Genomic DNA, 288,358 nt, shown 5'->3' with positions numbered 1-288,358 from the left:
AGACATTGTGTGACACAACGTCTCTGATATCCCAACAATATCTGCCTTTTATGTCTTGACTACAACTTCAAGCTCATCAAATTTATTAACTATACTCCTAGCATTGGTGTACATGCAAGTATACAAGCACCTGTTGCTACTCTTAGTTACCCTAACTAAGCCCATGTATTTATTTGTTTCACTATGACTCCAGCAGTCCAGCAAATCTCCATTTCTTTGCTTTCCAGGCTGCTGCTCATTCTAATAGAAGTAGTTTCTAAAGTAATGGAGAAATCAATTAACAACCAACTCTTACATTATCTAGAAATGTTCCATCTGATTACCGATCACCAGTACAGATTCCATCAGTGTCCATCCATTAATGATATTCTGGCTTATCTTATCCATCTATGGACAAATTCAATGAAAAAATTTGGTGAAACTCCAGCAGTTGCTTTTGACATTTCAAAGGCTCGTTGATGGTGTTTGGCCTAAAGATCTTCTAAATAAACTCCATCTTATGATTTGCCAACTGTTTTTTGTAATTGGATATTGAGTTTTCTCTCTAACTGATGGTAGATGGCTCTCTGTCTTCTAACTTCGCCACTAATGCTTGCTGTTCCCCAACATTCAATTCTCTCTATGACACTTTTCCTCTTGTCTATTCTTCCTTGACTGAAAATCCCATCCATAGTTTTGTTGATGACAGCATATTGCTATCCACCTTCGTTTGAGGAACCTTGCCATGCACTAAAAAGCTTCAACTTCTTGAATATCCGCTACCAGTTATTTAAATGCTAATCTCCAGGTAATTCTCTAGTGGGGTAAAGATAACATTAGCTGATTTGAATTCTTCTAAAACTCAATCCTGTCTTGTATTTTACAAAAAAAAGATTCTTCTGCACCTATGCTTATCTTCAATGACTCCAATTTCTAGGCATGATCTCTATTGGGGATTACCAAGGCTTCTAATTTCTCTTGGCATAATCACATTAATCTCAAATCTGCTCTACCATGGAATATTGTTCTCTCATCTGGGGTGGTGTCCCCCAAAATCACTCTCAGGCTTCTAGTTCCACTCAAAAGAGGGCAGTTAGGTTAATTAATGATTCATCTCTAACAGAGTCTCTCTGCTCTCTGTCTCATAGATGTTCTGTTTCTACTGCATGCCTTTTCTATAGATACTTCCGTGGGCACTGTTTTTCTGAATTGTGCTTCTATAATTCCTGCTCTCTCTTTCAAAGCAGTCTGAACACATGCCTCCACTAGTCAACATCCTTTTACTTCTCCTCCTATGCTTATCGTCCATGACCCTCCGATTTCTAGGCAAGATGATATATCTTTACTGGAGAGATTACGAAGATTTTAATCTCATCTGAAATAAGCAAATTACAAATATTGCTTCCTGTGTATTTAAAGAACTGAGTTTTCTTTTTCGCTCTTGGTATTGCTTTTCTTCCTATCAGTTGTCCACTCTGTACAAATCACAAATCCGCCCTACTATGGAATACTGTTCCCACATCTAGGGCGGTGCCCCAGATGTGGGAACATTATTCCATAGTAGGGCGGATTTGTATTCCATAGTAGAATTCCATAGTAGAACTTCTGAGAGTCCTGGAGGCCAGGGCTCTCAGAAGTCTAGATTCCATTAAAAAAAAGGGTAGTTTGGTTAATTATTTGGTTAATTTGGTTACTCTCTGTCGTACAGACGAGGCACCTCCATAGCCAGGTAGGCAAGAGCAGCAGTGCGTAGCACACACTTCTTCATTAGACCGGGGTTCGAGCCAGTGACCACCAAATACGGAGGATGTGGAAAGGTCCGGGAATGACCCACCGAATATCCCTGGAGCAATATGGCTTTAGTTGCTAATACTCCTAAAAACCAAATAACAACAACAACATCTCATAGACGTTCTGTTTTTGTTGCATGCCTTTTCTACAGATACTTCCATGGACACTGTTCTGAATTGGCTTCTATAATTCTTGCGCTCTCTCTCAAAACAGTCAGAATCAATGCCACCACCAACCAACATCCGTTTACCGTCCAACTTCAAACTCACAGAATGAACTTTTCATCTTCCTCGTTAATTCATTCAACTGCTGTTTTCTGGAACAACCTTCCTTCATATGTCTTTCCTGAAAATTATAATTTACAGAATTTCAAGTGTAATGTCAACAAATAACTTTCATATTTTCAACCTCCAAACCTCCAACCAAAATGTTTGGGGTTTTCATAAAAAACAAAAAATCCAATTAAAAAAGTTCAAATTCATAAGTATGCATTTCTTACCGGAGTTTTGTTATTCAGTGAAGATCTTGTTGAATAACCTCTGTACAATGCCTGGATTTTAGTTGCTGCAAAATTCATCGTATCATGATCAGGATTAATACCAATCTACAAAAATTAAAAATTAAATTTAAAAAATATTAATAAATAAAAACAAAACTCTGCAACAAAAGTAAATTGTGATAGTTTGAGATTTTATACCTAGTACATCTATCTATCTTTATATTAAATATTAGAATAATTTTATACAAGAACAAAAAATGAATATCATTAACATTTTAACCCCTTCCCAAAACATTTTTTCTGGAAAATGTGCCGTAACGGATCGACTTTTTTTTATTTTACAGATTAAAACTATGCATCATGCGAATACTCATTGTATAGTTTTTTGTGTTATTTTTTAATAGAAAATACATGGGAGTAATTAACGCATATGGGCTATCCCGAGTTATCTTGCCAAAAAGTGTGCAAATTATACAGATTTTTTTAATAAATTAGCGCTTGAGCTGAAAGAAAGGCACAGAAAAAATCTTCATTACTGATTATATAAATAAATTTAAATAATGAAGTGGAATGCACAAGCAGTAATGCAAACTAACTACATTCTAACATTCTGAAAAGTGGACAGGCGAGGTAAATGTCGCTTACGGGCGCCAGTTCAAGAGGGTGCCGAAATATTTTTTGATATTGTTTTTGTGAATTATTTTCGTGGGTTCAGTATTCTGCATTTAGTACAGCAAATTATATTTTGCTTACCGGCAGCACAGGAACGTGCACTACTGTTCTGACATTGCTGTACAATATAAGTAAAATGAAATCAAGTCATTTGCTACCAAGCGTAAGAAAATCCTGAGAAAGCTCGGGATTTACCTGCCTAATGCAAAATTAGCCAGAAAAATACCACGGAAAATAAGTCCTAAATTTGGAGGTATTATTATTTGCTTTGGGTATATTGTATACCGAGATATTTTCATGTAGTTCCAAATAACATTTGAAACTAAAAACAAGATATCTCGGGATAATCCATGAAGAGGTTAATACACCATGATATTAGCATAGGCATATGATGCAAGAAAGCAAGCTTATGCAGCATCAGCAAAAAAAAATAAATAAATAACCGCTCCCATTTCACCATTCCGTTCGTTCCAAATACCTATCCAGCTGACCCTTAAATTTATATAGGCTATAAACTTCCACAACAAGGGATGGAAGTCTGTTCCACCAACCAACTACCAGCTGGCTAAAGGCAATTTTCTGCACATCTATCCTACATCTCTCTTTCAACAATCTGAATTTATACCTTCTCAGGTGTTATTCTGAGCAAGAGTAAGAATCCCATCAGCATTGACCATGCTCAAACCATTCAAAGCTTTATACACCTCTATCAGATTACCTCGCTGGTGCATAGTCTCCAGACACTGTAATTTGCAAAACTTAAGCCTTTCTTCGTAACAGAAACCCTTTCTTCCATTCATTAATCTTGCTGCCCTTCTCTGTACTTGTTCCAGCAGCTCTACATACTTGAAATGAGGCCTCCAGACCTGTAAACAGTACTCAAGGTGTGGCTTGACCATTGCCTTATACAAGGGAATAATCACCTCCTTATCCTTGCTAGAAAAATTCCTATATATCATTGACAAGACACCATGAGCTACTCTTGCAGCCCGTCTGCACTGCTCAGAAAACTTCATATCTAGATGCACAATTACCCCCAGGTCCTTTTCATTAACTACCACTGTCAGTGTAGTACCACAGGGCTGATATGTTGCTGTGTGGTTGCTGTTTCCCATATGTAGTACTTTACATTTGTTAATGTTAAACTTCATTTGCCACCTCTCAACCCATCTGCTCAACCGTTCCATATCCTGCTGCAGCAGCATAGCATCAGTAGTGTCCTTAACAACCCTGCCAACCTTTTTTTTGCATTGTCTGCAAACTTGGACATTAAGCTAGATATACCATCATCAATATCATTTATAAATACAGAAAACAATAATGGAACCAACAATGAACCCTGAGGGACTCCACTAATAACATTAGTCCATGATGAGCACTGTCCATTGATTACAACTCTCTGTCTTCTCCCCCTCAACCACCTCTTTATCCATAGCAGCAATTTGCCTACAATGCCACACTGCTCCAATTTGTGCAGCAGTCTTCCATGTGCAACAGTATCAAAAAGCCTTTCTAAGATCCAAATATATAATATAAAAGTTATTCCCTGCATCCAGTTCTTTTGTGACTGCATCATAGTATCCAATCAAATTGGTCAGGCAAGTTTTCCCCTTAAGAAAACCATGCTGTGTCCGAGCTATAACTGAAGTCTTGTCTAGATAATCCTGCAGTGCTTCTTTAACCAGTGCCTCCATTAATTTTCCTGGAACAGAAGTTAAACTCACAGGTCTATAATTACTTGTGTCAGCCTTTGATCCTCTTTCGTGAAATGGGGTCACATTTGCACATCTCCAGTCTATGGGTACCACCACTGAGTCCAAAGAAGCTCTTATAATTATGGCTAAGGGATTGCTTACTATCTTTGCTGCCTCCTTTAATATAATTGGATAGATCCCATCCATCCCAGGTGCCTTTTTTATGTGTATCCTCAACAATTTCTCCTCCACTTTCAGCTCAGTTATTACAAAATCATCTAGCTCACTGCCAGAGTTTACTTCACCTCTGGCATTCCCCTTCCTGAATAACTCCTCATGTGTGAATGTAGATGCAAATACTCGTTTAGTTTGTTAGCCACCTGAGTAGGATCCTCAACTGTTGAACCATCAATATCCAGTGGACCAATCTGATTCATCCATTTCCTTCAAGAGTTTACACAGGTAAAGAACTCTTTTCTGTTTTTCTTTGCATCCTTTGCCAAGGAATTCTCATTATCTGCCTTTGCCAGCCTAATCTCCTTTGTGACTTCGTTACAAAGGAGATAACATAGGCTTCCATGTCACCCATTAATTTATATGTATCCCATGCATTTTTCTTCTCTGCCATATGTCTAATTAGTTCATCTGACATCCATTTAAGTCTAAACCATGAACAATATTTCTTAGTTGGTATGTAAAGCCTATTAGCTTCCAAGATAAGCTCTTTGAATGCTTCCCATTTTAAATTTGTTGTTGGTAACATCATCAGTTGGTCCCACTGTATGGAATTTAAATACTGTCTCAGACCATTGTCAGTCGCCTTTATGAAAGCAAAAACCCTTCCCTTTACCCCTGATAAATCCCACTTCAGCGCACTGTGATCACTGCCCCCTAGTGGTTCCTCTATATGCAGATTCTTAATGCATGAAGAATCACTACTGATAATCAAATCAAGGGTATTACTCCCTCTAGTTGCCTCCCGAACATGCTGTTGTAGAAAACAATCATACAATAAATCCACAAAAGCCTTTCTAGTGTGTGAGTGAGTGACCAACCCACAAATTCCAGTCAATATCTGGGAAATTAAAATCCTCCATTATAAGACTCTCTGATTTACTGGCCCACTCTGTTTCCCTGAACAGTTTCGTATTATACTTATCAGAGTCATTAGGCCTATAGCACACTCCTACTCTCAATTTTGATCTCCCAATGCTTATATCACACCAAACTGACTCAACACTGCACTGTACAGCGATGTTGACTGGCTTCACTTCCTTGGATTTTATGTGTTTCTTAACTAATAGCATAACCCCTCCTCCCTTCCTATCTTGTCTATCCTTTTTGTACACATTGTACTCCCCAAATTCGAGTTCTGCATTCCTGTGTGAGACCACATCTCTGATATCCCAACAATATCTGCCATTGATGTTTTGAGCAATATCTCAAATTCATCAAATTTATTTGCCAAACTCCTAGCATTAGTGTACACACAAGTATACATGCACCTGTCCCTATTGTTAGCTACCCTAACACAACCCATCTGTTTACTTGTACTGCAATGACTCCCAGCAGTCTCTGAAATATCCTGCATCTCATTTTCCAGGCTGCTGCTCATTCCAATAGCAGTGCAAGAATCACTTTCACCTTTGCCAGTGGGTACTGTTAATCTATTAGTCCTTGTATCCCCCAAGCTAGCAGTTTTCCGACCGACCTAACACTGCCTCGATAGCATCAGCAAATATTCTTGCACCCTTTATATTTAAGTGTATCCATCACTGTAGAAGCAGTCTCTCCTGTTAACAACTACATCAAGAGTGACTCCTGCTAATGCCAGATGCGACCATTCAATTATAAGTGTGGGCAAAAGATAAGTACTGTTTGAATTCCTGCATGCTCTTTGCTATAACTGCTTTTCCTGCTTGTTCGGCCATTGTTCCAACAGTTTTTCGAATGCATGTCTTAGAACAAGCTGTGTGACCTTGACCAAACTTCAACGGTCTCCTAAAGCGTTCCATTAATACTCACTCCTGCATACGGTAGGCGTAGGGTAACAGCAAGTGGACTTATTAGGGCTATGCCCTGCAAAAATAAACAAATGAACTTGGCAGCTTTCCCTGTCTAGTTCCGTTCCATGCGAGCACTACACCAAACCCACTTTTATTGTGACAAACACCGATGAGCCAAAACTTTATAACCAGCTACCTAATATGATCGTGGTCTTCCACATGCAGCCAAATCAGCTCATACCCGGGCAGGCATGGACGCTACAAGATTTCTAAATGTGCCTTGTGGTATCTGGTACCTACACATAATCAGCACATCCTTTAACACGTGTAAGGTCTGTGGCGTGTCAGAAACTCCGATCTGACATGCCGCAGATCGGAGTTGCTGTTCCAACACAAACCACAGATGCTCGATGGGATTAATGTCTGCAGAATTTGGAGGCCAGTGCAATACCTGGAAGTCGTCCTCATATTCCGCGAACCAGTCTCGAACAATCCGGGCGGTGTGGTATGATGCATTATCCTGCTGAAAGACAGCACTGCCAGAGGGGAAGACCGTTGCCATGAAAGGGTGTACCTAGTCAGCAAGTATGTGTGTGTTTAGGTAGGTTGTAGACGTCACAATGCCTGGCACATGGATGACTCGACCCACAGTATCCCAGCAGAATTTGGGCAATGACACCGCCACCCGGCTTGTTTTCATCTCATAGTTCATCCAAGTGCCATCACTTCTCCAGGTAAATGACGCACCATGTGGATGGCCATCAGCATGGTGCAACAGGAAATGTCATTCATCGGACCAGATGACCTTCTTCCTGTCACTCAAGGTCCAGTTTGGACACTCGCGTGCCCATTGTAGGCGCTGTCGCTGGTGAACTGTGGTTAGCATGGGCATTCAGAGTGGCCTGCGGCTACGCAGTCACATTATCAGCAGGATTTGATGTACTGTGTGTTGTGACGCATTATTCCCATCACCAGCGTTCCAATTACCAGCGAGTTGCGCCACAGTCAACCTTCCGTTGCCACATACCATCCGCGGCTCATCGATACTCACCTGGAGCATTGATCATCCAGCACCTCTCCGGCGGTTCGTGGGTTTCTCCTCCTCAGACCACTTTCAGTAGATACTAACCATGGCTGACCATGGACATCCCACCAGCCGTGCTGTTTTGGATATGCTCTGATCCAGTCGTCTGGCCATTACAATTTGGCCTTTATCAAACTCGCTTAAGTCCACTGCCTTTCCGATCCGAAGAATAAGAATAAAACAGATTAATGGAGCTCAGCATCAGGTGTTCTTTATACCGTGTCCTGACCTGCGCATATGCCGTAGTTCACCTGCAGTTGCTTTGATTTGCATAATAACTCGCTGGTCATAATGTTTTGTCTCATCGATGTAGTTACATAGTTTCTAACTTTTCTCAGCTTGAGGCTGAAATGAGACATACACAATAAAAGGTCCGGAATTCGTATTTATAAAAAGTTCAGGTCAGAACATTTAGGCAAAGAAAGCTACAAAGAGTGCTTCCCTTTCAAGACTCGATTACTATACTACTACCGCTTCACTATAAACTGTGCCCTACTGTAATGGCAACTTTAAAGCCCGTTGACAAACATACCCCTTTGGCAGCAAGGTGCTTCCAGGACGACTCCATGAAGAGGACTTTTCATCTGTCGATAAACCTAAACAAAGCCAAGAAGATACGGGGTTACAGGATGAACTATCTCAAATATGGTGCAAAAATGCAATGACAGATGTAGAAGAATCAAACCCTACAGAAGGCCCACAAAAAACATATATTTTTGCTCTTCGGACAGCCTTCAGAGAGGGCCTCAAAGAGAGCAGCAGGCAAAATGGTGCTTGAAATAGTAATAGTAGTAATAGTGGCATGTGATGCAAGAAGAAATGATATGAGGGAAGGAAACAAGAACAAGTCCGATGGTGCAAGATTGGGTAAGTAGGATGGATGGTGCAGTATTTCATATCTACAAGTGGCCGCTTGTGTTGTTGCAATTTCAAAAGTGTGAATTGGGGCATTATCTTGAAGCATTCTCACACCTTTGGACAGCATGCCAACCTATATGTTTCGATTTTCTCCCGTAATTTTGTGAGTAAGTTGGCATAATAGGCACCTGTAATTGTTCTGCCTTTTGGCAGGTAATCGGTCATTATTATGCCTTTCTCATCCCAAAATACTGTCAGCAAGACCGTTCCTGCTGAAACTTGGACCTTCTTGGGGGGGGGGGACCATGATGTCGCCATTCCATGGACTGCTTTTTACTTTCAGGGTCGAAATGGTGTATCCAACTTTCATCCTGAGTGATTAGAGTTTTTTGGCACAGGGTTAACAACTCTTGTGATTTCTATTGTCGATCAGCCTTCTGGAAACCAGTCAATATTGAGGAATCCATCTTGCACTCAATTTCCGTAAATGGAGTTGGTCGTGAAGGACTGTTTCAACAGAGCCCACACTAATCTTCACCTCCTGAGACAATTCACGCACAGATGTCCGGCGATCTTCCACGATTAACGACTCCACTTTTCTGATCGTGCTGTCATCAATGGCTGAATGGGGGTAACCTGGAATGGGCTCAGATTCTACTGATGCTCAACCACACCTAAACTGTCTATGCCACTGCTTCACAATGCTATAGGATAAAGCTTCATCCTTATATACAGTAGTCATCTCCCCTTGTGGATTTCTTTAGGAGATTTCCCCCTTCAAAAAAAGATACCAGATTACAGCTCTGGCTTCAACTTTGTCCATGATGCTACTTCATCACACATTCAGCTCTGTAAGAGAAAAAGAAATTAAGACACACTGCTGAAATTTTACACCTTCAGTACAGAGATATGTATGATGCTACACACAAAATATCATGACTCTGCGATATGATATGTGAAAGTAGGTGAGGGCAATTCTTTATTGAACCACTCTCGTAAATACTAGTTTTTGTCCTATTTGCTTCCTACAGGGCTTAATAATTCTGATGACCTATTCTAATTTACACAAGAAACTAAATTTATAATATATACTACAATGTATCTGAGAATGTGTATTATTATTATTATAATAGTTCCATTGCACAGCCTAATTTAATTTCTTTAAGTGAATAAACTAGAACAGCAAGGCACATATCCCAAATATGCAATGCTTTTTTATTTGGAGAGGCAGGGACATGATGAAGGCAGATAAATTCCCCATTACTCCAATTTAGGTTCCAAATGGAAAAATGGGATGAAGGTAAAATTACTACTATGGATAAAGGGATGGTTAGGTGTTAATGAATGGCCACTGCCCTACATAGACAAGAGTAATGAGTGGGTTACAATAGCGTAAGTATTGAGGAACTTACCATTTTTAATACTTATCGATATCGAGATATTTCAAGTTTGATGTCTGTATTTTCTGATGATAGAAAGATAAATGCCAGAAATATTTAAAATTGAAACAGGGAACTAAATGGTTTTGTGTTAACTATGAGGAGAGTGAAATTGTTGAAGTTCAAAGTAAGGCAACTGGGACTTATAGGATCTATCCAATTATATTAAGGGAGGCAGCAAAAGAGATAAGCAAACCTTTAGCCATGATTATGAAAACATGCATTCGGGGGATGACCCTATGGACTAGAGATATGCAAATACCTCTCCAATTCATAAAGAGGGATATCAAAGGTGAAGTTGTTGTTGTTATTTTGTTTTTAGAAGCATTAGCAACTAAGGCCATATTGCTCTGGGGATATGCGGTGGTCATTCCCTGACCGTTCCGTACCCTCTGTATTTGGTGGTCATGGGCTTGAACCACGGTCTAATCAAGAAGCGTGTGCTACGCACTGCTGCTCCTGCCCACCTGGCTATGGAGGTGCCTCGAAGGTTAAGTGAATAATTACAGACCTGTAAGCTTAACTTCTATTACAAGAAAAATAATGGAGTCCTCAGTTAAAAAAGTAATGCAAGACAATCTAGATGGGAATAAAGCAGTCAATGCATAGTTTGGTTAAAGGGCATTCTCATTTGACAAATTTATTGGATACTTTGACACAGTAGCCGAGTGGGCAGGAGCGGGAGTGCAGTAGCACACGCTCTTTGAGTAGACCGGGGTTCAAGCCCCTGACTGCTGACTTTGGTCGATCTGCCAACCCGCACTGGACCAGCGTGGCAGATTATGGTCCATTTCCCTCAGCATGAATTGTTGAGGAGGCTTCCATCCTGCAGTGGGTTGATAATGGCTGCACTTTACTTTTTTACTTTTTGACACAGTAACAAAGCAACCAGATACAAAATATAATTTTAACATCACATATTAAGACTTTGAGCAGTGTGGTTAAGTACAAGTTACTGCTATGGATAAATAATTTGGAGGAAGCCAAATCAGCATAGCTCTCAATGGGCACTACTCTTATTGAACTACAGTTATGAATGGAGTTCCCCCAGGGATCAGTGCTGGGCCTATTACTGGGTTTCAATATTTATTAATGATGAAGGCATATCAGACTTAAAAGTTGGTAGATGAACAAAGGTTGGCAGAGTAGTTAAGGACAGAAATCAGGATACGGTATGCAATAACATCTAGGAAAAATTAGGCAGACTGGCTGAGAGATGGCAATAAAGTTTATCAGTGACAAATATAAAGTGCTGCACATGGGTAGCAATAAATCCCAGTTTAACCTGCTGTCTGTTATTACACTCGGGTGGTGGGAAATGAAAAAGTCCTGGGAGTAATTGTGCAGTCAGCTATGAAATTCTCTGAGAATATCAGACAGACTGCCAGGACAGCTCATGGAGTTTTCATATGATATATATATATAGGAAAAAAAAAATATATATATATATATATATCAATGTCAATGATATATAGGAATTTTACCAGCAGGTATAAGGAGGTGATTACATCATTAAATAAAGAATTGGTTAGGCCACATCTTGAACACTGCATACATCGGGAAGCCTCATCTTAGGGGGTCGATCTGTTGGAAAAGCAGCAGAGAAGAACAAAAAGATTAATGAGAGAAACAAAATGGTGCTCCTACTGGGAAAGCCAGTTCTGCAAATTGGGAACTGCAAATTGCAGTGTCTGAAGACTAGCACCTTAAAGGGATCTCACTGATTTAAGCTGAATGCTGATGGAATCCTTTCTCTTCTCACACTACACACAAAAGGGAATAAATTCAAACTGAGGAAAAATGGTTGCAGGATAGATGTGCAGAACTTTGCTTTCAGCCAGTGTGTAGTTCACTGTTGGAACAAACTTCCATCTGGTGTTGTAATAATGGGTAGTATGAACAAATTCTAAGAAGAACCAGAAAAACCAGAAATAGAGGGGATGAACGGAGTGGCACAGGAATTATTATTTTTTCTTTTTTGATTATGCTGTATAAGCTTGTTTTCCTGCATCATTTGCAACTACAAATACGAATATTAATATATTATTTGAGTCGGTAATTTTACAGATTAAGTGAAGTTCTCTGTACAATTCAAACAGGCAGCTAGAATAGCTCAATGGGTTCTGTCAATGATATACAGGAATTTCACCAGCAGGAATAAAGATTTGTTTCTGCTGTTAGCATTAGCATTAATAGTGGCATTATTTGCCACTACTAATAATAAAGCAAGCTTCTTTTTTTTTTAAATGAAAACCCCAACACGAGAGGTATTAAAACCTATAGTTTTTATCTTTTATGATTTCTATTATTCCCCCCCCCCATTAGTTTTTGGCATTCTGTGTAAATTTCACTTCCATCCTTGGACTATTATCATACCCATTAATTCCCACATGCATATATATACTTTTGAAATCCTTTACTGCTGCTTTGCACATTCAGGTGCCTCTGTCATATCATCCTTATTTATATCTATCAACTATCACCTGACACTCCTTGTTTAAATTCAGTTCTATATTAGCATTTCATATATATACAGGGTGTCTCAAAAATATTGGTACAAACGTTTAAGGGAGGTAGGTAACATCTAAAGGATTAAGAATCGCATAACCGGAAACATCACCGTAAGTCGGTACACGGTGCTGTTCATCAGTTCGTGAGAGGGAAAATTTCTGCTTTACTCATTCAAGCAGTAGTCATCACACGAAGAGCATACATCAATATACGAACTGTGAGCTGGCAGACATGCACCTAGTGTATGGATTAGCAGAGGGGCCACACGGTGTGCGCCCCCATGCGGCACAACATCGCTTCGCAATAAATGTGGGGGCGAATCATTACGAAGAATCACTACTGATAATCAAATCAAGAATATTACTCCCTCTAGTTGCTTCCTGAAATGCTGATGTAGAAAACAATCATCCAATAAATCCACAAAAAAGGCTTGCTAGTGTGTGAGTGACCAATCCACAAATTACAGTCAACATCTGGGTTATTAAAATCCCCCATTATAAGACTCTCTGATTTAGTGGCCCACTCTATTTCCCTGTACAGTTTCTTATTATACTCATCAGAGTCATTAGACCTATAGCAGCACACTCCTACTCTCAATTTTGATCTCCAAGTGCTTATGTCACACCAAACTGACTCGACACTGCACTGCCCGGCAATGTCAACTGGCTTTACTTCCTTGGATTTTATGTGTTTCTTAACTAATAGCATAACCCCTCCTCCCTTCCTGTCCTGTCTATCCTTCCTGTGCACATTGTACTCCCCAAATTCCAGTTCTGCATTCCTTACATCTGTGTGACACCACGTCTCTGATATCCCAACAATATCCGCCTTTGATGCTTTAAGCAATACCTCAAATTAATCAAATATATAAGGAATGCAGATATAAAGAATGCAGGACTGGAATTTGGTGAGTACAATGTGTACAGAAAGGATAGACAGGATAGGAAGGGAGGAGCGGTTATGCTATAAGTTAAGAAACACACAAAATCCAAGGAAGTGAAGCCAGTCGACATCGATGGACAGGGCAGTGTCGAGTCAGTTTGGTGTGACATAAGCATAGGGAAATCAAAATTGAGAGTAAGAGTGTGCTATAGGCCTAATGACTCTGATGAGTATAATAAGAGAAACTGTACAGGGAAATAGAGTGGGCCAGTAAATTAGAGAGTCTTATAATGGAGGATTTTAATTTCCCAGATATTGACTGGAATTTGTGGGTTGGTCACTCACACACTAGCAAGGCTTTTGTGGATTTATTGGATGATTGTTTTCTAAATGAGCATGTTCAGGAGACAACTAGGGGAGCAATACTCTTGATTTGATTATCAGTAGTGATTCTTCATGCATTAAGAAGCTGCAGATACAGGAACCACTAGGTGGCAGTGATTACAGTGTGTTGAAGTGGGATTTACTCAAGGAGGTAACTACCATCAGAGGTAAAGGGAAGGGTTTTTGTTTTCGTAAAGGTGACTATGATGGTCTGAGACAGTATTTAAATTCTATACAGTGGGACCAACTGATGTTACAAACAGCAAACTCAAAATGGGAAGCATTCAAGGAACTAATCTTGGAGGCTACCAGGTTTTACATACCAACTAAGAAATATTGTTCAAGGTTTAGGCCTAAATGGTTGTCAGATGAACTAATGAGACATGTGGCAAGGAAGAAAAATGCACGGGATACATACAAATTAATGGGTGACATGGAAGCCTATGATAGATATAAGTTGGTCTGTAACCAAGTCACAAAGGAGATTAGGCAGGCAAAGGCAGACTACGAAAAATCCTTGGCAAAGGATGCAAAGAAAAACAGAAAAGAGTTCTTTACCTATTTAAACTCAAGAAGGAAAGGGATGAATCAGATTGGTCCACTGAATATTGATGGTTCAACAGTTGAGGATCCTGCTCAGGTGGCTAACAATATAAACGATTATTTTGCATCTACATTCATGCATGAGGAGTTATACAGGAAGGAGAATGACGTAGGTAAAGTAAACATTAGCAGTGAGCTGGATGATTTTGTAATAACTGAGAGGAAAGTGGAGGAGAGATTGTTGAGGATAAACATAAAAAAAGCACCTGGGGTGGATGGGATCTATCCAGTTATATTAAAGGAGGCAGCAAAGGAAGTAAGCAAACCCCTAGCCATAATTATGAGAGCTTCTTTGGACTCAGGGGATGTACCCATAGACTGGAGATATGCAAATGTAACCCCAATTCACAAAGGAGGATCAAAGGCTGACACAAGTAATTATAGACCTGTTAGTTTAACTTCTGTTCCAGGTAAATTAATGGAGGCACTGGTTAAAGAAGCACTGCAGGATCATCTAGACAAGAATTCAGTTATAGCTCAGACGCAGCATGGTTTTGTTAAGGGCAGGTCTTGCCTGACCAATTTGATTGGATACTATGTAGTCACAAAAGAACTGGATGCAGGGAATAACTTTGATATTATATATTTGGATCTTAGAAAGGCTTTTGATACTGTTGCACATGGAAGACTGCTGCACAAATTGGAGCAGTGTGGCATTGGAGGCAAATTGCTGCTATGGATAAGGGGATGGTTGAGTGGCAGAAGACAGAGAGTGGTAATCAATGGACACTGCTCAACGTGGACTAATGTTATTAGTGGAGTTCCTCAGGGTTCAGTGTTGGGTCCGTTGTTGTTTTCGGTGTTTATGAATGATATTGATGATGGGATATCAAGTTTAATGTCCAAGTTTGCATATGATACAAAGATTGGCAGGGTTGTTAAGGACACTACTGACGCTATGCTGCTGCAACAGGATCTGGAAAGGTTGAACAGATGGGCTGAGAGGTGGCAAATGAAGTTTAACATTGACAAATATAAAGTACTACATATGGGAAACAGTTACCCCAGAGCAACATATCAACTCTGCGGTACTAGACTGACAGTGGTGGAGAATGAAAAGGACCTGGGGGTAATTGTGCAGGCAGATATGAAGTTCTCTGAGCAGTGCAGACAAGCTGCAAGAGTAGCTCATGGTGTCTTGTCAATGATATACAGGAATTTTTCTAGCAGGGATAAGGAGGTGATTATTCCCTTGTATAAGGCAATGGTTAGGCCACTGCTCAGATGCAGCATGGTTTTGTTAAGGGCAGGTCTTGCCTGACCAATTTGATTGGATACTATGATGTAGTCACAAAAGAACTGGATGCAGGGAATAACTTTGATAACTTTGAATAAGGAGGTGATTATTCCCTTGTATAAGGCATCTTGAGTACTGTATACAGGTCTGGAGGCCTCATTTCAAGAAGGATGTAGAGCTGCTGGAACGGGTACAGAGAAGGGCAACAAGATTAGTGAATGGAACAAAGGGTTGCTCTTACGAAGAAAGGCTTAAGTTTTGCAAATTACAGAATCTGGAGACTAGGCACCGGGGAGGTGATCTGATAGAGGTGTATAAGGCTTTGAGTGGTTTGAGCATGCTCAATGCCAATGGGATTCTTCATCTTGCTCAGAATAATCAGCTCAGAGGGCATAAATTCAAATTGAAGAAGGACGGATGTCGGATAGATGTGTGGAAATTTGCCTTTGGCCAGCGGGTGGTTGGTTGGTGGAACCGACTTCCGTCACTTGTTGTTGAAGTTGATAGCCTAAACAAATTTAAGGCTCAACTGGACAGGTATTTTGAGCGAACAGAGGGGTGAAATGGGAGTGGTGTTTTTTTTTTTTTTTTTTTTGGCTGAAGCTGAATGTTGCGAATACTGAGCTATGGCTCCCCTAGTAATAAAGGGGTTCCGTTCCAAAGTATGAAATATATAAGAAAAACTAGTCTAAAATTTTGTCTATGTATGTATTAGATGTACCTTCATAATATGACTATGTACATAGACAGTACATAGTGAAATGCAAGCATGTGGCATCGAAATTAAAATAAGAAACAATTTAATATTAAATGTAATATTTATTAGAAATTTCAAACCAGCACCTTTGCTAGCAAAAAAAACTTATCCCGCCAGTGCTATCACCAATTTCGCTAAAGGAGTTTTGTGTTGATAAAGGAGTTTTGTCTTTTCAAATGATGAGTAACTTAACAGAGTTTTATTTTGAGTTCGGTCTTTTATCCACAGATTTAAAGCCTTTTCCATTTTTTCTAATTTAACATCGCGAGTTACAGAGCAAATTTTTTAAGCAATTAGCGCGTTTTCACGGACACTACGGCGGATTTTTCTTCCGATTTTTTGATTGATTGTACCGTTGACTCATTGATTTTATAATGTTTTGCCACTGAGGAGACATTTTCACCATTAGAAATTTTATCTAATAACTCAATTTTATTCGCTAATGTTATCACCTTCTTTGATCTTTTCACATTTCCCTTGTTATTCGTAGCCATATTTTTTGTACGGGTTAGAAAGAGCTTGTCCACAATAAGGCCTGACGTAGCCCAGTAGTCAGGAGCGAGAGTGCATAGCACGCGTTCCTTGAGTGGACTGGGGTTGAAACCCGTGACTACTAAATATGATAAATATTTGTATTGACGATTTATTGTAAACTCTACTGACTTGGCTGTCATGCCGGAGTATAAATAGAAAATTTATTTATTTATTAAAGTCACTGTCTTCCGTTAACACTCGAAAAAGTCTGCTTTACACTGCAAAATGGTAGATTTATCACTTTTGTACGCATATCAATTTATAAATTTATTCAGTTTATAAGCATATAAATTAAAAGCAAATGAAGAAACCTTCCATGAAAAGTGCATAACACAAACTGAACAAGGATTAGCGAGAAACATCCACGCTCGCGATTTTGTCACCTCTCTCCCCCACCCACTGAGCGCTGTTTTGACCGGGAAAGATAACTTTAGCCACGCCCATGTTTTTTTATGGTGGGAAATATTCACAGCACTTTAAAATTCACATTTTTTTAGGTTTCATTTTATATTAAATCAGCGATCGCAAATACGTGAATACAGATACCGCGAATAGCAGGGGTTTACTGTATTACAAATTTCGAAGTGCACTGCATCCAAATGTCACTGTTAATAAAGGTGCCGGTATGCTGTACCGTTGCATACCGTCCCAAAAAAAGAGCACTGTGTATATATATATATATATATATATATATAAGAAATCTCTATACATGCATATATATATAGCATAAGCAGGGCATATGATGCAAGAAAGCAAGCTTATATAGCATCAGCCAAAAAAAAAAAAAAAAAACGCACATTTCCCATTTCACCAATCCATTAACTCCAAATGTTCCTCTAGTTCTACCTTGAACTATTTAAGTTGCTGACCTCCACTACAACAGATGGAAGTTTGTTACAACTATCAACCACCCACTGGCTAAAGGTGAATTTCCACACATCTAGTCTACAATTGTCTTTCCTCTATTTGAATTTATGCCCCTTCACGTGAGTAATCTGAATAAGAGAAAGAATCCCATTAGCAATGAGATTGCTCAATCCATTCAAGGCCTTATATATCGCAGTCAGTTTACCTTGCATGTGCCTAGTCTCTAAAAGCTGCAATTTGTAAAACTTAAGCTTTTCTTGGTAACACCAACCCTTTGTTCCCCTCACCAATCTCATTGCTCTTCTCTGTACTCACTTCAGCAGCTCTACATCTTTCCTAAACTGAGGCCTCCAGATCTGTATACAGTACTCAGGGTGTGGCCTGACCATTGCCTTATACAAGGGGACAATCACCTCTTATCCCTGAAGCAAAATTCCTGTATATAATTGGGAATACACTATGAGCTACTCTTGTAGCCTTTTGCACTGCTCAGAAAATTTCATATCTGACCGCACAATTATCCCCAGGTCCTTTTCATTCTCCACCACCCTGAGTGTAGTATCACCCAGTTGACACATTACTCTGGGGTTACTGCTACCCACGTGCAGTTCTTTACATTTGTGAATGTTAAACTTCATTTGCCACCTCTCAGCCCATCTGCTCAACTTATCCAGATCATGTTGTAACGTCCTAATTCATACTATCATTACTGTGATTAATAACCCTGCCAACCTTCATATCGTCTGCACACTTAGACATTAACCCTGATATACCTTCAATATCATTGATAAATATACATAACAACAGTGGGCCCAACACCGAACCCGGTGGTACTCCACTAATAATATTAGACCATGAAGAGCAGTGCCCATTGATAACCACTCTCTATCTTCTCCCACTCAACCATCCTTTAATCCATTGTAGCAACTTGCCCTTAACACCATAATGCTCCAATTTGTACAGTAGTCATCCATGTGTAACAGTATCAAAAGCTTTCCTGAAATCCAAGAATATGATATCAAAATTATTTTTTGCATCCAGTTCCTTTGTGACCATCTCATAGTATCTGATCAAATTTGTCAGACAAGACTTCCCCATAACAAACAAATGCTGTCTCAACTCAAACCGCTGTCTTGTCTAGATGATCCTGCATTGCTTCCTTAACCAGTGACTTCATTATTTTTCCTGAAACAGAAGTTAGACTAACAGGTCTGTAATCACCTTTGTCACCCTTTGATCTCCCTTTGTGAATTGGGGATACATTTGCACTTCTCCAGTCCATGGGGAATTCACCTCAGTCCAATGAAGGATTCATAATTATAGTTAGGGTTTGCTTACTTCCTTTGCTGCCTCCTTTAATATAACTGGATTGATCCCATCCAACCTAGGTGCCTTCCTTGTGTTTAACTTCAACAATTTCTCCTCCACTTTGCTCTCAGTTATTACAAAATCACTTAGCTCTGTTATAGTTTGATAATCATCTGGCCCTCTCCTCCTCTTTGAATAACTCGTCATGTGTGAACGCAGATGCAAAATACTCATTTAGTTTGTTAGCTACCTGAGCAGGATCATCAACAGTTGAACCATCGATATCAAGTGGACCATGGTGATTCATCCCTTTCCTTCTAGAGATTACATAAGTAAAGAACTCTTTGCTGTTTTTCTTTGCATCCTTTGCCAAAGATTTCTCGTAATCTGCCTTCACTTGCCTAACCTCCTTTGTGACTTTATTACAGACTAGCTTATATCTGCCATAGGCTTCAGTGTCATCTGATAATTTATATGCATTCCATGCATTTTTATTCTCTGCCATGAGCCGCATTAATTCATCTGATATCCATTTAGGCCTAAACCCTGAACAGTATTTCTTAGTTGGTATGAAAAGCCTAGTACCCTCCAAGATTAAGTCCCTGAAGGCTTCCCATTTAGAATTCACCAACAGTAACATCAACAGTTGATCCCACTGTATAGAATTTAAAAATTCTGTGAGACCACTGTAGTCACCTTTATGAAAGCAAAAACCCTTCCCCTTACCCCTGATGGTAGTTACAACTTTAAGTAAATCCCACATCAGTACACTGTGATCACTGCCACCTAGTCATTCCTTTATCTGCAGATTCTTAACGCATGAAGAATTGCTGCTGATAATCAGATCATGAGTATTACTCCCTCTGCTTGCCTCTCGAACATGTTGCTGCAGAAAACACAGTCATCCAATAAATCCACAAAAGTGTTGCTAGTGTGCGAGTGACCAAAGCACAAGTTCCAGTCAATATCTGGAAATTTATAATCCTCCCCCATTATAAGACATTCTGATTTACAATATATAGGATAAACAATATACAGTTATTGGACAACTAAAGAAAAATTCCATACTTTTTTTTATAAGGCATCTTATTGAAATCTTAATTAGCAGTTTTTGTGAAATTGAAATGAATATTATATAAAAAATATATATAAAAATATAGTTATTGGCCACTTTGTGCAAGTCTTTAAATTAGGTCCTATACACCCTACTATTCTCATCATTTGCAAATCATGAAATAACTTGCCATACTCCAAGCATTTTTTTACTATTATTACTAACACAAACGTTATCTTTTTTTTTTTTTTTTTTTTTTTTTTGTCTTATACCTGAGTAAAATCCAAACACTCATCGTTTTCCTTACCTTTCTAAAAATACTTCATAATTTGGGAACAGTGTAGAGAAATCTCTCCCCCCCCCCCCCCACACACAGAAAAATTCCTTTATTCTCCTAAATTTTCTACCTTACTCTTTTCCAATCGGATTGATGAACATGGAATAATTCACAGTTGGCCTAGTATCAATGGCATCTTCAGTTTTCCAGCACTGTAAATAGTTGCCAAAGTGTTCCAAACACATTTATTGTATTTAGTTTTGAAGATATTTGTTATTAATCTGGTTTGGCACTAGACTGAACTATTTCTTTCAGGAGAGATGTAATAAATGTGTTGCTTTACTTTATATACCATTCCCTCAGAGATTTAGTTTTCTGCCAGGATATTTTGATGGGAGAAAGGGAGCCAAACTGACTGGCTGTAAGATTTATGTGACATTTGGAGAGAGTGCTATGATTTCTGTTATAGCACTCTTTCCAACAAGAAATAAATAGAAAATATTATCAAATATATTCAAAAATACTTTGGATTCATTGTCGTTTTCAGGATACCCCATTCTTTTGGGATATCTCGTTCAAAAATCTTTACAGAAACCCTATATGTCACTTGTCATTAACTAGAACTCAACCTGCTGATCCAGAAACCTGTTTCATCTCCCTGCAAAAAATTCTAGTAGAATTTCTCATGGTTTCTCCCAGTTTCTTTTCATTTTTATACTTTTGTGCTGCATGAAACTTTCTTATATCAGCATCTGATACACACAAGAACACAGGTCTATGCCAAATAAGTGAAACCTGTTACACATTCTCTTGCTAACAGATACAAACAAAGGGGTTCAAATCTAGTGAGTATGGGCTTGGCACACCCAGGGTCCTGAGTTGGATATCATCATTCTTCTCTTTCCTGGTGATTCCCTTCTACTTCTGACTCTCTCTCTCTCAGGGTAACTCAATTTTTTTTTTTTTTTTTTTTTGGCTGGTGCAGCATAACCCTCAGGCTTCCTTTCACCATATAGATGATAATAATAATAAGAATAATAATAATAATAATAATATAGTTGTAAATATGCAACTTTGCACACATTAATTATCTTTAACCCCCTTTCCCCAAGATGAATGTCTTTTAATGGGACAGATAGCAGACTTTTTTTAACAGATATTTCTGTATACTAGACATGATGCTCTTTTTTTCTTTGGGAAAGATTTCCTTGCAAACACCTTTAAAAACAAGAACCTGAAAAACCTTTAGAACCTTAAAAAGCAAGAGATTTGTACCAATTGCATGCAATAAAAACTGAATAGGTTGGCTGTATAGTAATATGTATCTATTTGTTAATTTCACTCACAGAACTAAAGTAGTTTCTTCTTCATTTAGAAACACAGTATGGACAACAAGTTTGTGATCAATTTAACTTAAAATGTAATTGAGAAACCCTCCACTTTAAACAGAAATTTATTTAGAGCTGTTTAAATAGCTCTAAGAGAATTTCTATCAGCATTTCTTTTGTGCTACTTCCAGGACAATTGGATCACAGTTTAATTAGTATAGTTTTGCATTACAAATACCTAAATAGGAAAACAGTTCTACAGTTATTAGCTATTATGTGTATCAACTCTTGGCCAAATAGCCAATAAGTGCTGTATGAAAAATATAGAAAACACAATTACTGGCCAGGGTGAACAACAACAACTGAACGTTTAATTAATTAATTAATTTCAGTTACGCCAATGTTCCTTTGCAGTACACAAAGTATTATAATACATAAATCGAAAACATTAGGGGTCTACCTACATGTAAGGCAAACCATGATATTATGGTTTCAAAAAATAAGAATAATGTGATTTTAAACATGCTCAAGTCTTAATAATTTACAAGAAACACAATTATTAAAACATATTAACAGTGAAGTCAGCATCATAGTTCTTGTTGGTAAATATAAAACAATGTGCTTATACCCAGTGTAACAGCATCATTTGACATAGGAAAAATACAGCTAAATGCTTTAAGAGATAACTACATTTTAAGCCACTGTTACTACTCCAAAACAATTAACTCTACATTTGTGAAGAGAATTGTGTTCTGGAAACTGTACCAGCCCCTTGATTATATGAACAACTTGTTTTTGTGGTCAAGATGTCCAGGCAAGTTACAGAAGGGAAACAACACATCAGAAGAGAGTGAGTGACTCTTGACTGGTCAAATAGAAAGATGGAGTAACCTGTTGTACTCTCTAAAGATCAGTTCTCATGAATTATATATATTGATTTTGAACACTGAAGTACCCCCCCCCCACACACACTATTCTTAGTCATCTCACTGGCAATGTGCCAGGAAAACTCCGCTTGTGTAGGAGGTGGAGCCACATCGTAATGCGTGATTAAGCTCAAAATCGTAAGCATTACTCTGTGCATGTTGTTATGCACAAGTGATAGACATTATAAAAATATACATATGGATGAACTGGAATCTGTTTCAAAAAGAAAAAGAGGGCAATCTATACCTATCCGAAAAACTACATTCAAAATTATTTTGAGAAAAAAGCATTAAATGATAAATTGAGAACACCAATCAAGCAAGCAAAAAAGTGTGATAGTGCAGCAACAGGATGTTTGGTATGATTCACAAAAAAGGTTTGAAGTCAAGCAAAAGGTAAACATTCTTTTAAGTTTCTTATCACCGAAGAAACATTGCAAAAAAACCTTTTACAAGTTATTCTCTCGATCAATTTGATCACAATGTCAATAAGATCCCAAGATTTTTATGTTGATTATAAAAAAATAGCAACTATACCTAAATCATTACAGGATTAAATCAATATTAAAATTTTAATAGCAAAGATAAACTGAAAGAAAAATTCTTGACAAGGTGTGATTTTATCGGAATAAATCTCAAAACAAAAGTTTTCATGGCAAAAATGATATTAGCATTAGTAGAGGCATTTGATGCAAGAAAGCAAGCTTATGCAGCATCAGCCAAAAAAAAAAAAAAAAAACACTTCCATTTCACCCCTCTGTTCGTTCAAAATACCGGTCCAGCTGAACCTTAAACTTATTTAGGCTATCAACTTCCACGACAAGGGATGAAAGTCTGTTCCACCAACCAACCACCCGAGGGCTAAAGGCAAATTTCCGCACGTCTATCCTACATCTGTCTTTCCTCAATTTGAATTTATGCCCTCTCAGGTGATTATTCTAAGCGAGAGGAAAAATCCCATCAGCATTGAGCATGCTCAAACCATTCAAGGCTTTATACACCTCTATCAGATCACCTTGCTGGTGCCTAGTCTCCAGACACTGTAATTTGCAAAACTTAAGCCTTTCTTCGTAAGAGCACCCCTTTGTTCCATTCACTAATCTTGTTGCCCTTCTCTGTACTCGTTCCAGCAGCTCTACATCTTTCTTGAAATGAGGCCTCCAGACCTGTATCTAGGTGTGGCCTGACCATTGCCTTATACAAGGGAATAATCACCTCCTTATCCCTGCTAGAAAAATTCCTATATATCAATGACAATACATCATGAGCTACTCTTGCAGCCCGTCTGCACTGCTCAGAGAACTTCATATCTGCCTGCACAAACACCCCCAGGTCCCTTTCATTCTCTACCACTGTCAGTGTAGTACCACAGAGTTGATACGTTGCTCTGGGGTTGCTGTTTCCCATGTGTAGTACTTTACATTTGTCAATGTTCAACTTCATTTGCCACCTCTCAGCCTATCTGCTCAACCTTGCCAGATCCTGTTCCAGCAGCATAGTGTCAGTAGTGTCCTTGACAACCCTGCCTACCTTTGTATTGTCTGAAAACTTCGACATTAAGCTTAATATACCCTCATCAATATCATTTATGAATACAGAAAACAATAATGGACCCAACACTGAGCCCTGAGGGACTCCACTAATAACGTTAGTCCACGACGAGCAGTGTCCATTGATTACCACTCTCTGTCTTCTCCCCCTCAGCCACCCCTTTATCCACAGCAGCAATTTGCCTCCAATGCCACACTGCTCTAATTTGTGCAGCAGTCTTCCATGTGCAACAGTATCAAAAGACTTTCTAAGATCCAAGTATATAATATCAAAGTTATTCCCTGCGTCCAGTTCCTTTGTGACTGCATCATAGTATCCAATCAAATTGGTCAGGCAAGACTTCCCCTTAACAAAACCATGCTGTGTCCGAGCTATAGCTGAAGTTTTGTCTAAATGATCCTGCAGTGCTTCTTTAACTAGTGCCTCCATTAATTTTCCTGGAACAGAAGTTAAACTCACAGGTCTATAATTACTTGTGTCAGCCTTTGATCCTCCTTTGTGAATTAGAGTTACATTTCCACATCTCCAGTCTGTGGGTACCTCCCCTGAGTCCAAGGAAGCTCTCATAATTATGGCTAAGGGTTTGCTTACTTCCTTTGCTGCCTCCTTTAATATAACTGGATAGATTCCATCCACCCCGGGTGCCTTTCTTGTGTTTATCTTCAACAATTTCTCCTCCACTTTACTCTCAGTTATTACAACATTCTCTAGCTTACTGCTGGAGTTGAATACACCTCTGGCTTTCCCCTCGCTAAATAACGCCTCATGTGTGAATGTCGATGCAAAATATTCATTTAGTTTGTTAGCTACCTGAGCAGGATCATCAACAGTTGACCCATCGATATCAAGTGGACCAATCTGATTCATTCCCTTCCTTCTAGAGTTTACAAAGTAAAGAACTCTTTGTTGTTTTTCTTTGCATCCCTTGCCAAAGATTTCTCGTAATCTGCCTTCGCCTGCCTAACCTCCTTTTTAACTTGGTTACAGATCAACTTGTATCTATCATAGGCGTCTGTGTCATATGTTAATTTGTATGTATCCCATTCATGTTTCTTCTCTGCCATATGCCTCATCAGTTCATCTGACATCCATTTAGGCCTAAACCTTGAACAATATTTCTTAGTTGGTATGTAAAGCCTAGTATCTTCCAAGATAAGTTCTTTGAATGCTTCCCATTTTGCATTTGCTGTTGGTAACATCATCAGTTGGTCCCACTGTATAGAATTTAAATACTGTCTCAGTCCATCGTAGTCACCTTTACGAAAGCAATAACCCTTCCCTTTACCCCTAATGGTAGTTACTTCTTTGAGTAAATCCCACTTCAGCACACTGTGATCACTGCCACCTAGTGGTTCATTTATCTGCAGATTCTTAATTCATGAAGAATCACTACTGTTAATCAAAATCAAGAGTATTCTTCCCTCTAGTTGCCTCCTGAACATGCTGATGTAGAAAACAATCATCCAATAAATCCACAAAAGCCTTGCTAGTGTGTGAGTGACCAGCCCCCAAATTCCAGTCAATATCTGGGAAATTAAAATCTCCCATTATAAGACTCTCTGATTTACTGGCCCACTCTATTTCCCTGTACAGTATCTTATTATACTCATCAGAGTCATTAGGCCTATAGCACACTCCTACTCTCAATTTTGATCTCCCAATGCTTATGTCACACCAAACTGACTCGACACTGCACTGTCCAGTATTGTCGACTGGCTTCACTTCCTTGGATTTTATGTATTTCTTAACTAATAGCATAACCCCTCCTCCCTTCCTATCCAGTCTATCCTTTCTGTAGACGTTGTACTCCCCAAATTCCAGTTCTGCATTCCTTATATCTTATTCCTTATATCTACGTCTCTGATATCCCAACAATATCTGCCTTTGATGTTTTGAGTAATACCTCAAATTCATCAAATTTATTTACTAATTATCAAATTAATATGATATTTAAGAGAATAAAGGAATGAATAAGTAGAAAATATTTTTAATATGAAATAAGGTTTAAGTTTCTTAAGATTCATAATTAAAGTATATAAATTTTCCAACTGCAAAAAATTATTTCTGAAATTGCACACATGAGGGGCATACATTGAAGTTGAAGCCGGATGGTTGCTGGATAGATGCACAGAAGTTTGCCTTCAGCCAGTGAGTGGTTGATTATTGGAAGGGAGAACCAGAAAAATTCTTGGTGGGTATTGATGGGGTGAAATGTGTAGATTTTTTTTGATGCTATATGAGCTTGCTTTCTTGTATCAAAATTGCCACTACTACTACTAACAAAAGGGTACTCTTAGCAAAACTACAGGTCTGCAAGTTGCTGCATCCAGGGACTAGGCACCTGTGGTACGATTTGATTGAGGTGCTTAATGCCTTGATTGGATTGCATAAGGGAAATGTTTTTGGCATTCTTTCTCTTGCTGTGATTATACACATGAGGGGATATAAATTCAAATTGAGAAACGCTGGTGAAAGAATTTATATGTGGGAGTTTGCCCTCAGTGAGCGGGTGGTTGATTGTTGGAATAAACTTCCATCTGTTGTTGTGGAAGTGGGTGGGTTGAATAATTCAAGTAAGTTCTAGAAAAATTCTTGAAGAGTATTGATGGGATTTAGTGTGAATGTTTTTTTTTAATTTTTTATTTTATTTTTTTGCTTTATAAGCTTGCTTTGATGCATCATTTGCCACTACTAATACTATTACTATATACATACATAGCTTCTTTTAATTTCTTTAGATAAAAATTTCAAATGTACTAACTATGTGGTGTTACACTCAGGATAGTGGAGAATGAAAGAGACCTTGGGGTAATTGTGCAGTCAGATATGAAGTTTTCTGAGCAGTGCAGACAGGCTGCCAGAGTACGTCATGGGGGTCTTGTCAATGACATACAGGAATTTTGTTAGCAGGGAAAAGGAGGTAACTGACCCTCTGTATAAGGCATTGGTCAGGCCACACCTTGAGTACTGCACAGGTCTGGAAGCCTCATTTTAGGAGGATGCACAGTTAATAGAACGAGAACAGAGAAGGGCAACAAAACTCGTGAAGGGAACAAAGGAATGCCCTTATGAAGAAAGGCTCAAGTTCTGCAAATTGCAGCATCTGGAGACTAGGCACCTGAGAGGCGATCTCATTGACGTGTATAAGGCCTTGAATGGATTGAGCAGGCTCAATGCTGATGGGATTCTTCCTCTTGCTCAGATTACAAACCTGAGGGGGCATGGATTCAAATTGAGGAAAGACAATTGTAGAATAGATTCAGCAAGAGGAAGAATGCCCCTTAACATTCAGCTTACTAAAACCATTCAAGGCCTTGAACACCTCAATGAAATCACCCTGCAGGTGCTTAGCCTCCAGTTGCTGCAATCTACAGAATGAAGCAAGTAAGAGCACCCTACTGTTCCCTTCACCAATCTGGTTACTCTTCTCTGCACCCGCTCCATCAATTGGTAGTAGTAGTAATCGTGGCATGTGATGCAAGAAAGCAAGCGTATGAGCTTATGTAGCATCAGCCAAAAAAAAAAAAAAAATTCGCACAATCATTCCCTCTAAATGTTTGTCCAGTTCCTCCTTAAATTTATTTAACCTATCAACTTCCACAATGAAAGATGGAAGTTTGTTCCAGCAATTAACCACCCACTGGCTAAAGGAAAATTCCCGCACATTTTAGCATTAGCAGAGGCATATGATGCAAGAAAGCAAGCTTATGCAGCATCAGCCAAAAAAAAAAAAACTGCTCTCATTTAACCCCTCCATTCGTTCCAAATACCTGTCCAGCTCAGCCTTAAATTTATTTAGGCTATCAACTTCCACAACAAAAGATGGAAGTCTGTTCCACCAACCAACTACCCACTGGCTAAAGGCAAACTGCCACACATCTATCCTACAATTGTCTTTCCTTAATTTGAATTTATGCCCTTTCAGGTGATTATTCTGAGCAAGAAGAAAGATATATATATTCTACAGCTGTCTTTCCTCAAATCTATATCCTTCCTAAAGTGAGGCCTCCAGAGCTGTATACAATACTCAAGATGCAGCCTAGCCATGGCCTTGTACAATGGAATAATCACCTCCTTCCTACTAGCAAAGACTCTATATATCACTAACAAAACCTCAAGCGCTGTCCTGGCAGCTGTCTGCACTGCTCGGAGAACCTCCATATCTGACTGCACAATTCCCCCCAGGATTTTTAATTTTCCACTACCCTCAGTGTAATACCACACAGTTGATAAGTTACTCTGGGAATTACTACTACCACTCATATGCTGAAACTTGCATTTGTCAATGTTAAAGTTCAACTGCCATTTCTCAGCCCATCAATCTGATTTAAAAATATTTAAACATATGGCAATAAACAGAATACTAGGAAGGATACAGATTCATTCTGGATGGAGCTATTCAGAAACAGAATATAATTTATAATATTTTTTCCATTTATTATTTTTTTTTTTTGTGACTCAGAATTTAAATTCAATGTGCAGAATTAAAAGCAAGCTGATTTTAGGAGACAGAATGGTTACTATGTCTCTCTCTCTCTCTGGCACCCGATCAAGGGTCACTTGTCTGCACTTCTCAGAAAACTTCACGTCTAACTGCACAATTACCCACAGGTCTTTTTCATTCTCCACTACATGATGCACTGTTACAATGAAACAGAAAAGGGCAAAGGGCTCCTCCAACACTACTGCCATAGTGTGGAAGATATATCAGAATGGCAATGTGGCATGCATTGTTTGGATTGGATTTTATTGGCATAAAAGTAACTATCATTGTTCAGAGAACAACAATCAATGGTCCATGCCTAAACCACAAGAAACAACCACAGATAGCAACAGCCTCTGGGCCAAACTTTACAGCTGGAATAACACATTCCATTGAACAGCTCTCTCTCTCTCTCTCTCCAGGCATTCCGCCGACCCTAAACATAGCTATCAGATCAGAAACCCATGATTCGCAAGCTGTGTGCTAAGGACTAAGTTTAAAATTGGATAACTGGAACACAGCTTTCCAGTGTTCTTGGAACCAATTACGATGTACTGTGCACCTCTCAAGTCATGTTTTGGTAGTAATGTTTGGTTTGTGTGCTGAGCTTTCCTGAAATTTGATGCTAAGCAGACTGCCATGTCCTTGTATTAAAACCTTCCTTGTAATAAAATTGGTTCCTAAGTGGTCTCTGTGAATTCCTAGTTCATAATATTTGATGAGGACTCATGGGTTCTACATACTACTCTCCTAATGCCCACAGATCTCTTTCCATCAATTCCTGTGGCCTACCCACATATAGAAGCACCTTTCTCAGCCAAGAAGCAGCACCAAGGCAATTCCATTTGGTGATTCCATTAGCAACCATATTACAGTTTTACTATAATGATTAATGATAAACACCAGCCAAGATTAAACTGAAAATTTACTATGCAATGAAATAATATACAATGATGCAAATAAAAATAAAACACTGATTAGATTATAGTTAAAATATAATTTAAAATATAGTTAAAAGCAATAAAATTAATTAAAATAAACTAGGTTAAAAGCGATAAAACAATAAAACCTGGAGCTTTCGGAGAACTGCCGTCTCCTTCTTCAACAGCATACTACTAGTGCTAAGACACATCCTTAAGTAGCCAGTCCATGGCACTCATGCACGTGATCATCAGACACATAATCTACATTCTCCATGCGCGTATCGGAAATGGAAGTGGCTCGGGAGCGTGTCAAACAGAAACGGTCATCCCTTCTGAGGACCACTGCCTCAAACAGGGGGTGTAAACGGATCCCCCTGTCCCTATTAATAGTATTGTGACTGGATGAACCGATTCGCAAGCTCTCGAGCCACTTGCGTTCCCAAAATCCATGGGCGCGGTCAGTAATGACCGCGTCTTCAGGAGAGATCCGATGCTGCTTTTCCCAGAAATGCTCTGCCACAGCAGACCTCGCATAATTAGCAGTCTTGATAGCGGTCGTGTGTTTCCCCAGACGGTCCTTTAAATGTCGCCCCGTTTCCCCCACATAACACTCCTCACAATCCGGGCACTTAATCTCGTAAACCACATTGCTAGTATGGTCCTGGGCTACGGGATCTTTAACTTGGGATATCACTGTGTGCAACCACCGACCCGGAAGTTGCACACAGCGAGTCTGGCACTCCCGCAATGCCCATACAATACGTTCTGAAAGGCCCGGATAGTAAGGAATGTATGCAGTAGCCACAGGGGCAGGCGACTCCCTACGATTGGACTCAACCCTATGAATATATTTGTCCAAGACCCTCTGGGGTATCCACATTTCCTGAGGTCTGCCGTGACTTTGCAAATTTCCATTTCCTTTTCTTCAGGGGTACTAGAGTGGGTCCCCACCCTATTCAACAATGCCCTGGCTACACTGTTCTTATGATGACAAGCCTGTGCTGAGCTATAATGAACAAATTGGCCACGGCACATAGGCTTTCTATAGATCGTTGTTTTTAATCTAGATCTCCATTTCCTTTTCTTCAGGGGTACTAGAGTGGGTCCCCACCCTATTCAACAATGCCCTGGCTACACTGTTCTTATGATGACAAGCCTGTGCTGAGCTATAATGAACAAATTGGCCACGGCACATAGGCTTTCTATAGATCGTTGTTTTTAATCTAGATCCATCTCTGCTCACCAAGACATCCAGAAACGGGAGGGACCCAGCTTCTTCCACCTCCGAGGTAAATTGTATAAATGTGGAAAAGCTGTTGAGCAAATTGAGCACCTCATCTTCCTTTTCCTTTTTTAAAATAGTGAAGGTATCGTCCACATATCTCCTCCACTTGCGCATGGGGAAATTCAACTGATGAAAAACCCTAGTTTCCAGTTCCTCCATTGCAAAATTGGCCACAATGGCACTGATGGGGGAACCCATGGCCGTGCCATGGACCTGCTTATACATAACTTTTTGAAACACCATGGTAGTGCTTGCGAGGCAAAATTCAACACCTTTACAAATATCATCAATGCTTAGTGAAGATCTAGTATTAAAGCAATCATCCCGTTCCAAGGCTAATCTTACACAATGCACCCCATGTTCAATGGGGATACATGTGAACAAGGATACCACATCAAACGAAATCATGAGTTCGTTTTCACCTATAGATTGGCTTCTTATAAAGTTCACAAATTCCTTGCTGTTCCTGATTACTAAACTGGAGCGTCCCACTATAGGAGAGATGACTCCAGCTAAAAATCCAGATAAAGCATAAGTGGGACTACCCACAAATGATACTATAGGTCTCAACGGAATGCCATAAAACCGAGGTAATCGACAACCCGAGGCATGAAGAGACCAATAAACTTCTTTGGTTATTTTACCAGCCTTATGCCATCCCTGTATAATGTTGTTGACTTGTCTCTACAAACCAGCTAACGGATTTCGATGGGTAACTTTATATATGTTGCTATCCTGTAAAAGATCCAGAGCTTTTGCACAATAATCATCCTTATTCAGTACCACTGTGGATCTGCCTTTGTCGGCAGGTAACATTATGATATCCTCATCTTTTCTGAGTTGTCTTAATGCTCTTTCATGTTTATGACTGAGATTAGAATGTGCTGTCCTGGTCTGACCCAAAATAGCCGCAACCCTAACCCGTATCTCATCAGCTTGGGTAACAGGTAACTTGTTGATGGCTTTTTCCACTCCCATAGCTATCTCTGCAATGGGAGGTCTGGCAGGAACCAAAGCAAACTTTGGACCCAGGCTCAATACTTCCTCCTGTTCTCTAGTAAATTGTTTGCCACTAAGATTATGAATAAAGTTGCCAGTATGCCTGTTACGCACCACCACCACGGATTCCTCTAACAATCTATTGAATTTGTCGATTTGCCTGCGCTTGTAAACCTCAGCAACCCTAGTTGCTTTATCTGCCACTACTCTTAAGACCAACGCATCATGCACTGGGGTTAAATTGGTATTGATGTATTCCAACTTCAATCCAATACGACTTCTAATACCTCTCAGATCATTATGTAATTTAGAAATCCAAATACTTAGAACTTTTCTTTGATAGATTTTAGTAACTCTCCCCAGATGGTCATCATTGAAAGGCATTCTCACCCGAAAGCCATGTGGAACCAGCTCATGTGTTTTGCACCTATGGCCTCCCAAAGATGCACAAGGTGGGCATTCCGTTGAGACCTATAGTATCATTTGTGGGTAGTCCCACTTATGCTTTATCTGGATTTTTAGCTGGAGTCATCTCTCCTATAGTGGGACGCTCCAGTTTAGTAATCAGGAACAGCAAGGAATTTGTGAACTTTATAAGAAGCCAATCTATAGGTGAAGACGAACTCATGATTTCGTTTGATGTGGTATCCTTGTTCACATGTATCCCCATTGAACATGGGGTGCATTGTGTAAGATTGGCCTTGGAACGGGATGATTGCTTTAATACTAGATCTTTACTAAGCATTGATGATATTTGTAAAGGTGTTGAATTTTGCCTCGCAAGCACTACCATGGTGTTTCAAAAAGTTATGTATAAGCAGGTCCATGGCACGGCCATGGGTTCCCCCATCAGTGCCATTGTGGCCAATTTGGCAATGGAGGAACTGGAAACTAGGGTTTTTCATCAGTTGAATTTCCCCATGCGCAAGTGGAGGAGATATGTGGACGATACCTTCACTATTTTAAAAAAGGGAAAGGAAGATGAGGTGCTCAATTTGCTCAACAGCTTTTCCACATTTATACAATTTACCTCGGAGGTGGAAGAAGCTGGGTCCCTCCCGTTTCTGGATGTCTTGGTGAGCAGAGATGGATCTAGATTAAAAACAACGATCTATAGAAAGCCTATGTGCCGTGGCCAATTTGTTCATTATAGCTCAGCACAGGCTTGTCATCATAAGAACAGTGTAGCCAGGGCATTGTTGAATAGGGTGGGGACCCACTGTAGTACCCCTGAAGAAAAGGAAATGGAAATTTGCAAAGTCACGGCAGACCTCAGGAAATGTGGATACCCCCAGAGGGTCTTGGACAAATATATTCATAGGGTTGAGTCCAATCGTAGGGATACATTCCTTACTATCCGGGCCTTTCAGAACGTATTGTACGGGCATTGCGGGAGTGCCAGACTCGCTGTGTGCAACTTCCGGGTCGGAGGTTGCACACAGTGATATCCCAAGTTAAAGATCCCGTAGCCCAGGACCATACTAGCAATGTGGTCTACGAGATTAAGTGCCCGGATTGTGAGGAGTGTTATGTGGGAGAAATGGGGCGACGTTTAAAGGACCGTCTGGGGGAACACATGACCGCTATCAAGACTGCTAACTATGCGAGGTCTGCTGTGGCAGAGCATTTCTGGGAAAAGCAGCATCGGATCTCTCCTGAAGACGCGGTCATTACTGACCGCGCCCGTGGATTTTGGGAACGCAAGCGGCTCGAGAGCTTGCGAATCGGTTCATCCAGTCACAATACTATTAATAGGGACGGGGGGATCCGTTTACACCCCCTGTTTGAGGCAGTGGTCCTCAGAAGGGATGACCGTTTCTGTTTGACACGCTCCCGAGCCACTTCCATTTCCGATACGCGCATGGAGAATGTAGATCATGTGTCTGATGATCACGTGCATGAGTGCCATGGACCGGCTACTTAAGGATGTGTCTTAGCACTAGTAGTATGCTGTTGAAGAAGGAGACGGCAGTTCACCGAAAGCTCCAGGTTTTATTGTTTTTTCGCTTTTAACCTAGTTTATTTTAATTAATTTTATTGCTTTTAACTATATTTTAAATTATATTTTAACTATAATCTAATCAGTGTTTTATTTTTATTTGCATCATTGTATATTATTTCATTGCATAGTAAATTTTCAGTTTAATCTTGGCTGGTGTTTATCATTAATCATTATAGTATGGAAATTCCCAGCCCCATAGGCCTGTTTGAAGATACTATTATAGCATCCCGTGATGACTACCATTGAAAGTTGCCTTATTCAATACTTCTTGCATGAATGCAGTTGCCAGTATACCTATTCCTCACAGGTAGATGGTGGTATACTGCAAAAGATATCCATATACCACTAATTTCAGACATATAAATATTTTGTCAATATAGTTTGTATGTATGCATGTATGCACTCACGCAAGCACACACGCACGCACGCACAAAGTGTGGCAATAAAGTTCCCGGACAGACAGATGCACCAAAAAAAAAAAAAAAAATCATGAAATGAAGGAGATCTAAAATGGTTTTCATTTTATTCAAAGTAATCACAATCTGGATTTAAGGCATTTATTGCACCAGTTTAAATTTTTTTATTTGAAAAGAGTAAGCGAAGGCTTCCAAAGAGATGCAGGCCCTTACAGCAGTTACATTTTTTTTTTATGTCCTTAACATCCTGAAATCTCTTTTCTTTGAGGACCATTTTCCCTCTGGAAAGTCTACTGGTGCTATTCCAAAAAGTTTCTAAATAGAGGCATTAAAGACATCCAAAGAGAAGATGTCCTGTTCTGCAATTACATTCTTCTCAACATTCTGAAATTTCTTTCCTTTAAAGGCAGTTTTCACCTCGGGGAAAGAGGAAGAAGTCCATTGGTGCTAGATTGGGAGAATGTGGTGAATGGTTAATGTGTAAAATTCCACGTTTCATCAAAAACATTTTCACAACAAAGACAAAATGTGTGGATGCATTTTCATGCAACAGCCCTGAAGCACATTCAAAGACAATACGTCTTACTCTCAAAATTGTGGCCTCACCCAGGAAATGCATTTCAATAGTCCTTCAAGCACCTGTACATAGAATACAGCATTGACTCTCTCCCCTTCAGGTACAAATTCTGTGTGAATCAAACCCTGTTTGCCAAAAAACATGATCAGCATTACCTTGATCTGGGCTTCTGTGAACAAAACTTTTTCAGCCTTGGTGACGATTCTGTAGTCCACTGCGTGCTCTGATGCTTTGTCTTTGGGTCATACTGAAACACTCAACACTCATCTCCAGTGACAATACAGTTCAGGAAATTAGAATTATCTCAACAAGTCTGGATGAAGTCTTCATATTATACTCTTTGTTTCTTCTTCTGAGGCTGCACAGCACAAATTTTGCACAGACTTTCCTTTTCCCTAAATCTTCATGAAGCATTTGATAAATCATCTCCTTATTCATATCCAACTTATCAACCATCACTCCCAGGGTCCAACAAAGATCTCTTGCCACAATTTCCTACACTTGTACTACACTCTGTCCTCATTTAGAGGCTGGAAAATGCCCACTTCTTGGTTATCAAAAACATTCTCATGTCTGTCTTTGAATTGTTTATATCATTCTAAAGCATTGGTACAACTTAATGTTTCATCATCATAAACAGTTTTTAATATTTCACACATTTTATTTTGTATATTTTCCCAATTTAAAGCAAATTTTGATATTTGTTCATTGCTCCACTGCAAAATCATGACAGGGAACATTAGTGTTACTATTGCTGATGGTTGTGACTTGCAATCTGTCAGCCTCCTGGATAGTCTCTTTACTCATCTGTTGGAGGCACAGAGATTGTATTTCCAATTACCATCACTTTCATTTATTTTAAAACTCATTGAACATGTCCACAACACCCCGTCCAGGAACTTCATTGCCATACCCTGAATACAAACACAGACACAGGGGTACAGTCTGAAAAAAAAAAAGTTCAGAGACTGAATTAGTATTTGGAAAATAAAGAAAACTTACAGGCTATTCAAATGGCTCTGCATTGAAGTAGTCTTGCTGACACTGTATATACCAATTTCAATGCTTCTGCAACTTCTGGAAGCATTCCCGATTAGCTTCTTTTGGTATGCTTACAGTTCCTGTGTTGAATTCTGCATAATTGCCTCAATAGTTGCAAATCTCTGAGAGAGAGACTTTTGAATTTTGAAGAGGGACTTTATACTTTGAAAACAAAAAACAAATGGGAAAAAAAAAAAAAATCACAGGGAATTAAATCCAATGAGTACGGCAGATGAGGAGAGAACCAGAGTGATGGAATGCTTTACAACAAATTCTTGAATGGAGAGTGCTGGGTGTATAGTGGCATGGTCATAATGCAAGCAACAATCAACTTTTCTGGCTGTATTCTATGAACAGCACTGCAAAATTACCACAAAAATATTTTACAGTCGTTGTAGTTCACTGTTTGACCATGCAGGACAAATTCTTACTGAACAATGCTGTGTGAATCAAAAAATACAAGAAGAATGACCGTCACATTTTATCAGGATTGCACTTTTATGGGCCTTGGAGAAACAATCTTCGAATGACAGGCCCTTACTTTTTTTTTTTTTTTTTCATGCCAGTAATCCCAGAAACAAAGGTCAATATTCATAAATCCACAATTCATCACCAGTAATGACGGAAGAAACTAAATGTAGGTCAGAAGCATCACACTGATGAAGACCCTAACATGAGATGACTCGATGCTCACTGTTACCATCATTGAGGGTGAGAGCCACACACCTAAAATGTGTTACAATTCCAAATCTCTTACTACAACTGACTGACTTGTCCCTTAAGAAACACCAATTTCATTTGCAGATAGTTAAAAGCCAATCATCCCTGATGGGATCATCAACAAGCTGTTCTGCAATTACATTCTTCTTTATGTCCTCAACATTCTGAAATTTCTTTCCTTTAAAGGCAGTTTTCACCTTGGGAAAGAGGAAGAATTGCTGACTTCTGAGGTTGAAAGGTGGCTGTGGCCACTTTTCAACCTCAGAAGTCACCAATTCTTCTTAAACAGTATTGATAAACAATACTGTTTAAACTTTGCAAACCATTGAAAAGTATTGTACAGCTTATGACATCTTTTACAAAAGCTGTTTTTTTTAAGATTTACTGAGTTTCTGTTGCACTTTTTCCTAATTTGAAACAAAATTTGATGCAAATTCACTGCTCATTTTAATCCAGCAGGAACCCCCCCCATCCAATTTATAGCAAAAATGTTGACCAACCGGAGTCCTGAAAGATTCTCATGCCCAATTTCTACAAGAAAGTCATAAGAAAATAAATTCAAGAACTTTACAGTAAAAGTTTGAATACATTTAGGAAGGTAGAATAAATTTAAAAATTTTTCTCAATGATTAATGTTAATGCAGGAATGTTACTTTCAAAGGAACCTGAGCCCAGTCACTACTCGGTTAATGCAACAAAACACACCTTCTATTCAAAGCATTCTAATTAAAACTGACTGCAGAAGAACATGTGAATCAAGCTTTACTATTGTAACTGAACATATGACAAATTGCACCTCACTAGGCCAATAAAATTTCATGATAAAAAGTCAATCTCCAAATCTCCATTTCTTGATTACATCTTGTTTATGTATGGGTGTATATATTTAATATTATAGATGTATACATATCTGTCAGTGTCATGCAATCTGTATATCAATAAGGATGTACAAGCTGTTCAATGTTAATCCCACCATTAGCATATTATTCTTTCATTATGGCAACTGAAGCATGACACACCTGTGTTGTCATGCTTCAGTTCAACTTCATTCATGTCTTGATTATAAAGGAAATTTTCTCCTTCAAGTTAATTTTTTTTCTCTAATAAATGGACAACAAAAAATACTAAATTAAGAAGAAATACATATCCAATATAATAAACACCATAAAAAATTTTAACCATTAAGAAACAAAAAAAAAATATACAAAATTACAAAAATAGAACAATTAACAAGAAAAGAACTGTTTCTTTTCTTGTGATTACAGTGAGACCATATTTTTCTGAAATGAAATTCAGGACACAGTGTTAAAAAAAGGGTTTTATTTATTTTTTTTATATGAAAAACAAATAAAATCACATATAACTATAATGATCATATTTTCTGAACACAAATTCAGGACACATGGGTGGTACAATAAAGGTCTCTTTTTTTTTTTTTTTTTTTTTTTTTTTATTGTTACACGAAAAGTCCTACAGAAATTAAATTGTCCCTAACTAGTCACTTTTACTGAAAAGAAGAAAATAATGAGAAAAACAACAGGAAAAAACCAAACAAAGAAAATCATATCATTAGCATTAGTAGTGGCACACAAGAAAGCAAGCTGATTCAGCATCAGCCATAAAAGGGGGGGGGGGGAGACGACACACTTCCCATTAATCTCTCCATCTGCTTCAAAAGTTTGTCCAGCTCTTTCTTGAATTTATTTAACCTCTCACTTTCATAACGACAGATGGAAGTTTGTTCCAGCAATCAGCCACTCACTGGCTAAAGGCAAATTTCTGCAACTGTCTTTCCTCAATTTGAATTTATGCTCCCTGAAGTGCATAATCTGAACAAAAAGAATCCTGTCAACACTGAGCTTGCTCAAACCATTTAAAGCTTTAAACACCTCAATCAGATCACCTCGCACGTGTATAGTCTCCAGACACTGTAATTTGCAGAAATTAAACCTTTCTTGGTAAGAGCACCCATTTGTTCCCCTTACCAAACTCATTGCCCTTTTCTGTACCCATTCCAGCAGCTCTACATCCCTCCTAAAATGAGGTCTCCAGACCTATATGCAGTACTCAAGGTGTGGCCGGACCATTCTCTTATACAAAGGGATAATCACCTCCTTATCCCTGATAGAAAAGTTCCTGTATATCATTGAGAAGACCCGGTGAACTGCTCTTGCCGCCTGTCTGCATTACACAGAAAACTTCATATCTGACTACACAATTACTCCCAGATCTTTTTCATTCTCCACTACTCTGAGTGTAGTACTGCACAGTTGGTAAAATACTCACAGTTACTGCTACCCATATACAGTATGTTGCATTTGTCAATGATAAACTTCAGTTGCCACCTCTGAGTGTATCAGCCTAACTTTTCTAGATCCTCTTACATACCACTGTTACTGTCATTAACAACTCCTGCCAACATTTGTATCATTTGCAAACTTGGACATTAAGCCTGTTATACCTTCATCAATACAGAAAACAACAATGGTCCCAAAACCAAACACTGGGATACCTCACTAATAATATTAGTCCACAATGAAAAGTGTCCACTGATTACCACGTTTCACCTTCTCCCGCTCAATCAACCTTTTATCCATAGTTGCAACTTGCCTTAATGCTACACTGCTTCAATTTGTACAACAGTTTTCTAGCAACAGTATCAAAAGATTTCCTGAAATCCAAGTATATGATATCAAATTAAATTTTTTCATCCAGTTGCTTTGTGACCATATCTTAGTATTTAATCAAATTGGTCGGGCAAGATTTCCCCTTAACAAACCCATCTTGTGTCTGAACTTTAGCTGCAGTTTTGTCTAGATGATTCCACATTGCTTCTTTAAACAGCAACTCCATTACTTTCTCCAAACAGAATTTAAACTAACAGTTTAACTTCTGTTCTATAATTACTCATGTCACCCTTTTATCCCACTTTGTGAACTGGTGATACATTTTCCTGCACTGCTTCTTTAACCAGGACTACGTTACTTTCCCTGAAAAGAAGTTAAATTAACAGTCTATAATTACTTGTGTGTCATCCTTTGATCCCCTTTTGTGAACTGAGCATACATTTGCACTTCTCCACTCCATGGTGACCACCCTGAATCTAAGGATGCTGTCATAAATATGGCTTTGGGTTTCCTTATTTCCTTTGCTGCCTCCCTTAATATAACTGGATAGATCCCAACCAACCTAGGTGCCTTTCTTATGTTTAACTTCAACAATTCCTCCTCCACTTTCCTTTCAGTTATTACAAAGTCATTTAGTTCCCTATTAGAGCTGGATAAACTTCTGACCTCCATTTCTTTACAAAATTTTTCCTGGGCTAATGCAGATGCAAAATACTAATTCAGTTTGTCAGCTCCGAAATTAAACACACATAATAATCCAAAAACTTGTCAAACTCTTAAAATCTCCTGAGCAGGATCATCAACAGTCGAACCATTGATATTATGGACTCTAATTCCAATCTGATTCAACCCCTTTCTTCTACAGTTTACATAAGTCTTTGCTGTTTTTCTCTGCCTTTGTGACTTGATTAAAGACTAGTTTATATCTACCATAAGCTTCTGTGTAGCCTGATAACACTAGCCAACACAATTTTTACCCCCAAGAATCAAATGCTGTTTTTAACCAATTTTTCTGAGTAGATTTCACAAATCACCATGATAGTTTCACATCATCATCACAGTTATTAAATATAGAGGGAGTTACTTTTTACCAAAATATGCCAATTTCGCATAATTTAGCCAGTAATGTATGACATACTGATTTATTTTAACAGATATAAGCTAATTCTCTTAACTTTAGCAATCGATTCTGACTTTGATTTCCTTGTGATAAACATAATCAGACTTCTGCCTGTGGTCCTTAGGTTCAAATTCCAATACAACAATTTACAATTTGAAGAGAGCAACATTAGTATTTTTGTTGAGGAGTTTTTTCAAGCTTTGCCAAGGATTAACGTCATAACAGGGTTTTAAATCTATCCTCCAAACATAAACAGCCCCTCGAGCATAGGAGGGTGCAGCTTGCAACCCTTGCAGTAGCAGTAAAATAATTTCAGGTTCTACACAAATATTTTTCCTTTCACTGTTTTTACACGAGTTGAACTAGTAAGTTGCCACGTCTGTGTACTGTGTAGTGATAAAATTGAATTTGTGTTGATTTTATTTTGTAATGTTCACAACTGAATTTACATTTTCAGAAATTCATTTAGTGCTACAATGAATAAGCAGACACACAGGAAGTTATTGTTATTATTGTTATTTTTGGCGCAAGGGCTTCTCAGGCCATATGGCACCTATCAGTGATATGGAAGATTCATGATGACTGTTATGCAAACAGTCAGAAACGATCATATAAGTTTATCTGTTTGAGAAAGGAGAAAGATTCTATGGGGTTTGCATCATTACCTATGATAGGACAGAGCTTCAAAGATTCTTTAAGATTAGGAAGAAAACTGAATGAGAGTTTCTGGGCATGCGAGTACAAGGTGCATTCAACAAGAATGTGCTCCATTGTGAGTTGTGAATTGCAGTGTGAACACTGTGGAGGATCATTGCCTGTGAGGAGAAATAAGTGGGCAAAGTGACTGTGACCAATTCTTGCTCTGACTAGGATTACTTCTTCCTTTCTGTTTTCCTGGAAGCTAGAGGCCCATAACTGTGGATCTGGTTTTAGTTGAAAGAGCTTATTATCTGTTTTAGTTTGCCATATAAGTACTAATTAGAGTCCATTGTTCCTCGCATATTCTTCATATATTAAATTTATAGTCAACATATGGAACGAGAGAACAAGATGAAGCTGAATTAGATGGCTGTTTGGCAGCATAGTCTACACATTCATGTCCAGATATCCCAGTGTGGCCTGGGATCCAGCAAAAGATGACTACAAGCTGGCATTCCTAAATATGTATCAACATACTTATAGTTTTTATTAAAGGATTCATTAGTAAGGAGGTGTTATGTAAGACTAAAAGTGTACTCTGCGAGTCCGTATATATTATACTCCTTTTGATGGACAGATGGAGAATATTTTCTTGGGCAAGCTTTATGGCGAATAACTCAGCTGTATAACTGCTGCATTCAGTGGAAAGTGATACAGAGATGGCGTTAAAAGGGAAAACTGCTGCAGAACCTACTCCACTATCAGACTTTGATCCATCAGTATACTTTTTTGTAAAACGAGGACAATTCTCTGTGTGAGCAGAATGGAGTGGTATATTGATATTTGCAAAGGAATGTTTTCTTCAGTTTAGGAAATAATTGTTGCAGGATAGTTTAATATAGGACCATGGGGGAACTCAACAGTTTGGATCGTGGAGGACTTTTTCAAAGTGTACATTTCAAGTTTCTGATACCAGTAAGTTTATTTCTATAGAACTTTTAAACTGTGGATCACTAAGTATAGGGGGTTCGAGCCCGTGACCACCAAATATGGAGGATGCGGAAAGGCCAGGGAATGACCACCCCATATCCCCAGAGCAATATGGCCTTAGTTGCTAATGCTCCTAAAAACCAAATAACAAACAAACAAACAAAGTATAGGCCAAATGGGATGGGTAGGCATACTTCAAATTTTAGCTGCATAATTTTGAAGTAACATGGTGAAAGCTGAAACAAACATCAGGAATGCGTTTATCTGAAACGAGCATCTCGTGAGACTTCTGAGACAGAGTGGAACTTCATGGGCTCAATATGAAGGTTTTGTACTGGCGATGTTCTATATGTGCCTGTAGCAATTCTGAGGGCAGAACGTTGAATAGGAACAAGGTACGTTAACATGCTCTCCCTGGCAGAGTCATACACTAGGACACCATAATCAAGGAGAGACCTAATTAGAGTTCTATACAACTGAAGTAGGACATAGCGGTCTGCACCCTATGTTGTTGAAGAAAGAACTCTCAGTATATTCATTTTTTTCTGGCAAGTAGTCTGCAGATATTTGACATGTTCTAAGAAATTAAGCTTACTATCAAAAATCAGGCAGAGGAGGCGAATACTTTTCATAACTGATATAGGATGATTCGTTAAGTGTAACTCTCAGTCAGTATGTATCTTTCATTTATTACAAAAATAAATGACACTAGACTTCTGATGTGATAGTTGGTACCAATTCCGCATCATCCCTAGATCAATATTGTTAAGTGAGATTTGTAGTTGCCTTTCGACGAAGTTCATATTCTATGAACTGAAGGAGACAGTTAGGTCATCAGCATACAGATGTGAGTTTACAGGGTTGGGTATACATTTGGTTATATTATTTATTCTTATTGAAAATAAGGTAGAACTGAGCCTTGTGGGACTCCTTCCTCTTGTATACAGATTTGCGAGAGGATTTGCCGATAATGGACTTGAAAAGTTCTATGCTGAAGCAAGTTTTGTTCAAGTCAAGGGAATGAAGATCTTTCAGGATGCCAAAACGCCAAGTGGTGTTTTGGCATTCTCACCAAAGGCCTTCTATATGTCAAGGCATACCATAATGAGATGCTCGTTTCAGATAAACGCATTCCTGATATTTGTTTCAGCTTTCACCGTGAGATCCAGGGATGATTGATTTTTTCTAAAACCAAATTGATTATCAGAGATTAGATATTTAGAATCAAGATACCAGGTCATTCAGGGGTGTATCATTTTTTCCAGGGTTTTACTCAAGCAGCTGGTAAGAGAAATAGGTCTATAGTTGTGAGGGATAGAGTGATCTTTCTCTGGTTTGGGAAGAGCCAGTACATAGGAATGATGCCAGCATGTGGGGAATGAATGTTCAATGAAAATACAATTCCAGAAAGTCAGCAGCAAGGATAATGATGTGTTATCTAAGTGTTTAAGCATTATATAATACACTCTGTCTGAGCCAGCAGCACTGTTCTTTGAGGTATATATAACTTCTTGAAGTTCAAGCATAGTAAGTGGCCGATCATATGATAAACAAGATGTGGTTTTGTAGTCAATCGAGATTTTTCAGCTGAGGCTTTAATCTTCTCAAATGACTGGTCGTATGCAGTAGACAATTGTGAGAATACAGACCCTAGGTCATCTGCAATTTCTGCAGGAGTACACAGCTCCTGTCCATTCCAGTTGAAAATTGGGAAGGATAAAGGAGGAAACTTGCCATCTAGTTGTTTTATTTTCCTCCATATTATTCTAGAATCTGTATTTTTATTAACTGAATTTGAAAATCGGACCCAGGAGTCTCTTTATGCTTTCTTTCTGATATGGCGAGCCTCGGCTCTGAGTGTCTTATAATTTATAAGATTATTGGTAGTAGGATGTTTGCAGAATATATTCCAAGCTTGGTTTTTTTTCTTTTTTTGGCACTCTTACTATCCTCATTCCACCAATAATTTATAGATCTATGGGAACTTGACTGTGATTTTGGGATGGCAATAGATGCACCTGCTAGGAGTTGTTTAGTAATATGGTTGGTGACTATATCAACTGGACAAGATTCGATGATCTGATTATCAAAGGATACATGATAAGTGTACTTTGCCCAATTTTCCTTCGAAAATTTCCATTTTATGCGGTTTTCTGAAGTTACAGAGTGTGAAGTTTGAATTTTACAGATTAGCGGATAGTGGTCACTGTTGAGTGGACCACTCAATACAAGGAAAGAGGATCGGAGAGCAGATAGATCTATTGAGGAAACTGTTTCTGTTGGGAGATGGATATAAGTTGGTGAACCAGTATTTAGGATGGTTAAAATTTGCCTGTCAATGAGCATTTCAATGAGTTGTCCTAGTCCATCTGCATTGGGAGAGCCCCACAATGGATGGTGTCCATTGAAGTAGCCCAATAAACAAGGGGTTGGCAACTGCAGAATTGAATCTTCAAGTTCATGAATAGTACAAAACTGACTGGGTTGCAGATAGATTGAAACGAGTGTTATAGTGACTCCAATTGATATTCACATAGCAACAGCTTCAATAGAGGTTTGCAAAGGAATACGTTTGCAAGGGACTCATGAATCTATGAGAATAGCAACCCCACCATGAGCTTTATCTGTAACTGGTCTTTTTGGAAAAGAGTATAATTTCTGATCGAGAGAGATACCTGAGGAGTTAAATATGTCTCCTGTAAACAGATGCCAACTGGATTATGACGTTTAATTATTTCCTGGATGTCATCAATATTTCTATTTTATATTGCTACAAAAGCCTCTGCAATTCCATTGGACTACATTGTTCATTGTTTAGATATAGATGAAGGAGCTGAGTCTGTCTGTTTGACGCGGTCACTTTTAATTTCATCTTTTTTTGGGAAAATTGGTTTCATGCCTATTTCATCACATGTATGGATCTCCAGAATGGTTTCTATTTCATCTTGACTGGGAATTTCATTGGTATCCATAAAGATGGAGTCGACTGGCTGTTTGCTAATGGCATCCGGCTTCTCTGCTTGAATGGGTCTTATGATGACTGGTGTAATGTTAGCCCTGCTTGAAATATGTTGCTTTGATGATTGTGGTACAGAATAGAGCAAGGATCGGCCCATTCAGAAATGGAGATGTTTGATGGAATTGAGGTATCAGTTTGGATTGATACTGAATGAAATTTTTTAGAGGCTTCGTCATATGTATGTCTAGGCATCTGTAGTTGTAATTGCATTTGTGCTTCTGGGAACGAGATGTTCTTTTCTATTTTATATTTCCGGAATTTTTTTCTCGTATTTCCACTGTTCAGTTTTTAGACAAGGCTGGGTGGTTGCCTTTACAATTCGGAAAAAGCAAAGACTGGGCAATACAGTCAGCTTGGGTATGCTCTTTTGATCCACAGTTTGGACATACCGAGTCACCTTGACAGACCATTTGTGAGTGTCCAAATTTCTCACACTTATAACATCAGAATATATGGCCAAATGGGACAATGCAAGTACCTTGCTTTCACTGATGAAAGTAGGTTGAGTGACCTGAATGTCCATATGATGCTCCAAATCAGAATTAGCTCGCCATATTTTCTCATCATAATTCTTTTGGCCTGTGTGACTTTCTGATCCTACAGTTCCTGAACAATTTCTTCCTCTGAGATATTCATTAGGTCCCATTCTGAAATTGTGCTTTTAGATGTATTAAGGGTAGCATGTGGGGACACCTTAACTAGACCCCCACCAAATGAGTTAAGTCTGACTAGAAACTCAGACTAGAGTAGAGTAGAATGTTTAGAGCTGGTGGTCTCTACAAGCAGGTCGCTAGATTTTAGCCATCTCACCATTTTGGGGAACCAGCTATGTTCTCAAGACATTTTTGTATGAAAAATGGTGGTAGATTGCCTAAGGGCTGGTTTGTTACTGAATGCAGAATCAGAAAACTTGGGTGTTCAATTTGAGAAGCATCCTTCCTCAATCTCTTTGGACTGGATGAGTCACTATCAGATTGATGCAAATCCATATGATTCGGATTTGCAGTCTTAATCGGTGGAAAATTGTCACATTCCATGTTTTGTTCCTTGTCGCCCTGGGGGTTTGTTTTACCACCAAGGTTTCCGGCCCCGCCAGAGGGAAGCAGGAAGAGGGCCACTAGGTAACCAGGTGGCTGAGTTATTTAGTTAGTACTGTTAGAAAGAGAAACAGAAAGGTGCCCTTCTTTTCTGGGCCTTTGCCTACTTCTTGTAGTGCAAAAGTGCTACACTAATTTAGCATTAGCATTAGTAGAGGCATTTGATGCAAGAAAGCAAGCATCAGCCAAAAAAAAAAAAAAAAAACCCACTTCCACTTCATTCCTCTGTTCGTTCAAAATACCTGTCCAGCTGAGCCTTAAACTTATTTAGGCTATCAACCTCCACCACATGGGATGGAAGTCTGTTCCACCAACCAACCACCCGCTGGCTAAAGGCAAATTTCCGCACGTCTATCCTACATCTGTCTTTTCTCAATTTGAATTTATGCCCTCTCAGGTGATTTTTCTGAGCTAGAGGAAGAATCCCATCAGCATTGAGCATGCTTAAACCATTCAAGGCTTTATACACCTCTATCAGATCACCTCGCTGGTGCCTAGTCTCCAGACACTGTAATTTGCAAAACTTAAGCCTTTCTTCGTAAGAGCACCCCCTTTGTTCCATTCACTAATCTTGTTGCCCTTCTCTGTACTCGTTCCAGCAGCTCTACATCCTTCTTGAAATGAGGCCTCCAGACCTGTATACAGTACTCTAGGTGTGGCCTGTCCATTGCCTTCTACAAGGGAATAATCACCTCCTTATCCCTGCTGGAAAAATTCCTGTATATCATTGACAATACTCCATGAGCTACTCTTGCAGCCCGTCTGCACTGCTCAGAGAACTTCATATCTGCCTGCACAACCACCCCCAAGTCCCTTTCATTCTCTACCACTGTCAGTGTAGTACCACAGAGTTGATACGTTGCTCTGGGGTTGCTGTTTCCCATGTGTAGTACTTTACATTTGTCAATGTTAAACTTCATTTGCCACCTCTCAGCCCATCTGCTCAACCTTTCCAGATCCTGTTGCAACAGGAAGTGTCAGTAGTGTCCTTGACAACCCTGCCAACCTTTGTATCATCTGCAAACTTGGACATTAAGCTTGATATACCATCATCAATATCATTTATAAATACAGAAAACAATAATGGACCCAACACTGAGCCCTGAGGGACTCCACTAATAACATTAGTCCACGATCAGCAGTGTCCATTGATTACCACTCTCTGTCTTCTCCCCCTCAACCACCCCTTTATCCATAGCAGCAATTTGCCTCCAATGTCACACTGCTCCAATTTGTGTAGCAGTCTTCCATGTGCAACAGTATCAAAAGCTTTTCTAAGATCCAAGTATATAATATCAAAGTTATTCCCTGCATCCAGTACTTTTGTGACTGCATCATAGTATCCAATCAAGTTGGTCAGGCAAGACTTCCCCTTAACAAAACCATGCTGTGTCTGAGCTATAACTGAAGTCTTGTCTAAATGATCCTGCAGTGCTTCTTTAACCAGTGCCTCCATTAATTTTCCTGGAACAGAAGTTAAGCTCACAGGTCTATAATTACTTGTGTCAGCCTTTGATCCTCCTTTGTGAATTGGGGTCACATTTGCACATTTCCAGTCTGTGGGTACCTCCCCTGAGTCCAAGGAAGCTCTCATAATTATGGCTAAGGGTTTGCTTACTTCCTTTGCTGCCTCCTTTAATATAACTGGATAGATCCCATCCAGCCCGGGTGCCTTTCTTGTGTTTATCTTCAACAGTTTCTCCTCCACTTTACTCCCAGTTATTTCAAGATTCTGTAGCTTACTGCTAGAGTTGAATACACCTCTGGCATTCCCCTTGCTGAATAACTCCTCATGTGTGAATGTCGATGCAAAATATTCATTTAGTTTGTTAGCTACCTGAGCAGGTTCATCAACAGTTGACCCATCAATATCAAGTGGACCAATCTGATTCATCCCCTTCCTTCTAGAGTTTACATAAGTAAAGACCTCTTTGCTGTTTTTCTTTGCATCCCTTGCCAAGGATTTCTCGTAATCTGCCTTCGCCTGCCTAACCTCCTTTGTAATTTGGTTGCATATCAACTTGTATCTATCATAGGCTTCTGTGTCATGTGTTAATTTGTAAGTATCCCATGCATTTTTCTTCTCTGCCATATGCCTCATTAGTTCATCTGACATCCATTTTGGCCTAAACCTTGAACAATATTTCTTAGTTGGTATGTAAAGCCTAGGAGCTTCCAAGATAAGTTCTTTGAATGCTTCCCATTTTGAATTTGCTGTTGATAACATCATCAGTTGGTCCCACTGTATAGAATTTAAATACTGTCTCAGTCCATCGTAGTCGCCTTTACGGAAGCAATAACCCTTCCCTTTACCCCTAATGGTAGTTACCTCTTTGAGTAAATCCCACTTCAGCACACTGTGATCACTGCCACCTAGTGGTTCATTTATCTGCAGATTCTTAATGCATGAAGAATCACTGCTGATAATCAAATCAAGCATATTACTCCCTCTAGTTGCCTCCCGAACATGCTGATGTAGAAAACAATCATCCAATAAATCCACAAAAGCCCTGCTAGCGTGTGAGTAACCAGCCCCCAAATTCCAGTCAATATCTGGGAAATTAAAATCTCCCATTATAAGACTCTCTGATTTACTGGCCCACTCTATTTCCCTGTACAGTTCCTTATTATACTCATCAGAGTCATTAGGCCTATAGCACACTCCTACTCTCAATTTTGATCTCCCAATGCTTATGTCACACCAAACTGACTCAACACTGCACTGTCCGGCGATGTCGACTGGCTTCACTTCCTTGGTTTTTATGTGTTTCTTAACTAATAGCATAACCCCTCCCCCCTTCCTATCCTGTCTATCCTTTCTGTAGACGTTGTACTCCCCAAATTGCAGTTCTGCATCCCTTATATCTGTGTGACACCACATCTCTGATATCCCAACAATATGTCTTTGATGTTTTGAGCAATACCTCAAATTCATCAGAAACAGAAAGGTGCCCTTCCTTTCTGGGCCTTTGCCTACTTCTTGTAGTGCAAAAGTGCTACACTAATTTATAAATAAAGAAAACAGCAGTTAGAACGAAATATAATCTATTCAAAGGTTCTTCAGATATAATGCTTTTTGGAATGCACAGAAATCGCTCACGGAACACTTGGCACCCGGGTAAACACAGGAAGTGTATTAATCATCCAGACAATTTTTGTTATGTTTGTGGACAATTTACCCCAAAGACTCAAAGGAAAAAAATCTAAGATATTACAAAACTTCGCATTCTTTTTATTTTGGACGTAAAATTGATGATAAAGACAAAACTTGGGTGCCTCGCAAGTGTTGTTTTACATGTACAAAAAAACCTTAGGAAGTAGCAAACTCCCTCCTTCTGAGAGAGAGTAAGCAGGAATAAAAGAGAAAATCCATTAGTAGCAAGGACAATTAATGAGATTTCAAATCCGGTTACCCAAAGTGTTACCCTTTATAGTCCCTACAGTTTGGCGAGAACCATCTTTGGTGATCATTTAAGGCAGTAGCAAACGGTTTTTGGGTAACAGGATAGAAGAAAATTATCAAATATTGGCATCCAATTTACTCAAGTGCTACAAAAACATGGGTTATTGAATGTCGTTGAAAAATTCATTTTATTTGTTCTCATCTTGAATTTTTCCCCAAATATCTGGGAGATATGAGAGATGAACAAGGGAAGCGATTTCATTATGATATTTCCACGATGGAAAAGCTGTGGCAAGGTCACTGGGATCTTGTAACGATGGGAAATTACTGCCGGTTCCCTCTCAGGGAGAGTAAGCAGGAATATAAGAGCAAATCCATTAGTAGCAAACATTTTTAAGGACAATTAACGGGATTTCAAATTATCGGGAATAATTTGAAAGGTATACTGATTATATATGATTGAAATATAACTACTTCGCTATGTTTCATGATATTTTTTCTGAAGTTAAATGAGTTATAGAAATTTTATTTTTTTGAAATTTTATGCATAATATTTTTTTTACACTTGTAGTACAAACTTGAATTAAACGTATATATCCTCTTATTTTAACATTAAATGTTGGTACATCTTTTGCTGTAGACTCGACAGAGACTTTTTATGGTGATTTTCGTAAACATCGCATTTATTTCCTCCAGAATCACATATTTGCAGGTTTTCATTGCAGAGGGATGAAAAAAATATTTTTTGATGTCTAGTGACATCTGGTGAGTATGGGCTTGACACACCCAGGATCCTGAGCTGAATATCACCATTCTTCTCTTTCTTGGTGATTCCCCTGCTACATCTGACACACACACACACACACACACACACACACACACACACACACACACACACACACACACACACACACACACACACACTCTCTCTCTCTCTCAGGGTAATTCAGAATTTTTTTTTTTTTTTTTTTTTTTTTTTCTTTTTTTGGCTGGTGCAGCTGGCTTCCTTGCACCCTATAGCTATTATTAATAATAATAATAAAAAGGAAAGGGCGTTATGGCCCAGTGGTTAAGACGCTGGACTACCAGCCTGATGGACCAGGTTTGAATCCCGCATTGGTGGAAGCGAACACAGCTCTATTATGCTGGGAGACAGATATAATAATATTAAAATTATAAAAAAAAAACAAAAAAATATTCTGAAAGTTACCCCATTGGACTTACCTTCCCCAAGATCGGAGTGTTGGCTGAGGCAAAAAGTGGCGCATCTGGCATCACTTGTGAGAACTAACTAAATAAATAAACCACTGGAAATAAGCCAAAGCTAAACACAGTCCACCTCCACAAATGGATAATGTCGCAGATAAATATTATTCATACTGCATTGAGTGTGGTGCAGGATAAAGTCACTCATGTTCAGCCTTCCGCAGAGGGGTCATTTTGAAAAGTTGGAGACAGTCTCCCGAGCAAGAGACGCTGTCCCCTGTATGGCTACCACAAGAGAAGGGCACGACCATCCAGTTCCACCAACTGGAAGTGTTTCCTGACCAACTGCATTAGTGACCACCCAGGAAGGAAGGAAACGCCAACGCATGAAGTGGAGCATTGACATCATGAATAAATACATCATGCGAGCATACTATGAAATAACCAGGCTAGAAACCGATATGACAATGTACAGATCGTGACTACATACCAAGTGGTTGGAATGAATGATACGCGGATATTCAGGTCACCGAACAGCAATTAGCAGACCAAAGAAGGACCATCGTCACAAAGAACCTAATAGCTCCTGCCATCTTGGAAAAAATCAAGCAGGATTTCAGCGATCTGCTACAAAGCACTAAGAGTATGGTCAATATGGAATCAGAGGAGGAACAGCAAGAAGAAATACAACCCAGAGTAGCTGAAGTGGAAAGAGATGACATCATGCTATCCAGAATAGAAGACAAGTGGAAGAAGGCCCTAACAGAATTTGAAGGAATGGACCCCACAAAAACCCACGTGATACCTCTGCTATCAGAGGTCAAATTTTATTTGACCTCTGATATCAGAGGTCAAATAAAATCCTGTGGAGAGTAACAGACCACCTCAATCATACTTGTTAAGGTAATGTGGCAAATAATGCCACATTATCTTAACAAATATGGTGCAACGATGGAGGCTATCCACACAGCCGTATACCGTGCTGCCATAGCAGCCACTAGGATTAATGGAAAAGAAACAAGAGTTTCTTTAAGATTTAAGATAGGTCAGTTGACCCAGTACCAACAGGGTAACAGAAGTAAAAAATTGACTGGAAAGGTGAAGAGCATCCTCAAGAGAGACAGCGTCCACAGCAAACATGAGACCAGGAATCAGAGAATAGGAGAATACTTGGACACACGGAAGCAGAACCTCCTCACACTCAGAAAGACTACACCGATACAAAGAGAGCTCCCAGAGGAAAATAAACAACCAAATCTTCGATAAAGACCAAAGAACCTTCTACAGGAAACTGGGTGAACATGAGAAAGCAGGAAATAGACCACCGAGAAGAAGACGATCGAAGAGTTCTGGGGAAATATCTGGAGCAGTGAAGAAAGACATAACAGCAGAGCACCCTGGATAGAAGTAGAATGGAAGAAAATGAAGGACATATAAGAGATAAGAGAGTGGAAGATTCAAGGGGAAGAAGAAGTAAAACAGTCGATCAGGAACACCCACAACTGGCAAACCCCGGGAATTGATAATATCCACAACTATTGGTACAAGAAGCTAACCTGCACACACACACAAGCACCAAGCAGAGCAGTTCACTCGAATGATAAGCAACCTGGAGACAATCCCGAAGTTTCTCACTGAACGATTCAGTGAGAAACTTCGTATATTCACATATCTGAAGCCTAAAGATGAAGATACAAGAAACCCGGTGAAACACAGACCAATAACATGCCTCTCAACGATGTAAAAATCCTGACCAGCTGCATAACTAAGAAGATATCAGACCACTTAGAGAGTCAGAACATAATGGCCAAACAGCAGAAAGGATGCAAGGAGCAATTAACCATAGATGCCACAGTTATGGGGCAAGCCTTCAAGAAGCACCGCAACCTATACACGGCCTACATCGATTACCGCAAGGCCTTCAACTCCGTACCTCATAGCTGGCTAATAGAGACCCTGAAGATCTACAAGGAAACTGTCCGATTGTGACAAACTTCCTAGGAGCAACAATGGCAAAATGGGGTACCACCATTAAGGTTGAGAACATCACAACCAGGCCAATCTCCATTAGAAGAGGAATCTTTCAGGGAGATGCTCTGAGCCTACTATGGTTCTGTCTAGCACTCAAACCACTATCCACCAATCTCAACGGCAGTAAGTATGGATATAACCTCAAAGAAGGAAGAAAGAACCTGTACACCCTCGCCGACCTGATGTACATGGATGACATCAAGCTCTATGTGGCAACCGAGAAGCAACTCCAGCAACTACTCTGAATCACCAAAGAATTCAGCAAGGACATCAGGACGGAATTTGGTCTAGAAAAATGCAAGACCCACACACTGCACCAGAGAAAATTAGTTGGTCGAAACTACCAGCTGCTGACTGGTAAAGAGATCAAAGCTATTACAGAAGGAGAGACCTACAAATACCTACGGATGATGCAGGCTCAGCAGTTAGAGCACAAGGAAATCAAGAAGTACCACACCGAAAAATATTATCAGAGACTCAGAAGCCTGCCAAAAGCAAAATTGAACAGAGGGAACACAGTTAAAGCCATAAACTTGCAGCTCCAGTACTAACATACACATTCGGGGTCATAAATTGGACTAACACTGAGCCATAGAATATCATGCGAAAGACAAGGTCAATGATGACCGAGAGTTGCCAACACCACCCGAAGTCATTAGTGAAGAGAATAACAATACCTCGGAAAGAGGGAGGGAGGAAGGGGCCTGATAGACCAGATAGAACAACAGAAAACAGCGGTAGTTAACCTGAAGGATTACTTTGAGAACAAGACAGCACCACTCGACCAGGCCATAAGTAAGATAGATAAGTGGTATACCCCACTCAAACTAAGCAATGAAACCCCTCCTGCCCAGACAATACAAGAAACGAAGTTAGAAAGATGGGCAAAGAAGACACTACAATGACCTCCATCAAGATCACATCGACACCATTGCTTACAATGCATGGCTCACAAGTGGGACGCTCTTCCCCCGAGATTGAAGGATTCATGCTGGCCATCCAAGACCAGGTAATCAACACCAGAAGCTATAGAAAATACATCACAAAGGAGCCCGGAATGTCAGATGACACATGTCGACGATGCCACCTGGCCTCAGAAACAATCCAACACATCGCCGCAGGGTGTAAGGTGATCACTCAGACTGAGTACACTCATAGACATGACCAGGTAGCCAGGATAATACATCAGAAGCTAGTGAGGAAATACCAGTTGACCAAAGAAAGCATACCATACAAGTACGAATCCTAGGCAGTACTAGAGACCCGAACCCAAAAGCTGTACTGGGATCGCGCCATAATAACGGATAAGAGCATCCCGCACAACAGACCAGACATAACAGGCTATCTACCTGATTGACATAGTGGTGCCGAACACTAACAATGTCTAGAAAACCCATGAGGAAAAAATTAGGAAGTACATGAACCTGAGATATGAGATCAAGGCGATGCGGCATATACAAGAAGTATCAACCATCCCAATCATCATGTCAATCACCGGTATGGTACCAAAGACTCTATATAGCAGCCCAGCAGCAATAGGTCTCCCATAGAACACCTACAAGGAACTCCAGAAAGGCGCAATCCTGAACACCTGTAGGATAGTCAGAGATTTCCTCGACCGACAGTAACACCAGACATTACAACCACCCTGTGTACTTGGTAGCAGTACCAGTCACGGAGTGGAACCCCCCAATCAGGGAGAAATAATATAAGAGCAACAATAATAATAATAATGTGCATCCCATGCATTTTTCTTCTCTACCAAGAGTCATCGAATAAATCCACGAAAGCCTTGCTAGTGTGTGAGAGATCAACCCATAAGTTCTAATCAATATCTGGAAAGTTATATGACTTTCTGACATCCAAATTAGACGACATTCTGATTTATTGGCCCACTCTATTTCTCTGTACAGTTGTTCACTGTACTCGTCAGAGTCATTAGGCCTATAACACACTCCTACTCTAATTTTTGCTTTCCCAGTGTTTATGTCACACCAAAGTGACTCAACAATGTACTTACACCCACATCAATTGGATGAACTGCCTTAGATTTCATGTTTCCTAACCTACAGCATAACCCCTCCTATCCTGTCTGTCCTTTCTGTACACATCTTATCCCCAAATTCAAATTGTGCATTCCTTATATTCATGTAGAACCACATCTCCGATATCCCAACAATATCTGCCTTTGAGCAGGATTTCAAATTCTGCAAATTTATTTACTATACTAATAGCATTGGTGTTCAGGCAAGTACACATGCATCTGTTCTTACTCTTACTCTTAGTTACCTAAACACAGCCCATGTATTTACTTGTTCCATAACACCTCCCAGCAGTTCTATAAATCCGTAGCACCTTGCTTCCAAGGCTGCTCCTCATTCCAATAGAAGCAGTGCAAGAACCACTTTCACCTCTGCTTGCAGCCATTGTTAATCTATTATAAATATTTCAGTTATAATGGTTACTTATTAGATTCTATTTAGTTACTATTTGTCAAAATGATTAATTTCACAATATTTAAATACTTAGTTTATCAAACGAGGACAGTGGGTGTTATATAGTATTTATCAAAAGAGAACAATGTTGTATAATATTCTTTAGAAGCACCTCAAATAACATGGGATGACTGCTCACTATATATTTACTTAACACATACAGGTCAATGTTGAAAAAAATCTGTGAGTTAGGGTTAAATTTGTAAGTGTCTGTAATTCTGGTCACACACAATAGGAAGGAGTGTATGATGAGAGCCTTGTCAATCAATTTGGCCCTGGAGAGAGAGAGATTATGAAAGGCTCATGGGGTAGAATGTGTGTTAACAGGTGAGAATGTTTCTACAGAGATGGGATACACTTAAATAGATGTTATGTTATTTGGTTTTTAGGAGCATTAGCAACTAAGGCCACATTGCTCCAGGATATGCGGTGGTCATTCCCTGACCTTTCCGCATCCTCCGTATTTGGTGGTGACGGGCTCGAACACTTAAATAGAAAGGGGACAAGAATATTGGATGACGCTATTGAGGCAGAGTTAGGTGGGGTCAGAAAACTGCTAGCTTGGAAGGATATATAATAATAGATCAACACTAGCTACAGGCAATTGTGAAAGTCTTTCTTGCACTGCTTCTAATGAAATGAGCAGCAGCCTGGGATGCAATTGTAGGGATTTCTAGAACTGCTGGGAGCCATCATGGAACAAGTAAATACACGAGATGCATTTGGGTAACTAATGGTAAGAACAGGTGCACGTATACTTGCACAAACACCAGTGCTAGAACTACCAATTTAGTTGCTTGCAGTGGAACAGCTGTTTCCACGCTGATAAAATTAATTCTTTATTTTTTATAATTGTTATTTGTATAATTGTATATACAAATATATATCTGTATATACAATTATATATTTGTTTATATATTTGTATAATTGTATGACCTGCCAGTCCAAAATTATTGCATACATCCATTTGTCATTGAACGGAATCGACTGGCTTCAAAACGCACAATTTAATTTTCAAATTCAGTCTTTTTCTTACCTTAGTAGTCTTCGTACCACATCCAGATGTTGTTGCTCTTTAATTCTTATCCACCATTATTAATCTTCCGAAATGTAACTGTATTGCATTAATTATGATACAATGTTCGAGTAAACTGTCCATTACAGATGATGTCTAACACTGTATTGCACACATCCATTTGTCATAAATGGATAAATGCATATAATGCAAATATTTCAAGAAATATACTTGATTGATCTTTTTTAAAATGTTGATCTTGGAACTACATAACAAGTCACTGTACTAAAATTAAATTATTGTGAGAGAATATTTCACTGAGCATGGAAAATTTCTCAAGTCAGCGTGGGAAATGTTTTAATACTGTTTTGCTATTCACTTTCAAGCTATTGATTACATCAGATGAAACATTTTCATTAAACATGCCAAAAATTCAATCTGTACGCAGATAAAAGAGCATTATAGTGAGTTTTGACAGCATTAGAGTGAGATATGGGTTATAATATAAGAATAGCTTTATAGCAAATCAGTGTAGAGCAAACCGCGTTATAACAAGGGACTCCTGTATGTACATGTCAACCTGGTAGCAATTAAATGTGATATATCTATTGATGAATGTACATTAATGTGGGTGCCTCCATAGCCAGGCGGGCAGGAGCAGCAGTGCGTAGCACACGCTTCTTTATTAGACTGGGGTTCGAGTCTGTGACCACAAAAAACGAGGGATGCCGAAAGATCAGGGAATGACAACCGCATATCCCGGGAGCAATATGGCTTTAGTTGCTAATGCTCCTAAAAACCAAATAACAACATTAATGTGACATATTAAGTGGATACTGCCTGTATATATTTTCACATGCTCTGCTTTATATGTTACTTGCTATGTGTCATAAAAAAAACATAAATACATATAGAACATTTGAAAACATATATATCATCTGAAAACATTGGGACCTGGTGATTAATGATTTTTGAGCTTTCCTGGTTTTTGGACAATAAATTTAAAAATTATGAATTAAATATAATAAAATCAGTAATTACAGATAAGCTAAAAACACATCAGTAGCATACTCATTGAGAGCAGCATTTGGTGCTACTTTTTCCAATTATCTACTGATTAGTTTTTTCATTAACTATTTAAAGTTTTATCCCTTTTGTCAGTTATTATTTGGAAATGAGAAGATAGCGATCAGCAAACCTAGGCACAATAAAATCGTTGAGCAATGAACAACAAAACCACTTAAATAATGTTAGTGAGAAAAAAAACAAGTACTGTTGATTATAAGTTGTCATACAATAACTACATTTTGTCAGTATTTATTGACTATGAATTATCCATACCAATATTTTCACCAATGACATATCCTGCATACAGGAATAAAAGTTAATCATGTAAAAAAAACAGCTTATGCTGTCAGCTGATTGCTAATACCATCTGCTGATGTTTCTCAATTTGTTTCTATAATTTAATTGAAAATATTGAGGTGCCAACATAGGTTCCATGTTCTGCAACCTATGTTGGTCCCTCAATGAGTGGTCAAATTGTCCAGTCAAGTAAGAGACATCTCTCTTCTCTTACTTGTGTGTATATCTTGACCACCAAAAGGAGTTTGTCATATTATTATGGAACGAACACAGGTTCTGTGACATAACACACATTATAAAGACAATAACAGATAAAGGTTGTTTTAAATGACGATTTCCACATAGCATATCAGAGCATTATTAAACAGATTATGAAAATATAGAGTAATGAAATTTTACATAATCTAAAAACTGTACTTTTATTTTCTTTTTCAAGTAGCAATACAAAAATTTAATGAAGGCTATCTAATTACTGTGCTGTAAGACATCAGGATCATTAGGCATGGATGGAGTGTTTGGGACTGGGGAAGTCAAAGCAATCGAGAGAGGACAGCATTTATTCATTTCTTTAGATATAAAAATTTATTATTCTGGTGTGAAATTATTCTGACTTTGGAAATAAATTTAGTAATTGTGGATTACTTCTTCTCCACTATGCATTCAGTATACAAATGAGAAAATTTTATGTTTTATAGTCAGGTAGCAAATTTTCTATTGTGAGCTCTTTACTTCTGGCAATCAAAAGCACTGCCAAAAACATAGAATGTGCTCATTCAAATGTTGAACCTAGTGGAGAATCAAACCACTGAAAGAATTTTTGAAAGCATTAAGAGAACCATTAAAACAGTGCTAATCAAAGAAAAAGTTCTGAACTAACTGGGGGGGGGGGGGTGAGAATTTCAAAATGTACAGTTTTTGAAAAGCTTAATTTTGGATATTTTATCTGATTACTGGGAAGAACCTTATTAATAAATAGAAAGATATTTATAATATATATATTGAGGTTGTCATACCCATTTGTTTTCATTTCTTGCTATATAATCTATTGGAAGTCCAATAGCGGCACAACCAGTAAGTGGCCGTGGCAGAGCTGCTCCATCCCTCAAGCTATCGTGTTCACGGTCATAGACATCATTTTCTGTAAGGGCTTCTTTACTAGTGCTTGTAATTCCACCCAGAATATAAACCCTCCTACCTAAGAAATATATCTATTGTATTGATTGTAAATATACAACTAAGAGACCCAAATATTTCAAATAACCATAGAAAAGTTTTTAAATAATTAAATAAAAATAAATAAAATAAAATAAAATAGAGAAAATAAAAATTAAAGAAATTTAAATAAAAGATTATGGGCCAGTTAAGAAGAAGTTGACATTATTGGAAAAGCCATGAACCATAAAAAAAATAATAAATCAATAAAGAAACAAGTTTACTGATATACAGAGGAACACTAAAGCTGAATATATTTGGATTGACCTTGGCAGGGCACTTCAAAAGTATTGGGGACAATACTCTTAATACTTTTTAAAAGTGTTAAAAGTGGCATGCTGCCATGCCACGTTATAACCCTTTCATGAGTGAGTGTGTTTTGAATGCATATGAAATTGTGGTGGCAAGGTTTACAAAAATGCACTAGTCACAAGGAGTCAGTTTCTAATTGGCAGGGTCTCTAGTTTATGTAATTTTGAAGTTTTCTATATAACTAACTTTTTACATAAAGGATTTTAAATATTAATCTGTACTTATTCTGACACACCCACTCGTGCGTCAGAAACGAAGGGGGCACTTCTCCAACGCATCACAGTCTCAAAAAATGTGCGAAATGGGAAATGTTTCCGAACTTTCTAAAACAGGACATGATCTACCCAAGGAGGATGCCTTTGTGCAAGTGTCAAGAAATTAGGCACCAACTCAGTGTTCTGATGGACGTCTATGAGAGATTGAGGTGTAGAGTAAATGCCCTTGAAGAAATTAATGTGAGGGACCCATCAAGCTCTCAGCTGCCCAGCTCAACGACAGAGCTCACTCCTGTGCATCAGGCAAAACAGAGGCAATCTCCAATACAAAATGGGCAGCTCCCAAAGGAACTAGTTATTGTTGGTGAATCTATTGTCAGCGAGACGGGGAACATACTATACAAGAAGGATAGGTGGAACAGGACCAGTGTATGTCTGCCATGGGCAAAAGTTGATGACGTAGAGCAGATATCATCATTTAAGGGCACAAAAGGTGATGTTGCTGTTGTACATGTTGGAACTAATGACATTAAGAGTAAGAGATCTGCAGATTTACTCAACAAGTACAGGTCAATGTTGAAAAAAATTCACACGTTAGGGTTGATTGTGAAAGTGTCTGCAATTCTGCCCCCAGACACGAGAGAAGGGAGTATATGATGAGAGCCACGTCGATCAATTCAGTCCTGGAGAGATTGTGCAAGGCTCAATGGGTAAAATTTTTTTCAGCCAGGTCTGTGCTTGTTGACAGAAGAGACTGCTTCTACAGGGATGGGGTACACTTAAATAGAAAGGGTGCAAGAATATTTGCTAATGCTATAGAGGCAGTGTTAGGTGGGTCAGAAAACTGCTAGCTTGGGGGATTAGAGAATGAAAGGGACTTGGGCGTGGTTGTGCAGGCAGATATGAAGTTCTCTGAGCAGTGCAGACGGGCTGCAAGAGTAGCTCATGGAGTATTGTCAATGATATACAGGAATTTTTCCAGCAGGGATAAGGAGGTGATTATTCCATTGTATAAGGCAATGGTCAGGCCACACCTAGAGTACTGTATACAGGTCTGGAGGCCTCATTTCAAGAAGGATGTAGAGCTGCTGGAACGAGTACAGAGAAGGGCAACAAGATTAGTGAATGGAACAAAGGGGTGCTCTTACGAAGAAAGGCTTAAATTTTGCAAATTACAGTGTCTGGAGACTAGGCACCAGCGAGGTGATCTGATAGAGGTGTATAAAGCCTTGAATGGTTTAAGCATGCTCAATGCTGATGGGATTCTTCCTCTAGCTCAGAAAAATCACCTGAGAGGGCATAAATTCAAATTGAGGAAAGACAGGATAGACGTGCGGAAATTTGCCTTTAGCCAGCGGGTGGTTGGTTGGTGGAACAGACTTCCATCCCATGTGGTGGAGGTTGATAGCCTAAATAAGTTTATGGCTCAGCTGGACAGATTTTTTGAACGAACAGAGGGGTGAAGTGGAAGTGGGTTTTTTTTTTTTTTTGGCTGATGCTGCATAAGCTTGCTTTCTTGCATCAAATGCCTCTGCTAATGCTAATGATACACAGAATAAAGGTTAAGAGTGGCCGCAGGCAGAGGCAAAAGTGATTCTTGCACTGCTTCTATTAGAATGAGCAGCAGCCTGGAAAGCAAGGTAATGGAGATTTTCAGGACTGCTGGGAGTCATAGTGGAACAAGTAAATACATGGGCAGTGTTAGGGTAACTGACATTAGGAACAGGTGCATGTATACTTGCATGTACACCAATGCTAGGAGTATAGTTAATAAATTCGATGAGCTTGAAGTGCTAGTCAAGACATCAAAGGCATATATTGTTGAGATATCAAAGAGGTGGTGTCACACAGATATAAGCAGTGCAGAATTGGAATTTGGGGAGTACAATGTGTACAGAAAGAATAAACAGGACAGGAAGGCAGAAGGGGTTATGCTGTTAGTTAAGAAACACATAAAATCTAAGGAAGTGCAGCCAACTGATTTTAGTGTGTGTGTGTGTGGTGTGTGTGTTATAGGCCTAATGAATCTGATGAGTATAATGAGCAATTGTGCAGAGAAATAGAGTGGGCCAGTAAATCAGAGTGTCTTATAATGGGAGATTTTAATTTCCCAGAGATTGACTGGAATTTATGAGTTGGTCACTCTCACACTAGAAAGACTTTTGTGGATTTATTGGATGATTTTTCTACAGCAACATGTTCGAGAGGCAATCAGAGGGAGCAATATTTTTGATCTGATTATCAGCAGTGATTATTCAAGCTTTAAGAATTTGCAGATAAAGGAACCACAGGGTGACAGTGATCACAATGTATTGATGGGGAATTACTTAAAGATGTAACTACCATCAAGGCTAAAGAAAAGGGGTTTTGCTTTCGTAAAGGTGACTACAGAGGTCTCAGACAGTTTTTAAATTCTGTACAGTGAAATCAACTGATAATGTTACCAACGTTGAATTCTAAATGGGAAGCCTTCAGGGACTTAATTTTGGAGGCAACCAGGCTTTTCATTACAACTAAGAATTACTGTTCAAGGTTTAGGGCTAAGTGGATGTCAGATGAATTAATGAAGCTCGAGACAGAGAAGAAAAATGTATAGGATGCATATAGAGTATCAGGTAACACAGAAACCTATTGCAGGTATAAACTAGTCTGTAATCAAGTCACAAAGGAGGTTAGGCAGGCGAAGGCAGATTATGAGAAATCTTTGGAAAACGATGCAAAGAAAAACAGCAAAGAGTTCTTTACTTATGTAAACTCTAGAAGGAAAGTGATGAATCAGATTGGACCACTTAACATGGGTTGTCTATTGATGATCATGTGCAGGTAACTGATAAACTGAATGAGTATTTTTCATCTACATTTACACATAAAGGAGTTATTCAATGAGGGGAGTGCCAGAAGTTTATCAAATGCTAACAGGGAGCTAAGTGATTTTGTAATAACTGAGAGCAAAGTGGAGGAGAAAAATTGTTGAAGTTAAGCATAAGGAAGGCACCTGGGCTGGACCGGATCTATCCAGTTATATTAAAGGAGGCAGCAAAGGAAGTAAGCAAACCCTTAGCCATAATTATGAGAGCTTCCTTGAACTCAGGGGAAGAGTTCCTCATGGACTGGAGGTGTGCAAATGTATTGCCAATTCACAAAGGGGGGGTTCAAAAGGTGACACAAGCAACTAACAGACCTGTTACTTTAACTTGTGTTCTGGAGAAAATAATGGAATCACTGGTTAAAGAAACATTGCAGGATTATCTAGTAAAACGGCAGTAATAGTTATGACATGGGTTTGTTAAAGGGAGGTCTTATCTGACCAATTTGATTGGATACTATGATGTGGTCACAAAGGAACTGAATGCCAAAATTAATTTTGATATCATATACTTGGTTTCAGGAAAGCTTTTGATACTGTTGCACATGGAAGACTGCTGTATAAATTGGAGAGGTATGGCATTAAGGGTAAGTTGCTACAATGGGACAATAAAGTTGTTACAATAAAGGGATGGTTGGGTGGGAGATGACAGAGAGTGGTAATCAATGGACACTGCTCTTCATGGACAAATGTTATTAGTGGAGTTCCCCAGGGTTCGGTGTTGGGCCCATTGTTGTTTTGTATATTTATCAATGATATTCATGAAGGTATATCAGGTTTAATGCCTAAGTCTGCAGATGATACAAAGGTTGGTAGGGTTGTTATATGACAGTAAAGACAGTATGCTACTCCAACAGTTGGGAAAATGGGCTGAGAAGTGGCAACTGAAGCTTAATATTGACAAATGCAAAGTACTGCATACGCATAGCAATAACTGAGGAGAAACGTACAAACTGTGTGGTACTACACTCAGGGAAGTGGAAAGTGAAAAAGACCTGGCTGTAACTGTGCAGTCAAATATGAAGTTCGCTGTGCAGTGCAGACAGATAGCCAGGGCAGGTCATGGAGTCTTGTCAATGATATATAGGAATTTTGCTAGCAGGGACAGGGAGGTGATTATCCCATTATACAAGGTAATGGTCAGGCCACACCTATAATACTGTGTACAGGTCTGGATTTTAGGAAGGATGTAGATTTGCAAGAACGAGTACAAAGAAGGGCAACAAGATTGGTGTGGAGAACAAAGGGGTGCTCTTATGAAGAAAGGCTTAAGTTCTGAAAATTGCAGTGCCTGGAGAGTAGGCACCTGCAAGGTTATCTGATTGAGGTGTATAAGGCCTTGAATGGGTTGAGCGAGCTGAATGCTGATGGGATTCTTCCTCTCGCTCAGACTAAGAACCTGAGGGGGCACAGTTTCAAACTGAGGAAAGACAGTTGTTGAATTGATTTGCAGAAATTTGCCTTTAGCCAGCAGGTGGTTGATTGGTGGAACAGGCTTCCATCTTTTGTTGTGGAAGCTAATAGCCTAAATAAATTTAACCCTCCTATTGTGTTTGCATTTTAGTTACACTTATTGTGTTCGGATCAATATGTCCCGAGCATCTATGAGTGCCGTTTTATTGGTGTTAAATTAATATGGCAGTAATGTGTTTACTAAATAATTAAAGAAATAAGAATATATGTAGCATTTATTGACCAAAAGTTTGTTTATGAATGGTTGTTGTTGTTGTTGTTGTTTGGTTTTTAGGAGCATTAGCAACTAAGGCCATATTGCTCCGGGAATATGCGGTGGTCATTCCCTGACCTTTCCGCATCCTCCGTATTTGGTGGTGACGGGCTCGAACCCCGGTCTAATCAAGAAGCGTGTGCTACGCACTGCTGCTCCTTCCCACCTGGCTACGGAGGCGCCATTTTATGAATGGTAGTAATGGATAAACAATTGTTATGTACATCTGAAAAACATAGTGGTTATATCATATACATGATGATATATGATAACACAATATACATGAGCTTTACATACGTGTTTTGAGTAGCCGAGTGCTCAGGAGCGGGAGTGCAGTAGCACACCTGAGTAGACCAGGGTTCAAGCCCCTGACTGCTGAATACGGTCGATCTGCCAACCCGCACTGGACCAGCATGGCAGATTATGGTCCGTTTCCCTCAGCATGAATTGTTGAGGAGGCTTCCATCCTGCAGTGGGTTGATAATGGCTGCACTTTACTTATATTGGTTTTGTTGTCCAATAATTTTTGTTGCACAAAAATTACATCTTTTACATTCATTTGTAGTCAGCTGTTTCCTTGCTTTGGCAGTGCTGGTTGATGGTCGTGCCCTTCTAACCATTTCAGCAGCAGGAATACTTCGAGGAAGGTATTTTCTTTCTTGCAGTAAGGGAGCGATCAAGGAATTACCTAGTTCTTCAAGAAATAGTTGACGTTTAGTAAGTTTGCCAACATTCCAGGTTGGATTTACTTTGCACCACACAACGTAGGCATTGTAAGCAGAAACGTCCATGATATTATAAAAGATAGACATTGGCCATCTTTTAGTTTGTCATCTGCATGTGTATGTTATAACTAACTTGTCTAAGGTATCTATACAGCACCTTTGGTTTTATTGTAATCTAAAATCATAAATGGCTTTTTATGATCTTTATCACATACACTGGAATCGTGGTGGAAGGTACTCATGAGTGTCACATTTTTATTCCGTTTTGGAATATAAGAAATTACCGTTGTGTTATTGCTGAAGTAGAACTTTGAAGAAAGGACTTCCTTCCTGTTTCAGACGAATTCGGTTGGCAGTTCAGACTTGATTTTTCGAATAGTGCCAAGTATGGTAATATTTCTTTTCAATAGCATCTGCCCCGGTTCGTAAGATGTAAAAAAATTATCACACATTACATTTTGCCCTTTTAGACCATAAGACCTAAGGTCTAGCACAACTCTTTTACCTTGGCCTTTTTCTGGAGGTTCACCTTTTTTCCCGAGGTATATTTGCATATTATATTAGCATTAGCATTAGTAGAGGCATTCGATGCAAGAAAGCAAGCTTATGCAGCATCAGCCAAAAAAAAAAAACCCACTTCCACTTCACCCCTCTGTTCGTTCAAAATACCTGTCCAGCTGAGCCTTAAACTTATTTAGGCTATCAACCTCCACCACAAGGGATGGCAGTCTGTTCCACCAACCAACCACCCGCTGGCTAAAGGCAAATTTCCGCACGTCTATCCTACATCTGTCTTTCCTCAATTTGAATTTATGCTCTCTCAGGTTATTTTTCTGAGCTAGAGGAAGAATCCCATCAGCATTGAGCATGCTTACACCATTCAAGGCTTTATACACCTCTATCAGATCACCTCGCTGGTGCCTAGTCTCCAGACACTGTAATTTGCAAAACTTAAGCCTTTCTTCGTAAGAGCACCCCTTTGTTCCATTCACTAATCTTGTTGCCCTTCTCTGTACTCGTTCCAGCAGCTCTACATCCTTCTTGAAATGAGGCCTCCAGACCTGTATACAGTACTCTAGGTGTGGCCTGACCATTGCCTTATACAATGGAATAATCACCTCCTTATCCCTGCTGGAAAAATTCCTGTATATCATTGACAATACTCCATGAGCTACTCTTGCAGCCCGTCTGCACTGCTCAGAGAACTTCATATCTGCCTGCACAATCACCCCCAAGTCCCTTTCATTCTCCACCACTGTCAGTGCAGCACCACAGAGTTGATACGTTGCTCTGGGGTTGCTGTTTCCCATGTGTAGTACTTTACATTTGTCAATGTTAAACTTCATTTGCCACCTCTCAGCCCATCTGCTCAACCTTTCCAGATCCTGTTGCAGCAGCATAGTGTCAGTAGTGTCCTTGACAACCCTGCCAACCTTTGTATCATCTGCAAACTTGGACATTAAGCTTGATATACCATCATCAATATCATTTATAAATACAGAAAACAATAATGGACCCAACACTGAGCCCTGAGGGACTCCACTAATAACATTAGTCCACGATGAGCAGTGCCCATTGATTACCACTCTCTGTCTTCTCCCCCTCAACCACCCCTTTATCCATAGCAGCAATTTGCCTCCAATGTCACACTGCTCCAATTTGTGTAGCAGTCTTCCATGTGCAACAGTATCAAAAGCCTTTCTAAGATCCAAGTATATAATATCAAAGTTATTCCCTGCATCCAGTTCTTTTGTGACTGCATCATAGTATCCAATCAAGTTGGTCAGGCAAGACTTCCCCTTAACAAAACCATGCTGTGTCTGAGCTATAACTGAAGTCTTGTCTAAATGATCCTGCAGTGCTTCTTTAACCAGTGCCTCCATTAATTTTCCTGGAACAGAAGTTAAGCTCACAGGTCTATAATTACTTGTGTCAGCCTTTGATCCTCCTTTGTGAATTGGGGTCACATTTGCACATTTCCAGTCTATGGGTACCTCCCCTGAGTCCAAGGAAGCTCTCATAATTATGGCTAAGGGTTTGCTTACTTCCTTTGCTGCCTCCTTTAATATAACTGGATAGATCCCATCCACCCCGGGTGCCTTTCTTGTGTTTATCTTCAACAGTTTCTCCTCCACTTTACTCCCAGTTATTTCAAGATTCTGTAGCTGACTGCTAGAGTTGAATACACCTCTGGCATTCCCCTTGCTGAATAACTCCTCATGTGTGAATGTCGATGCAAAATATTCATTTAGTTTGTTAGCTACCTGAGCAGGATCATCAACAGTTGACCCATCAATATCAAATGGACCAATCTGATTCATCCCCTTCCTTCTAGAGTTTACATAAATAAAGAATTCTTTGCTGTTTTTCTTTGCATCCCTTGCCAAGGATTTCTCGTAATCTGCCTTCGCCTGCCTAACCTCCTTTGTAACTTGGTTGCATATCAACTTGTATCTATCATAGGCTTCTGTGTCATGTGTTAATTTGTAAGTATCCCATGCATTTTTCTTCTCTGCCATATGCCTCATTAGTTCATCTGATATCCATTTTGGCCTAAACCTTGAACAATATTTCTTAGTCGGTATGTAAAGCCTAGTAGCTTCCAAGATAAGTTCTTTGAATGCTTCCCATTTTGAGTTTGCTGTTGGTAACATCATCAGTTGGTCCCACTGTATAGAATTTAAATACTGTCTCAGTCCATCGTAGTCGCCTTTACGGAAGCAATAACCCTTCCCTTTACCCCTAATGGTAGTTACCTCTTTCAGTAACTCCCACTTCAGCACACTGTGATCACTGCCACCTAGTGGTTCATTTATCTGCAGATTCTTAATGCATGAAGAATCACTGCTGATAATCAAATCAAGAGTATTACTCCCTCTAGTTGCCTCCCGAACATGCTGATGTAGAAAACAATCATCCAATAAATCCACAAAAGCCCTGCTAGTGTGTGAGTAACCAGCCCCCAAATTCCAGTCAATATCTGGGAAATTAAAATCTCCCATTATAAGACTCTCTGATTTACTGGCCCACTCTATTTCCCTGTACAGTTCCTTATTATACTCATCAGAGTCATTAGGCCTATAGCACACTCCTACTCTCAATTTTGATCTCCCAATGCTTATGTCACACCAAACTGACTCAACACTGCACTGTCCAGCGATGTCGACTGGCTTCACTTCCTTGGTTTTTATGTGTTTCTTAACTAATAGCATAACCCCTCCCCCCTTCCTATCCTGTCTATCCTTCTGTAGACGTTGTACTCCCCAAATTGCATTTCTGCATCCCTTATATCTGTGTGACACCACGTCTCTGATATCCCAACAATATCTGCCTTTGATGTTTTGAGCAATACCTCAAATTCATCAAATTTATTTACTAAACTCCTAGCATTGGTGTACACGCAAGTATACCTGCACCTGTTTCTATTCTTAGCTACCCTAACACAACCCATGTGTTTATTTGTACCGCAATGACTCCCAGCAGTCTCTGAAATATCCTGAATCTTGTTTTTCAGGCTTCTGCTCATTCCAATAGAAGCAGTGCAAGAATCTCTTTCACCTCTGCCAGTGGCTACTGTTAATCTATTCGTCTTTGTATCCCCCCAAACTAGCAGTTTTCCGACCCACCTAACACTGCCTCGATAGCATCAGCAAATATTCTTGCACCCTTTCTATTTAAGTGTATCCCATCCCTGTAGAAGCAATCTCTCCTGTTAACAAGTACAGTCCAGGCTGAAAAAAATTCTACCCCTTGAGCCTTGCACAATCTTTCCAGGGCCGAATTGATCGACAAGGAACGAGAAGCGAATTATTATCATTTATGATAATAATTCGCTTCTCATTCCTTAAATTTTAACAAAACTGATTGTCGTGTAATATTGACCCGAGCACAATAAATGTAACAATTACATTTATAAAAAAAACTAACTGTAAAATTTTTTTGTTAATCTAGGTACACTGTTATTAGGGTAAATTAGTAGGTCACAGAGTGGCAACAAATTATTTAAATAAATATAGGATTTATGGGCATTAAAAGAAGGCAACTGGGTCATATTGACCAGAAAACAATAGGAGGGTTAAGGCTGAGCTGGACAGAAATTTCGAACAAATGGAAGGGTAAAATGGTTTTCTTTTTTTTTTTTTTTTTTTGGCTGATGCTGCATAAGCTTGCTTTCTTGCATCGTATGCCTGTACTACTGCTAACGGTATTTTTGCATGCCATCTGTTACAAATTATGTCTACAAGCATAAGTTGCTTAATATATATATATTTTTTTAATTTATATATTTATTGCATTATTTAGATAGTATGAATCAGAGCTGTACTACTCAATATGTTCTACGTTGATAATAATATTAGTAAAATAATAAGAGGAGTTTACCTCAATATAGTACGTAGAACACTTCCGTATGATATCCTCCAGAAATTAAAACGGAAAAAACGAAAATATCGACAACTTACCGGTACATTAGAGTAAAATATAAATAATTAAATAAACAATTTAACACAATTCAAATCAATATAAAACAATTAAAAATCAAATTAACGCAATTAAAAGAATCAAACGAAAATATTCGAAACATTTTCCTTAATGAAGCTGACAATGCTTTTTGACTGTATGTCGTGATCACAGGAATGAAAATTACCAAATCGGGTTAAACCTGTTTAACCCGATTCGGTAATTTTCATTCCTGTGATCACGACACTAAATAGAGATTATTTGTCTTCACGCATGCGCGTAAAGGTCCACGCATCAGAGATCAAATATGGCCGCCAAACATTAACCGAATTCTCGTGTAATTTAATTTCTATGGTTTCTGCAATTAATAGTCGCGTATAATTACGTTGAACGTTAAGTATTTTGGCCTCGTTAAATAAAAAAGTATGTTTTTCGTTAATGGCATGAAAGGCTAATTCTGACACTGCTGAACGAGAAGCATGAACTGAGGCTTTATGTTGATTTACACGAATATTAAGAGAAAATCGGGTCAAACCCTGATAAGACGAGTCGCAATCACCACAAGAAATGTTGCATGCCAGATCATTACAGTGGCACAAACAGCTTAACAGATTCTTTAAAGATACCGAATTTAAAATTGTAGTTAGGCCAATACGGAAGTTACACACTATACTGAACAATTGCTCGGTTCTTTCAGCGTTTGCAACACAAATTAATGATCTGGTATACAACATTTCTTGTGGTGATTGCGACTCGTCTTATCAGGGTTCGACCCGATTTTCTCTTAATATTCGTGTAAATCAACATGAAGCCTCAGTTCGTGCTTCTCGTTCAGCAGCGTCAGAATTAGCCTTTCATGCCATTAACAAAAAACATACTTTTTTATTTAACGAGGCCAAAATACTTAACGTTCAACGTAATTATACGCGACTATTAATTGCAGAAACCGTTGAAATTAAATTACACGAGAATTCGGTTAATGTTCGGTGGCCATATTTGATCTCCGATGCGTGGACCTTTACGCGCATGCGCGAAGACAAATAATCTCTATTTAAGTATCAGGTTTAACCCGATTCGGTAATTTTCATTCCTGTGATCACGATATTCGGTCGAAACACATTGTCAGCTTCAGGAAGGAAAATCGTTTTGAATATTTTCGTTTGATTCTTTTAATTGCGTTAATTTGATTTTTAATTGCATTAATTTGATTTTTTAATTGTTTTATATTGATTTGAATTGTGTTAAATTGTTTATTTAATTATTTATATTTTACTCTAATGTACCGGTAAGTTGTCGATTTTTTTGTTTTTTTCCGTTTTAATTTCTGTAGGGTATCATACGGAAGTGTTCTACGCACTATATTGAAGTAAACTCCTCTTATTATTTTACTAATATTATTGCATTATAAAAAGGTCTTCTGCTTCTTCCAGTCACATAGTTCCCCGAGGAGCTGTTGTGGCCACCAACAAATAAAAAGGTATTTGTTGGTGCTATTTATTGGTTGTTGGTATTTATTGGTTGGTGGTAATAAAAAGGTATTTATTGTGTTCCAAAAACCATAACGACAGTATTTACATATATATAATTAATCATTCTATTTACAATTCCAAAACAAAAAAACCCTCACATTATAAATGATAACAGTTTTATTTACATACAATATTACATTACAGTTAAACTTTTGTGCTCCCACGTCGAGTGGTACTCGACATGACACAAACATGTGCCCCTAGGACTTATGTATCAAATTAAGCTTGATGATAAGTTGCTTATATATATTGTAACATATTTGGCTACTTGTATAAGGCAATGGTCAGGCCACGCCTTGAGTACTGCATATAGGTCTGGAGGCCTCATTTTAGGAAGGATGTAGAGTTGTTCGAGTGAGTACAGAGAAGGGCAACAAGATTGGTGAGGAAAACGAAGGGGTCCTCATACCAAGAAATTTAAGTTATGCAAATTGCAACGTCTGGAAATTAGGCACCTGAGAGGTGATCTGATTGAGGTGCATAAGGCTTTGAATGGGTTGGGCAGGCTAAATACAGATGGGATTCTTCATTTTGCTTCGATTATGAACCTGAGTGGGCATAAATTCAAATTGAGGAAAGACAATTGTAGAATAGATATGCAGAAATTTGTCTTTAGCCAGCTGGTGGTTGTTTGCTGGAACAAACTTCCATCTGTTGTTGTGGAAGTTGACAGCTTAAATAAATTCAAGAAGGAACTGGACAAACTTTTAGAGGGAATAGATGTGTGAAATGTTTTTTTTTTTTTTTGTTGATGCTATGTAAGTTTGCTTTCTTGCATCACATGCCTCTGCTACTGCTACTACTTGAATAAATCTTTTTTTAAATATATCATATTTTCCTGGAAACAAAATTTTTTTAAATTTACTTTGTGGCAACAAGACATAGCACTGCATCGCATACAGAAGTTAATTTAGAGTAGTACAGTAAGCATATGCCGGAAATAGTGTTGTGCAAAAGTTAACGAAGAAAAACTAATCTTAGAAAAAATGGTATTAATTTTCATTACAATAATATGACTAAAGAGATTATTGAATAATCAGCTGATAGGTTTACCTATGTACTGTAATGACCCGTTACCAACACAAATTTCAGTTAGTAAAATACTCTTCATCATAAGATGAACAAGTTTGTTATGAAGAAAAGAAGACATGACGGTTGTAGTAAAAGCAAAAAAGAAGACAAACATCAAGATGATTATGGTAAAGACAAAAAGGATAGCAAACATGGAGGTTCAAGTAAAGAAGGTTTAATTATAACTGTTCCTTCTTCTAGCAAGTCGTCCTTTAGGTACCTTGTAGCACTTGAAGGTGAGAAAGAAAAATCGTCAGGACAGTTTTTTGGAACATGGATTTACTTGGTGTGGGTCTAAAGATAGTCATAGTCGAAAATGTGTTGTTTGTGGTGACATATTGTCTAAAGAACAATGGCGCCTAGCAAATTAAAGAGACATTTAACTCCAAAACATAGTCAGCCAGCTAACAAGCCTAGAATGTACTTTGAGAGACTTTAAAATAACCAAAGAAAGCAGAGTCTGAATTTTGCCAAAATTTCTAATAAAGCTTAAGAGGCCAGCTACTTAGTAGCTCAGTTAATTACTACAAATATGAAGCCTCACACAGAAGCAAAGACACTTATTCTCTCTGCTTGCAATTCTATAGTAAGGATACTTTTTGGAAGTGAAGCAGAAAATTAAGTTAAAAAAAATTCCTCTTTCCGATACATTAAAAGATGAATTAATGATATGTTGGCATATATATTTTCAAGTTATTTTCAATACATTAAGTATTGAAAAGGAAACTCATGGTTTCTGGTAATCTCATTTGGGAATTAATACAGATGGTGTTCCATGAATGATTGACTCAATGAAAGGGTGTGTATCTTTATTGAAGAAAGTTAACAGTGATGTCATAACAACACATTGCTTTCTTCATTGTGAAATGCTGGTTGAGAAACATTCAGTAATGATCTCGAAAATGTGCTAGACACAGTTGTAAAAATGGTTAACTATATAAAAAGTAGGCCTCTTAAATCAAGTTTTTTTGTTAGGGCTAAACATGTTAATCTTCTCCTTCATATAGAAGAAAGATGGCTTTCTGGAGGCAAAGTATTGTCACGAGTACTTGAACTGAAGAATGAGATTCATTCTTTCTTTGCTGTTGAAAAGCAAGAAGTTTGTAGGTTGCAGATGATAACTGGTATGCCAAATTGTTGTATTTAGTTGATATATTTCAAACTTTAAACAAGGTTAATTCCAGTATGCAAGGCAAAACTGAAAATATCTCATCTTCAACTGACAGAATCAAAGCTCTGAGAGATAAGTTAAGTTTATGGGTGACCATGGTGAAGGGAAGCAATGTGGATATGTTTCCATATGTTGCTGCAACTAAGAATAAAGAAATAATTCAATTGATTTTTGAGTATCTTGTAGCACTTGAAAAAAAAATTCAGTACTATTTTCCAAATTTATACTGAAAACTGGTTGAGGAACCCATTCATTGCATCAGTTTCAAGTCATTCTAAGCTCAGTGTCTAGATCAGGTTAATTGAAATAAGTAATGATGGCAGTTTGAAATTAAATCATAAAGAAGTATCTATGAACAAATTCTGGATAGAGATGAAGAATAAATATCCTCATATTGCAAAAAAAAAAGCTGTGGTAATTCTGTTGCAATTTTCTACATCTTACATATGTGAGTTAGGATTTTCTGTGCTTACCACTATAAAAACTAACAAAAGGGAAAGACTACAAATGACTGCGAAAGAAATGAGAGTAATATAAATATAAAAATATTTATATTTTTATATAAAAATAAAAATATAAATATTTTTATAAAAAAATACAAAATAATAATATAAAAATATTATTATTTTATATAAAATAATATAAAAAAAATCTAATATACAAAATATAAAATAATATAAAAAAAATCTAATATACAAAATATAAAATAATATAAAAAACCACCTAATATAAAAAAAATCTGCGAATAACACCAGGCACAGGTATCTCATTGAAGTTATTTAAACCACTGAAGTTGTTTAAATATCTTCCATTGAACAGTATCTTCTTAATTTTGTAGTGATCTATAATTGGTGTTTATTTAGTACCTCTATATAAAGAATAAAATTATTATATAAGTATACGTAATTTTGATTTATAACTGTAATTTTGTTTACAATTACATTATTATATGAGGGCTGTTCCAAAAATACGTGGATTGGCAAAGTTGCTTCATTGCTATGGAAATCAAAGGCGGATATTGTTGGGATAGCAGACATCAAAGGCGGATATTGTTGGGATAGCAGAGACGTGGTGTCACAAAGATATAAGGAATGCAGAACTGGAATTTGGGGAGTACCATGTGTACAGAAAGGATACACAGGACAGAAAGGGAGGGGGTGTTATGCTGTTAATTAAGAAAAACATAAAATCAAAGGAAGTGCACCCAGTTATTATAGATGAACAGTGCTCTGTTGAGTCAGTTTGGTGTGAGATAAGCACTGCGAAAGGAAAAATTAGAGTAGGAGTGTGTTATAGGCCTAATGACTTGAATGAGTACAATGAACAATTGTACAGAGAAATAGAGTGGGCCAGTAAATCAGAATGTCTTATAATGGGGGATTTTAACTTCCCAGATATTGACTGGAACTTGTGGGTTGGTCACTCACACACTAGTCAGACTTTTGTGGATTTATTGGATGATTGTTTTCTGCAGCAGCATGTTCGAGAGGCAACCAGAGAAAGTAACACTCTTGATCTGGTTATCAGCAGTGATCATTCGTGTATTAAGAATTTGCAGATAAAGGAACCACTATGTGGCAGTGATCACAGTGTGCTGAAGTGGGATTTACTCAAAGAGGTAACTACCGTCAGGGGTAAAGGAAAGGGTTTTTGCTTCCGTAAAGGGGAGTACAGTGGTCTCAGACAGTTTTTAAATTCTGTACAGTGGGATCAACTGACGATGTTACAAACAGTAAATTCTAAGTGGGAAGCATTCAAGGAATTAATCGTGGAAGCTACTAGACTTTATATACCGATTAAGAAATATCGTTCAAGGTTTAGGCCTAAATGGTTATCAAATGAACTAATGAGACTCGTGACAGAGAAGAAAAATGCATGGGATGCATATAAATTATCAGGTGACGCAGAAGCCTGTGGCAGATATAAGCTAGTCTGTAATCAGGTCACAAAGGAGGTTCGGCAGGCGAAGGCGGATTACGAGAAATCTTTGGCAAAAGATGCTAAGAAAAACAGCAAGGATTTCTTTACTTATATAAACTCTAAAAGGAAGGGGATGAATGTGATTGGTCCACTTGACATCGATGGTTCGACTGTTGATGATCCTGCTCAGATAGCAAACAAACTGAATGAGTATTTTGCATCTACATTCACACGTGAGGAATTATTACAGTTTGAAAATGGAAGAAGGTTATCAAATTGTAGCAGGATACTTAATGATCTTGGAATAACTGAGAGCAAAGTGGAGGAGAAATTGTTGAAGTTAAACATAAGAAAGGCACCTGGGGTGGATGGGATCTATCCAGTTATTTTAAAGGAGGCGGCAAAGCAACTAAGCAAACCCTTAGCCATAATTATGAGAGCATCCTTGGACTCAGGGGAGGTTCCCACAGACTGGAGATGTGCAAATGTGTCCCCAATTCACAAAGGTGGATCGAAGGGTGACACGAGTAATTACAGACCAGTTAGTTTAACTTCTGTTCCGGGTAAAATAATGGAGTCACTGGTTAAAGATGCATTGCAGGATCATCTAGACAAGACTGCAGCAATAATTCAAACACAGCATGGGTTTGTTAAGGGAAAGTCTTGTCTGACAAATTTGATTGGTTATTATGATGTGGTCACAAAGGAACTGGATGCAAAAAATAATTTTGATATCATATACTTGGATTTCAGGAAAGCTTTTGACACTGTTGCGCATGGAAGACTACTGTACAAATTGGAGCAGAATGGTATTAAGGGTAAGTTGCTACAATGGATAAAAGGATGGTTAAGTGGGAGAAGACAGAGGGTGGTAATCAATGGGTGCTGCTCTTCGTGGATTAATGTTATTAGTGGAGTCCCACAGTGTTCGGTGTTGGGTCCACTGTTGTTTTGTGTATTTATCAATGATATTGATGAAGGTATATCAGGCTTAATGTCGAAGTTTGCAGATGACACAAAGGTTGGCAGGGTTGTTAATGACAGTAATGGCAGTGTGCTACTGCAACAGGATCTAGATAATTTGGGCAGATGGGCTAAGAAGTGGCAACTGAAGTTCAACCTTGACAAATGCAAAGTACTGCATATGGGTAGAAGTAACCCCAGAGAAACGTACCAACTGTGTGGTACTACACTTAAGGTGGTAGAAAATGAAAAAGACCTGGGAGTAATTGTGCAGTCAGATATGAAGTTTTCTGAGCAATGCAGACAGGCTGCTAGGGCAGGTCATGGGGTTTTGTCAATGATATATAGGAATTTTGCTAGCAGGGAAAAGGAGGTGATTGTCCCTCTGTATAAGGCAATGGTCAGGCCACGCCTTGAGTACTGCGTACAGGTCTGGAGGCCTCATTTTAGGAAGGATGTAGATTTGCTTGAGCGTGTACAGAGAAGAGCAACAAGATTGGTGAGGGGAATGAAGGGATTCTCTTACCAAGAGAGGCTTAAGTTCTGCAAATTGCAGTGGCTGGAGACTAGGCACCTGCACGGTGATCTGATTGAGGTCTATAAGGCCTTGATGGGTTGAGCACGCTGAATTCTGATGGGATCCTTCCACTTGTTCAGATTACGAACCTACGGGGACATAAGTTGAAATTAAGAAAGGACAGATGTAGAATAGATGTGCGGAAATTTGCCTTTAGCCAGGGGGTGGTTAATTGCTGGAACAAACTTCCATCTGTCGTTGTGGAAGTTGATAGGTTAAATAAATTTAAGGAGGAACTGGACAGGCATTTGGAGGGAATGGTGTGATTTTTTTTTTTTTTTTTTTTTGGCTGATGCTGCATAAGCTCCTACACTTGCTTTCTTGCATCATGTGCCACTACTACTACTACTACTACTACGTTGAGAAAAAAGACCCATAAAATGATGACAAGGTTGCAGTCTAGGAATGTTCCCCCAACTTTTCTTAGTTAGTAGGGGCAAGCGTATTGCGTAGTATTCATTTTTGTGTTCGTTATAACAGTTTATGTGAAGTGTGTTTTATGATGGGGGATGAGAAAGATATTTTGTTAATTACACTATCCAACAAAATTATTTTTTTGTCATACCTCTGACGGTTATTCTGAACAAAATTAATGTCCTAATTATGAAAATATCAATCTTTTACTTCTGTCACGTCTACATTAAAAGATATACGCATTTTTTAAATTCCTTGTTTTTATACAATATCAGCATACATGGTTGTAATTATTACACACAATATATGTTACTTAGACATGTTTCCCACTCAGTGATTTCCTTTTATACTACAATTGCTTTCCCCTTTAATCCCCCATCATGGCAGAGTTCCAGCGACTTTGGTATCATTTTTTCAATTGCAGATATGTCCTGGTGGAAGCGCTCTCCTTGTTCATCACTGACACTGCTAAGTTTTCAGGAAATAAATCCAGATGGGAATGAAGGAAATGCATTTTCAATGACATTTGACACTCCATGTTCTTGTAATATTTCAGCAAGTTCGTCACCAGTTGCTCATGGTTCTCTTCTTTTCTCTTTCCAACAAATCCGTGTATCACAACCTTGAAAGATCTCCATGCAGCCAGTTCAACATCATTCAGGTTTCTTTGAAATTCTTCATCTTTTAAGAGCTTTCTTATTTGAGGACCTATGAAAATGTCTTCCTTCAGCTTTGCATGAGATATATTTGGAAATATTTTCAGTAAATATGCGAATCCTCTGCTTTCTTTATCCAGTGCCTTAGTGAAATTCTAATCGGCCCAAGCTTGATATGTAAAGGGGGAAGAAAAACTTTTTGTGGATCAACCAATGAAAATATTTTACATTGCTTTTGCTGGGAATATGTTCATCTCTCTTGTCCCAGTGTTGTACGACACAGTGTTTGGCTGTTGCACGACTATCCCACAAACACAGGAAACAACAGTATTTAGTGAAACCACCTTGCAACCCAACAAGCAGTCCAATCACTTTGAGATCACCACATATGTTCCACTGTTGTAGTCTGGATCTGAGTAATTCAGCCTTCTCTTTGGGTAAGCCAAAGTCTCTGATCAAGTCGCTTAATTCTTCTTGTTCAATGTAGTGTGGGGCCTTTTCTGGCTTGTAGTCCAAATCATGTGAAGTACATGGTTCCACAACATCTGGTAAAACAATTTCTTCTGTACCTTCAACATTACTTCCAATACCCCAAGATTTTGGTGGAACAGGTACTGGCAGGTCTGGCACTGGCCTAATTGCTGATGGGATATTTGGATATCTGATGCAGTGCTTGCTCTTTTTGGAAATACCTTTTATTTTTGTCATGCAAAAATAGCAGTCGTCGACATGATTCTGGGGCTCATGCCACACCATAGGGATGGCAAAAAAGTAATGCTCTGAGCTTGCCATATAACCACAGCCTCAAGTTCGTTGTACAAGTAATACAACAGATATGTGGAGCCCAATTTTTTTCTTGGTCACCAATCTTGCAGCCGAAGTATAATGAATATAATATGCAACTTTTGTGACATTGTATATTTACTTCCTCTGTTTTTTTTTTTTTTTTTATGAAATCCCCAAACACAAAAGGTATCAAAACCTATAGTACTTAGTACCGTGCATGGGTTGAAGGAGAAGTATGGGGGAGGGGGATGCCGGAAACTTTGCTCTAGAGACTAAACATGGGTTTCACCACTTCAAGCCTCCAATAAGAAGAGTGGTGGTATTGCATTGGTTGATGAGCGTCATCTACCACCTAAAATTGGTTTAAAAAAGTGCAATTTAATTGACAATCAAGTTTAACAAGTTTAATAATTTTACTGATTAACTGATAATATTACATACTATACTATACTATACTAAGCTAATGCTATCTAGTATGGGACATAACGTTGTATCGTATAACAATAAGTTACGAACGTAAATCTAGAGACATTAAGTATTAATTAACTTCCAAAATCTAGAGATTTTGGAAGTTAATTAATATCTCTAGAGACTAAACATGGGTTTCACCACTTCAAGCCTCCAATAAGCAAAGTGGTGCTTTCACCACTTCAAGCCTCCAATAAGCAAAGTGGTGGTATTGCACCCTTTGGAGTTAAGTGTCCACAAACATAGCAGAAGTTGTCTGGGTGATTGATGCAAGTTCTGTGCTTTGTCTTCTCCATTTTAACAATGCATTAACCTAAAAACAGTAAAAGCAATTGGTAAATTTGAACAGAAGGTGAATTCTTGTAATGTCATATCACACACTGTATATTGAACAGTTGAATGGTGTACTAAAATTAATAAAAATACTGACTTTTCTGTAAAAGTGCATCAAAATAAAAATATACTATATTGCAAGAACAGTAATGATGTACATGCTTAACTTTTAGCCCAATAAACAAAACCAACCAAAAGTTAATGTTTAAAAATTATATTTCAAACAGTAATGATATCTTTGTACAGAATCCAGTTATCTATCTATATCTTAAAACTGAGACGTGATAGGAAAGTCTTTGTCAGGTCTTCGTATGCCATTCCTGGGACATGTTGTCCCGTCCGTGTGAGTGGTCAAGTCCAGATAATGACTCCAGTTTAAGCCAGTGGTCAGATCCAGGTTAAGTTAATGATTAGTTTTTCAGATTGTAGCTGTTGGTTTTTGTTTGGTTGACACATCTGAGGATCTTTATTATGGATGACGAGTGGTTAGTTTGTGGGAAAATTCCTGCTAAGGTTGTGGGTATGTTCTTCTTCTAGTAAAAAGATCCTGCGCAAACTGCGTTAAGGCTTTATAGTTGTCCTCGCTCTCCAGGAGATATTGTTCTTGGTTTATTGGCGAGAAACGTATTCTAGTTATTAAGAGGCAGCGGGGGTCTTCGTATAGTTGGCAGTGGTGCATGAGGTGCTCCCATGTCTCTGGCTGTCCACAGTGGCAGAGAGGGGTGTCACTCAATCCGAAACTGGAGAGTTTTGCTCTTATTGCGCCATGTCCCGTGAGCAGGTAAGATGTCAGCAGTCCCGGTGAAAACCAGTTTGGGCTTTTGGGAAACACTAGTTGATTATCCGGTATGAATCTTCGGGTGACTTCCCCTTTTGTCGAAGTCGTCCAGCGGGTTTGCCAGGCCTGCTGTAGGTGGGTGAGAAGGCGTTTTTTCTCGAGTTTATGATCGTTCGCAGGATCAGTTGTGTAGTCTAGGCAGGTGATTGATTTGCCTTTGGATAGTTGATAACGCAGCCCACAGCGGACGATCTCCAGGTCCAGGGGGAGAGTACCCAAGAGGACCTGGAGGGCGTGGGTGCTTACAGTACAGCAGGCTCTCGAGATTGTTAGTAGGACTGAATGTTGAATGGTCTCTAGCTTCCTTTTGTTTACTGCTGTTACCGCCTTGTGGAACCAGACTCCTGATGCGTATCTTATTGCTGGTAAGAAGACTGCCTTATAGAAGAGGGCTAGGGTCCTCTTCTTAAGTCCCCAGTCGCGACGAGTGACTCTAGCTATTAGTGCGGAGTATTTTTTGATTTTGCTTCGGAGGTAAGTAAGATGGGGTGTGAATGACAGGTTTTTATCCAGCAGAATACCAAGATATTTAAGTTCGGTGGAAAGGTTAATTGTTGTTTCCTGAATCTTTATCTGGGGAGGCCTTCTGATATTGAAAGAACCTTTAAGTAGGATAGAGCAGGTTTTTGTTGGGGATATCTTTAAGTGGTTTTTGGTGGCCCAGTCTTGTAGGATATTTATAGCACGGTTTGCAGAGATCTCTAATTGAGTTCTTGAGTCTGCCACCAGCATCAGGATCAGGTCATCCGCATAGGCCTGCGATCTCACATTACCAAGGTCGAGGTTTAGAAAGCTGTCGAGCACCACGTTCCAGAGAAGTGGGCCAAGTACTGAGCCTTGTGGGCATCCTCTATAGACTGGTCGTGTGACTGAACAGTACAGAGCACTGACGGTTACTGTTCTGTTTGCAAGATAGGTTTTTATACAATTGTACAAATTAGCTGGTAGTTTTGCTTTCCGGAGTCTGCCAAGGATGCTTGGCCACCAGAGGGAGTCAAACGCCCCGGCAAAATCCACTGAAATGACAAGGAAGTATTTATGGCTGGTAGTGGTAGCTGCTTTGACGATATTCTCTAAGGCGTCCACCGTGGAGCATCCCCTTCAAAAGCCGTATTGGTTGTCAGAGTGAAGGCCAGCCTTGGAGTAATGAATTTCTATTCAATTGCTTAGAAGATGTTCTAGGAGTTTGCTTAGTATGGACAGAAGAGCGATGGGCCGGTATGACTCCGGAAGGTCTTGTGGTTTTGTTGGATTCTTGAGAATAAGCCTTAATTTTGCAGATCTCCATACTACTGGGAAATGGCCTGCTTCAAGGCAATGGTTGAAGAGGTTTAGGATCTCATTTGGGATGGTTTCAACAGCCTTCTTTACGATCTCGGGCTCCAGCATATCTTCTCCTGGAGATTTCTTGTTTTTTATTTTTGCTGCAGCAGAGTTCAGTTCTTCCTTGGTGAAGCTGTCTTCCACTTGGGCCGTGGTGTATGTGCTGTTTTCCTCACATAGTAGTATTTGCTCTGGGGTACTTGGTGGCATGTGTTGATGGAACATGGCGTCAAGGATGTTATTTATAGATTCGGATCATGTCTTTGTATATGATCAGTGAATGGCCATGATCAGTGAATCCTTAAATTCCTGCCAGTTTGCCTTGTCAATTGCAAATCTATGTAGAGTTTGCCTCATAATTGGTTGTCGGCTTACTGCTACACGAGTACAGTAAACCCCCGCTATTCGCGGTATCTGTATTCGCGGTCGCTGATTTAATATAAAATGAAACCTAAAAAAATTTGAATTTTAAAGCGCCGTGAACATTTTCCGACATAAAAAACATGGGCGTGGCTAAAATTGTCTTTCCCGATCAAACCAGCGCTCAGTGAGTGGGGGGGAGAGGGGTGACAAAATCGCGAACGTGGATGTTTCTTGCTAATCCTTGTTCAGTATGTGTTATGTGTCATGGAAGGTTTCGTCATCTGCTTTTAATTTATATGCTTATAAATTTAATAAATTTATCAATTTATAAATTGATATGCTTACAAAAGTGATAAATCTACCATTTTGCAGTGTAAAACAGACTTTTTCTAGTGTGTTAATGGATGAAAGTGACTTTATTGTGGACAAGTTCTTTCTAACCCGTACAAAAATATGGCTACGAATAACAAGGGAAATGTGAAAAGATCAAGGAAGGTGATGACATTAGCGAATAAAATTGAGTTATTAGATAAAATTTCTAATGGTGAAAGTGTCTCCTCAGTGCCAAAACATTATAAAATCGATGATTCAATGGTACGATCAATCAAGAAATCGGAAGAAAAATCCACCGTAGTGTCCGTGAAAACGCGCTAATTGCTTCAAAAATTTGCTCTGTAACTCGTGATGTTAAATTAGAAAAAATGGAAAAGGCTTTAAATCTGTGGATAGAAGACCAAACTCAAAATAAAATTCCATTAAGTTCACTCATCATTCGTGAAAAGGCAAAACTCCTTTATCAACACTTTAGCAAAACTGGTGATAGAACTGGCGGGATAAGTTTTTTAGCTAGCAAAGGCGCTGGTTTGAAAGATTTGTTTGAAATTTCTAATAAATATTACATTTAATATTAAATTGTTTCTTATTTTCATTTCGATGCCATATGCTTGCATTTCACTATGTACTGTCTATGTACATAGTCATATTATGAAGGTAAATATAATACATACATAAACAAAATTTTAGACTAGTTTTTCTTATATATTTCATACTTTGGAACGGAACCCCTTTATTACTATGGGAGCTATAACTCAGTATTCACGTTTTCAGTATTCGGGGCATTTCTCGGGAACGTAACCCCCGCGAATAGTGGGGGTTTACTGTATTTCTGTCTGTTTTTTTATGTCGTATATCTGGTTAAATGTTGGAGTAGGACTAATGGATTTTCTCGGAAACCGTAAGTGATATGAGTTTAGTCATTTGTTTCTGTGAATGAAATTTTCCATTTCATATTTTGTTCTCTTCATTTCATGTTATGTTTAGTTTAGCTCCAGATTCAATAAGAATAATATCGGCCTGAAACTGCGCATTTAATTATTTTTCTCTGTGTTTTATGGTAAAATGGTACTGATGAAAAGAAATGGGCAGAAAACCAGGGAAAAATGCGATATAATCAAACTGATATTCGATTATATCACATTTTTCCCTGGTTTCCTTGAGAGATTTTGTAGCAAAAAAAAAGATCACAGCAAAATTAAAAACGATCGAACATTATTTTAAAATTATTTTTTCCACATAAAATTTGCAGTAAAATACCTATCCAAATATACATACAAATGTAAATGTGCAAATTGTTATGTATAAGTTATTATTATTATTATTTTTTTAAAATTAAATAAATTCGTTTTTTTTCACACTATTTAGTCTTTTTCTTTTTTACCTTTAATACATTATAACAGAATTTATTTAATTTTACCTTACGTTCAATTATCTGGAAAAGGTCTGACATTAATTATTCAGGATAACTGATGCTCTAATGTATATTGATAAATACTGAAATGTTTTCAATATTTCTCAATGATAAATTTCAATATAAATGTTTTCAATATTTATCAATGATAAATATCAATGATGAGGGTATATCAAAGCTTAATGACTAAGTTTTCAGATGTACAGAGGTTGACAGGGTTAATGACAGTCATCAGGGCAAGTTACTGCAAGGAAAAGGAAAACTGGGTCAATGGGCTGAGAAATGGCAGTTTAAGTTTTAATGTTGAGAAATGAAACGTACTCACTGGGTAGCAGTAACCCCAGAGTAACTTATTAACTATGTGGTACTACACTTAGGGTAGCATAGAATGAAAAAGACCTGGGGGATAATTGTGCAGTCAGACATGAAATTCTCTGAGCAGTGCACACATTCTGCCAGGACAGCTGATGGGTTTTGTCAATAATATACAGAAACTTTGCTAATAGGGATAAGGAGGTGTATAAGGCCATGGAAGGCCTATTGTGATTACACATTTCATTTGCCATTACTGGTCTGGAGGCTTCACTTTAGCTGTCACAGGTGCAGAGAATGGCAACCAGATTGATGAAGGGTGCACTTACCTAGAAAGGCTTCAGTTCTGCAAATTGCAGCATTTCAAGACTAGGCACCTGCAGGGAAATCTGAATGAGGTGTTTAAAGCCTTGAATGGATTGAGTAAGCTGAATGTTAATGGTATCCTTCCACTTGCGTAGACTAACACACATGAGGGGGCATAAATTTAAGTTGAGGCAAAATGGTTGCAGTATAGATGAGCAGAAGTTGCCTTTAGCCAGCAAGTGGTTGACTGTTGGAACAAGCTTCTATCTGTTGTTGTGGAAGTGGATGGGTTGAATAAATTCAAAGGAGAACTAGACAAATTCTTGGAGGGTACAGATGGGTGAACTGTTTTTTTTTTTTTTTGGAGGGGGGGGTGAGGCTATATAAGCTTTCTTTCTTGCATCATTTGCCAATACTACTAGTAATATTAATACGGTGAGTGCAACAGTATACAGACTTTTTTTCTCAGCCAAAAACTCCTGAACAATGAGAACCTTGTGGCTTGGTGCACTGTTGCGCAAGAGGAATGCTATCTTCTCCATACTGAGACTGCACACAACAGATTCTCTACAACAAACATTTGAAAACATCCAGATAGTAGGCAGTAGTAATGCTTTGGGCACACATCTCTGTGCACAATTCTCTTACTATCATGAAAAATAACAAGCATGGTTTTGATTTTTGACCTTTCTTGATAAACATTGGGAGAATTTGGAGAGAATTCGTCTTTGGGAGAATTTTCCAACTTCCATTCTATACTTTGTCACTTAGTTGCAGGATCATACTGACAATGCCATCCATAATGATCAAATTCAGGAAGTTTGGTTTGCTTTCAGTGGTCTCAATGAGTTCTCTGCAGTGTTCAACTCATGCCTGTCATTGAATGTCTGTTAATATATATGGAACAAACCGTACACAGACCTTTGTTTTCTTCAAATCCTGTGTTAATAAGGAAACCATTCGTCAAATGGTTTCCTTATTAACACGGTGGTTTCCTTTTGATCCCTTTAAACAGATAATCTTTTTGAAAAATTTTGCTGTTTTTTACTTAACTAACATAATTAAACTGTGTTCAATAAATAGGTTTAATAGTCCTAGTCACATTCATTAGCTTATTTTTAAATTTAGCTATAGATTTTGTGTAAGTTATGAATTAATATTTGTAGAGTTTTTGTAATGGTGATTTGGCATGATTATCATATTAAGTAACTAGTAGTGTAGTGTAGTGCATGTTAGTGGAATTGTAGGGTTTAAATTGTGGTAAATAAGTAGCTTGAAAGGTTGAAAGTTCTAGTCATGTAGTTTGGCATATTTTTTTTTGTATTTGGCTTACATAATTTTATTATCTATTATAACTAATTTATAACTCTACAAGCACAATGGTATAGCATAATACATATAACATAAACTTGATAGCATAATATATATATATATAAAAATGATAAAAAGGTAAATTGCAGCTATTATCAATCTACTGCAGGATGGAAGCCTACTCAACAATTGAGGGAAATGGACCATAATCTGCCACGTGACCAGTGCTGTTGGCAGATTGATGGTATTTAGCGCAGGCTTGAAAACCGGTCTACTCATAGAGCACAATGCTACAACACTCCTGATCCTGACCACTTAGCTATGGAGGCATGGCAGATTACGGTCCATTTCTCTCAAAATGAATCATTGAGGAGGCTTCCGTCCTGCAGTAGATCGATAATATATATATATAATAATTTAAACTTGCTAACATATTATGTATTATTGCTGCATAACCTGTGAATTGAGTAGTGTTATTATTGCATTTAAGTATCTATTAGTTTAGTGTAGTATTCTCAAATTAAATTAAATTTAACTGTAAAATCATATCTCAGACTAGAGCAGCAACGCAAAGGCAAAGACAAGGCATAGATACCCCACATATTATCATTTTGAAGAAAATATATGAGAATGCTACCTTATTTATTAGACTAGACAAAGACAGTAGAAAATTTAAAATCAAGAAAGGAGTTCGACACAATATCTCCGAAGCTGTTTACTGCTGGCCTTGAGGAAGCTTTCAGAATATTAGACTGGTCGCAGAAAGGAGTCAATATGAATGGAGAGTACCTAAACCATTTACGATTTGCAGATGACATTGTGGTCATAAGCCACGATCCCAAAGAATTAGAGGAAAATCTTAATCAGTTATGCACAGTTAGTAAGGATTTTGGGCTACACATGAATATGGCTAGAACAAAAATAATGATGAACAAGTATGCCACAGTAAGGGATATAATTATTGAAGGAGCAGTAATTGAAAAGGTGGAGTCATATACTTATCTGGGACAAGTTATTAGCTGTAATCATGATAAATGGCTGGAAGTCAAGAGAAGAATAAATTTTTGGATGGATAGCATTCAGGAAATATAGTCACATGCTGAAGAGCAATATCCCAGTTTGTCTGAAACGTAAAATAATAAACCAATGTATACTACCCACCATGACTTATGGAAATGAAACTTGGCACTCACCAAAAGAATGGAAGAGAAGCTGAGAACTACACAGCGAAGAATGGAACAAATTATATTGGGAATCAGACTGTTAGATAAGAGAAGAAACACGTGGATTAGGCAGCAACTCAAATAAAGGACATTCTTATCAAAACTAAACAACTAAAATGGTCTTGAGCAGGACACATAGCTCGAAGACATGATGACAGATGGACTAAGAAAATAACAGAATGGTACCCAAGAGGAGCTAGAAGAAAACCTGGAAGACAAAGGTGGAGATGGATAGATGATGATGTTGTTGTTGTTGTTGTTTGGTTTTTAGGAGCATTAGCAACTAAGGCCATGTTGCTCCGGGAATATGAGGGGGTCATTCCCTGACCTTTCCGCATCCTCTGTATTTGGTGGTGACAGGTTCAAACCCCGGTCTAATCAAGAAGCGTGTGCTACGCACTGCTGCTCCTTCCCACCTGGCTATGGAGGCACCATGGATAGATGAAATTCATGAGTTTGTGGGTAGTAAATGGATGGCCAGTGCTCAAAACAGAAGGAACTGGAAAGTTGCTGGAGAGGCCTTCATCCTGCAGTGGATTGAAAATGGCTGATGATGATGATGCTCACCCCTATTCGGTAATTTTCGTTCCTGTGATCACAACATACGGTCGAAAAGCGTTGTCAGCTTCAGGAAGAAAAATCATTTTGCAATTTTTTCGTTAAATTTCTTTTAATTAATTTATTTAATTTTTAATTGCGTTAGATTGATTTTTAATTGTGTTCAACTGATTTTTAATTATTTTTTACTGTAAGATTTTAAATTTTTTCGTTTTAATTGCCGAAGAGTATCATACAGAAGTGTTCTACGTGTTATATTGAGGTAAACTTCTCTTATTATTTTACAAATAGTATAAGTATATGTGAAAATAAACTACTTGAATTCTACAAGGCTCTCCTATCTGAAGATTTTCTGCAAATAAAAGAAAATGCCATGAAAATGGCTATTATGTTCAGATCAACATATGTTTGTGAGCAAATTCACAAATTAAATCAAATAAATATTTGAAAACAAATGGAATAGCATATGAGCATCTTCATTCCATATTGAGAATTGGCATCACAAAAATTTTCAACCAAATTTTGAGCAATTATCTAAAAATATCCACCCTCAACCATCTCATTAAATGTTAAGTTTTGTCCAGTAAATGTTATTGTGTATTGTATATACACATAATATTGTACACATTTATTAAAATTTTCAAATATTTTCAATTTTAGGTGTATCATTATATTTATTTATTCACCTCAATATTGAAAAGCAGTGATCTTTTTCAGGTTGTATATTTTCTAAAGTGAGCATTTAAAAGCTAAAGTAAGGTATTAAAAGAAAAAAAAAAAAAAAAGTAAAGTATTTATTTAAGAAACAAAAGTCATATTTCTATAAATTGAATAAAATCTAAAAATTAAATGATTGTCATAAATTCATTGCACATAAGGGTTATGAATTTGCATTTTTTAAATGCCTGAAAATAAAAAATGGCAGTATTAAAATAAGAATTTCCTTTTACATGTTACAAGATATAGAAAATGTAACAAACAAATTAATGTAATACTGTCTCAGACTATCGTAGTCGCCTTTACAAAAGCAATAATCCTTCCCTTTACACCTGATGATAGTTACCTCTTTGAGTAAATCCCACTTCAGCACACTGTGATCACTGCCACCTAGTGGTTCCTTTATATGCAGATTCTTAATGCATGAAGAATCACTACTGATAATCAAATCATGTATACTCCCTCTAGTTGCCTCCCGAACATGCTAATGTAGAAAACAATCATCCAATAAATCCACAAAAGCCTTGCTAGTGTGTGAGTGACCAACCCATAAATTCCAGTCAATATCTGGGAAATTAAAATCCCCCATTATAAGACTCTCTGATTTACTGGCCTACTCTATTTCCCTGAACATTTTCTTATTATACTCATCAAAGTCATTAGGCTTATAGCACACTCCTACTCTCAATTTTGATCTCCCAATGCTTATGTCACACCAAACTGACTCGACACTGCACTGTCCAGAGATGTCGACTGGCTTCACTTCCTTGGATTTTATGTGTTTCTTAATTAATAGCATAACCCCTCCTCCCTTCCTATTCTGTCTATCCTTTCTGTAGATGTTGTATTCCCCAAATTCCAGTTCTGCATACCTTATATCTGTGTGACACCATGTCTCTGATATCCCAACAACATTCGCCTTTGATGCTTTGAGCATCAAATTTTGAGCCTCATTTTAAGAAAGATGTACAGCTGCTAGAATGAGTACAGAGAAAAACAATGAGACTGGTGAGTGGAACAATTGGTTGCTGTAACTAAGAAAGGCTTAAGTTCTGAAAACTGCAGCTTCTGGAGACTAGGTACCGGCAAGGTAACCTACTAAGGTGTATAAAGCCTTGAATGGTTTGAGCAAGCTCAATTCTGATGAGATTCTTGCTGTTGTTCCGATTCTGCCCCTGATGGATCATAAATTTAAAACGAGGAAAGATGATTGTAGAATAGATGTGCAGAAATTTGCCATTAGTCAGCAGGTGGTTGATTGCTGGAACAAACTTAAATATGTGATCATGGAAGTTGACAGCTTAAATAAAGTCAAGGCTGAACTATACAAACTTTTGAAGTGAATGGATGGGTGAAATGGGAAGGTTTTTTTTTGGCTGATGCTCTATAAACTTGTTTTCTTGCATCATATGCCTCTACTAATGCCAATGCCAAAAACTTATATCGCATCGGCATAAAAAAAAAAGAAACACAGCTCACCCATTCACGAATTTGTTTAGATCTACCTTGAATGTATTGAACCCAGCCATTTTCACAACAATTGGAAGTCTGCTTCAACAATCAACCACCTGCTTTCTGAAGGCAAACTTCCACAAATCTGCATAGTGATTTTTTTTTTTTTTTTTGCACCGACCACGTGAAGAGAACTTAATTAGTAAGTGAGAGAGTAAACACAGTAAAATATAAAAAACTGACACAAGGCACATATATTTAGAGGATAACATATATTAAATTTAGCAAATACAAAACATATATAGAAGCTTTCGACTTGAGCACTGGCAAGTAGTTAATTTTATGTGCTGACCAGCTGACCTTCGAGTACGTAAGCATGCGAGGTCACAGAGGAGGGGAGAGTAGTTTACGGTTAGTTGCGAATGGTGATGCGGGTGGGGAACAGAGAGGTCAGGAGAGGGGAGGGTGCGGAGAAGGAGAAGCAGGAAGGAAGACAGTTGAAATGAGTGACTGCCATCATAGGCAGCTGCCGAGCTCATGGACTGTGAGTGGTTCAAAGATTGAATTTATGCGGGTGCCACAGTCCCTGTTGATTTGATCGTATTTCCGGTGACAATGATGTGTGCTGATTCCAGCCAAGGCAGATCCTGAAATTGCATGAGAAGCCTAAGATGTTTGCATCCTTGGGTATGATATCATGGCTCTCCTGCCAAGAGTGAGCAGCTAGTACTGAATGGGTAAAGTCAGCTTTAGCGATGGAGGCCTGGTGGTCCTTCAGCTGGTCTTCCAAATGACGGATGGCTCCCCGACGTAGCTTGCATCAGAGTCCCAGCACGGTATGCAGAAATTATCCCGCTCAGCTTCAGAGAAGGAATCAGTGTTTTCAGAGGGGTCGGGTGGCGGGGTTGTGGATCGGAGTTTTGTTCCGGGTGTTTGAATGGTGTGGATGTTGTAGCTACAAAGGATTCTGCCTATGCCTTGCACTACAGCAGGGTAAAATGGGATGTGGGTGACGCCTGCAAAACCGGAAGCGTCAGGTTGTCGGGTGTCTGATGAGTGGCTTGTGTTGTGATGGCGAGATGTCTGTAGTTCCCAATAGTTGAGGTTCTGCTCAGGGTAGTCGCATTTTCTGAGGTCTGATTTGATCCTATGTATTTCTTTGTGTGTGCCGGTAGCATTGGAGCAATGTGTCCAAGCCCTGTTTATTCGTGACCAGGTAATGCCATGACATTGTGCATTGGAGTGACAGGAATGGTAGTTGATATATTGTCCGGCACATGTGGATTTCCGATATACCAACGTTGTGACCTGTGAACTCTCTCTTTTTAACCAGACATCTAAAAACAGAAGGGCCTGGTCCTTCTTGGTTTCAACTGTGAATTTTAAAAAAGGTGATTTGCTGTTGAGATAGCCTAGAAATGTCATCTCGGAGCCTCGGGGGGAGTATGATGAGGATATCATCCATATATCAATGCCAGAGGATGATGGGGGGGGATTAGAAAGGGAATTTGTTTCGAACTCTTTCATAACCAGGTTTGCCAGGTGAGGACTGATGGGAGAGCCCTTGGCAAGGCCTCGGGTTTGTTTATATTCAGTGCTCTCGAACATGAAGATGGAATGGTTGAGGCATACCTGTGTTGCTTCACAGATATCTGATATGGAAAATTTATTCCTATCGCATAAGGTACGGCTGCCTTTCAATCAATAGTCTATTGCACAAGAGATGGGGATGTGTATAGGAGGTGACATCATAGGATATGAGGTCTTGGTCACTGATGCTGTGTTTCTTTAAGCATTGTATGGGTTCCTGGTTGAAGTGGATTGTGAAGTCTGTCTGGCCCACCAGCGGCTTGGTGAGGTTTGAAACGAAGCATGCCAGGTCATGGGTGGGGGTGCCTGGGCCCAAAACGATGGGGTGCAAGGGGATCTCTGGTTTATGGATTTCTGGTGGCCTATAGAAGTGGCCCCAATTGCAGCCACTGGCATGGATGTTCCAATATTGCTCTTTGCTTGTTTGTTTGTTTGTTATTTGGTTTTTAGGAGCATTAGCAACTAAGGCCATATTGCTCCGGGATATGCGGTGGTCATTCCCTGACCTTTCCGCATCCGCCGTATTTGGTGGTGACGGGGTCGAACCCCGGTCTAATCAAGAAGCGTGTGCTACACACTGCTGCTCCTTCCCACCTGGCTACGGAGGCGCCTGCTCTTTGCTAATTTTGGCTTGGTTGAGCTACTTCCTCAGAAGAAAGTTCACCGTTTTCGAGAATGTTCAGGGAACGTAAGCGGCCTGTTTCGTATGTTGTGTGATCATCAAGGTGTTCCAGAGCTTTCTGTCGGTACTCCTCTCGATCCATGATGAGCATCACATGTCCTTTATCTGCAGGAACAATAATAATGTCAAGGTTGTTCCAGATTTGTTTTAGGTGATGGATCTGCTCCTTAGTGAGGTTAGGTTTGGTCTTTTTTGTCGATCTAATTAATCCAATGATTCTGTAGCAGGCCTCCGTTTCGGTTTCTTCGGAGAGTCCTGAGAGGCTGGCTTCGACTCCAAGCATGGTCTGCGTGATGGGAATTTATTGAGGAGTGAGGGCAAATTTTGGGCCGAGCTTCAAAATATCCAGTTGTTCCTGTGGCAAGGACTGGTGGCTTAAATTTAAAACAAATGACTCATTATTGGTGTGGGTGCTATACCTCTGGTGATTCATGGTTTTCTATTCTGTGGTGAGTTGCTGTACAGCAACTCCCTGATTTACATAAGAGTTGCATTCTGCAGAACGCTATGCAATTCAGAATTTCCCTAAATGCCTATGCAGCACTTGCAACTATGTGTGCTAAATTTGATTGAAACAAAAAAGAAACGTTCCACAAACACATAAATAGAATTATTTATTTAATTTTTTTATCTCCTGCACAGGAAATATTACAAAAGTACAAAATTACAAAAATTTCAAAATTATAAAATTACAAAAAAAGAGAGGAGACCGGCACAACATCACAAGTTTTACCTTTCAAGCATCGTTGCCAGAATTAACTCTCCAGCTGATAAGCATGCCGCTGCAGAAGTTGAGGGCTGTGGAGATTTAGAAGGGGTTTTTCTGAACACCATAATTTCTCTGCAGCTGCAGAATCGGTACTGGCAACTACACCACATACTTTAATGTTTTAGAAACCAGCACGATGCTTGAACCTATTAAGCCACCCGTTGCTTGCCACGAATGTGAATTGGAGTTAGCCGTACTTATCTTTAATACCTTCATAAATACTTCTTGCTTTTGCTTGAAGGGCCATTGGACTAAAAGGCACTTCCTTATAAATCTGATTTTCCAATAATATTATTAATAGGTTTTCCAACTTCGATATAGCACCTGAACACTGTTTTGTGAATTTTTTTTTCATATCCTAGCACTGACAGCACTTGCATTTTCCGTTGGTCCCTTTCCCTTCACAATTGTAATAAGTAAATAGGAATGAAGAGAAGATTCTCGAAATTTGAATATGTTTTTTATATGATTGAAGATTTCATTTCACCAAAATACCATAACCTAAAAACCCACAGAATTCCAGTTATCTGTATTATTGCAAATGTAATAAGATTGAGTTTACTACCTGTGTATAATAGACTGCACTAACAAAAAACCCCAATAAACTAGAAAGTGTGTTTTAATCCAGAAACGTGTTTTAGAAAAATATCACAAAAGCGTTCCAAATTGATTCTTATAACGGAACATATTAACGATGAAAGTGTAGTGCAATTTCCATTATAAAAATGACCTTGTAGAGAGATAAAAAAAAAAAAAACAATTATATAGTGAAAGTTTCAACTTCCAAGGTAGTAGTAGTAGTGGCATGTTTTGTTTTATTTGGTTTTTAGGAGCATTAGCAACTAAGGCCATATTGCTCCCGAGAAATGCGGTGGTCATTCCTTGACCTTTCCGCATCCTCCGTATTTGGTGGTGACGGGCTCGAACCCCGGTCTAATAAAGAAGCGTGTCCTACGCACTGCTGATCCTTCCCACCTGGCTACCGAGGCGCCTGTATGTTGTGTGATCATCAAGGCGTGGCATATGATGCAAGAAAGCAAGTGTATGAGCTTATGCAGCATCAGCCAAAAAAAAAAAAAAAAAAATCACACCATCCCTCCAAATGCCTGTCCAGCTCCTCCTTAAATTTATTTAACCTATCAACTTCCACAACGACAGACAGAAGTTTGTTCCAGCAATTAACCACATCATAATATCCTATCAAATTTGTCCGACAAGACTTTCCCTTAACAAACCCATGCTGTATCTCAATTATTGTTGCAGTCTTGTATAGATGATCCTGCAATGCATCTTTAACCAGTGAGTCAATTATTTTACCCGGAACGGAAGTTAAACTAACTGGTCTGTTATTACTCATGTCACCCTTCAATACCCCTTTGTGAATTGACGATAGATTTGCACATCTCCAGTCGGTGGCGACCTCCCTGAGTCCAAGGATGCTCTCATAATTATGGCTAAGGGTTTGCTTAGTTGCTCTGCCGCCTCCTTTAATATAACTGGATAGATACCATCCACCCCAGGTGCGTTTCTTATGTTTAACTTCAACAATTTCTCCTCCACTTTGCTCTCAGTTATTGCAAAATCATTAAGCACCCTGCTACAATTTGATAACCTTCTGCTATTTTCAAACCTTAATAACTCCTCATATGTGAATGTAGATGCAAAATATTCATTCATTTTTTTTGCTATCTGAGCAGGATCATCAACAGTCGAACCATCGATATCAAGTGGACCAATCAGATTCATCCCCTTCCTTTAAGAGTTTATATAAGTAGAGAAATCCTTGCTGTTTTTCTTAGCATCTTTTGCCAAAGATGCTAAGAAAAACATCTTCGCCTGCCTAACCTCCTTTGTGACCTGATTACAGACTAGCTTATATCTGCCATAGGCTTCTGAGTCGCTTGATAATTTATATGCACCCCAAGCATTTTTCTTCTCTGTCACGAGTCTCATTAGTTCATTTGATAACCATTTAGGCCTGAACGTTGAACAATATTTCTTAATAGGTATGAAACTTTTAGTAGCATCCACGATTAATTCCTTGAATACTTCCCACTTAGAATTTACTGTTGGTAACATCGTCAGTTGATCCCACTGTACAGAATTTAAAAACTGTCTGAGACCACTGTACTCACCTTTACGGAAACAAAAACCCTTTCCTTTACCCCTGATGGTAATTATATCTTTAAGTAAATCCCACATCAGTACACTGTGATCACTGCCACCTAGTGGTTCCTTTATCTGCAAATTCTTAATACACGAATGATCACTGCTGATAACCAGATCAAGGGTATTAACCTCTCTGGTTTCCTCTCTATCATGCTGCTGCAGTAAACAATCATCTAATAAATCCACAAAAGTCTTACTAGTGTGTGAGTGACCAACCCACCCACAAGTTCCAGTCAATATCTGCGATGTTAAAATCCCCCATTATAAGACATTCTGATTTACTAGCCCAATCTATTTCTCTGTACAATTGTTCATTGTACTCATTCGAGTCATTAGGCCTATAAAAAAAGGTAAAGTGCAGCCATTATCAACCCACTGCGGGGTGGAAGCCTCCTCAACAATTCATGCTGAGGGAAATGGACCATAATCTGCCACGCTGGTCCAGTGCGGGTTGGCAGATCAACCGTATTTAGCAGTCAGGGGCTTGAACCCCGGTCTACTCAAAGAGCGCGTGCTACTGCACTCCCGCTCCTAACCACTCGGCTACGGAGGCCTTTAACACACTCCTACTCTTATTTTTGCTTTCGCAGTGCTTATGTCACGCCAAACTGACTCAACAGTGCACTGTTCATCTATATCGACTGGATGCACTTCTTTTGATTTTATGTTTTTCTTAATTAATTAACAGCATAACACCTCCTCCATTCCTATCCTGTCTATCCTTTCTGTATACATTGTACTCCCTAAATTTCAGTTCTGCATTCCTTATATCTGTGTGACACAACGTCTCTGCTATCCCAACAATATCTGCCTTTGATGTCTTGACCAACACCCCAAATTCATCAAATTTATTTACTATACTTCTAGCATTGGTACACATGCAAGCATACATGCACCTATTCCTATTCCTAGTTACCCTAACACATCCATCCCATATACCCACCTGTTTCACGATGACTGCCCTCAGTCCCTAAAAACCCCAGCACCGCTCGCTACTTATTCTAATAGAATTACCAAAAAAAAAAAAAAAAACAATGTGTTATTGGGTTCACATTATGATATTTTCACAATACCTCCATTTATATCTACAGGATGCAAAATACGTTTCCAAGGTTTTTTTAAGTTTGCACCGATCGGCAAAAACATACGTAAAATCAAAGTCGAGTATTACGCAAGCCACGTAGTGCTGTAGTTTGTTGATTTGGTGAGTTCTTATGTTTTCCGCAGTGGTGTCAGCTTCGTTGACGATAATGGTTATAAGTGAACAAAATAGGGAAATGTACACTCGTCCATTGAGGAAGTCACTTATCACAGTTTTCACAGTTTCGGTATTCCTTATATCAGTGTGGAGCTTGCATATCCAACATTTCATAATGTGTCTCTGAAAAAAAATAGCCAATACATAGGGTCAAGTCGGACCTCAGAAATTGCAGCTACCCTGCGCAAACCCTCAACTACTGGGAACTACAGACATCATGCCGTCACAGCACCAAACACTCCTCATCAGATGCCCGACAACCTGACACTTCTGATTTCACAGGTGCCACACGCATAACCAGAATCCTTCAGAGCTATAACATCCACACCATTTAAAGACCCGAAATGAAATTCCAATTCCACATACCCGTCTCTGAAAACACCGATTCCCCCTCTGAAGCAGAGTGGGATTATTTACCGCATACCGTGCCGGGACTGCGACAATATGTGGGGAGGTCATTCATCATTTGGAAGACAGGCTGAAGGACCACCAGTTCACCATCACCTAAACCTGACTTTACCCATTGAGCGTTAGCTGCTCACTATTGACAGGAAAGCCGTGATATCAAACCCAAGGACGCAAAAATCATAGGCTTCTCATGTAATTTCAGGATCTGCTGTTGGCTGGAATCAGCACACATCAGTGTCACCAGGAATACGATAAACAGGGACCATGGCACCCACATACATCTAACCTTTGAGCCTCTCACAGTCCACAAGTTCGGCAGCCGCCTAGGACGGCAGTCACTCACCTCAACCATCTCCCTGACCTCTCTCTTCCTCACCCGCATCACTGTTCGCAACTAGCTGTAAACCACTCTCTCCTCCTCTGTGATCTGATCCCACGTGCTTACGTACTCAAAGGTCAGCTACAGCACTTAAAAACACTCCTCAATTAGTTGAAAAAGGCTACATACTGTAGCCGAAAGCTTCTATGTGTGTTCTGTATTTGCTAAATTTAATATATGTTATCTTCTAAATATCTGCCTTGGGTCAGTTTTTTATGTGTTACTGTGTTTACTCTGTCACTTACTAATTAAGTTCTTTTCACATGGTCGGTGCAAGCAAGAAATCACTATGCTTTCAAATCGCAACCTCACAGGGTTCTTCAATCAATTCTACACATCTATCTATTAACATTCAGCTTACTCAATCCCTTTAAGACTTTAAGAACCTCAGTCAGAATTCCTTGCAGGTTCTTAGTCTCAAGGCCCTGCAATTAGCAGAACTGAAGCCTTTCTAGCTAAGAGCACACTTTTGTTCCCTTCACCAATCTGGTTCTTTATATATCTAGTGAACCAATGTAATTCATCCTTTTCCTTCTACTGTTAATATAAATAAGAAGTCTTTGCTACCTTTCTTTGCAGAGACTTCTAGTAATCTAACTTAGCTTGCCAAATGCCCTGCCCTTTGTGGCATGATTTCAGACTAATTAATACCTACTGTAGTTTTCTGTATTTCCTGATTTATAATACACTCATTATTAACTTTTGTTCTCTGATACTGGCAGCATCAGTTCATCTGACATCTTTTAAGGTCTAAACCACAAACAGCATCTCTTTGTAGATATAAAAAGCCTAGTATCATCTACAATTACTTCCACGAATGTTTCCCCATTTAGAAATTGCAGTTAGTACACATTAAATAAATACAAGTTAGCATTAGCATTAGTAGAGGCATATGATGCAAGAAAGCAAGCTTATGCAGCATCAGCCAGTAAAAAAAAAAAAAAAAAAAAACACGCTCCCATTTCACCCCTCCATTCGTTCCAAGTACCTGTACCAGTACATGTACAAGTTAAGGAAGGACAGATGTGCAGAAGTTTGTGCAGGACAGATGTGCAGAAGTTTGCCTTCAGCCAGCGGGTGGTTGATTATAGGAACAGCTTCCGTCTGTTTTGTGGAAATGGATGACTTGAATAATTCTAAGGAGAATTAGACAAATTCTTGGAGCATACAAATGGGTGAACTGTTTTTTTTTTGGCTGATGCTATATAAGCTTGCTTTCTTGCATCACTTCCAATTATCACTACTACATTACCAGATGATCCCACTAAACAGAATTTAAAAACTGAGAATACTGTAGTTACCTGTTTGAAAATAAAAACCCTTTGCTTCACCTTAGAAAGTAATAATATCATTAAGTATAACCCACATCAATACAGTGTAATAAACTGAGATCACTGCCACCTAATGGTTCCCCTATCTGTAGATTCCTAATGAATGAAGAGATCACTGCTAATCAGGCCAATAGTATACTGCTTTCTCACACTGCTTCATTATATGCTGGTTTACAAAACAGTCATCCAATAAATCTACGTCTTGTTACTGGGTGAGTTGCCAACCTAAAATCAGTATCTGTATATCAGTCAATATTCAATATATGGAAAGTTAAAATTTCCCATCGTAAGACTTTTTTGTCTATATACAAATGGTGATCATTTAATTCGTAGAGTTGTGCACGATTTTATGTTTACCACACAAACTTTCCATAACTGCTGCTAGAGGTGCTCTCCCTGATCACTACTGAGCAGACTGTGTGCGCATGCCAATACTTCCCGAGCTAGTGTTGCATGAAGAGTTTTTTTAAGCAGCTGTGTCACTGATGATTGTTTTGAAGCAAGTATCATGTCTGACATACAGATCGAACAGCAATGTGTGATTCATTATTGTGTCAAATGGTGCTTAAATGCATCGGAAATAGTTAAAGAGATGAATGAAGTGTACTGTGATGAGTCTCTTGTAGGACGACCATATTCAGTGTGACCAAACTTTTAGGTGTGAAGTGGTTTCTCCATCAAGACAATGCCAGGCTCCATACGGCTAATATTGTGTAAGGAGTGTTCACTGCCATAGGTGCAGAGGTTCTGCCACATTATTCCTATTCACCGGACTTAGCACCGTGTGATTTCTTCCTGTTTCCACATCTGAAGGAAGCTCTGAAAGGCAAACTTTTATGTCCAACACAATGATGCTCGCAGACCCACAATTGAAGCACTTCGCAGTCTTTCTAAAACTGGCTTGCCAGAACCATTTGATATGTGCGTATCTTGGTGGTGATAGTGTGTTAAGTTCAAGGAAGATGGAAAATATACACTTTAGTCAAAGCTTAAATAAAACTAGCACTTACCTCATGATCCATTTAGTTGCATGAATTATATAAAAAAGAGGTATGAGAAGGTCTCGGATTAAAAACTAAAATCATAAGTTAAAAATCTTGGGTTAAAAATTAAAATTAAGCTCAGAGGAGGAAGAGGTGCACCACATCATCCTCTAGTTGTCAGTTTAAAATGTAAAACTGTAAAGTTATGTTTAAATGAGAATAAGGCCAATAGTCGTGAATGATGGACTTTCGTTAAAAACATCTTCAGTTGGCACTAAGGAAATGAAGGATAGAGAATCGGCGTGAACTTTAAGTACCCAAAATGTTTTGCTGAACACGTGGTATTTTTATGCATGCAAGAAGTTTGGTGTTTACGCAACTAAACGGATCATGAGGTGAGTGCCGGTTTTATTTAAGCTTTGACTAAAGAGCATATTTTCCATCTTAACTTTTGGCATTTTAAGTTCTTGCTATTTTTAATTATAGTTCAAGAAGAGTATTTCGAGAAGGAGAAATTTACAGAAGATTCAGATGATGACAATTAAGATAAGATCTTGTACCAGTCTGAAAATTAAATGATCACCCCTCGTAGTTGTTCACTATACTCATCACAGTCATTAATATTAAAACACACCACTACTCTCATTTTTGTTTCCATGGTACTTATGTCACTGGCTCAACGTTTCAATGGCCACCTTTGTCAACTGGGTGCACAGCACTCTTACTCCCCATTCTGTCTTCATTTATATATACAATGCTTTCCACATATTCAAATTATGCATCCAAATTATGTCTGGGTTGTACCATGTCTCCAAACATACCAAAAATGTCTGCATAAATCAATTAAATTGTAATTCAATGGAAATCATATCCCCAGACTAGAACAGCAAAGCAATGGGCACAAATTAGTGGAAGGCAATAAGTGTATAAGGTGTATAAGGCAATGGTCAGGCCACACCTAGAGTACTGTATACAGGCCTGGAGGCCTCATTTCAGGAAGGATGTAGAGCTGCTGGAACGAGTACAGAGAAGGGCAACTAGATTGGTGAATGGGACAAAGGGGTTCTCTTACGAAGAAAGGCTTAAGTTTTGCAAATTACAGTGTCTGGAAACTAGGCACCAGCGGGGTGATCTGATAGAGGTGTACAAAGCCTTGAATGGTTTGAGCATGCTCAATGCTGATGGGATTCTTCCTCTAGCTCAGAAAAATCACCTGAGAGGGCATAAATTCAAATTGAGGAAAGACAGATGTAGGATAGATGTGCGTAAATTTGCCTTTAGCCAGCGAGTGGTTGGTGGGTGGAACAGACTTCCATCCCTTGTCGTGGAAGTTGATAGCCTAAATAAGTTTAAGGCTCAGCTGGACAGGTATTTCGAACGAACAGAGGGGTGAAGTGGAAGTGGTTATTTTTATTTATTTATGTTACTTTTTTTTTTTTTTTTTTTTTTTTTTTTGGCTGATGCTGCATAAGCTTGCTTTCTTGCATCAAATGCCTCTACTAATGCTAATGCTAATGCTAATGCTAATAAAGTACTATGGCTTGGGGAATAACCAAAGAGGGGCAATCCCTCCTACTAATCATGACCTAACAATGTGTACCTTGTGCATGTTTGCAGACTTTCTGGAACAGGACATGAAGACAAGGTCTTTGGTGCAGAGAGAGAGAGAGAGAGTGTGAAGAAATTAGGCACAAGCTCAGCATTATGATGGGCATCTATGAGAATTCGAAGAGAAACGTAGATGCCCTCAAAGAAATTAAATGGGGGCATCAAGCTCTCAGCTGCCCAACTCAATGCCAGAGCTCACACTTGTGAATCAGACAAAACAGCAGTAATCCCCAAGGCGGAATTAGTTGGTTCCACAGGAGGCGGTTATTATGGGTGACTATATGTCAGAAAAATGGGAAATATCTTGTACAAGAAGGATAGATGGAATAAGTGCAGAGTACATCTAACATAGGGCAAAAGTAAGTGTACAGTAAATATCACCATTTAACAGCACAAAAAGTTATATCATTGTACACAATGGCACTAGATCTAAGGGCTTACATAACAAATGACAGTATGAACATTGGGAAAAAGTCACAAGTTAGGATTGAATTTGAAAGTGTCTGAAATTCTGCCCGCACACGATAAGAGGGAGTATATGCTCAGCGCCTTGTCAATCAATTTGCCACTGAAGAGAATGTACAAGGCTCATGAAGAAAAATTTTTTCAACGTGGTCGGTGCTAGCTAACAGGAGAGACTGTTTTTACAGGGGTGGGATACACTTGAATAGGGGGGGATGCAAGAATATTTGCTGATGCTATCAAGGCAGTGACAGATCAGTCAGAAAGCTGCTAGATTGCTGGGATACACAGACTAATAGATAAACTAGATCCACAAGTAGAGGTGACAGTGATTCTTGCACTGCTTCTATTGGAACATGCAGGAGCATAGAAAGCAAAGTGTAGAATATCGAGCCCTGCTGTGTTCCATGATGACCCACAGCAGGGCTCGATATTCTACACTGCTATGATGACCCACAGCAGTGTAGAACATCGAGCCCTGCTGTGGGTCATCATGGAACAAGTAAATACATGGGGTGTATTAGGGTAACTAAGAGTAAAAGGTTGTGCATGTATACTTGCATGTACATTAATGCTAGAAGCACTGTAAATAAATTTGATGAATATGAAGTAGTGATTAAGTCAGCGAATGCAGACATTGTAGGAATAATGGAGACGGTGTCACTCACACATAGGCAATGCCGAATTTGAATATGGCGAGTACAATGTATACAGGAAGCACATTTGTCATCTGAATGAGCATCCATCCATTCTTCATAGTCACCACCTGGGCTTTTGTCCATATGCAACTATTTCTCATCTGTGTCATAGATGACCTTTCTTTTTTTTTCTTTTTTTTATGTGAACCCCAAACACGAGAGGTATTAGAACCTATAGTACTTAGTACCGTGCTTGAGTTGGAGGTTGAGAAGACGAAAGAAGATCTTTGTTAACATTGGACTTGAACTTCTGTAGATTGCAATTTTCAGGAAATACGTATGAAGGAAGGTTGTTCCAGAAAACAGCAGCTGAATGAATAAATGAGGAAGATGAAAAGTTGGTTCTGTGGGTTGGAAGTTGGACAGTAAATGGATGTTGGCTGGTGCCGGCACATGTTTGGACTGTTTTGAAAGAGAGAGCGGGAATTATAGAAGCCAATTCAGAAGAACAGTGCCCATGGAAGTATCTGTAGAAGAGGCATGCAGCAGAAACAGTACGTCTATGAGAAAGCGAGTGGAGAGACTCTGTTAGACATGAATCATTAATTAACCTAACTGCCCTCTTCAGAATGGAATCAAGAAGCCTGAGAGAGGTTTTGGAGCACCACCCCAGATGTGGGAACAATATTCCATGGCAGGGCGGATTTGCGATTTACACAGAGTGAGCAGCTGTTTGGAAGAAAAGTAATGCCGAGAGCGAAAGAGTAAACCAAGTTTTTTAGATGCAGAGGAAGCAATATTTCTTATGTGCTTGTGCCAAGAGAGATTAGAAGTCAGGGTAATCCCCAAAAGAGATACATCATTTTGCCTAGAAATCGGAGTGTCAATAAAGATAAGCATAGGAGCAGAAGAATCCTTTTTAAGAGATATAAGACAAGACTGAGTTTTAGAAGGGTTGAAATCAATTAAGTTGTCTTTGCCCCACTGGAGAATTAACTGAAGATTGGTATTTAAGGGATTGGTAGCAGATTTTCGAGAAGTTGAAGCTGATTGAGCAGGACAAGGTTTCTCAAAATGGAAAGTGGAATGCAATTTGTTATCATCGGCAAAACTATGGATAGGATTTCCAGTCAAGGGAAGAAGGTCATTAATATACAAGAGGAAAAGAGTGGGGGAAAGAACTGAACCTTGGTGGACACCGGCATTAGTGGACAAGTTAGAAGACAGGGAGCCATCTACCATCACCCTCAGTGAGTGATCAGACAGAAAACTGGATAACTGGTTACTAAAAACAGTTGGCAAACCATAGGATGGAAGCTTGTTTAGAAGACCTTTATGCCAAACACGATCAAAAGCCTTTCAGATGTCAAGAGCAACTACTTGTGTTTCACCGAACCTTTCCATTGAATTAGTCCATAAATGGGTAACGTAAGCCAGAATATCACCAGTGGATCGACACTGACGGAATCCATACTGGTGATCGTTGATCAGACGGAAGGTTTCTAGGTAGTTTAAGAGTTGGCGGTTAATTGACTTCTCCATTACTTTAGAAAGAGTAGAAGTAATTGCAATGGGACGATAATTGGATGGGAGGGATTTATCACCCTTTTTAGGAACTGGCTGGATATGAGCAAATTTCCAAGCAGAAGGAGAAACACCTTTGGAATAAGAAAGTGAAAAAAGGCGGCAAAGAATAGGAGTAAGTTCAGGAGCACAGGTTTTGAGAACAAGTGGAGAAATACCATCTGGACCTGGAGCTTTCTTAGCATCAAGATTCATCAAAATCCTTCTGATATCCTTTTGACCGAAGACCACAGGAGACAATGAATGGAGCGTGCTGGGAATCGTGGGAGGTGTTTTACCAAGATCATTAATACATGAGCTGGAAGAAAAATAGGATGCCAGCAGGTCAGCTTTATCCTTGGCTGAAGTGACAACAGAACCATCTGGTTTGAAGAGAAGTGGGAGCAGAGACGGGCAAAAGTTGCGGCCCATAGCTTTCACAAGAGACCAGAATACTCGGCTACCATCAGGGCAAGAAGCAAGTTTTCTACTCTTAGCCTGTTCAAACTCAAGTTTGGACTGATTAATAACTGCTTTACAATTGTTGCGAGCTTTGGTGTAGGCAGAAAATGAAATTGAAGAATTACAAAGAAGGTTTAGATAAAGGACGAGATTTTAAAGTGGAGTGTGGGATAAAGGATTCCATTCCTGCAAGAATAATTTCACTGACACGATCTGAGCAAACGTTGACATCAGAAGTTTTGAAACAGTAATCCGACCAAGGAAAAGAAGAAAAAATCTCGCATGTCATCCCATTTTGCATTCTTGTAATGCCAAACAACACGAGGTTGGGAATAGCCATGAGATAAAGGTTCCATTGGAGAAGAGGCAATCACCAAGTTGTGATCTGAAGTGCCTAAAGGACCTCTCACTTCGACCGTGTACTTAGAAGGGTTGTTTGTGAGAAAAAGATCAAAAAAATATTAGCAGTATGATTATGATTGTCCGGTATTCTTGTAGGTAAATGAACAATCTGTGCAAGATCATTGGTAATTGCAAAATCCTCAGCATCTCGACCGGCTGGGTCGGAGTGACTAGAAAAAGGAGGCCAGCTGGACTTGTGAACATTAATATCACCAAGGAAAATTACCTAACTGTTAGGAAAGTTGGACTGGAAAAAGTCAAGTTGCAAAGAGAGGAAGTCACAGAGCTCCAAGTGATTAGTGGAGTTGGGAGAACGGTAGAGACAACAGATGAATTTGACACAATGAGGTAGAAAGATTTTAAACCAGAGAAGATCAAAGAGAGGAGATTCCTAATTGCCAAGTCTCTGACAGGGAATATCAGTACAGACATATGCACAAGTACCACCTTTGAGGCGAAAGGAATCATACAGCAAATAATTTCGGCATCTGAGATGAGCAGTAGTTGAATCAACCGATAACTGAGATTCTGTCAGAAAAATTACATGGGGTTTGGAAGACTGCAAGTGGAAATGGACATCGTTGAGATTAGAATTGAGACCATGTATATTTGTGAAATGAATTAGGAAGTGCTTGGGAGGTTTAGATCTTTTCGCAGATAAGCTTGTTCTATAAGTTTGACAATTCATGGTATATTCAATAGTAAGAAAAAGTGGGAGGGTGACATGCTGTATGAAGTAATGAAATTTTTGGATACGACGTACACGTGGTAAGAATATACCCAGATCCTTGACATAACGTGGCCTCGACAATGCTCCCCGCATACACACTACTCGGACTCACTCCATTCACTATCTGGCAGAGTAGAGGTAGCAAGATTATACGCTAGCTGATCTAGAAGCCTCCTAGAGAGTTACCAATAGGTTCGGTCCTGTGTACTAACTAACGGCTGGCCTGCGAACATCGTTTTAGAGCTGTACCCTCGAAATGTAGGGAATATTGGATCTCGCCATGATGTTCATCATAACCTCAAAAGTCATCAATCATACTGCATGATGGAAGAGATTGGGAAGGGTTGACCGGAACTTAGCTCTAGAGACTAAACATGGGTTCCACCACTTCAAGCCTCCAATAAGCAAAGTGGTGGTATTTCACTAGTTGATGAGAGTCATCTACCACCTAGTACTGCCTGGCAACATAGAGGGGCGGCGTTCCTCCATGCGGTGTGGACGCCACACCTCGACCCCTGCTTACGTTGGTTCACACCTGGGTGGTCACCCACCATGTACTTGGTCATGGAGGTTATACCCAGGATTACTAACAGTCCCACCATCGTGAAGGTGCAAGCAGAGGATTTGGCTGTCACAGACCATCCGGACTTCACCGAAATTGGGTCCACTTGACTTGAGTGTCACCCAAATATCAGTTCCATCAGTGCTTTAGACTCCCAGGTAGCAAGTATAGCTTGTCTGGCATATCTGAGAGAATGTCTGTGACAACCTCAAAGATCAACCAAATATTCAAATGGTTAAAACAAACAAATAATACAGTTGTTCCAGTGATCAAATCAAATACATAATGACTAGTAATTAAAAAGCTCATATGACCGTTTGGCCTTGCAGCGGGTACGCGCCATCATGTCCCCACCAGGAGTTACTGTCTCCACTCCAATGTGGTATATCACTACCACCTAGCAAGAAGAGCTTGTTTATAAAAAAAAAAAAAACTGATGGACACATTCAGCAAATCTGCTGAAGATGTCCCTAGCTGTCAATAATTCCACCAACATGGATTGATGAAGAATGAGCATCTCTCACTCCAACCTAGCTCTCAAGCGCTCATAACAAGGGCATGTAAGCATGATATGAAGGCCAGTTTCCAGCTCCCCCACAGGAGCACAAATCTGCGAGCACTAACACCAGTTGAAACTGCCTTGATGTCTAGCCACGTCCAGTCAGGATGGCAGTGGATGCCAACGCAAACTGCAACCACAGACTTTGCTGTTGATTGACAGTATGAATGGAGAGTATGAAGATGCCTACTTTTCTCAGAGTTGATCCACTGCACCTGCCATATGGTACCCAGCTCATCATCAATTCTCTGCTCAGATAAAACAATCTGTCAGGGAACTCATTTCCTCAAGGCATACCACAAAGAAGGCATTAGCCACCAGTAAATCTGACAGACTCTTCCCACCAGGATACATAATGCCTAAGTAGCTACAGTTTTACAAGCCCTGGTGATGCCCAGAAGAGCAAATCGTTAAGCTGAGAGAAGAGCTCTACGGACATGAGAATGTTCAACATACACTCCCCAAGCCCCAGCAACATATGTCAGGATCATGACACAAACACTGTCATAAAGGAGGTGGAGGGCTCCCTTTATGCCCCAATCCACACAGGTGACATGTTGGAGCTTGGTATATATCCACTTTACCCTATCCCTCAAATATTTGGCATGAGCCACAAAACTCAAGTGATCCTCCAGGCAAACACCAAGTATACAGATTTCTTGACCATCCAAAATGAGAAGTCCCCAGATCTACAAACTGATGGCCGAACCCAGGTGAGGCATGCCCTCGACAGCACAGCCTTAGACTTATACGCAGATACGTGAAGCTTATGGATGTAGGCCCATTATAGAATTAGCATTAGTAGAGGCATATGATGCAAGAAAGCAAGCTTATGCAGCATCAGCCGGGGGGGGGGAGAAAAAACACTTCCATTTCACCCCTCCCTTTGTTCGAAATACTTGTCCAGCTGAGCCTTAAATTTATTTAGACTATCAACTTCCACAACAAGGAATGGAAGTCTGCGCTGGCTAAAGACAAATTTCCGCACATCTATCCTACATCCGTCTTTCCTCAATTTGAATTTATGGCCTCTCTCAGGTGATCATTCTGAACAAGTGGATGGATCCCATCGATATTGAGCATGCTCAAACCATTTAAGGCTATATACACCTCTATCAGATCACCTCACCGGTGCTTAGTCTCCAGACACTGTAATTTGCAAAACTTAAGCCTTTCTTCGTAAGAGCAACCCTCTGTTCCATTCACTAATCTCGTTGCCTTTCTCAGTACTCGTTCCAGCATTTCTACATCCTTCTTGAAATAAGGCCTCCAAACCTGTATACAGTACTCAAGGTGTGACCTGACCATTGCATTAAACAAGGGAATAATCACTTCCTTATCCCTGTTAGAAAAATTCCTGTATATCATTGACAAGACACCATGAGATACTCTTGCACCCGTCTGCACTGCTCAGAGAACTTCATATCTGCCTGCACAATTACCCCCAGGTCCTTTTAATTCTCTACCACTGTCAGTGTAGTACCACAGAGTTGATACTTTGCCTTGGGGTTGCTGTTTCCCATATGCAGTACTTTACATTTGTCAATGTCAAACTTCATTTGCCAGCTCTCAGCCCATTGGCTTAATCTTTCCAGATTGAGCCTGTTGCAGCAGCATAACATCAGTAGTGTCCTTAACAACCCTGCCAACTTTTGTATCGTCTGTAAACTTGAACATTAAGCTCGATATACCATCATCAATATCATTTATAAATACAGAAAATAATAATAGACCCAACACTGAACCCTGAGGGACTTCACTAATAACATTAGTCCAAAATGAGCAGTGTCCATTGATTACCACACTCTGTCTTCTCCCCCTCAACCATCCCTTTATCCATAGCAGCAATTTGCCTCCAATGCTACACTGCTCCGATTTCTGCAGCAGTCTTCCTTGTGCAACAGTATCAAAAGCCTTTCTAAGATCCAAATATATAATATCAAAGTTATTCCCTGCATCCAGTTCTTTTGTGACTGCATCATAGTATCCAATCAAACTGGTCAGGCAAGACTTTCCCTTAACAAAACCATGCTGTGTCCGAGCTATAATTGAAGTCTTTTATAGCACACTCCTACTCTCAGTTTTGAGCTCCCAATGCTTATGTCACACCAAACTGACTCAACACTGCACTGTCCAGCGATGTCGACTAGCTTCACTTCCTTGGATTTTATGTTTTTCTTAACTAATAGCATAACCCCTCCTACCTTTCTATCCTGTGTATCCTTTCTGTACACATTGTACTCCCCAAACTCCAGTTCTGCATTCCTTATATCTGTGTGACACCATGTCTCTGATATCCCAACAATATCTGCCTTTGATTTTTTGAGCAATACCTCAAATTCATCAAATTTATTTACCAAACTCCTAGCATTGGTGTACACGCAACTATACATGCACCTGTTCCTATTCTTAGCTACCCTAACACAATCCATGTGTTTACTTGTTCAGAAATGACTCCCAGCAGTCTATGAAATATCCTGCATCTTGTTTACCAGGCTGCTGCTCATTCCAATAGAAGCAGTGCAAGAATCACTTTCACCTCTGCCAGTGGCTACTGTTAATCTATTAGTCCTTGTATCCCCCCCCAAGCTAGCAGTTTTCTGACCCACCTAACACTGCCTCGATAGCATCAGCAAATATTCTTGCACCCCTTCTATTTAAGTGTATCCATTCCCTGTAAAAGCAGTCTCTCCTGTTAACAAGTGCAGACCATGTTGAAAAAAATTCTACCCCTCGAGCCTTGCACAAACTTTCCAGGGCCGAATTGATCGACAAGGCTCTTATCATATACCTCCTATCCTGTCTGGGCAGAATTGCAGACACTTTCAAATTCAACCCTAATTCACTGCTTTTTTTCATCAGTGACCTGTACTTGTTAAGTAATTCTGCCAGTCTCCTATTCTTAATATCATTAGTGCCAACGTGTACAACTATATCATCTTTTGTGCCCTTAAAAGATGATATCTGCTCTACGTCATCAAGCTTTGCCCTGGCAGACATACCCTGGTCCTGTCCTATCCTATTTACAAAGCATGCTCACCGTTTCACCAACAACTACTAGTTCCTGTGGGTCCAGCGCATTCTGCCTTGGGGGTTGCCGCTGTGTTGCGTGATGATGATGAAATGTAAGCTCTGGCTTTGATGTGGGCAGCTGAGAGCTTGGTGGACCCCTCAATTTAACTCCTTCGAGGGCATCCACCCTGTCCTTCGAGTTGTCATATAGGCCCATAACAACGCTGAGTTGTCGCCTGATTTTCTTAAACTGCTTACATCGCGCACAAAGACATCCCCCAAGGCAATATCATGTCCCGTACCCGATTGCTCCAAAACATCAAGCAAGCAGTGCATTTTAAAAGGCTGTGATTCAGGGGCCAACTGCCCCCCCTCCCCTCAGTTCTCCCATTAGCTTGAGCCTTTTGGTTTGCTGCTCTGGTCTGAGTCATGATTTCGATTTAATTTCAATAAAATTTCAATTTCAGTACAAAATTATAACCCTTAACTTGTATCCCAACACAGTTATAATGCTATATATATTTTTCAATATCGAGTATTATCTACGAGTTCTGTTTATATAACTTCAGTATCAAGTTATGTATTAATTAATTATGTTACGTTTGTAATCTAAGTCGTTATATGTATTTAGTTAAAAAGTACAATTTAATTGACAATGAAGTTTAACAAGATTAATAGATTTTACTGATTAATTGACAATATTATATTATATACTATACTATATAGTATACTAAGCTTACGATATCTACTTCGGGATATAACATATCGTATAACAATGGTGGCAAGTTACAAACGGTAAATCTATGGACACTTAAGTATTAATTAACTTCCAAATCTCGCTGTCTCAATTCAGAATAAACTAAGGATCCTGACTAGATCTATAAGCTACTTATAGAAAATAATTTGATATAACAATTGGTCAATAAAGCGTCTAAATATGGCTAAAAAACCTCGTTCAGCGGAGCTGCGCGAGGTTTTTTAGCCATTTGATACCCTTACTTGTAACATGTGGATTTGATACCCTTACCGATACAAAAAAGTAATACCTACAAAAGTCTCTATCTAAGTTAAACTTTAAACTAAATATCATAACTAGGAATATAAAGCTACTCTAGAAAATAAGTTAATATGCCAATTTAAGCTAATAAAACAGAAAAAACTTCTCTATTCCAGGAGTTCTAAAAAACTTCGCCTGCACAAGGCTACTCTCGTTCTCTTGACTGATAGTAAGTGGAAAGCCTTGCCTCGAGCTTTCTGCATAAGCCACGATATCAGTACTGATAACATGCTAATTCAAGATTTTATCAAGCATCAAATTTCAGAGTGTGGGCCCCAGTATACAAGCCTGAGGGTGGCCATTCTCTTAAGACCTAATTTAGTCAATATAAGGAGTTCTCACAACTGCCTGTTGATGGAACAAATAATCTTTCAGAAGGCAGTACAACTTCAGGGACAGGTGGGTGCCTGAGCCCTGTGGAGGACACTGTCCCACCACAGAGCATCGAATGCCTCCTGAAAGACCACGAACAAACCCAGGACATATTGCTTGGGATGATCATTAGTTAGGATAAAAAGTTTATGTATGGCATTCTCAGCCAAGGAGCCAAGCTTATCATAGTATGACACCAATCTACCCAGGACCATCCTTTCTAACACTTTACCCAAGATAGGTAAAACGACAACTGGGTGATATGAATGTAGTTCATCCATGGACTTCTCTGGACTTTTTAAGATGACCTTTAACATTGCCTTCTTCCAGATCATCAGGTAAACTCCTTCAGCAAAACAGGTGTTGTATATGTCCAGTAATATCCCGAGACAGGCCAGATGTAGCCTCTTAATTATTGCTGAATCCAGGAAATCATACCCCAGAGCCCTACCATCCCTGGTAGATTGTAATGCTAACTCAAGCTCAGCTGAAGCAAAGAGAGGCTTACTCTCTTCACAATTATAATCTAAATTCAGCCTAACTATGTCAGATTTTTGCTCATTATAAGGACCATTCTTCACAAAGAGATTATCTAAAATGACCCTTTAAAATGTTAGAAGCAGAATCTTCCCACTCAAGTGACTCGCTCTGGGTATTTACAATCGTAGACATCAGTTCAATAATAGGGATCTTTACGGTCACAAGTCTATGGTCAACCGACTGTCTAGTTGGCAGAAAATTTTTTATGAAGCCATTTTGACTTCAGCAATCAGTCTAACATATGTCTGCTGATACTGTTGATAGAGCTTAAGTTTCAACGCACTTTCAGAAGAGTAATTTCTCCTCCTCTGCTTATATTTCTTTTCGCACGTTGTACTTGTTTGCGAAGATCAGTAAACTCAGACACCCACCAGGGTACAGATCTATTAGAGCATTTTCTCCATCGTAAACACTGATTACACACAATTATGCCTTTTAAGCAATAGTAAAGTCAGACCACTGTATACACTGTTCTAATGAAGAACACACCAGGCAAAGCAAATGCTTCCAGTTTACATTTTTCAAAAGAAACCTCCCTGTCTTCTGCCAAATTCTAGAGGGCACAGCACCAGACAAATCAAAAGTGATGACCTGGTGATCAGTGGTGGACAGGCCAACATGCACAGACCAGTTTCTCACCAACCTTAACAGAATTAGAATACACTGTCACATCTATATAGGATTTCCGCACTAATGAGGAGAACATGGGCATTTGCTCAGAATCATTTATCACCCTCAAATCCAAAGAGTCCTCAAGATCCTAACCATTATCTATCATTGAGCATAAGACTTCCGCAGAGAGGGAATCCTGCATTAGCACCTATGACCACAATGATAGCAACATGACCCGGTGTCAGCAGGAGCCTTTCTAAATACTCTATGTATCCAGTTATTGGTTCAGATGGTCTACACAGAGACACAACACAAATGGAACCAAGGCCACCTATCATATCTGCACATATTCTGTTTGATTCACATAAGAAAGCAAACAGAGTTACTGTTAAATCTGGGTCAATATTCAATATTGCAGTGGAAGAGAACCCTGGATCCTCCACCACTCGATAACGACACGTTCTCCTCAACAGCCAGTGTCACCTGTGAGGCTATGTGCATCACCCTCTAATCATTAATCTGCATTAGGATGTACTTAGTTTTACTTCCTATTATCTGTTCTTCCTTTAAGTATGTCGAGAGCCCACCTGTACAATCTCCTGGCACACCTTATCAACAGCAAAATGGTCAGAGGGTACCTTCCTCTTCCAGCAGTTGACAACTTTTGGGGGGGGGGGGAAGCTGCTCCTGGTTCAATCTATATATGAATGGCCACATCCAGCACAGTGACCACAAAAATCATCACTTTGACCAATAACTTTAACCACATGTCCTTATAACACTGAGTAGGAATCAGGAGGTCCATCATCCAGTGCAAGCTCCAAACTACAAATACTCTCCTCCTGAAGGTCAAGTATCTCTCTCTCTTGATCTTGCCAGAAGTTTCTATAATAAAGTTAAAGCCAGACTTGTCCCTGGTCTTATTCTTTGTCACAACAGTCACTTTGGAGCACAACTGTTCCTCCAGAATTCCATAGTCTGCTAAATTCTTATCCTATAGTTCTTCCATGAGATGTTGGTTTGTAGTGCCTTTATCTAAGTCAAAAATAACCAGTTTAGGCCTAACATGGACACCTGAGAACAATGCATGATCTTCTGAATGTCCTGGTCACTGGAAGCTTCAAGAGCAACCCTTCCACCTCTAATCAGATGCACAGTGATAACTTTGTATCTTTTAGAACAGGATGAATACTCTTGAGCAGATAGTTTAACATCTTCACCATTTACATACTTATCTATCTTTCCTTTGATTATCACAGTCCTGGTCTTAGGTTGTTCTGGAGAGACAGGTCTCACCACGTCAGCATATGTCCTAGGTTGAGGTATTCTACCTTCACCAATAGATGTCCAACTTAGCTTTTAATGTCTGATTATCCAGTGCCATCTTGCAGATGGCTGATTCCAACCTGTTCCACAAGGTCAATATGCCAGTAATAGCCTTGCCAGGTAAGTCATATTCTTCAATAGTTATAATATTCTGATCTGGTGATAGAGGAAGAACAAGTCAAATGTATCATATATTCTTGTTTGTGGTCTCCAGGGTTTTCCCATTTGCTACTGTAGCTTCTGTACTTGGCATAAAGCCAATGCTGGCTGTGGGTGAAGTGTAGGTTTCTGCCAATGTGATATATGGTTGTGTTGTCTGTTGTTGGCCAGCTTCTGGGGTTTTGCAGCCAGGGTGCCACAAGCACCTGGCTAGTAGCTCAGACTCCCATATTTAGCTGTGTTGAGGCATGTCAAGTTTTGTACAGGTTCCTGTACTAGTTTTTGGGCACAGCTGTGCCAAAAAATGAGAAAAGTGAGGAGGGGAGATTTGTGGGTGAAGAATTGGGCTTAGGTTACAGATCAACCAATTGATCTGCAACCAAGTTACAAAGGAGGTTAGGCAGGCGAAGACAGATTATGAGAAATCTTTGGCAAGGGAAGCAAAGAAAAACAGCAAAGAGTTCTTTACTTATGTAAGCTCTAGAAGGAAGGGGATGAATCAGATTGGTCCACTTGATATCGATGGGTCAACTGTTGATGATCCTGCTCAGGCAGTTAACAAACTAAATGAATATTTTGCATCGACATTCACACATGAGGAGTTATTCAGGGAGGGGAATGCCAGAGGTGTATTCAACTCTGGCAGTAAGCTAGAGAATCTTGTAATAACTGGAGGAGAAATTGTTGAAGATAAACACAAGAAAGGAACCTGGGGTGGACGGGATCTATCCAGTTATATTAAAGGAGGCAGCAAAGGAAGTAAGCAAACCCTTAGCCATAATTATGAGAGCTTCCTTGGACTCAAGGGAGGTACCCATGGACTGGAGATGTGCAAATGTGACCCCAATTCACAAAGGACGATCAAAGGCTGACACAAGTAATTATAGACCTGTGAGTTTAACTTCTGTTCCCGGAAAATTAATGGAGGCACTGGTTAAAGAAGCACTGCAGGATAATTTAGACAAGACTTCAGTTGTAGCTCAGACATAGCATGGTTTTGTTAAGGGGGAAAGTCTTTCCTGACCAATTTGATTGGATACTATGATGTGGCCACAAAGGAACTGGATGCAGGGAATAACTTTGATATTATATATTTGGATCTTAGAAAGGCTTTTGATACTGTTGCACATGGAAGACTGCTGCACAAATTGGAGCAGTGTGGCATTGGAGGCAAATTGCTGCTATGGATAAAGGGGTGGTTGAGGGGGAGAAGACAGAGAGTGGTAATCAATGGACACTGCTCATCGTGGACTAATGTTATTTGTGGAGTCCCTCAGGGTTCAGTATTGGGTCCATTATTGTTTTCTGTATTTATAAATGATATTGATGATGTTACATCAAGCTTAATGTCCAAGTTTGCAGCCATACGAAGATTGGCAGGGTTGTCAAGGACACTACTGACACTATGCTGCTGCAACAGGATCTGGAAAGGTTGAACAGATGGGCTGAGAGGTGACAAATGAAGTTTAACATTGACAAATGTAAAGTACTACATATGGGAAACAGCAACCCCCAGAGCAACGTAGCAAATCTGTGGAACTACACTGACAGTGGTAGAGATGAAAAGGACCTGGGGGTGGTTGTGCAAGCAGATATGAAGTTTTCTGAGCAGTGCAGACGGGCTGCAAGAGTAGCTCATGGTGTATTGTCAATGATATATAGGAATTTTTCTAGCAGAGATAAGGAGGTAATTATTCCCTTGTATAAGGCAATGGTCAGGCCAAACCTAGAGTACTCTTTACAGGCCTGGAGGCCTCATTTCAAGAAGGATGTAGAGCTGCTGGAACAAGTACAGGGAAGGGCAACAAGATTAGTGAATGGAACAAAGGGGTGCTCTTATGAAGAAAGGCTTAAGTTTTGCAAATTACAGTGTCTGGAGACTAGGCACCAGCGAGGTGATCTGATAGAGGTGTATAAAGCATTGAATGGTTTGAGCATGCTCAATGCTGATGGGATTCTTCCTCTTGCTCAGAATAATCACCTGAGAGGGCATTAATTCAAATTGAGGAAAGACAGATGTAGGATAGACGTGTGGAAATTTGCCTTTAGCCAGCAGGTGGTTGGTTGGTGGAATAGACTTCCATCCCTTGTTTTGGAAGTTGATAGCCTAAATAAGTTTAAGGCTCAGCTGGACAGGTATTTCGAACGAACAGAGGGATGAAGTGGAAGTGGTTATTTTTTATTTATTTATTTTATTTTATTTTTTTATTTTATTTTATTTTTTTTTTTTTTTGGCTGATGCTGCATAAGCTTGCTTTCTTGCATCAAATGCCTCTACTAATGCTAATGCTAATATGGAAGCACACTTGCTCTAAGAAATGGAGAACCACTTAAGTTTCTTTCTTTTCTTGAAAAACAAATTAGGAAATGAATGAGAATTTAGCATAACCTACAAAAGTTTTCTTTTAGCCAGTGAGTTGCTGATTCATAACAGGTTGCCTTTGCAGGTGGCGAGGCTGCCAGTTTGAATAAATTCAAAAATCAACTGGATAGTTACATGGGGAAGGGATAATTTTTTTTTTTTTTGCCAGTGCAGTAAAAGCCTGCGGCTTCCTTGCACTATACAACTATTATATTACTATATATGGTTACCCTCTACTCAGAACATTTTCATTCTGAATTCCAGTCAGCTGTCATCATTCTACACTACAGTACTTTCACAGTGGAAAGCAAGTGAAAAGTTAAGTGTTGAAGACAAAATAAAAGTTATTAGAGAACTAGATGGACAGAAGAAACGTTTTATTGAAATTTTTTAAGCAGCAGTTGCATCAAAATATTTTGCAGTACACTATGCCCCTGTGCTTCCCTGTGTTAATACAGTCTCTTTGCTACTCTAGTCAGGAATTTCTTATTTGGTGTTTCATTATGCAGTTTGAATTTGATGTTTTTAAATTTTTTTACCTTCTATGCAGGCAGTATTTCACAACTCTGTGATGTCTGCCATAACTTCTTGTTGGTAACAAGTAAAATTGAGACATCACAGAGATGTGAAATACTAACAAAATTAAACACCGTTCTACCACATTCCTTTAGCGTAGCACAACAGTATTTAATTATGTAAATCATCATAAAAATATAATAAAATTTAAATTTCTCTGAGGTCTCAGTTTTTCTTAACTAGAATTATAAATTTAAAAAATTTTATAAAAATTTATAATTACTTGAAATTAAGACAACCAAAACAACGAAATGTCAGACAACAAAAATTATGTCTGATGCAGAAGTTCTGTATCAGACTAATACTATCAAAATAAAAAAGTATTAGTTGGATGGCTTGTGCAGCAATTTCTCCCAAAGGAAGGAGATTCACTTTCTAAGCCTTTTCCAAGAAAGGTTCAAATAAGAGATAATCCTAGCCAGCTCAGCATCCCAACAATTGAATGTAACTCAACCATTTATATTCCTATGCATATCTCAGTGCCCATATCAAAAGAGTCAAATCCAACTGAATTTGTAAACAGTTGCACCACACAGAGGAATGAACCCTATATTTAAAATACACAAAAATTTGAGATAAAATAAAAGTAGTGCTAAGAGCAGGGCTCATACCTAAAATCATTCAAACCTCAAAATGCTGCAATATTCTTATCTTAATCAACTGAGACAAGATTAAAGGCATTTCATTTTCTTAATGAAATTTTTTTTAAATTTTTAAAATTCTTAAAATTTTCAGCCATGTAACAAAAATATTTAACAAAGTTTAGTGAAAATTTGTAAAAATATTCAAAATTTCTCAAATTCTACATGAATATATCTGTTGATAAATTAAACACTTAAAAATGCATATTTTACACTAACCTGCTTTGGCTAGTGCCATTGCATGCTTGGGTGTTGACAAGGAAATATGTTGCTCCCACTTTCCTATGTCTGTGCTAAGTACATAAACAACTCCTGTACTGGTCACATGGCCATCATCAGATAAAGTGTCTCTAACACCACCCCAAACCCATATTTCCCGCCTCAATGTAGTAGCACAACAGAATGCCCGACTCTCAGGTAAATGAGGTTTTCGAAACCAGCTGAGGGGAGGAAAAAATTTAATTTACAATGGAAATTTTAAAATATGAACTATACTGGACAGTTTTTAAGAAAGAAATCATCCCTGCCAAATTATGAGGTTTCCCAACATTAGATTTTTAATCTCTGAATTTCTCAATGGAAAGTCATATTACACTGAACAACAAATTTTAGGTCATATCTTCTTACGGATATGAAAGTAAGTTTATTTACTTTATTGGTTTTGGAGTGCTAAACATGGAAATAGTGCTTAAAATGGCAGATTGGTTCTGGTTTTTGAAAAAAAAATTTTATTTTATATTTATACAATGTAGTTTTTATTCATGTGGAAGTAAGACGTAGCTACGAACATACCTGTATCAAACACGGGTACTTTTCGCTTTTCACTTGCATTCAGCTTCAGGAGAATCCAATTTCACCATCCAACAATAATCAGCTAACAGGGTGGCACTCCATTTCCTTTTGTATCTTTGTTCCATCATTGTGATGCCTTGATGGAAGCATTCAAGCATGTTCATCGATGAAGGCACTACAGTTTGACAGGAAGAAATCCAGGTGCGAGTACAAGAAATGCACCTTCAATGACATGTTATACCCCAGTTTTTCATAATAAGTAATGCGAGCTTCCACAAGCTGCCTGTAGTTGCTCATTTTAAGAATTCCTAGAAAACCAGTCAAACCATTTTGAAAGGCCTTCCACACTGATTTCTTGCTATCACTAAGGGCACATTCGAACTGTTCATCTTTGAAAAGTTGCCTTATTTGTCGACCAATGAAATGCCTGCCTTAATCTTCTCTGTACTAAGCCTTGGGATTCACACACTAAATATGTGAATGCAAGACCGTTCACTTCCAAAGCCTACACAAAATTTTTCATGAGCCCCAGTTTGATGTGGAGTGGTGGAAGCAAAACATTATTTGGCTCTACCAGAGGTTCAAATACTACGTTCTTCATTCCAGCTGTTAATGATTTTTGTTGAGGCCAACTCCTCTTCTCATAGTGATATCCTTGGCACAACAATCCCACTCACAGAGAAAGCAACAATACTTAGTGTAATCCTTATGCAGTCCTAATAAAAATTGAGATTACCTTTAAATCACCACATATCTGCCCACTCATACTCCTGATGGTGTACACACCTAAGAGGATTTTCTCCATGTTTGCATGTTTCTTTTTTGTGTCGACAGAATACACAAGGGGTATTGAAGGCAGCATATTTCCAATGTGTAATAACACAGCCCTAAGGCTACTCTTAAAAGCATCCATAAATAGTTGCCATTCTTTGGGAATGTGCCCCATGTTCATTTCTACCATTCTACCATCAACATCCTTACAAACAGAGAGTTCACATTCTGTTTTATCATAATCTTCATTTCGAGTATGAAATGTTTTCACCTTCACAGAATGATCTAGAAGATTCCAGTGTTGTAGCCTAGAGACCAAAAGCTCTGCCTTATTCTTTGGCATTTTGAGATCCCTGATGAGGTAATTAAGTTCACTTTTTGCGACCTTATGTGGTTCAGAAAGATAAAGGTTCGGACAAAATGGTGGATCTCTTGATGTAGACAGTTGCTGTACTTCTTCACGAATATCAAGTTCATGTTCATCAGTGTCTTCATCTTCATCAGAGTGTACAGAAAAATGGTCGGGTGGTTTAGGAATAGGTAGAACTTGACTGAGACATTGGCCAAATTGTAGATGGTATATTTGGGTACATCACTGTCCACTTTTCCTTCATTGTCATCCCTTTTCTAATAGGAGGCACTATACAGAAGTAAGTCTGTGACATGATTTGTTAGTTCCTTCCATGTCAGGGGCATAAAACATCCCTTTTGATTTGTTCATGCTTTGAGTTTTGAGAACAGGTAGTGCAGCATATGTGTAGAGCCGCTCTTGTCCTGGTCGCCTACATTACACCCAAAGTGCACGAAGTATGTCTTTTTTATGGCTTGAGTTAAGGGATGCTTTCTTCAAGCTAACGTGATTTCTCTGCATACATAACAGAAGTCATCAGGACTATTCACACAATTATGAGGCATATTTAATCTTATACAACAAAAATACTGAGCAAAAAGTAGGAATCTCACAGAGAACGACTGTTAACATAAAACAAATCACCCAGTAACTAGCCATATTACAGGATTACTGCAACAAAATTGAAGATGCATGAGACAAAAACAACTTATCACATGATGCAGAGCGAGGCAACAGTTGCCGATCACATGATAAGAGCATGGTGGTACCGAAACCACAGTTTTGCCATGCAATTTACAAAGAGCCACAGTTGATAATGTAGAGTAACTAGCTAATACAAGACCCCGTCTGCAATTCAAAAACAAGAGCCAATTGACAAATTTTAATATGATTTTCATGTTTAGCAGCACAAAATTAGTCATGATTGGGTATTTTCGTTTTCGTAACGTTCCAAGTGTTGACCAGCGTTATCAAAAAATATAATGTAATATAAAGCATGCTTTAATTGAGCAGGAAAAGGAGGGGTGAAAAAATCAAAGAATTATATAGCTAGAAAAATAAGCAGCCTTTTTCAAAGTCAATATACTATTATTGTTATGACCACTATCAGCTAGGTACTTTCTGAAATTTCAATGATAAAAAATATACTTGAAACAAAAGAACTGAACTGGTGCAGGATTTCAAATACATTTATTACTAATATTCTAAAAATCATACATTTTGTGTATATTTTCTCCTCTTTTCTTCTTCTTCTGCAGTTTAATATTAAAAAAAACACAAAAGAGAGACTTACAATTTGTGTCAATTCGAATCCTTGGGTATGGTTAGTGTCATAATATTATTCAAATATGAAAAAGAAAGTTTTATTTTTAAAAGTCAGTGAAATACTATTTGACCATGAAAATTATAAGAAAACTATATTTTTAATATTTTAAAAAATATATATGAAAAACATTTTTATTTTATGCTACTCTTATTTTAGTTTAGTTTCCATGCCAATTCCTTCCAAAGTTTCTACTCATATATGCCAGGCAAGCTTCAACTTGAGACAACAATTAGCATTAGCAGTGGCACATGAAGCAAGAAATCAAGCTAATACAGCATCATCCAAAAAAAAAAAAAAAAAAAAATACCACTTCCCATTCACCTCTCCATCCACTCCAAAACTTTGTCTACTTCTTCCTTGAATTTATTTAATCTATCAACTTCTACAAAATCAGAGCAAATGTTGATGCAAACATTGACATCAGAAGAGTTTTGAAACAGTAGTCCAGCCAAGGAAAAGAAGAAAAGAAATCTAGCAGGTCATCCCATTTTGCATTCTTGTAATGCTAAACAATACGAGGTTCGAAACAGCCATGACATAAAGGTTCCATTGGAGAAGAGACAATCACCAAGTTGTGATCTGAGGTACCTAAAGGAACACTCACTTCGACAGTGTACTTAGAAGGGTTGTTTGTGAGAAAAAGATCAAGCGTGTTGGCTGTATGGTTAGGGTTATCCAGTATTCTTGTAGATAAATGTACAATCTGTGCAAGGTCATTAGAAATTGCAAAAGCCTTAGCATCTCGACCAGCTGGGTCGGTGTGACTTGAAAACGGAAGCCAGCAGGAGTTGTAAACATTAAAATCACCAAGAAAAATTACCTGACTGTTAGGAAAGTTGGACTGGAGAAAGTCAAGTTGCAAAGAGAGGAAGTCAAACAGCTCCAAGTGATTAGTGGAGCTGCAACAACAGTAGAGACAGCAGATGAATTTGACAAAATGAGGTAGAGAGATTTTAAGCCAGAGAAGATCGAAGAGAGGAGATTTCAAATTACTAAGTCTCTGACAGGGAATATCGGAACAGACATATGCACAAGTACCACCTTTGAGGCAAAAGGAATCAAACAGCAAATAATTTGGGCAACTGAGATGAGCAGTGTTTGAACCAACCGACAACTAACATTCTGTCAGAAAAAGTACATGAGGTTTGGCAGACTGCAAGTGGAAATAAACATCATTGAGAATAGAATTGAGACAACGACATTTGTGAAATGAACTAGGAAGTGTTTGGGAGGTTTAGATCTTTTCGCAGATAAGCTTACTCTATTAGTTTGACAATTCATGGTGTATTCATGGTGTATTCATTTATGTATTCATTCATAAAATAGTAAGAAAAAGTGGGGGGGTGGGACATGCTGTATGAAGTAATGAAATTTTTGGATATGGCGTACACATGGTAAGAAATACCCAGATCCTTGACATAATGTGGCCTCAACAATGCCCCCCCCCCTGCATACACACTACTCAGACTCTCTCCAGTCACTATATGGCAGAGTAGAGGTAGCAAGATTATACACTGGCTGATCTGGAAACCTCCTAAAGAGTTACCAATAGGTTTGGTCCGGTGTACTAACTAGCGGCGGGCCTGCAAACATAATTTTAGAGCTGTACCCTTGAAATGTAAGGAAGATTGGATCTCGCCATGATGTCCATCATAACCTCAAAAGTCATCAGTCATACTGCATGATGTTGACTGCAGGAGTTGACCAGAACTTAGCTCTGGAGACTAACCATGGATTCTGACTACAGTGGCCTCAGAGTTTTTTTAGGTTCTATACAGTGGGACAACCTGATGATGTTGCCAACAGAAAATTCTAAATGGGAAGCAATCTTGGAAACCACTAGGCTTTTTGTTCCAACTAAGAAAAGTGCTCTACGTTCAGGGCCAAATGGATGTCAGATGAGCTATTGAGACTCGTGACAGAGAAGAAAAATGTATGGGATGCACATAAATTGTCAGGTGACACAGAATCCTATGGTAGATACAAGTTAGTCTGTAATCAAGTAACAAAGAGGTTTATGCAAGCGAAGGCAGATCATGAAAAATCTTTGGCAAAGGATGCAAAGACGTCTTTACTTATATAAACTCTAAAAGGAAGGGAATGAATCAGATTGGTCCACTTTATATCAATGGTTTGATGGTAGATGATATTTCTCAGATAACTGCCGAACTAAATGAGTATTTTGCATGTACATTCACACATGAAGAGTTATTCAAGGAAGGGACAGTCAGATGTTTATCAAACTCTAACAGGGTGTTAAATGATTTTGTAATAACTGAGAGCAAAGTGGAGGAGAAATTAAACTAACAGGTCTATAATTACTTGTGGCACCTGGGGTGGATGGGATCTATCCAGTTATATTAAAGGAAAGAAGCAAAGGAAAGGCAGCAGCAAAGGAAAGAAGCAATTATGAGAGCTTCCTTGGACTCATCTCCCCTGGCCTTTTGATTGTAATGATGTGCAAATGTGACCCAAATTCCCAAAGGAAATCAAACAGTGACACAAGTAATTACAGACCTCTTAGTTTAATTTCTGTTCTGGAGAAATTAATGGAGGCACTGGTTAAAGAAGCATTGCAGGATAATTTCGACCAGACTGCAGCAATAATTCAGACACAGCATAGGTTTGTCAAGGGGAAGTCTTGTCTGACCAATTTGATTGGATACTATGATGTGGTCACAAAGAAACTGGATGCAAAAAATAATTTTTGATATCATATACTTGGATTTCAGGAAAGCTTTTGACATTGTTGTGCAAGGAAGATTACTGCAAAAATTGGAGCAGTATGGTATTAAGGGTAAGTTGCTACAATGGATAAAAAAAATGGTTGAGTGGGAGAAGACAGAGAGTGGTGGTCAATGGGTAGTACTGCTCTACAGGGACTAATGTTATTAGTCGTGTCCCTCAGTATTCAGTTGGGCCCATTGTTTTGTTTATTTATCAAGGATATTGATGAAGATATACCAAGCTTAATGTCAAAGTTTGCAGATAATACAAGAGTTGGCAGGGTTGTTAATAACAATAATGGCAGTATACTGATGCAACAGGATCTGGAAAAGTTGGGTAGATGATGGGCTGAGAAGTGGCAACTGAAGTTTAGCATTGATAAATGCAAAGTACTGCATATGGGTAGCAGTAACCCCCAGAGAAATGTACCAACTGTGTGGTGTACCAACATTACACTCGGGGTAATGGAGAATGAAAGAGATCTTGGGGTAATTGTGCAGTCAGATACAAAGTTTTCTGAGCAGTACAGAGAGGCTGCCTGAGTAGGTCATAGGGCCTTGTCAATAATTTTCAGGAATTTTGCAAGAAGGGATAAGGAGATGATTATCCCCTTGTATAAGGCAACGGTCAGGCTACACCTTGAGTACTGAGTACAGGTCTGGAAGCCTCATTTTAGGAAGGATGTAGAGTTGCTAGAATGAGTACAGAGTAGGGCAAGAAGATTTATGAAGGGAACAAAGGGGTGCTCTTATGAAGAAAGGCTTAAGTTCTGCAAATTGCAGCTTCTGGAGACTCATCACCTGTGAGGCAATCTGATTGAGGTGTATAAGGCCTTGAACGGATTGAGCAGGCTTAATGCTGATGGGATTCTTCCTCTTGCCCAGATTACAAAGCTGAGGTGGGTATAAACTGAAATTGAGAAGAAACAGTTGTCGAATAGATGTGTGGAAGTTTGCCTTTAGCCAGTGGGTAGTTGACTGTTGGAACAAACTTCCATCTGTTGTTGTGGAAGTTGATAACTTAAATAAATTCAAGGCAGAACTAAACAAACATTTGGAATGAATGGATCAGTGAAATGGGAAGGGTTTTTTATTTTTATAACTGATGCTGTATAAGCTTGCTTTCTTGCATCATGTGCCTCTACTAATGCTAATGCTCAGTTTTTTTTTTTTTTTTTTTTTGGATTGGTATCCTAAAAGGGGGCCCTGGAAGAGCTTAGCGCTTCGGGTCCCGAGAAATGCAAGTATGGCTCTGAGCTCATAATGTATTATGCCTTGTGCATTTATTGTATTTAGTAATTATATCTATGTACACCTTTTGGCATCTCTCATATTGTGGAGTTATACTTCACAACTGGGAAGTATGGGGGCCCTGCAAGAGCTTAGCGCTTCGGGCCCCGAGAAATGCAAGTATGGCTCTGAGCTCATAATGTATTATGCCTTGTGCTTTTATTGTAATTAGTAATTATTATTATGTACACCTCTTGGCATCTCTCATATTGTGGAGTTATACTTCATAGCTGGGTTGGCATGACTGCAACACCGCACACCCACTGACGATAGGCCAATAAGCCTTGAAATGCTGCCATCTAGATGGTGGTATCTGCTGAGAATAAGTAACAATAGTCTTCTCCATTAGTGAAGCATTAATTATTCAAGGTACTGCAATAAATGATAACTCACTGTGAAGGTAGTCACAATATGAAATACAATTAAATCGATGTTGTTTATACTACGATGTATTTCACTATTATGAACAAAGAATGGTATATTTTCACTGAAGTCCTATAATGAATTCCATATTAATAGAATACCAAATCTATATAACTTTATTTCCTTCATTCGTGTTCAGTAGAAAGAACATTTCTCTTTGTGACTAGAAATATGATAATTTCAACTTTTTGTTTCCACATATCGATCTGAGTTGCCTGTGGTGCCACACTCTAAGAAGTCCACAAGCAAGACCCCATCTTAGTTCCAAAACATTGTCGCCAAAACTTTACCAACAGAAGGCTGTCGTTTGAATCTCTACATCTTGTGTGGTGAATTTTGATTGTGCCACTCCATCGACTATATCTTCATTTCAGGGTCATAAGGGTGGACCTAGGTTTCGTTACCTTTGAGTATGCATGAAAGAAAAACCTCTCCTTCACTCTCAAAGCGCTGGAGAAGTTACAATGACTTTCCAGGCTTCTTTGTGCTCGTGTGTTAGCATATTCGGGACCCACCAGGCACAAACCTTGTTGTAGTCTAGTTACTTTATGATGGCTATCACAGCAGGTTTCCCTACACCTACTGCATCACACAATTCGCATGTTGTGATGTGGCAGTCCTCTTTGATCAAGCAAGTCAATCTGGCTCTTGTTGTCTATTGTCACTGGCCGGCCGCTTTGGGACTTGTCAACAATGTCACTTTCCCCACTCTTTAAACTGTCATACCCAACATCTAACTGTACTCACATCTACAGTATTGTCATGAAGATTTCTGAGATACACATGGATACTGATTTTCAAAAATCAAATTGCACATTTGATTTTTGAAATAATTTCACATGAATATTCGGCAACTAAATAAAAATAAGTACAAATTAATATTTAAAACAATTTTATATACCAAGTTTTCAATTCTGAGAATTTTCAAAATTTCAGGAAGAAACTCAGTCTACAGAGCTGGCTGCTTGTGGAAAACTCTGGATAGAGTCCAAAAATGTCCAGGAGATGTATCTGAACCTTGACATGTGGCTCAGTTTCGAAAAGTTTGTGTTACTCTCATTGTGGACGTTGGTCTTACAATTCCACTGTGCTTTAGTGAGTGGATATGTTTTCCACCTCTTTCAAAAGGGGGTTCTTTTAAGTGAACACATTAGGAGAGGATCCTTTTAAGTGAACAACACAATAGGAATGTTTGGTGTTTTTGTCTCTTGGGTAATTCTGATGGCTGTGAGATCAGCTGCAACATCAGCAAATCTAGTGTTGGAAGCCGAGCACTTTTAAATCGAGTCTTACAATGCCAATGTGCTTTAGTGAGTGGATATGTTTTCCACCTCTTTCAAAAGGGGGTTCTTTTAAGTGAACACAATAGGAATGTTTGGTGTTTTGTCTCTTGGGTAATTCTGATGGCTGTGAGATCAGCTGCAACATCAGCAAATCTAGTGTTGGAAGCCGAGCACTTTTAAATCGAGATACCTCAGATGTGGTATCAAGACGGTTCTCAAAATTACTAATGAAATGGAAGTTGATCTTTCTTTCCTGCTGTATAACAATTTAATATATTTTTTTGAGTTTCCACTTGTTACAGTTTTCATTTCATTCTGTGATTTTGCTTTTCTATTTGTACAATAACTCACCCCTAAGGGTATTAATACTGTTATCAATGGTCCTTATTCCCATTTGTGGTGGCCTGCAATAAACCTAATTCTTATGAAAAGTTTGCTACACCCAACAGGTGTAAAATTTCCTTTTAATTTCTGGGAAAACTTTATGGTTCTTTTTTTAATTATGCTTGGAGTTTACCAATACTTCATCTTTTCTAGTATGTTTTTTTTTTAGTTTCTAATAAAAAAAAAAAAAAATCAGTATTTTTTTTTAAAAATCTAGTTGTTTTTTTTTTTTTTTTTTCAGCCTTTTATTTTCATAAACACAAAAAAAATCCAATCTGATGAAAATTAAAAGAAAAAAAAAACCATTGTGGACATAAAATATTAATATAAAACTGTTAGTTTTATATTTATATTTTATGGTTACTAAGTTATATTACATTATAGTTGCTAAGAGGTTACTAAGGGTGAAAACTGGATATACACTAATGTTATGAGTATAGAAAATGAGTGGGAAAAAGAACTGAACCTTGGGGAACACCAGCATTAGTGGAGAAGTTAGAAGGCAGAGAGCTGTCTACCATCACCTATAGGGGGGGGGGGGGTGTCAGAGAGAAAATTTAATACCCAATTACAAAAAACAGCTCATGGGGTTTGGTCAATAATATACAGAAATTTTGCAAGCAGTTGTAAGGAAGTGATTATCCTGCTGTATACAGCACCAGTTAGGCCACATCTTCAGTAGAGAGAATCTTTACTGCAACAACAACAATAATAATATGAAGAAAATACAGTTTATGTTGCAACCTACTCATTATGGCCACAGGCCAGGGTTTATATGTTAAAATAGCTGGAAGAGTCATTTTTAGGAAGGAAAAAAGTCAGATAGAATGAGAATAGAGAAGCAAAATGAGGGGAACAAAAGGGCACGCTTACTAAGAAAAACTTCTTTTCTGCAGTGTAGCATCTTGAAACTAGACACTTGTAATAAGATCTGATCAAGCTGTTTTTGACTTTAATTGAATTAAATCAGCTAAATGCTGGTGGCATGCTTATTCTTCTTTGGACAACAAATATCAGGAGCCAGAAATTTAAAATTGAAGAAAAGATGATTGCATGACAGATGTGTGTAAATTTTCTTTCCGAAAGAAGAAATTGTTTGAAACAACTCCCGTCTGGCGTCATGGAAGTGGTTAGTTTCTTAAAAAAAGTTTAGGAAGCACTAGACAAATTATTAGACAGGATGGACAATTGATGTGGGAAGGGTGTTTCTTTTTTTTTCTTCTTCTTTTTTTTTTTTTTTTATTGCTTATGCATTACAACAAGCTTGCTTCTCTGCATGATTTTGCCACTACTAATACAAAGATGAAATAATGGTTAAATAATAGATAACTATTTGATGATGAACGACATTGAACGACATTGCCTATCGGATGATTTGAACGACATTTGAACGACATTGCCTATCGGATGATTCCGTGTCAAGTGGCCTGATTTTGAAGATGGTCCCTGCTCGACCATCTTCAATTTTGTCGGAACTTGGTGTAGATGTTTAAACAGGTTTCCAAAGAAGATGTGCAAAATTCAGTTCAAAACATAGTATGTTGGAGGCACCAGCACCTTTTTTGTAGAGGTCACTTGTGTTATGCAGAGCAAATCACAAAACATTTTCAAAGTTTTAAGTGTTACTGTTGCACAACACTAAGAGGTAGTGCTCTGAAACTTGGTACACCTGGTTAACTTTTGGCACAGAATGCAAAGCTTTTGGTGTCCAGGCTCAAAAACCTTCACATTTTTTACAATGCGGTCTACAACTGGAACAAAAAATCTGTCGTGGAAAATTTAAGCAAGACTTTTGAAAGACATAACTTTGGCACTCCAATTAACATCTGCATGAATTCAGCCTAATCAAATATCAGCTCTTATATTTATTTGCTGGCTGAGATATTTTCCTTCAAAGAAAGACTCAAAATTTGACCTATCTTTAGATGCAAATATCTTAATGTGGGACACCTTCAATTCTCTCGTTTTTGCCACCATTGGAAAGAGCAGGTTTTAAGCAAAAAGAATTATGGTTTTTTTCAGTTTTGTGTCTTCCTACTTAAGGCCTAAAAAATGGCCTTAAACATTTTATATTTTCCACATAACATTTGCATACTTATTTGATGGTGAAGTTTCACATCTCAATAAGGACAGAACTGTGGCATTTACAAGAGTGAAATTTTCTGCAATTGCTTTACCCTTTTTTTTTTTTTAAGGAGAAAGGATTTATTGCCAATGCACAAAAATATCTGTATTTTTTACAATGGGGGGGGGGGGGGTAAAATAGCAAGAAAAGAAACTGCATGGGTTTCTTTAGTGCAAGTTCCCAAGCCTGAAAACTGGTCTTTATTCAGGATTCCAAGCATAAAGATGATGTTCTATTGGTTTCTAAGCATGAAAGAAGTTATAACAGCAATAAACTTTATTTAAAACATAATACAATTTGAAATAAGCAAAAACTGAAGATATTGAATCACTGCTTCGTTATGGACTGGAAATTTTCATTGATAGTTGATATTACTACTTCAGGCAAGCTATACCGTTGTGCCATTTTTGTTGTTTTTGGAGCTGGAAGATTGGCTAGCAGGCCAGTGAAATGAGCAAGCTACTCCCTGAGGATGCATGAAACTTACCAATACATCATGTTCTTCGAATGAAATTTCATAAATATTTCCAATCCACCAATTACTGTCATAAATACAGACAATGTATTAGCGAGATTGTAAATTAACAGTTGGCACATATTTAATATTGGTTTCACTAGTCGGATCTACATGAGCTACACATGTTGATGGTGTGTCATTTGATACTCTGCAAACACGAATCTGTCTTGCATCAATAGGAATGAAGTGATGATTTTCTCTTGTTATGGCAATGGTATGACCATCTATGAATCTTTTCTCTTGAAAAGGCCTTACCTGCTCAATTTCCTCATTAGAAACAAAACAGAATTTTATTCCAGTAACATGCTTGTCACAAAATCAAAATATGTTTCTTAGTGTCAGGATTTTGTTTTCAATTGGGTGTTGGAGACTTTCACATGCTGCCAATCATTTTATTGTTCCACCAATTCTATCACATGGTGACTTACCATGGCTAGTGCCAAAGAAATTCCATTCAGCACTGATATCAAAATCCTTCTGATAATGACACAAGTTAATAAAATTCTTTAAATTCTTGTATTGAGCTGCAGAACTATCACTGAAGTAGTAAATGTGCCTGATTTCTGTCATGAAACTTTTCAAATATTCAATTAAGTTGGTTAGAAAAATGTGCAACTAACTGTGTCACGTCGAAGGCAGTCACTGATTATGCAAAAACTTATATTCTGAAGTTCAACATCCTTGTAAAAAATGAAAAGGGGATGCAATGTAGCTTGGATATTCTCAGTTGAATCCTTGAACAGCATCTTGCACAACGAATGAATATTTTCTGCAAAATCCATCAAGATGACCAATTCTCCTGACAATAGGCTTTCCTTTATTGACTTCAAATAGTAGCTTTGATGTTTAGCAATGTAGTGAGGACAGGAAAGGTTAAATATCTTTGTACTGAACTCTTCGATAAAATCTGTTGTTAATTGCATTGTGTCCAGTGAATCTCTCAGTGTGTATCTATTCAATAATATCTTCTGCTTCATTGTTTATAGGCGGCTTAGAGGGGAACTGATATCCTGTGTGTTATCAGACACTCAGTCTAAAACACTGATGGATCCAATATCTTTCTATTACAGAAGATTTAGGAGAAGTCCGGTTGGCCTGCCTCCCTAAAATCCACTCATACACACCTTCTCGATGGTAAACCCTGTTATGTCACTTAGGTGGCAACGAACGTGTAGAGTGGTTCTCTTCAAGATGCCCGGTCAGTGTGAAGAGGAGACCAAACCCTCCAGCATATGACAGCACGACAAAACAAATGGCCCTCAGTCCCCAGCGGCTTTCATTTCCCCTCTTACGGCAGCGAGAGGATCAGAGTGGAAGCAGAGGGTGCTAAGAATCTCTGGGTACAACCAGGCTGCCATGCACGGAAACTGAACTTGGCCTCTTACAACGTAAGATCACTCATCAGTGAAGACAGGATATTAGAGCTGGAAAAGGAATTAGAAAATGTAAATTGGAATATCATCGGTTTGGCTGAAACAAGAAGAAGAAATGATTCACTTATAAGTTTATCAAGTGGAAATCTGCTGAACACAAATGGAAACAGTGAAAGGAGTGAAGGTTGAGTTGGGTTTCTGGTCCATAAAGATTTAAAAAACAACATTTTGGAATTCAAAAGTACATCACCAAGTGTGTCAAGACTAATACTCAAGATTTCTAAGAGGTACAAGATAAAGGTTATAATGATTTATGCACCAACATTGAGCCATGATGATGAAGAGGTTGAAGAAATATACACCGAAATTGAGAGTCTTCTAGATGAGCAGAAAACCAACTACACTATTATTATGGGGGACTTCAATGCTAAGGTTGGAAAAAGACAAAACAGCGCAGAAAGGGGAACTATAGGAAATTTTGGAATTGGTGAAAGAAATAAAAGAGGTGAAAGACTTGTGGAATTTGCAGAATCTCAAGGATTATCAGTAATGAACACTTTTTTCAAGAAAAGGGTGAACAGAAAGTGGACATGGAAGAGTCCAAATTGATTAACAACTAATGATATCGACTTCATCCTCACTAACAGAAGATATATTGTGAATGATGTTACCATCCTGAATAAGGTAAATGTTGGAAGTGATCACAGAATGGTAAGATGTACACTTGATATAGATGTAGGAAAGGAAAAAAACTGACTCAAAGGCCTTTGAGATAACAGAAGAGGAGAAAAAGCAGTATGTACTGGAACTTAAGAACAAGTTTGAGCTTCTGCAGACTGCTCAGGACCAAGATATCAACGAGGAATATTACAACATTCTGAAAGTGATAAAGCCCAAGAAACTTATATGGAAAAAGAAATCCAAAGAAGAAGAAATTAGTCAAGAAACACTTGTCATGATGAATCGAAGACGACAAATGAAGAGCAAGAAAAACACTGACAGGGAGAAAATTGAGTATACTGAGTTATGCAAAGCCATCAGAAAGAGACTCAGAGAGGACATAAGAAGATTTAACACAAGAAAAGTAGAACAAGCATTAAGGGAAAACAAAGGATTTAAATCAGCAGCCATGAGCAGTAATACAGAAAGACAAATGATACCGAAACTGAAGAATAGCGATGGTGTACTTATAAACAGCAGAGAAGGCATAATTCAAATAGCAGAAGACTACTATAGAGAATTATACAAGGAGAGCGGGAACGATGCCAGCAGTGGAGAAGATGGATTGCAAAGTAGCAACACATACGATATATCCGATATTCTTCCTGATGAGGTAGAACATACATTGAAGAAAATGAAGAATCAGAAAGTCCCGGGGGGAAGATGAAGTTACTGTAGAGTTGTTAAAATTGGGAGGAAGAGATATAAAACAAAAACTAGCAAGGCTCTACACAAAGTGCATTAGAAAAGGTGTGACGCCTAAGCAGTGGAATAATGCAATCATAGTTTTGCTGCATAAGAAAGGAGATAAATCAGAAATTGGAAATTATAGACTAATTAGCTTGTTATTCCATATATACAAGTTGTTCACAAGGGTCATTACTAACAGATTAGAAAGAATACTTGATGAGAATCAACTGAAAGAGCAAGCTGGCTTTAGGACAGGATTCTCAACTATGGATCACCTTCACGTAATATCACAGCTAATGGAGAAAGCAAATGAATATAAAACACCATTATGCCTGATATTTGTGGATTATGAAAAGGCATTTGACTCCATACAGCATAAGGCAATGTTTCGGGCACTGGAAAGACAAGGCATAGATACCCCACATATTATGATTTTGAAGAAAATATATGAGAATGCTACCTTCTTTATTAGACTAGACAAAGATAGTAGGAAATTTAAAATCGAGAAAAGAGTTCAACAAGGAGACGCACTATCTCCGAAGCTGTTTACTGCTGCCCTTGAGGAAGCTTTCAAAAGATTAGACTGGTCGCAGAAAGGAGTCAATGTGAACAGAGAGTACCTAAATCATTTACGATTTACAGATGACATTGTGGGCATAAGCCACGATCCCAAAGAATTAGAGGAAAATCTTAATCAGTTATGCAGAGTTAGATGAATATGGCTAAAACAAAAGTAATGATGAACAAGTATACGACAGAAAGGAAAATTATGATTGAAGGAGCAGTAATTGAAAAGGTGGAGTCATATACTTGTCTGGGACAAGTTATTAGTTGTAATAATGATAAATGGCTGGAAGTCAAGAGAAAAATAAATTTTGGATGGATAGCATTCAGGAAATATAGTCACATACTGAAGAGCAATATCCCAGTTTGTCTGAAATGTAAAATAATGAACCAATGTATACTATCCACCATGACTTATGGAAGTGAAACTTGGGCACTCACCAAAAGAATGGAAGAGAAGCTGAGAACTACACAGCGAAGAATGAAAGAGAAGCTGAGAACTAAACAGCGAAGAATGGAACGAATTATATTGGGAATCAGACTGTTAGATAAGAAGAGAAACACGTGGATTAGGCAGCAAACTCAAATAAAGGACATTCTTATCAAAACTAAACAACTAAAATGGTCTTGGGCAGGACACATAGCTCGAAGACATGATGACAGATGGACTAAGAAAATAACAGAATGGTACCCAAGAGGAGCTAGAAGAAAACCTGGAATACAAAGGCGGAGATGGATAGATGAAATTCATGAGTTTATGGGTAGTAAATGGATGGCCAGTGCTCAAAACAGAAGGAACTGGAAAGTTGCTGGTGAGGCCTTCATCCTGCAGTGGATTGAAAATGGCTGATGATGATGGTAGCTTTGATGTTTAGCAATGCAGTGATGACAGGAAAGGTTAAATCTCTTTGTACTCAGCTCTTCAATAAAATCTGTTGTTAATTGCTTTGTGTCCAGTGAATCTCTGTCAGTGTGTATCCATTCAATAATATCTTCTGCTTCATTGTTTTCAAAAATATTCTCTAGAAACATTTTTTCAATTCATCTATTCCTGGACATTTTTCACACCGATGAAGCATACAATCTTTTGACTCCAAATCACAGGCTGTTTTACCAATCAGAACCTTGTAATCACATTCAACAGGACTTGCTGCTAGCATTAACTTGACATTCTGGTGGATTTTGCATACACATACAGAATGTGTTCCTGGTGCACCAACTGTGACACACACCACTTGGGTCAAAGTTCACAAAATTTAGAAAATCCAATGTCAGATCCATTTCTATCTCGATAAGTTATAAACATTTCCTTCAAGTTGCTAAGTAGCAGTCACTTTTGCACTTGCATTTTTATTCCATCTGCATTTCTAATGGAAATTTAATCTTTCTTTCCAGGGCATATCCGACTAAACTCATCATCTTCAAAAAATTTCATCACCTTTTGCCACTTGCTTAGAAAGGTTTTTTCCTTGTTTTTATCCAGGTATGGCCATGATTCCTTCTTCTGCTTTAAATTTTCTAGCTTTCTTGACCATTCTTTCTGAGACACTAAACTCTTCCATTGTTTTCTTTATGGACCAACTAACTGGAGCTAGTGTTAATATTTGAAGTTTTTCTGAATGACTTGATACTATCAACTTTTCTTTCAATTCTTTCAGCAGCTCATTGTAATCTAAGCAATTTCCACACTGATGACTTGCACTTGGCTCCATGATGTCATTTGGATCCAAGCCATCAAATACATGCAATTTTGCTGCCATTATATCTTATACTTGACTTGCCTTCCTTTTGGCATAGCCTTGTGAGTCTCTCTTAGCCATTCGCTGAAATTTCAGAGAATAAATACCAACAGCCATCAAACTTGTGTTCAAGCTTTCAGTCACATGCATTTTGTCATCATGGTCTGAACCAATGACGTTGGTGTTCCTGTTGCTGCTTTTTGGCTGTTAGACTCTTTTCGGCATGATGGGCACAGCTTCTGGCCTGGTTTTATATCTACCTTTGTGAGGTCTTTCAGGTAGTCTGGCACTGACGAATCAATTGGTTGTAAACTTTTTTTCACATATGATTTTTCTTCTTTAAGGATTGCAACATGAATGCTCCAAAAATTCAAATTTTGTGAAAAGCAAAGCTTCATGATGTAGGCAAATTGTGTCTTCTTCACCCAGGTTTAACCCACAATATCGATCTATCAGCTGTTGTTCTTCAAATTCTTTAAATAATTTAACCCAGTTTTACGTGTTTAGGATAGTACATGACATTTAAAATTATCCATATGACTGATGGTGCATGATTCCAGCTTATGTCCAGCAAAATCTTCTGATTTCATGGATTTCGTGCTGACCAATGAAAACTTAATTAACTTTATTGCAGTCAAACAATAAAAAATAGAGGAACAAAAACAGAAAAGAGTTCTTTACCTATTTAAACTCAAGAAGGAAAGGGATGAATCAGATTGGTCCACTGGATGTTGATGGTTCAACAGTTGAGGATCCTGCTCAGGTGGCTAACAATCTAAACAAGTATTTTGCATCTACATTCACATATGAGGAGTTATTCAGGAAGGGGAATGTCATAGGTGAAGTAAACATTGGCAGTGAGCTAGATGATTTTCTAATAAATGAGAGGAAAGTGGAGGAGAAATTGTTGAGGATAAACATAAAAAAGGCACCCGGTGTGGATGGGATCAATCCGGTTATATTAAAGGAGGCAGCAAAGGAAGTAAGCAAACCCCTAGCCATAATTATGAGAGCTTCTTTGGACTCAGGGGAGGTACCCATAGACCGGAGATGTGCAAATGTAACCCCAATTCACAAAGGAGGATCAAAGGCTGACACAAGTAATTATAGACCTGTTAGATTAACTTCGGTTCCAGGAAAATTAATGGAGGCGCTGGTTAACAAAGCACTGCAGGATCATCTAGACAAGAATTCGGTAATAGCTCAGACACAGCATGGTTTTGTTAAGGGCAGGTCTTGTCTGACCAATTTGACTGGATACTATGATGTAGTCACAAAAGAACTGGATGCAGGGAATAACTTTGATATTATATATTTGGATCTTAAAAAGACTTTTGATACTGTTGCGCATGGAAGACTGCTGCACAAATTGGAGCAGTGTGGCATTGGAGGCAGATTGCTGCTATGCATAAAGGGATGGTTCAGTGGCAGAAGACAGAGAGTGGTAATCAATGGACACTGCTCAACGTGGACTAATGTTATTAGTGGAGTTCCTCAGGGTTCGGTTTTGGGTCCATTGTTGTTTTCTGTATTTATAAATGATATTCATGATGGTATATCAAGCTTAATGTCCAAGTTTGCAGACGATACAAAGGTTGGCAGGGTTGTTAAGGACACTACTGATGCTATGCTGCTGCAACAGGATCTGGAAAGGTTGACCAGATGGGCTGAGAGGTGGCAAATGAAGTATGCAGTACTTTACATTAATATGCAGTACTGCATATGGGAAACAGTAACCCAGATCAACATATCAACTCTGTGGTACTACGCTGACAGTGGTAGAGAATGAAAAGGACCTGGGGGTAATTGTGCAGGCAGATATGAAGTTCTCTGAGCAGTGCAGACGAGCTGCAAGAGTAGCTCATAGTGTCTTGTCAATGATATACAGGAATTTTTCTAGCAGGGATAGGGATGTGATTTTTCCCTTGTATAAGGCATTGGTTCAGGCCACACCTTGAGTACTGTATACAGGTCTGGAGGCCTCATTTCAAGAAGGATGTAGAGCTGCTGGAACGAGTACAGAGAAAGGCAACAAGATTAGTGAATGGAACAAAGGGTTGCTCTTACAAAGAAAGGCTTAAGTTTTGCAAATTGCAGAGTCTGGAGACTAGGCATCGGCGAGGTGATCTGATAGAGGTGTATAAGGCTTTGAATAAGGCTTGAGCTTGCTCAATGCCGACGGGATTCTTCCTCTTGCTCAGAATAATCACCTGAGAGGGCATAAATTAAAATTGAGGAAGGACGGATGTCGGATAGATGTGCGGAAATTTGCCTTTAGATAGCGGGCAGTTGGTTTGTGGAACAGACTTCCATCACTTGTTGTTGAAGTTGATAGCCTAAACAAATTTAAGGCTCAGCTGGACAGGCATTTCGAACGAACGGAGGGGTGAAATGGGAGTAGTGGTTGTGTGTTTTTTTTTTTTTTTTTTTGGCTGATGCTGAATAAGCTTGCTTTCTTGCATCATATGCCTCTACTAATGCTAATGCTAAAATAAACAAACTGTTCCTCATGAAGATAAAACACATTAATAGCAGCATGGTTCAAATATCAGCTATTTATACTTTTTTTTGTATGACTGTAGACTATTCCAGAGTTCTAGAATGTTGATCAGGTTTTTTTTTGGAATTCAAGAATATTCAAGAATGTTCTAGAATTCTGGAATTCTATAATATTCTATAATTATTGGGTATTCTTCTAGAATATTCCAGAATTCTAGAATATACTCTATTTCTAAATTATTCTAAAAATTATACAGGATTAAGGAAGTGTTCTACAACAAAAAAGAACTCACAAATAACAATACAGCACATAAAACTAGTGATGCACGGCAAAAGAGAAATTATGCCGTTCATAGTGACAGGTCCAACCAAAGCTGGCGCAACTTGGTGTTATTCAGTTTCTTATATTACTTGATGTTTAGGCTTAATTTTAAGGCTTTATGTGCAACGAACCAAAACAGATAAACCATGATCCTTGTAGCTGAAAATCTGCTCTTTACAGTGGTAGCAAAAAAAGAGAATTTAAGGTGTCCCACATTAAGATATTTGCCCCTTAAGATAGATCAAATTTGACTTTCAAATTTTGAGTCAATCTTTGAAGTAAAATATCTCAGCCAGAAAACAAGTATAAGAGCGGATATTTTGTTAGGCTGAATTCATGCAGTTGGTAAGTGGAGTGTCCAAAGAAGAAGGTACCAAAGGTTTCTATTTGCACTGCAGGATCATTTAGACAAGACTTCAGTTATAGCTCGGACACAGCATGGCTTTGTTAAGGGGAAGTCTTGCCTGACCAATTTGATTGGATACTATGATGCAGTCACAAAAGAACTGGATGCAGGGAATAGCTTTGATATTATATACTTGGATCTTAGAAAGGCTTTTGATACTGTTGCACATGGAAGACTGCTACACAAATTGGAGCAGTGTGACATTGGAGGCAAATTGCTGCTATGGATAAAGGGGTGGTTGAGGGGGAGAAGACAGAGAGTGGTAATCAATGGACACTGCTCATCATGGACTAATGTGGAGTCCCTCAGGGCTCAGTGTTGGGTCCATTATTGTTTTCTGTATTTATAAATGATATTGATGATGGTATATCAAGCTTAATGTCCAAGTTTGCAGACGATACAAAGGTTGGCAGGGTTGTCAAGGACACTACTGACACTATGCTGCTGCAACAGGATCTGGAAAGGTTGAGCAGATGGGCTGAGAGGTGGCAAATGAAATTTAACATTGACAAATGTAAAGTACTACACATGGGAAACAGCAACCCCAGAGCAACGTATCAACTCTGTGGTACTACACTGACAGTGGTAGAGAATGAAAGGGACTTGGGGGTGGTTGTGCAGGCAGATATGAAGTTCTCTGACCAGTGCAGACGGGCTGCAAGAGTAGCTCATGGAGTATTGTCAATGATATACAGGAATTTTTCCAGCAGGGATAAGGAGGTGATTATTCCATTGTATAAGGCAATGGTCAGGCCACACCTAGAGCACTGTATACAGGTCTGGAGGCCTCATTTCAAGAAGGATGTAGAGCTGCTGGAACGAGTACAGAGAAGGTCAACAAGATTAGTGAATGGAACAAAGGGGTGCTCTTACGAAGAAAGGCTTAAGTTTTGCAAATTACAGTGTCTGGAGACTAGGCACCAGCGAGGTGATCTGATAGAGGTGTATAAAGCCTTGAATGGTTTGAGCATGCTCAATGCTGATGGGATTTTTCCTCTCGCTTAGAATAATCACCTCAGAGGGCATAAATTCAAATTGAGGAAAGACAGATGTAGGATAGACGTGCGGAAATTTGCCTTTAGCCAGCGGGTGGTTGGTTGGTGGAACAGACTTCCATCCCTTGTAGTGGAGGTTGATAGCCTAAATAAGTTTAAGGCTCAGCTGGACAGGTATTTTGAACGAACAGATGGGTAAAGTGGGTTGTTTTTTTTTTTTTTTTTTTTTTTTTTGGCTGATGCTGCATAAGCTTGCTTTCTTGCATCAAATGCCTCTACTAATGCTAATGCTAATTTCAAAATTATGAATTTCAAATATCTTGATGAAATTTGTCGCGACAGATTTTTGGGCCAGTTTTAGACCACATTATAAAAAATGTGAAGGGTTTTGAGCCTGGACACCAAAAGTTTTGCATTCTCTGCCAAAAGTTAACTAGGTATACCAAGTTTCAGAGCATTACGTCTCACGTTGTGCAAAAGTAACAGTTAAAACTTTGAAATTTTTTTGTGATTTATTCCGCATAACACAAGTGACCTCCACAAAAAAAGGTGCTGGTTCCTCAAGCATAATATATTTTGAACTGAAATTTTGCACAGCTTCATTTGAAACCTGTTTAAACATCCACACCAAGTTTCAACCAAATTGAACATAAATAAATAGATATGTCCAGTAAAACATTTTTAATACACATTTAATTACAAATGGTTTGTAGCTTTCGGGGCTAAATAGGCCTCTTCGTCAGCAAACAAACAAACAGAATAGAGACGTTAGAGACAAAATTTTAAAGGATACAGCTGTTGTTTGTTTGTTATTTGGTTTTTAGGAGCATTAGCAACTAAGGCCATATTGCTCTGGGATATGCGTGGTCATTTCCTGACATTTCCGCATCCTCCGTATTTCGTGGTGACGGGCTCAAACCCCGGTCTAATCAAGAAACGTGTGCTGCTCCTTCCCACCTGGCTACGGAGGCGCAAAAGGATACAGTTGTGTGTGCAATGAGGCATGCATGGGCACGAGATTGGCCATTCAACCACTAGATTTGTGTTCGTTGTTGCTGCATGGACGTGTGTGGTAACGTTTCCAGCACTTATCTAATCTCAAAATAGTTGCCTCCAAGATAGGGTGCAGTCTTATTCCCTTCCTGCGGTTCATAGTTCTTGAATTACATGATATAATAAGTCCCGTGACTCTAGCCATAGTTGGTGGCAAAAGTGCCGGGACTTGTCAATCACTTCATAGTCGGGCTTGTATTAAGGTCATGGTGGGTTGACTAGAAGTGTTCTGCAATTGCAGATTGGTCAGTTTCAGCAAGGCAAATCGATCTGTCATGCTCTGCAAGGCAGTCTTGAAGGTGTCTCGAGGTCTCCTCTATGTAGCAGCTGTTACAATCTTTGCAGGTTATGCAGTATACTACATCGCTGCGCAAGAGAGGGGGCAACAGGAGTCTTCACATTTGAAAACAGAGAACACAAGTTTCTACCAGGTAGCTGCATTTTATGTTGTATTCTTGAAGAATTTTTGAAATCTGGCCCAACATGCCCATATAGTAGGGAATGTAAGGAGTAGGTACATTGTCATGAGTTCCTATGCTTGCAATAAGCACTTGTCCAATATGAGAGTTGGATAGTCACAATTGACAAAGTCTGTCCTCACTCTGGAAATCACGTTGCACCTAGCTTCATCTGTGCTGGAGTAGCTCCAAGCCTGGGAGAACAGGGTGCGGGTGTTCCTGTTGAGATGGCTTGGGGAGTGGCCAGATCTGTAGTTGGTGAACTGATTGCACCACACTGGCTTGCAGTATACTAAGGTTCTGGGTGTGGGCCTATACGTTCTTTTTATGACCAAAACGTATACAGTGCTTGCGTACAGTTACAGAAGTCCTTCATTTCAGTAGCCCGCAACAGACAACATTTTCGCTTTGCATCATTCCTAAAGGCTTATGCTATAAAGTGCCATTTAATACCACTCGCATGGACCGTGCTTGTTTCAACTTCAGTCTGCAAACATTGAAGTTGTGGGTTATCAATATCCACTACGAAATCAATAGAGCCGACTACAATAACTCTAGACTCCTACAGGAACTAAGAGGTAGGATCTCACCTACACAATATTTTCTAACCTTATTTATACTATCTGTCACCAAGCTAACCGTATCTCTGATGCTTACCGTTCGCAACAGCAACAGAAATTTGTGAATTTAAGCAGAGAAGCCCACTCCTCGAGGACGAACGCCCGTTCAACTAATACCGCTTCCTTTGTTTTGAATTTGAGCAGCTCAACGTTTTGATTGCCACAATGAAATTTGCCATCGTGCTGTCGAAACCGCCAATTCACACAACTTGCTATGGGAGTGAAAGCAAGTATTACCAACCTCCCTGAAGAGGCTGCTAATGAAATTTGATTCAAAACAGCCTCCGTCCTCTGCTCCGATGCACATGGCCCACCCGCTCCAACCTTAATAACCAACAGCATGCCGCTTTTTTTTTTCTTTTTTTTTTTGGTAGTTATTGGCACATCGGCTTCTGTGGCCATAGTGCACCTCCCAAGGTTTTTTGCAGTACTTTGATCCAAGCCCGAGGCGGGATTCGAACCCGCGACCTTTGGGTTGCCAGGCAGGCGTTTACCCACTCGGCTAGCCTGGTCGGCTGCAGCAGCATGCCGCTCTTTTCTCCCTAAGAAAAGACAACACCATCATCATGCTTCCCTGCTAACAAGGGACATTGCACTGTAATACTGGACTGGTCAGCCTATCTAGAGAAAACCCTCATCTTCCTACAAGACCTCAACACCTATGAACCCATGACATATCTGCCTATCAAAGTCTTGGGACACCTGGAGTCAGGCCGACCGGGCTAGCCAGGTGGGTAAAGTGCCTGCCTGGCAACCCAAAGGTCACGGGTTCAAATCCCACCTCGGGCTTGGATCAAAGTACCGCAAAAACCTTGGGAGGTGCATTATTAGCATTAGCATTAGTAGAGGCATTTGATGCAAGAAAGCAAGCTTATGCAGCATCAGCCAAAAAAAAATAAATAAATAAATAAAAAATAACCACTTCCACTTCACCCCTCTGTTCGTTCGAAATACCTGTCCAGCTGAGCCTTAAACTTATTTAGGCTATCAACTTCCACAACAAGGGATGGAAGTCTATTCCACCAACCAACCACCTGCTGGCTAAAGACAAATTTCCTCATGTCTATCCGACATCTGTCTTTTCTCAATTTGAATTTATGCCCTCTCAGGTGATTATTCTGAGCAAGAGGAAGAATCCCATCAGCATTGAGGATGCTCAAACCATTCAAGGCTTTATACACCTCTATCAGATCACCTCGCTGGTGCCTAGTGACCAGACACTGTAATTTGCAAAACTTAAGCCTTTCTTCGTAAGAGCACCCCCTTTTTCCATTCACTAATCTTGTTGCCCTTCTCTGTACTCGTTCCAGCATCTCTAGATCCTTCTTGAAATGAGGCCACCAGACCTCTATACATACTCTAGGTGTGGCCTAACCATTGCCTTATACAAGGGAATAATCACCTCCTTATCCCTGCTAGAAAAATTCCTATATATCATCGACAACACACCATGAGCTACTCTTGCAGCCTGTCTGCAAGAGTAGCTCATGGTGTGTTGTCTGCACTGCTCAGAAAACTTCATATCTGCCTGCACAACCATCCCCAGGTCCCTTCCATTCTCTACCACTGTCAGTGTAGTACCACAGAGTTGATACGTTGCTCTGGGGTTGCTGTTTCCCATATGTAGTACTTTACATTTGTCGTTAAACTTCATTTGCCACCTCTCAGCCCATCTGCTCAACCTTTCCAGATCCTGTTGCAGTAGCATAGTGACAACCCTACCAACCTTCGTATCATCTGCAAACTTGGACATTAAGCTTGATATACCATCATCAATATCATTTATAAATACAGAAAATAATAATGGACCCAATACTGAACCCCAAGGGACTCCACTAATAACATTAGTCCACGATGAGCAGTGTCCATTGATTACCACTCTCTGTCTTCTCCCCCTCAACCACCCCTTTATCCATAGCAGCAATTTGCCTCCAATGCCACACTGCTCCAATTTGTGCAGCAGTCTTCCATGTGCAACAGTATTAAAAGCCTTTCTAAGATCCAAGTATATAATATCAAAGTTATTCCCTGCATCCAGTTCTTTTGTGACTGCATCATAGTATTCAATCAAACTGGTCAGGCCAGACTTCCCCTTAACAAAACCATGCTGTGTCTGTGCTATAACTGAAGTCTTGTCTAGATGATCCTGCAGTGCTTCTTTAACCAGTGCCTCCATAAATTTTCCAGGAACAGAAGTTAAACTAACAGGTCTATAATTACTTGTGTCGCCCTTTGATCCTCCTTTGTGAATTGGGGTCACATTTGCACATCTCCAGTCCATGGGTACTTCCCCTGAGTCCAAAGAAGCTCTCATAATTATGGCTAAGGGTTTGCTTACTTCCTTTGCTGCCTCCTTTAATATAACTGGATAGATCCCATCCACCCCAGGTGCCTTTCTTGTATTTATCTTCAACAATTTCTCCTCCACTTTACTCTCAGTTATTACAAGATTGTCTAGCTTACTGCCAGAGTTGAATACACCTCTGGCATTCCCCTCGCTGAATAACTCCTCATGTGTGAATGTCAATGCAAAATATTTTTTCAGTTTGTTAGCTACCTGAGCAGGATCATCAACAGTTGACCCATCGATATCAAGTGGACCAATCTGATTCATCCCCTTCCTTCTAGAGTTTACATAAGTAAAGAACTCTTTGCTCTTTTTCCTTGCATCCCTTGCCAAAGATTTCTCGTAATCTGCCTTCGCCTGCCTAACCTCCTTTCTAACTTGGTTACAGATCAATTTGTATCTATCATAGGCTTCTGTGTCACGTGTTAATTTGTATGTATCCCATGCATTTTTCTTCTCTGCCATATGTCTCATTAGTTCATCTGACATCCACTTAAGGCCTAAACCTTGAACAATATTTCTTAGTTGGTATGTAAAGCCTAGTAGCTTCCAAGATAAGTTCTTTGAATGCTTCCCATTTTGAATTTGCTGTTGGTAACATCATCAGTTGGTCCCACTGTATAGAATTTAAATACTGTCTCAGTCCATTGTAGTCACTTTTACGAAAGCAATAACCCTTCCCTTTACCCCTAATGGTAGTTACCTCTTTGAGTAAATTCCACTTCAGCACACTGTGATCACTGCCACCTAGTGGTTCATTTACCTGCAGATTCTTAATGCATGAAGAATCACTACTGATAATCAAATCAAGAGTATTACTCCCTCTGGTTGCCTCCCGAACATGCTGATGTAGAAAACAATCATCCAATAAATCCACAAAAGCCTTGCTAGTGTGTGAGTGACCAGCCCCCAAATTCCAGTCAATATCTGGGAAATTAAAATCCCCCATTATAGGACCCTCTGATTTACTGGCCCACTCTATTTCCCTGTACAGTTTCTTATTATACTCATCAGAGTCATTAGGCCTATAGCACACTCCTACTCTCAATTTTGATCTCCCAATGCTCACGTCACATCAAACTGAGACGACACTGCACTGTCCAGCAATGTCGACTGGCTTCGCTTCCTTTGATTTTATGTATTTCTTAACTAATAGCATAACCCCTCCTCCCTTCCTATCCTGTCTATCCTTTCTGTAGACATTGTACTCCCCAAATTCCAGTTCTGCATTCCTTATATCTGTGTGACAACACGTCTCTGAAATCCCCACGATATCTGCCTTTGATGTTTTGAGCAATACCTCAAATTCATCAAATTTATTTACTAAACTCCTAGCATTGGTGTACACGCAAGTATACATGCACCTGTTGTTTTTCTTAGCTACCCTAACACAACCTACGTGTTTATTTGTACCCCAATGATTCCCAGCAGTCTCTGAAATATCCTGCATCTTATTTTCCAGGCTCCAGCTCATTCCAATAGAAGCAGTGCAAGAATCACTTTCACCTCTGCCAGTGGATACTGTTAATCTATTAGCCCTTGTATCCCCCCCCCAATCTAGCAGTTTTCCGACCCACCTAACACTGCCTCGATAGCATCAGCAAACATTCTTGCATCCTTTCTATTTAAGTGTATCCCATCCCTGTAGAAGCAGTCTCTTCTGTTAACAAGTACAGACCAGGCTGAAAAAAATTCTATACCTCTTGAGCCTTGCACAATCTTTCCAAGGCCGTATTGATCGACAGGGCTCTCATCATATACTCCCTCCTATCATGTCTGGGCAGAATTGCAGCCACTTTCAAATTGAACCCTAATTAATTTCAAATTCAACCGTAACTAATTAATTAACTATAAATTATGGCCACAGAAGCCGCACCAACACCTACCAAAAGAAAAAAAAAAAAAAAACCTGGTGTCAGAAGTAAACGAACTTGTCTATGCATGTTTTAAAGCAAAAAAATTTCTACTTCAACTCGGAAGCTTCTTCATGCCACAGGCTGTCAACTACCTCAGTTTTATAGCCTGCCTAAGATTCATAAACCAGGCATTCCTCTCCGACCCATTGTGTCCTGCTGCAATGTGCCTACATATAAACTATCTAAATATGCTGCACGACTCCTCACACCTCTTGCAGGAAATACCATCCACACTGTCACTAACAGCAGCTAGTTCATTCACCTTCTTAAAGAGCTCTCAATCTCTGACAATAAGATTATTACGTCATTCGTTGTAGTGTCCCCATCGATTCCTGTCCAACAGGCCATAAGCTGCACGAAGAGGCTTCTGGAGAATGATCCAAACCTACCAAGCAGGACATCAATCACTGTCCACTGACGACATCTGTACTGCCCTCAACCTGTGTTTCTCAGGCAGTGTCATTTAAAGATTATTCCGTATAATCTTCAAAGGTTTGAAGATTCCATTACAAGCAAGTGCATGGCACTGCCATGGGCACTCCTGTTAGTTCCGTCGTGGCCAACATTGCCATGGAAGAATTGGAAGAACAGATATTCCTGAACCCCCCCCCCCTCCCTGTACCTATTACAACATGATGCAGATACATTGATGACATCTTCACCATCATCTCATGTGGTTCTGAAACAACATTACTGGAGTATCTCAATTCCTTGTCTGTGTTCATCCAGTTCACTTTAGAGTTAGAATTGGATGGATCCCTTCCATTGTTGGATGTCTTGGTTAAATGCATGGGCCCACACCTGGAAACCTCAGTATACCGCAAGCCAATTTGGTGCGGTCAGTTCACCAATTACAGATCTGGCCACGCCCCTAGCCATCTCAACAGCACCACCCGCACCCTATTCTCCCAGGCTTGGAGCCACTCCAGCACTGATGAAGCTAGGCACAACGAGATTTCCAGAGTGAGGACAGACTTTGTCAGTTGTCACTATCCAACCCACATATTGAACAAGTGCTTATTGCAAGTGCAGGAGTTCGTGATCCACCCAAGACTGCCATCAACTCATGACAATGTATCTACTGCCTATATTCCCTACAATCCGGACATGTCAGGCCAGATTTCAAAAATCCTTTGAGAATACAACATAAAATGCGTGCAGCTACGTGGTAGAAACTTGCATTCTCTGGCTTCCAACATGAGGACTCCGGTTGTCCCTCTCTTGCGCCTGCAAAGATTGTAACCGTTGCTACATAGAGAAGACCTCGACATGCCTTCAAGACCGTCTTGCAGAGCACGACAGATCAATTCGCCTTGCTGAGACTAACCAATCCGCAATCGCAGAACACTTCTGGTCAACCGACCATGACCTTAATCCCAAGCACGACTATGAAGTAATTGATCAGTCCTGATACTTTCGCCACCGACTCTGGCTAGAGTCACTTAATATATCATGTAATTCAAGAACTATGAAATTCAGCAAGGGAATGAGATTACACCCTATCTTGGAGGCAACTGTTTCGGGAATAGATAAGTACTGGAAGAATAACCATACACGTCCATGCAGCAACAATGAACACCAATCTAGTGGTTGAAAGGCCAACCGCATTGTACACACAACTGTATCCTTTAAAATTTTGTCTCTAACGTTTCCATTCTGTTAGTATTTGCTGACAAAGAGGCCCGTTTAGCCTCAAAAGCTACAAACCATTTGAAATTAAATATGTATTAAATTTTTTTTACTGGATATACGTATTTATTTATTTAAACAATGGATCCCAGTACTACAGGCCCATTTGCTCTGAAAATTAAAGATGGTCCAGCAGGGACCCCTAGGCCACTTGACATGGAATGACTGTATACATTAATCTCTCTCTATAGTTTTCATATAAAAACCATAGATCTTTATAAAAATTGAACTGGATAATAAAAACTGTAAAATAAAAAGCATAGTTTATAAAGAACTGAAGCTCAAGTGATGATTTTCAGTTCTTCTGTCACCTCTCCAGGGATATATTCAAAAAATCTAAGACACTCCAGAGACCAATAATTTCTGTGCACAGGCATTCTATTCTTGGGAAATTGACTACCTGCCCATATAAAAACTATGGGCATTTGGTAACTCCATGCTATGTTGCAATGATTACTGCAATAGCCATATTTCAAACATTGCCCAAGGCAACTAAAAGATGACACCCACTCTGGTTATGCTACTCAATACTGATAAACTGTGACCTTGAATCAAGCAGACACCAAGATGAACACGAATAAAAATCTATACAAGAAAAATATTTAGATCATTCAGATATTTCATGATTCATGTGATATCTGTATAAGAGCTATTAATTAATATGAATATCTCAGAAAGGTTTATTACACTGAAATTGAAGTAAAACAGTAGAACAGATGTTAGTCAGCCCTAGTAACTCTCAAGTTTTCTTCCTGCATTTCAATGACTTCGGATGTTAAATTCCTTTGATCTTCAGGATTAAGTACGAGAACTATGTTTTGCTTCAGCAGACAAAATTTCTTGAGTGGGGAACCATTAGATCTCTTGAACTTTTAAATTTTTTTTTTTAATTTCTAAATTTTTTTTTTTTTTTGTTGGAAGTACAGAGGAGGAGGAGCATCTTTGGTGCACTGCATTATTTTTTGTGCACCCTGATTGTCTTCATCAATTCACACAACTTTGGAATTCCAACAACCTATCCTCACTGATAAATGTATAAGAACTTTTTCCTATTATTTGCATTAGCAATGGTATATGATGCAAGAAGGCAAGCTAATACAAGATCCACTAAGAAAAAAAAAAAAAAAAAAAAACACAATTTCACTTTTTTTCCATTCCATCCAATAGTTTTTCCAGTTCTTCCTTGAATTTACTTAAGCCATCAACCTCAAAAACAACATAGTGAAGTTTTTTTGCAGCAATCAACCAATCGCTGACTAAACGTAAACATCTGCACATCTATTCTGCAACCATCATTCATGAACTTGAATTTATACCTCCTCAGGTGTGAAATATGAGCAAGAGGAAGAATCCCATCAGAATTCAGTTTGCTCAAATCATTCAAAGCCTTAAACACCTCGCAGGTTCCTAGTCTCCAAAAACCTGGAAAACTTGAAGAACTGAAACCTATCTTGGTAACAGCACCCCCTTGTTCCCCTCACCAATCCCACTGATCTCACCAATCCCTCATCAAAATTCTTCCTAAAATGAGGAATCTAGACCTGCATGCATTACTCAAGATGTGGCCTAACCATTTGATGATTGTATTAACTTATACAATCGTCAAATCACTCCCTTAACCCAGCTAGCAAAATTCCTGTATAACATTGACAAAAACCCATGAATTCTCCTGGCAGACTCTGCACAATTACCCCAGAGGTCTTTTTAATTTTCACTACCCTGAGTGTAGTACCACAGTTGTTATAATATTCAAGGGTCATTACTGCCACCCATATCCAGTACTTTGCATTTGTCAATGTTAAATTTCAGTTGCCATTTCAAAGCCCATCTGCCTAACTTTTCTAGATCCTGTTAGAGTAGCATACTGTCATTACTGCAACTAAGCACTCTACCAATTCCTAACATCTGCAAACTTTGGAGGGGAGGAAGAGAGAACAAGTCAGAAGTAGATCACCAAGAAAGAGAAGAATGATGATATCCAGCTCAGGACCCTGGGCGTGCCATGCCCATACTCATCAGATGTGAGCACAGAAAACAACAATGGGCACAAAGAAATCTGCGTAACTCCACTAATAACATTACTCCATGAACAGTAGGGTCCATTGATTACCATTATCTTCTCTCACTCAACCACCCCTTTATCCAAAGTAGCAACTTACCATTCTTGCACATCTCCAGTCAGTTGGCACAGTTCCTGATTCCGAGGATGCTCTCATAATTATGGCTAAAGGTTTGCTTACTTTCTTCATTGCCTCCGGTAACATAATTGGATAGATCCTATCCAGCCCAGAGGCCAGCCTTTCTTTCTGTTGTTTAATTTAAAAAAATGTTTCTTCCCATTTCCTCACTTATTATAAAATAATTTAGCTCCCTGTTAGAGTTTTACAACTTCTGATCTCAACTTCCCAAAAGGAATTCCCGATGTGTGAATGTAGATGCAAAATATTCATTTAGTTTATCGGCAACTTGACTAGAATCATCAATATCAAGTCGACCAGTAACTCCATTATTTTCTCCGGAAAGGAAGAAAAAATAACAGGTCATAATTACTTGTGTCACCATTTGATCCCCCATTGTGAATTGGGGATACGTTAACACATCTCCAGTCCGTGGGACCTCCCCTGAATCCAAGTCTGATCTCATAATCATGACTGAGGGTTTGCATACTTCCTTTGCTGATGCCTTTAATATAACTGGATAGATCCCATCCATCCAAGGTGTGTTTCTTCATGTTTAACTTCAACAATTTCTCCTCCACTTCGCTCTCAGTTATTACAAAATCCCCCCCCCCCCGTTAGAGTTTGATAAACTTCTGGCATTCACCTCTCTAAATAACTCCTCATGTGTGAATGTAGATGCAAAATAGTCATTCAGTTTGTCAGCTGCCTAAGCAGAATCAACAAAAGTGGAACCATTGATATCAAGTGGATCAATCTGATTCATCTTCCTTCCAGAGTTACATAAGAAGAGAAGTCTTTGCTGTTCCTCTTTGCATCCTTTGTCAAAGATTTATCGTAATTTGCCTTCACTTGCCTAACCTCCTTTGTAACTTGATTACAGACTAACTTATATCTACCATAGGCATCTATGTCGCCTGATAGCTTATAAGCATCTCAAGCATTTTTCTCCTCTGCCACAAGTCTGATTAGTTCATCTCACATGCATTTAGGCCTAAACCTATAACAATATTTCTTAGCTGGTATGAAAAGACTAGTAGCTTCCATGATTAATTCCGTGAATGCTTCTCATTTATAATTGGATTATGGTATCATCATCAGCTGGTCTCACTGTATAGAATTTAATACTGTCGAGACTACTTTAGTCACTTTTACAAAAGTAAAAAACATTCCTGCTCCTTTATCTGCAGATTCTTAATGCATGAATAAAGACTTCTGATAAAGACTCTCTCTCTTTCTCTCTCTCTCTCTCTCTCTCTCTCTCTCTCTCTCTCTCTTCCCATTTTCCTGACAACAACTAGCTCCTGTTGGACCAGCACATCCTGCCTAGGGGTTGCCACTGTGTTTCCTGATGATCAAGTGCAAGTTCTGGCATTCAAGACGCATAACAACGGCAAGTTGGTGCCTAATACCTCACACTCTTTACACTGAGCACATACAAAGCCATTCCCCCTTGGCAATATCATGTCCCAAATAGCTCTGCAAACATCAAAAGAGCAGCACATTTCATAAGGCTGAGATTCGGAGGACAACAGCCCTCCTCAGTTCTACTCTGGGCCACAGTACTCCAACTATCTTGAACCTTTTTCTTTGCTGCTCTAGTTTCAGGCATAATTTACATTCAAATTCAATATAATTAATATGACGTTCCAAAAGTAATAGGGAAATATCAAAAAATATAAGTGACCACATTGACATCAGCATTGATGATTTTTGGAATGCTGTTCGTTGCATCAATATTTAAACATTAATTGATATTTTATTAAAATTTTTAAGGAACTGATCAGCAATTTCAGGAGATATATTTGAAATGGTTACTTTTAGCATGCAACTACAGCAAATAGCTTCTAAGTGACTGGGGGAGGGGTGGTAGTCCTTTTGGCAAGATTATCTATGCCTATGATATGGAGTTAAAATATACTTTCACACTTCCTGCTACACAAGACACTTGGGTAATTTTTGTTGTGACACATTCTCTACAACAGCAATCAAATAATTCCCCACAGAAGTATTTTGTTACAAAAATTTGTAACAAAAGTTACAAAAATTACTGAGAATTTTTGTAACTAAGCAAAATCATCAGAAATATCCTGAACCTTACCTTCCTACTTGCTGCTACTACCATGAAGTGCATTATCACTATATAAGGGTAAAGGTCCTCCATGATAGTAAGGTGGTTTCGCCACTTGTCACTCACTTGAAAAAGTCTAGGTTCCACTGATGGTGATAGGAGGTATTTCCAAAGTTCCAAAATAATGTTAAATTTCAACTTAGGTTGTAGTCAAAGATCTCAAGAGGAGGAAGTAAGTGAATTTTGATAGGGTTTTCAACAGGTCAGCCTGTGATTCATTTCCATAGATACAATACACATACGGATATGAGATATAGCTGGTAATCATTAAAATTATAATAATAATTATTATTATAGATAAGGGCAAAGCCTGGCATTATAACATTCAGGAATGGACTGGGGATATTGTAACTGAATTCCAACATGGGATGATTTCTGAGGCAAGATTAGCACCACAGCAAGTATCTCACACATGGCTACTTTCATCTGGTGTTCCCAAACAGCTGTCTTGTGCATTAAGGATGGACAACTATGGAATAACCACCAGCCAGAGGTTCTAGAAAAGCTAGCCATGCGCTGTGAATGAAAAAGGCATGAGAAGTATCCAAAATGCTGTTCAGTGGAATAGATATCCTCCGGAGGAACAAATAACCACATGAAATAAACTGTGGTGGCATGCTCCATTTCAACACCACCGACACGGCATCAAACACCAGCATGTGAGGGGGGGAACTGTGTTATCTTGTGGGACCATGTAATGGTCTGTGGAATGTTTGGATGGGAGATGCTGGGGTGGCATTTGGCCAACACTGCCTCACTGAAGACTTGTATAGGTCTATCATACACAACCACAAGCACTCATCTTCCTGGATCATGGAGACTTCTTTCACATGTTGTCACATGGCTACAACAGTGTTATAATGGCTTGAAAAACATTTTAGTTCTCTGTCCTCTCATAGCTGCCAAACCTGCCTAATCCTAACTGAACATGTGGGATGTCATTATGCAACAGGCTGTATGGCTTCATGCAAAACAAAGTGCTGTGAGATGCACGATAACTGACATGAATTACCACATCTGTCAACAAACTCCATCACAGAGTGATGGAGTTGTTGACAGATGTGGTAATTCATGTCAGTTATCGTGCAGTTATCTTAGTAATACCTAATGTAATACCTAAAGAGCAGTTATCTTAGTAATACCTAATGTAATTACTGCTATGCAACATATATAGAAATAAAGAGAAACTTATCTCAATGCTTTTTTGTAGAATATTTCACCACAACACATTCCTGAATTCAATCAGATGTAAAATTATTACTCAATGGCTTCCTTCCCTCAAATTGACTATATGACTGGTTCAACGTATCTGCGATCGACAATCAAAATCTCCCAATCAACACACAATTCTGAGAGCCAGAAAAAATTACATCTAATAATAAAATCATTAAAATGATTCGGTGTATAAAAGTTAAAATCATTAAATTAGTTAAAATAATTTAAACCAATTTTGAATAACAACCTTCTGAGAACCAGAAGACATTATGTCTAATAAAAAAATAAAAAAAAAATCATTAAAATGATCACAGTGTACCAGAGTTGTGTGTTGGTGATTGGGTTGGGACATCCTGACTATCAATCGCTGATACATCAGACAAGTCATATGTCTTTGAGAGAAGGAAGCCACTGAGTAATAATTTTATGTTCGATTGAATTCAGGAAAGTGTCGAAGCGAAGTATTCTAAAAAAAAGCATTGAGGTAAATTCCTCTTTATTTCTATATAATATAAATGTAGAATTCATTGAGCATTACTGCTCTGTTTTATTTATGGTATGCAACATGTATCATAATAAAGTGAAGTTTTAACAGATGAATATAAATTTATTGCTGGATGCTATATTGAGATGGAAGAAAATTACTAAACTTTTCTCAAGTTCTAGTTTGCTGCTCACAGTGACTACAAGTTCTGTAAATATAACCATGGTAATATTCATAAAAATGTTATTAGCAGATAGTTCTTAAAGAGAGGAACCAAACAGTATATTGACGAGAGAGAGAGAGAGAAATAACATTACATTTTTAAGATTTATCTTTGGCTATCAAGGTGTATTACTATGGAAAATGCTATGAAGCTCAGGATTTGAAAAAATGTGACACCAGTATTCCAGGATAAAACAGACCCAGATTTTAGTAAACAAATATGTATTTAAAGTAAAAGAACAACAACAGTTAATGTGTTCCCTGGTCATTGCATGGTAGGGGTTCCAAGTGACCTGCTAAATTTTATTAGTCATCAAAAATCATGAATAACAGTGTAACTAATGTTGTGCGTGTATCTAAAAATTTAATAAAATAAAAAACTGAGAAAGAGAAAAACACAGAGGGAGATTTTCTGACTGCCTCTTCAGAAAAATGTATCAGCCTACATGTGTTTCCATGAAATAAATGTAAAAATTATTTTGTGTAAACACATGATAAAAAATATAAAGAATTGAAATTTTAATGAAAAGAAGTGAATTGAAATTTTAATGTTACTATTATGACTAAAATACAGGAACTCCCCGACTTACGTAATACTCAACTTATGCAAATTCGACTTTACATGTTTTTGGCGGCCAGTGCAAACTGAAAAAAAAAATATATATATATATATATGGAAATGTATTTTGCAACTGTAGGGATAAATGGAGGTATTGTGAAAATATCATAATATGAACCCGATAACACAGTTTTTTTTTTTTTTTTTTTGGTAATTCGTTCCAAGACCTTGGAAGTTGAAATTTTCGCTATAAGCCGTTTATCACTCTAAGCAGGGGTGGGCAACTTTTTTCGTCAGCGGGTCGAATGAAATTTTCGTATCATGACATGGGCCGGAATAGATTGAACGATTTAACAAAAAAAATCAGAACCTAAAAAATGTTATATTACTTGAATTACAAATTATTAATGCATTTAAAAAAAAAATAAATACAAAATTTAAATAGGAGTCGATTATAGATAGGTACAGATAAGAACTACAATTCGGAATAAACATTTTTATTGTTATGATTACAAAGTAAATTCAGAAAACAAAAACTTTAATGTCAGGGATTACATTTGGAATGTTCCTGATTTATGATTTCATCAAAATTGGGATTCAATTCACTGGTGGCTATTCGTAGAACTGCTCCTAAATTTTCATCCGTTATTCTTGATCTAATTTTGCTCTTTGTATTTTTCATTAAAGAAAATGTAGTTCCGATCCAAAGAATGGCAAATAATTCTGCGCATTATCCAGAATATTTTTAAACATTTCTGGATTTAACGAGGCATAAAAGTCCGTTATTGTTTTTTCAGCAAATTGATTCTTTAATATTAAATTTGATTGTAAATTTATCAGTTCCAACTGGATACGAGGTGGCGCATCATTGACATTAAAATTAAATGGTAGGCTTACTAAAGATAGATCTTTAGAAATTTTCTGAAAATCATCAAATCTTCTTGTAAATTCATTAAATAAGTCACTTATCATAGCCTCATATTTCTTAAAATCAGCACATTTCAAGTTTTTTTCTCTTTTTTGTAAGATTGGAAAGTGAGTTAACTGTTTATTTTGGAATTGTTGTGAAAATAACTTGAGTTTTCTCGTAAAAGATGTGACATTTGTATACATATCAAAAATAAATAGTCCTTTCCCTTGTAATAATAAATTTAATTCATTTTGATGGGAAAACATATCAACGGAGAAGAAAAAGTCGTTCAGCCATTGTTCATCTTTTAATTCACAAAATTCGTTCAGCTAGTCCTTAGCATTTAAGAAGTTTACAATTTCATCCAACAAATCATGAAATCGTTTTAACACTTTTGCAAGACTAAGCCATCTTATGTCCGTATGGTAAGGAAGATCAGTAAAATCACATTCAATTTCTTTCAAAAATGTTATGAATTGCCGGTGGTTTAAAGCTGTTCCATGAATAAAATTAACTACTTTCATTACAACCGATATAACATGCTTCAGTTTTAGAACTCTTTTGCAAAGGGTTTCTTGATGAATTATACAATTTAAGAAAAAGGCTAAGGCGCATTTAGGGCTAGAGCCTCAAGCTGCGAACAAATTTAGACGATGTATATAAAGTGCTTAGCATCATAATACACAGCCATTTCTGAATAAACAGAAAATTTTAAGGTGGCATCGTTTTAGGTTATATCTCATATTGTGAATCAATTTAAGAAAATTATTTCTTTTCCTGGAATACGCTTTATTTCGTCGCTTATTCTTTTTAATAATCCAATGTTTTTTCCTGTCAAACTAGGACACCCATCGGTTGTGATGTTGACAATTTTGTCCCACTTTATATTATGTTTTTGCAAAGCTTCTTGAAGAGCTATAAAATAATCTTCGCCAGTCGTTGTCTTTCATAGGATATGCAGAAAGTAATTCCTCCGTAATTTCAAATCTATGATTTATACCTCGAATAAAGATTAAAAGTTGACTCGTATCAGTAATGTCACATGACACATCTAAAGCCAGTGCATGGTAAGTACAATCTTCCAATTTTAATTTTAATTGATCGCATAAATTACTCGAAATATTATCAATTCGTCTCACAAGAGTTCTTCGTGACAGAGAAATTTTTTCAAACGTTAGTTTTTTATCTGGGCATAATAATTCAGCAATATCTATCAAACATTCCTTCACAAATTCCCCGTCAGAAAATGATTTACATTTTTTTGCAACCTTATGTGCAACAATGTAACTAGCTTTTGTCAGAGCTGTATCTGTATTTGACAAAATTTTCAAAGTATTTTGTTACTTACGCAAACCACATTTTAAATTTTCTGCTTCAATTTTCATTTGTTCTGGTGAAAATAGCTTATATTTTACGAAATGTTTCGTTGAAAAATGCCTTTTTAGATTATATTCTTTAAAAACGGAAATCGTTTCGTTACAGACCAAACAAACAGCTTTATCGTCTATATTTGCAATTAAATATTTGAATGTCCAATTATCATTGAAAATGCGGCATTCGGCATCAATTTTTCTTTTTTTTAATTTGCTCATTTTATGGGCTATAAATTATAATAAATTAAAAATTGTAATAATTAGAAAAGGCATAAACTGACTTATAAAATATCTTGCACCAATATTATTTTTTCAATAAGAAGTCAAACCCAAAGGAACTTCGTTCGATCGATGCTACAATAATAATTAGGAAATAATACTCTTTGACGCTGCGTAGAATCACCTGGTTAACTGCGCACTGCTTACTGCTGTACGCTGCACTGGCGCCATTCCCGATTGAACCGAATTAAGCCGAACGTTTACGGCGAGTGTAGTCGGGTATGGATTTTCTATATTTATGCATTTACGGAGGGGGCCGAATTCAACATCGTCGCGGGCTGTTGCCCACCCCTGCTCTAAAGGGTCATTTTTATATTGGAAATTGTGCTACACTTTCATAGTTACCATATGTTCCATTATAAGAATCAATTTTGAACACCTCTGTGATATTTTTCTAAAGCACATTTCTGGAGGTCATGACCATAAAACAAAAAAACAATTTGTACTTTCCAGTTTATTTGGCTTTTCCGTTAGGATAACCTATTATAAATGGGTAGTACACTCAATCTTATTGCATTTGCGATAATTCCAATAACTGGAATTGTGTGGGTTTTTACATTACGGTATTATGCCGAAATGAGTTTTCCTCTTCAATCATATAAAAAACAAATAAATTTTCAGAATCTTCTCTTCATTCATATTTACTTATTACAATGGTGAAGGGAAAGGGACCATTGGAAAATGCAAGTGCTGGCAGTGCTAGGAAATGAAAAAAAAATTGATTTAGAAATGAAGATGATTAATTAAGAAGTACGAAGCAGGCCAAATTATGTCACCTTCACGACAAGTTGCCATGATATTGCACTACCTCAAATAAGTAACGCTTCACTAATAGAGAAGACTATTGTTACTTATTCTCAGTGAGTACCACCACCCAGACATGTTTCAAGGCTATTGTGAATTTAATGTGAAAAAAAACCCATTGGACCAGATCAAACAAATGAATTATAAAATTCAAACCATTTGTCCCTATTAGACTTAGAAAAGCAAAAAGGTAGAGGGAAAGTAAAAGCAGAGGAAAAGAAATATGTCGAAGAATGAAAGGGACAGTAACTCTTCAACTCACACCACTCAAAAACTCAAATTCCTCCAATAGGTAACGCTTTCCCAGTAGAGAAGACTGTTGTTATCCATTCTCGGAAACTCCTTGAATATCAGGCTCCCCAGACATGTTTCAAGGCTATTGGCCTATCATCAGTGGGCGGGCAGGTACCCTAGTATTGCAGACATGACGACCCAGTTGTGAAGATAATCACACAATATGAGAGATGCCAAAAGGTGTATAAGACAACATTTAAAATAATTAAATGCACAAGGCATAATATCAGTGTGTAGATACACCATAGACAACTCTTAAAAAACTACAAAGTAGTTGTTGTGGGCATCATTTGCTCTTTCTCATATTGTGCTCTGCCTTCACGACGAGTTGCCATGATATTGCACTACCTCAAATAAGTAACGCTTCACTAATAGAGAAGATTATTGTTACTTATTCTCAGTGAGTACCACCACCCAGACTTGTTTCAAGGCTATTGGCCTATTGGTCTTAATGTATTATGCCTTGTGCATTTAATTATTTTAAATATTGTCTTATACACCTTTTGGCATCTCTCATATTGTGTGATTATCTTCACAACTGGGTCGTCATGTCTGCAATACTAGGGTACCTGCCCACCCACTGATGATAGGCCAATAGCCTTGAAACATGTCTAGAGGCTAGTTTGTGAATTGTTTCGTTCATTGGTGTTCTACTCGTTCTGAAGTTTGAGGAGAGTGTCCGATCGTATCAAGAGGTTAGTGGCAGTTCTTTCAGCTGAGGTTATCCCGTTGTGGGGAACCTCCTTTAGGAGGGTAGTAAGTGATTGATTTTCTTTTTTGTATTACATTTCTTTGAAATTTATTTCTGCCAAGTTAGCTATTTTCTTTTTTCGTTTTGCTGGTGTCAGGCAGGACACGGGATTTTTTAACTATTCATTTTCCTTAAGGAACCGAGATTAATTATGGCACGGTTCTTTTTTAGAGAAAGAACAGTGGAGTTTCAGACTACAGAGGTTTGTCCAATTAGAGAGGTAATGCGTGGAGTGAATCAGGTTGTTTCAGTTCACGAGATAAAAGGATTAACTCCATTACCGAGGCAGAAATATCAGATGGTCTTGAAAACAATAGAGGCAAGATAAAAGGTTTTGAAAGGGTTTTCTATTAGAAACGTAATGATCAAACCTGTGCAAATTGGTAACATACGCAAAGTGGTTACTATTAACAGGTTTCCGGTAGAAACGTCTAATAATCCTGTCGAGAGTTTTTTTTAACAAGTTTGGTAAGGTCGTAAAGATTCACAGGAAAGAATATGAGGAATGGACAGGCGTAGAAACAGGTACAGTGCAAATTCATATTGACATGAAAACGACCGTGCCAAACATCATCAATTTGATGGGTCATAGATTATTAATAAATTACCCAGGAGTTCAGAAAATTTGCTTGAGGTGTGGAGTTAAAGACCATTTCGGAGCAGAATGCCAAAAATCACGTTGTTTTAATTGTAACGGCACCGGTCATATTATGGCCAACTGCCTTAATAATTGTAAAAAATGAGGAGCTTCCACGCATAAATTCATTCAATGCCCGGAATGCACGTTTGCCAAAAGAGTTGCTGATGGGGGAGGACAGCAGAAAGCGAGCGAGCCGCCAAAAGATATGCCTAACGCTGAGAGCATGGAAACTATAGTAGAGCAGAGGGGTGAGATGCAGATTAGAGAAATCACACCAACGTTTACAATAGCGTACGATATGTCGGTAACACAATCGGAACACGCAGAACTAACCGAGGATATGGAAGCGGAAAATACAGTACAAAATGTACATAAGCGGGGGGGGGGGGGGGAGAAGGAAGAAATAAGCGGTAAAACTAAAAGAGCAAAAGGGGGAACAGAGGAAATTCAAGAAGAGACCGAAACAAAACAAATAGAGGGGGAAGAGGTATCAATTTTGTCAGGCGGTAAGAAAGACTGCAAAACACTTTCGGGGTCTGATTCGGATTCAGATGGCATACCAACGAGGGAATACAAAGGAATAGAATGATTAAATGTCGTAGGAAACACAAAAGAATATAGGGAATATAGGCGAAGCTTGGCGGAAATTGTTAAAACTTGAGGAGAACCGAATTTTCTTTGGAATGAAAACGAGGAGGGTCAAGTAGTTAATATTCATTTCAATTGGGGCGATTTCGTTATTTCCAATATTAAAAACAAGAATGTTGGAGATCTCACCGTGTTGCTCACCAGTAACAAGTTAAAGTTAAATGCCGAACATAGGAATATCTTAGCAGAAGTTCTAGTAAAGTTCTGCTCATAATGTCCGGAATAACATTTATGTCGTTAAATGTACAGGGTCTAAGAGCGATTAACAAACAAAGGATGATATGGCAAATTATGATGAACATGGGGGTGAAGATTTGGTTTCTACAAGAAACCCACTTCGCAAGTTTAGCAGACATCCAGCAGATATCTGTTATTTCAAACGGTATCTGTTATTTCAAAACAGATACCGGTTGTTAGGATTTTGGAGTTTTGGGACAAATCAATCCACAGGGGTGGGAATAGTAGTGGTTCCTCCAATTTTAGGAACTGTAAGACTGGCGGGTAGGGATACAGAAGGTCGGGTTGTGGCAGTGGATTGGAGTTATGGGGGGCGCACAATTAGACTGATCTGTGTCTATAGTCCAAATTCCACTTTAGGAAGGAAAACTCTGTTTCAGGGGCTGGGCAACTGTATGAGGGGGGTACAGTGGGTTATAATGGCAGGGGACTGGAACTGCGTTCCTGACCCCATTATGGACAAAATTCTGGCGGGTGCCCCGCATCATGGTACGGGAGAGTTCGTGAATTAATCGAGGTTTGTACTAAATTGGACTTGGTAGACGTCTGGAGGGAAAAAAATCCGGGGAAACAAGCGGCCACGAGAATAACCAATAATATAGGAACTAGGATAGATCGCATTTATGCAAAAAGTCAGTTGAAGGATAAGATAACAATGATACGGCATGTGAAATTTGCGGGATGTCGACAAGTTTCAGATCACATCGCAGTAATGTGGAAGGGAGATTTATTTACGAACGTTAGTCTGGGTAAAGGCTATTGGAAGCTCAACCCAGCAGTTCTGGAGAGAGAGAGGACTGGGACTTTACAACAGTTACTAAAGAGATCGTAGAGCAAGGTGGGAAATGTTGGCGAAAATTAAAGAAAGTGCTAAATCATTTTATTACTCCAAAATTAAGGAAAGAAACGAACAACGCAGAAATAGACTGAAAGATCTCTTGCAAGAAAAAAGAATTTACCAACGGTGCGGGGATGGAAGGGCAACAGCGGAAGTACAAGCGATTATTGACGGTATGATATTGGAAAAAGAGAAAGAAAAGGCACGAAAAATACAGCTGAAATTTTGGGAGGCTGATAGTTCTTCAGCTGCATTTTACCAAAGAAGACTAAGGCTAAATAATTTAGCCAAAACGGTTCAGGAAATTAAAGACGATGACAACACACATTCAACAACGCTAACTATTATGAATAGTTTCGTAAATTACTATGAAAAAGAGCTTGCTTTGCAGAAAAAAGAGAGAGACGACTCCGTTTGGGCGATTAGACAATTCACACCCGAGCAAAAAACATTACAGGACAGGGAAATAATTATGGGGGATCTAACTGTGGCTCTAAAATCATGTAAATTACGACGCGTGCCGGGACCGGATGGTTTGGAGGTTGAATTTTATAAGAAATTTTGGAACTTGTTAGCGCCTATTCTTCTGGCCGTCTTTAACAAATTTTTTCAGGAAGGGGTTGTACCCGAAGGCTTTTTAAATGCCTATACTACTTTCATTCCGAAGCATGGACGGGATTTAACGAAAACCTCCCCAGTATACCGTAGAACACAGTGCTACGGTATACCGGGGAGGCGGATAGAATATAACCTTTGGCTATTAAAAGATATATTAGAATATCGGAAAAGAAAGAGTTACAATTTAGCGTTAGTGGCAATCGACCTAGAAAAGGCTTTCGATAGAATTGACCACAACTACCTTTTCTCTATTATTAAAGATACGAACATAGGATCTAAGTTGTTTACAGTCCTGAGAAATCTATATACATTTAGTAGCAAAAACCTTTGATAAATGGAGAAATTTCGAAAAACATTAAAATTGATAGGGGAGTAAAACAAGGATGTCCGCTTAGTCCTTTGTTATTTACGTTAGCACTGGAACCACTACTGGGTAGAATAGACAGAACTGAGGCCATTCAGGGGATACCGTTGCCAAAGCTGGCAGAGCAGTGTAAATGTATAGTGTATGCGGATAATGTTACTGCCACTCTCACTACGAGTTATGCTGTGGAAGAATTTATGTCACTGGTTACTTCTTTTGGTAAGAAGTCGGGGTTAAACATAAACGAAGACAAGACTAGGATCAAATTGCTAGGGGAATGGGTACATCGGCCATTACCACAATGAGAAGTGGAGTCGGATAAATCGATCCAAATATTGGGAGTTCCGTTTAGAGAGAGTCCCATGCTACCCGTAGGAGGGCTCATCACTAAAATACAGGAAAGTTTAAAAGAGTGGGAAATGGGACAATTTTCTTTTGAGAACAAATCCATTATTGTCAGAACCATAATTCTTCCTATGATCTTATACACGGTGTTTACAACAGGAATCACAGCTAGGACAATGAGACAATTTTACGTTCCAACATTTCAGTTTCTCTGGGGAGGAAAACGGCAAGAGATAGCACAAAAATTTTTATTTTTATCGTGGGAAGATGGGGGAATAAGTATTCCAAAAATTAATTTGAGGCATAGCTGTAAGAGACTGCTGGATGTGGCTAATATGGTGCAATCTAACCATTTAGTAGCGGTGCTGATAAAATATTTTATGGGATTTAATACAGCCTTAATTAAAGGCGGCAATTATCTAGGGCCAAAAGCAGAGACAATTCCTATATATTACAAAAAAATTCGGGTTGTGTGCACGCAGTTAAGGGAAAAAGATATAGATCATTTTAAGGGTGGTTTAAAACAACTCTACTGGACACTGTTTAACTCAGAAAATCCAGAAAAGCCAAATTTAGGAAACCATAATGCACAATTGTTTTTTAAAAATCTAAAAATTGGCGGAAACTACCCATCGCGTATTGATTTTTCATGGAGGGTTGGTTACAGAAATATACCAGTGAACGATATTACGTATAGATTTGGTCAGACAGGCAACAGATTATGCGAATTTTGTACCGAAATTGAAACAGTGTACCATTTATTTTATTACTGTCGATTTGCGCAGGAAGTTTGGAAAAGAATTTGTAGATTTTGAGGATAAGACAGTTCACACTAGAGGAGGTAATTTACTTGCAATTCGATCATCCCTTGGGCAAGAAAAAAATGTTCACGATATTTTTAATTACAGAGGCAAAATATCATGTGTGGAAGCTTCGAAAACGGAAAAGGTTTGGGACCTTTAGGGGATATCTTTGGGACTTGAAACAAACAATGTCTGCTTCCATGCAAAGGTTTTTACAGTTGGAAAAATGGCGTTTAGGGTCTGATAAGTTTCTGAAAAGGTGGGGAGAGCCACCTCTTCTGGGCAGTTTGGTTGGAGATGAGGTTCATCTTAAGATGAGTTTTTAGTTATTTGGAAAAAAAAAAAAAAAAAAAAGTTTTTTTCATTTATTACAAAATTCAGTTTTCTTGATAAAAATGTAGATCTCTTAGGCTCTCATCAAAACAGTTCCATGATATAGGTTTAAATTTTATAACTCATTTCTTTGGTTTAATAGACCTGGTCCAATGGATTATTTTTCACATTAAATTCACAAATAGCTTTGAAATGATCGTCTGAATTAAGATTTTTCATGATTTAGGTTTGAATTTTATAATTCATTTGTTTGATTTAATAGATCTGGTCCAATGGGTTTTTTTTCACATTAAATTCACAATAGCCTTGAAACATGTCTGGGTGGTGGTACTCACTGAGAATAAGTAACAATAGTCTTCTCTATTAGTGAAGCGTTACTTATTTGAGGTAGTGCAATATAATGGCAACTCGTCGTGAAGGCAGAGCACAATATGAGAAGGAGCAAATGATGCTCACAACAACTACTTTGTAGTTTTTTAAGAGTTGTCTATGGTGTATCTACACACCGATATTATATTTACAATTTAAGAAATCAACAGTATGAATATCAGCAAGTGTCTCTTTCTTACCTGTGTTGTGCAGTATCAAAACAATAAACTCTGTTCGAAACAGAGCATTTATTTTTCCCTTCATATGTAATGCCTCCAATTACCCATACAAATCCATCTAGGTAGGCAACACCCATTCCCATTAGAGGTTCTGGCATGGATTTGACTAATGTCCATAAGTCTTTAACAGGATCATAAACTTCTGCAGTAGACAATAACCTTAAAAAAATGTTTATGAAATATAAAAATTATTTTATCAACACAAAATTCAATTAAAAAATTGTAATTGTGTAAAGTTAATGACTTCTCTGCTTCTGAAGAATCTTTTGATTAAACATAATAAGAAAAGAGCATTAAGCTTCACAAAGCGTTTTATTTTCAGCAAAGTATTACACTACACAAAGGTTACCAGAATTTAAAAAAAAGCAAAAAAAAAAACTGTGGCCTAATTTCAGGTCCTATTTTGCCTTACTTTTAAGTCTATTGGGTGGCCAGGGCATTGTCAGCAGTACCATTAGTAGATGCATACGATGCAAGAAAGCAAGCTTACAAAGCATCAGCAAAAAAAAAAAAAAAGAACGCTTCCTATTTCATTTGACCGAAAAGTTTTTCCAGTTCTTCCTTGAATTTATTTAAGTTATCAACTTTCACAATGACATATGGCAGTTTGTTCCAGAAATCAACTAACCGCCAGCTAAGCACCTCTATTTTACAACAACCTTTGCTCAATTTGAATTTATGCCTTGTTGCGTGCGTACTCTGAGCAACAGGAAGAATCCCACCAGCACTGAGCTTTCCCAAACCATTCAAGGCCTTATACACCTCAATTAGATCATCTTGCAGGTGCCTAGTCTCCAGATGCTGCAATTTGCAGAACTTAAGCCTTTCTTGGTAATAGCAACCCTTTGTTCCATTCATCTATGTTGTTGCCCTTCTCTGTACTCGTTCCAGCAGCTCTACATCTTTCCTAAATTGAAGTTTCCACACCTGTATGCAGTACTCAAGATGTGGCCTGACCATTGCCTTATAGAAGGAGATAATTACCTCCTTATCCCTGCTAGCAAGATTCCTGTATATCATTAACAAGACCCCATTAGCTACCCATGACGCCTGTTTGCACTGCTCAGAAAACTTCTTATCGCATGGCACAATTAACCCAAGGGCTTTTTCTTTCAACACTATCCTGAATGTAGTACTGCACAGTTAGTATGTTATTCTAGGGTTACTGCTACCCATATACAAAACTTTGCATTTGTCGATGTTAAACTTCAGTTGCCAACTCCCAGCCCATCTGCTCAACATTACCAGACCCCGTTGCAGTAGCTTACTGTCATTAACATCCCTACCAACCTTTGAATCGTCTGCAAACTTGAACATTATGCGTGATATACCTTCATCAATACCATTGATAAATACAGAAAACAACAATAGGCCCAATATGGACCCCTGGGGGACACCGCTAGTAACATTAGTCCAAGAAGAGCAGCGTCCATTAATTACCACTCTCTGTCTTCTTCCACTCAACCATCCCTTTATCCATAGCAGCAACTTGCCCTCAATGCTATACTGCTCTAACTTGTACAACACTTGTCCATGTGCAACAGTATCAACAGCTTTCCTAAAATCCAAATAGCATTAGTAGAGGCATATAATGCAAGAAAGCAAGCTTATGTAGCATCAGCCAAAAAAAAAAAAAAAAAACCACACTTCCATTTCACCCCTCCGTTTGTCAAAATACCTGTCCACCTGAGCCTTAAATTTATTCTGGCTATCAACTTCCACAAAAGGGATGGAAGTCAATTCCACCAACCAACTACCTGCTGGCTAAAGGCAAATTTCCACACATCTATCCTACATCTATCTTTCCTCAATCTGAATTTATGCCCTCTCAGGTGATTATTTTGAGCAAGAGGAAGAATCCCATTGGCATTGAGCATGCTCAAACCATTCAAGGCTTTATACATCTCTATCAGATCACCTCGCCGGTGCCTAGTCTCCAGACACTGTAATTTGCAAAACTTAAGCCTTTCTTCATAAGAGCAACCCTTTGTTCCAATCACTAATCTCGTTGCCCTTCTCTGTACTCATTCCAGCAGCTCTACGTCCTTCTTGAAATGAGACCTCCAGACCTGTATACAGTCCTGAAGGTGTGGCCTGACCACCGCCTTATACAAGGGAATAATCACTTCTTATCCCTGCTAGAAAAATTCCTGTATATCATTGACGAGACACCATGAGCTACTCTTGCAGCCCATCTGCACTGCTCAGAGAACTTCATATCTGCCTGCACAATTACCCCCAGGTCCTTTTCATTCTCTACCACTGTCAGTACCACAGAGTTGATACGTTGCTCTGGGGTTGCTGTTTCCCATATATAGTACGTTACATTTGTCAATGTTAAACTTCATTTGCCACCTCTCAGCCCATCGGCTCAACCTTTCCAAATCCTGTTGCAGCAGCATAGCGTCAGTAGTGTCCTTAACAACCCTGCCAACCTTTGTATTGTCTGCGAACTTGGACACTAAGCTTGATATACCATCATCAATATCATTTATAAATACAGAAAACAATAATGGACCCAACACTGAACCCTGAGGGATTCCACTAATAACATTAGTCCACGATGAGCAGTGTCCATTGATTATCACTCTCTGTCTCCTCCCCCCCCAACCATCCCTTTATCCACAGCAGCAATTTGCCTCCAATGCCACACTGCTCCAATCTGTGCAGCAGTCTTCCATGTGCAACAGTATCAAAAGCCTTTCTAAGATCCAAATATACATAACATCAAAGTGATTCCCTGCATCCAGCTCTTTTGTGACTGCATCATAGTATCCAATCAAATTGGTCAGGCCAGACTTTCCCTTAACAAAACCATGCTGTGTCCGAGCTATAACTGAAGTCTTGTTGATGATCCTGCAGTGCTTCTTTAAGCAGTGCCTCCATTAATTTTTCTGGAATATAAACTCACAGGTCTATAACTACTTGTGTCAGCCTTTGATCCTCCTTTGTGAATTGGGGTCACATTTGCACATCTCCAGTCTATGGGTACTTCCCCTGAGTCCAAGAAAGCTCTCATAATTATGGCTAAGGGTTTGCTTACTTTCTTTTCTGCCTCCTTTAATATAACTGGATAGATCCCATCCATCCCAGGTGCCTTTCTTGTGTTTATCTTCAACAATTTCTCCTCCACTTTACTCTTAGTTATTACAAGATTCTCTAGCTTACTGCCAGAGTTGAATACACCCCTGGCATTCCCATCCACCCCAGATGCCTTTCTTGTGTTTATCTTCAACAATTTCTCCTCCACTTTACTCTCAGTTATTACAAGATTCTCTAGCTTTCTGCCAGAGTTGAATACACCTCTGGCATTCCCCTCGCTGAATAACTCCTCATGTGTGAATGTTAATGCAAAATATTCATTTCGTTTGTTAGCTACCTGAGCAGGATCATCAATAGTTGAACCATCGATATCAAGTGAACCAATATGATTCATCCCCTTCCTTCTAGAGTTTACATAAGTAAAGAACTCTTTGCTGTTTTTCTTTGCATCCTTTGCCAAAGATTTCTCGTAATCTGCCTTCGCCTGCCTAACCTCCTTTGTAACTTGGTTACAGATCAGCTTATATCTACCACAGGCTTCTGTGTCACATGTTAATTTATATGTATCCCATGCAATTTTCTTCTCTGCCATATGTCTCATTAGTTCATCTGATATCCATTTAGGCCTAAACCTTGAACAATATTTCTTAGTTGGTATGTAAAGCCTAGTAGCTTCCAAGATTAGTTCTTCGAATTATATAAAAATTATTTTTTGCATCCATTTCCTTTGTGACCACATCGTAGTAGCCAATCAAAGTGGTCAGTCAAGGTTCCCCCTTAAAAAAATCCATGTTTTGTCTGAACCATAACTGCACTCTTGGCTAGATGATCCTGTAGTGCTTCTTTAATCAGTCACTCCATTATTTTGTCCAGAACAGAAGTTAAACTAACAGGTACTAATTACTCGTGTCACCCTACAGTCCCACTTTGTGAACTAGGGATACATTTGCACATCTCCAGTCAGTGGGGACATTTCTGAGTCCAAGGATGCTGTCATAATTATGCTTAAGGGTTTCCTTACTTCCTTTGCTGCCTACATTCATATAACTGGATAGATCACACCTAGATGCCTTCCTTGTGTTTAATTTCAACAATGTCTCCTCCATTTGGCTCTGATTTATTACAAAATCCTTTCACTCCTTATTAGATTTTGATAAATTTGTAGCATTCCCCTCCCTAAATAACTCCTCATGTGCAAATGTTGATGCAAAATACTCATTCAGTTTGTCAGCTATCTGAACAGGATCATTGACATTCAATCCATCGATATCAAGTGAAACAGTCTGATTCATCCCATTCCTTTAAGGGTTTACATAAGTAAAGAAGTCTTTGCTGTTTTTCTTTGCACCCTTTGCCAAATATTTCTTATAATCTACCTTTGCCTAACTAACCTTCTTTGTGACTTGATTACAGACTAGTTTATAGCTACCATAAGCTTCTGTTTTGCTTGATAATTTATATTAGAGGAATAAACAAGGAGTTATGTTTTATTCAGTCAGTAGGATTTCTTCTTAACCAACTCTCCTTATGCAAATAAATTACAAATGATATATTAAAATAAGATTAAAATAATTTAAAACTCATAATGTGTTCCTCACTATCAACACACGTGTAGTCTAATATTCCAGGATCGTAGTGGTGAACCCCAACCCGACCCCAGAAATATCAAACACCCAACAATCTTTAGTGATGTAAGACATTTTGTCATGAACGTGAATTTAAAATACAAGTTTTGAAATACTATTAAAATGCTATAAAAATAATGAATTAAAATCAACAAAAATTTCCTCACTTAAGTGGAGCAAAACATTTCGAAAAGTGTGATGTTCACAGGGTAAGAATGAAACTAATGAAATTTGTGCGTTTTCAGAATCTTATAAATTAGGAGATTAGTCTTTGGTATGCATGCGTTCGAATGACCACGAATCAGAAATAAGAAAGGGACGACAAATGTTAATCGGGTTTCTTTGTAATTTCATTTCTAAAGTTTTGGCAATCGATAACTTAGTATAATTATGTTGAATATTTAAAATTTTGGCTTCATTAAACAGGAATGTGTGGTTTTCATTTATCACATGCAATGCTAGTTCCAAAGCATTTGCATGTGATGCATGGACTGATGCTTCATGTTGCTTAACCCTCAAGTTTAAAATACATCTGGTAGATTCAATGTAAGTAGAATCACAATGCTTACACAAAATGTGGTAGATGAGGTCGTGTTTGTTTGGAGGATATTAGTGCCGAATGATTATTTTAGTGTTGCATATAATTTATGGCCCAGTTTTGCTACTATTTTCATTTTTGTACCTCTAAAATGGTTGTTAATTTGTCTATACCAGTGTTCAACATACAGCATTGTAATAAAATATTTTTTATTAATCCTGTCATATGTTTTTTGTTGATTATTTTGTCTTTCGCTTCTAATTTAATACTATTGATAGAGGTAAGAAAGAGAAAATAAGGATATTTTAATTCACAAAGCTGAATTAAGGGAAAATAAGAATATTACAATTCACAAAACTGAGAAGCGGGACACAGTAGTGATTTTAAATAAAATGGATTATATTAACAAATTACAAGTAATTATATCAGATAATTCCCCATACCAAGAAGTAGACTTTTCCATGTTTAATAATGTGGTCAATCAATACAACAAAATACTTACATCATATCACAAAATGGATTACATTTCAATGGCACACTAAAGCAACTAAAAGCTAGAACAAACAATGCACCCATTCTCTTTAGACAAGTAAAACTACAACAACCCGAACACCCAATTCGGCCTATAGTATCATAAAAAATTCTGCTTTTTCAACCTTAGGGACACATTTATATTGGATTATTAAACCTTTTCAGTAGGTATTAAAATACAGTATAAAGAATTATGATACCTTATATACTAATTTAAAAGACTAAAATTGGGGGAGAAGTTAAATTATTTTCTCGATGTAATTCCATTATACACCAATGTTAATGTAGCATATACACTGGATGTAATCTCTGATTTATTAAACAATAACACTATTAGCATTAATAGTAAACAGGTGAACTACGAAGTTGCCCAAAAAAGAGATATGTGAACTTATTAAGTTACTGGTTGATGCTAATTATATTTCATTTGAAAGTAAGATTTATAGACAGATTTTCAGTTTGCCCATGGGTTGAAACTTGAGCAGCCTAATATCAGAATTGTATTTAGATAGATTAGAAATATACATTTAACACAGTTTTTACCAAAAATCACATTTTATGGAAGATACCTCAATGGCATTCTCATTATAGCAGATTATGACACTACAAACAAAGTTTTACAAACTTTTAATAATATTCACGTTAGGTTAAAATTTACACTCGAGAAAGAACAAGAAGAAACTAAGTCCATAAATTTTTTAAACTTCACGCTTAAAAGGGAGGGCGAAAATATTAATTTCAATATCTATTATAAACCCACGAATACAGGGATATTCCTACACTGTAGCAGTTATCACCCATACTCATATAAAAGGTCAATCATGCTAAACCAGTTCTTAAATGCATTCAAATACTCCATCACACAACTTGCCCTACAGATAGAATTAGAAGAACTGACGAATAGGTTTCTAAATATAAGATACCCTATCACATCTATCAATACTATTCAATTAGAAGCGAAAGAGAAAATAATCAACAACAAACATAATGACAGGATTAATAAAAAATATTTTATTACAATGCCATATGTTGAACACTGGTATAAACAAATTAACAACCATTTTAGAGGTACAGAAACGAAAATAATAGCAAAACCGGACCATAAATTATATGTGACACTAAAAAAAAATCACTCAGTACTATCGGCCTCCGAACAAAAACACGACCTCGTCTATCACATTTTGTGTAAGGATTGTGATTCTACTTACATGGGATCTACCAGATGTATTTTAAACTCTAGGAGTAAGCAACATGAAGCATCAGTCCATGCATCATGTGCAAATGCTTCGGAACTAGCATTCCATGTGATAAATGAAAACCACACATTCCTGTATAATGAAGCCAAAATTTTAAATATTCAACATAATTATACTAAGTTATTGATTGCCGAAACTTTAGAAATTAAATTACAAAGAAATTTGATTAACATTCGTCGTCTATTTCTTATTTCTGATTTGTGGTCATTCAAACATGCAAACCGAAGATTAATCTCCTATTTATAAGATTCCAAACATGCACAAATTTCGTTAGTTTCATTCCTACCCTGTGAACATGATACTTGTTGAAAAGTTTTGGTCCACTTAACACGTTGACTGTCGTGTCGGCCATATACGTCTGACACCATTACATTTTTCAGGCGCCGCGTCGGACACATATTGTTGACACCGTTTCAGTGGGAGCTGCATCGGCTGTATAGCAGTGACGATTGTTGTAAATTTATGTTATTTTTTAAAAGTGTGGCCTCCGGTGTTAAATGTGATGAAATTTGCATGGCACTATGAGAAAAAATAAGCGAGTATCTGGTCCTTATTTAAAAATTCTTTACTATTACAAATTTTATAATTACAAAATTATAAAATTGTAATTATATTTATTTTGATTTATGGTGTTGTCCAAAACACTCCAAACACATGAAAGGCTGATGAATACAGTATGGGCAATACGTTGAAATGTTTTTCCCCTTTCTGCTAGTAACTGATCTTCCTTCCTACTCTTTCCATTTTGTGTAACAAAAAACGCACATCCTTCTAACTTTGTTGTTTGCGTCGATTTTTGTCATTAGTATATGAGTGTTATCACATTTTGGCTTTTCACGTTTCACTTTCAGTTCTATATTTAGCAAATCCGTAACTACCTCTTCCCAAAAGTTTCTTATTTTTATTTGTTTTCACGTGGCACTCTTGTATACCACGTATGAATTGATTCGATAGATCAATGCCTGCCTTTCCCTTATTATAAGCTAGAATAGGAAGTGGGTTTTTTTTTGCTTCTTTCCATCTTCCTTTACTGGTGGAGGGTCCAGCAACCATTTCTGGGGAATGCTTTGTTGTTAGTAGTCCCACATCTCAAGCATCTTGCCACTTTAGAACAATAATTCCATTTTTTTCTTCCTTGGCGATTATCTCCCTTTCGTTTAGCTTTGAGTATATGACTGACTTGGGCATAAATTTTTTATTCGCTCGTAATGTACCAACAACATGAGTTTTTTAATGAAGAAAAGATAATGCCAGATGGTAGCTGGTATAAAAGTTGTCTATGTACAAGGTGCGACTTTCATTTAGAAGTCCTTGCAATAACTCTTCGCAGACCTTTGCAGCTAACCCTATGGATTTTATATAATTTTCAGATTTACCTGAATAGATCTTGCTCAACCAGGTATATCCTTCTGTGGAACATAACTTGAACAGCTTGATTCCATACCTGTGTGCTTTACTTGGAATATACTGTCAGAATATCAGCCTGCCCCCTCCAAGGAATAAGGGTTTCGTCAATGACGAAATCTTCACTAGGGAAAAATAGTTTCTGATATTTCAGCTGCAAAACATCTATTAGATGTTGTAGCTTATTGAGCCTGTCCCCTGGAATAGCAGTTTCATTGTCGGATTTTTTTTTTTTTTTAGTAGTTGTTGGCGCATAGGCTTCTGTGGCCATAATGCACCTCTCAAGGTTTTTGCAGTACTTTGATCCAAGCCTGAGGCGGGAATCGAACCTGTGACCTTTGGGTTGCCAGGCAGGCACTTTACACACCCGGCTAGCCTGGTCGGCATTCATTGTCTGAAAAGTGAATGAGGTGCAACAACAATTCAAATCTGTTATCAGACATAATTTTTGATACTAAATTATTTTTACAGATAGGTTTGGTTGACCAGTAAGATGCAATACTGCCCAATCTTATTAGTCCCATCCCCATAAAAAGCCTGAAAAACTTTCACATCTCATCAGTAGTTGTTGAAGCCCACTTTTTAGATGACTCTGCCGCAAAGCTCGGGTACTCTGAATTTTCTGTTCGGCATATCTGTTTGTTTCCGTTACAATAAGATTTATTACTTCATCATCAGAAAATAATGAAAATGCCTCAAGGTGAATAATGTTTCTTGACACGTCTATTTGCAGTCCCGATTTGCCTGTAAAATCAAATCTTTTTTGGCATCCTTTGTATTCAATCCATTCAATAGCGTCATTTGTTTCAGTCACTTCAATCTCAGGATCTTCGGTATTTTCAAATTGCTCATCCATGTTTTCTTCTTCCATCCAGTCTTGAAGCACTTCATCAATATTTTCTGCTATTTCAGTATCTCCTTCATTTGAAGAAATATCCCAGTTAGGATCTTTTACCAAATCATCAGAGTGGAAATATTTTTCAGATTTTCACTAAGATTTTCAGCAATTTCTCTTAGTTCCTCTTCTTTTAGTAATATTCTTTTAGCCATTGCTGTTTATCATTTTTTTTTTTGGTTTTTTTTTTTTTTCTTTTTACAACAGACGTGTACAAACCTACGGAAAAACACACCACAATAATAATGAGGTTAATACAGTGTGCTAATAAACTTGTTTTCACAAAATCTCTAACAATACTGACAAATTTATTGCGACATTTGAGAGTTTATTTTATCACAATTAGTTTTATTGCAGCGTGCAATAAACTAATCACAAACAACCTTCGTATGTATGTCGCAATAGCGTCACACATATGTGGCCGACACGGCATCTCAAGAAATAAAGTACCTGTAACCTACGGCCACGTCTGCCACATATAAGCGACACAAAAAAATACTCTTTTTTGATATCTTAAGCGAAAAACTGCATAACACACATTTCAATATTTATTTTAGAATTACTAATCAAATTATTTGCTAAATATTTTTTGGCCCTGGGGAATTTTTTCTTAAACTAGCTTGGCAGTCAATGTGTTAGGGGAGGAAATTTTTGTGGATTTTAATTCATTATTTTTATAGTATTTTTATTGTATTTCAAAACGTGTATTTTAAATTCGTGTTCATGACAAAATGTCTTCCATCACTAAAGTTTGCTTGGGAGTTTGATATTTCTGGGGTTGGGTTCACCACTATGACCCTGGGATGTTAGACTACTCATGTGTTGACAGTGAAGAACACATCACGAGTTTTAAATTATTTATCATATCATTTATAATTTATTCGCATAAGGAGAGTTGGTGAAGAAGAAATTCTAATGACTGAATAAAAGGTAGCTCCTTGCTTAATCCTCAAATATTAATAGAATGTAGGAAGAATTGAGCATTTGTAAGCCCTCATTTATTTAGGATAATTTATATGCAACCAATACATATTTCTTCTCTGCAGAGTCTCATTAGTTCATGTGACATCCATTTAAGCCTAAATCTTGAATAGTATTTCTTAGTGAAAAGCCTAGTACCTTCCAAGATTACTTCCTTGAATGCTTCCCATTTAGAATTTGATGTGGGTAACATCACAGTTAGTCCTATTGTATAGAATTTAGCAGTCACCTTTACAAAAGCAGAAACCCTTCCCATTACCCTTAACGGTAGTTACATCTTTCAGTAAATACCACATCAGTACACGGTGATCACTGCCACCTAGTGGTTCCTTTATCTACAAATTCTTAATGCATGAATAATCACTGCTGATAATCAGATCAAGAGTATTACTCCCGCTGGTTGCCTCTTTCACGTTGCTGTAGAAAACAGTCATCAAGTAAATCCACATAAGTCTTGCTGGTGTGTGAGTGACCAATCCGCAAGGTCCAGTCAATATCTGGAAAGTAAAGATCCCCATTATAAGACATTCTGATTTACTGGCCCACTATTTTCTGTACAGTTGTTCATTGTACTCATCAGAGTAATTACGCCTATAACACACTCCTACTCACATTTTTGCTTTCCCAATGTTTATGTCACACCAAAGCAATTCAACATTGCACTCGCCACCTATGTCAACTAGATGCACTGCCTTAGATTTTATGTTTCCTAACTAATAGTATAACGCTTCCTTTCTATGATCTCTTTCCTTTCTGGACTTCAATGTACATTGAGGTAAACCTTTGGAAATTTTTAGCATATGATGGCTGAAGTAGAGGCATTAATTTTTATCATTGTTGGGCTGTCTACGATCAAGAAAACAGCCATTACTACACATTAATTAGTTATCGTAACACCCATATCAGCATTATCTTGAAATAATTACCATTCTGTACTACATCAGAATTAATTGGAAATGGACCCAAAACAATCCCTACAAAAAAAAAAATGAATTTTGGTATTTTATTCTGCTAATATAAAGATTTCTATGAAAAATTACTGCTTTGAACATGTGCAAGTTTAACATGGCTGCAAATGCAAACTTTAAGATTATCGTCATGAACGACGGATGCTTCTTTGTTTAACATCCCAATCACTGCTCACTCAACATAGTAAATTACTCTGGTTCACAATTTTTATCTGAAAAGAGACCTGGATTAGTACAAGCCACTAACATATTTTGCTTTACTATGTATATTTTAAGGAGATATCAATGCGTTTTGTGCCTACTTCCACCATACTACCTCTCCCCCCCCCACCCACAGTGTGTTGAGAATGTTCAACATTATACAATACATTATATTTATACTCCTTACCCAGAAAAATCTGAGAGAAATAGCACAGTGGAAAGGAATAGATTACTGTAATATGTGATTACTTACACACATATTAAATAAATTACAATGAGTGAGCCAAGTGACACACCAAAGCCAATGACCAGCTCAAAAGCCACTCTGCAAAAGTCAAGAAATGAACAGTTCTCCCCACTTAGGGAACCGGAAGATGATGAAACAGACGAGGAGGACAATATCAATGATGGGAAGCCTTCTAAGAGCCCTCATGATCCAGAGCAGGAACATCAAATTTAGCATATGGACCAAATGTAAGCCATACATAGGGCCTTAAATGAGATATTGAATCAGGCAGGCTGACAAAAAAAGAAATTGTCTTGCAAATCGACAGTCACTAGACTGCGATCGAACACTTGATCACAAAAGTAATCCTAAAGAATGAAAAACAGAAAGGAAGGATTCAAGATCTTGAAAATATGCAGCCCCAGATTAGACACTTAACCCAAGGCAACACATATGCCAAAATAACAGCAAGCAACACTCAAATACTACAACCAAAGCAATATAACATATCAAAATTAAAAGCAATCATGTAATACTAATAAAAGCAACAGAAGAAAGCAAAATGAAAACTAGTGAAGAGGTAAAAGTTGCAGCATTAACTAAATTCAAATCACAACTGAAGGAAATAAAAATCAAAAATTTGAAGTAAATAACAGAAAAAGGACTTTTAATTGAGACAGCCCCTTTCCCCATAATATATACAGAAGTTACAGGACTACAAGGAATTTGAAGAGCAAGTCTAAAGACTGAGAAGCCCAAGAAAATAAGGCCAACTATGATATTGTATGACCTAACCAATGAAGTGACAAAGGAGAAACTATTTTAGAATCCTATCTGAAGAACCTCAGAGACTCAGGCCACACACACACACACACAGGAGGAAGTAAACGACCTGATCAAGGTCAAGTTTTCCTCTTAAGTCTAAAGCTAAAAATAGCACAAACTGGATCCTAGAGTCTCTGAAGGCATCAGGAGGGCCTTCCAGGGCCAAAATAACAGGGCCTATATTGGCTGGACAGCCCAGAGCATTAAGGATTTTGTGGTTGTGTCAAGGTGCTACAAGTGCCTTGGCTACAACTGCACTGCCTGTAGGTAAGAGTAAGCACCTGTGGCCACTCTGCCGGCATGGGCCACATACTTGTAGACTGCCCCAACAAGCAGGAACAACCCAAATGCCCCAATCATAAAATGAGAAAAAGAGAGCACCATCATACTTACAGAAGCCCAAATGTCAAGAATACCTCAGAATAGTTGGTCAAGTGAAGAATAAAATCAGCTATGAATAATATACTGGACGAACTGATCCCAGCAGATAATTTAACAGATAATTTAAGCTTGATATACCTTCATCGATATCATTTAAATACACAAAACAACAATGGGCCCAGCACTCACCTTTGGGGGACTCCGCTAATAACATTAGTCCACATAGAGCAGTGTCCATTTATTACGACTCTCTGCCATCTCCAACTCAACCATTCCTTTATCCATTACAGTGACTTGCCCTTAATGACATACCACTCCAATTTGTATAGCAGTCTTCTATGTGCAACAGTATCAAAAGCTATATGCATCCCATGCATTGTTTCTTCTCTGCCACAAGCCTCAATAATTCATCCGCCATCCATTTAGGCCTGAACCTTGAACAGTATTTCTTAGTTGCTATGAAAAGCCTAGTAGTCTCCAAGATTAAGTCCCTGAAAGCTTCCCATTTAGAATTCACCATGGGTAACATCATCAGTTGATCACAAAATTTCTGTAATCAAGAATAGACAGTATGATTCTTGAAGAACTGGGTTAAAACCTTATCAGGGTTAAATGTGCAAGCAAATCTTTTAATGATACCAAGAGCTTGTATCACATGAAGAACAATATAATCAATGTGGTTGATAAATTGAGATGAGTCAAAAAATGTATACTATATTACTCGCAATTATTCATTCATTAGCATAAGTAGAGGCATATATGATGCAAGAAAGCAAGCTTATGAAGCATCAGCCAAAAAAAAAAGAAAAAAACCTCCCATTTCACCCCTCTATTCATTCCAAGTGCCTGTCCAGCTCAGCCTTAAATTTATTTAGGCTATCAACTTCCACAACAAAAGATGAAAGTCTGTTCCACCAATCAACCATCCACTGGCAAAGGCAAATTTCCGCACAGCTATTCTACAACCGTCTTTCCTCAATTTGAATCTATAACTCCCCCCTCAGGTTCTTAATCTGAGCATGAAGAAGAATCCCATCAGCAATCAGCTTCCTCAATCCATTCAAGGCCTTATTCACCTCAATCAGATCACCTCGCAGGTGCCTACTCTCCATGTGCTGCAATTTGCAGAATTTAAGCCTTTTTTTTTTGGTAAGAGCACCCCTTTGTTCAATCACCAATCTTGTTGCCCTTCTTTGTACTCGTTCTAGCAACTCTACATCCTTCTTAAAATGAGGCCCCCAGACCTGTACACAGTACCCTAGGTGTGGCCTGACCATTGCCTTCTACAACGGGATAATCACCTCCCTGTCCCTGCTAGCAAAATTCCTATATATCATTCACAAGACTCCATGACCTGCCCTGGCAGCCAATTGCAAGGTATTGTTTCAGCCATTTCTATAAATACAGCATTGGAAGGGTATACACACTCGTTAGTATCCTGTTTTGCAGAGGTGTAAGCATGGCTCCATATGATCGGTTGACAAAAATAAAAAAAGTGTAACTGTTGCTCTGTCCCAGGAAGGGCTTACTATGCGTGCTATCGCTGACAAAATAGGCTGCCACCAGTTAACAGTATCCCAGGTGCTGAAATTAAAGAGTGAAACTGGTGAAGTGAAGAGAAGACCTGGATCAGGCTGTAAGAGAGTGACTAAGCCTTCCACAGATCGATATTTGAAATGGCTATGCCTTCGTAATCACCAAGTTAGTGTTCCTGAGAACGGACTTTGAGATGGCCTCTGATGTTGATACAAGGACTTTGAGATGGCCTCTGATGTTGAAAGAAGTGCATGAACTAGCCAGACGGCTTTCGGAATGTGGTCTGCATGCCTATCGGCCCAAGAAGAAGAAGACTTTGTTGACCAAATAAATGAGGAAGTTGACCAAATAAATGAGGAAGAAGCGACTTACTTGAGCTAAAATGCATGTTTCTTGGACAAAAGAGGAATGAGACACCATCATCTTTTCTGACAAATCGAAATTCAACCTGCTTGGTTTGGACAGGAAGTGATAGGTCAGAAGACGAAAATTAGAGGCATACCATCCTGATTGATTAACACCAACTGTAAAGTTCCCTGCCGGTCAGATGGTCTGGGGATGCATAACAAACAAAAGGGCGGGGCAAATTAAATTTAGTAACGAAGTGGTGAATACACTGCTAGCTTGGAGGAGTGCCTGAAACTGGTTAATTAGGGATCGCCACTCAGACATCCAAAACTGCATTTTTCAACAGGACTCAGCACCCTGCCACACAGCAAAACTGGTAAGTTTTATGCCAATTAGATTTAATGATAAGTCTGCCTTGTCTAACAAGGCTTAAAACATACTTACACCAATGTTTTCCCTTGTTTTTCTCTCTTAAGGTTCAATCATACCTCAAAAATGCTGGCATTACAGTGTTGGACTGGTCCAGCAACAGTTCAGATTTGAACCCTATTGAAAATTGCTCGTACATAATGTCGTATACAAAAGGCAGGAAGTTTTAAATTAAAAAAAATTTTAATTTTTTACATCTTTTTGCATACTTGAGAACTTCCAGAAATTTATCGCAATTTAACTCTAACGTTAAATCACGCTCAATATTTAAAAGAGCTAAGACAACCTCTCTTCTCCCAATTGTGCTTCGAAGATAACTTGTAATCAGTTTCAATCTGCCAAAATTTCTTTCAGCTGAAGCACTCGTAACAGGGATTGTTAGAAATATTTTATAAAATATTATTAAAAAATTATATACTACATCCAAATTATTTGTCAACTTAAATGCAATTATACCTTCTAATTGTTTTTCTTCCATTTCAGAATGTTCTAAAATAAATCACTTCAAAGACTGCAAGCACTGATAGACAATTTATTTCATTATCTGAAACATGTCTTTCAGCAGAAAAATTTTGGAGATTTAAAACTTCAAACATTCTTGTCGACAACCTGAAATCTTCAAATCTATCAGTAAAATTTTGTATTACTGCGTCCAGAATTGTTCTAACTCTAAATTGCCAAAACTCAGGAGTCATATTGCATAATGCTGCAAGTTGTTTTAATTCCTCCAAATTATTTGTGAATTTTTTATCTGATCTAAGATCACTCATTGATTTTCAGCAGGATGATATAAGAGCATCAGCAACTTTTAAATTTATTGACAGACTATAAAAATTTTGATAAAGCATTGGTTGTGTTTAAAACTGATATCCACATTAATAATAATATGTAAAATTCAAATGTATCCATGTGTGATAGTATTCCGCACCCCAAAGCCATTGCTTTTACTGGTAAGTCAGTTTCCCATTTACACAATGTGTAACTGTGTTGTAAATTGCCTGTAAATTTTCTTTTACTCCAATCAAGCTAGATATCCTGCTAGACTGCATCATTTCTGAAAGTCTTTTCAGTGTTGAATAGCAAGATATGCTACTGCAAAGCTCTTGTTCCTCCTTCAGTATTTTCAAGCGAGGAAGTTGTTGTTTAGAAAAGTATAAATGGCCTCTTCAATAAATATAAATGCAATCTTGGTGAATAAATTAGCCAAACCTGCATAACACATTTTTCCATATCATCATTGTAAAAATAATTGTCTTCTTGAAAAATTAATATAAAATTTAAAATATTGATCTTCTTTGATTACGGCTGGCTGAGTCCATATATTATCACATATCAATGTTCTTAATTAAATTTGGGATCAAATTACTATCTTGAATGGAGGATCAGTAGGACATGCCAAACCTTCTCTAAATGTATTATCAGCAAAATCTAATATGTATTCTTCAGTATCAATATGAATTCTTGCTGTTTCAATACCATCACTGTCTTTTTTCTGGCTTGAATTCATTTTTTTTATTGTTTTCTACTCATATTTCTATTTCACTCATGGTATGGAATTTTTTTGATCTTTGGTCGTCTTTATTGTCATTGTCTTCTTTTTCCTCTATTTTGCATTCATTCTGTTTCCCTTGATTGTTTTCTTCCTGTCTTATTATATTTTTGGCATGCCTTTTTACTGTACTTCAGTCATCTCGATGTTCTTTGAATTGTTTAAATTCTTCTTCCTCCTCCTCCTCATTTATGATATTAGATTTTGATGTAGGTAAATTGAACATGTCCTTTATATCATGGCAGTTTTGAATAGCTTTATCAAGGGCATTTTTCTTTTTTCTCTAATTTCCAGACAGTATTTTTATTTTTAATTGAGTTCATTTTCACTATACTGTTACCAAAACAAAAAAAAAATAGAGAAAAAAAATTGCATTGTATATATTTTTTGTTATTGTTTTCATAATAAATTAATTTTTCCTAATTAGCATTAGTAGAGACATACGATGCAAGAAAGCAAGCTTATGCAGCATCAGCAAAAAAAAAAAAAAAAAGTCCCTCCCATTTCACCCCTCCATTTGTTCCAAATGCCTGTCCAGCTCAGCCTTAAATTTATTTAGGCTATCAACTTCCACAACAAAAGATGGAAGGCTGGTCCAACAATCAACTATCCGCTGGCTAAAGGCAAATTTCCGCACATCTATTCTATAACTGTCTTTTCTGAATTTGAATCTGTGCCCCCTCAGTTCTTAATCTGAACAACAAGAAGAATCTCATCAGCCTTCAGCTTGCTCAACCCATTCAAGGCCTTATACATCTCAATCAGATCACCTCGTAGGTGTCTACTCTCCAAGTGCTGCAATTTGCAGAACTGAAGCCTTTCTTCATAAGAGCACCCCCTTTGTTCCCCTCACCAATCTTGTTGCCCTTCTTTGTACTTGTTCTAGCAGCTCTATATCCCTCCTAAAATGAGGCCTCCAGACCTCTACACAGTACTCTAGGTGTGGCCTGACCATTGCCTTGTATAATGGGATAATCACATCCCTGTCCCTGCAACGAAATTCCTATATATCATTAACAAGACTCCATGACCTGCCCTGGCAGCCCATCTGCACTGCTCACCAAACTTCATATTTGACTGCAAAATTACCCCCACATATTTTTCACTTTCTACTTCCGAGGGTAGTACCACACAATTGGTACGTTTCTTTTCAGTTATTGCTACCCATATGCAGTTCTTTGCATTTGTCAATGTTAAACTCTAGTTGCCACTTCTCAGCCCATTTGCCCAACTTATCTAGATCCAGTTGGAGTAGCACACTGTCTTTACTGTCGTTAACAACCTCGCCAACCTTTGTATCATCTGCAAACTTGGACATTAAACCTGATATACCTTCATCAATATCATTGATAAATATACAAAACAACAATGGGCCCAACGCCGAACCCTGGGGAACTCCACTAATAACATTTGTCCACGAAGAGCAGTGTCCGTTGATTACCACTCTCTGTCATGATGGTTGAGTCGTCTCCCACTCAACCATCCCTTTATCAACTTACCCTTAGCAATGGCCTTAAGGGTAAGTTGCTACAATGGTAGCAACTTACCCTTAAGGCCATACCTCTCCAATTTGTACAGCAGTCGTCCATGTGCAACAGTATCAAAAGTTTTCCTGAAATCCAAGTATATCAAAATTATTTTTGGCAATTAGGTCCTTTGTGACCACATCATAGTATCCAATCAAATTGGTCAGACAAGACCTCCCTTTAACAAACTCATGCTGTGCCTTAACTATTACTGCAATCTTGTCTAGATGATCCTGCAATGCTGCTTTAACCAGTGATTCCATTATTTTCCCCAGAACACAAGTTAAACTAATAGGTCTACAGTTACCTGTGTCATCTTTTGAACCCCCCTTTGTGAATTGGTGATACATTTGCATACTTGCAGTCCATGGGGACCTCCCCTGAGTCCAAGGAAGCTCTCATAATTATAGCTAAGGGTTTGCTTACTTCCTTTGCTGCCTATGTTCTTTAATTAAAAGAACATAGACACAAAAAAATTTTCACTTGTTTTCCTAATTGATTTTTCATTATGATCTTTTTTGTCAAAAATTTTGGCCCAGGAGCCCCTTATAATCTTGGGAAGCCATTGGTTCAAAAACCTTAATCTGCCTCTGAATCTAATACTTAAAGTAATTATTAAATTATATACATACCTTGGTAGCATATCCTTTTCATTATTATGATACTATACAAGACATTAAAAAATAAAACAAAACAAGCAATTGAGAACATTCGATTCAGTCGGCTACTTGCACTGGCCGCAGTTGTCAGACGCCTTATAATTCTTACAATCATTGTACATATACATTGTGTCAAACAACAAGTGCATAACTAAAATTGGCTACGATTGGCTGAATTTTTTATTTATTTTTTTTTATTTGCTTCCCACTCATGTATATAGGTTTATTATATACAGTGCTAGTTGTACCCGGCATAACATATGCCATCTTTCAGATTAAAGTGTAAATAGTTTAATCTAGATCCTTCAGTCTTCACCATTCTTGTTTAGCAGTGATATAATTCTACAGCAGTCGCCTGTGGGATATATGCATAAGCCTCTATTTGCAGGTGGTTCCCTGTCTAGTTATACCTGGTGAAACATACGCCATATTTCTGATTAGGCGTAAATAGTTTAATCTAGATTCTTCAGTCTTCACTATTCTTGTTTAGTGGTGATATAATTCTTCTTCAACAAATATTGCAGCAACCTCCATTTTGGATGTAGGTGCATTATATTGTCTCTTATCTAAGTCCAGGTCTTCTATAAATGCCATGCACACATTCATTGTTGGATTGGCCTGGGTTATTTGATGTATTTGTTTATATGACTCAGCAATGAGTTAACTTGTTGCAGCATCTCATCCAATGGTTGCATTACTTTGGCCTGATTGTTTATCAAGCCATTTTGTTGTTGCTTCATCAGAATCATGACAGTTTAATAAAAAAAAAAAAAAATTATTTTAAGTTTGTTGGTGAAAGCTTAAGGTGCAAAAATTGTACTTTTGATGGCAAATATAATTTCTTTTTTTATATATCTATCTGAGAATGTGGTTGTGATAGAAAGGGAAAATGATCGATGTATTTCATTTAAGTAGGATAACCAGCTGGCATAGCCAGGTTATAATATAAAGTTGTCCATATCCTGGCTTATTTGCCTCATTTGGATATAGCGGTGAGACCAAATGGTAAATCTAGCGGTATAGACCATTTCCAGGCGTCCATTATCTCTGCACCCATTATTGCAAACAGCACTGCTGAGTTGTACTCTCTATATGTTCTCTGTAGTTATTTGCTTCATGTGTATCCCCTGTAAGTGGCTCTCGTAATAGAGTAGGTGTCTCAGACAGTGGGTTGAGTGAAACCTTTCCATCATGACAGCATTTAGTGTATTTATTCAATAGGTTTAACTCATGCTCCAATATCTTGCATTGCAATACTCACAGTAGTAACACATATTTCCTATGTCATGCTCATCCACGTTAATTACAACTTGTTGATTATTTGCATCCAGTACTTCTATCTGATTAGTCCTACGGCATTTTGCCCATCTTCTCATTTCCAATCTTGCTTTTCTTTCTTTAATGTTTTCTATCCATCTTCATTTTGGTCTCTTAGATCTCTCCTCTAATTATTATTATTAGCCATATGGTGCAAGGAAGCCTGAGGCTTATGCTGCACCAGTTGGAAAAAAAATTTTTGAATTACCCTGAAGAGAGAGAGAAAGAGGGAGGGAGAGAGAGAAGTAGAAGGGAATCACCAAGAAAAAGAAGAATGAAGAAATCCAGCTCAGGACGCTGGGTGTGCCAACCAAGCCGATACTCACCAGATGTGAGCCTCTGGGGTTATGTTTCATTAGCATTTCTTCTACATTTTCTCAAAGTTCTTACTCCCTGTTCAGCCACTTTTATGCTTCTTAAAACTGAAGGCAGATAAAATAAACATACGTTGATAGCTTTCAGGCATAGGTTGCCTTTCTTCAGTCAAAAAACGTTTGCACAAAAATTAATAAAGAATGCCCAGTATGGTGGTCATGAGAGGTGAACCGTGTGAACGGGTGCTGGCAACAATTAGCAGTTGGAAAATTTGGGCAGCATACCTAAGCGTTTTATATATATAGAGTTGGCATTTCAAGGGAATTCTTCAAGGAACTTTGCAACAAACTGCCCCACAACAAACGAAAACAGAACAGATACATATAAAATGATTATAAAATGTGTTATTCATGACAGGCAACAAAGTCAGGGTCCTGTTGGCTCTATAAAAATAAAGCAATAGACAATGGTAGAGTGTTTTTGGGAAAATGACAAAAATTTAACGAAATTTCATGCTTTGAAGTGATTGAAATAGACACGTTACTCTGCCTGGTCATTTAATGCTTCTTTGAACACCACGGGATAAACGGTAATTACAGGGGGAGGTGCATCTCAATGGAATTGTCAGTTTCAGAACTTCATCGGCATACTCGAGGATCAAAGGGACTGAAATTTAAATATGCCTCTGGTTAGCATAGTAATATCACATTCAGATTCCTTTTTCATTTCCAATAAAATAAGAAACACACAGACCTATACCACCTGTGAAAATTATAATCCTTTCCAAAAGAACACAGAAAACTTCAGAAATCCTCAAGAAATATGATATCCAGGATAAATCACATATGGGAAGGGAGCCTGTTGCTATAGGCTAGTTGGGATGGTCATCACCATTGTCATGTTGTGGTGCAAGTGTGCTAATTATCGTTAAATATCGTTAATTAGCATTAGTAGAGGCATATGATGCAAGAAAGCAAGCTTATCCTTCAGCATCAGCCAAAAAAAGGAAAAAAAAAAACCCACTCCCATTTCACAGCTCCATTCATTCGAAATACCTATCCAGCTGAGCCTTAAATTCATTTAGGCTATCAACTTCCACAACAAGGGATGGAAGTTTGTTCAACCAACTACCCGCTGGCTAAAGGCAAATTTCCGCACATCTATCCTACATTTGTCTTTCTTCAATTTGAATTTATGCCCTCTCAGGTGATTATTCTGAGGAAGGGGAAGGATCCCATCAGCATTGAGCATGCTCAAACCATTCAAGGCTTTATACACCTCTAGCAGATCACCTCGCCTGTGCCTAGTCTCCAGACACTGTAATTTGCAAAACTTAAGCCTTTCTTCGTAAGAGCAACCCTTTGTTCCATTCAATAATCTTGTTGCCTATCTCTGTGTACTCGTTCCAGCAGCTCTACATCCTTCTTGAAATGAGGCCTCCAGACCTATATACAGTACTCAAGGTGTGGCCCAACCATTGCCTTATACAAGGGAATAATCACCTCCTTACCCCTGCTAGAAAAATTCCTGTATAGCATTGACAAGACACCATGAGCTACTCTTGCAGCACGTCTGCAGTGTCCAGAGAACTTCATATCTGCCTGCACAACTACACCAGATCCTTTTCATTCTCTACCACTGTCAGTTTAGAACCACAGAGTTAATACATTGCTCTGGGGTTGCCGTTTCCCATATGTAGAGTACTTTACATTTGTCAATGTTAAACTTCATTTGCCACCTCTCAGCCCATCTGCTCAACCTTTCCAGATCCTGTTGCAGCAGCATAGTGTCAGTAGTGTCCTTAACAACCCTGCCAACCTTTGTATCGTCTGCAAACTTGGACATTAAACTTGATATACCATCAGAAATATCATTTATAAATACAGAAAACAACAATGGACCCTACACTGAACTCTGAGGGACTCCACTAATAACAAAAGTCCACAATGAGCAGTGTCCAATGATTACCACTCTCTGTCTTCTCCCCCTCACCCATCCCTTTATCCATAGCAGCAATTTGTCTCCAACGCTACACTACTCCGATTTGTGCAGCAGTCTTCCATGTGCAACAGTATCAAAAGCCTTTCTAAGATCCAAATATATAATATCAACGCTTTTCCCTGCATCCAGTTCTTTTGTGATTGCATCGTAGTATCCAATCAAGTTGGTCAAGAAAGACTTTCCCTTAACAAAACCATGCTGTGTCCGAGCTATAACTGAAGTCTTGTCTAGATGATCCTGCAGTGCTTCTTTAACCAGTGCCTCCATTAATTTTCCTCGAACAGAAGTTAAACTAACAGTTCTGTAATTACCTGTCTCCCTTTGATCCTCCTTTGTGAATTTGGGTCACATTTGCACATCTCCAGTCTATGGGTACCTCCCCTGAGCCCAAAGAAGCTCTCATAATTATGGCTAAGAGTTTGCTTACTTCCTTTGTTGCCTCCTTTAATATAACTAGATAGATCCCATCCATCCCGGGTGCCTTTTTTATGTTTATCCTCAACGATTTCTCCTCTACTTTCCTCTCAGTTATTACAAAATCATCTAGCTCACTGCCAGAGTTTAACTCACCTCTGGCATTCCCCTCCCTGAATAACTCCTCATGTGTGAATGTACATGCAAAATCCTGGTTTAGTTTGTTAGCCACGTAAGCAGGATCATCAACAGTTGAACCATAAATATCCAGTGGACCAATCTGATTCATCCCTTTCCTTCTAGAGTTTACATAGGTAAAGAACTCTTTTCTGCTTTTCTTTGCACCCTTTGCAAAGGATTTCTCATAATCTGCCTTTGCCTGCCTAATCTCCATTGTGACTTGGTTACAAACCAGGTTATATCTATCATAGGCTTCCATGTCACCCATTAATTTATATGTATATCATGCATTTTTCTTCTCTGCTATGTGTCATTAGTTCATCTGATATCCATTGAGGCCTAAACCTTGAACAAATTTCTTAGCTGATATGAAAAGCCTAGTAGCTTCTGAGATTCATTCTTTGAATACTTCCCATTTTGAATTTGCTGTTGGTAACATCATCAGTTGGTCCCAAAGTATAGAATTTAAATACTGTCTCAGACCATCGTAGTCACCTTTACAAAAGCAAAAATCCTTCTCTTTACCCCTGATGGTAGTTACCTCTTTGAGTAAATCCCACTTCAGCACACTGAGGAAGTGGGATTTACTCAAAGAAGATTATCAGATCAAGAGTATTATTCCCTCTAGTTGCCTCCCGAACATTCTGATGTAGAAAACAATCAATCCAATAAATCCACAAAAGCCTTGCTAGTATATGAGTGACCAAGCCAGAAATAACAGTCAATATCTGAGAAATTAAAATCCCCATTACAAGACTCTGATTTACTGGCCCACTCTATTTCCCTGTACGGTTTCTTATTATATTCATCAGAGTCATTTGGCCTATAGCATACTCCTACTCTTAATTTTGATCTCCCAAAGCTTATGTCACACCAAACTGACTCGATACTGCACTGTCCAGCGATGTCGACTGGCTTCACTTCCTTGGATTTTATGTGTTTCTTAAATAATAGCATAACCCCTCCTTCCTTCCTGTCCTGTCTATCCTTTCTGTACACATTGTACTCGCCAAATTCCAGTTCTGACCACGTCTCTGATATCCCAACAATATCTGCCTTTGATGGTTTGAGCAATACCTCAAATTCATCAAATTTATTTACCAAACTCCTAGCTTTGGTGTACATGCAAGTATACATGCACCTGTTCCTGTTCTTCGCTACTCTAATGCAACCCATGTGTTTACTTGTATCGCAATGACTCCCAGCAGTCTCTGAAATACCCTGCATCTTGTTTTCCAGGATGCTGCTCATTCCAATAGAAGCAGTGCAAGAATCACTTTCACCTCTGCCAGTGGCTACTGTTAATCTATTAGTCCTTGATATTCCCACCCACCAAGCTAGCAGTTTTCTGACCCACCTAACACTAATTCGATAGCATCAACAAATATTCTTGCACCCTTCCTATTTAAGTGTATCCCATTCCTGTACTTGTTAACAGGAGAGAAGCAGTCTCCCCTGTTAACAAGTACAGACCAGGCTGAAAAAAATTCTACCTCTTGAGCCTTGCACAATCTTTCCAGGGCCGAACTGATCGACAAGGCTCTCATCATATACTCCCTCCTATCGTGAATAGGCAGAATTGCAGACACTTTCAAATTCAACCCAATTCATGGCTTTTTTTCAACAGTGACCTCTACTTTGGTCCTTGAGGTTGTCACAGACATGCTCTCAGATATGCCAGACAAGCTGTACTTGCTACCTGGGAGTCTAAAACGCTGATGGAACTGATATTCGGGTGACATTCAAGTCAAGTGGACCCAATTTCGGCGAAGTCCGAACGGTCTGTGACAGCCAAATCCTCTGCTTGCACCTTCACGATGGCGGGAATGTTAGTAATCCTGGGTATAACTTCCTTGCACAAGTACATGGTGGGTGACCACCCAGGTGTGAACCAACGTAAGCACGGGTCGAGGTGTGGCACCCACATCACATGGAGGAACGCCGCCCCTCTATGTTGCCAGGCAGTACTAGGTGGTAGATGACTCTCATCAACCGGTGAAATACCACCACTTTGCTTATTGGAGGCTTGAAGTGGTGGAACCCATGTTTAGTCTCTAGAGCTAAGTTCCAGTCAAACCTTCCCTATCTCTTCCATCATGCAGTATGATTGATGACTTTTGAGGTTATGATGAACGTCGTGGCGAGACCCAATATTCCTTACATTTCGAGGGTACAGCTCTAAAACGGTGTTCGCAAGCTGGCCACTAGTTAGTACACCGGACCGAACCTATTGGTAACTCTCTAGGAGGCCTCCGGATCAGCTAGTGTATAATCTTGCTACCTCTACTCTGCCAGATAGTGACTGGAGGGAGTCCGAGTAGTGTGTATGCGGGGAGCATTGTCGAGGCCACGTTATGTCAAGGATCTGGGTATATTCTTACCACGTGTATGCCATATCCAAAAATTTCACTACTTTATACAGCATGTCTCACCCACCTTTTCTTACTATTGAATACACCATGAATTGTAAAAATAATAGAACAAGCTTATCTGCAAAAAGATCTAAACCTCCCAAGCACTTCCTAATTCATTTCACAAATATACGTGGTCTCAATTCTAATCTCAACGATGTCCATTTCCACTTGCAGTCTTCCAAACCCCATGTACTTTTTCTTACAGAATCTCAGTTATCGGTTGATTCAACTACTGCTCATCTCAGATGCCCAAATTATTCGCTGTATGATTCCTTTCGCCTCAAAGGTAGTACTTGTGCATATGTTCATTCTGATATTCCCTATCAGAGACTTGCCAATTTGGAATCTCCTCTCTTTGATCTTCTCTGGCTTAAAATCTCTCTACCTCATTGTGTCAAATTCATCTGTTGTATCTACCGTTCTCCCAACTCCACTAATCACTTGGAGCTCTTTGACTTTCTCTCTTTGCAACTTGGCTTTCTCCAGTCCAACTTTCCTAACAGTGAGGTAATTTTCCTTGGTGATTTTAATCTCCACAACTCCAGCTGGCTTGCATTTTCTAGTCACAACGACCCGGCAGGTCGAGATGCTGAGGCTTTTGCAATTACTAATGACCTAGCACAGATTGTTCATTTACCTACAAGAATACCAGACAATCCTAATCATACAGCCAATACGCTTGATCTTTTTCTCACAAACAACCCTTCTAAGTACACAGTTCAAGTGAGAGGTCCTTTGGGCACTTCAGATCACAACTTGGTGATTGTCTCTTCTCCAATGGAACCTTTATCTCATGGCTACTCCCAACCTTGTGTTGTTTGGCATTACAAGAATGCAAAATGGGATGACCTGCGAGACTTCTTTTCTTCTTTTCCTTGGTCGGATTACTGTTTTAAAACTTCTGATATCAATGTTTGCTCAGATCGTGTCAGTGAAATTATTCTTGCAGGACTGGAATCCTTTATCCCACACTCCACTTTAAAATCTTGTCCTTTATCTAAACCTTGGTTTTCCAATAAATGTGCTCAGGCTGTTCAAGAGAAGAATGTTGCCTATTGTAATTGGCTTGTTTCTAATTCTTCAGTTTCATTTTCTGCCTACACCAAAGCTCGCAACAATTGTAAAGCAGTTATTAATCAGTCCAAACTAGAGTTTGAACAGGCTAAGAGTAGAAAACTTTCTTCTTGCCCTAATAGTAGCCGAGCATTCTGGTCTCTTGTCAAAGCTATTGGCCGCAACTTTTGCCCATCTCTGCTCCCACCTCTGTCCAAACCAGATGGTTCTGTTGTCACTCTAGCCAAGGATAAAGCTGACCTGCTAGCATCCCATTTTTCTTCCAGCTCATGTATTAATGATCTTGGCAAAACACCTCCCACCATTCCCAACACGCTCCATTCAATGCCTCATGTGGTCTTCCATCAAAAGGATATCAGAAGGATTTTGATGAATCTTGATGCTAAGAAAGCTCCAGGTCCTGATGGTATTTCTCCACTTGTTCTCAAAACCTGTGCTCCTGAACTTACTCCCATTCTTTTCTGCCTTTTTTCACTTTCTTATTCCAAAGGTGTTTTTCCTTCTGCTTGGAAATTTGCTCATATTCAGCCAGTTCCTAAAAAGGGTGACAAATCCCTCCCATCAAATTATCGTCCCATTGCAATTACATCTACTCTTTCTAAAGTAATGGAGAAATCAATTAACCGCCAACTCTTAAACTACCTAGAAACCTTCCGTCTGATCAACAATCGCCAGTATGGATTCCGTCAATGTCGATCCACTGGTGATATTCTGGCTTACGTTACCCATTTATTGACTAATTCAATGGAAAGGTTCGGTGAAACACAAGTAGTTACTCTTAACATCTCAAAGGCTTTGGATCGTGTTTGGCATAAAGGTCTTCTAAACAAGCTTCCATCTTATGGTTTGCCAACTGTTTTTAGTAATTGGTTATCCAGTTTTCTCTCTGATCGCTCACTGAGGGTGATGGTAGATGGCTCTCTGTCTTCTGACTTCTCCACTAATGCCGGTGTCCACCAAGGTTCAGTTCTTTCCCCCACTCTTTTCCTCTTGTATATTAATGACCTGCTTCCACTGACCGGAAATCCTATCCATAGTTTTGCCGGTGATAGCACATTGCATTCCACTTTCCATTTTGAGAAACCTTGTCCTGCTCAATCAGCTTCAACTTCTCGAAAATCTGCTACCAATGCCTTAAATGCCCATTTTCAGGTAATTCTCCAGTGGGGCAAAGACAACTTAGTTGATTTCAACCCTTCTAAAACTCAGTCTTGTCTTATATCTCGCAAAAAGGATTCTTCTGCTCCTATGCTTATCTTTAGTGACACTCCAATTTCTAGGCAAAATGATATATCTCTTTTGGGGATTACCCTGACTTCTAATCTCTCTTGGCACAAGCACATTACAAATATTGCTTCCTCTGCATCTAAAAAACTTGGTTTTCTCTTTCACTCTTGGCGTTACTTTTCTTCCAAACAGCTGCTCACTCTGTATAAATCGCAAATCCACCCTGCCATGGAATATTGTTCCCACATCTGAGGTGGTGCCCCCAAAACCTCTCTCAGGCTTCTTGATTCCATTCAGAAGAGGGCAGTTAGGTTAATTAATGATTCATCTCTAACAGAGTCTCTCCACTCGCTTTCTCATAGACGTACTTTTTGCCTCTTCTACAGATACTTCCATGGGCACTGTTCTTCTGAACTGGCTTCTATAATTCCCGCTCTCTCTTTCAAAACAATCCGAACACACGCCGCCACCAGCCAACATCCATTTAAGTTTTCATCTACCTCGTTTATTCATTCAACTGCCGTTTTCTGGACCAACCTTCCTTCAAACGTATTTCCTGAAAATTACAATCTACAGAAATTCAAGTCCAATGTCAACAAATATCTTCTTTCATCTTTTCAACCTCCAACCCAAGCACGGTACTAAGTACTATAGGGTCTAATACCTCTCGTGTTTGGGGTTCACATAAAAGAAAACTTGTTAAGTAATTCCGCTGGTCTCCTATTCTTAATACCATTAGTGCCAAACGTGTACAACAATATCACCTTTTGCGCCCTTAAAAGATGATATCCTCTTTACAACGTCATCAACCTTTGCCCCTGGCAGACATACCCTGATCCTGTTCCACCTATCCTTTTTACATTTATTATTAATTATTATTATGATATAATAATAATTATTATATTATTAATTCAATTGTAAAGAATGATGAATTATAAATAGAGTTAATATTTTTAAAAACATTGAATAAATAGTTAAGTAAGTTCTAAAATGTAAATTGTGGTATTATTTTCTAAAATAAGGCACCACTGTACAAGATTTCGCCACCATGGGGTAGAGTGTACCCCGGCTGACCCTATCCTGGCTATGCCACTGGTTACCCTACTTGAATGAAATACATCATTTTACCTTTCTATCACAACCTCATTCTCAGAGAGATATATAAAAAAATAAATATTTTTTATGTCATGATCTACAAATTCTCATTAACATTTTCATATATCAAGAACCTGTAAATGAAAGAATTAGTAGATGGCAGTGATCAGAGTGTATTGGGTGGGTTATGTAAATATGTAACTACTGTCAATGGTAAAAGGAAAGGATTTTGCTTTCAATGAAGATTAATTACTATATTTAGTAAACCACTCATACCATGTGTGATATGAGTGGTTTACTGCAGTTTAATACAGTTTATTAAGCTAATCACCCAAACCACTGTACTTTAAAGTGATGTTTCAGGCATCTTATTGATATCCGTCATCTGACTATGCTGCTGACAGACTCCTTGCTGATCAGATTTCTGCCAGACACCAGAAATCTGATGTCTGGCAGTATCAGCAAGAAGGAGTCTGTCAGCAGCATGGTCTGATGATGGTAAGATGTCTGAAACATCACCTTAAATGTATAGGGTTTTGGACAATTAGCTTAATAAAGTACGTTATTAATTTCACATGGTATATGAGTGGTTCATTAAATCTAGTATCTTCATGGAAAACAGCTATGTAATGTCCTTCCCTAACGATATTAATTTTGATTTCGTAAAGTTGACTACAATCTCTTTGAGAGTTTTAAATTTTTTTCAGTGGGACCTGAAAAAAATTTAAAAGTGATAATGTTACCAACTTTCAATTCTAAATGGGAACCATTCAGGGAAATAATTATACAAGATAATATAAAGCTTTTCATATCAGCTAAGAGATACTATTTATGGTTTCGATGAGATAATTTATAATCATACCATGCATTTTTTTTTCTGTCACTAAACAGAGAACAAAAATGCATGTGATGATTATAAATCATCAGGGGTGCATAGAAGGTTACATTAGGTACAAATTAGCCTGTGAAGTTACATATGGAGCTAGGCAGGCCAAGCCACATTATAAGAAGTGTTTGGTTATGAACACAAAAAAAAGTAGTTCTTTGTTTATATGAACTAGATCAAGGGTCGGCAACCTTTTTGAGCGAAGAGCCATTTTTGATCTAATTAAAAAATAAAAAGACTCCCCCTCCTAGCAGCTCAAGCTGCTAGGAGGGGGGGAAGGGTAGTTTTTTAAGAAATAAAATAAAGTGGAAAGGTGTTTTATTAAAAAATAGATATTTTTTGAAATATTATTTATCAATACTGAAAAAAAGTAACAAACATCCAGTGTTAGGTACAAATTAATGTGGCTTCTGCTGCTGAACTTCTTGAGCGAGTCTCTCAACATCAGTTGAGTATGCCATAATTTACATTTTAAACATGCTCAATGACTCACATTGTTCAGACAGTTTCTTGATTTATTTTTAATATAGTTCATGTTTGAAAATATTTGCTCACAGAAATACGTCAAACCAAAAACAGAGAAGTCCAAAAGCAAATATATTCAAATTTATATATGTGTCTGGTAAGTACTCCGTGCATCGAACACAATTTGGCTTTGTTTTTTCCAACTAATCTTCACTGTCCATTTGTGTAAAATTGCAAGGGCAGCCTTTTTTGACTCTCCAAATCCTCAATTTCCGTTTTAAGGCATTTTAGTCTTGCACTCCACATGAACTTGATTTTTAAGTCCTCTAACTCCATTTCATCAGGGGTGCATAGTTCATGTTTGAAAATTGCTCACAGAAATACGTCAAACCAAAAACTCAGTTCATTCCTTCTAAATTTCCAGTTTTCTTGATCAGTATTTCTCTTTTGAGTTGACATTTTAAAAATGAAAGCAGTTTTGGTGTCCTCTTATTTCATTTGTTTAATAATACCACGTCACTTATTTAAAAAGTCAAGTGATTTATAATATAAATTCATTTACCTATCACAAGCACTATGTACACGTGGATATTATTTTATTCCTGTTTTAACTATTTTATATTCACTACCGCCATAACGATTAACCTTCGACACCTTACTGCAGAGTACCTGTACTCTGCAGGTACTCTGTACTGCAGGTACTCTGTACTCCTGTACTCTTGCACTGAAACTAATGCTATATTCATATCACCAGCCGCGGCCTCTGTGTGCCGTGCTTGTCATGCACGTGGGCTAAAAGTTAAAGAGCTTCAAGCGGCTCACAAGCTGCGGGTTGCCAACCCCTGAACTAGATGGAAAGTAATGAACCACACTGGTCAAGTAGATATGAATAGCAAAACTACTGATGCTCCACTTCTGGTTACTGAATAACAATAAATAATTTGCATCTACATTCATGCATGAAGAAATGTTTAAGGATGGGCATAACAGAAGTATGCCAACTTATAAGTGGAAGCTGAAGATTTTGTGACAACAATGAGGAAAGTGGAAAAGAAATTAATGAGGCTAAAAGTAGTTATGACACCTGGAGCTGATGGATTCTATCCGATTGTATTAAAAGAAGTATGTAAATCTTTAGCCCTAATTATAAGAGCATGACGATTCGGGGGGGGGGGTCTCCATGGATTGGAGATCTGCACATGTCACCCCAATCACAAAGGGAGAGGAGAGTACTTATAGACCTGTAAACTTGATTTGTCCAGGGAAAAGTAATTGAGTCAGTCCTCAAAGAAGTAATACTGGGAACCTTGACAGGAATACAGTTAAACAGCAATTTCAGCATGGATCTCTTAAGTTAAGTTAGGTCGGTATCTTGTCTAACCAATCTGACTGCCTACTACGACATAGTAACAAAGCAACTGGATGAAAAAAATAATTTTGACTATGTAGATGCAGATTTCAGCAAACCTTTTGACAATGTTCCACATAACACACTGTTATACAAATTGGAGCAGTGTAGCATTAGAGGCAAGTTACTGCTAAATAAAGGAATGGTTGAGTGACAGAAGGCAGCAAATGGTTACTGATGGGCATTGCTCTTTTTTGACTAATATTATTAAATGAGTCCCTCACGTTTCATTGCTGGACCCTCTACTGCTTTCAATATTTATTAATAAACTGGTGATGAAGACATATCAAGTTTAATGTCCAAGTTTACATATGATACCTGAGTAATAATAACAGCAGTCAGGATATGATCCGCAACAAGACCAAGATACATTAACCAGATGGGTTGAGAAGTGGCAACTGAGGTTTAACGGCCGACCGGGCTAGCCGAGTGGGTAAAGTACCTGCCCGGCAACCCAAAGGTCGCGGGTTCGATTCCCGCCTCGGGCTTGGATCAAAGTACTGCAAAAACCTTGGGAGGTGCAATATGGCCACAGAAGCCGATGCGCCAACAACTACCAAATCAAATCAAATCAATCAAATCACTGAGGTTTAACAGTGACAAATTTAAGGTACTGTATTTGTCAATGTTAAATTGTAAACTGAAATTAATATGCCAATTAGATAGAACCACACTAAAGTATAAAGGTAGTGGAGAAAAAAACTGGTCATAATTGTATTGTCTGATTATGAAATTTTCTGAACAGCGCAGAGAGAATGCTAAGACAGTTCATCGGCTTCTGTCGATGATATGCAGAAATTTTTTCAAGAGGGACAAGGAAGTGATTGTCAGATTGTATTAAGGCAATAGTTAGGCCACAATACCATATACTGGTTTGGAAGCCTCATTTTAGGGATGTGAATCTGTTGGAAGTATAGAGAAGGGCAGCAAGATTGGGCAGTAACACAAAAGGGTACCCTTACAGATCCGCAATTTGCAGAATTGAAAAGACTTCAGTTCTGCAAATTGCAGCATATGAAAACCAAGTTCTGCAAATTGCAGCATATGAAAACCAAGTTCTGCAAATTGCAGCATATGGAAACCAAGCAGTTGTAGGGAGGGAAGACCTGAATGAGGCATGTGAGGATTTGAATGGATCAAGTAAATTAAATGTAGATAGCATCCTAACTCTTGTTCAGACTACACATATAGAAGGAAATACATTTAAATTGAAAAAGGATAGTTGTAAGATAGACGTGAGAAAATCTGCTTTCAGCTGGAGCATGTGACTGTTGGAACAAACTTCCATCTGATGTTGTGGATAGTTTGAATAATTTTATGGAGGTGGGTAATGATGCTATATAACATTGCTTTCTTGCATCATTTGCCATTACTAATACTATTAATAAAACACTTTAAAATACAATAAAAAACAATCTTTCTAAGAGTGATTCTCAGCATTTGAATGAGAAAGAGAAAAGGGATCTGCCAGAAATGGGAACAGTCAAAAATGGCTGTTCAGATATCCATCCTGATGGTCCCCAAGAATACACCAACAAATAAGAAATTGACTAAGAGAAATTGTCATTAAGAAGAATGGGACTCAAATATGTTCTCAGTTAGTACAGAATTGTGGTCTGCAACCCCAATTTTGATAATGATGGAGATAAAATAATAACTACAGAAATTAAATAAATGAATTTATAATTTTAAAAAATTGTGCTTACATGCCAGTGTTATCTCTACCACCTACAACCATGATATTATCATCTAAAACTACCACACCGTGACAAGCTCTAGCTTGATGCATATCTGCTCGCCGTCGCCATCTTCGTGACCGAACTGTTAATTGAAATGTTGTTGGTGTAGCTATCATTTCTCCATTTGAGACAAGAAATGGGCTATAGCCACCTAAATAATCATAAAATAAAGTGCTATAATTATTACTACTACTTCTTGAAAAAGAAAATTTTAAAAAAAATTAAAGAATAAAAAAGTTCAGAAAGCTTCTTTTTCTTTTAATACAACTCCACCAGAATGGTGTTAAACTTATTATTAATTGAGTACCATGGATGGAACTAAAACAAGAAGTGGATTGACAGCAATGAAACTGAACATCCCAAGAGTGTAATATTTAGTATATGAAGGAGATGACCAAAGAGACTGGTCTAAAAAATGGAAACAATTATACATATTCTACAATGTTACATAATTTAGAGTGGTATCGTAGATTTCAAACTCTTCTAAAACTACTCTTCACAAGAACAGCTTCAGAAGGACAATATAAATAAATAAGGTCAAAGATTTTAATCAGTTTGAAATAATTACACATTTCACTAATTTAGAATATTATTAAATTTATATGCATCAATTATATTTAACTGCGTTAACATACTGAGCTTCACACACAGTTTCCCTCAATAATGGCAAAATGGATATTGAGATATTACTAAAGTATAAATTTTTTACCATGCCCCCTTAAAATTATTGCAAATATATATATATATTTATTTTTTTTGATATTTATTAAATTGTTCAATCAACAAAATTTATTTTGTTTTGAGGCCAAGAAGTGATCAAGTTTAATTATCTAGGAATAAAAATAAATATTTGGTCACTATGAATTATCAAGAAATTCTTTCAGGAAAGACAAGCAAGAACTTTCTACCTGAGGGAGTCTAAAATGCGATGGAACCCATAGTCAAGTGGATCAAATTTCAGTGACATACAGTCATTCTGTGACAATGAAATTCTCTGCTTGCATGTTCATGAAGGTGGGACTTATTAACTCTGCGCATAACCCCACTCCACTTCAATGTGCAAGAAAGACTGCACATAGTATACTGGAAGTAATCACCCAGGTGTGAACTGATGTAAGTAGGGGCTGACTTGTAGCATTCATAACAAACAAAGGAATGCTACCCCCTCTGTTTTATGATGCAATAATAGATGGTAGATGATTTATCAACCAAGGCAATACCTCAAATTTGCTTATTGAGGCATGAAGTTTAGAGACCAAAGTTTAGAGTTCAGAACAAAACTCCAACAAAAAACTCTACCTCTTACAGGATGCAGTGTGGTTGAGGTCTTTTGAGGTTATGATGAGATGGTGAAATCCACTATTCCTTACATTTCAAGAGTACAGCTCTAAAATAATGAACACAGACCAGATGCTAGAGAGTCCACTGGACCGAACCCATTGGTAACACTCTAGACATCCAAATCAGCTAGTGTATACTGCCTCTGTTCTGCCAGTTGGTAATTAGAGGAAGTTCAACTAGTGTGTGTGTGTGTGTGCGTGCGTGCGCATGTGTGCAGAGTGAATTCTCGAGGCCACATCATGTCAAAGAGCTGGGTATATTCTTGCTATGTGTATGCTATATCCAAAAATTTTGTTACTACATGTCCCCCCTTTTACTTTATTGTATACAACTTTTTTTTCTTTTTTTTTTTTTTTTTTTTTGATTTGGTAGTTGTTGGCGCATTCGCTTCTGTGGCCATATTGCACCTCCCAAGGTTTTTGCAGTACTTTGATCCAAGCCCGAGGCGGGAATCGAACCCGCGACCTTTGGGTTGCCGGGCAGGTACTTTTACCCACTCGGCTAGCCCGGTCGGCGTATACAACTTGAACAAACTAACAGACCAAACACGAGTTCAAAATGATCTAAACCTTACTAAAACTTTCTCATTCATTTCACAAATATGGTCTCAGTTGCATTCTCAATGATGTCCATTTACACCCACAGTGTGCCAAACCCCACTTACTCCTTCTAACAGGATTCCAATTATCAGTTGCCTCAAACACTCCTCATCTCTTCTCCTAATTTCTCATATTAGCATTAGTAGAGACATATGATGCAAGAAAGCAAGCGTATACAGCATCAGCCCCAAAAAAAAAAACTTTCCCATTTTTTCCATCCCTTTGTTTCAAATGTTGGTCTAGTTCTGCCTTCAATTAATTCAAGCTATCAACTGCCAAGACGACAGATGGAAGTTTGTCCCAGCAATCAACTACCACTGGCTAAAGACAGCTTTCCGCACATCCACTCAACAACTATCTCTGTTCGATTTCAGTTTATGCCAGCTCAGGTTTATAATCTAATCAAAAGGAAGAATCCCATCAAAAATGAGCCTGACCATAGCCTTATACAAGGAAATAATCACTTCCTTATCCCTACTTCCTGTATATCATTGACAAGACTGCATGACCATCTCCAACAGCACTACTCAGAAAACTTCACATCTGCCTACACAATTGCCCCCAAGGTCTCTTTCATTCTCCACTATCCTGAGTGCACCACCACCCAGTTGGTATGTTACTATGGGGTTACTGCTAGCCATATGCAGTACTTTGCATTTTTCAATGTTAAACTTCAGTTGCTTCTCCTCAACCCATCTGCCCAACTTTTCCAGATCTTGTTGCAGCAGCATACTGTCATTTACAACACTACCAACCTTTGTATCTACCAACTTTGACATTAAGCTTGATATACCTTCATAATATCATTAATAAATATACATAACAACAATGGGCGCATAACCAACCCTAGGGAACACCACTAATAACATTAGTCCACAACGAGCAGTGTCCACTGATTACCACTCTCTGTCTTCTCCCACTGAACCATCCTTTTATCCATTGTAGAAACTTGTGCTTAATGGCATACTGCTCCAATTTGTACAGTAGTTTTCCATGCACAACAGTATCAAAAGCTTTCCTGAAACCCAAGTATATGATATCAAAATTATTTTTTGAATCCAGTTCCTTTGTGACCACGTCATAGTATCCAATCAAATTGGTCAGACAAGCCTTACAATTATTACTACAGTCTTGTCTAGATGACCCTGCAATGCATATTTAACCAGTGACTCCATTATTTTCCCCGGAGCAGAAGTCAAACTAACAGGTCCGTAATTACTCGTGTCATCCTTTGATCCCATTTGTGAACTGGCAATACATTTGCACATCTCCAGGGGAATTCCCCTGAGTCCAAGGATGCTCTCATAATTATGGCTAAGGGGTTTGCCTACTTCCTTTGCCACCTCCTTTAATATAATTGGATAGATTTCAACCACCCTTGGTGTCTTTCTTATGTTTAACTTCAACAATTTCTCCTCACACTTTGCTCTCAGTTATTATAAAATCATTTATCTCCCTCTTAGACTTTGATAAACATCTGGCCCTCTCCTTCTCCTTTAATAACTCCTTGTGTGAATATAAATGCAAAATACTCATATAGTTTGGCAGCTATCTGAGAATGATCGTCAACAGTCAAACTATTGATATCAAGTGGACCAATCTGATTCATCCACTTCCTTTTAAATTTTATATAAGTAAAGAAGTTTGGTTTGGTTTGGTTTTTAATGGCGCATTGGCAGCTGTGGGAGTAAAGAAGTCTTTGCTGTTTTTGTGTGCATCATTTGCAAAATATTTCTCATAATGTGTCTTTACTTGCTTAACCTCCTTTGCGACCTGATTACAGACTAGCTTATACAGGGTGATTCACTACCCGTGTGACAAATTTGCAGGAGGTGTAGGGGGCACAAAGACGAATTGGAATCACATAGCATTGCAGGGTCCGAAATGCCTTCGTCATGCAGTAGAGGACGTTGAATGGGAGGTCGCGTGAACAGCGATCCCGCTGGAAGTCAACATTTGCGAACTGTTTCTGTTGAAGAAACCAAGTAGCAAAAGTCCTCCGGAGTGGATAATCCGCAGGCTCCAATGACTGGACACGTTGCAGATGTTATGAACTCATTTGGTTTGTTGACAGTATCCTACATACAGTGGATTGAAAAATACCCAATCGTTGGCCTATCGCTCGAGTACTTATACTCAGATTGCCTTCTGCAAGACTTAGGACACGCTCCTCATTGTCTGGCATCCTCGTCGTTCACTCTCGATTCATGGTACCTCTTGTGAAACAACCAGTCTCACGTAACCTTCTGTGCACACGTGCAAAAATCGTATGATGAGGAGCACGCCTGTGCGGGAAACATTCCTGGTACAAGCGCAGAGCGGCGTGTCTGTTACAGTCTGCAGCTCCATATGCGAGGTGCATGTCGGCCAGTTCAATGTTTGAATACTCGTCCATCCTACTGCCTCGGGAACCGGTTCGCAAATGCTGACCCAGCGGGATCGCTGTTCACGTGACCTCCCGTTCAACGTCCTCTACCACATGATGAAGGAATTTCGGACCCTGCAATGCTATGTGATTCCGATTCGTCTTTGTGCCCCCTACACCTCTTGCAAGTTTGTCGGACTCATAGTCAATCACCCTGTATATACAATAAACTTCTGTGTCACCTGATACTTTATATACATCCCATGCATTTTTCTTCTCTCTGCCATGGGTCTCATTAGTTTATGTGACGTCCATTTGGCCTGAAACCTAGAACAGTATTTCTTAGCTGGAACAAAAAGCCAAGTAACTTCAAAGATTACTTCCTTGAATGCTTCCCATTTAGAATTTGCTGTTGGAAGTATCATCAGTTGGTTCCACTGTACAGAGCCGTGCTGAGGGTGAGGCGAACGAAGCTCTTACCACACGTTAAAAGGTGAAAGGGGTACAAAAGAAAGATTACATAATTGCCCACATTGCCATCATTAACAGTAGGCTGCAATTTTTCCTTCTTGCCTCAAGTACTAAAATGGCTCAGCAGTCCCTGCCACTGTACAGAATTTAAAAAAATCTCTGACACCACTGTAATCACTTTTACGAAAGCAAAAACCCTTCCCTTTATCCCTGACGATAGTTACATCTTTAAGTAAATTTCACACCAGTACATTGTGATTACTGCCACCTAGTGGATCCTTTATCTGTAAATTCTTAATACATGAATAATCACTGTTGATAATCAGATCAAGAGTGTTACTCCCTCTGGTTGCCACTCGAACATGCTGCTGCTGTAGAAAACAATCATTCAATAAATCCACAAAAGCCTTGCTAGTGTGCGAGTGACCAACCCATAATTTCCAGTTAATATCTGGGAAGTTCAAATCCCCCGTTACAAAACACTTGGATTTACTGGCCCACTCTATTTCTCTGTATAATTGTTCATTATACTCATTAGGCTGGTAACAAACTCCTACCCTCATTTTTGCTTTCCAGTGCTTATGTCACACCAAACTAACTCAACATTGCACTGTCCATCTATGTCAACTGGATGCATTTCCTTCCTTAGATTTTATGTGTTTCTTAATGAATAGCATAACTGTTGAAATTCCAATTCTGCATCCCTTATATCTGATTGGCACCTTACATCTGATATCCCAACAATATCTGCCTTAGATGTCTTGCCCAGCACTTCAAATTCATCAAATTTATTTACTATATTCCTAGCCTTGGTGTACACGCAAGTATACATGCGCCTGTTCTTACTCTTTCACAGGCTGTGTTAGAGTAACTGACACTGCCCGTGAATTTACTTGTTTCATGACTCCCAGCAGCTCCTGAAAATCCCAGCAACTTGCTTTCCGGGTTGCTGCTCATTGCAAGAGAAGCAATGCAAGAATCATTTGCACCTCTGACTGTCACTACTGTTAATCTATTAGTCTGTGAATCCCCCCCCCCAAGTTAGCAGTTTACCAACCAACCTAACATTGCCTCGAGAGCATCAGCAAATATTCTTGCACCCTTTATATTTAAGTGTATCCCATCCCTATAGAAACAATCTTTCCTGTTAACAAGCACAGACCAAGCTGAAAAAAATTCTGCCTCATGAGCCTTGCACAATCTCTCGAGGGCCAAATTGATTGACAGTTTCTGGATTTTCTCCTGAATCTTTTATTTGTTTAATTGGTTCTTCCATCTCGTTTATTGCCTGAAACCTTTTTCCTCTTCTGTTTTGTTATCAATCTGTTCTTTATTTTCTTTCACGCTGCCTTCTCTATTTTCAATTAGGTTCCTCCCTTTTTTGGCCCTTTTCATATTAATGAGGGCTGGAGGACATGTATTTAAGTCTTCATTATTTATTTATTTCATTATTTATTTCATCAATGTTACTGGGAGTCCTTTCCCTTAATACTCATACTGCTGAGTCTGGGATAATCTCTGTGTTTAAGTCATGATTTCCATATTTTTGCCTTTTATCATCCAAATTTTATTCTTTCCAGTAATTTTGTATTGTCCCTTATGTTGAGGGGAGTAAGTTTACGTGCTTATTTTCAGTCTACACCTATTTAACTCAAGATTTTTGGTTTTCTAGTTTTGGCGAGAAACCACTAAGAACAAATAAAACTATCTCAAATTCTAATGATACATTAAAACTACTGTTAGAATCAACTTCTCCATTCAAAATAAATGTAGTGTAAGTGGTTTCAACTAATATACTCAAAATCTCTGAGTTTTTGAGGTGCAAGCAATTCAACGGCTGTAGCAGTGAGATTGCTACCACTGACGCTGTTGCGATTCAGATGCACAAAAACACACTCAAATACACAAAAAGAAGCAAAAATTATAACTAACACAACTCTTACTTGGATTAAATTACTAATCTCCATGTAGATATATATGTAGACATGTATAGTATCTTATGTAGGATGGCACCTGAATGAAAGTTCAACTCCATCTTTGTACACTGTGATGGTTACAGAGCACTGTAACAGGCCAGAAATGTGTGTAATATTATGTTCGTGCAGTGTTTGTTGTTGTGTTGTTTAGTTGTTTCTGCCCGTTTTGTCACCAGGCGATCACCTGGAAAGCCTGCCCAGTGTTCATCTACACCACGGGGAGGTGGGCCACAACTACGCATGCACCATGACTAACCTTAACAGTCACGTACTGAATGTTCAAAGCGAGGTTGGAGCCGTTCAAAAGAACCCCATGCCAGCAAGCCGGCAACAGCACGCACGCACATGCACACACACACAGTCATTCCCAGGAGACAGGACATCAGAAGATGAAGAAATAAGGAAGAGAATAGCATAAAGGAAAAAATAATAATAATAAATAAATAAATAAAAGATAAAATAAAATAAAACAAAATAAAAATAAAAATCTTTATGCAGTGTTGCCCAAAGTAGTTCACAAAGAGAAAAGGTGTACTGTCAAACAGAAGTAGCAATGTCATTCAAACAAGATCAGCTGGAACAAGTTCTAGATATAATTCTGAATTCTGTTAATCTGGAGTGGTGTCAGAAGTCTGGTCGATGATGGTATCACTGAGAAGAGGAAGAATTTAGCCGCAGAGAGTCTTGATAAAGGACGAGTCAGAAAAGTGCAGCATCTGTTAAAATCTTTGCGTATTCTTGAAAACTACAACAATTTTGTATATGACATCATCAGGACAATAGACAAGGCAACAGACTGTATTATTATTTATGATGTGTTTTCAGTTTGATTTCTTGAATTAACATTGAGGTTGAAAGCCTTCTGCAATTAAAAGCAGCTTTGCAGAAGGTTTGAAGGGCCTGGAAATTGTTGACAGAAATGAGTATCTTCTTACCTCCGAGACACAAGTTTGGTACTGTTGCCTTAAGAGCCGACCTTAGAACCTCGTAAATGGAGCATTCAAAAAGTACATGAGGAAAGTCTTCCAGTAGCCCACATTGACGGGAGATGGTATTGGAAAGTCTGAATTGGTAGAGTTTTGCATTAAGTGAACCGTGTCCAGTTAGCATGCAGGAGGTAAACAGTGAGGGTGAAAACCAATTTCTGGTGGACGATGAAAGTAGTGCAGTTACATCGGGAACAAATTTTTTGGTAATAGCTCCTTTTTTGATAGAATTCCATCTATTCTGCCAGGTGTTCACTAACAAATTCCAGAATTGGGTTTGTTCAGTTTTGGGATCAGCCTGAGGGTTAACAATGATTCCCTGAAATTCCGTAGAAATGCCTCTGCAGATATAAAAGCAAAGCCCTCTAAAAAAAACATGCAAGTCAAGTGGTATGGTACCTGCAAGAGTCTGTAGAGCTGGAGTTGATACTGTTCGGCAAATATGAAGTAGGCTAAGGAGAAAACAACGTTGAATAGTGGATAACTTAGTTTGTACAGTTTTAAGTACGTCTTTTAAGTACAAAGGCTGGCAGCATAGGTTGTAATTGGGATTATGGCAGCATTATAAAATAGACATAGGGTTGTTGTTGTTGTTGTTATTTGGTTTTTAGGAGCATTAGTAACTAAGGCCATATTGCTCGGGGAATATGCGGTGGTCATTCCCTGACCTTTCTGCATCCTCCGTATTTGGTGGTGACGGGCTTGAACCCCGGTCTAATCACGAAGCGTGTGCTACGCACTGCTGCTCCTTCCCAACTGGCTACAGAGGCGACAGACATAGGGTTTTAGTGTCCAATCCCCAATCTTGTCTGATAATTTGGAGCAGCATTGCGGTAAAACTCTTAACTTTGACGGATAGATGTTGAATATGTGCAGTAAAGGAAAAGTGGTCATTGATGATAACTCCTAAAAATTTGGTGCTTCGGACAAGTGGAAGTGATTTCTTGTCAAGTTTTACAAATGGAAGTCTGCCATAATCTAATTTGTGTTTAAAAATCATGATCTTCGATTTGATTGGGGATAATTTCATTTTTGTTCTAAGAGCACCAAGACGATAGTTCAAAGAGTACTTTATTCGCATAGAGTTCTAAATCAGATCTTGAGTTTCCATTCGCAAAAATGATAAGGTCATCTCCAAATGCAAGTTGTTACACATTTTGAAATTCAGTCGTTCTAAGCAGCCAATCATCAAGAACTGGGTTCCAAACCAAGGGACCCAAAATTGATCCTTGGGGGCAACCATGGGAGACAGATCTGTGAATCTTCATGCTTTTAGTATGACAGTGACAGTGTGATCGGCAAAGTAGTTTCTAACAAGTTTATAAAACTGACGAGAGCAATGATAGGAAAAGAGTCTACTGAGTGTGCTCTCCCACCATAAAGTATCAAAAGCGCCCTCAAAATCAATAAAGATCGCCATAACATACTTGGAAGTGGAGCTTTCAATAAGGTGGTGAAGTTCTAATAAGTCATCTTCACATCTAAGCCCTTGCCTAAAACCGTATTGAAGAGAGGATGTGGAGCTTGTAGCTCCCTGCAGTGTGGTAATTTTATTAGCAATTATTCTCTCTAACACTTCCCAGGTGAGAGAGCAAGGTTATGGGGAAGTAGGAGCTGGCATTATCTAGGGGCTTACCAGGTTTATGTAAAATCTTTAGAATGGCGTGTTTCCATGGTTTGGGAAAAGTTCCAGTATTTAAGCAGTTGTTGAATAATTTAAATAGAACTTTGAGCCTTAGGTCATAAAAATGTTTGATAAATATATTGTCAATCAGGTCATCGCCACAACATTTGTTAGACTGAATTTTATTCAAGATTGAAGTAAGTTCCTGTGCAGTGAATGGACTTGTTTCTTCTAAAGGAAGGTATTTTTGGTTCAAATCTCGAATAGACAGATGGTATGAAGTGTCAATAGTGAGATCATCATTAGGCAGCATCTCCATAGCAATTGTCCTCAGAACGAAAAAATCCATGGTGGAATCATAGAAGCAATACAAATCAGCAAGTTCGCCGTCCGTAACTGTCTGCTGTTTACATCAAGTGGAGCTTCGTGAAGATGTGACTGTTCACCTCCGCGACCACAGCGCTACCTCCCAACTTCCTGGCAGCAAAATACTAATATCAATGGATTCACACAGTAGTTCTCCCCTGTGATATAGCCACAATTCAGACAGACCAAGAACTTTCAACGGCCAGGAACTGGAAGACGTCATAGCTACAACATCACTTCAATTTTTTCTTGAAGCAATTTGTATAGGTTTTCTACCCTAAACCAGATAGACAATCTGCCGACGTACAGCAGTACATTGCATGAAAATGTAATTGATGTTACTATGGTAAGACAAGCCATAGCACACAAATTTAAAATCCAGCATGTGCAGAATGACTGAACCACATCTGACCACCATGCTATAACCTTCAAAATGGTGTGCTACCAGATCAGACTCCCCCCTCCTCCAATATACAGTGGCACAAAAAAAACTGCATCACTTGTGAATTTTGCAAATAATGTGTTTTGCACTGCATTATGGGTTGCAGAAATGTTCAAAATGCATTTGTTAGATGGGATATATATCTCTGTAAATGAAATCCAATAAAAAGACTCCACCTGATAAACTTATTTGCCATAAATATCTTCCCAAAAGGCAAAATGAATAATTAATGGGAATATGAGATATCATGCAAATAGCAATCAAGACAACCAAACATACATTTTATTGCATTTACGTGTACAAATTGAAATGACAAGATAACATAATACTATTATGAACTTTAAATCACCAAAATAAATACTCTATATTTTGTTGCTCCTCTTCGAGCTGCAATTACAGCCTTGCAACGATCTGGCATAGAGTTAATCAACTTCTGGATATACGGTTAGCATTAGCAAGGGTACATGATGCAAGAAAGCAAGCTTATATAGCCTCAGCCAAAAAAAAAAACAAACACCCTTATTTCACCCATTCCATCGCTCCAAATGTTTGTCATGTTCTGCCTTGAATCTATTTAAGCTCACAACTTCTACGACAGATGGAAGTTTGTTCCAGCAATCAACCACCCGCTGGCTAAAGGCAAACTTCCGAATATCTATCCTACAACCGTCTTTCCTCAATTTGAATTTATACCCTCTCAGGTGATTGTTCTGAGCAAGAGGAAGGATCCCATCAGCATTCAGCATGTTCAAACCATTCAAGGCTTTATACACCTCAATCAGATCACCTTGCAGGTGCCTAGTCTCCAGAAACTGTAATTTGCAAAATTTAAGCCTTTCTTCGTAAGAGCAACCCTTTGTTCCATTCACTAATCTTGTTGCCCTTCCTTCTTTACTCGTTCCACAGCTCTGCATCTTTCTTAAAATGAGGCCTCCAGACCTGTATACAGTACTCAAGGATTGGCCTGACCATTGCCCTATATAAGAGGATAATTACCTCCTTATCCCTGCTAGAAAAATTCCTGTATATCATTGACAAGCCACCATGAGCTACTCTTGCAGACCATCTGTACTGCTCAAAAAACTTCATATCTGCCTGCACAATTACCCCCAGGTCATTTTCATTCTCTACCACTGTCAGTGTGTTACCACAGAGTTGATACGTTACTCTGGGATTACTGTTCCCATATGTAGTACTTTACATTTGTCAAGGTTAAACTTCATTTGCCACCTCTCAGCCTATTGGCTCAACTTTTCTAGATCCTGTTGCAGCAGTGTACTGTCTTAGTGTCATTAACAATCCTGCCAACTTTCGCATCGTCTACAAACTTGGACATTAAGCATGATATACCATCATCAATATCAATTATAAATACAGAAAACAACAATGGAAACAACACTGAACCCTGAGGGACTCCACTAATAATATTAGTCCACGAAGAGTAGTGTCAATTGATTACCACTCTCTGTCTTCTGCCCACTAAACTATCCCTTTATCCATAGCAGCAATTTGCCGCCAATGCCACAGTGCTCCAATTTCTGCAGCAGTCTTCCATGTGCAACAGCCACGAATTAGGGTAGAATTTGAAAGTGTCTGCAATTCTGCCCAGACACGATAGGAGGGAGTATATGATGAGAGCCTTGTCGATCAATTTGGCCCTGGAAATACTGTGCAAGGCTCAAGGGGTAGAATTTTTTTCAGCCTGGTCTGTACTTGTTAACAGGAGAGACTGATTCTACAGGGATGGGATACAGTTAAATAGAAAGGGTGCAAGAATATCTGCTGATGCTATCGAGGCAAGGTGAGGTGGTTCGGAAAACTGCTACCTTAGGAGGATACAAGGACTAATAAATTAACAGTGGCCACTGGCAGAAGTGAAAGTGATTCATTGCAGTACAAGTAAAAAAGGTGAAAGTCATTGCAGTACAAGTAAACACATGGGTTGTGTTAGGGTAGCTAAAAATAGGAACAGGTGCATGTATACTTAAATATACACCAATGCTAGGAGTTTGGCAAATAAATTTGATGAATTAGAGATATTGCTCAAAACATCAAAGGCAGATATTGTTGGAATATCAGAGACGTGGTGTCACACAGGTATAACGAAAGCACAATTGGAATTTGGGGAGTACAATGTGTACAGGAAGGATAGACAGGAGAGAAAGGGAGGAGGGGTTATGCTATTAGTTAAGAAACACATAAAATCCAAGTGAAGCCAGTTGATATTGCTGGACAGTGCAGTGTTGAGTTAGTTTGGTGTGACATAAGCACTGGAAGATCAAAATTGAGAGTAGGAGTGTGTTATAGGCCTAATGACTCTGATGAGTGTAATAAGAAACTGTACAGGGAAATAGAGTGGGCCAGTAAATCAAAGAGAGTCTTATAATGGGGGATTTTAATTTCTCAGATATTGACTGGAATTTATGGGTTGGTCACTCCTCACACACTAGCAAGGCTTTTGTGGATTTATTGAATGATTGTTTTCTACATCAGCATGTTCAGCAGGGAAGTAGAGGGTCCGATTATCAGTAGTCTGATAATCAGATACTCTGGATCTGATTATCAGTAGTGATTCTTCATGCATTAAGAATATGCAAGATAAAGGAACCACTAGGTGGCAGTGATCACTGTGTGCTGAAGTGGGATTTACTCAAAGAGGTAACTACCATCAGGGGTAAAGGTTTTTGCTTTCGTAAAAGCAACTACGTTGGTCTGAGTTTACTGACAGTATTTAAATTCTATACGGTGGGATCAACTGATGATTTCACCAACAGCAAATTCAAAATGGGAAGAATTCAAAGAATTTATCTTGGAAGCTACTAGGCTTTACATACCAACTAAGAAATATTGTTCAAGGTTTTGGCCTAAATGGATGTCAGATGAACTAATGAGACATATGGCAGAGAAGAAAAATGCATGGGATACATATAAATGAATGGGTGACATGGAAGCCTATGATGGATATAAGCTGGTCGGTAACCAAGTCACGAAAGGAGATTAGGCAGGCAAAGGCAGATTATGAGAAATCTTTGGCAAAGCATGCAAAGAAAAACAGAAAAGAGTTCTTTATCTATGTAAACTCTAGAATGAAAGGGATGAATCAGATTGGTCCACTGGATATTGATGGTTCAACTGTTCATGATACTGCTGAGGTGGCTAACAAACTAAATGAGTATTTTGTATCTAGATTCACACATGAGGAGTTATTCAGGGAGGAGAATGTCAGAGGTGAATTAAACTCTGGCAGTGAGCTAGATGATTTTGTAATAACTGAGAAGAAAGTGGAGGAGAAATTGTTAAAGATACACATAAAAAAGGCACCCGGGGTGGATGGGATCTATCCAGTTATATTAAAGGAGGCAGTAAAGGAAATAAGCAAACTTAGCCATAATTATGAGAGATTCTTTGGACTCTGGGGAGTACCCATAGACTGGAGATGTGCAAATGTGACCCCAATTCACAAAGGAGGATCAAAGGCTGACACCAGTAATTATGGACCTGTGAGTTTAACTTCTGTTTCAGGTTTGATTTGATTTGATTTGATTTAAGAATTCTTGGCGCAAGAGCTACTGCGGCTAAAATGCGCTTGTAAAATTTTTTATTTTACATAATGGTTTTGTTTTAATTCGTATATTGCTGCTAATGATTTCCAAGAGTAACAGAGAATGACTATAGCTTGCTTTAGAGATAATATTTAGTTTTATATTTGGTTGTAGTAATTTATTTTCTTGGGGAACTGAAAAAGATCTGCTATATTTTTTCTATCTTCCAGTATGGTTTTGAGAGTCAGGGAGTGATGTTTGTTTAGCTCTTTGAAGGAGTTTCGGCACTCATCTGCAAAAGCTGGACAAGTAATCAGTACATGTTCTACTGTTTGTTGTGTGTGACAGATAGGGCATAGAGGGGGATCCTCTCCTCGCAAAAGATAAGAGTGACTGAAATACGTGTGTCCTATCCTTAACCTAGAAGTATCACTTCATCGCGTCTATTTTTCTGAATGCTGGATTTCCATGGTTGGAGTAATCTTTTAATCTGATGCAATTTGTTAGTGGTAAGTACTTGCCATTGCTGCTGCCAGTGAAGTATCCCACTGTGATCAATAATGTGTTTATAGTCTGAGAAAGGAATATATTCTGATGCAGAAATATTGTTGTTAGCTTCTTTGGCAGCTCTGTCTGCTTGCTGTAAAATTTTTTATTTTACATAATGGTTTTGTTTTAATTCGTATATTGCTGCTAATGATTTCCAAGAGTAACAGAGAATGACTATAGCTTGCTTTAGAGATAATATTTAGTTTTATATTTGATTGTAGTAACCATGTATTCCGACATGGCTTGGGACCCAGCAAAATTTAATGTTACGATGTTGTTCAAGGAGTTTTGATATTTTGTATTGAATCTGCTGTTGTAGAGGATGTTTGTTAGAACTGATATTTTGTATTGCCATCATGGAACTATGGGAGTCGGTAAAAATTATGCTGTTTTGAAAACTTGAATGGTCAATTTCGTCTAGTGCTAACATAATAGCTTGCAGTTCTGCGGTATAAATGCTACAGTCTTTTGGGAGTTTTTGGGCCAATGTGATGTCAGAAAAGTAAACTGCCGCTCCCACATGAGAATCAGTTTTGGATCCATCTGTATATAGAAAGCAATGATCTGAAAATTGTGCCTTATAAGCAGCATGCAGCTGTTGATGGTTTATATGAGAAAGGATTTGTTTGCTCGAAATGTGGAAGGAGGAGTCACATAAAGGTTGTCTGATTATCCATGGTGGAGTAGACTGCTTCATCAGTGGATTTATGTTATCTAGGTTAAGCGCTCTACTGAGAAGGTTTTTTAATCTCATATTCGCAGGTTTATTGATTCTTTGTTGTTGCTGATAATGTTGTTCCCATTCAGAAGCAAAAAGAGTTTTCTGTAGAGGGTGGTCTGGTAAGGATTTTATTTTAGCTGCATAAGAGAGTAATTGATTTTGTCTTCTGATTTGCAGAGGAGGTTCTTGAGCTTCGGCGTACAGGCTCTGCACAGGTGAGGTGCAGAAAGCTCCAAGGGCTAAACGTAGTGTGCAGTGATGTACTGGGTCGAGCCATCTCAGGGCACTAGGTCTTGCCGAGTCATAGACTGGGGCACCATAGCCTAGCTTAGACCGAATGAGAAGGCGATATAAACGTAGTAGGATTGTCCTGTCTGCTCCCCAGGATATAGCGGATAGGACCTTCAAGATGTTCATTTTCTTCAAACAGTGGACTCTTATGTGACTGATATGCTCTAGGAAAGTCAGTTTTTTGTCAAAAACTAATCCTAAGAAACGGACACTATTTTTAACTGGGATGATCTGTTCTTTCAGCCTGAGTTCTGGGTCAGGATGGAGATTCCTTTTTTCTGCAGAAATGTATACATACAGTCTTTTGTACCGATATTCTATATCCATTTCTTTCTGTCCATTTTATGACTCTGTTAATGGCTACTTGCAATTGCCGTTCTATTGTCCTCATATGCTGCGCTTGATAAGAAATGCTGAAATCATCAGCATAAACTGTTGTAAAGATATTGTTTGGGATTTGTTCTATTATTGTGCTGAAGTGGACTGCAAAAAGTGTGGCACTAAGTACAGATCCTTGAGGGACCCCTTCTTCTTGATAAAATATATTGGAAAGTGTATTGTTCATTCGAACTTGGAAGGTCCGATTCTTAAGGAAATTGTATATGTAGAGGGGGTAGATGACCTCTAAGGCCAAGTTGATGTAACCTTTTAAGTATACCATATCGCCATGTGGTATCATATGCCTTTTGGATATCAAAATTAACCATGACTTGGTATTGTTTCCTGAGAAAAGCATTTCTTACTTGATTTTCCAGTTGTATAAGTACATCCAAGGTACAGCGATTTTTTCTAAAGCCAAATTGTTCTGGCTTGAGAAGATCATTATTTTCTAGATACCATGTTAGTCTATTGTTGACCATTTTCTCTAAGATCTTGCCTAAGCAGCTAGTCAAAGCTATGGGACGGTAGTTCTGTGGGTCTGAGAGATCTTTTCCCTGTTTTGGGAAAGCTAGTATTATTGCGTGGTGCCATTTGTTTGGGAAAGAATTTTCAAGGTATATTTTGTTGTATAGATCTAACAGGGCTAATTGGGACTGTTCATCTAATTGTTGTATCATTGCATAATGTATTTCATCAGGACCGACTGCGCTGTGTTTCACCTGTAGCAGAGTTTGTTTTAGTTCTGCTGCCGTGAGTGGCAAGTTGTATTGTTCACACTGATTGGTAGAAAAGTTTAATTTTATTTTTTCAGCCTCTTTCTTGTACGTTTTGAAAGCTGTGAGATATGCACTATTGGCAGATGTATTCGAAAAATTTTCAGCAAGCACGTTGACTATATCTAAGGTGTTTGTAACCAACTGTCCCTTCCAATTTAGCAATGGAGAGTGGTTTAATTAAGAATTGTTTGTCATCTTTCTGATCTTTTTCCAGATAAGTGTAGCTGGTGTGGAAATAGTTATAGTGGATGCAAATTTCATCCAAGCAGCTTTTTTGCTTATTTTTTGCACTTTCCTGACCTTGGTTCTGGCTCTCTTGAATTGTATCAGATTGTCTGTTGTTGGATTTTTGCGAAAAAGGTTCCAGGCTCTATTTCTCTCTTTTTTAGCTTCCCAGCACTCTTTGTTCCACCATGGTTTTGGATATATTCTGATGTTAGAAGATGTTTTAGGTATTGTCTTTTCCGCAGCTTGAAGCATACTATCAGTAACATAGGCTACTGATGTGTGTACTGATTCTCTTTTAATAATATTGCAGTCTAGCTTGGCTAGTGTCCTGAATGTTTCCCAATCTGCATCATATATTTTCCATCTGGGGTGCCTATTGGCTTGGAATGGCGTTTTTTCCATGATTTTCAAAATAATGGGGTAGTGGTTGCTGCTCAATGGAGTCTCGTGCACTCTCCATTTAGTCATAGGGAACAGTGTTGGAGAACAGATTGATAAGTCTATTGCAGAACTGCTTTTTGATGGAAGGTGGAAATATGTGTGTGTGCCGTCATTTAAAATCATTAGGTTGTTCTCGACAATTAATTTTTCTATTTGCTTACCCTTCTGGTCTATTTTGTGATCGCCCCATAGTGGGTGATGTCCATTTAGGTCACCTAAGATGCAGAATGAGGTGGTAGTTGAGTGATCAGCTCTTCGAAATCCTTAAATCAGAATTCTTGATTAGGGGGTAGATATATTGAGGCTATGGTAATATTGAAGCCTATTGCTAGACGGGCTGCAACTGCTTCTAATGGTGTGTTCAATGGTATTGTTTGGGAAGGGACATGTCTGTTAACTAGTATTGCAACTCCTCCTCTCGCTGTTCCATTCGTTATGCGATCCTTTCTATAATTTTTGATTATACTATTGTCCTGTGGTTTTAAATAGGTTTCTTGTAGGCAGATACTTAGTGGGTGGTACTGGGTGATGAGGTCTATAACATCATTAGTGTTTGAGCGAAAACCTCGACAGTTCCATTGGATAATCGTATCTGTCATTTGGGGTTAGATGTTCCCTCGGATTGCTTCCTGGGGCTGATTTAACTTTGTCTACCCGTATCCATTTCTTCTTCAGTGAAGATTTCGAGAACTGGTTCCTCTCCTTGGTTTCTTGCATCCGTGTCCATTTGTTCTGCAATCTTTTTTCCCGTACTACCTATCTTTTCTTTGTTTGCTTTTCCTCTTACATTTTCTGAATTATCTGGTGGGAAAGATAAAGGAGTATTGATAATCTTTTCTTGTTTTTGTGATGGAGATGGTTTGTAAAACTCACGAACCCATTCTGAGATGGATTCTCCCGGGGGGATTGTAACATCCGTTTGTGTGCCACAACATTTTGAATTGGGTAATTTAATTTCCGGAGCCTTTTTGATTGTCGTAATCTGCGCATAAGAAGGTTTGTTTGCTATATTTATTGTAATTACCTTTTTAGCTTCCTGATATGAAACTCCATTTTCTGCTTTGTATTTTTGTATCATTTTTTCCTTCTTCCAAATTTCACACTCCCTTGAATATGCAGTATGATCTCTTTTACAATTTACACATTTATGGTTTCCAGCTGTGCAAGTAGAAGTGGCATGTTCTTGGGAACCACAGTTTGCACATGTTAATTTTTCTCTACATACTGTCTGTGAGTGACCAAACTTCTGACAGTTGAAACAACGGAGAGGATTCGGGATGTATGGTCTTATATTGCAGTGTAGATAACCAGCTTTCACTGATCTGGGTGATTTAGGCGTGTTGAAAGTGAGTATGAGATTCCTGGTGGGGGTGATTATCCCTTCTTTTTTAATTGTAATTCTTTTAACACTGATGACTCCTTGTTCCTGAAGTTCCATTTGAATTTCCTCTTCGGGCACATTTAGAAGGTCCCATTCCGTAATGACACCTTTTGAAGTATTTAATGTATTGTGCGGGGATACTATTACTGGTATTCCTGCAAAGGTTGTCATTTGTAATAATTTTTCTGAATGTTTAGCATTGGCCGTTTCTACCAAAATGTCGCCTGATTTTAGTCTTTTAACTTGTTTTGGTGGGCCGACATAACTCTCAAGAGTCTTTTGTATGAGAAAGGGTGACAATTGTCCTACCGCTTTCTCAGTATTTGAGTGTACAATAATATATGTTGGAGAAATTAAAACTTGAGAGTCAGTTTTTAATCTCTTTGTGGAGACAGAGTCATTTCTATCGCCTTTTCTGATTGCCTTAGAGGTGTCTCCGAAAGAACTAGATTTCTCATATCTTGGATCAGTTCTATTCGGGTCCGTTGACCCAGTGGATTCCTGGGTATTGGAGTCAGTTCGCTCCATTTCGCCCTGAAAGGGAGAGCTTTTCCCTTCCATGTTACCGGCCCCGCCACACGGAGGCAGGAGCAGTGCCGCCCTGTGACCAAGCACTAGGAGGTTAGTAATTAAGATATAACAGAAAATAGAAGGGAAAGAGAAGGTTGCTTTCCTTCTTAATCTAGTAAAGTTGCTTTCTTTACTATGGATTATTTAATTGTGTGTTAATAAATGCTTTAAATAATGAAACGATTTCTACTTCAAGAAAGAGTGCTAATTCAGAGCAAAAAGTCACTTGATCACAGAATCGCTTGGCACTTGGGGCCTTCCGTTTCAGGAAAATTAATGGAGGCACTGCTTAAAGAAGCACTGCAGGTTGATCTAGACAAGACTTCAGTTATAGCTCGGACACAGCATGGTTTTGTGAAGGGAAAGTCTTATCTGACCAATTTGATTGGATACTATGATGTGGTCACAAAGGAACTGGATGCAGGGAATAACTCAGATATCATATACAGTGGATTCCGGTTATTTGAGCCACCGGTTAATCGGGGCAGCTATTTATTTGCAAATCTTAAAAAACAGAACCCAATCGAGAAAATAGCCAGGGTTTACTTTGCTTAATTGGGCCAATATGCTGTTTAATCGTGGCAAGAGACCACGGAACTCGAGATTAACCTATGATTGTCTCCGACCATACCACGTGATTCGGTCGGATTTCTGGAGATCACAACCATAAAACAATAAAAACAATTAGCAGTTCCCTGTTTATTGGACTTTTCTGTCAGCGCTTCAATCATACAAAAAATGATTTTCAGAATCTTCTCTTCATTCCTATTTTTTAAGCTTTGTAACTTGTTACTCCGTCTATTCTACAATTGTTTTTCCTCAGTTTGAATCTATGATCCCTCAGGTTTGTAATCTGAGCAAGAGGAAGAATCCCATCAGCATTAAGCCTGCTCAATCCATTCAAGGCCTCATGCACCACAATCAGATTGCCTCACAGGTACCTAGTCTACAGAAGTTGCAATTTGCAGGACTTAAGCCTTTCTCATAAGAGCTCCCCTCTGTTCACAAAGGAACTGCATGCAAAAAAACCAATGGACACTGCTCTTCGTGGACATTAGTCCACAAAGAGCAGTTTCACCAGTCTTGTTACCCTTCTCTGTACTCGTTCTAACAAATCTAAATTCCTTCCTAAAATGAGGTGTCCAGACATCTATGGCGATTGCCTTATACAAGGGGATAATCATCTCCTTATCCCTGCTCGCAAAATTCCTGTATATTACTGACAAGACCCCATGACTTACCCTGGCAGCCTGTCTGCACTAATCAGAAAACTTCATATCTGACTGTACAATTACCCCAAGGTCCCTTTCATTCTCCACTACCCCGAGTGTAACACCACATTGTTGGTACATTTCTCTGGAGTTACTTCTATTCATGTGCAGTATTTTTCATTTGTCAAAGTTAAACTCCAGTTGCCACTTCTCAGCCCATTTACTCAACTTTTCCAGATCTTATTGCAGCAGCATACAGTCATTACTGTTATTAACAACCCTGCCATGATTATCATGAACATTGAGGGATACCGCTAATAACATTAGTTCATGTAGAGAAGCATCTATTGAACACCATTCTGTGTTCTCCCACTCAACCATCCTTTCAACCATTGTTGCAACTTGCCCTTAATTCCATACTACTCCAATTTGTACAGTAGTCTTCCATGTGCAACAGTATTTAAAGCTTTCATGAAATCCAAGTATATGATGTCAAAATTATTTTTTGTGACCACATCATAGCATCCAATAAAATCGGTCAGGAAAAACTTTCCCTTGACAAACCGATGCTGTGTCTGAATTATTGTTGCAGTCTTGTCTAAATGATCCTGCAATGCTTCTTTAACCAACGACTTCATTATTTTCCTTTGAACAGAAGTCAAACTAACAGGTCTGTAATTACTTGTGTCATCCTTTGATCGCCCTTTGTGAATTTCTGAGCATTGTGGACAGTCTGCAAGAGTAGCTCATGGCATCTTGTCAATGATATACAGTAATTTTTCTAGCAGGGATAAGGAGGTGATTATCCTCTTGTATAAGGTAATGGTCAGGCCATTACTGTATACTTGAGTACTGTATACAGGTCTGGAGACCTCATTTTTGGAAGAATGTAGAACTGCTAGAACAAGTACAGAGAAGGGCAATGAGATTAGTGAATGGAACACGGGGTTGCTCCAACAAAGAAAGGCTTAAGCTCTGCAAATTGCAGGGGCTGGAGACTAGGCAATTGCAAGAGGATCTGATTGAGGTGTAATAAGGCCTTGAATGGTTTGAGCAAGCTCAATGCCAATAGGATTCTTCCTCTTGCTCAAATTCATCAACGGCAAGGGCATAAGTTCAAATTAATGAAAGACAGTTGTAGATGTGCAGAATTTTGCTTTAGCCAGGTGGTTCATTTGTCATTATGGAAGTTCTCACAGCTGAAAGAAATTCAAGGCACAACTAGACAAACATTTGGAAAGAACTGATGGGTGAAATGGGAAGGTTTGTTTTTTTTTTTTTTTTTGGCCGAAGCTGTATCAGCTTGCCTTCTTGCATTATATGCCTCTACTAATGCTAATGCAAAATAATATTTGACAATGAGCTAACTTTTTTACCAACATCTTTTGAATTTTGCCAAGAAAATCAGGAACTATGCTGGTATGATTTCCACAGTCAGCCACGCCGACGGGAGATTAAAAGGAAAGACACTTGTCGTTATACACAAGGCAATTTTCCTCCCAGTTATCACCTATGGCTCAGGCACAGAGGTACTCTTGACTGAAATTAAAATAAACTACAGTCCATACAGCGAATTATACTACTTACCATCACGAGTGCATGCTATACTGTCAGTACATCTGTAAGATAGGGGCTCACATCTGGTAAGTATGGGCTTGGCACACCAAGGGTCCTGAGCTGGATATCATCATTCTTATCTTCCTTGGTGATTACCTTCTACTTCTCTCTCTCTATCTCTCTCTCTCTCTCTCTCTCAGAGTAACTCGGAAATTTATTTTAGCTGGTGCAGCATAAACCTCAGACTTCCTTGCACTATATGGCTACTAATAATACGAATAAGATCTGCTTTGCAGGTCTTACAGGGTCACTGCCACTCAACCTAACAGTTATCAAAGGAGGCCTCACCTATAAACTCAAGAAACAAATCCCAACCAACATCCGAGAGATTACAATAGACCTCAAGGCTGATAGTAAACAGAAAAGAAAAAGACTACTTACTCCCAGCAATGGCAGAGTCAATAGGACCAGACACCCAAAGGAAAAGTCACTAAGAAGTTTCCGCCCCAGATTTTTTTTTTTTTTATGTAAACCCCAAACACAAGAGGTATTAGAACCTATAGTACTTAGTACCATGCTTGGGTTGGAGATTGAGAAGACAAAGGAAGATATTTGTTGACATTGGACTTGAACTTCTGTAGACTGTAATTTTCAGGAAATACGTATGAAGGAAGATTGTTCCAGAAAACGGCAGTTGAATGAATAAATGAGGAAGATGAAAAGCTGGTTCTGTGAGGTTGAAGTTGGACAGTAAATGGATGTTGGCTGGTGGCGGCACGGGTTCGGACTGTTTTGAAAGAGAGAGCGGGAATTATAGAAGCCAATTCAGAAGAACGGTGCCCATGGAAGTACCTGTAGAAGAGGCATGCAGCAGAAACAGTAAGTCTATGAGACAGCGAGTAGAGAGACTCTGTTAGAGATGAATCATTAATTACCCTAACTGCCCTCTTCTGAATATAATCAAGAAGCCTGAGAGAGGTTTTGGGAGCACCACCCCAGATGTGGGAACAATATTCCATGGTAGGGTGGATTTGCGAGTTGTACATAGTGAACAGCTGTTTGGAAGAAAAGTAACGCTGAGAGTGAAACAGAAAACCAAGTTTTTTAGAAACAGAGGAAGCAATATTTGTAATGTGCTTGTGCCAAGAGAGATTAGAAGTCAGGGTAATCCCCAAAAGAGATATATAATTTTGCCTAGAAATTGGAGTGTCACTAAAGATAAGCATAGGAGCAGAAGATTCCTTTTTGCGAGAAATAAGACAAGACTCAGTTTTAGAAGGGTTGAAATCAACTGAGTTGTCTTTGCCCCACTGGAGAATTACCTGAAGATCGGCATTTAAGGAATTGGTAGCAGATTTTCAAGAAGTTGATGCTGATTGAGCAGGACAAGGTTTCTCAAAATGGAAAGTGGAATGCAATGTGCTATCATCGGCAAAACTATGAATAGGATTTCCAGTCAATGGAAGAAGATCATTAATATACAAGAGGAAAAGAGTGGGAGAAAGAACTGAACCTTGGGGGACACTGGCATTAGTCGAGAAGTTAGAAGACAGAGAGCCATCTACCATCACCCTCAGTGAGCATTCAGAGAGAAAACTGGATAAACAATTACTAAAATATAAGATGGAAGCTTGTTTAGAAGACCATTATGCCAAACACGATCGAAAGCCTTTGAGATGTCAAGAGCAACTACTTGTGTTTCACCGAACCTTTCCATTGAATTAGTCCATAAATGGATAACATAAGACAGAATATCACCAGTGGATCGACACTAATGGAATCCATACTGGCGATCATTGATCAGACAGAAGGTTTCTAGGTAGTTTAAGAGTTGGCAGTTAATTGATTTCTCCATTACTTTAGAAAGAGTAGAAGTAATTGCAATGGGACGATAATTGGATGGGAGGGATTTGTCACCCTTTTTAGGAACTGGCTGGCTCCGAGAATTTCCAAGCAGAAGGAAAAACACCTTTGGAATAAGAAAGTGAAAAAAGGCGGCAAAGAATAGGAGTAAGTTCAGGAACATAAGTTTTGAGAACAAGTGGAGAAATACCATCGGGACTTAGAGCTTTCTTAGCATCAAGATTCGTCAAAATCCTTCTGATACCCTTTTGACGGAAGACCACAGGAGGCATTGAATGGAGCGTGTTGGGAATGGTGGGAGGTGTTTTACCAAGATCATTAATACATGAGCTGGAAGAAAAATGGAATGCTAGCAGGTCAGCTTTATCCTTGGCTGAAGTGACAACAGAACCATCTGGTTTGGTCAGAGGTGGGAGCAGAGATGGGCAAATGTTGCGGCCAATAGCTTTGGCAAGAGACCAGAATGGTCGGCTGCCATTAGAGCAAGAAGCAAGTTTTCTACTCTTAGTCTGTTCAAAATCTAGTTTGGACTGGTTAATAACAACTTTATAAATGTTGCGAGCTTTGGTGTAGGCAGAAAATGAAACTGAAGAATTGGAAACAAGTCAATAACAATATGGAACGTTCTTCTCTTGAACAGCCTTAGCACATTTATTGGAAACCCAAGGTGGTGGTGGTAGTAGTTGTAGTAGTAGTGGAATGTGATGCAAGAAAGCAAATGTATGAGCTTATGCAGCATCAGCCAACAAAAAAAAAAAAAAAAAAAAAAATCACACCATTCTCTCCAAATGCTTGTCCAGTTCCTCCTTAAATTTATTCATTTCTTAATTTGAATTTATGCCCCCTTAGGTTCGTAATCTGAACAAGTAGAAGGATCCCATCAGAATTCAGCTTGCTCAACCCATTCAAGGCCTTATATACCCCAATCAGATCACCGCACAGGTTCCTAGTCTCCAGCCACTGCAATTTCCAGAACTTAAGCCTCTCTTGGTAAGAGGATCCCTTCATTCCCCTCACCAATCTTGTTGCCCTTCTCTGTACACGCTCAAGCAAATCTACATCCTTCCTAAAATGAGGCCTCCAGACCTGTACGCAGTACTTAAAGCGTGGCATGACCATTGCCTTATACAGAGGGATAATCACCTCCTTTTCCGTGCTAGCAAAATTCCTATATATCATTGACAAAACCCCATGACCTGCCCTGGCAGCTTGTCTGCATTGCTCAGAAAACTTCATATCTGCCTGCACAATTACTCCCAGGTCTTTTTCATTTTCTACCACATTAAGTGTAGTACCACACAGTTGGTACGTTTCTCTGGGGTTACTTCTACCCATATGCAGTACTTTGCATTTGTCAAGGTTAAATTTCAGTTGCCACTTCTTAGCCCATCTGCCCAAATTATCTAGACCCTGTTACAGTAGCACACTGCCATTACTGTCATTAACAACCCTGCCAACCTTTGCATCATCTGCAAACTTCGACATTAAGCCTGATATACCTTCATCAATATCATTGATAAATATACAAAACAACAGTGGACCTAACACCGAACCCTGTGGGACACCACTAATAACATTAGTACAAGAAGAGCAGCACCCATTGATTACCACCAACTTACCCTTAATACCATTCTGCTCCAATTTGTACAATAGTCTTCCATGCGCAACAGTGTCAAAAGCTTTCCTGACATCCAAATATATGATATCAAAATTATTTTTTGCATCCAGTTCCTTTGTAACCACATCATAATATCCTATCAAATTTGTCAGAGAAGACTTTCCCTTAACAAACCCATGCTGTGTCTGAATTATTGCTGCAGTCTTGTCTAGATGATCCTGCAATGCATCTTTAACCAGCGACTCCATTATTTTACCCGGAACAGAAGTTAAACTAATTGGTCTGTAATTACTCGTGTCACCCTTCGATCCCCCTTTGTGAATTGGGGCTACATTTGCACATCTCCAGTCCGTGGGAACCGCCCCTGAGTCCAAGGATGCTCTCATAATTATGGCTAAGGGTTTGCTTACTTTCTTTGCTGCCTCCTTTAATATAACTGGATAGATCCCATCCATCCCAGGTGCTTTTCTTACGTTTAACTTCAACAATTTCTCTTCCACTTTGCTCTCAGTTATTACAAAATCATTAAGTATCTTGCTACAATTTGATAACCTTCTGCCATTTTCAAACTTAATAATTCCTAATTGTGAATGTAGACGCAAAATACTCATTCAGTTTGTTTGCTATCTGAGCAGGATCATCAACAGTCGAACCATCGATGTCAAGTGGACCAATCAGATTCATCCCCTTCCTTTTAGAGTTTATATAAGTAAAGAAATCCTTGCTGTTTTTTTAGCATCTTTTGCCAAGGATTTCTCGTAATCTGCCTTCGCTTGCCGAACCTCCTTTGTGACCTGCTTACAGATTAACTTATATCTGCCATTGGCTTCTGAGTCGCTTGATAATTTATATGCATCCCATGCATTTTTCTTCTCTGTTACGAGCCTCATTAGTTCATTTGACAACCATTTAGGCCTAAACCTTGAACAATATTTCTTAATAGGTATGAAACTTTTAGTAGCTTGCACGATTAATTCCTTGAATGCTTCCCACTTAGAATTTACTGTTGGTAACATCGTCAGTTGATCCCACAGTACAGAATATAAAAACTATCGGAGACCACTGTACCCGCTTTTACGGAAGCAAAAACCCTTTCCTTTACCCCTGATGGTAATTAAATCTTTAAGTAAATCCTACGTCAGTACACTGTGATCACTGCCACCTAGTGGTTCTTTTATCTGCAAATTCCAGATCAAGAGTATTACTTTCTCTGGTTGCCTCTCGAACATGCTGCTGCAGAAAACAATCATCCAATAAAACCACAAAAGTCTGACTAGTGTGTGAGTGTCCAACCCTCAAGTTCCATTCAATATCTGGGAAGTTAAAATCCCCCATTATAAGACATTCCGATTTACTAGCCCACTCTATTTCTCTGTACAATTGTTCATTGTACTCATTCAAGGTTTAGATAAAGGACGAGATTTTAAAGTAGAGTGTGGGATAAAGGATTCCATTCCTGCAATAATAATTGCACTGACATGATCTGAAGAAACTATGACATCAGAAGTTTTGAAACAGTAATCCGACCAAGGAAAAGAAGAAAAGAAATCTCGCAGGTCATCCCATTTTGCATTCTTGTAATGCCAAACAATACGAGGTTGGGAATAGCCATGAGATAAAGGCTCCATTGGAGAAGAGACAATCACCAAGTTGTGATCTGAGGTGCCTAAAGGACCACTTACTTTGACCATGTACTTAGAAGGGTTGTTTGTGAGAAAAAGATCAAGTGTGTTGGCTGTATGGTTAGGATTGTCCAGTATCCTTGTAGGTAAACGAACAATCTTTGCAAGGTCATTAGTAATTGAAAAAGTCTCAGCATCTCGACCAGCTGGGTCGGTGTGACTTGAAAACAGAAGCCAGCTGGAGTTGTGAACATTAAAATCACTAAGGAAGATTACCTTATAGAACTCTTAGGAAAGTTGGACTGGAGAAAGTCAAGTTGCAAAGAGTGGAAGTCAAAGAGCTCTAAGTGATTAGTGGAGTTGGGAGAACTGTAAAGACAACAGATGTATTTGACACAATGAGGTTGAAAGATTTTAAGCCAGAGAAGATCAAAGAGAGGAGATTCCAAATTGCCAAGTCTCTGATAGGGAATATCAGAATGAACATATGCACAAGTAGTACCTTTGAGGCGAAAGGAATCATACAGCGAATAATTTGGGCATCTGAGATGAGCAGTAGTTGAATCAACCGATAACTGAGATTCTGTCAGAAAAAGTATATGCGGTTTGGCAGACTGCAAGTGAAAATGGACATCATTGAGATTAGAATTGAGACCACGTATATTTGTGAAATGAATTAGTAAGTGCTTGGGAGGTTTAGTTTTTTTTTGCAGATAAGCTTGCTCTATTAGTTTGACAATTCATGGTGTATTCAATAGTAAGAAAAAGTGGGTGGGACATGTGTATGAAGTAATGAAATTTTTGGATATGACATATACGTGGTAAGAATATACCCAGATCCTTAACAAAACGTGGCCTCGACAATGCTCCCCGCATACACACTACTCGAACTCCCTCCAGTCACTATCTGGCAGAGTAGAGGTAGCAAGATTATACACTAGCTGATCCGGAAGCCTCCTAACGAGTTACCAATAGGTTTATTCCGGTGTACTAACTAGCGGCCAGCTTGCGAACACCGTTTCAGAGCTGTACCCTCGAAATGTAAGAACTATTAGATCTCACCACGATGTTCATCATAACCTCAAAAGTCATCAATCATACTGCATGATGGAAGAGATAGGGAAGGGTTGACCGGAACTTAGCTCTAGAGACTAAACATGGGTTCCACCGCTTCATGCCTCCAATAAGCAAAGTGGTGGTATTGCACCGGTAGCTGAGAGCCATCTACCACCTACTGCCTGGTAACATAGAGGGGCGGCATTCCTCCATGTGGTGTGGGCACCGCAACTCGACCCCTGGTTACGTTGGTTCACACCTGGGTGGTCACCCACCATGTACTTGTGCATGGAGGTTATACCCAGGATTACTAACAGTTCCACCATCATGAACGTGCAAGCAGAGGATTTGGCTGTCACAGACCGTCCAGACTTTGACGAAATTGGGTCCACTTGACTTGAGTGTCAGCCGAATGTCAGTTCCATCAGCGTTTTAGACTCCCAGGTAGCAAGTACAGCTTGTCTGGCATATCTGAGAGAATGTCTGTGACAAGTTCAAGGACCAAAGGTAACCCCAGTCCCCCCCCCTGGTTTGCTCCAGGGCTTTTTGCCACTTTTTTGTTAACATGGTATGGCTCCTTAAATGCAAAAACCTATTGAGTATACTCAAAGAGTTTGTTTGAACTCGGTCTTACCCCAATCCTGAATGCACCTGTGGAGCTGATAAAGATTGGGCACATGTCATTTATGACTGCCTCAACTACTATCGTCACAGATATAGACTTATGTCCAAGATTGGACCAATGTGCCACGGATATGAGCAACTACTCATCCGTGATGAACTACATTACATGGCCTCTGAATTTGTTTATAAAGTGTTTTACACCATGAGAAACAACGATGCAATGGCAACACAGACAGCGACACCCTTCCTTACTTAGACAAACACACCTACTGGACTGTAACATCTACTGACTACAACAAACCCAAACAAGCTGACATATTGAATGTGTTTCCCACCCAGAGAGAGAGAGAGAGAGAGAGAGAGATATGTTACAAACTGCTTGTTTTCTTTTTTTTTTTATGTCTATTATTTTTGTAAGTGTAACAATCATTATACATGTTATTATGCTATATATATATATATATCTTGTTTTTGTCAATATTGCCGGTTATAGGAATTTATATCAGTGGATGTATGAGTGGTAGTGTGTGAGAGCAGATGAGTCTGAATGTGATAGTGTGTATGCAGGTATGTGAGTGTCTGCACTGCCATATGCATATGTCTGTATGCATGTTGATGGGTAAGCAAATGTGTGAGTGTATGCCATTATATGTCCTGTGCTGGGTAGGAAATGAGTCCACTTAACCTGCGTGAACAAAAAATAATAAATTAATTAATTAAACTGTGTGCTGTCCTATTCAAGGTACCGTGATGAATGGATAAGTGTGCAAAAATGGAGAATGCATGAGAATATCCTGTAAGTGTTAAAAGTTGTACCTTGAATATGTTTATATATTTAAAAATAAATAAATAAATTGACTGTCTGATAATTGTTCATATTTAGATGCCCCTATGTCCCATCTGTGTGAATGACAATGAATGCAGGAAAAAACAAATGTGTAAGAGAATGTAGTCCTGTGTGTTTAAAATTTATCTGTCCCTAGATATATGTCTAAAAAAATAAAAAAAATGTGTACTTATGTGTCATAATATGTCAGGTGTGTATATGGATCGAGTACACATAGTGCAAGTTGTTCTGGCAAGCCCTCCCCCTTGAATTAGACTGCTGTGGGCACATATCAGGAAATCCTCTCTACCTTCCTGTCATCATACTCTGTTGCACTACTTACATTTTATAGTTTGTATTATAACAGATAGTATACTACGTGGAGTTGGGGAGGAACACCCTAGTGCCGCTTGATAGGAAAAACTAGACACTATGTGCATGGTGCCCACTATTCAGGCAAGTGACAGCAGTTGCTTAATATGGGGCATGTTTTGCTGGTAAGAACTAGGACCCTTGATGCATATGGACCAATTTTTTATTGGTAAGGTCTACCAACAGCTCTCAGGAGACCATGTGCACCCTGCTATGTTGCATTTTTTCCAGACAGAAATGGATCATCTATTTCTGTCTGTATCAAAATATATAACCATAAACATATGTAAACAGATATAAAACGATAAATTTTTAATAAGACAAACAGTTTAAGAATTTTAAATAACTAAATAAAAGCTGAAATATGGTCACTGTCCCTCAGACTGAGTATATAATAAGGCTCAGTCAGATGGCTAACAGCAGTAAAATATAAAATGCATTGGTGTCAATGATGTGGACACTTCGATAAAACATGTATGGTTAAAAAGATTTCCAAGTGCTCGGACATAGGGCATCCATCCACTTGAGCAAGAATGAATGTGCAAGATGACCATCCCTATGAAGAGATGAGCAAGAACAACTTCCTCTCTGTGGTTCCTGCACAGACCAGGCTGCCAATGTTTCATTAGAGACTTTATATGATACAGCTTGTTTGTAACCTGCCCATGCCAAGACTTTTGCCACTGGGAGAGTAATCTATTGTGTATAACTTGTCTATAGTGGTGTTTCCCAACGTGGGCCCCATGCCCCACATGGGGAAAATTCGATTGTTCGGGGGGGGGGATTCAAAAATTGCTCGTCTAGAGTTTAAAACAACCGCCTACTATGATTTAACTTGTACAAAAGAAGAATTGTTGGTATCTCAATTTGAAATAAGCATTCGTTAAATGTTGTACTTTCTATAGAGCCACACTTGAAAGTTTGGAGTAATATCAACTACAGTTTGCTCAGAGAGTATTGCTTACTATGCCTAGTGAAGGAATAGTACGTACTTGTATTGGACGATTGCTTATGGCATGTGCAATGCGCAAGCAAAGTGGTTGTCTACTGTAACCTACCGCAAACTCTGCATGTTATATAAAATAGGTAATTCCTTTCATACAAACGCTCGTTTGGGCGTCGTGACTGTACATTTGGATAGGTTTGGCAATCTCAGATAAAAATAAAAAATTACTTTGTCTGCGCACAGAATTATTATTAATGAAGAACCGTGATACACAATGGTATGTATTTGTCATATATGTATATTTCTGTGGTCTCAGTAAATAAGCAAATAAGTCCAAAAACTCGAATTTGCAGGAGAGGAAAAATAAACTTCAGACTCTCATATAAACATGCATATATTCGAATATACAAATATTTATTACTCACGCTAAAACTACAATAACGAAGATATCTACATGTCACTTAATAGTAAATAATAAATACTTTATCATAGTGCACTTATGTCATGTTTGACGAATTAGACTTATCTTCTTGTTCACAGAGACCACAGATTTAATAGCCCGAATTCAGTAATTTGTGTGATTTATTCATTCAAAAAGCATACTAATAACTAATTTTGATATATTAAAATAAAATTAAATTAATTTTAATGCATAGTTTATTTTTAGTTTTTGATTTATCTTATATTTATTTCTTTCAGTTGCACAGTAAAATGAGTAGTGCAAGTAAAAAAAAAAGTTCGTCCGTATTCAGAGGAATACTTAAAATTTGATTTCATACTCACTGTCCATGATCAAAGGTCACCTTTTTGTCTTTTATGCCAACAATGCTTGACCAACGAATCAATGAAGCGAGGTCGTCTTGAGGCGCATTTGAAGGCAAAACATAATGCTCATGTAAATTCAGATTTAAATTACTTTCAAACTTTAAAGAAGAATTTTGAAAAAAAGAGCAACATTAAAGTCTCTGTTTATTGCTCATACTGCAACTGTCAATCGTACTCTTGAGGCTAGTTATGAAATTTCTTTACTCGTTGCTAAATCTGAGAAAAATCATACTATAGGAGAGAATTTAATCAAACCATCAATATCAGCATTTCTTAAAACAGTTCTGGAAAAAGATGACAAAGATGTGAAAGCTATGCCACTCAATAATGTTAGCAGAAGAATAGATGGAATGAGTGAAGATACTGAAATCCAACTTGTTGGAAAGCTGAAAACAAGAAAATTCTCAGTGCAAATGGATGAATCAACTTTGAGAGACAGTGAAGCCATACTGATAACTTATGTAAGATATATTGATAAAGGTAATTTTGCTGAAGAAATGTTATTCTGTAAATCATTAGGGAGCACCACTACCTCCAAAGATATATATAATAAGCTAAAAAATGACTTAGATGACAATAATATACCAATGAAAAATATAACATCTTGTGCTGCAGATGGTGCTCCTAATATGATGGGCAAGTAAAATGGCTGCTTAAAATTGATGAAAGATGAGAATCCAGAAATGCTTCTTGTGCATTGTGTTATTCATAGGGAAAACTTGGTAGCTAAAAATATTTCGCCTGTTCTTAATGAAGTACTGAAATCAATTATAAAGTGTGTCAATGCTATTAAAGCTAATGCCAAATGTGAGCGTCTCTTCAAGCTTTTTTGTGAAGACCAAAATGCAGACCATGTGAGACTTTTACTTCACACCGAAGTAAGGTGGCTCTCGAAAGGAAACTGTTTGAAAAAATTTATGGAACTATTTGATACTATTAGTGACTTTTTAAGTGATAAACCTGAAATGAAGCATCTGTTAACGGTTGATGGTAAAGCATTTGTGAGTTATTTAGCCGATATCTTTGAAAAACTAAATATATTAAATAAACAACTTCAAGGAACAAATAAAACTCTCGTCGATGCAAAAGCGAAGATATTTGGTTTCATTACATTTATTGAATTATATCAAAAATATATTTGTAACAAAAATTTCGAACAGTTTTGTTGGCTGCAAAAATGTGAAGTGACTGATACCGCTGTACTTGTTATTGTCGATCATCTGAAAATTCTGTCCGCTGATTTAAAAGAAAGGTTTTGTGATTTAAAACAAAGTGATTTTCCAACCTGGAAAATCACTTTGTTGGTGAATTTGTCTGATGTATCAATGCAGTACCAAGAAGAACTCTCAGAAATGCAAAATGATGAGTCAGTTAAAACTTTATTCAATATAAAAGGAGCGATGGCATGGCTTTGTGATGAAACAGAAATTAAATACCCAAATTCAACCAACACTGCAAGAGAGCTATTGTTACCGTTTCCATCTTCATATTTAGCTGAATGTGGATTTAGTGCCATAAATGATTGGTTACTAAAGAAAAGAAATCGACTGGATATCACAAAACGGGGAGACTTGAGACTGAAGCTGACTAAATTGGAGCCCAATATAAAATCCCTTTGTGGCAAGCATCAAGCACAAGGGTCTCACTAAGTTTAGTGCACTCATCTAGAAGTGACTTCACATGGAACGTTGAAATTATTAAACAATTAAAATATTATAGAAAAATCTTTCATATAAATTATTTTGTACTTGAATTTTAGTTGTCTATTATATGTTTTGAAAATTTACTTACTGTTTTTTTCTTAATAATTTCCTAATGATTTCTTATTAAAACCTACGTCTTGTGTCCTGAACAAGTTGTAATTAGGCTTCATTTAGGGAATAATTCAACTTTTGAAAATAAAAAATATGTATATGTTACATAGGGGGCATCAGAATTTTAGAAAGTCTTAGGTGGGGCATGGTAAAAAAAAGGTTGGGAAACACCGGTCTATAGTCTGTACAGGAGACTAACAGGTTATGGTTGTTCTAGTGTTGTGGTGACCTGGCTAGGCTGCAATGGCAGCCAGTTCATTACCTCTGCTCCCAATGTGGCTTGGAATCCAGCAGAACCAGATGTTGAATAAACATTCAAAAAGAGAGTGTAACATTTGCTGGACCCAGATCAGGAATTGATATGAATTATATCTCATCCACTAGCGTAGCTACTCTTTTTCAGGCCCGGAGGCAAAGAACATGTTCGGGGCCCCTACGTAATTAATGAAAATTGTAAAAACAGGAGACAGCCAAAGACGCCGGGACCCTAAAAGGCCCGGGCACGGAGGCAACTGCCTTGCCTGCCTACATGGTAGCTATGCCACTGGTCTCATCCCTGATAAAGCCCATAGTATACTCAATGAGTCTGACAGTATGAATCAGAGCTGTAATACTCAATACGTTCTACGTTGATAATAATATTTGTAAAATAATAAGAGGAGTTTACCTCAATATAGTACATAGAACACTTCCGTATGATACCCTCCAGAAATTAAAACGGAAAAAAAAAAAAAAATCGACAACTTACCAGTACATTAGAGTAAAATATAAATAATTAAATAATTAAAAAAACCAATTTAACACAATTTAAAACAATTAAAAATCAAATTAACGCAATTAAAAGAATCTAACGAAAATATTCAAAAAGATTTTCCTTCCTGAAGCTGACAACGCTTTTCGACCGTATGTCGTGATCATAGGAATGAAAATTACCGAATCGGGTAAACCTGAAACTTAAATAGTGATTATTTGCCTTCGCGCATGCGCGTAAAGGTCCACGCATCGGAGATCAAATATGGCCACCAAACATTAACAGAATTCTTGCGTAATTTAATTTCTACGGATTCTGCAATTACTAGTCGCGTAGAATTACGTTGAACATTAAGTATTTTGGCCTCGTTAAATAAAAAAGTGTGTTTTTCGTTAATGGCATGAAAGGCTAATTCTGATGCTGCTGAATGAGAAACACGAACAGAGGCTTCATGTTCATTCACACGAATATTAAGAGAAAATCGCGTCGAACCTTGGTAAGATGAGTCGCAATTACAACAAGAAATGTTGTATAGCAATCATTAATTTATGTTGCAAACGCAGAAAGAACTGAGTGATTGTTCGGTATAGTGTGTAACTTCCGTATTGGCCTGGCCACAATTTTAAATTCGATATCTTTAAAGAATCTATTAAGCTGTTTGTGCCACTGTTTAACATATGGGACAGAAATAAAGTATTTTTTGATATTACTATTATTGGTTGGTGTAGTATTTTGTATCCTATCCTTAGCCTGTACCCTAATTCAGTTTATTGTGGCAATGGAATAACCCCTGTTTAAGAACCTGCTAGTTAATATTTGTATTTCTGAGTCCAGATTCCGTCATTGAATATTTATAGGCATTTAGAAATTGATTAAAGGTAATCGATCTTTTGTAGGTGAACAGGTGATAGCTATTATAATGTAGAAGCGTACCGGTGTTTGTAGGTTTTCGACAGATGCTAAATTGTGTTTTATTCGAGTCCCGGGTATTTTATTTTATTTTATTCGAGTACCCGGGACTCGAATAAAATCCAATTTAGCATCTATCAAAAACCTAAAAACGCCGGTAGGCTTCTACATATAATAGCTATCACCCGATCACCTACAAAAGATCAATTATCTTTAATCAATTTCTAAATGCCTATAAATATTCAATGACGGAATCTGGACTCAGAAATACAAATATTAACTAGCAGGTTCTTAAACAGGGGTTATTCCATTGCCACAATAAACTGAATTAGGGTACAGGCTAAGGATAGGATACAAAATACTACACCAACCAATAATAGTAATATCAAAAAATACTTTATTTCTGTCCCATATGTTAAACAGTGGCACAAACAGCTTAATAGATTCTTTAAAGATATCAAATTTAAAATTGTGGCCAGGCCAATACGGAAGTTACACACTATACCGAACAATCACTCAGTTCTTTCTGCATTTGCAACATAAATTAATGATCTGGTATACAATATTTCTTGCGATAATTGCGACTTATCTTACCAAGGTTCGACGCGATTTTCTCTTAATATTCGTGTGAATCAACATGAAGCCTCAGTTCGTGCTTCTCGTTCAGCAGCATCAGAATTAGCCTTTCATGCCATTAACGAAAAACATACTTTTTTATTTAATGAGGCCAAAATACTTAATGTTCAACGTAATTCTACGCGACTAGTAATTGCAGAAACCGTAAAAATTAAATTACGCAAGAATTCTGTTAATGTTCGGCGGCCATATTTGATCTCCGATGCATGGACCTTTACGCGCATGCGTGAAAGCAAATAATCACTATTTAAGTTTCAGGTTTAACCCGATTCGGTAATTTTCATTCCTGTGATCACGACATACGGTCGAAAAGCGTTGTCAGCTTCAGGAAGGAAAATCGTTTTGAATATTTTTGTTAGATTCTTTTAATTGCATTAATTTGATTTTTAATTGTTTTAAAATGTGTTAAAGTGGTTTTTTAATTATTTATTTATTTATATTTTACTCTAATGTACTGGTAAGTTGTCGATTTTTTTGTTTTTTCCGTTTTAATTTCTGGAGGGTATCATACGGAAGTGTTCTACGTACTATATTGAGGTAAACTCCTCTTATTATTTTACAAACTCAATGAGACTGTAATACACCAAACACCTTTGGTAATTGTGGATTTTAATGTAACCTGCATCCTATGTTCGAATGCATCCTATATTCAACTCTTGAATATAGGATGCAATCATTTGGAATCCTCTCAGCTACATGTTATTTGAGAAGATGGCAGGAGATGGCTAAAGGTCAGGTGACTCTGACCTTGACCCATTAATGAAGACAGGCAGGAAGTCAGTGTGTGTGTGTGTGTGTGTGTGTGTGTGTGTGTGTGTGTGTGTGTGTGTGTGTGTGTGTGTGTGTGTGTGTGTGTGTGTGTGAGTGAGTGAGTGAGAGAGAGAGAGAGAGAGAGAGAGAGAGAGAGAGAGAGAGATCACAAACAACACTTCCCACAGATGGAAGTTTGTTGTTCCAACAGTCAGCAGATAGCTGACTGTTGGAACAAACTTCCATCTGGTGCTGTGGAGGTTGATAGCTTAAATAAATTCAGGAAGGAACTGGAAAACTATTGGATGGAATGGATTGATGAAGCGGGAAGTGTTATTGCTGTGTGTTTTTTTTTTTTGTTTTTTTTTGCCGATGCAGTTTGGTGTGACATAAGGATTTGGAAAGCAAAAATGAGTGTAAGAGTGTGTTATAGGCCTAATGACTCTAATGAGTACAACGAACAGCTGTACAGAGAAATAAGAGTGGGCCAGTAAATCAGAATGCCTCATAATGGAGGATTTTAACTTTCCGGATATTGACTGCAACTTGTAGGTTGGTCACTTGAACACTAGCAAGACTTTATTGGAACACTGGTAGGTGGTTTTATTGGATGACTGGGTTCTACAGAAGCATGATTGAGAGGCAACAATTAGTAATACTGTTGATGATTATCAGCAGTGATTATTCATGCATTATGAATCTGCAGTTAAAAGAACCACTAGGTGGGAGTGATCACAGTATATTGGTGTTGGATTTACTTAAGGATACCATCAAGGATAAAGGGAAGGGTTTTTTTCTTTCACAGAGGAGGCTACAGTGGCCTCAGACAGTTTTTAAATTCTGTATAATGGGACCAACTAATGATGTTACCAACAAATTCTAAATAGGATGCATTTGAGAAAATAATCATAGAAGTTACTAGGCTTTTCATACCAACTAAGAAAACAGTTCAAGGCTTGGACCTAAATGGACATTAGATTAACTGTTGAGACACATGGCAGAGAAGAAAGCTGCATGAAACGCATATAAATTATCAGGTGCTACAAAAGCCTATGGTAGTTATAAACTATTCTGCAATCCAATCACAAAGGAGGTTAGGAAAGCCAAGGCAGATATTGAGATGTCTCTGCAAAGAAAGCCAAGAAAGCAACAAAGACTTCTTTACTTATATTAACAATAGACGGAACGGGTTGAATCACATTGGTCCACCAAGGTTGCTGGGACTTACAGCAACCTTGAAATCAAATATCTCAGGAACATCCTAGACATGAAGCTAACCTTCCACCCCATCTAAATTACTGGGTACCAAAATTAAATAGTATGCAGAAATGATTACCTGTATATGTAGAGCAGACTGGAGCCCTGAGGCTCCAGTCTTCTGAGGCAGAAAGAGGGTGTCGACAACCATCTACAAAGTTGATTTCCTACCTGTCATTTTATGGTGCCAATGCTTGGTGCAACAAGGTTGCACTAACCTGTAATAAACAGAAACTTGATTCTATATAGAAAATAATTCTCCTCGACATCGCACGTGTGTGTTTGCTGTCAGTAAGCCCATTCTCCAAGTCGTTGGCTTTCCCCCCTCCATCTTGAAATCCTGTGGCATGGCCTATTCCAATGTGTAAAGAAAAATATACCAGCTGAAATCTCTGGCTTCTCACTAGACCTATCAAATTATGAAATGGCAAAAGTATTGGGACAAAACCACCAAAGTAGCCATTGCAAAAAAGTTTATTACAAGGATACCTGACAAGCCCACACCTTGGTTTTCCACAGGTCTCTCTCTCTACGTTACTTCTGTACAAAGTGGCCATGGCCCAAGAAATGTAACATAACGTTATCTTGAAAACCTTTCTAACCTTTCAAACTTTTCAAATTCAATCCATTTGTGCATGCTTGTGATAATATAGAACTGATATCTAATTCTTTTAAAAACATATAAAACATAATGTAAACTTCTACTTCCTTTCGGGCAAATGTTTTCTCTTTGGTATGTTTTGACTGGCTTATGCAAAAACCTCATCTGCTGAAATAAAAAGAAAGGTACATAATATTCATACACAATATACATGTGTAGCAATGGAGGAATTTTATGCCAATGTTCACAGTCAATTTTATGCCAATGTTCACAGACAATTTTATGGCAATGTTCACAGACAATTTTATGCCAATGTTCAAGGAGTAACAGGATAACAAAACACAGCAAGACAAATAACTCTCAGCCAATCTCTTTGCCACTTAATTCTTAATAAAACATGATAAGAATATAAACTTAGCATAAGACTTCACTGTTTTCTAACATACACAGGACTCTCATTATAACTATAATTTTTGACCCGTTAAAAATCCATTAATTTCTACTAATAAACTGCAAGCACTCATTCACAGAAGAGTGCTTGTGCATGGAATAATTTAAATTTAACGTACAAATGTGCCAACTCAAAAATTTAATTGCAATACTGAATTAAGAGTGAAAACACTTAATGCTGATGACAGCATAAGAAATTAATCAACTAAATAAACAGATGAGTAAATCTTCTTTATAATAAATGAACAAAGTGCAAATTGCTTTACACCTGTACAATATCTAAGCACAATATCAGGCTTAAAGTCCTTACTGTAAAACACTCCTAAGCAAAAGCTAATAATTAAAATAACAAAGAAAGGTGAGGTATATGCTAGTATGTATGTGTTATGGGGGCGGCACCTGAACCTACAGTTTAACTCTGCCAGCGAATTCTGTGATATTACAAAAACTGTAAAAAAAGAAAAATGAAAAAAATCAGCAGGCGAATTCAGTAAGACTGATGAGAGTTCAGGAAGTGGTTGGGCATTTTCAGTAGCTGATAGAGTTTTTCTAAAGATACCTTTGTCATGTAATCCTGTTTGGTTTACTATTTACAAAGGTTTCTTCTGAACCGGGCAGAATAGGTCCAGTGCAGAAAACAGTTGTTGTCTGAAGGCTTTGTAGATAGGACAGTGGAAGAGAATATGGGTGGAGTCTTAACATTCTTCACAGAAGCAGAGCTCAGTTGTAGAGAAATTCTGTAAAGCTTGGAGTTGAATGATCCATGCCCAGTCAATATAAAACAAGTGTGCAGACTAGGAGTGAGCTTGCTGAATAAAGTAGCACTTGGGAAGAACTGGAATGTTGTTCTGCCTTTTGCAGAAGAGTTCCAACAAGCTTGCCATCTTTCAGTCAAGATTTGCAGACATCTATATTTTCTCCTGTTTTGAGGATATCTGGATCAATGGATATGCCATGAAATTCTGTAAAGCGATCTTTTCTGATGTTAAAGTATAGCCCTCATGAAATTCTGTGAAGCGACCTTTTCTGATGTTAAAGTATAGTCCTCGGTATACTAAGTATAAGTCCAGGGATGGATATCCAGGAATTTGGTGGGCAGAAATGGAAACCGTATGACATGCACATGTGATGACTGACAAAGAAGGATCTCTGGATGAAGCTGAGCTTTTCCTGGATAGTGCAGGGCCTGGCAAAACCAGACCCTAGCCTCGTAGGTAGCAACGGGTAATAAGCCCCCACAACTGACAAGAAATTTGAATAAACAAAGAAATTTTGTTGATTTTTTTGCTAGATGTGAGATGTGTGGTAGGACAAAAAGTTTTTTGTTCAGCTTGAGCCCAAAATACTTGTACTGGCAATGACAGGAATTGAGTGGTTACACAGCTTTATAGTAGGAGGACAAGAAGAGGAGAGACGCCTCTTGAAGACCATAACAAAACTTTTGGCTGGTGAGATTTCAAGGTTGCTGGAGAGTGCCAAGTTTTGGAGTTTGTTCGAAAGAGTATTAGCATTGTTCTCAAGTTGAAAAGGTGAATTTTCATGGGAAAACAATTCCAAGTTGTCTGCAAACACATGGGGGGTTAACTGTTGAAGTTTTTGATGAGCCACTGATTGATAGTCATGTTCCATAGCAGATATCCTAAGAGAGATCTCTGGGGGCAGCCACGACTAAATTATCAAGTAACTGAATTGAAATTCAAAGCCACAGTGACATACCCCTTGTAGAAGCAGTCTATAATGGTGTCAAAAAGTTTCTGAGGACATCTTAGGAGTCTGAGATGTTTGAGGATGCTCTCCCACCACAGGGAGTTAAAGTCGATCCGGAAGTCAACAAAAACAATCAAGGTGTATTTATGAGTAACGTGGTGGATTCAGAAAATAAATTCAACCAGGTAGCCTTCAGTGTCACATCTAGGAGTAAAGCCAAATTGAATAGATGCTATCAAAACAGCATTTTAAACTAGCGAATTGATTCTAATGGACAGTCTTTTGAAGATCTTCCCTAAGATGGAAAGTAAGGCAAATGGTCTATGTGTCTGTGGGAAAGTTGGGTGGCTTTCCAGGTGTCTGATAATTTTAAGGAGTGTATATTTACAGAAGATGGAAAAGTAGCCTTGAGATAACCATTATACAGGTTGACGAGAGTCATTGGGAAGACCAAGAAGAGCTAACACATAAATTCATCCTCAATAACATCAGGACCTGGACATTTGTTGGGTTGTATTTTGTCTTCAGTCATTTTAACTTTGCCGAGGGAGAATAATTCTGTAGGGTCTTCTCAGTGATTAGCATTAGCATTAGTAGAGGCATATGATGCAAGAAAGCAAGCTTATACAGTATCAGCCAAAAAAAAATGCTCACATTTCACCCCTCCGTTTGATCCAAATACCTGTCCAGTCCAGCCTTAAATTTATTTAGGTTATCAACTTCCACAACAAAGGATGGAAGTCTGTTCCACAAACCAACTACCCACTGGCTAAAGGCAAACTTCTGCACATATATCCTACATCTGTCTTTCCTCAATTTAAATTTATACCTTCTCAGGTGATTATTCTGAGGAAGAGGAAGAATCCCATCAGCATTCAGCATGCTCAAACCATTCAAGGCTTTATACACCTCAATCAAATCACCGCGCAGCTGCCTAGTCTCCAGACACTGTAACTTGCAAAATTTAAGACTTTCTTCGTAAGAGCAACCCTTTGTTCTGTTCACTAATCTTATTGCCCCTCTCTGTACTCGTTCCAAGAGCTCTACACCCTTCTTGAAATGAGGCCTCCAGACCTGCATACAGTACTCAAGGTGTGGCCTGACCATTGCCTTATACAAGGGGATAATCACCTCCTTATCCCTGCTAGAAAAATTCCTGTATATCATTGACAAGACACTACGAGCTACTCTTGCGGACCGTCTGCACTGCTCAAAAAACTTCATATCTGCCTGCACAATTACCCCCAGGTCCTTTTTGTTCTCTACCACTATCAGTGTAGTACCAAAGAGTTGATACATCACTCTGGGGTGACTGTTTCCCATATGAAGTAATTTACATTTGTCAATGTTAAACTCCATTTACCACCTCTCAGCCCATCTGTTCAACTTTTCTAGATCCTGTTGCAGCAGCATACTGTCATTAGTGTCCTTAACAACCCTGCCAACCTTCGTATTGTCTGCAAACTTGTAGATTAAGCTTGATATACCATCATCAATATCATTTATTAATGCAGAAAACAACAATGGACCCAACACTGAACCCTGAGGGACTCCACTAATAACATAAGTCCAAGATGAGCAGTGTCCATTGATTACCACTCTCTGTCTTCTGACACTCAAGCATCCCTTTATCCATAGCAGCAATTTGCCTCCAATGCCACACTGCCCCAATTTGTTCAACAGTATTCCAGGTGCAACAGTATCAAAAGCCTTTATAAGATCCAAATTTATGATATCAAAAGTTATTCCCTGCATCCAATTCCTTTGTGACTGCATCATAGTATCCAATCAAATTGGTAAGGGGAGACTTTCCCTTAACAAAACCATGCTGTGTCCGAGATATAACTGAAGTCTTGTCTAGATGATCTTGCAGTGCTTCTTTAACCATTGCTTCCATTAATTTTCCCTGAACAGAAGTTAAACTAACAGGTCTATAATTACTTGTGTCACTCTTTGATCCTACTTTGTGAATTGGAGTCACATTTGCACATCTCCAGTCATGGTACCTCCCCTGAGTCCAAAGAAGCTCTCATAATTATGGCTAAGGGTTTGCTTACTTCCTTTGCTGCCTCCTTTAATATAACTTAATAGATCCCATCCATCCCACACAGATATAAGAAATGCGGAATTGGAATTTGGGGAATACAATGTGTATAGAAAGGATAGACAGGACAGGAGGGGAGGAGGAGTTATGCTATTAGTTAAGAAACACATAAAGTCCAAGGAAGTGAAGCCAGTCGACATCGATGGACAGGGCAGTGTCGAGTCAGTTTGGTGTGACATAAGCATAGTGAAATCAAAATTGAGAGTAGGAGTGTGCTATAGGCCTAATGACTCTGATGAGTATAATAAGATATTGTACAGGGAAATAGAGTGGGCCAGTAAATCAGAGAGTCTTATAATGGGGGATTTTAATTTCCCAGATATTGACTGGAATTTGTGGATTGGTCACTCGCACACTACCAAGACTTTTGTGGATTTATTGGATGATTGTTTTCTACATCAGCAGGTTCGTGAGGCAACAAAAGGGAGCAATACTCTTGATCTGATTATCAGTAGTGATTCTTCATGCATTAAGAATCTGCAGATAAATGAACCACTAGGTGGCAGTGATCACAGTGTGTTGAAGTGGGATTTACTCAAGGAAGTAACTACCATCAGAGGTAAAGGGAAGGGTTTTTGTTTTCGTAAAGGCGACTATGATGGTCTGAGACAGTATTTAAATTCTATACAGTGGGACCAACTGATGATGTTACCAACAGCAAACTCAAAATGGGAAGCATTCAAGGAACTAATCTTGGAGGCTACCAGGCTTTACATACCAACTAAGAAATATTGTTCAAGGTTTAGGCCTAAGTGGTTGTCAGATGAACTAATGAGACATGTGGCAGAGAAGAAAAATGCATGGGATACATACAAATTAATGGGTGACATGGAAGCCTATGATAGATATAAGTTGGTCTGTAACCAAGTCACAAAGGAGATTAGGCAGGCAAAGGCAGACTACGAAAAATCCTTGGCAAAAGATGGAAAGAAAAACAGAAAAGAGTTCTTTACCTATTTAAACTCCAGAAGGAAAAGGATGAATCAGATTGGTCCACTGGATATTGATGGTTCAACAGTTGAGGATCCTGCTCAGGTGGCTAACAATCAAAATGAGTATTTTCCATCTATATTCACGCATGAGGAGTTATTCAGGAAGGAGAATGATGCAGGTAAAGTAAACATTGGCAGTGAGCTGAATGATTTTGTAATAACTGAGAGGAAAGTGGAGGAGAGATTGTTGAGAATAAACATAAAAAAGGCACCTCGGGTGGATGGGATCCATCCAGTTATATTTAAGGAGGCAGCAAAGGAAGTAAGCAAACCCCTAGCCATAATTATGAGAGCTTCTTTGGACTCAGGGGAGGTACCCATAGAATGGAGATGTGCAAATCTAACCCCAATTCACAAAGGAGGATCAAAGGCTGACACAAGTAATTATAGACCTGTTAGTTTAACTTCTGTTCCAGGTAAATTAATAGAGGCACTGGTTAAAGAAGCACTGCAGGATCATCTAGACAAGAATTCAGTTATAGCTCAGATGCAGCATGGTTTTCTTAAGGGCAGGTCTTGCCTGACCAATTTGATTGGATACTATGATGTAGTCACAAAAGAACTGGATGCAGGGAATAACTTTGATATTATATATTTGGATCTTAGAAAGGCATTTGATACTGTTGCACATGGAAGACTGCTGCACAAAATGGAGCAGTGTGGCATTGGAGGCAAATTGCTTCTATGGATAAGGGGATGGTTGAGTGGCAGAAGACAGTGGTAATCAATGGACACTGCTCAACGTGGACTAATGTTTTCAGTGGAGTTCCTCAGGGTTCAGTGTTGGGTCCATTGTTGTTTTCGGTGTTTATGAATGATATTGATGATGGGATATCAAGTTTAATGTCCAAGTTTGCAGATGATACAAAGGTTGGCAGGATTGTTAAGGACACCACTGACGCTATTCTGCTGCAACAGGATCTGGAAAGGTTGAACAGATGGGCTGAGAGGTGGCAAATGAAGTTTAACATTGACAAATGTAAAGTAGACGCTATTCTGCTGCAACAGGATCTGGAAAGGTTGAACAGATGGGCTGAGAGGTGGCAAATGAAGTTTAACATTGACAAATGTAAAGTACTACATATGGGAAACAGTAACCCCAGAGCAACGTATCAACTCTGCGGTACTACACTGACAGTGGTGGAGAATGAAAAGGACCTGGGGGTAATTGTGCAGGCAGATATGAAGTTCTCTGAGCAGTGCAGACGAGCTGCAAGAGTAGCTCATGGTGTCTTGTCAATGATATACAGGAATTTTTCTAGCAGGGATAAGGAGGTGATTATTCCCTTGTATAAGGCAATGGTTAGGCCACATCTTGAGTACTGTATACAGGTCTGGAGGCCTCATTTCAAGAAGGATGTAGAGCTGCTGGAACGGGTACAGAGAAGGGCAACAAGATTAGTGAATGGAACAAAGGTTTGCTTTTACGAAGAAAGGCTTAAGTTTTGCAAATTACAGAGTCTAGAGACTAGGCACCAGCGAGGTGATCTGATAGAGGTGTATAAGGCTTTGAATGGTTTGAGCATGCTCAATGCCAATGGGATTCTTCATCTTGCTCAGAATAATCAGCTCAGAGGGCATAAATTCAAATTGAGGAAGGACGGATGTCGGATAGATGTGCGGAAATTTGCCTTTGGCCAGCAGGTGGTTGGTTGGTGGAACCGACTTCCATCACTTGTTTTTGAAGTTGATAGCCTAAACAAATTTAAGGCTCAACTGGACAGGTATTTCGAGCGAACGGAGGGGTGAAATGGGAGTGGTGTGTGTTTTTTTTTTTTTTTTTGGTTGATGCTGAATAAGCTTGCTTTCTTGCACCATATGCCTCTATAAATGCTAATGCTAATCGAGGGTGCCTTTTTTATGTTTATCTTCAACAATTTCTCCTCTACTTTACTCTCAGTTATTACAAAATCATCTAGCTCATTGCCAGAGTTTAACTCACCTCTGGCATTCCCCTCCCTAAATAACTCCTGGGTGAATGTAGATGCAAAATACTCATTTAGTTTGTTAGCCATCTGAGCAGGATCATCAACAGTTGAACCATCAACATCCAGAGACCCAATCTGATTCATCCCTTTCCTTCTAGAGTTTACATAAGTAAAGAACTCATTGTTCTTTTTCTTTGAATCCTTTGCCAAGGATTTCTCATAATCTGCCTTTGCCTGCCTAATCTCCTTTTGTGACTTGATTACAGACCAGCTTATATCTATCATAAGTTTCCATGTCACCCATTAATTTATATGTATCCCAAGCATTTTTCTTCTCTGCCATTATGTCTCATTAGTTCATCTTACATCCATTTAGGCCTAAGCCTTGAACAATATTTCTTATTTGGTGTGTAAAGCCTAGTAGCTTCCAAGATTAATTCTTTGAATGCTTCCCATTTTGAATTTGCTATTGGTAACATCATCAGTGGGTCCCACCATATAGAATTTGAATACTGTCTCAGACCATGGTAGTCGCCTTTACAAAAGCAAAAACCTTCCCCTTACCCCTGATGGTAGTTACATCTTTGAGTAAATCCCACTTCAGCACACTGTTATCACTGTCACCTAGTGGTTTCTTTATCTGCAGATTCTTAATGCATGAAGATGAATATGATATTCTATATTCAAGTTCCTGATTTCTGAGTGCACAGCAGAGTCAAAGAAGGAGTTATCATCAAAAAATATGGAGTCTAAAATTAAGTTGCTGGTGACGTGCCAAATATTAGGTATATATGCTAAGACACAGTTAACCTTAATACACACCTGACATCATTCTGTGACTTCAATTAGATTCCTTGGAACATTATTAGATGATAGCCTCCCAGTAAAATGAGATAAAATACAAACAAGCTTCTTCATGGGTTCAAATTCGAACATGCCTAGTCAAATGGGGCAACTATATTAAACTTGGGCACAAGTTCCCTGTAATTTTATTGGTAAACTAATAGTTGAGACCAACTATTACTGAGATATTTGAATCTGAATTACTAAAAGACATGAGATTTCTATGAATTACATTTGATATATGATTTGGAATTAAAGGTGACAAGTCTGTATGCTTGACATTCAGTTTATGTATCTATATTTTTGAATCATAATCAAATATACATAAATTCTTTATAAACACAAACATTCATTATGAAGTAACTTTTAATTTATATGTAAAAAAGACATACCCATTATGTACACACGACTATGAAGATAAGCAGCTCCATGATAATTTCGTGGTTCAGGTAATGTCCCATTATAAAACCATTTATCTTTCTGAGGGTTATAAACAAAGAGGGCTGCACCTACAAATGTCAATAAAACACATAATATAAATATATTTTCAAATGTATTTTACAGTTTCATTAAATGATGCGTTCTTTTCATATGATATGTGGTATTTAGGAAAAACTTTCTTAAACCTTGAAAGTTCTCCATTCCTTGTATATCTGCCTACATCAAATGCTATGAATTGAACACCCACAAATGCCACATAACCTTGATCCCTGCAGTGATTTTTAAAGTTGTTTTAGCTGTTTCTAAAGTAAGCTTGACTCACCTTATAAACAACTAAATTATCCATAAATCAATATGAAAGTTACTAATATCATTATTAACGAAATAAAATCACTAAGGGAAATGAATTTGATATTGATTAAAACCCTAATAGCACAGATGTGACTAATTGGCTAGGACCCCCCACCACCACCACCATAACAGGCAAGCCTAAATCATATTGAATCTAAGCAAGCAGTCAAGTAGCACATGTCGAGTTATTAAATTATTAAATTTGATGGAGTTGAATCTAAGCAAGTAGCCATCAGCATGTTTCGAATCCAGGCAAGTGTCCGAGCAGCATGTGTCACATCTGAACAATTACTGAGCAGCATGTGGAAGGAAAAACTTCTGACTGAAAAAGTAACTTTCATTACTTTTATATAATTGATGAAATTGTTATTGGGCTGCTTTGACCCAATGCAAAAAATTAACAAAGAAGTGGGAAAACACAGCACTGTGTTATATTTTTCTGTCTTTATTCTGCGGGGAACACTGATGCCACTCAGCGTGACAGTAACAGAGCTTGATCTTATGCTCACTTTAGAAACAAGTGTCATCCACTAGTCAACATCAAGTTCCTAATGTCATTTTAAACTGAATAACATCATGAAGAAGACAAATCCATTATTAATTAAAAACTTGAAAGCAAGGTAGCAACCAGTTTTTTAACTGTACGGTACTTTATCACAAAACACGTAATATAAGGTGAATTAGCAATCTTCTGTCGGACGACAAATAAATATGCACCAATCTAAACAAACAGCCAAATATCATATGGAAGAAAAACTTCCAAAAACATAAAATATAACACCAGCAAATTATTAAAGAGGGGTACATGGTCCTTGAGGTTGTCACAGACATTCTCTCAGATATGCCAGACAAGCTGTACTTGCTACCTGGGAGTCTAAAATTCTGATGGAACTGATATTTGGGTGACACTCAAGTCAAGTGGACCCAATTTCGGAGAAAGTCCGGACGGTCTGTGAGAGTCAAATCCTCTGCTTGCACCTTCACGACGGTGGGACTGTTAGTAATCCTGGGTATAACCTCCATGCACAAGTACATGGTGGGTGACCACCCAGGTATGAACCAACGTAAGCAGGGGTCGAGGTGTGGTGCCCACACCACATGGAGGAACGCCACCCCTCTATGTTACCAGGCAGTACTAGGTGGTAGATGACTCACATCAACCAGTGAAATACCACCACTTTGCTTATTGGAGGCTTGAAGTGGTGGAACCCATGTTTAGTCTCTAGAGCTAAGTTCCGGTCAACCATTCCCTATCTCTTCCATCATGCAGTATGATTGATGTCTTTTGAGGTTATGATGAACGTCGTCGCGGGATCCAATATTCCTTACGTTTCGAGGGTACAGCTCTAAAACGGTGTTTGCAGGCCGGCCGCTAGTTAGTACACCGGACTGAACCTATTGGTAACTCTCTAGGAGGCTTCTGGATCAGCTAGGGTATAATCTTGCTACCTCTACTCTGCCAGATAGTGACGGGAGGAAGTCCGAGTAGTGTGTATGCGGGGAGCATTGCCGAGGCCACGTTATGTCAAGGATCTGGGTATATTCTTACCATTTGTACGCCATATCCAAAAATTTCATTACTTCTTACAGCATGTCCCACCCACTTTTTCTTACTACTGAATACACCATGAATTGTCAAACTAATAGAGCAAGCTTATCTGCGAAAAGATCTAAACCTCCCAAGGACTTCCTAATTCATTTCACAAATATACGTGGTCTCAATTCTAATCTCAACGATGTCCTTTTCCACTTGCAGTCTGCCAAACCTCATGTACTTTTTCTGACAGAATCTCAGTTATCGGTTGATTCAACTACCTCGCTCATCTCAGGTGCCCAAATTATTCGCTGTATGATTCCTTTCGCCTCAAAGGTGGTACTTGTGCTTATGTCCGTTCTGATATTCCCTGTCAGAGACTTGGCAATTTGGAATCTCCTCTCTTTGATCTTCTCTGGCTTAAAATCTCTCTACCTCATTGTGTCAAATTCATCTGTTGTCTCTACCGTTCTCCCAACTACACTAATCATTTGGAGCTCTTTGACTTCCTCTCTTTGCAACTTGACTGTCTCCAGTCCAACTTTCCTAACAGTGAGATAATTTTCCTTGGTGATTTTAATCTCCACAACTCCAGCTGACTTCCGTTTTCTAGTCACACTGACCCAGCAGGTCGAGATGCTGAGGCTTTTGCAATTCCTAGCTTGGGAGGAGACAAAGACCAATAGATTGACAGTAGCCACTGGCAGAGGTGAAAGAGATTCTTGCACTGCTTCTATTGGAATGAGCAGAAGCCTGAAAAACAAGATGCATGATATTTCAGAGACTGCTGGGAGCCATTGCGGTACAAGTAAACACATGGGTTGTGTTAGGGTAGCTAAGAATAGAAACAGGTGCAGGTATACTTGCGTGTACACCAATGCTAGGAGTTTAGTAAATAAATTTGATGAATTTGAGGTATTGCTCAAAACATCAAAGGCAGATATTGTTGGGATATCATAGACGTGGTGTCGCACAGATATAAGGGATACAGAACTGGAATTTGGGGAGAACAACACCTACAGAAAGGATAGACAGGACAGGAAAGGGGGGGGAGGGGTTATGCTATTAGTTAAGAAACACATAAAAACCAAGGAAGTGAAGCCAGTCGACATCGCTGGACAGTGCAGTGTTGAGTCAGTGTGGTGTGACATAAGCATTAGGAGATCAAAATTGAGAGTAGGGGTGTGCTATAGGCCTAATGACTCTGATGAGTATAATAAGAAACTGTACAGGGAAATAGAGTGGGCCAGTAAATCAGAGAGTCTTATAATAGGAGATTTTAATTTCCCAGATATTGACTGGAATTTGGGGGCTGGTCACTCACACACTAGCAGGACTTTTGTGGATTTATTGGATGATTGTTTTCTACATCAGCATGTTCGGGAGGCAACTAGAGGGAGTAATACTCTTGATTTGTTTATCAGCAGTGATTCTTCATGCATTAAGAATCTGCAGATAAATGAACCACTAGGTGGCAGTGATCACAGTGTGCTGAAGTGGGATTTACTCAAAGAGGTAACTACCATTAGGGGTAAAGGGAAGGGTTATTGCTTCCGTAAAGGCGACTACAATGGACTGAGACAGTATTTAAATTCTATATGGTGGGACCAACTGATGAGGTTACCAACAGCAAATTCAAAATAGGAAGCATTCAAAGAACTTATCTTGGAAGCTACTAGGCTTTACATACCAACTAAGAAATATTGTTCAAGGTTTAGGCCAAAATGGATGTCAGATGAACTAATGAGGCATATGGCAGAGAAGAAAAATGCATGGGATACTTACAAATTAACACATGACACAGAAGCCTATGATAGATACAAGTTCATATGCAACCAAGTTACAAAGGAGGTTAGGCAGGCAAAGGCAGATTACGAGAAATCCTTGGCAAGGGATGCAAAGAAAAACAGCAAAGAGTTCTTTACTTATGTAAACTCTAGAAGGAAGGGGATGAATCAGATTGGTCCACTTGATATTGATGGGTCAACTGTTGATGATCCTGCTCAGGTAGCTAACAAACTAAATGAATATTTTGCAACGACATTCACACATGAGGAGTTATTCAGCGAGGGGAATGCCAGAGGAGTATTCAACTCTAGCAGTAAGCTACAGAATCTTGAAATAACTGGGAGTAAAGTGGAGGAGAAACTGTTGAAGATAAACACAAGAAAGGCACCCAGGGTGGATGGGATCTATTCAGTTATATTAAAGGAGGCAGCAAAGGAAGTAAGCAAACCCTTAGCCATAATTATGAGAGCTTCCTTGGACTCAGGGGAGGTACCCATAGACTGGAAATGTGCAAATGTGACCCCAATTCACAAAGGAGGATCAAAGGCTGACACAAGTAATCATAGACCCGTGAGCTTAACTTCTGTTCCAGGAAAATTAATGGAGGCACTGGTTAAAGAAGCACTGCAGGATCATTTAGAAAAGACTTCAGTTATAGCTCGGACACAGCATGGTTTTGTTAAGGGGAAGTCTTGCCCGACCAATTTGATTGGATACTATGATGCAGTCACAAAAGAACTGGATGCAGGGAATAGCTTTGATATTATATACTTGGATCTTAGAAAGGCTTTTGATACTGTTGCACATGGAAGACTGCTACACAAATTGGAGCAGTGTGACATTGGAGGCAAATTGCTGCTATGGATAAAGGGGTGGTTGAGGGGGAGAAGACAGAGAGTGGTAATCAATGGACACTGCTCATCGTGGACTAATGTTATTAGTGGAGTCCCTCAGGGCTCAGTGTTGGGTCCATTATTGTTCTCTGTATTTATAAATGATATTGATGATGCTATATCAAGCTTAATGTCCAAGTTTGCAGACGATACAAAGGTTGGCAGGGTTGTCAAGGACACTACTGACACTATGCTGCTGCAACAGGATCTGGAAAGGTTGAGCAGATGGGCTGAGAGGTGGCAAATGAAGTTTAACATTGACAAATGTAAAGTACTACACATGGGAAACAGCAACCCCAGAGCAACGTATCAACTCTGTAGTACTACACTGACAGTGGTAGAGAATGAAAGGGACTTGGGGGTGGTTGTGCAGGCAGATATGAAGTTCTCTGAGCAGTGCAGACGGGCTGCAAGAGTAGCTCATGGAGTATTGTCAATGATATACAGGAATTTTTCCAGCAGAGATAAGGAGGTGATTATTCCCTTGTATAAGGCAATGGTCAGGCCACACCTAGAGTATTGTATACAGGTCTGGAGGCCTCATTTCAAGAAGGATGTAGAGATGCTGGAACGAGTACCGAGAAGGGCAACAAGATTAGTGAATGGAACAAAGGGGTGCTCTTACGAAGAAAGGCTTAAGTTTTGCAAATTACAGTGTCTGGAGACTAGGCACCAGCGAGGTGATCTGATAGAGGTGTATAAAGCCTTGAATGGTTTGAGCATGCTCAATGCTGATGGGATTCTTCCTCTAGCTCTGAATAATCACCTGAGAGGGCATAAATTCAAATTGAGGAAAGACAGATGTAGGATAGACGTGCGGAAATTTGTCTTTAGCCAGCGGGTGGTTGGTTGGTGGAACAGACTTCCATCCCTTGTAGTGGAGGTTGATAGCCTAAATAAGTTTAAGGCTCAGCTGGACAGGTATTTTGAACGAACAGAGGGGTGAAGTGGAAATGGTTTTTTTTTTTTTTTTTTGGCTGATGCTGCATAAGCTTGCTTTCTTGCATCAAATGCCTCTACTAATGCTAATTCTACTAATGACCTAGCACAGATTGTTCATTTACCTATGAGAATACCGGACAATCCTAATCATACAGCCAATACGCTTGATCTTTTTCTCACAAACAACCCTTCTAAGTACACGGTCGAAGTGAGAGGTCCTTTAGGCACTTCAGATCACAACTTGGTGATTGTCTCTTCTCCAATGGAACCTTTATCTCATGGCTATTCCCAACCTCGTGTTGTTTGGCATTACAAGAATGCAAAATGGGATGACCTGCGAGACTTCTTTTCTTCTTTTCCTTGGTCGGATTACTGTTTCAAAACTTCTGATGTCAACATTTGCTCAGATCGTGTCAGTGAAATTATTCTTGCAGGAATGCAATCCTTTATCCCACACTCCACTTTAAAATCTCGTCCTTTATCTAAACCTTGGTTTTCCAATAAATGTGCTAAGGCTGTTCAAGGGAAGAATGTTGCCTATCGTAATTGGCTTGTTTCTAATTCTTCAGTTTCATTTTCTGCCTACACCAAAGCTCGCAACAATTGTAAAGCAGTTATTAATCAGTCCAAACTAGAGTTTTAACAGGCTAAGAGTAGAAAACTTGCTTCTTGCCCTAATGGTAGCCAAGCATTCTGGTCTCTTGCCAAAGCTATTGGCCGCAACATTTGCCCATCTCTGCTCCCACCTCTGTCCAAACCAGATGGTTCTGTTGTCACTTCAGCCGAGGATAAAGCTGACCTGCTAGCATCCCATTTTTCTTCCAGCTCATGTATTAATGATCTTGTTAAAACACCTCCCACCATTCCCAACACGCTCCATTCAATGCCTCCTGTGGTCTTCCGTCAAAAGGATATCAGAAGGATTTTGATGAATCTTGATGCTAAGAAAGTTCCAGGTTCTTATTCTATTTCTCCACTTGTTCTCAAAACCTGTGCTCCTGAACTTACACCTATTCCTATCCGCCTTTTTTCACTTTCTTATTCCAAAGGTGTTTTTCCTTCTGATTGGAAATTTGCTCATATCCAGCCAGTTCCTAAAAAGGGTGACAAATCCCTCCCATCCAATTATCGTCCCATTGCAATTACTTCTACTCTTTCTAAAGTATGGGAGAAATCAATTAACCGCCAACTCTTAAACTACCTAGAAACCTCCCGTCTGATCAACGATCGCCAGTATTGATTCAGTCAGTGTCGATCCACTGGTGATATTCTGGGTTATGTTACCCATTTATGGACTAATTCAATGGAAAGGTTCGGTGAAACACAAGTAGTTGCTCTTGACATCCCAAAGGCTTTTGATCGTGTTTGGCATAAAGGTCTTCTAAACAAGCTTCCATCTTATGGCTTGCCAACTGTTTTTAGTAATTGGTTATCCAGTTTTCTCTCTGATCGCTCACTGAGGGTGATGGTAGATGGCTCTCTGTCTTCTAACTTCTCCACTAATGCCGGTGTCCCCCCAAGGTTCAGTTCTTTCCCCCACTCTTTTCCTCTTGTATATCAATGACCTTCTTCCATTGACTGAAAATCCTATCCATAGTTTTGCCGATGATAGCACATTGCATTCAACTTTTCATTTTGAGAAACCTTGTCCTGCTCAATCAGCTTCGACTTCTCGAAAATCTGCTACTAATTCCTTAAGTGCCAATCTTCAGGTAATTCTCCGGTGGGGCAAAGACAACTTAGTTGATTTCAACCCTTCTAAAACTCAGTCTTGTTTTATATTTCGCAAAAAGGATTCTTCTGCTCCTATGCTTATCTTTAGTGACACTCCAATTCCTAGGCAAAATGATATATCTCTTTTGGGGATTACCCTGAATTCTAACCTCTCTTGGCACAAGCACATTACAAATATTGCTTCCTCTGCATCTAAAAAACTTGGTTTTCTCTTTCGCTCTCGGCGTTACTTTTCTTCCAAACAGCTGTTCACTCTGTACAAATCGCAAATCCGCCCTGCCATGGAATATTGTTCCCACATCTGGGGTGGTGCTCCCAAAACCTCTCTCAGGCTTCTTGATTCTATTCAGAAGAGGGCAGTTAGTTTAATTAATGATTCATCTCTAACAGAGTCTGTCTATGAGAAAGCGAGTGGAGAAAGCGGCACATGTTCGGACTGTTTTGAAAGAGAGAGCAGGAATTATAGAAGCCAATTCAGAAGAACAGTGCCCATGGAAGTATCTGTAGAAGAGGCATGCAGCAGAAACAGTACGAACACGTGCCGCCACCAGCCAACATCCATTTACTGTCCAACTTCAAACCCACAGAACCAACTTTTCATCTTCCTCGTTTATTCATTCAACTGCCGTTTTCTGGAACAACCTTCCTTCAAACGTATTTCCTGAAAATTACAATCTACAGAAGTTCAAGTCCAATGCCAACAAATATCTTCTTTCATCTCCACAACCTCCAACCCAAGCACGGTACTTAGTACTATAGGTTCTAATACCTCTCGTGTTTGGGGTTCACATAAAAAAAAAAAAAAAACCTATTTCAATGCAAATATCAGAATCACTCTCATTGGAGGAATAATAAGTCCCAAACACAACAGAAAAACAGAATTTGTTATTTGTTATTTCCCAAATTTCCCAAATTTGTTATTTTTCATGTTACTAGCACTAGCTGCATCACTTGATCTCTTTGAGGCCGTATAAAAAAAAAAAAAAAAAAAATTAATCACTGCAGACACTAAATGCACATTAACAACATATAACCCACAACCCACAACTAACTAGAAACTAAAACTAAACTGAAAGTAGAATTGCCAAGAAGCACTATTGTGCAATGTGCAACTAAAAGCAATTCCCTGTCGGAAAATGAGTTTGTAAAGAGTTTTATAAACAACACTCAGACTTCATTAATACAAACCCCAGAGTGGGTGTTCCCTTTTCAATAAGACTTCTCAGCTATATAAAGAATAATGAAATGGTGTACATGACTAGAGCTTGAAGGATAGGGTGGATGCCCTTGAAGGATTTAAATTGAGGGGCCCATCAAGCTCTCAGCTGCCCACATTAATGCCAGAGCTTCCACTTGAACATCACGCAACACAGCGGCAAACCCAAGGCAGAATGTGCTGGTCCCAAAGGAACTAGATGTTGTCGGTGACTCTTGTCAGGGAAACGGGGAGCATACTGTGTAAAAAGAATAGGTGTAACAGGACCAGAGTATGTCTGCCAGGGGCAAAGGTTGATGACATTGTAGAGCAGATATCATCTTTTAAGGGCACAGAGGGTGATATTGTTGTACACGTTGGCACTAATGATATTAAGCGTAGGAGACCAGCTGAATTACTTAACAAGTACAGGTCATTGTTGAAAAAAAGTTGCGAATTAGTGTTAAATTGAAAGTGTCTGCAATTCTGCCCAGGCACGATTGGCAAGAGTATATGATGAGAGCCTTGTCAATCAATTCAGCAAAGGAAAGTTTGTGCAAGACTCAAGGGGTAGAATTTTTTTCATTCTGGTCGTGCTTGTTAACAGGAGAGAATGCTTCTGCAGGGATGGAACACACTTGAATAGAAAGAGTGCAAGAATATTTGCTGATGCTATCGAGGCAGAGTTAGGTGGGTCGGAAAACTGCTAGCTTGGGGGGGATACATGGACTAATAGATTAACGGGGGCCACTGTCAGAGGTGAAGGTGATTCTTAAAGTGCTTCTATTAAAATGCATTTGAGCAGCAGCCTGGAAATGGGGATTTCCAGGACTGCTGGGAGTCGTACTGGAACAAGTAAATACATGGGCGGTGTTAGGGTAACTAAGATTAGAAACTAAGATCGGTGTTAGGGTAACTAAGATCAGGTGCATGTACACTTGTGTGTACACCAATGCTAGGAGTATAGTTAATAAATTTAATGAGCTTGAAGTGCTAGTCAAGACATCAAAGGCAGATATTGTTGGGATGTCAGAGACTTGGTGTCACACAGCCATAGGCAGGGCAGAATTGGAATTTGGGGAGTACAATGTGTACAGAGGGGATGGATGGGAAGGGAGGCGGCATTATGCTTTTAGTTAAGAAACACATAAAATCTAAGGAAATGCATCCAGTTGATGTTGGTGGACAGTGCTGTATTGAGTGTTTGCTGTGACATAAGCACTGGGAAAGTGAAAATTTCTACTCTGAGAGTACGTGTGTGTTACGGGCCCGATAAGTATAATTAGCAATTGTGCAGAGAAATGGAGTGGGCCAGTAAATCAGTGTCTTCTAACAGGGGATTTTATTTTTCCAGAGATTGACTGGAATTTGTGGGTTGATTACTCACACACACACTAGCAAGGCTTTTGTGGATTTGTTGGATGATTGTTTTCTACAGCAGCATGTTTGGGAGGCAACTAGAGGGGGTGATACTCTTGGTGTGATTATCAGTAGTGATTCTTCATGCATTAAGAATCTGCAGAGAAAGGAACCACTGGGTGGCAGTGATTGCAGTGTGCTGAGGTGGGATTTACTCAAAGAGGTAACTACCATCAGAGGTAAAGGGAAGAGTTTTTGCTTTCGTAAAGGTGACTATGGTGGTCTGAAACAGTATTTAAATTCTATACAGTGAGACCAACTGATGATGCAGGTTCAGAAATGGGAGGCATTCAGGGAAATAATCTTGGAAGCTACTAGGCTTTTCATACCAACCAAGAAATATTGTTCAAGATTTAGGCCTAAATGGAGGTCAGATGAGCTAACTACACATGTCAGAAAAGAAAAATGCATGGGATACATATAAATTAACAGGTGACACAGAAGCCTGTGATAGATAGAAGCAGGTCTGTAACCAAGTCACAATGGAGGTTTGGCAGGCAAAGGCAAATTACGAGAAATATTTGGCAAAGGATGCAAAGAAAAACAGCAAAGAGTTCTTTAGTTATGTAAATTCTAGAAGGAAGGGGATGAATCAGATTGGTCCACTTGATAATATCGATGGTTCAACTGTTCATGATCCTGCTCAGGTAGCTAACAAACTAAATGAATATTTTGCATCTACATTCACACATGAGGAGTTATTCAGGAAGGGGAATTCAGGAACAAAGGTGTATTAAACTCTGGCAGTAAGCAAGAAAATCTTGTAATAACTGAGAGTAAAGTGGAGGAGAAATTGTTGAAGATAAACATAGGAAAGGCATCTGGGGTGGATGGAATCTATCCAGTTATAATAAAGGAGGCCGCAAAGTAGGTAAACAAACTTAGCCATAATTATGACAGCTTCCTTGGACCATGGATGAGAGCCTTGTCGATCAATTCGGCTCTGGAAAGATTGTGCAAGGCTCAACGGGGTAGAATTTTTTTCAGCCTGGACTGTACTTCTTAACAGGAGAGACTGTTTCTACAGGGATGGAATACACTTGAAAAAAAAGGTTGCAAGAATATTTGCTGATGCTATCGAGGCAGTGTTCGGTGGGTTGGAAAACCGCTAGCTTGGGGGGATACAAAGACTAATAGATTAACAGTAGCCACTGGCAGGGCTGCCTCTGTAGCCAGGTGGGAAGGAGCAGCAGTGAGTAGCACATGCTTATTGATTAGCCGGGGTCAAGCCCGTCACCACCAAATACGGAGGATGCGGAAAGGTCAGGGAAGGACCACCGCATATCCCGGAGCAATATGGCCTTAGTTGCTAATCCTCCTAAAAATCAAAAAACACACAAATAGCAAACAGCCACTGGCAGAGGTGAAAGTGATTCTTGCAGTTGCACTGCTTCTATTGGAACGAGCAGAAGACTGAAAAACAAGTTGCAGGATATTTCAGAGACTGCTGGGAGTCATTGCGGTACAAGTAAACACATTGGTTGTGTTAGTGTAGCTAAGAATAGAAACAGGTGCATGTATACATGCGTGTACACCAATGCTAGGAGCTCGGTAAATAAATTTGATGAATTTGACATATTGCTCAAAGCATCAAAGGCGGATATTGTTGAGATATCAGAGACGTGGTGTCCCACAGATATAAGGAATGCAGAACTGGAATTTGGGGAGTACAATGTCTACAGAAAGGATAGACAGGATAGGAAGGGAGGAGGGGGTTATGCTATTAGTTAAGAAACACATAAAATCCAAGGAAGTGAAGCCAGTCGACATCGTTGGACAGTACAGTGTCGAGTCAGTTTGGTGTGACATAAGCATTGGGAGATTAAAATTGAGAGTAGGAGTGTGCTATAGGCCTAATGACTCTGATGACTATAATAAGGTTTAGGCCTCAATGGATGTCAGATGAACTAATGAGACATATGGCAGAGAATAAAAATGCATGGGATAGATATAAATTAACACGTGACACAGAAGCCTATGACAGATACAAGTTGATCTGTAACCAAGTTACAAAGGAGGTTAGGCAGGCAGAGGCATATTACAAGAAATCTTAGGCAAGGGATGCAAAGAAAAACAGCAAAGAGTTCTTTACTTATGTAAACTCTAGACGGAAGGGGATGAATCAGATTGGTCCACTTGATATCGATGGTTCAGCTGTTGACGATCCTGCTCAGGTAGCTAACAAACTAAATGAATATTTTGCATCGACATTCACACATGAGGAGTTATTCAGCGAGGGGAATGCCAGAGGTGTATTCAACTCTGGCAGTAAGCTAGAGAATCTTGTAATAACTGAGAGTAAAGTGGAGGAGAAATTGTTGAAGATAAACACAAGAAAGGCACCTGTGGTGGATGGGTTCTATGCAGTTATATTAAAGGAAGCAGCAAAAGACGTAAGCAAACCCTTAGCCATAATTATGAGAGCTTCCTTGGACTCAGAATTCTAGAATTGTAGCACTCAGAAAGTGTAGAATTTCAGACACTTTCAAATTCAACCCTAATTCCTGGCTATTTTTCAACAGTGACCTGTACTTGTTAAGTAATTCTGCCTGTCTCCTACTCTTAATATCATTAGTGCCAACGTGTACAACTATATCACCTTTTGTGCCGTTAAAAAATGATATCCGTTCTACAACGTCATCAACCTTTGCCCCTGGCAGCATACCCTGGTCCTGTTCCACCTATCCTTTTTACAAAGCATGTTCCCCGTTTCTCTGACAATAGAGACACCAACAACTACTATTTCCTGTGGGACCAGCGCATTCTGCCTTTGGGGTTGCCGCTGTATTGTGTGATGACCAAGCGCAAGCTCTTGCTTTGATGTGGGCAGCTGAGAGCTTGATGGGCCCTCAATTTAGATCCTTTGAGGGGATCCACCCTGTCCTTCAAGCTCTCATATAGGCCTGTAACAACGCTGAGTTGTTGCCTGATTTCGTTACACTCCTTGCGCCGCGCGCGCACACACACACACACACACACACACACACACAAAGAGATCCCCCATGGCAATATCATGTCCCGTACCTGAATGTTCCACAAACATCATGCAAGCACTGCATTTTAAAATGCTGTGATTCAGAGGGCAACTGCACCCCCCCCCCTCAGTTCTCCTCTGAGCCACAGCACTCCCATTATCTTGAGCCTTTTGCTTTGCTACTCTGGTCTGAGTCATGATTTCGATTTAATTTCAATACAATTTCAATTTCAGTACAAAATTATAACCCTAAACTTGTATCCCAACACAGTTATGAAGCTATATATATTTTTCAGTACTACGAGTTCGATTTATATAACTTCTGTATCAAGTTATGTATTAATTAATTATGTTACATTTGTAATCTAAGGCGTTATATGTATTTAGTTAAAAGTACAATTTAATTGACAACGAAGTTTAACAAAATTAATAGATTTTACTGATTAACTGACAATATTATATTATATACTTATACTATACTATACTAATGCTATCTAGTTTGGGATATAACGTTGTATCGTATAACAATGGTGGCAAGTTATGAACGTTAAATCTATGGACACTTAAGTATTAATTAACTTCCAAATCTCGCTGTCTCAATTCAGAATAAACTAATGATCCTGTCTAGGTCTATAGGTTACTTATAGAAAATAATTTGATGTAACAGTTGGTCAATAAAACGGCTAAATATGGTTAAAAAACTTCTTGTAACACGTGGATTTGATACCTTTCCGATACTTTTATGCAATTACAAGGCCGAGTAAAGAATAAATACACCAGATTAATCAGAAACAAAATAATGCTATACTACTAAATTTAAATCAAAAAGTTTTAGAAAAACAATAATTTCAAATCAATAAATAAGAAAATCCACTTAGCGGCTTTGAACACGTCTCACTCCCACTAGCCTCGTTGATATGATATATAGGAATTTTTCCAGCAAGGATAAAGAAGTGATTATCCCCTTGTACAAGGCAATGGTCAGGCCTCACCTTGAGTACTGCAAACAGATCTGGAATCCTCATTTTAGGAAAGATGTAGAGCTTCTGGAATGATTACAGAGAAGTGCATCGAGATTAGCGAGTGGAACAAAGAGTTGCTGTTATTGAGAAAGGCTTAAATTCTGAAAATTGCAGAGTCCGGAGACGAGGCACCCGCGTGGTGATCTGATTGAGATGTATAAGGGCTTGAATGGTTTGAGCAAGCGCAATGCTGATGTGATTCTTCCTCTTGTCCACATTATTATGTGGACAGGATTAGAATGGCAGTCATTATGAAACAAATAAATATATCGGATATGTTAAAAGTAACTAAGAACAAGAAAAGGTGCATATATACTTGCATGTATACCAATGCTAGAAGTATAGTAAATAAATTTGAATTTGAAGTCTTGGTCAAGACATCAAATGTAGATATTGTTGGGATATCAGAGATGTGATGTCACACAGATATTAGGAATGCAGAATTGGAATTTGCGGAGTACAATGTGTATAGAAAGGTTCAAAAACTTAAATTTTGACAAGGCTGCAAATTGTGCCACAGGCTTGTGGTTTACAATGTTTGCCCACATTCAGCAGGAAAACTGGAAGGAAAAACAGAGAAAAATAACAAAAGAATCCGAACTACAAGGGCGGGAAAACGGCCCACAATTTTGGATCGCCAAGAAGACGGTGAGGATCCCCAAACTGGGACGTTTGGGAATCCTCGTTTCACCGACTGGTCTGCAGGGGTTGCCCCCAGGGTTCTGTACTGGGGCCTCTCCTGTGGAACATTATCCTCGATGAGTTCCTCACCCTTGACTTGGAGGGCGTGCTTCCCCAGGCCTTTGCGGATATCTTGAACCTGATGGTTGCTGCGAGTAACAGTGCCCATCTTGAGGTAAAAGCAAACCAGGTCATGGCTAAGCTCCAAAACTGGGCTAGGATCGATGACTTGAAAGTATCGTTGGAAAACCCACATCTATTCTACACAAGGGAAGACTTCACATCCGCAGGCCACCCCAAGTTAAGATTGACACCAAGACCATTGGCTTAACTGACAAAATAAAATACCTTGGCATTATTCTTGATAACAATCTTTCCTTAAAGCATCACCTATCCTACATTCACACAAAAATAAAAAGATATGCAGGCCTACTAGGAAGAATCACACGACAGGACTAGGGGATTATCAAAACTTACCCTCAATCTGTAATATAAAACAGTCTTCCTCCCAGCCATCTTGTACGCAGCTCCAGCTTCGTACATCAAAACAGCAATGGTTGTAAATCAGAGGAACCTGGATGCAATCCAAAGAACTGTTTTGCTCACTATCACGCAAGCTTGTAGCACCACAAGCGCTAACACCCTGCAGGTTCTGGCAGGGTCCTTGCCCTAGACTTGGAAATTGCAAACAGTAGAATCAAATACCATACAGTGAAGGGACTCCCCTGCACCTTCCTAGATTACATGGTAAACAACAGCACGCCATGCAAACAGGAAAAGAATAGGCTTCAGAACCACCTCACCCAGATCTAGAAATATCATTGGACTGAAACCACCAAAGGCTGTATCACCAAAATATTCAGCACTGACCTGGGAAAAACATTCCCAAAAAAGTCCACTTGGTTCAAACCAGGACTCCACAAATCACATGTACTGACAGGCCAAGGCGCTTTCAAAGAAAAGTGACCAGGCTGGGATTGGAAGAAGACCTGAGATGAGTGTGTGGTGAAGCAGAGAGTTGGACACATGTCATGTATAATTGCCCAAAGTATGAGGACCTGCGATGTAGGTTAATGATAACAATAAAATATATCCCAAAAAATATGGAATCACATTTTCTGGATTCAAGTGAAGAATATGGAACACTAAAAACTTTGCTCAGCAGCTCTTCGCCAGGCAAAGAATACTCATCACCTCACACAAAGTGACATTAAAATGGTGATACAGAACATGCAATGCAACAAAATGCCTACGTTCTCACCAACCCTCCCAAAGTGAAACCAGACAAGACAACAACCAGAAAACCAGACTAGACAAAACAAGAAAATTGCAATGACCAAATGGAAATGACAAACTGTCTCTTTCCCCATGCACCACTGAGTGCTCCATGGTGTGGTGACTCCTGAAAGGACTACCTAAACATAAGAACTGGAATGGACATCCTCTGAACCTTGGACGGTTCCCTTGAAAGCTGAGGAAGGCCATCTAGCAAATGGGGCTGGACACTGGTTCCAGCCTGCTTTTTCCCCCTTTCCCAGGTGGGGGGGCAACACTTTCGCTGTCTCCCACCACTCCACTTTTCCTTCTGGTGTGGCATGGGCCATACCCACTGAAAAACGAGAGACTACCTTCCCTATCAGTCCCCTTCTTCTACTTCTACCCCCCCCCCAGTCTTCTGCCTCCCCTCCCAAAACTTTTCCTATACAGCATATTACCCCACAGGTCCAATCTAATACACCAAAATTCATTCAGAAACTTATTCAGCAAAAAATCCCACTCAATGTTTAAACAAATCATATTATTAAGTAAACTGCAAAAAAAAAAAATTTTTTTTTTAAGGTCCTAGCCACTGCAATCTCAGTAAAGTAGGTTGCAGAACCTGCCAGAGTACAATTGTCTTACTGGTACACCCGGCAGTCGCCCTCGTCACTGGGTAACGTAATGTTGGGCCCCCGTTAGGAGCCCGGCGGCTGACAGGCCGGATGAACAATGGGCACAACATACTAAACGTACTACATTCTACATGACCCACACACTGTTAAACCTATGACATTGACAGGGCACTGTCATTCAATACAGAGAACATATGCAGAGATGGGAGAAATCCCAGGAGCCGTTAGACCCTTAACATACCCAATACTGACCTGATAGCAAAACTATGTTCATTCCTGCAGTCACGTATGCGGCACTGTCTGGTATCACAGGACTAGGTTTGCCACAAACTAGAGAATAATTGACTCATACCACCGAACAATCCTCTTAACAATGACGAGAGCATGTAGCACAATCAGCACTGAGGCACTCCAAGTGCTGGCAGGGACTCTTCCCTTGGACCTGGATATCATCAGACATGGGCTCCACTACTACCTCAAGCGGAGAATCACCATCACCTTTCTGGGATATACTGCAGAACAGACGAACGACATGAAGATGCAAAAAACATGCCTCATGATCCACCTAAGGACGGGAATGGCAAAATAGATGGATTACCTGAACAAAAGGGGACGTCACAAGAAAATTCATCCCCACAATCAACAAGGTGTATCCAAAATCACCACCCTGTTTCAACACAGGACTCCGATCCACATACCTGCTCACAGGGCATGGTACCTTCAATGACAAACTTACCATCCTTGGAATCCTTCAAAACTTTCACTGTTGCTGCGGGGAAAGAGAAACTTGGACACACCTTATGCATCAGTGTACATAGTATGATAATCTGCGAGGAATACTGATAACAAGAGTGACTTACATCCAAAAAGATCAAGAACACCTTCTGGACACAAGAGAGGACTACCTGGCCTTTACCACCTTCGCTCAGGAACTCTTCGCTAAAAGAAGAACCCTGATTGCAATCACAAACTGACAAAAGAAATGGCTCACAAATTTAGGACAATTCAAGCCTTCCTGCCTGTAAATCCAAGAAAATGGGAGGAATCTACAACAACACCTACCAACAACTCAAACTGGAAGGCACTTGAGTGTGACTATTAGACCCGGACGGGACTGCATCCCATGTTTCACTCCACTACTGGACTCCTGATTCAGAGTGCTGATAGGAAATACAAGGTTGTTAAAATTAAAGTATCCCTATGTAGAGGGCTCTGGAGCAAGTTCTAAGGATAGTACTGAAGAGAAATTTGGATAACAGGTACAATAAAGAATGTGCTCGCCATTTATTGGGAAAAAAAAAATAGTTACAAAATTTGTCACTATATGGCGCTGTGGCAATACAAATCACTTGAACAGCGCTACAATTGTTCAATGTGTCCTCCATTTTGGTCAACAGCAGTTTCCATTCAAAGAACAGCATTTTCTACAGCAGAATGTAATATGCCAACTGGAATAGCCAGCACATGACGTCTAATGCTGTCTTCAGATCTGCTAGAGTTTGACATCCTTCACGATACACCTGGTTCTTCAAAAAACCCCACAACGTGAAGTAGCATGTGGTGAGGTCTGGTGATCGGGGTGGCCAAGATGTCTGGAAACAATGGCTGATGACCCGTTCATCTGTAAAGTGTTGCCTTAGCAATCTTTGGACACAACGGTGAATGTGGGGTGGCACACCATCTTTCATGAATATGGTATCCTGAAGGCACCCACGTTATAGCAGCTCTGGTATTGTGAAATTTGCCAACATTTCATAACATCGCTGTCCAGTGATGGAACAGGTGTGGGGTCCAGAAGGTGTTACCTGTTCAAAAAAATATGGCCCAATCATGAATGTGTCCATAAATCCACACCACACTGTCACTTTTGGAGAATGCAACGTGACCTCTTGGATAACTTGAGGGTTTGCTCAAATGCGACAGCTGTGCGTATTCACTTGTACATTTAAGCAGAAGTGGGCATCATCACTCCAAAGGATGTTCCATGGCCAAGTGATATCCACGGTCATTCGTGCCAAAAACTGAAGTGTATATGTGAAACAAATATCTGCATCACCATGCTTTAGTTGCTGCAGTATGTGCATCTTGCAAGGATATCTGGGGCTACTTACCCTAACGGTCCCATATTTCTATCTTTCTCCCCTCCTAATCTCCATGTGGTAGTGGAAGTGTTCCAGCTGTTTCTCGTGAAGTGGACATGCCATATTTCACTGTAAGGCTAGTAATGCATCAGGCTAGAACCTTTAAAAAAAAAAAAAAAAAATTCCACCCTCTATCTTTATGCTAACGAAAACCCACACACCAAAAATTTAAACATGTCAAAATAACCTTTTGCCCGTATTTCGGTCTTCCAAATTCAAGCGACATCACCCCTACATCAATGCCAAATCAACATGTCAAAATTACCTTTCGCCCATATTTCGGTCTTCCAAAATTCAAGCGACATCACCCCTACATCAATGCCAAATCAATTTTTTTTTTTTTTTTTTTTTTTTTTTTTAAGGTTCTAGCCTGATGCATTACTAGCCTTACAGTGAAATACGGCATGCCCACTTCACGAGAAACAGCTGGAACACTTCCACTACCACATGGAGATTGCCTTCATAAATCCAAGCCAGCCATAGCTACATCTTCAACACGAGAGGAGTCCACTCGTTTTCGACCTTTACCGGGTTGAACACCAAGATGTCCTGTCACTTCAAATTTCCCAGTCATTTTGCAGACAACACAGTCATAGGTCCATGCCTTATGCACTTCTGACGCCGAAATTCTCTGATTGCTGCTGTAGTGCAGGCAAACATCTACTGTATGATTTTGAAGAGCCTGCTTTGCTTTTATACAATACAATAAAGCTGAGTAGTGGCACTGTTGCAATAATTTACGATTATGCAAATAACGTAAGTTATTTGCATAATAGTAACTAAGATAGTTACGTGCCATACAGTGACAAATTTCGTAACTATTTTTTTTTTTTCCAATAAATGGCGAGTGTATTCTTTATTCTACCCATTGTCCAAATTTCTCTTCAGTATGAGCCTAAGAACTCGCTCCAGAGCCCTCTACCTACATAGGGATACTTTAATTTTAACAACCCTGTACATGGTCGGGGCTAGCCCCATCAGTGAAAACTGAAAATAATGACGAGACCAAGCTTAGCTTAGCTGCCGACAGTCATGTAGCAATCTGAAGATGGCACCCTAGCTACCGTCATCTTTAAATCCTATTTCCTTGGGGGGGCAATCGCCCGTTCCCTCCCCACCACCCCCATGATTCCTCTCTGGTGGGGCATGGGTATGCCCCACTGATATCTGGGGCTACCTACCCTAACGGTCCCATATTTCTATCTTTCTCCCGCCCAGTCTTCAGTCTCTTCCACCCTCTATCTTTATGCTAACGAAAACCCATGCACCAAAAAATTTAAACATGTCAAAATTGCCTTTCGCCCATATTTCGGTCTTCCAAATTCAAGCGACATTACCCCTACCATCAATGGCAAATCAATTTTTTTTTTTTTTTTTTTTTAAAGGTTCTAGCCGCCGAAATCTCAGGAAATTAAGGGGCAGGACCTGCCAGATTAAATCTAAGTATACTGGGTTCCTGCTCTGCCTCCATGGGGTGACAGTGTGGCAACGCTGGGCCTCGGCAATGGTCCAGCAACTAAATGACCAAAACAATGGTACACGACACTACACATGTACAATATCCATACACTTCTAAATCTCTGGAATTTCCAGTGAGCTGGTATACCCACACTGAAAGCTATGCGGAGATGGAGGAAACCCCTGGTGCTGCTTGACACTAAATAACTTTACACTTTAGGGACTTCATGGCTAACTGGCCAGAAGAAGAACACTTAAACATACCACAACACTTACACAAGCCCGTACTTTTACATTTCTGGTCATTCAGAGTCTGTATTCCTGCACACAATTGGGAGAGACTTCCAGTGACACTTTATACTCTTCATATTCAAATACTGCATCCCTTATCCCTTATAATATGAGTGGCAACACATCTCTAAAATCTTAACAATGTAGGCATTTGACACCTTAAGCAGCACTTCAAATTCATCAAATTTATTTACTATACTCCTAGCATTGTCATACCTGTTAGTATACATGCACCAGTTCTTACTCATAGTAGCCCTAACACAGTCCATGTATCTACTTGTTTCATGATGACTCCTGGCAGTTCTTGAAATCCCCAGCATCTTGCTCTCAAGGCTGCTGCTCATTCCAATAGAAGCAGTGTAAAAATCACTTTCAACTCTGCCTGTGACTATTGTTAATCTATTAGTCTGTATATTGTTACAAGCCAGCAGTTTTCAAACCCGCCAAACACTTTAAGTGCAATTCAAAGTCAAAGCAGACTTTCCTGTTAACTAGTGAGACCACACTGAGAAAAACTCCATTCCCCCCCCCCACCCACCCACCCCAGGAGCCTTGCAAAATCTCTCCAGTGCCGAACTGATTGAAAAGTCTCTCATCATATACTCCCTCCTACCATGCCTGGGAAGAATTGCAGACACTTTCAAATTTAACCCAAACTTGCAATTTTTTTCAACATTTCTTAATTATTAGGTAAGTCTACAGATCTCTAACTCTTAATGTAATTAGTGCCAACATGTACAATGATAACACCTTTTGTGCCCTTAAAAGATGATATCTGCTCTACAACTTCATCAACTTTTGCCCGTGGCAGACGTAACATGGTCCTATTCCTCCTATGCTATTGCAACAGGAGCTAGAAAAGATGGGCTGAGAAGTGGCAACTGAAGTTTAACATTGACAAATGCAAAGTACTGCATATGGGTAGAACTAACCCCAGAGAAACATACCAACTGTGCGGTACTACACTCAGGGTGGTAGAGAATGAAAAAGATCTGGGGGGTAATTGTGCAATCAGATGTGAAGTTTACTGAGCAGTGCAGACAGGGTGCCAGAGCAGGTCTGGGTCTAGGAATTTTGATAGTAGGGATAAGGAGTTGATTATTACTTTGTATAAGGCATGGTCAGGCCACGAATTGAATACTGCATACAGATCTGGAGCCTCATTTTAGGAAGGATGTAGAGTTGCTTGAGTGTATACAGAGAAGGGCAACAAGATTGGTGAGCAGAATGAAGGGATCCCCTTACAGAAAGGCTTGGGTTCTGCAAATTGCAGCATCTGGAGACTAGGCATCTGCGAGGTCATCTGACTGAGGTGTATAAGGCTTTTACTGAGGTATAAATGGTTTGAGCAGGCTCAAAGCTGATGGGATTCTACCTCTTGCTCAGATTACAAACCTGAGGGGGCATAAATTCAAGATGAGGAAAGACAGTTGTAGAATAGATGCACGGAAATTTGCCTTTAGCCAGTTGGTAGTTGATTGCTGGAAGAAACTTCCATCTGTGGAAGTTGATAGCTTAAATAAATTCAAGGAAGAACTGGACAAACCTTTAGAACAAAATGGATGTGTGAAATGGTATTTTATTTTTGGCTGATGCTGTTTACGCTTGCTTTCTTGCATATGCCTCTGCTAATGCTATCCTTTTTGCAAAATATATTTCTCATTTCTCTGACAACAGAGCCATCAACATCAACTAGCTCCTGTATGACCAGCACTTTCTGCCTAGGGAGTTGCTGTTGTGTTGCCTGATGAACAAGTCTAAGCTCTGTCATTGATGTGGGCAGCTGAGAGTGTGATAGGCCACCAATTTAATTCCGTCAAGGGCATCCATCCTGTTCTTCAAACTCTCAATAAAGGCCCATAACAATGCTGAAATGGCACCTAATATCCTCAGACTCATTACCCTTGGCAATATTATGACCCATTCCAGATAGCTCTGCAAATATCAAATGAGCAGTACATCTCATAAGACCATGATCTAATGACAAATGTCCCCTTCAGTTGTCCACAGAGCTGCAGCACTCCCACTTGCTTGAGCCTTTCGCTTTGCTGCTCCGGTCTGAACCATGATTTTCATTCAAATTCGATATAATGAAAAATACTACATCAAACAAATATATCTAATGCGGTAATAACACTATGCACTTTATTCTATGAAGTTTATATAATTTTTATATATATATATATATATATATATATGGTAGATTCCAGTTATTTGGACCACCGGTTAATCGGGGCAGCTGTTTATTTGGGGCAAATCTTAAAAAACAAAAACGAATCGAGAAAATAGCCAGGGTTTACTTTGCTTAATTGGGGCAGCATGCCGTTTAATCGGGGCAGGAGACTGCAGCACTGGAGATTACCCAACGATTGTCTCCGACGGCCACGTGGTTCGGTCAAAATTCTGGAGGTCACAACCATAAAACAATAAAAACAATTAGCAGTCACCTGTTTATTGGGCTTTTCTGTTAGTGAAATCTATCATAAACGGACAGTAAACTCGATCTTACTGAATTTGCGATAACAGCGACAGCTGGAATTCTGTGAGTTATTATGGTGAAATGTGTTTACACTTCCATGAAATCTTCAATCATATAAAAAAATTAATTTTCAGATCTTCTCTTCATTCCTATTTTTAAAGCTTTGTAACTTGTTACTCCGTTTTCATTTGCACGTATTGTGTTACTTGCAATTTGTGTGTGCCGTGTTTTTGTTATTGATTGCTTATCTTTTTACTGTTTTAAATTTTAACCCCCACCCACAAATGTCAGTGAACAGAAATGTCAACTAGTTCGTATGTACATATTACAGTACGTATTAATTATTCTGATTATCACATATATTCTTCCGATTTTCACGTATCATTTAATTTTTTAATTGGTAAGGTAATAAAGAGTAAATTTGTGTTTAATATATCTTTACTTTTATAGCCTGTGGATAACATTCCTCCTATTTTCGCTAATTAGAATCGCTGTTTAATAGAATTAAAATTCAATTCACAAACATGATCATAATGACCAGTGCTTACTGCACATCGTATAGTGAATGGTATTTACTATGGTGACTTCATCGTAACATGATTTGATTGTACAGTGAACCAATTGTAAAGGGGGGAGTACATTGTATTTTTAACTATTTACGTGAAACTTCGGATAATTGGGGCAGCTGCTTAATCGGGCCAAAATGCACTAGTCCCGATGTGTCCCAAATAACCAGAATGGACTGTATGTAATTAAAATTCAAAAATCTTATCGATACACCCGTTACACAGAAATAATACTAACACGCAACAAAGTTTGTCATTATGTTTAAGAGGAGATGATCGTTTAATTTGCAGAGCAAGATCTTACCTTAATTGTCAATATCTGAATCTTCTGTGGATTTCTCCTTCTCAAAATACTCTCCCTTGAACTTTACACTTTCACCCCCATCGTACCCACACATTAAATGCTTCTTGCAAGTCATTTTTTGAAAGACTGCGAATGCTTCCAATGTGTTCTGTGAGTGTCATTGTCAGACATGGGACGCTTGCCTTTTAGAGCTCTCTTCAGATGTGGAAACAGGAAGAAATCACGCAGGGCTAAGTTCAGTGAATAAGGAGTATGTGGCAGAACCTCGGCACTTATGGCAGTGATCACTGGTTGCAAAATATTAGCTGTATGGGGCCTGGCATTGTCTTGATGGAGAAACCATTTCACACCAGAAAGTTCTTGATGTTTTTTGCCAATGGCACAGCGAAGTTTGACTCTGAGAACCTCAGAGTATACTCCTTATTCATAGTTGTTCCATGAGGCATAAAATGCCCTTTTATGTCAAAAAACACAAGAACCATTTGTCTGTCAAAGAAGCTCGAAATTTCTTAAGTCTTTCTGAATCGAAATGCTTCCACTCACTCGACTATTGTTGGTTTTGCCTCTGGTTCATAATAAAAAATCCAAGTTTCATCATGAGCCACTATTCAATTTAAGAAGTTTGACTCTGTGTTTTAAAACGATTGATCATTTCTTTGCACAAGTCTATTCTTTGTTGCTTTTGTTCAGGAATCAAATTGTGTGCAATCCATTGCACAGATTCGCAAAAAAATTGTGTGCAATCCGGTGGGCACAGATTCGCAACACTTTCAGGTAATCTTTCACAATATTGTGAGGACTACCATACGAAATGGACACTAACTGCTAACTCACAATATGTAATTTGCCTGTCATCATACAAGGTTTCCTGGGCTTTTGGAATTTGCTCAGGAGTTGTTGGGGAGGAAGGCTGACCAGTTCTTGGGTCATCTGCAACAGACTGACAGCATTCACTGAATTGCTTGTGCCATTTAAATATGGCTGTCCTACCAAGACACTCATTACCATATGCTTCATTCATCTCTTTAACTGTTTCCAATGAATTTAAGCCCCGTCTAACACAATAACGAATCACATATTGCTGATCAAGCTGTAGGTCCAACATGATACTTGCTTCAAAATGATCGTCAGTTACATGCAGCTAAAAAGACTCTCTTCACGCAACACTAACTCAACAAGCACTGGCATACACAGACACACACACAGAGCCTGCTCAGTAAGGATGAGGGAGAGTGCCTCTATTGGGAGTTACGGAAAGTTCGAGCATTAAACATAAAATCTTGAATCAGACTGCAAATTAAATGATCATCCCTTGTATTAGGCTACACCGTTACACTTGAAAAATTATAAGTTAATTATAATATATAACAAAATTATCGAACTAACGCTAACCTAAGTGATTCGAGAGAGACCTATTTTAATTCCACACCTAACAATAGCGGCAGGATTCAAACAATACAAAGGTCCTATGTATATTAGGTAGTAAACTACAAAATCTCTATCTAAATTAAAAAATAAAATAGTGAGCATGACTAGGACTATAAAGCAACTTACAGTGTACAATTTAGTATGACGATTAGGCCAATAAAACAGCAAAATTCTTCAAAAACTTATTCATTTCTTGGAACTGAAAATTCTTTGACTAGTACATGGATACTCTCTATCCACAATGTCAGCTGAGTTGTCTAAGAAGTTCCCTTGCCCAGTGCACAAGGGTCCTGTCTGATTCATATTTTTCTTCCTTGTATGTGAAAAATTTCTTGGCCCCATTTTTTGCTCTCTTAGCCAATGCTTCTCTTTTTTTTTTTTTTTTGGCTGATGCTGCATAAGCTTGCTTTCTTGCATCGTATGCCTCTAGGAATGCTAATGGCCTTGGCCTCTCTAACCTTATCTGTAGTATTATTGCAAATCAACTTGTAGCTGTTTTAGGCTTCAGAACTTTTTATCACTCCACAACTATCCCATGCTATCTTTTTTGATCTATTTGTACCGACCAGCTCTGTATTCATCTCCATTTCAGCATCCTTCTCCTGTAATATTTTCTTAATGGTATGCATGTGCTCATGGCTTCTATAATTTTTGCTTTAAAGATATTCTATAATTCAAGTATATTTTCCCCTCACTCTGCAATCAGCCCAATTAATAGATGCCATATAGCACTTAAACTGCTGTCAAAGTTCCCCACTTCTGAAATTAAAATCCATGCCTTTAACTACCACAATGTTTCAGTACCTGCCAATGGTTCCTGTATTTTAAGGCCTGTGATGTCATCAAATTTGTGAATAATGATGAGGCCAAGAATATTCTCACCTATAGTATTTTCTAGTATAACATGCCGGTACAACTGTTCTTGTTTATACTCCAGCATGACCACCAGATCAGTGGAGTATACAATAAATCAATCAATACAAATGTTAAGGCACATTATAGCCATAGTAGCTTATGCGACATTAAACTCCCATAACAACAACAACAACAAATGTTAATCATATTTAGCAGTCACAGGATTGAATCCCGATCAATTCAAAGAGGGTGTATTACTACACTCATGTTCCTGACCACTCGGCTACGTCATAATGATCATCTAGTTTATTTAAAAATATTTTTTACCAAGGTGAATTTCCATCCCACTTATTCCAATCAATCTGGGAAAGATTGAATTCACCCATAATAACACATATGCACTTGCTTGCCCATTCCATCTGCATGTAGAGACTCACATCATACTCTTCACAATCTTCCAGGCAGTAGATTACTTCCACTCTCATTATACCGTTGCTTCCAACTAACTCACATCACATAGATTCTATGCTGGCAAATGTAACTTCAGATTCAACAAAATGCTCTTTTCATGCTCAGGCTGCTTTTGATAAGAAGCATGACATCGCTACTCCTTCTATCTTCTCTACCTTTCTTAAATACATTACACTTACCATTGCAAAACTCGTCATCCCCAATTTCAGGGTGGCACCACATTTCTGTTAAACCTATTAGTCGTCCTAACCAGCAGTTCAAATTTAGCCATTTCATTAACAACACACTCCTGACATTATTGTACACACACATATAAGGCTAAGTATTCGTCTAAAGTTTACTACCCTGAAACATCCCCTGAAGTAATTTAGGCTTGTTTCATTATCTTTATCATCCCACTGACCTGAAATGTTCCTCTACAGGGATGGAATACACTTAAATAGAAAGGGTACAAGAATATTTGCTGATGCTATTGAGACAGTGTAAAGTAGGTCGGAAAACAGATAAAGGATAAAACTGCTAGCTTGGAGGATACACGAACTAATAGATTAACGGTAGCTGCTGGCAGAGGTGAAAGTGATTCTTGCACTGCTTCTATTGGAATGAACAGCAGCCTGGAAAACAAGATGCGGGGGGTTTCAGAGACTGCTGGGAGTCATTGTGGTACAAGTAAACATATGGGCTGTATTAGGGTAGCTAAGAATAGGAACAGGGGTCATGTATACTTGCATGTACACCAATTCAACGAGTATCATTAATAAATTTGATGAATTTGAGGTGTTGTTCAAAACATCAAAGGCAGATATTGTTCGGATATCAGAGACGTGGTGCCACACAGATATAAGGCATGCAGGATTTGAATTTGGGGAGTAGAATGTGTACAGAAATGATAGACAGAATAGGAAGGGAGGAGGGGGGGTAATGCTATTAGTTAAGAAACACATAAAATCCAAGGAAGTACAGCCAGTTCATATGGCTGGACAGTGCAGTGTCGAGTCAGTTTGGTGTGACATAAGCACTGGGAAAGAAAAATTGAGAGATGGAGTGTGTTATAGGCCTAATGACTGATAAAAACAACTGTACAAGAAATGGAGTGGGGCAGTAAATCGAGTGTCTTATAATGGGGGATTTTAATTTCCCACATATATTGACTGGAATTTGTGGGTTGGTCATTCACACACTAGCAAGGTTTTTGTGGATTTATTAGATGATTGTTTTCTATGGCAACTAGAGGGAGTGATTCCTCATGCATTAAGAATCTGCAGATAAAGGAACCACTAGGTGGCAGTGATCACAGTGTGCTGAAGTGGGATTTATTCAAAGAAGTAAATACCATCAGAGGTAAAGGGTAGGGTTTTTGCTTTCATAAAGGCAACTACGGAGGTCTAAGAAAATATTTAAATTCCATACAGTGGGACCAACTTATGATGTTACAAACAGCAAATTCAAAGTGGGAAGTATTCAAAGAATTAATCTCAGAAGCTACTAGGCTTTTCATATCAACTAAGAAATTTGTTCAAGGTTTAGGCCTAAATGGATGTGAGATGAACTAATGAGACATGTGGCAGAGAAGAAAAATACATGGGATGCATAAAAATGAATGCGTGACATGGAAGCCTATGATAGATATAAGCTAGTCTGCAACCAAGTCACAAAGGAGGTTATGCAGGCAAAGGCAGATTATGAGAAATCTTTGGCAAATGATACAAAGAAAAACAGCAAAGAGTTCTTTACCTATGTAAACTCTAGAAGGAAGGGAATGAATCAGATTGGTCCACTGGATATCGATGGTTCAACTATTGATGATCTTGCACAGGTAGCTAACAAAATAAATGAGTATTTTGAATCTATATGCACACGTGAGGAGTTATTCAGGGAGGGGAATGCCGGAGGTGAATTAAACTTTGGCAGTGAGCTAGATGATTTCGTAATTACTGAGAGAAAGTGGAGGAGAAATTGTTGAAGATAAACATAAGGTCGGCAGGGTTTTTAATGACACTAATGACAGTACGCTGCTGCAACAGGATTTAAAAAATATGAGTAGATGGGCTGAGAGGTGGCAACTGAAGTTTAACATTGACAAATGTAAAGTACTGCATATGGGAAGCAGTAATCCCAGAGTAACATATCAATTGGGTAATACTACACTGACAGAAGTAGAGGGTGAAAAGGACCTGGGGGTAATTGTGCAGGCAGATATGAAGTTTTCTGAGCAGTGCAGACGGTCTGCAAGAGTAGCTCATGGTGTCTTGTCAATGATAAACATGAATTTTTCTAGCGGGGATGAGGAGGTGATTATTCCCTTGTAGAAAGTAAATTGTCAGGCCACACCGTGAGTACTGTATACAGGTTTTGGAAGCCTCATTTTAAGAAGGACGTAGAGCTGTTGGAATGAGTACAGAGAATGGCAACAAGATTAGTGAATGGGGTGCTCTTTTGAAGAAAGGCTTAAGTTTTGCGAATTACAGTGTCTGGAGATTAGGCAACCTGCGAGGTGATCTGATTGAGGTGTATAAAGCCTCGAATGGTTTGAGCATGTTCAATGCTGATGGGATTCTTCCTCTTGCTCAGTATAATCGCCTGTGAAGGCATAAATTCAAATTGAGGAAAGACAGTTGTAGGATAGATATACGAAAGTTTGCGTTTAGCCAGCATGTGGTTGATTGCTGGAACAACCTTCCATCTGCCATTGTAGAAGTCAATAGCTTAAACAGATTCAAGGTGGAAGTAGACAAACATTTAGAGAGAATGGATGGGTGAAATTAGATGATTTTTGAGGGTGGTTTTTTTTTTTTTTTTTTTTTTTTTTTTGGCTGACGCTATATAAGCTTGCTTTCTTGCATCATGTGCTAATGCTAATATTCTCAGAACATCTTAACATCTTGCCAAAATTGGCTGTTGTAGCAACAAATAAGGATTCTTGAAGTGAGTGTAAGCATTACTTTGACCCATATCATCAAATAAATGTGAATCTATATTACCCTTCTCCTCCCTAACTAGCAGTTGCCCTGAAACCTTAAGGTATTCATTCTTAATGATATTGACAAAAATCCTAGCACTATCTTTGCTCAAATAAATACCATCTCTTAAAAACAGCTTCCTTCTACCTACAGGTGCTGGCTACATTGATAAAAATTTCACTCCTATAGTCTTGCAAAATCCCTAAAGGCTTTAGTTAATCCACAAGGCTTTCAGCATATAATCCTGCCTATATATTGTGTCTGGCCAAAATTGTAGACACACATACATTCTTACCTAGCTTGTGGCATTTTTTCAGCATGGTCCTATATTTTTACACCAGGGGTTCACTTCTGGTGAGTATGGGCTTGGCACACCCAGGGTCCTGAGCTGGATATCATCATTCTTCTCTTTCTTGGTGATTCTCTCTCTCTCTCTCTCTAAGGGTAACTCAAATTTTTTTTTTTTTTGGTTGGTGCAGCATAAGCTTCAGGCTTCCTTACACCATAGGGCTAATAATAATAAATTTATCCAAACAAATGTTTGTTTAATATCGTTACCCTCTTAAAGTCTGACATCTGTTTAACATCAGCAACTGCTGCTCCTGGCAAACACAACCTGGTTCTTGTCCACATAACTTTATTACAAAAAATAATATCCATTTCCCTGACAACAGAGTCTTCTAATAAAACTAGATCACCTTCAACCAGAGCAGTATACAGTTGACAATTCTTATCTGGGACCAGAACATGACATGAATCACTTGACAGGTCACGAGTTGCTTGAGTCTCTGATGAGCTCCCAGTTACATTTTTTTCTAGGGCAAGCATTCATTTCTTCATTGACTCAAATTCTTCTCATAATGCACCAAGTTGTAAATTAAAATTGGTACATTCCTTACATGCAAAAAAAAAAAACAATTGTCAGTTGAGCTAGATTTATCCACTAGACCAACCTTAGTATATGTGTCACACAGCTATACAAATGACGAACTCATGACTCATACCAGAAATGCCTGCAGGCATTTCTGTCTGGGTGACAATGTCCTTAGACTTTGTAGCAACCATTATTAAATATTAAGGTAAAATTTAAATTGACAATATATTACAGGATTAAATTAACAAATTATTAAAGAAATTAAACTATTAACAAAACTTCAACCACTAGTGAAGTTAAATTTATGTTACCGAAAGAAATTTACAAAGTTCCCGGCAAAATAGTGATAACGAAGGCCTAATGAATATTAAGCTTTAGCTTTACAAATACTTAACTAAATCCAAAAATAAACTAACCTACATGACTATATGAATTCAAATTATATATTAACTACAGTTTAGTATATTAAGTTAAAAAAAAAAAAAAAAAATTATTCCAAAAACTAACCTGCTATTAGGTTCCTAAATTCACAGCCTCCACTTACAAATCAAGTGCAGCAATGTGGTTTATATCTGCAAAAATTATTTGTATACTCTTGAAACTGGTGATGCTTAATTTCCTGAGATCATAAAAAGTTCACTATTTTTACCAGAACAACACTCAGAACTGAAACCACATGTTTTAGTGTATTTTTTATTGCCTATTAAATTTTTGTTTCTCGTACAGTTTTATTCGTCATATTATGGAGTATTTAAACTTAAGACTACAAAGGCTTTTTCAACCTCACAATTAACTATTAAACACCTAATGTAAAACTAAACCTTCCTGCTATCCATCATAGAAATAAATGTTTTTCTAAGAATATCTATATATCTTGGGAAAGTAGAATGAAGTACTTTTTATTCCCTAAGCAATGTTATATTGTTTTTAACTGAAAATGCACTGTAAATTCAAGTAAAACGTCTTCCTGTTGCACAAATGGGACAATACACTTTGGGTACTAAAGCCCAAAGTGTTAGAACTTTTTAAAACACAAAAATCATTATTTAATAACAATAAATTCTTTACACTTGACATATACAAATATCATATTATGAATTAAACAAGAAAATCGCTAAAACAGAATCATCTCTAGCCATATTTGCTAATCAATTTCTTGACAATCAGGGTGATGAACTGCTGGATTTTTCTTTTGCTTTAATCAGGTAAAACAAAAAAAAAAAAGGTAAGCAGTAGCCATTATCAATCCACTGCAGGATGGAAGCCTCCTCACACAATTCATATTGACGGAAATTGACCATAATCTGCCATGCTGGTCCAGTGTGGGTTGGGAGATCAACATTACTTAGTAGTCAGGGGGGTTGAACCCTGTCTACTCAAAGAGCATGTACTACTGCACTCCCGCAGGTGACCACTCGGCTATGAGATCATATTACAAATATGATCATATTATCATCTATGAGACCTGTGGTCTTTATTCTGCCAGAATAGCATTCCAGAAGTTAACGAGAAATAAAAATAAAAATAAAAAAATATTTATTTTAAAATAAAAATTATTTACTATTACTAACACATCTGGCATGTGCATTGGTGGAGAGTTAAACTAGATACACTTGACTTGATGTAGCTCATCTATTGAAGCAGTTGCCAATCACAACTCTTAATTAATAATTAAGCTATTAGTTAAGAAACACATAAAATCCAAGGAAATGAAGCCAGTCAACATCGCTGAATAGTGCAGTGTCAAATCAGTTTGGTGTGACATAAGAACAGGGAAATCAAAATTGAGAGTAGGAGTGTGCTATAGGCCTAATGACTCTGATGAGTATAATAAGATATTGTACAGGGAAATAGAGTGGGCCAGTAAATCAGAGAGTCTTATAATGGGGGATTTTAATTTCCCAGATATTGACTGGAATTTGTGGGTTGGTCACTCACACACTAGCAAGGCTTTTGTGGATTTATTGGATGATTGTTTTCTAAATCAGCATGTGCGGGAGGCAACTAGAGGGAGTAATACTCTTGATTTGATTATCAGTAGTGATTCTTCATGCATTAAGAATCTGCAGATACAGGAACCACTAGGTGGCAGTGATCACAGTGTGCTGAAGTGGGATTTACTCAAGGAGGTAACTACCATCAGGGGTAAATGGAAGGGTTATTGCTTTTGTAAAGGCGACTAGGATGGTCTGAGACAGTATTTAAATTCTATACAGTGGGACCAACCAATGATGTTACCAACAGCAAACTCAAAATGGGAAGCATTCAAAGAACTTATCTTGGAAGATACTAGGCTTTACATACCAACTAAGAAATATTGTTCAAGGTTTAGGCCTAAATGGATATCAGACGAACTAATGAGATATATGGCAGAGAAAAAAAATGCATGGAATACATATAAATTAACATGTGACACAGAAGCCTATGCTGACCGGGCTAGCCGGGTGGGTAAAGTGCCTGCCTGGCAACCCAAAGGTCGCGGGTTCGATTCCTGCCTCGGGCTTGGATCAAAGTACTGCAAAAACCTTGGGAGGTGCATTATGGCCACAGAAGCCTATGCGCCAACAACTACCAGAAAAAAAGAAAAAAAAAAAAAAAACAGAAGCCTATGATAGATATAAGTTGATCTGTAACCAAGTTACAAAGGAGGTTAGGCAGGCGAAGGCAGATTACGAGAAATCTTTGGCAAGGGATGCAAAGAAAAACAGCAAGGAGTTCTTTACTTATATAAACTCTAGAAGGAAGGGGATGAATCCGATTTGTCCACTTGATATCGATGGGTCAACTGTTGATGATCCTGCTCAGGTAGCTAACAAACTAAATCAATATTTTGCATCTACATTCACACATGAGGATTTATTCAGGAAGGGGAATGCCATAGATGAAGTAAACACTGGCAGTCAGCTAGATGATCTTGTAATAATTGAGAGTAAAGTGGAGGAGAAATTGTTGAAAATAAATACAAGAAAGGCACCTGAGGTGGATGGGATCTATCCAGTTATATTAAAGGAGGCAGCCAAGGAAGTAAGCAATCCATTAGCCATAATTATGAGAGCTTCCTTGGACTCAGGGGAGGTACTCACAGACTGGAGAAGTGCAATTGAAACCCCAATTCACAAAGGAGGATCAAAGGCTGACACAAGTAATTATAGACCTGTGAGTTTAACCTCTGTTCCAGGAATATTAATGGAAGCACTGGTTAAAGAAGCACTGCAGGATCATCTTGACAAGAATTCAGTTATACCTCAGACACAGCATGGTTTTGTTAAAGGAAGGTCTTGCCTGACCAATTTGATTGGATACTATGATGTAGTCACAAAAGAATTGGATGCAGGGAATAACTTTGATATTATATATTTGGATCTTAGAAAGGCTTTTGATACTGCTGCACATGGAAGACTGCTGCACAAATTGGAGCAGTGTGGCACTGGTGGCAAATTGCTGCTATGGATAAAGGGATGGTTGAGTGGCAGAAGACAGAGTGGTAATTAATGGACACTGCTCATCGTGGATTAATGTTATTAGTGGAATCCCTCAGGGTTCAGTGTTGGATCCATTGTTGTTTTCTGTATTTATAAATAATATTGATGATGGCATATAAAGCTTAATGTCCAAGTTTGCAGATGATACAAAGGTTGGCAGGGTTGTTAAGGACACTACTGATGCTATGCTGCTGCAACAGGATCTGGAAAGGTTGAGCAGATGGGCTGAGAGGTGGCAAATGAAGTTTAACATTGATAAATGTAAAGTACTACATATGGGAAACAGCAACCCCAGAGCAACGTATCAACTCTGTGGTACTACACTGACAGTGGTAGAGAATGAAAAGGACCTGGGGGTAATTGTGCAGGCAGATATGAAGTTCTCTGAGCAGTGAAGATGAGCTGCAAGAGTAGCTCATGGTGTCTTATCAATGATATACAGGAATTTTTCTAGTAGGGATAGGGAGGTGATTATTCCCTTGTATAAGGCAATGGTCAGGCCGCACCTTGAGTACTTATACAGGTCTGGAGGCCTCATTTCAAGAAGGATGTAGAGCTGCTACGAGTACAGAGAAGAGCAACAAGGTTAGTGAATGGAACGAAGGGTTGCTCTTACGAAGAAAGGCTTAAGTTTTGCAAATTACAGTGTCAAGAGACTAGGCACCGGCGAGGTGATCTGATAGAGGTGTACAAAGCCATGAATGGTTTAAGCATGCTCAATGCTGATGGGATACTGCCCCTTTCTCAGAATAATCACCTGAGAGGGCATAAATTCAAATTGAGGAAAGACAGATGTAGGATAGATGTGCGGTAGTTTGCCTTTAGCCAGCGGGTAGTTGGTTGGTGGAACAGACTTCCATCCCTTGTCATGGAAGTTGATAGCCTAAATAAATTTAAGGCTCAGCTGGACAGGTATTTCGAACGAACAGAGGGGTGAAGTGGAAGGGTTTTTTTTTTTTTTTTTTTTTGGCTGATGCTGCATAAGCTTGCTTTCTTGCATCATATGCCTCTACTAATGCTAATGCTAATTAGAATGCTTAATAAATAAGGACATCATGCAGCTATAGGTATAACCAGTAAAACTGAAATCATAATAAGACATATGATAATGTTTTTACTGTGGAAACCTTTCTAAAAACAGTTTTGAATAATAATTTGGACTAATGATATAATAATGATATTCGAACTAATGATATTAAGAGTAGGAGAACAAAGGAATTACTTAACAAGTACAGGTCTATAATGAAAAAAAAAAGTGGGAAGTTATCGTTGAATTTGAAAGTGTCTGCAATTCTGCCCAGACACAATAGAAGGGAGTATATGATGACAGCCCTTTCAATCAATTCGGCCCTGGAGAGACTGTGCCAGGCTAATGGGGTAGAATTTTTCTCAGCATGATCTGTACTTGTTAACCGGAGAGACTGCTTATACAGGGATGGGACACACTTAAATAAAAAGGGTGCAAGAATATTTGCTAATGGTATCGAGGCATTGTAAGATGGATCGGAAAACTGCTAACTTGGGGGGGGGGAGGATACAAGGACTAATAGGTTAACAGTAACCCCCGGCAGGGGTTAAAATCTTTCTTGCACTGCATCTATTGGAATGAGCAGCTACCTGGAAAAAATAGGTGCCGGGGATTTCGGAAACTGCAGGGAGTCATCGCGGAATGAGTAAACACATGGGTTGTGTTAGGGTAGCTAAGAATAAGAACAGGTGTATGTATACTTTTCTGTAAACCAATGCTAGAAGATTAATAAATAAATTTGATGAATTTGAGGTGCTGGTCAAAACATCAAAGGCAGATATCATTCGGATATCAGAGATGATGTGTCACACAGATATAAAAAATGCAGAATTGGAATTATGGGATTACAATGTGTACAGAAACGACATACCAGATAAGAAAAAAGGAGGAGTTATGCTATTAATTAAGAACACAAAATCTAAAGAAGTGCATTCCAGTTGCATTGGGTGGACACTGCAATGCTGAGAGAGTTTGGTGTGACATAAGCACTGGGAAAGCAAAATTGAGAGTAGGAGTGTATTATAGGCCTAATGACTCTCTGATAAGTATAATGAACAACGGTACACAGAAATAGAGTGGCCAGTAAATCAGTGGGCCTTATAATTTGGGATTTTAACTTCTCAGATATTGACGGGAACTTTTGGGTTGGTCACTCCAAACTAGCAAGAATTTTGTGGATTCATTGGATGAGTTTTCTACAGCAACACGTTCAAAAGGCAACCAGAGGAAATAATATTCTTGATCTGATTATAAGTACTAATTCTTCATGCATTAAGAATCTGCAGATAAAGGAACCACTAGGTGGGACAGTGATCAAAGTGTACCGATGTGGGATTTACTCAAAGATGTAACTACCGTCATAGGTAAAGGGAATGGTTTTTGCTTTTGTTAAAGTGACTACAGTGGCCTCAGACAGTTTTTAAATTCTACACAGTGGGACCAACCTCGTCAGTTGGTCCCACTGTATAGCAAATTCTAAATGAGAAGCATTCAGAGAATTAATCTTGAATGCCTAGTAGCTTCCAAGATTAATTCTCTGAGTGCTTCTCATTTAGAATTTGCTATACAGTGGGAATTTGCTATACAGTGAGAATTAATCTTGGAAGCTACTACGCTTTTCATACCAACCAAGAAATATCGTTCAATGTTTAGGCCTAAATGGAGGTCAGATCAACTAATGAGACATGTGGCAGAGAAGAAATATACATGGGGGTGCATATAAATTATTAGGCAACACAGACGTCTATGGTAGATATAAGCTAGTCTGTAATCAAGGATCAAGTCACAAAGGAGGTTAGGCAGACAAAGGCAGATTACGAGAAATCTTTGGCAAAGGATGGAAAGAAAAACGGCAAAGAGTTCTTTACTTATGTAAACTCTAGAAGGAAGGAAATGAATCAGATTAGTCCACTTGATATCAATGGTTCAACTGTTGATGATCCTGCTTAGGTAGCTGACAAACTGAATAAATAGTTGGCAACTACATTCACACGAGGAGTTATTCAGGCAGGTGAATGCCAGATATTTATTAAACTCTGGCAGTGAGCTAAATGATTTCGTAATAACTGAGAGCAAAGTGGAGAAATTGTTAAAGTTAATCATTAGAAAGGCACATGGGGTGGATGGGATCTATCCAGTTATATTAAAGGAAGCAGCAAAGGAAGTAAGCAAACCCTTAGCCATAATTATGAGTGCTTCCTTGGACTCATCTCCCATGGACCTTTGATTGTAATGATGTGCAAATGTGACCCCAATTCACAAAGTAAGATCAAAGGGGCCCCTCCATAGCCAGGTGGGCAGGAGCAGCAGTGTGTAGCACATGCTTCTTGATTAGACCGGGGTTCGAGCTCATGCCCACCAAATACGGAGGATGCGGAAAGGTCAGGGAATGACCACCGCATATCCCCGGAGCAATATGGCCTTAGTTGCTAATGCTCCTAAAAAATCCAAATAACAACAACAAGATCAAAGGTTGACACAAGTATTACAGATCTGTTAGTTTAATTTCTGTTCTGGAGAATTAATGGACGCACTGGTTAAAGAACCATTGCAGGATCATCTAGACAAGAATTCAGCTAAAGTTCAGACACAACATGGGTTTGTTAAAGGGAAATCTTGTCTGACCAATTTGATTGGATACTCTGATGTGATCACAAACAAACTGGATGCAAAAAATAATTTTGATATCATATACTTGGATTTCAGGAAAGTTTTTGGTACCATTGCACATGGAAAACTACTGTACTAATTGGAGAAGTATGACATTAAGGGCAAATTGCTGCTCTGGATAAAGGGATGGTTGAGTGGGAGAAGGTAGAGAGTGGTAACTGTAGAGAGTGGTAACTAATGTTATTAGAGGAGCCCTCCAGGATTGGAGGGTCAACTGTTGTTTTCTGTATTTATTAATGATATTGATGAAGGTATATCAGGCTTAATGTCTACATTTGCAGATGATACAAAGGTTGGCAGGGTTTCAATGACACTAATGACAGTACGCTGCTGCAACAGGATCTAAAAAAGTTGAGCATGGGCTGAGAAGTAGCAACTGAAATTTAACATTGAGAACTGGAAAGTACTGCATATGGGTAGCAGTAACCCTTAGAGTAACATATAAACTGTATGGTACTGTACTCATGTGGTAGAGAATGAAAAGGACTGGTGGTAATTGTGCAGTCAGATATGTAGTTTTCTGAGCAATGCAGACAGTTTCCAAGAGTAGCTCATGGTGTCTTATCAATGATATACAGGAATTTTTCTAGCAGGAATAAGGAGGTGATTATCCCCTTGTATAAGGCAATGGTCAGGAGACACCTTGAGTACTGTATACAGGTCTGGAAACCTCATTTTAGAAAAGATGTAGAGCTGCTGGAACAAGTACAGAGAAGGGCAACAAGATTATTAATGGAACAAGGGTTGGTCATACAAATAATGGCTTAAATTCTGCAAATTACAGTGTCTGGAGACTATGCACCTGCAAGGTGATCTGATTGAGGTGTATAAGGCCTTGAATTGTTTGAGCAAGCTCAATGCTGAAGGGGGATTTTTCTCTAGGCCAGATTAGTCGCCTGAGGGGACATAAATTCAAATTGAGGAAAGACAGTTGTAGAATAGATGGGCAGAAATTTGCTTTTAGTCAGTGGGTGGTTGATTGCTGGAACAAACTTCCATCTGTCATAGAAGTTGACAGTTTAAATAAAGTCAAGGCAGAACTAGACAACCATTTGGAGCAAATGGATGGGTGAAATGGGAAGGGTTGTTTTATTTTATTTTTTTGGCTGATGCTGTATAAGCTTGCTTTCTTGCATCATATGACTCTATTAATGCTAATGCTATTAAATAAATAATATATATTTAATTAGTTTTGTCAATTTACTATACTTTTGTAATTTGAAATATTAAATTACAGCTTATGGCGCCATTATTTTAGAGCTCCACTGGGCAATGACAATGCTTATTGTTTATTGTGTAAGTGCAATATTATTGATGTATTGTATAGTGTGGTACTACACTGTGTGTTGATTGTCTAGTCGAACTGCCACTAGGCACTTCCATAGCCAGCTGGGCAGGAGCAGCAGTGCGTAGCACATGCTTCTTGATTAGACCGGGGTTCGAGTCCATGACTACTAAATACAGAGGATGCGGAAAGGTCACGAAATGACCACTGCATATCTCCGGAGCAATATGGCCTTAGTTGCTAATGCTCCTAAAAACCAACAACAACAACTGAACTGCCTCCCCCCCTCTGCATACGTATACTGTATGTTATAGTACAAACTCTGTAAAGGCCAGAGATCGCATAAGTTTTAGTGTTGGTCTGCACAATGTAGCGTTGGGTTGTTCCTCTAGCCACTTAGCCACGGAACCCCTAGTGGGACCACACATTGCCCATCCACTGCCTTGAGGAGACAGGCCGGGCATTACAGTAAGAAAAGAAATAGGTCTCTGGCAGAGACAAACCCTGGACAGCAATTGAGCTTGCCAAGGATGGCCCGGAAGGGGTGGGGGAAATCTCTGAAAAGTGAAAAACGGGAGCAGGGAAAACAGATGAGGAGGAGAGGAATAGATAAAGATAAAGGGGTGATATGATGACTTTCCACTAGGAAACAGGAACTTAAAGGGACAGAGGATCCCCACACTGTGGAAGGAGCCAATCCTCCATTGGAGGGAACTGTTAAGAGCAGGAAAGATTTGTGGCAGTCAAAAAGGTTGGGATAGGAGGCAGGGATTACAATGAGTTAAAGTCACAGGGCCAAGGTGCCCTATGGGGGGGAATTGCATTGCTGACATGAAGTGCTTTTCTCTTAGTAATCCCACACTGGCCAGGCCAGCTGAAGCCAGCAGGCTGGGGAGGAAAGAGGGAAAGAGAAAGAGAGAGAGAGAGAGAGATTTTCCCGGTAGGGTGCCCCCACTGTAGTCTAATTTGGGGGGGGGGGGTTGTTAGAACAATACTCTACATGAACTCAGCCCAACTGCTAATATCGTACATTTACACCCCCCCCTTTATATATATATTTAGGGGCAGACTGAAAAACAATACATAACACAAAATTCTCTCACACATTTATCATCTTACTTTCATCTTCATACAGACATATGATTATATTGCAAATATAATCACACACAGGTGCCACCAAAATATAACAACTACCAAGACAGCTTTTTTTCCCCTTTTTTTTTTAATATACTAATCATAAACATTCATTCGGTCACCGCATAGTTTACACAGGTGATCTAACATTCACTTACGTTTATACAACAACTTGTAAGAATAACTAATTTAATACCTTTTTTTTTTTTTTTTTTTTAATACATATTCAGGGTACAACAGTTAACACTTTCAGAACTTTTTCATTCATTCCCTATTTTGACACACTTATCCCACTCAATTCCGTACCCTGAATAGGACAACACACACACACACACACACACACACACACACACACACACACACACACACACACACACACACACACACACACACACACACACACAATTGTTTTTTTTTTTTTTTTTTTTTTTTTTTTGCAGATTAAGTGGACTCATTTCTCACAAGACACATACATACCTATATTCACTCACATATACAGACATTTACTCCTACATTTACACATGCACACGCATACACACCAGTATCCAGTATAACACAGAAGCCATTCATGCAGCCCCAAAACACAATATTACATTTAGACCTACTTGTGCTCATATACCTATATTCACACACACACACACACACACACACACACACACACACACACACACACACACACACACACACACACACACACACACACACACACACACACCAGTATCACACAGAAGACATTCATGCACCCCAAAACACAATACACAATATTACATTTAGACCTACTTGTGCTCATATATTAACACTCAAGTGTCCATTTATATTTATAATTAGTAAACCTAGGATAGTAATAGTAAATAGATAGCATATATTTTTATGTTTAGACATATAAAATAATTAGACTCATATAACTTATATATTTATATCTGGAAAAGTAACATTAAGTGTTACAAAAGAAAAATTTTATAAATCATACTGATGCAAGCTCTCAATCCTGTCCAACAACATGGACAAGAATGAGAGTAGCAAACAAGATAGACTGAAATTCACAGTTCTTACATAAACCAAAGTACAAAACGTCAAGCTGGAGCTCTCCATCACATCCGACAACGCAACGACAGAGTGCTGCAAAAAGCATAGACTGTCATACATGCTATCACTCAATGATTTTACGTACTACAAGAATGTAACACCCACGCAAGAGCTCTTAATCACATCCGGCAAGCAAGATGCAATAGAGTGCACGAAAGACTGTCATACGCACAATTGTCATTCTCCATTCACATGATACATACACTCATAAGGAAAAGAAATGCACACTATGACACACAAAACATTCTCACACTAGTCATTCCTTTAAATATAGCATTTATACATTAATAATATACATAAACATAGATATTATTTTTAACAAATGTCAATATCTAACTTATACATTCTCACTGGGTGGGAAATACATTCCAACAGGCCAGCCTCACTTGAGTTAGTCTCTGTCAGTACATGTGGTGGTGGTTGGGGGAGGGATCAAAGTCTGGGTAGTTAGCATAGTTGCTTCTCCTGGTCTCAAAATCTTTTTAGGTAAACTTAGAGAAGGTCATGTAATGGGTTTCATCAGAGATGAGTAGTTTCTCATCTCTGCAGTTTATAGGGCCAATCTTGGACATAAGGCTACATCTGTGAGGATGGTAACTGGGGAAATCATGAAGGGCATGGCCCCAATCCTCATCAGGTCTACAGGTACATTTAGGATCCTGGATGAGACACCAAGTTGGCACAACTTGGCACTCAGAGAACCACCCTGTTAGCAAAAATGTGGCACAGAGTCCTGGTATAAACCAGAAGGGTGGTTTGTAGGAACCTAAGGTTACCAGAGGCAAGGACCTCTTAGACACTTCCATTTTAGGTGTCTATTCCCCCCTACTAGTTTCAATTGGCCTTATAATGACTATGTTATTCTCTTGTTTATTTGAGCTGGTTTTATTTACTTTTTGATCATGACAGGGACCTTTATCACTGGTGAAAAAGTCATTTGTTGTTGTCTCTGATTTTGGATTCAAATTCCTTAGACTCCAGTCTCGCTTTGAGAATCTCATTTTGAACATTTAAGTCACTTATGCTCAAGTTCAGTCCAGCATTCTACACTGGTGTGCAAAACTTAAGGACCAGCACTATTTCTAAAGATTACAACCACAAAATCTTTACTTAAGGTAATATTTACTGATGAGAGTAGATTCAGTCGCAGCAGCAATTCTGGACTTCAGATAATCTGGGGAGAGGTTGGCACACGGTATCACACCGCAAACATCACTGAAAGGGATCGATATGGCAGTCGAGGTGTTCTTGTCTGGGGAGGTGTTATCTTGGATGGACATACTCAACTCCAGATACTGGAAGGCAGTACTGTAACTGGTAGACACTACTGTACTCAGGTAATCCTTCCCCATGTTCGTCTGTTCCAAGGTGCCATTGGCTCCAAGTTTGTGTTTATGGATGGTAACGGCACACCCTATCGCACTGCAGCTGTTGATATGCTTTTGGAAAGTGAGGACATTGTTCGTATGGATTGGCCTACCCGTTCCACCGATCTAAATCCCATCGAACACATATGCGGTGCTCTGGGGAGACGCCTGGCGGCACGTCCACACCACCAGAAAATATTCACCAGCTGAAGATGGCACTGACAGAGGAATGGACGATGTTACCGCAAGAACTTATCAACAACATTGTTCTAAGTATGGACAGGCGGTGCAAAGCCTGCATCAACATTAGGGATGGCTATATCTCCTACTGAGGACCACCTCTTCCCTTTGTTTCATCTTTGGCAGTGATGCATCTGTATCATGGCAGCCAGTGCTATGTTGCCATTTTTGAATAAAGTCCCTGTGTACCGTTTTTTTCCGTTGTTGTGTCAGTGTTGTTTCCTTCATCATTTCTGTACCTCACGAGGTTCCTTTGGTATGCTTTTCCTATATCCAGGCCACTCCTATGACAAGCTACAGCTGAAAACCTGACTGGTCCTTAAATTTTTCACACACCAGTGTATAATACTCCTGCAGACTGCAACAATCCTACCCATTTTGTTGGCCATTACTTCTTCTAACTGTAATCTAACAGAAATCACCTTGTTGAGAGCAGAACCAGCTGCCTGGGGCATTCCTTCTTGACCTCTGTGGTGTCTTCATTTTCTTGGTCTATTTCTTTCTCTCTGTCAATGTGTATTGGGGATGCAGTCATTGATCTTGTTTTAATTCTATTTCTTTTGCTGGAGGCAGATGCAGACCTTGTGTCCTCATTGTCAGACAGAATGTGAGGTGTTATTTCATCAGTTTTAGTTCATAAAATGTGAGCAGTTTAAAGGTTTTAAATCCTGTTCCTCATCCTCAGATTCTGGCCTCATTTTTTCTGTATTTTTTATTGTTTTTTTTTTTTTGTGTCCTGCAACTTCAGTGATTTCTGAAACACAATAGTGTATAAATCAGGCAGTGTAGTCTATAAGAATTCAAATGAAATTACATTCACAAAAAATACCTATTTTTTTGCCAAGTTATCAGACGAAGCAAGCACACAAATTGGGGGATGAAAATTTCTGGCAGTTGTAAATTTTATTATTAAATACTACATAAATCTTATCTAAATAAATACATCTGCATATGCTATACTCATTTTTACAAAAATATATGAAGATTTCTCCTCCTCCATTGGGTTTTAGCAAGATATGACCACGGCTGCTAAACCATGCAACAAAGAAAACAACAACTATGTAGTAATAACGGCACCGATTGCTAACCGCAAATCAATACTTCAATATTATTGAAGTATCAAATAAAAGAAACAGTCACTTTATTAAACAAAGAAACAAAGAAGATGCAGAGAGAGAGAGAGAGAGAGTGGCAAAAGTAGCAAGAGGCCAAAATGATCATTTTTTTCTTGTGATCTCAGAAAAAAAAATCATTTTTTTCCAAGGAATTTTTGACATCATATCGCATTCACCTACAATACAAATTCAAAAAAAAAAAAAAAAGTTTACAAAAACCAGATTTCCGTCTAATAAAAACAATAACTGTGAATATTTATTACACATATTACCTAGAAAATAATCCTTTGGGGCAAGAGGATTAATTCCACCTATAACAAGTATTGTTGGACTTAATTCATCTTGTAGCTGTGTTACAGTCTGAATATCATCTGAAAACATTGTTCGTTGTTTCCACTGCCTCAAAATAGCATTTCTGGAAGGAAAAAATTTCTTACATTTTGAAATTACGTAGACCATTATGTGTTTAATTAATATTATTATTACACATATATAAGAAAACAATAAGCTACATACAAAAAGTTCTATACAATGTAGGCAATGCAACATCTGTTTATAATGGATGTCATTATTGCTATCAACAGAGGCGTAAGCATTTAAAGGCTATAAATTTTTCCAAACCTTTTACTTTTATACCAATCTAGAAAGTTCTCATCAAAATTATCTGAATTAACAGCTTTCCAAAAAGTTAAACATCAATAAACAAACTTGACTTCATCCTCCGTAACAGAAGATATATCGTGAATGACGTTACTGTCCTGAACAAGGTAAAAGTTGGAAGTGATCACAGAATAGTAAGATGCACACTTGATATAGATGTAAGAAAAGAAAGGAAAAAACTGATTTGAGTAAATAATACGAAGGTCTTTGAGATAACGAAAGAAGAGAAAAAGCAGTATGTACTGGAACTTAAGAACAGGTTTGAGCTTCTGCAGACTGTTCAGGACCAAGATATCGACGACGAATACTACAAATTTCTGAAAGCAATAAAGCCCAAGAAACCTATAAGTAAAAAGAAATCCAAAGAAGAAAAAATTAGTCAAGAAACATTTGTTATGATGAACCAAAGATGACAAATGAAGAGCAAGAAAAATACTGACAAGGTTTACAGAGTTATGCAAGGCCATTAGAAAGAGACTCAAAGAGGACATAAGAAAATTTAACACAAGAAAAGTAGAACAAGCATTAAAGGAAAACAAAGGATGTAAATCAGCAGCCGTGAGCAATAGTACAGAAAGGAAAATGATACACAACTGAAGAATGGCGATGGTGTACTTATAAATAGCAGAGAAGGCATAATTCAAATAGCAGAAGACTACTATAGAGAATTATACACGGAGCGAGGGAATGATGTCAGCAGTGGGGAAGATGGATCACAAATTAGTAAATACGACATACCCGATATCCTTCCTGATCAGGTAGAACATGTGTTGAAGAAAATGAAGAACCAAAAATCCCTGGGAGAAGATGAAGTTACTGTAGAGTTATTAAAATTGAGAGGAAGAGACCAGAGAAACTGGCAAGACTCTTCACAAAATGCATTAGAAAAGGAATAATGCAATCATAGTTTTCCTGTTTATGAAAGGAGAAAAATCAGAAATTGGAAATTCTAGACCAATTAGCTTGTTATCCCACATCTACAAGTTGTTCAAAAGGGTCATTACTAACAAATTAGAAAGAATACTTGATGAGAATCAACCGAAAGAGCAAGCTGCTTTAGGACAGGATTCTCAAATATGGATCACCTTCACGTAATATCACAGCTAATGGAAAAAGCAAATGAATATAAAACACCATTATGACTGGCATTTGTGGATTATGAAAAGGCATTTGACTCCATACAGCATAAGGTAATGTTTCGGGCACTGGAAAGACAAGGCACAGATATCCCATATATTATGATTTTGAAGAAAATATATGAGAATGCTCCTTTATTAGACTAGACAAAGACAGTAGCAAATTTAAAATCGAGAAAGGAGTTCGACAAGGAGACACAATATCTCCGAAGCTGTTTACTGCTACC

The 288,358-nt window shown here is 38.7% G+C and overlaps 2 protein-coding genes across 2 annotated transcripts; both read right to left on the bottom strand.

The window, feature by feature from the left end:
- Positions 1-31,616: 31,616 nt before the first annotated feature.
- Positions 31,617-32,315, bottom strand: LOC150078530 (uncharacterized). Its single transcript, XM_090384598.1, has one exon. It carries the CDS (start codon positions 32,313-32,315, stop codon positions 31,617-31,619), a length of 699 nt encoding a protein of 232 aa, XP_090240724.1.
- Positions 32,316-115,982: 83,667 nt separating this feature from the next.
- Positions 115,983-286,794, bottom strand: LOC150078529 (beta-scruin-like). Its single transcript, XM_090384597.1, has 6 exons — positions 286,608-286,794; positions 242,629-242,745; positions 195,892-196,075; positions 162,431-162,628; positions 116,678-116,898; positions 115,983-115,996 (listed from the first exon to the last, which is right to left on the bottom strand). The coding sequence occupies exons 1-6, from the start codon at positions 286,792-286,794 to the stop codon at positions 115,983-115,985; spliced, it is 921 nt and encodes a 306-aa protein (XP_090240723.1).
- Positions 286,795-288,358: the final 1,564 nt, after the last annotated feature.

The sequence above is a fragment of the Mastigoproctus giganteus genome, chromosome 11 (assembly GCF_048544385.1).
Source record: "Mastigoproctus giganteus isolate SK-2022 chromosome 11, ASM4854438v1, whole genome shotgun sequence".
In the NCBI taxonomy this organism is placed as follows: Eukaryota; Metazoa; Arthropoda; class Arachnida; order Uropygi; family Thelyphonidae; genus Mastigoproctus; species Mastigoproctus giganteus.
Note: the sequence above shows the minus strand (reverse complement) of the source record. Positions and strands in the feature narration are given on the sequence as shown.

What these genes read in the sequence shown, in the direction of transcription:
- LOC150078530 (XM_090384598.1), bottom strand. Translation starts at nt 32,315, where the DNA reads ATGCCTTTCAATGATGACCATCTGGGGAGAGTTACTAAAATCTATCAA.
- LOC150078529 (XM_090384597.1), bottom strand. Translation starts at nt 286,794, where the DNA reads ATGGTCTACGTAATTTCAAAATGTAAGAAATTTTTTCCTTCCAGAAAT. An exon ending in GGTAGAGATAACACTGGCAT is followed by an intron (nt 162,629 to 195,891) that starts GTAAGCACAATT and finishes CATTTTTTTAAG; the next exon opens with GTTATTGTCTACTGCAGAAG. An exon ending in TTTGATACTGCACAACACAG is followed by an intron (nt 116,899 to 162,430) that starts GTAAGAAAGAGA and finishes TCCTCCCCTCAG; the next exon opens with CTGGTTTCGAAAACCTCATT.